This window comes from Stylophora pistillata, chromosome 2, assembly GCF_964205215.1.
Source record: "Stylophora pistillata chromosome 2, jaStyPist1.2, whole genome shotgun sequence".
Classification (NCBI taxonomy): domain Eukaryota; kingdom Metazoa; phylum Cnidaria; class Anthozoa; order Scleractinia; family Pocilloporidae; genus Stylophora; species Stylophora pistillata.
In genome coordinates, this window is record NC_142520.1 from 636,958 (window position 1) to 916,664 (window position 279,707).

Below are 279,707 nucleotides of genomic sequence, written 5' to 3' on the forward strand. Positions count from 1 at the left end.
ACTTAGCTTTCTCCAAGAGGAGTACTTCTTCCATTGCACCATGTTTATAGATGAAGTAGTGGACACCGCAAGGACTGAGCCCGTAAATTCTAGCTCAGTTTCATCCACAATTGGCACTTCCTTAGTACTCGGCCACTCTGCTTCAGGCAACATTAGAAATTCTGGACCACTGATCCATCGACATTTCGGGGTCAACTCCTGAATATCCTTCTCTCTCGTGCAGTCATCGGCCACATTCATTTTGCCAGGAAGGTGATGCCACTCCTTAACGTTCGATTTCGAGACGATTTCAGCGACTCTGTGAGACGCGCACGTGCTAAATCTCCGCTGGGTGTTGCTAAGGTAGTGAAGCAGTATCCTGGAGTCACTCCAGAAATGCGTTTCATCGATTTCAATGTCGATTTCTTCCACTATCTTAGACCTCAGCCTAGTGCCTACAACGGCAGCCTGTAACTCCAGACGCGGAATGGTCAATGCTTTGATTGACGCAAGTCTAGATTTACTTAAAACAAAGCTCACATAGACATCTCCACGAGCCACCGCACGGAAATACGCAACTGCTCCGTAAGCGATTTCTGACGCGTCGCAGAATACGTGTAGTTGTACATTTAGGCATCGGTCGCGGTGCAAGCCATACCACCGGGGAATCATGATCGTTTGAGAGGATTTGAAACCTTCTTTCCAACGTTGCCACTTCTGGAGGATATCATTGGGCAGCTCGCTATCCCACTCAATCTGGCGTCTCCACAACTCTTGGATGATCAGTTTCGCCTTTAATACGTAGGGCGCGGCAAGGCCCAGAGGATCAAACACGCTGCTCGTGGCACTCAATATTCCTCGCTTAGTGTTTGGGAATTCTCTCTTCGCTTGTTCAAGACTCAGTAGATCTTGCTATGCACACCATTTGACACCTAAGGCTCTTTCCTGAGGCAATCCATTACGATCTAAGTTAATAATGTCGCACGCCACTTCGGACAAAGGGATTGCTGTGAGCCCTTCTCGGCTGTTTAACATCCACTTCGTTAGGCGAAACCCGCCAGTTGCTAGGATTCCTATCAAATCTTTAGCCAGACCTGTGGCTTCATCACAGTTTTGCTTCGATGCTAGGAGGTCATTCATATAGAAATTACGTCGAACAGCGTTGATGGCATCCTCGGTGGATTTCCCTTGCTGATCACGAGCAGTTCCCTGCAACGCATAGTTTGCGCAACACGGTGAATCCACAGCGCCAAACACGTGAACAGTCATCTTATAATCACTTGGTCTCTTCGTTTCATCTAAGTCTCTCCACAAGAAGCGCAAAGAGTCTCTATCTTCTTCACAAACTTTCACTTGATGAAACATTTGTTCCATGTCCGCCATTACGCCGATCCTTCCAGTTCGAAATCTCATAAGGACCCCTACCAAACTGTTCAACAGGTCGGGACCAATCAGAAGCTTGTTATTCAAGGAAACACCATCAAATTTTGATGCGGCGTCAAAGAACACACGGACCTTTCTAGGCTTGTTTTGATTAACAACTACATGATGTGGTAAGTACCATGTTTTTGGGGTTATCACTTTGGCCTCTTCTTGTGTCATCCTTTGGGCGTGTCCTATAGTGACATAATCGTTTATGACATTCTGATATTTCTCTGCTACCTCTGCATGGGTTTTTTTTTAGTTTCTTCTCAGTGGAATGAGGTCTTGAAACTGCCATAGCATAATTTTTAAGCAAGACTAGTTCACATTTCCATAACAGTGCTGTTTTGTAGTGGCCCTCCTCCTTGACTGTGTTGCTTTCAAGGATGGCCAGCGCTTGTTTGTCTTCAACTGACAAGGTGGACTCAGAGAGAACTCGCTTGGTTGCGTAAGAGTCGATCTCCCAAAATCGTTCGATTTGATGCTGCAACATAGTCTCTCTATCTGATGCGAGAAAGTTTGCACTAATCGTTTCACAGTGTCCTTGATTCACATTTCCAAACAGCGCCCATCCAAGAGGGGTCTTTACTGCGATGGGCTCATCCCGTCGCCCCTGGCGGACCTCAAGGTGAATCAGTAAGTGAGCCATGTCAGCTCCAATGAGAATCATCACGTCACCACCTTGGAGTTCAGGAAGATCTACGTCAGATAAGTGATTCCACTGCTCGACGGTCCTTTTCTTCGACAACTTAAAAGATGGAATGTTGAGTTTGTTGATGACCCAAGCTCCATGCACCATAGCCGGGTCTCGCTGTTCTTTAGAGGAAAGACTAAAGCTTACCCTGTCTAAGTTCTGAGTAGTAGCTTCATTGCCAACTGTATTATTATTAAGGCAATATATCTCGCCAACAAGTTGTAAGCGTTCAGCTAAGTGTTTCCTAATCAGGGTTGAGTCACTTCCAGGATCAAGGACAGCATATGTGTCAACCATTTTCCCTTGACTATGAATTCGAACTGGGAGCACTTGAAAGAGGACCCTCCGCTGGGGTTGAAAACAGACTTGGTCGATGTTGGTCTGGACGATGGACAACGAATTTGACACCGGTTGTGGGTGACGAGCATTTTCCTTTGGAGAAGCCGATGGTTGGATAAAGCTACTTTCGTTGCTGGTGAGGCTAGGACGCGACTCTACTCGAAGATCCTCATGTAAAAGGGTGTGGTGGGGACGCCCGCACCGTTCTTTAAGACAACGCTTTGTACTCGGACAATTCTTGACCTGGTGGTTCGTTTTCAAACAATTGAAACAAAGTTCATGTTCCCTTGCAATTTTTTGCCTTTCTTGCAGGTACTTAGACTTAAAGACAGGACAAAAGGCAACAGGGTGTTTGTACTTGCAGATGAAACACCCCTTTCCATTGGATGGGGCTTTGTCCTGCTCTTTGTTCAATGATATGATTGGGTTTGGACTAGTTTAGAACCTGACAAGTCGCTGTTGTTGCTTGGGGCGTCAGGAGACCTTCCTGTTGTCGTGGTGAGGGAATTTAACTTAAGATTTGGCTTTTCTTTGGGTTACCTTTGTTTCTTGTTCAATTCTCCGCATATGAAATCTTCAAGGGGGTTAAACAGTGTTTCTGCTCGCTTGCGTAACCACTTCTCAAATTCTACCAGGGTGGATCTATCACTGCGTCCATCTATGTATTCATACCATACATACATCCATAAACTTTATTTCCATTCGGATTTGTGAGTAGCACTAGATGCGCTAGTATCTCCGAACATATAACTACCACCAAATGACAATAGGTTTAAAATCCAAAGACTCATATAAAACCTCATATAAAAATGCTAATAATTACATACTAATCCCCACTAGATATATAACTCCTAAAGGCACGTTTAAAAGCTGCTAGAGTGTCTGACATTCTTAATCATCTGATAAGCTACTCCATGCAGAGGCAGCAAGATACCTGAAAGAGTAAAGTCCAAAAGTGGTGGTCTTCATCGCAGGTATCTGTAATTTCCTCTTGCCCCTTAAATCATATGCACTTTGACTGCGCTATTTGAGAAGTGATGTGATATACCAAGGAGCCATGTTGTAAAGGCCTTTGTAAACCATAGTTAATATGTCCTGGACTCTTTTATCTTTTAGTGATACCATATCAAGCCTGTTCAGTAAAGCTGAATACGAACTTCATCTGTCTCCGAGGACTAGGCGAAGCACTCGCTTATTTACTATCTCTAGCTTATTAGAATTCTGTGCTCCACAATAATGCCATACAGCACTACGGTACTGAAAGATAGACTGTATAAATGCCTTGTATTATAAATGCCTCACATTAAGAATTCCATTTCTTTTTCTTAGTCTCTAAGACTTCGCCGTTTATGTAGTGATGACTCTGATTTCCACCACAAATCAGAGTCAATGTGCCAGTTTTTCGATAAAGGTGGTTACCCTGTATCTGTCGTTCAAGCGGGTTACCACCGCGCCCAACTTATTCATCGACATTCAGCACTACAAACGTCACAAAAGGAAGATTTCTACCGCATTTCATTCACTCTCACGTTTCACACTCACAACCACTAAGTCAAATCCATCATTCTTAAAAACTTTAAATTACTTAAAAACGATCCAGAGACGAGCACTATCTTTTCGCTGCCTCCGCTCATTTCATTCAAACGCGACAAAAACATAGGCAATGTTCTGGTCAGAAGTTCTTTTAAGACTAATGACCAACCAGGCACTTTTAAATGCACTCATGGACGATGCAAAACGTGTCCTTTCAACCGCAACACTGATAAAATGTCGGGACCCAAACGGTCCATTAAGATCACCGATCACTTCACGTGCACCTCCGCCAATGTAATCTATTGCATAACTTGCACTTATTGCAAAAAGATATACATCGGCGAAACAAGCAGAAGACTAGGTGACCGATTCCGAGAACACCTTCGTGACGTGGAAAAGAATGACAAGGACACATCGAAACCAGTCGCTAGACACTTTAATTTACCTAATGATTCTAAGCAACATATGGCAATCTGCGGTCTTTCCTTACACTTAGTAGCACGGAAAGCCGTAAAACTCTTGAACAAAAGCTCATCTTTCAAACCGGCAGTCTAAATCCCACAGGGATCAACGAACGCTTTTCATTCTACTAATTTATTCGTGTTTTCTCGTTGCCATATTCCCACCAATAACGTAGCTCCATTTTCTGCCTTTAAAAGCGCACACAACCCACAATTCCTCTATTCGCTCCGACGAAGGGCTAACGCTCGAAACGTCAGCTTTTGTAATCGTTACGGTGGCCAATTTACCATTTCAACCATGTTGTAAAATGACCGGGGGAATTGATTGCAGTAACATAGTGGTTAATTACTGGATATAAGTTAGGGCTAATATACAGAGGCCCAATCTTGATGAGTAGTAACAACGTGATCTTATGGCAGGGCTTTCACGGTGGCCAACAGAATGGCCAATCTCCCCAGGGTGTTAACAACAATTGATAAATGCTAGGGATAAATGATCAGTGCTAGAGACAAATGATCAGTGTTAGGGACAGTTGATAAGTGCGGTGGCCAACAGAGTGGCCAATCTCCCCAACGTGTTAGCAATAATTGATAAATGCTAGGGGCAGATGATCAGTGCTAGGGACAAATGATCAGTGTTAGGGACAGTTGATAAGTGCTAGGGACAGATGATCAATGCTAGGGACAGTCAATCAGTACTAGGGACAGATGATCAGTACTAGTGACAGATTATCAATGTTAGGGAGAGATGGATGGATGGATGGATGGATGGATGGATGGATGGATGGATGGAACCCTTTATACGGCATTTTATCAAATTAAAATATACAGCGATATTAAAATTTGGTTTACATAAAATCCGTACGCAATACAAGTTATATATTTACTATTAGAAAGCTTAATGTTTTAGAACTAGTTTCGCTGGTGCTGATAGTAATCAGTCCAGCTTACCCATAAACTTTTTTAGCGAAGTTTCTTCCTTTAAACTGTTTGGCAAATCATTCCAGATATTTGCTCCGGTAAATGCAAAACTGTTTCGGTAAAAATCTGAGCGACTTTTAGGGAGCGCAAGATTCATTCTGGAAGATCGCAGTCCATAATCATGAAAAGAGGCGCTATGGGTAAACATTTCAGACAGGTACGGGAGAGTGAGACCATTCAGTATTTTAAACATCAAAATGGCTTTTTCACGTTTTCTCGTTGTTTCCAATGTCATCCAACCTAATTTACAGAGAACATCACTAGATCTCTGCAAATAGGAGGCACCAGTTATTATTCGCGCTGCACGGTTTTGGAGCTTTTGCAAATTAACAATCTGTGTTTCACTTATACTATCCCAAACATTACAACAATATGTAAAGTAAGGCTCAATTATTGACTTGTAAATGTCAATTAGGTTTTCTGTTTTTAGAAAAGGCTTAACCCTTCTTAGAACACTCAAACTACGGGTAACCTTCTGTCTTATACTTAGCATTTGGCTATCCCAAGTTAAATATTCATCGATGTCTACACCAAGACATTTAACGGATTTGACTTTATCCAATTCGATGTCTAACAAACAAAGACCAATATCCTCTTCCAGGCTCGCCACTCTTTGTCTTGATCCTACAACCATAAAATCAGTTTTTAAAACGTTTAGGGTAAGCCTGTTGGCTGAAAGCCAAGAGTCTATACCCCTGAGATCCTTTGACATTTTATTCTGCAGGACAGGGAAACTGCAGCCTGAGAATGTCAAGTTCATATCTTCAGCCTTGGGGTAGTAAGATTATTTGCTGACGATACGAACGCTAGGGACATATGATCAGTACTAGGGACAGATGATAAGTGCTAGAGACAGATGATCAATGCTAGGGTCAGTCAATCAATACTAGGGACAGATGATCAATGCTAGGGACAGATGATCAGTAATAAGAACAGATAATCAGTGCTAGGGACAAATGATCAGTGTTAGAGACAGATGATCAATGCTAGCGAAAGTCAATCAGTACTAGGGACAGATGATAAATGTTAGGTACACACGATCAATGTTAGGGACAGATGATCAATGCTAGGGACAGTCAATTAGTACTAGGGACAGATGATGAATGCTAGGGACATATGATCAGTGTTAGGGACAGTTGATCAGTGCTAGGGAAAGATGATCAATGCTAGGGACAGATGATCAATGCTAAGGACAGATGATCAACGCTAGGGACAGATGACCAGTGCTAGGGACATATGATCAGTGCTAGGGACAGTCAATCAGTACTAGGGACAGTTGATCAGTGCTAGGGACAGATGATCAATGCTAGGGACAGATGATCAATGCTAGGTACAGATGATCAACGCTAGGGACAGTTGATCAGTGCTGGGGACAGATGATCAATGCTAGGTACAGATGATCAACGCTAGGTACAGATGATCAACGCTAGGGACAGTTGATCAGTGCTAGGGACAGATGATCAGTGCTAGGTACAGATGATCAACGCTAGGGACAGATGATCAGTGCTAGGTACAGATGATCAACGCTAGGGACAGTTGATCAGTGCTAGGGACAGATGATCAATGCTAGGTACAGATGATCAACGCTAGGGACAGATGATCAGTGCTAGGTACAGATGATCAGTGCTAGGGACCGATGATCAGTGGTAGGGACAGATGATCAGCGCTCGGTACAGATGATCAACGCTAGGGACAGATGATCAGTGCTAGGGACCGATGATCAGTGCTCGGGAGGGTTGATAAGTGCTAGGGACAGATGATTAATGCTAGGGACAGATGATCAGTGTTAGGGACAGATGATCAGTAATAGTTAGATATCATAGTATTCGGTACATTGTATGTCCCCATACATGACGTTCCTACCTTGGCGCGATCAACGGCCGCTGATAGGGAAATGAGCCCGCGTTCCTACTTCTCGGATATATCCACGACTGACCTCGAGAAAAAGAGGGAAATCGAGCCTAAGATCAGCCACGCTTACGGCCAAATCATTGAGGTTGAGACCGAATTCAAGTACACATGACTCGTACTCAGTCGTCTCCAACGGTGCGCGGTACTGTGAGGGGGAAGACGACTGGGAACGAGTCAGCGAGCGAACCATTCTATTCTATGACAAACAATGAGGAGAATTACAACTGAGATGTTGGGAGTGAAAAGGGTCAAGAGGTATTTACAATCGTCTTCAGATATATAGAAACATCAAAAATATCAGAATAATATCAAAGTAATCCGTATACAATAAAAGTGAAGAGGAAAGGAGATGAGTGGAAAGCGGAGGAAATTTTCGACAAAGTTTCTCAAGGCTAAGCCCGACATTATTGAAGACGTGACCAGCCTGCAGTGCAGGCATCTTGGGGAACGGTCATTATTAATGTAGAGGGGTGGTGGGGTGGTGGTATTAATGTAGAGGGGTGGTGGGTAGGGAAAAATATGTTGGAAAGATCAAAATTTCTTTAAGCTCCCTCCTCCAGACCATGTAAATAGCAAGTGACTCCCCTTCTTTATTCAATATCTACGTGATGATCTCCCGTCACCGCATATCTCCCCTTATTTGCCTAGTAATTATTAAAATTCATGTCACATACAACCATAAGATGATTACTTTACGTAGCAACGGAACATACCAGTATTATTAACTAGGGAAAGTGATGCTTCTTTAAATATAGGAGAAAATTTCTTGACTTTGGAAAAGTGAAAGATTTTACAAAGTATGCCTTCATCAGTGAACACAAATATGATAACCATTTAAAAAAAATTATTTTCCGATGATTTTCCTACAGTTGTACAAGGACTATTTTCCCTTTGTTGTATCATTTTTAATTACCTATTTGGTTATTGAAGTGACAAGCATTTTGTCAAAAGAAAGCTCATTCAAACCAAATCTGTTAATAATATTTAAAAATCGAATGGGACTACAAGCAGTATTTCTGTGAAATAAAAATCACTAAGATTCTACTGAAAAAAGTGATGTTTCAACAAAAAAAAAAAATAGAATTAACACAAAATCTACAATTTAACATAACTGTTTCACATGTATTGTTTTGCACTTTTCTTTCTAACTGTTTTACCCACCTTCAGCAATGGAAGTGTACGTTCCAGTGCTGAACCCCCCTAAATTCCTTTTTGAAAAGTTTAGCCCCACCCCTCTCGCCACTCTGAAATAGCCTCGACCCCCCTTCCTTCTTTCCTCCCACTCCCCCTCTAAACAAATAAATGACCGGTCCCTTATTAGGGCGACTTTGTATCGTTACAAGCTCGCGATCATTTATTCGACAGTCACTCCTCCCCCTTGGTATAAATTTCTCCCTCTCCCCAGCCTTCCGCTTCTTCTAAATTCAAAAATGGCAGTTGTGTTTACTGTGTCTTTACTGAGTTCTCGGTGGCCAAACTTATAGTCAAACGTGACCATCGCACAACACTCAGGCGTTAAGATTTTTTTGTGCAAATTTACTCCTACATTAAAATAATTAGGAAATATTCTCTTTCTTAGTTCAAAATGGTAGTTCGCCCCCTTTCGTCTACCAAATTCTGGATGCCGGGACGCCCTCGTTTTCACAGCGCATTTCAGCTCGGTCATTGAATCCGTGGGCCGCTATTTCTAACAGAAACCGCACATGGGACGTAAACCGTGAGACCTTTTGTGGGTGAAGCGGTGCAATATTAAATATATTAACTACTGCGGAAGCTCGTTAACACCACAATAAAAACCGTGGGAGGTCGGTAATAGGGGTATAAGGAAATTTTGATTCAAGAATACGATCATACAAACAGCTGGAAATTACCAGAGCTACAAACAGATTAACTATAAAGAATTGCGATAAAATCGAAAAGTTTAAAAAATTTAAAAACCATCTTGGTTAAGAAAAATACGACGACGTTTCGACGTTCGCTTAACGTCATTATCAAGTCAATAACGAGTGAAATGAGAACGAATATAAATGTAAAAGAATTCCTCAGAGACACGGATGACAAAATTGAAAATATGTAAATAACAAAGAATTCACACGCAGAGTCACATATTCGCGCGCAGAGTCACGTAAAGAGGTTGGCGCGAATAGAGTCTTTCTGGGTATTAAACTCGGGGTTCAAAATTTTTTAAAATTACAAAATACTCAAATTTGACATAAGTTTGCTAAAGGTTTTTATTCTTAAATCTTAGATGTGTGCTTCTGTGAAATGTGACTAATGAAGCGGGGTCGCAAATTGAAAAGAATATATTATCTCGTGAGAATAATTGGATGTAAACGTTCCGTCATTTAGCTTCGACATGCGGGGAATAAATTTTTGAATGTAAATCTTACTTGTGATAGTCTGTTTATTTGAGAATCACGCCCTAACTACACTGGCCGGTGGGTATTTTCGTTGGAATTTCGACTCCATCCTCTCGTATCAGAGACAAACGACGTAAGATTCAGTAGCACTACTGTATTTAATTTAGACTCGATAAATAAACCCATCCAAGGATATGGAGAAATACTCAAATTCTTTAGAAGAATAGTATATTTCGAACAAGAAGATCGAAATAGATTCTGAAAATTAAGCCTTATCAGTGAAAAGCTTTTATTTTAAGCATTGATTGTCAAACAAGGCTGTTATCTATCGGAAAAGATTCACATTATCTGGAACAAATGCGATTTCACCACACGGCCGAACTTTTCTTTAATTTCATACGTAGCTTTATCGAACGACGACTTTTTCACATTCGCCTCCAGAGGCGAAGGACAAGGAAACTTTAATTGGCGACTACCTCACTCGTGACTTCGTGATCTGTTTACCTTTAGGGTTCGATGGGGGTTTGTGGTTTCGGCTAACGGATCTGGGATGGTTACACATATTGGCGAAGTGGCCTTGAGGCAAAAGGTCAAAGCCAATACACTCGAGATGCAAAAATCATTGTTTGAAAATCGGAGACCGACAAAATTTTAGCTCTAAAATTCCTTATCAATGTCTTCGTTTTAAAAAGGCATAATGCAAGTATCGCGTTAGACTTCGACCTCACTTTAGAATTATAACAGCTTCTGAATATCAATATTTTCAAACGACAGTGGTCACTATCTTCTGACCAATACTTTTGGCTGTAGGGACATAACCTAGATTTTGAGTTCTTGGAAACTGAAAAATGTGAGACCTCGAGAACGAAAAAAGAAATTCTACAAATGAAACCTTGTTACTTATCCCAAGGTTGACGAGATTTCTAGATAGGATGACTCATAGGTAGGCGTAAGCACATTTGAGAGGTGCACGAGGGAGGATGGCAGGAGACTGGGGCGACCTTTCCTGACGAATCACCTAAGTTTGGCTTGGCGACATTTGAACACAGTCTTGCGCAATAATCCTTCTGTAACAGATTGTTATTCGAAAGGCCTAGAGTCAGTTAGAAGTTTCAACGGTTCTTAGGACGTATAAGTGTAACAGAGAGTCAAAACGTTATCGGAGAGAGATAAGTTGAATTGAAACATCCAAAAACGTAATTTTGTACAAAGCGAAATGTGGTTGAGTAGATGATGGCCGAAAAAGGTAAAAAAAATTTTCCCATAGTCTCGCCAAAACTGCCTCTTAACTGAGTTTCAGTTAACGAGAATTCCCACGACGAAGGAGTAAGGCGGCCTAGAAGTTTCAATAGAAAGCGAAGGAAGAAAACTTGTCTACGGCGGTAGCTGGGCGGCCTAGAATTTTCGGGAAAAACCGAAGGGTGGGCCATTAGTAATTTAACAGGCGGTTGAAACGCACTAAATGGACTGTTTAGGGAGGAAATGGTATTCTAGCAAAATTGGAGTGCTGACGGCCATTGTTTTCTTCTGATGTCAAAGATCAAACAGTTTTTTCCGTCCTTTCCTTCACGTGAAAGCCTGAGGTGTTTCCAAAAGATCTGTTTGGCTTTAACTCCCCTCTTTTTTTGTTGCAGATCCGGTAGAGCTGACTTCTGTTTTCTTTACACATATTTAGGTTGGAGTGCTGACGGAAATTTGTCGACAAACTCCACCGTCAGCACTCTTGGCATTTCCTGTCTTGCTGACACCTCGTTCAAGCATGCGCAAATGCCACACAAGGGAGCAATTTAAAAAAAATCGCAACAATCACCGTTCAAAGTGGCTGCAGCTGTGCTCTCGATATAACTTTCTAACTTTCCAGTGGCGTTAAGACTGTACGAAAGGATATTTGGGCCTGTCGTGAACCGCTGTCGCAGGAACATTTGAAAATATAACAACAATATTTACCTCTGTCGCACATGTGCTAAAACCAGAAATAGTTGATTGAAACCCATGTCCCGTCACATGTCTCCGCTAAATTGTGCGGTATACACTATTTCAGTTTCTGTCTTTCCTTGTCCAGTAACATTTCTTTGAATAAAACCCGGACACAAGCGGATGTGATAAATACTTAACCATAACACTCTCTCTGTGATATCACTCACGAGTTGGATATGACGGATTGTACACGAGGAATGAAGACGGTTTCCTGTTTCGCTGAAAACAAGCTGTTAGTCACGTGAAATTTCGTGACAATCGGCAGGGAATAATCACAACTTTGACAATAAAGACTTTGGTAATTACTTTTTCAGTCCTCTAGATCAGTTCGTTAATCTGGTTTTGTTCTGAACAAGAAAGAGTCTGGTATAATTCTAAGTAGTAACGTATGACGGCTATTTTCCATTGATCGCGATGTTCGAGTTAGCATTTTAATCTGGTCTTGTCTTGTAGCTGTAATTAGCAATGGTTGTCATAGAAACAAGACAATAGAGTCACGAGTTGAAAACTTGTTAGATTTAATTTTACCTTCAAGAAATGAAAAAACACATGTATTTGCCACGTAACTTGCTCTTCAACAATGATTTCGACGGTATGCTTGTGTAAGTTATTTTTCTTCTTAATCGTTTTTTGCCAGAAAATTAACAAATTTCAGTTTTGCGTGAAATGAAGTGATTACTTTCGCAGTTTTTAAAGGTTTTTTTGTTTCTATACCAAAGCATATGAATAAAAGAAAAGTTATCGAAACCATGATCATGATTATTAAAACATTTTGACATGTCTCCTCACATCTTGGTGACGGATTAGGGCACATTATTCGTATTTCAAGTCTTGTGATCGTACTTCCGACCTAAAGTGAACTGTGAGTCAGCTTTGAAAGTTTCGTCATGCGAAATTTGTTCGTTTTTTGACTCACGCTCTGACCGTGTGACTCAAACACGTAAATATCGCTCACCATCAATAAGCTATTTTTGTCAGATTTGAAATGAGATTTTGAGCTACACAGAGATGCATTGTTCTGTCCTCTGGGAATTTCAAACAAATGATGCAACCATAAAACATCGAAGATGTCGTGTTTGAAAATGAGTTGTTGCACGAAAATGCTAATTTTTTCCAATAACGAAAGAAATCAGACCGGAAAGAGAGCCACTCTAAACGAACAAAGGCTTTTGTGTTTTTAACCAATCATATGCCGTAAATTGCATCAGATGACCTTAGGATGACGACATAACTCCTAATATGGAGAGGTGGGCTTTGAGAGGCCACAACACAAAACCTTATTGCGTCAGGTGAATTCGATGTATCTTGAGAACTAAATTTCGACGCGAGTGTCCACCGTAGATTGAATTGAGTATTACACTATCATGGCACTTGTATTCCAGCCTGATTGTTGAAAGGGAAGGCCAAACAGGCCTCCCAGCAAGTCAAACCATCGCCAACGGTAAGGAGGGAATCGTTTCACGGCGGAAAATTTTTGATCGAAATTTTTTGTCGCTACTGCTGACTTACGCCATCACATCGCCACTTTAGTGCAACGTCATACATCTTAACTTGGCAAAAATCGGAATACACGTAAGATCTATTACGAACAAATTTACGAATTTATAATCGCCTGCTTTTCTCTTTATTCGTACCACGAAGAAGAGTGAACTTTAAAGGAAAATTGCGTTGCTTTAAATGAACTCTACGACGAATCGTTACCATCCCTATCAGCGCAATGCATCCAAAACAAATATTGAATCTACGCCATTACCAAACTTGACTATAACACATCAGGCAGCGAAGCGAACGAATGATTTACCGCAGATATGCAAGGTTGGGAAATACCTTTTATTGGAACGTCCAGGTGGAAGCGCTCTTTACAAAGCGGTGGACACCGAAACGAGAACAGAACTTGCTTGCAAAATCATAGACGTTAACAAATTCCGGGAGACTCTAGCGCCGATGTTTCATCTTCCTCCACATGACGGCATCAACAAGATTATAGAAATCTTGGTCAGTGACTCCTACGCTTATGTCTTTTTTGAGCGATCGTTTGGCGATTTACATTCTTACGTTAGAACAAAACGCAGATTGAAGGAGGAAGAAGCAAGCAAATTATTTCAGCAGATCGTCAGTTCAGTTGCACATTGTCACGAATCGGGTGTTGTCTTGCGCGACCTGAAACTCAGAAAGTTTGTGTTTAAAAATCCTGAAAGGTAAGCGCTTTTTTTGATCTTGCAGGGTTTGGGGGGTTGTATTTCTTAAGAAATTATAGGCTAGGAGAAATCTTGATTTTCCATGTGGTTTATTTCTGGATCTATTCAGTATTGTTCGTTAACCCCTCGTGGTGTAGATTGTGTGAACAGTGTTAGCGTGGCGTTAGGACGGGTACTGGTTTGTTTTGGGTCTACTCTCCTAGCTACGAGGCAGTTTTTTCTTCATTTCTTCTTTATTTTCGTACTAACTAAAAGTTGATTTTGATAACAATCGAGCTTGTTCGTGCCCTTGACCAAAAGTTGTAGCAGTGGGCCCGTATTTTCACTTTTTCATGTCAATAACATTTGCTCTTCGTGTTTGCCAGTCTGTTTCCGGTTTGTGGCGTTCTGTAGGCACCTGCAATAGGAATGTATAAAATCCATCTCGTGGCGCACTTTTAGCGACAAAGAATCAAAAAGTCGGTTAAAATACTTGAAATAGGAGTAGAGCTGGAGAGTATTGTTTGTAGTGAGGGATCGTTTGATGCAGTAAATATTAATTACGAATTTGTGTGGGCTGATAATTTCATATTCCACTTTCGTCATTCCCACGCGCGTCGCGTCTTTGTAGGATGAAAGGCAAGTAACCAAACCAATAAGCGCGCGAGAAGTAGCCATGCTCCAGACAACTTTCTTCGGAATAGCTTCCTTTTCCCTTTTCCTTTGCGTTTTCATTTTATTTTTTGACCCCGGAAATGGCCGGCACACAGCGGCGGGAAATTTTTTATTCTTACTTGTCATTCAAGGTAAGTACATCTTATTGCGAAACAGCCGAAAGGAAATGCTATCAATATTGCAATTGGATTTACATAGGACCCCCAGAATCGTCCGATCGAATCTACACGCCGGTGATGTGGTTAGTTTTGAGTCGTTGTCAGATGAAATCATTCTCCACGTGGCATTGGGAAATTTTAAAACGTTGCAAGTTGATCAAGCGAAAGTTAGCCACGTGGAACTATGATCTTTCTACCTTTGTTGCTTTATTCTCGAAATTTATCCGTTGGTTTGCACCACAAAACAATGATTGTCGAAACACAATTAAATCGCACGCTTTTTATTCTTAAACGGACGGCGTGTTCCGATAATTGTCCATTGTTTTCTGCGATTTTCAAAAGACGAACGCCCCCGATGACATTTCTTTGATTTGTGAACGGAAGCATTCGAAACCATACGCTAGAAAAAGAAAATCTTCAAAAAACCGCAGAGAACCCGCAGCTGTAAAAATGAATTTATCCTCATTTTGACTAAAATCTGCTCGAGATTTCCTGTGAGTAAAATGTTCAGTATCTCATGATGCACTTATATTCACAATTGGAAATATTAGAATGTGTTTACTAATAGGAGTAAACGACAGTATACTTTAGAAGTATCTTGGATTTTATATTTTGCCTCAATCCAATTGACAAAGGGTGTTACAGATATTGTGGGTGGGTGTAAGGATTTTCTTTCTTTACTATGCCGTTTGTTCTTACTTCCCCGTGGATCTATTCTTGTCTTTAACGATCATAGTAATAATTAAACTTTGTCCTACAGGAGTAAAAAAAGGAGAGTGACAAATTTAAATACAGCTGTCCTTACAGCGTTTATGTTTCCATTCACTTATAGATGAACAAAAAGGGAGAACCGCTTTTATTTGAAAGACTGTCATTAGTTGCGAACTTTTCATTGTAAAGCTGGTAAAAGGCCAGTTGTGTTCTCTCCTAAGCTGCTTGTCAACCTGATATGTATTTAATAGAAGTGAATGGAGTGTGCGTCTAGAGAATTGCGAACGATTTATAAATTAATCCTATAAATAGCAAGAAAATGAACATCACAGGTCACGCAGACGTTCATAAGATATATTGTTACTTTCTGAATTAGACAGTTATGCTGTTATATTGATTGGAATATATGAAAGAAAAGCTTACACGCGGCGCAGATGTGTTCTGCGAGAATCTAGGTGAAAACTGTTGAATGCGCTCTTAAAATAAATCGGAATTATAAGTCAAATACCTTCCTAAAAGATAAGTGGGATTTTGGCAAAAAAAATCCGGCCTTAGGGAATATTTGAATTTTCGAACCGCAGTTTTCTTTTGTGGATGGCGAAATTTTAACTTCCCATAATTCTTTTTTTTTTTTAATGACAGCTTAAGTTAAATTCGATCCGACCTTTTTAATGTACATCAAGGGTAACATGCTCTGGCCTTTTGTTTAGTTATCTTTTAGAATAGTTTAAGCAGTAAGTGGTCTCGATTTCTAAAGAAATACCAGGTATCCAAACAAGGGAATGATTCATGTGAACCAAAACCAAAACTACACGTGCTTTTTGCCATGTGGCCTCCGCCCAATTTTGCCTTTTTCGTGGAAAAAATCGTCGAAAGAATTGACTGCGTTTCTTGGATTTAGTCAGCCATCTTGCTGTCGTTTATAGCAAACTGCTGCTGTGGAAAACGTCAACGCTCGAATGATTCGGCTTCTTTTTGACATACAACTGTCGCTCATATGTCTAATAATGAAACATGGCCAACAGACGTTCTTGTTTCTGCCTTTTGTTTCTTCCCATTGCTACCTCTTTTGGTCCTTTGTCGTGCAAGGAATCACTTAAAATTATTATGTAGCCGATGTGTGTGAGATTTCTAGACCGAAACACTAAGATCAAAATATCGAAATGTAAATTGGAAAACCATGTGAGTGCTGAGAAAGCCTTTTGAATTCAGTTTAGTAAGTTGTGCTAGTAACTCGCGTGGCTCGTGGCGTACGGGCCGCCGAACCCTTTGTTCTTTGTATACCTTCTCCTTTCTTAATTCCGTGTCATGTAAGTATCATGTAGTCTCTGAGTAGCCATCCTTGAAAAAGATTTATTTTCATTTACTTTTTTTACTATTGCTGAGGTTTCATTTATTTATTTTTTATTAATAGATTAGATGTAAAACTTGAAGGATTAGAAGACGCTTATCCTCTTGATGGTGAAGACGACACACTCGAAGACAAACATGGCTGTCCTGCTTATGTAAGCCCAGAGATTTTACAAGCCAGTGGTGGTTACTCGGGCAAGGCAGCCGATGTATGGAGTCTGGGAGTGATGCTGTACACCATGTTAGTCGGACGATACCCGTTTCACGATACAGAGCCGAGTGTGTTATTCACGAAAATTCGACGTGGACATTTCACAGTTCCGGACACGATATCGTCAAAAGCAAAATGTCTGATTCGCTCGATGATGCGCCGTGAACCGACAGAAAGACTGTCCCCCAGGGAAATCCTTGAACACCCGTGGTTTACGTCAAGTTTTCATATCACTAGTCCTTGTAAAATAGACCAGAAAATAGCTGATCAAACCGTGCCAGATTTGGCCTCAGATGACACGCCTTCTTTCTTTGTTTGAATGCCGTGTTTATCACAGCAGATTATTTAATTTTTTTCTGTACATATATATATACAAATAGAAAAAACTATTTCATCTTTAAGAGACAGGACAGAGAAAAAGTGCTTAGTTAAGAGAAATTATTCGGTCGACTTTTTTCACTTACAAAAACCGATCACTCGTTTTAGCTTTCTTAATGCAGGTATTTCCTATAATCTTATGGAGCGCCCTTGGTACAAGGACAGTGTTCGTATGTTATGTTTTTCTTCTTTTATTAGTTCGAAACGCTTTATGCATTGAGATGCAAGCTTTGCAATGTTGGAAGTTTCACTTTTTAGAGCTTTTGATAGCAAGGTGAAATTATTATTGACAGCTGTTTGAAAGCGAGCGCGCGAGAAGTTTATTGGTTGGAAAAATTCGAACGGTGGTCTGGACATCTCGACATTTTCTGTGCTGCAGTCACAGTTTAACGTTGTGATTAAAGATTGAGAAATTAGTAAACTGTGTGGTTGTTTCTTGTTGTGCAGCTCCAGGCTGCAGATTACGATTGACTGATGCAAGTCCGAGTAAATAACAATAGCCAATCGGAACCAAGTAAGTTATCATATGACCTATTAAGAACTCGAAGCAAAATGCTTCAGTCGCGAGTTACAAGTTTCTGATTGTTTCTATTTTGCATGAGAGGGTGGTGCTAGTTGTACAGACCAATCACACGAAAGGAATGTAAAACCAATGCAATCCCGGGGTGTTTCGCTTAAAAGGATTGACTTTAAATTCCGGTTGACTTCATAAATTAATGAAAGGTGTCAAGGCTTCTCCTGTAAAATTAAGATTACTTTATTACCTGAGTTATACACGCATTTTGATTGCCTTTTACGTGGAGGACTTGCCCAGAGGCTTGGCCGGCCGTCCGTCTGTAGAATATTAGGTAACGGGTGACGTCATACTGCGGTCGGTGACACACTGAGCTGCACCGCGTGTCCCACATTTTGTTGTAACCACGTTTGACGTCATCTGTGATCTATTATTTAACAGGCGCAGGGCAACAGAATCTGTTTAATTAGTGGAAAATTTCGTCAAAGATTTTTGTCAGACTCTTCCACTTAACCATTGTCATACATCTTCAGGATCATCTAACCTCGGGTAACAACCATTGAAACGTAATATTCTATTTGAGAACCATACTATGCACCATCTAATTGGATCCTTGGAGTATCGTCTGCTCTTAATCTCCTTAGGTAGTTACTAAAGCCATCGAAGTGTGAATAGACGATGACAAGATAAGAACCCACTACCCTCAAGTTCAATTTGTTCGTCCCCCTTGAATTATATTTGTCCCAGTCTCCCCTCACCAACCAGCGGCCACTGAGATTGTAAGTCGCTGAAACCGGCACATAGATACGGCCGTCCTCGAGCGTAACACCATCTGTTTTTAATGAGGCAGAATATGTATTCGATTTTCCCTGTTATACAAAAAGTATAAATTTGAATTTTATTCGGAAGATTTGGTCTCGAGAGAGCAGAACAGGAGGCCGCGATTTGGTTTGTAATATTCTGACACCCCGTAAATCGGGATCGGGAGGGTTGGGAGGGTAAGTGTATGAGACAAGGAGGTGAAATTACTACCAGTTTAGGTGTTTAGGTGTGCGTTTCTCATCGCTGTAAAAGGAAAAGTGAGGCTGGCAAAGAATGCAATTAACTGTTTCCTATTATTATTTCCTATTGTTCGACTGTCACCACAAAAACGCAAATAGCCGCAGCTAATATTCATAATGAACACGCCTAGTACTGAAAACTTGTCTTGAAAGTTGTAAATAGCTCTGAAGACATCCATATTGCCTACAGTCAACAGGAAGAACTTCACGGTTTCGATGAAGTTGTCATGATGATTCCCAATCAGCACTTGTCAAATGCTCTGAGAAGATGTTTTCTATGGCAGCGGTATATCCCATTAATCCTTAACTCCCCTTAGTGATTTACATGTAACTTCTCCTTATAATATCCCATACATTATACAGGAAATGGGTAATGAGAACACTGAAACTTATCAGGTAGAAGTTATCTTGATCCAATCCTTAATACTCGTAACTAATTTACAATGAAATATGTAACGGCTAGAGGGGAGAATTAGCAATCAGATATTGATGGCTAAAGGTTAAATCGTACCTAGTTTTAGCTGTGTGCATCCATAACTCCAAAATTAATTCTATGAACCCCCTTTTAAACCCTCAGCATATCACGTTTCGTATTTCTGCAAACTAAAACGGTTCCGTGTGGTGTAGGATCAGAGCTTCCTTAATCAGTGGTTAAATTAGGGTGGCTCTCAAATGGTAGCTATTTTAATCAATTGGCAAATAGAGATAAATTATTTCCGAAACAAAGCATATTAGAGACCGCCACACCCAGCCAAACAAAATTGCAAAAATTTTTGATGAATTGTGACGATTTAAGATGAATCAACGACAAGGTGTTTTGCTTGAAACGAATTTTTCCCGTCAAACTTGTTGTGTGTGATCCTGAAATTTATGACGGAGTAGTGTCACGGTATTAAAATGAAATTTTGAAGGTAGACTTTGAACCTCCTCAAACACAGCTGTCAAACGTAGAAATGTCGGAGACCTTTAACATCGTATCGTTCAAGAATTTGCTAATGCCTGAAAATAAAACTACTTCATCTCCAGTAATATAATTAGCATCAAGTACCCTATTTCTGATATGAGTGGGAAACAATGGATTGTTTGACAACGCATGCTTCGGCAAGAGGAGCATGCATCATCTATATTAACAATGACACATCGTTTTTAAACTCGCCATCACTGTAAGAAAAAATCTTAGAGTCAAGAGACCCCCTTTTGATCTCTTGCTAGAAAATCCAACCTTAAGCTTTGAAATGGGAGAGCAACTCTGAGCGAACTCAACAGGACGTGGACACGAAGGGGCAAAAAAAAAGACAATAGCAAGATATTAAGAACTTCCCAAATTGTTCAAAGGAGGTACTCGATACAGAATCATGCTGAATCAAGTTCTTTGGAATCTGTAAATCGACCGTGTTACATACGAAGTCGAGAGAAGAACCTACAGTACATTAATTGCTCTGTAGTTCTAACCTGTCAACGTGATAAGATCTGATAGCACAAGTCACATCTTTCTTCGAATATGTTCCATTTTCTATAGCCATTCCTCTCGTGGAAGTATCCCGATCGAAATGACGAACAATAAAAGTAAATCAATAAATAAAAAAAAAATTATAAAAAAATTATACAAAACGGAAGAAAATTTATATAATTGACCGCTGGATAGAAAAGATTTTATTTGATTTGGGTTATTTTTTTTCCGCTAACTCCTCAGACTCGTGTCGTTCTTTCTCAAGCCTTTGGTGTAAATTTGCGATTTTTAACTCCACGTAAGAATCTGCATCCATTCCAACTCCGTTAACATGAATTCGTTTTCTTTTTTTTTTTCAACAATAGTAAACTTTATATTAGTTGTCATGTAGTGCATCTGAATTTTTTCTAAAAAAGTGGGCAGCTGGGTGGTGGAAAAATAAATAGTTTATAGGAATCGTCTTACTTCTTTAAAAGAAGCTTTAGAGTTCAGGTAATCTGAGAGATTATTGTGCCCATCTGTGACCATCTGTGACCATCTGTAAAGCCGATTTCCTCTGATGAGAGGAGTCGATCAGGTGACGTCACTATCACATTGACTAAGCTTAATCCGATTGTAGAAGTATTTGAAAAATATTACTTAACTGGCTTAGGATCTTGAGAGCTTAACGAGTTCTGGTGGCTGGATCTAAGATATAAGATCTGGTCATCTGGATTTAAGTTTCTCACAGCTGCAAAAACTGGTAAATATGAAATTGGATTTTGTTTTACTTGGACTGGCAAAATTTGAGTTAGAACGAAAAACTCCCATTTTTTACATGATGTTAGGTTACCTCAATCTTACACCTCTTTTTTTACACTTCCAGCCTGCATACTTTGCAAGAATGCAATGTTATCTATCCAGTGTTATCTATCCAAAGACAGGGAAACCTGTCTATGAATAAAATATTTTCATGTCGTTGCTCTTCAATTCAAATTTGGTTCAGCAACAGTTAACAACTCCCGATAATCTTGAGAAGATTTAATTTATTATCATCATTGACCCCTGGGGAATCATAAAAAAGGGACAGGAAGTCTACAGAGCACCTTATTTGTTAACCTTTACTAATTTACATTATACAGGATTCTTCGGAAAACCTAGTCTCCCTCGCAGCCGTTTTTTTTGGATGTCACGCACCGCTCCCCCAAAAGAACTTTTGGGGGAGCGTTGCGTGACATCCAAAAAAACGGATGCGAGGGAGACTACGGAAAACCTAGCAGCTTTGTTATTTATTTCTCTATGACATACGTTCTTAAATTAATGCTAAAACACGTAGAATAAGTAGAGTGTCTTTAAAGAATTTCCACATTTTTTTAAAATATTTTTTCGACCATTGTCCTAAGATTGAGTAAGACCTTTCACATATCAATGTTTCATTTTTTATCTAATTGTTAATTTATTTATTTTATCGGATGTTTCGAACGAAGATTCCAAAGCAGATTCTTGTAGTTTCGAGTTTCGAGTTCAATTGTTTATTCTCCAGCAAAAAGTCGAATTATTTTTTTAATAAGCGGCGAAAAAATGTCAAAAAATGGAAAAAACAAATTCACTGGAAAAAAAAAAACAGGTCGTTGAAGTTATTTTGTGGTTTCGTTAAACTTGCTGAAAGAAACTCTTGTCTTGTGCCTCGGAAAGGTTTGGTTTCCGGTTTGGGGCTGCGAAGTGTGGGAGTGTCACTTTGCGGGGACCTGGACACTACGCGTAATTCGCCGGAAACTTTCGATCGATCTATTACGTCTCGCAGTCGACATGATCATCTCACAAATGTCCGCTACATGAGCTATCCGAATTGAAACCCTACCAAAACCAGTCATTATGCCAGACAGAATAAATGTCAAGAGCTTCCTGAAGGAAGCTAGAGAAGATGTCTCTTCGCCTACAACCTCGAATTTTATGTCGACAATGAATGCCTGTCGAAACACTGTTGGAGCTCTCGAGGAGGTAAGTTTTCACGAAACTTCGTTTTGGTGTCATACGTGCAATAAATCTTTCTGGTCACTGAAGGATATCTGCAGCGTTATCAATTTGGACTGATAATGAAGATAAACGTAACTTATAGCTTTTAGACTAATTGCATGTACCGCATCCATATTCCATGATCGGCAGTTGTATTTATAAACATTTAGTCAACTTGGTGTTCTTCATTAATAACGATAGCAATACCAATCCATGTCTTGTTAAAATTTAGCACTCTGATCATCACTCTGCAAATTAAATCGTGCATCAGTGAACCCACAGAGTTTATATAACGCCGATACCAAACGGTTTCATCTCACATAATATTGTCAGTTTGAGCTCTGTCAAATATGTTTACCAAATTCTTTTTGCGTAAACTTATATTCGAGTGAGTGACGGAATGCCATTTTCAAATAAACAAGCTTATCCTGTGGTCACTTTTTTTTCACGGTTAAATAGTATTTGCTCTTTGTTTCTATTGAAACCTTGTGTCAACGAAGGACTTTCTGTTTCCAAAAATCATTAGCGGTTGCTTGTTCTAGTCACATTTTAACATGGTTATCAAAGAATGAGTTTAAAATTTTGAACGATCTGCTAGTTATTATATATGTCTTATTAACCAAGAGCGAGGGCTGTACTGGCAGAATATTGGCCTGAGGTCTTGACAATACAGACCGAGCGCAGCGAGGTCCATACAAAAAAGACCAAGGGCCGATATTCTTCCAGTACGATCCCAAGCAAGCTTGGTTAATAAGAGATTTATTATACAACTGAAGTTCAAAGGGACACAAGTGCAGTATCATTCGGGACCATTCGGGACAGTGCCCGGTACAATACTTAGAGAATATTGACCGGCAAAAGAGCATTTTGATTGGTTGAGGTTAGTTATTGGCCCTCTGACTGCCCGAGTCGTGTAATAATTTTAATTATTGCCAAGACAAATTTTAGACAAGACAAGTTCCTTGTCCTCTTTGTTAATTATGCAAGAGGGGAAATACAATGTTGTATCTCTCAATCTATGTGAAGAGATGTGAGCTTCAGAGGTAATTTTTTACATTCTGTATACACATGCAGATTACTAGATAGTCCTATAACTGGGTCTAAAAAATCTTCAATTTTGACCAATAACTGGAAAAACCAATTTATTCCTTTTAGCAGGATATTAATTGGTAATGAAACCTGGAATACAATAACAAAATAATGATACACATTTAGATATTCAGCATAGGAGCAACTCATCAGCAATGCAAAATACACTGGTTTCTAAAACTTTCAACTAGAGAAATACCATGACAGTTACATTCAAATGAATAAAGGCTGATAGTTTCGAAAGAAACTGTTTGGGGCTGCGTCGGTGGGAGTAGTGAAATAATTTGGATATATCAACAAAGTTGAAATGGTAAATTGGCCACTGTAATGATTATAAAAGCTGACGTTTCGAGCGTTAGCCCTTCGTCGGAGCGAATGTCAGCTTTTGTAATCATTTTTGTAATCATTTGTAAACGTCAGCTTTTGTAATCATTATGGTGGCCAATTTACCATTTCAACTTTGTATATATCCAAGTTACATTCAAACCCAAGTATTGTATATTGTTTTTCAAGCCTGGAAAAGATTGGAGTTCCAGTGGGAAAACTGAGGTCATCCTGAAGTCAAATGGGAGCTGGTCATTAAATGACGTTATTTTGAAATTAATGTGTGAATCTTTTTGTTGATTTACACTTTTTTTTTTTTACTTCATGTAGAGTCTTGATGAAGATTACAACATACTGAATAAATTGAAGAAATCAAGCAAGGCTGTCCATGCTGCAGGATTAAGTAAGCATCCCCCTTAAATTCCCAAGAGCTAGCTCCAAATTTTCTGCAGGAAACTGTCCGAAAAAAATTTTCATCAACTGAGAAGGGCAGTCAATGTGTATGTTAGTCTATGATTCCAGGCTGTCTTAGTGAATATGTTGATTTTTAATTCCAGACTATTCTACAAATCAGCTGTCGTTAGCTGAGAGTCTTGAAAAGTTGGGTACATTGTCCCTTTCAAAGGAGGCAGATACTGGCATTGGTAAGTTCTACCTTTGTGAACATGCACTGACTTCTAAATGTAAATGTGTGTATTTGTATTCCCCTGGAATATAGATGGGTTATAGCCCTTTCAAGTGGCTAAAATTTGACATTATTGCCTCCCCCCCTCAAATAACTCCTTCTTTCCCTCTAATATCATTCTTTTATTGGCCAAAATTTAAAAAATTGTCTCGCTTTCAATAAGCACTCCCTGTCTTAAAATAGCATGCCTCTTATTGGCCAAAATTGAGAAGCAACGTCCCCTTCTGACAGCACCCATACATCTACTATTTTATGGTCGAATATTAAGGAAACAGGGGATATATACTTACCTGTCTTTTCTCCAACTTTCCATATATGTATATTTATATATGTTTACCATTTATGAGTGTTTTTTTTTTGTGAGCATGTACAAATAGAGGAGGATACCATCCTTTGTGGTTGCTATTTATTTACAATGGGTACTTATGCTACACTATTAAAGAAATATTTTGAGCCACTTTTTGGTGATTTTGTAGCCAATGAAAGTATATGTATTGTCCAAGTGGCAAGCAAAACATTTCTTTAATTTTGAGTTTTATCATTTGACACTCTCTTCTAGGTACTGCATTTCTAAAGTTTTCAGTCACATTTAAGGTTAGTGATAGTACTTCCAACCTAATTTTTTACAACACAAGTTCAAAAGTCTATGTAATCTGTACAACTTGAATTTAACATAGTGTGGGATTTTTTTAGGCTAAATTTTCCAGTTCTGCACAAACCATAACAGAAACTCTCCTGAAAACAGAGCATCATGCCATATTAGTTAGCCTCCCATTAATAATAACAGTATGGAGTCTGCCCTCCCCCCCCCCCCCCCCCCCTCCTTGCAGGGTTTCAAACTCCTTCAGGTTGTGGTAAATCTACTGAGATGTGATAATTTATCAATTAAGAAACAATTGGTTGAATCATGTATGACTATAAGGGATAGATTTGTTACAGCAAATCTTTACACATACTGACAACAGCCTAGATGTTGTGTGTTCTTTGTTGGAGAAATAACACTCTAAGGAAATTGCCAACTGGTTAAATTCTAAGTGATGCCTTTCAAAGATTTCTTGTTGAATGAGAAACAAAGAAAAAACAGTACATGTATTTTGAATCACACTGTCAAATTATATGTAATCAACACACTAGGTGAGCTTTTGACTCACAGATGTCTTTGTTTAATTATATTTAACTGAAATCAGTAGTAACTCATATTCGCATCCCCCTCTCTGCAGGAACTTTGCTCAGTTATGAAAACAATGGTGAGTAACTATGAATTGTATCAGTCATCCAGTTGAGAATATGATAAAAAGAAAATAATTCAAATACTGAAAAATTATAGATGAACAATCAGTTTCCTGATGAAGGCCATATGATATGGCCGAAATGTCGATCGTTCGTGTATAATTTTCCAGTATTTGAATTATTTTCTTTTTATCATAATAGTGAGTAACCCTTTTTGATTTTAACTCCATTACACCTTTAACCTCTAAGAGTATCTGGCATCTAATTTCTCCTCACAATGTCACCTTTGAAACAATAGTCAAGGTTATGAGAATAAAAGAAATGATCACCTTTTCAAGAAGCTCTTGATTGACTAAAAAATTCTCCTTGTGAATATCATGGGAAGTGTAAGAACAGTATGGAGAATATGAATGCCAATTTTGGAGTGCAAAGGGTTAAATGTTATAAACTAATTAAATTTTAAGCTCCTTAAAACAATAAAATTTAGATATAACTTACAAGTTAGATGTATGTGTATTTAACCATAGATTTTTTTTTATTTCTTTTATTAACAGTTCACCAATTATCACAATATGGTTTTGTTTCCACTGGACTCTCTTCTAAAAGGAGACATGAAAGATGTAAAAGGGGTAAGTATTATTTAACTCCAAAGATCTGATGTTATTTCTTCCTCTAACTGCTACACATTTCCTTAGTTAAGAATTGATTATGAGAATTTGGTTTTAGATCAAGCTTACAACTCCTACCTGATAAGTTTGAGTATTCTCATCAGCTGTTTGCTGGATAATGTATGGATATTATAGGAGAAGTTACATGTTAATTACTTCTGGAAGTTAAAGGATTAACCTTGTGGATTGATCAAATTGGAATTTCGTTACAATTTTAATACAGTTTTGAACAGAAGGGTGTTGATAAGATAGAACCGCCTCCCGGTTAGCTCAATCGATAGAGCGCTGGACTGTTGTGCGGGAGGTCGAGGGTTCAAGCCCCAGCCGGACCAACACTCAGGGTCTTAAAATAATTGAGAAGAATTTGCTGCCTTTCTATAACATCAAGAAATGGTTAGATATTCTAGTATTCTCGGATAGCAACGAATAAATCCTGTCTCTTGCAGGGTTGGGGTAGTAGACATTAATTTCCCACACACAAGATTACTGGGGTGGGATGAGTGGGCTTATTGGGCCCGCAGTTATTGGTGCAAGCTGTTGTGGTGTCCCTGGCGGTTGGCGAAGCTATTAGATTAAGATAGAAACATATTGATTTGTGAGCAATGTCTGATTTCATGGTAAATTCTTGTAGCTGAAAATGTATTAAATGTATGGCAAACAGTGTTGAGTTTTGATATTTAGAACACAGAAGTGATTAAGATTTAACTTCTCATTGCATCTCAAATACATCATCTTGTAGACAGGTTATAATAAAAGAGAAACTTATCAGGTACAAGCTGTAAATGGGCTTCTTGGCTTGAAATACTACAATTTCTGTTTAGTATTGTGAAGGCAGAAAAGCAGAGATTTTATTTGGTCATTTCATAAACTGAATTTTGAGTGTTTGTTTCTGCAGGATATGAGGAAGCCATTTGATAAGGCGTGGAAGGATTATGAGGCCAAAGTGTAAGACCTTAACAATAGTCCCTTTTACAGTTGTGGGCTTGATGGCCAAGCCTTTGAACAGGAGTGAGGCTAAGGGTGGCCCTGTTGTGGTAGAGACCTGTATCTAGTTAGCATGATAACAAAGTGATTTGCATTTGAAAAGCAGCAACATCTCTATGATAAGAAGCTAGGTCACCCTTAGCCTCACTCCTGTTCAAAGGCTTGGCCACCAAGCCCACAACTGTAAAAAGGACAATTGTTTAACCCCTCTGACCTGTAAGACCAACCAGCAACTAATTTCTCCTTACAGTAACACCCCTCAATCACACATTAATTTATTGTTTATTAATTTATTTATTATTAATCTATTGTTTAACCCTCTGACCCGTAAGACCGACCAGCCTCTAATTTTTTCTTACAGTAACACCCCTCAATCACATATTAATTTATTGTGTTTTAATTTATTTATTATTAATCTATTGTTTAACCCTCTGACCCGTAAGACCGACCAGCATCTAATTTTTCCTTTCAGCAACACCCCTCAATCACACATTCAAGTGCATGTGACACGAAATTTTTTTCTCTTGTTCCTTGCAGTTGGATATCGATAGAAAACGTTTCAACGCTTTAAAAGTGCTGGAAAAATGTAAAAAGCATTTTTTTTGCTCTCAAAATACGTGCAATTTGCCTTCAAATTTGTCCCGGAGACAGGGACCAAGTTTATCACCGTCATCACATTGTGTACCTTTGTCGCAAAGGTCTGTTGTCGCTAAGGGGATTCTGCAGTACTTTGTAGTAGATAGATAGTGCATTGAAAGGCAAAGATGTCCAGCGATTCTAATGATTCCTTTGAGTCCGACTCTTCTGAAAGTTCCATTGAGGTACACAATGTGATGTCACGTTACGATATCACATGCGATTTTAGCCTAATGACCCGGACAAATTTGAAGGCAAATTGCACGTATTTTGAAAGCAAAAAAATGCTTTTTAGATTTTTCCAGCACTTTAAAGGCTTCGAAACGTTTTCTATAGATATCCAACTACAAGAAACAAGAGAAAAAAGTTTTGTGTCATATGCACTTTAAAGTCACAAGAACAAAGGAAATGATCACTAACTAAAGAAGCTCTTGATTGTTTAACAAATTTTCTTTGTAAACACCTTTAGGAAATGTATGGATACAGCATGGAAAACATGCATACTGATATTAGGGTTGAGAGGAGTCTGGACCGACTTTGCATCAAATGCATGGAAAACATGCATACTGATATTAGCGTTGAGAGGAGTCTGGACCGACTTTGCATCAAAGACTCGACCTTGTTGTGGATGGACAATGCTTAACTCTTAATTACGTTGCTTTACTGACATTATTTTGTTTCTAAATTTTGTGTGGATTTTGATAGGGCAAAGATAGAGAAAGAGAAAAAGAAGGTGGCTCAAGAGGCTGGATTTCTAAGGACAGAAGTCACTGGTGGAGAGGTAAGTGATGGAAATGGTAAAATTAATATTATCATGAAGCAAGCTGTGGCAGATTTCTTCTCTGAGCTCAAGAGATTTGCTGATGTTAATTTTGAGACAATTTTTTTTTTCATTTAAATCAGATGGCAGAAGAAACAGAAAGAGAGAGGAGAATTTTCCAGTTACAAATGTGTGAGGTATCATCCTGGTACACAAGTGTACATTTTATTTTGTTAGAGATACACATTTTTTTTTTCATGGGAGACTTTATCATTGAGGGAGATCTTTGATGCTTTTTACTCCAAGTGGAACTGAGGGCATAAGTAACTAACTTTATATTTAAATTTATCTTCTTTCTGTGTAAGGGTTGACAAGGATTTCTCTAAGGCATGATAGTGTTGATTACTCATTACCTGAATAACAGATTCGCAATTTTTATCAAGCTAAATTTTTATTCATTATGATTTTATATTTCTTTTCTTTCCAAGCTTTTGATTAAGGTGAATGAGATAAAAGTGAAGAAGGGAGTGGAACTTGCCCAACATCTAGTGGAGTTCTATTATGCGCAAGTCACGTGAGTTGAATTAATTGATAGTGCAGACCAACAAACAACTATGCACCTTCCTTCTCTGAACTCAACAGCAGTCCACCAGTAACAATTTGTGTTAACACTGGGTTATGATACTGAGAGGGGTAGCTAGAGATACTGAGATACTGACAGGGATATGAAAGTGCATCTAAATCATCGGTCACCATCACTGCCAATTCTGTCTAGAATTAACTCAGTTGTAAGGAAGTTAATTTTTCATTGGTTTTAATTTGTCTCCGCAGGTATTTTCAGCTGGGATCACAAGTTCTAGAAAGTATGAAAGGTTATCTAGAAGAACTTGTTGTGGAGCTTCAACAGGTAAATATAGTTTTTTTAAAAGTCTTTATCTCTCAAGATCTGGTCAGTAATCCTCCCTTCCAACTGATATATATTTCCATGTAAATTAGTTTCAAGAATTTGGTGTTATGACAAGATAAAAGCATGTTACTGATAGATACAGCTGTATGTTGTTCTCCTGCTCTGTTACTTGGGTAATGAACTGAGTTTACTCTTAAAATTTCCATCTGAATCATTCCTTAAAGTAAAGAGATTAAAATGTAATATTTTTCAGGCATTGTGGTAGTGATGTAACATGAATGTTGTGTTTAAATTGTATTAAAGTCAATGTTTGTTGTAGTCTGTGAGATAGATACTGCAGCTATAAACATCATTGTCACCAACAACCCGATTCTAGATTGAACTGAGTATAACCAAGGCATCCTGAAAATCATTAGCAACATGTCCAAATTTTGATGTTTCAAGGAGGATCCCACTTTACTCAGAGAAGGCAGACGAAATTGACTCTACAGAAAATTGAAGAAAAGCAGTCACCTTGATAGTGATGTTTATAGCAGTATCTGTCCCACAGGTTCACAACCAGCAAGGATTTACAGCTTACCAAAAATGCACAAGGAATGTGGACACAACTTATTTTAGCTTCAATTTTTTTTGTGTTTATTTAGTTAAGAGCTCAACAGGATGAGGAAAGAAAAGAACTGAATGACTTAAGGAATAAGATTAAATCCCAACTACAAGTGGATAAAGAAGTAAGTTCACTTTTTTACAAGTTTGGGAAACAATGACACCACAAAGACATTGTACATATCATATGCCAGTCCAAGTTTCCACTATCTGAGCAGTTTTCCATAGGCAGCCTTTGATTTAATTTCTTATCAACCATTTCAGTCAACACAGTCATCGCAAAGCAAAGGAGGTTACAGTTTACATGGACAGCAAGGTGATAAATTGCACGGCAATGAAAGAGCTGGGTTTTTACAGAAACGGAGTGAAGGGTAAGTTCAACATATTGTCATGGTTGAGAGAATACTCCAGGCTGTCATGGATAGAAAACAAAGAATTTTATTGCCATAAATTTACAGAATTTTTCTTAAGATCTTGGGAGGTATAGTTTGACTGCCATATTGCAGTAGCAGTATTGTTTTAAGGTCAGATGCAGGTTCAGATACAAAATTTCACTTGGTAAATTTTTTGACTCGACTTGAATGGCATTTGTTAAATTTTAAGATGTACTTCACATGTAGGCCAGGTGAGATCCCACTTATCTGCGATGGATGATGAATATTTTATAACGGATAGCTTGAGGCGTTCAAACGGCATGCCAATCCCTTTGAACGGCTGATGAGCGGCTATCTGTTTAAAAACGGCTAACCGTTCAGAACGTTTTTGCGTGAGAGGTCACAGATGGTTCATAGTAGGTCAAGACCATTATTGATGTTATTAGTCAAGATTAACCTACCCTTGTGTATTTTCTTTTGAACAATTCTTTTGGCCTGCATAGAAAGCTCTTTTTGAAGCTCTTTTTGAAGCACTGAATGAAAATAAAGGTGGCATAGTCTTTGAGTGATTAGCACAGTTTCTAAAAGTGTAACTTTCCTGGCACCAGTACTTCTCTCAGCTTGTTCACTCAATGAATCAAAGCCTGAAAAAAGCTGCCCTTTTAACCTCCCATTACTTTTATTGGTTGTTATTGTGCATGTACAGTATTTGTTGATATGCGACAACATTACTTTGAATATACCTTTTAGTCTGCGAAAAGTGTGGCAAAAAAGATACTGTGTTGCAAAGGAAGGTCAATTCACTTTGGCTCATTCACCGGTAAGAGGAATTTCATTGGCAAAGTTTTAACACTATATTGAAAGCTTGTTTCTCCTTGATTAATGCTATTTCAGGTCTGAGACTATATCATGTATACTGTACATGTATGACATATTTTGCAATTTTTTTTTTTTTTTTTTTTAATTTTAGACAAGCATACCAACTCAAACACTCAATCTCCTTGTGTGCCAAGTCAAGGTAAGGAAACCTGAATTGGTGCCTGTGGGCCTTTCTCATGTCTGGACTTGTGGTGGCTTCTCATCATGTCTGCACACATGTGGACCTTTTCCTATCCATTCCTTTATTTGCCCCATATGCATCTCATGTCTGTGCCCGGTTGGGTCTCTCTCGTGTCTAGACTTAAATTTTGGCCCTTTTTACATGGGCTCCCTTTTCCAGAACATGTGGACTCCTTAAATGTTTAGACTCTCATGGGCCACATCCATGGCGAGTTAGGGTTTATGATGTGATTGGTAGGAGGCTTTTTCTTATAGCAAAGAAGATTTGGAAAAGTGTATTTTTCAAACTCGATTCATTGATCTTGCATTTGAGGAAACTTTCCCGCGCAAACAAAAAGTCAGAGAGTTTAAAAAAGAATTTTGACAAGTAAATTGTTTTGCCCTACAGGAAGAGGAGGGAAAGAAACATACTTTCAACATTGTATCACGTGAGTTTGAGGTCTCGTATTTGACAGACATTGTAAACAATAACAGCTGACAGCTCTTCAGTACTTATGTGGCAGCCTTTTTTTACCTTCAGACAACAGAACTTATTTATTTCAAGCAGATGACGAAGCTGATTTGGAAGCGTAAGTTGGACGAAATTAATTCATGAAAAAAAATTGTTTCACTTCAGTTTTACATACTTAAATCGAGCCTTAGATGTAAATTGTTTTTACTTTTCCTTTTATCTGTCACAATTTAAAGATTACGAGGTAAGAGAAGGGACTTCTTTCCCAAAGTCGTAGATACGTTTTATTTTAATCTGCTAAACTATAGCGCATTATAGTTCACCACTAAATTTTCTCCGGTTCTTATTCGTTTAAATCGATCACGCGACGCGATAGTGTTCATCCGTGGAGAGACACTATCAGCCCATAGTGCCCGTCCGCGGAAAATACCCGGATGGGATAGTGCCCGTCCGCGGAAAATACCTGGATTGATGGTACTCATCCGTGAAAAGTTTTGAATAGTTTGACGGCCGCGAAGTTAGGCAGATCGGAAAAACAGTGACTTTTCAATTCTGACAGGTATAACGTATTATTTAGCCAATGTACGGTTGCGAATTATTGACATTTGTGACAAGCTGTAAGCGCGGAAGAAAATTTAGTGGTGGACAATAAAAACAATAGAGTGTTTATGTCTCAGAACTATCGGTCCGATAGTTGCCCCTTAGAAATTTGATGTTCTTAAAACTAGCGTATTTGTTTTAAGAACATCAAATTTCCGCGGGGCAACTATCAGCCGATAGTTCCTCGACAGAAACACTATTGTTTAAATAGATCAGAGGGTATCTAAAACTAAAACTTAAGACATCTCTTCAGCCATTCAGAACAAAGGGAAATTTAGTGAAGAACCAATAAGAACTCAGTCAAAACCAGCAAACCGTCAAAAGCGCGGGAAAACGTGTGGGACCAACACGCGTTTTAGTTGGTTTTTGTTTGCATCTGATAGGTTGAGAATTTGGCTCGAAAGTTTTGGACCAATCAGTTGAGGACGACCAGTGCAGTTGCGGATGACTCTAGATATTTGATCAGTAGAGATTTGCTGAAGCAAATGCATATAAAAAACCAGGAAAGATTTATTGCTGCTCGACGTTTCGGAATCATCACGACTCCATTATCAAGAGACCAGTTAACTAGCATTCAACTAAGGAAAGGTACAAGATAAGCATAAATTACAATAAACGGCCTAAGGTGTTTGTTTAGGCCGTTTATTGTAATTTATGCTTATCTTGTACCTTTTCCTTAGTTGCATGCTAGTTAAGTAGTCTCTTGATAATGGATTCATGATGATTCCGAAACGTCGAGCAGCAATAAATCTTACTCTAGATATTCAACTGCAAATTGTTCTGCTGTAACTTAACGCGTCAATACTGTTTCCAGGTGGGTTTCTGTACTTAACAATAGTCGAACTGAAGCATTAGAAAAAGCTTTTGGAGACAGTGACAAGGCTGAGGTAATGGACACTGGCAAATTTGTGTCAGTTGATTTTACAAATTAACTAAATTTGATTAAAATCAGGTATTTCATATTGTTTTGAAGTATGTGATGTTTCCTCACTATTGCATATTTGTGTTATCAACTAAAAGCTAACTTCTGTCGTGCTTAAATTTTTTGTCATGGCTAAAACATTTTGGTTTATCTGTTTTTCAGTCCGAGGAAAACGGTTCTTTGGTTTGCAATCTGAAAGAGGTAAAGTTAAAAAATGCGTGACACCACAGAATTACCTTAAGCAGCATCACAAGTCCTTACTTTTTCATTGTTTTTTTTTTTTTCATTGTTTTTGTTCTTCAGCTGAGACAGAGCATTGTCTCCCAGGTTCGAAGATTGCCAGGAAATGACACTTGCGCTGATTGTTCTGGAAAAGGTGAATATGAAACCTCGCATGAAAAAAAAACTGAAAGCCGAGTATGTATCCACGAAATATTGCTAAAAAACCTCACAAGGACGAAAGGTGCAGATAAAACTATTAAAAAAAAACAAATTCCAACCTTTGAGTGTTAACGAGAACCCTCTTTAGGAGGATAATGAAAGAGTCTTGCAAGTTTCAAAATCCCACCAACCCACCCCCCCTCCCCTTTTTCCAAAGCTATAGCCCATCCCTTACCAAGTGTCTTTGATACAATTTAGTGATGGGTTAGAGCAGAGAAAATGTCTTTTAGGTTCAAAGAGGTATAGACATTTGAGAAAATGTAATTTTTAACTTTTGTTATATTTCTCTTATAGATCCAACATGGCTGGCCACAAACCTAGGCGTTTTACTGTGCATTGAGTGCTCAGGAATACATCGAGATATGGGTGTTCATATCTCTAGGATACGATCCATTGAACTCGACAAACTCGGCACTGTAGAATTGCTGGTGAGATGTGACCTCTTAACAAATTTCGATTGTTTTATCTCATCGTTAAATAAGTTCATTGTGGGAGACGGAGCTGAGATATTTACAATGTTACCGCGCTGATTGAAAGGCCTGGGTTTGAGCCTTGCCCTGGCCATTTTGACAAAACATTTTACTCTCACTGTGATGTAAAGAATGATACTAGCAAACTATTGGATTCCTAATGAATTTCAGGGGGAGAAGGGTGGGTAGGGAAGTGGAAACCGCATCCCTTCCAGGGACAGTAACAATTCTCCAAGTCGCTTAATGTTGCGGAAACTGCCATGTGTGCTGGTTTCGTGTCTATACCAAACTGTACAATGATGAATTTTAAGTTTGTTCTCTCTTTTTCAGCAAGCGAAAGCTGTAGGTAATGGAGGATTCAACGAAATTATGGAAGCAACTTTGGACTACAATGAGAAGCCGACTGCTTCGAGTAAAATGTAAGTTGCCGAAGTTGTTTTCGGCGTTGTTGTTGTTGTTGTTCAGTTTATTTTGGCTGAGATCTAAAGGTGTAGAGGCCGAAATCGCTCATAACCTTGTTTATTGTTTGAATTAATTTTTTCTCTTCAGGGATGAAAGAAAGGAGTTTATTAGAGGGAAGTATATTCAACATAAATATGCGATTAAATCTGGCGATAATACTGAAAAAATACTTCAGGTAAGCTGTAACGTTTATTTAAGGGCTAAAGGTCAAACATGGCGTTTGTTTCCTGTTGTATAACCTCTGATAAACTCCAACCCATCGAATCCTCTCTCAACAGGAACTTCACCAAGCAGTCAAGTCAAAGGACATTTTAGCTGTTTTACAAGCGTTTGCTGAAGGTGTAGAGCTTTCAGCACCTCTTCCCGGACATGTGAGTTTTAAATAGATGTATACGATGTCATGATATTACTTCTAATAATATGAAATTACGTATGATGCGCGATCCTCGCAGTAGAGAGCGCTATTTATGCAATAGCAAAAGTCAGACCTGAAAAAAATCAGGCCTGTACGGGATTCGAACCACTGACCTCTGCGATGCTAGTGCAGCGCTCTACCAATAATATGAAATATATAAACTTCATATATTCAAAATATATGAACTTCATATATTCATCGTATCCGATTTATCATCACGGGTTTATTACGAATCAACTCAACGGCCTGCTCCGAGTTGGCTTGTTAGCTCAATTGGTAGAGCGCTGCACTAGTATCGCAGAGGTCAGTGGTTCGAATCCCGTACAGGCCTGATTTTTTTTCAGGTCTGATTTTCGCTATTGCATAAATAGCGCTCTCTACTGCGAGGATCGTGCATCATACGTATCTATAACCGCGGTTCAAAATATATGAACTTCATATGTTCATCGCATCCAGTATGAAATTAGCTGTTACCTGTGCATTGAGTAGCATGGTGAGACACTGTACCTTTAAAGTAATTGTTTTTGGACAACTTGATGCAAAGGTAATTAGTGTTGCCAGAAACTCGTTGGCGTTCTTTTTGTCATTAGTTTGATTTTAGCAATTTCGTTTTTGCTTTACTTAATACCTCTAACGTTTATTATTGTACGGCTATCTAAGCGGTTTACGCTGAAGAAATCCATGACCAAACCCTGGAAGTAAAATGTTTTGGATTTCCATTTCCTTTCAGCCAAACAATTCTACAGCCCTTCATGTAGCTGTTGAACAAGAGGATCTGACCTCTCTACACATTGTCGACTTTTTAGCACAGAACTGGTGAGTTGAATGTTAAATTGAAAACCTAAGAACGGGGATTGAAACTGTGACCGAGGGCGAGGGAAAGCGGAACGAATTAAATGTGCAATTCTTCATCGATGTCAGTTATTAAGCTATTCTTCGCGAGATTACCTCGAGTTCGTCGCAAAACTTTGCCTTTGGTGTTTCAGTCGGTCGCTCCATTCTTCTGCTAAACTTTTAGTTCACCCGTTTGTTTCTTCGTTGGGTCGTCCGTGTTCCGTTCGTACGTGTGATTGTGGGATCGGTCGTTGATCGTTCCTTCGTTCATTTGCTCGATCGGTCGGCCTATCGCTCAGTCGTCTGCTCGTTTCCTCGTTCGGTCATTAAGTTTGTCAGTCATTGGTAAGTTTGTATGTTTGTATGTTGTTTTGTATTTTTTTATTATATTATTTTAATTTATTAATTCCATCGTATGTCCACGAATGTATTCATTTATTTCTTTACTTATTTTCTTTTTCAAGCAATGGTGTGAACGTGACAGATAAAAATGGAAACACAGCGCTTCATTTGGCAGCAATTTCCAGTAAAACAGAATGTATGCGAGTTCTGTTGAGAGCTGGCGCTACAGATAGTCTTGGCCTTGGTATGTACCCACTGGGAATCATCTGTACACTGACTTTTGGCCTATAAAACAAACATCCTGTTGGATTTCTGCTCTCAAATGAGCCAGCGGTTTTCAACGGGGATCACTGTGGCCTGGTAACATTGACGTCAATATGATGGTACCGAGCTGACGTCACAGTTTTTTCGGGCAACTCGTGTTATTTAGATTGGGAGATAAAACTCGGTCGCTTATCGTGTTTTTATCGAAGATTTCCCGAAGCGTACCTCTTACTCTCAAACTTTCTGCGTGCTCAGTCGACCTTGTCGCCTCTTATGAATACAGTCGAAACGAATGTGAAACAAATGATAATATTTCACTTCTCGTATTTTCATCACGGGGAATACCAAAAGCTTTTCTTGAAAAGGGTAATTGCGGTTTCCCCCAGTTCTAAAACGGCGAGAAGTTTTGAAGATTTATTTGCATCGAAAATAATAGATTATGCTTTTTCTTCTGCAGAAAATCTGGAGGGTAAAACGCCGATGGACATTTCGAAAGGATTAAGTCACACAGAATCTATTGAATTGGTACGTTTTGTTCAGTTCTTCAGATCCTTAAGCTCAATTTGCTAATTTTTTGTTTAAAAGGTCTTAAACGGTTAATTATGTTTCTTCTGATGTTCAAAATGAACAACATTAAAGCCTTTTTTTTTTCAGTTAAAAGTGACTGCTTCTGGTAAGATGGCCCACTGTGAAAATGTCAAGATCGACTGGGGACTCAATGAGGTGATCGTCCTTCGTTGTCTTTACTGTAAACGTTTTCTTCAACCTTGGAAGTCCCAAGATATAATGAGTAGCTGGAAAAATAATTTTCCCAAAGAAAATTCGCGAATAACTCTTTTATTTCCCAGGCTGATGGAATTTACGATAACCCTGCAGAACTGTTGGACGTTAAACTAGAATTCAGCGACGAGGAAGGATTGAATGATTCGAAAAGTGAGGGAAAGGTAACTTAAGAAATTCCTCTTACATTGAGTGAGTAAGGATTGAACTAAATTTACGACGTGAGCGTACGACAGTCGCAAGCAACTCTCTGAACGAAGTATGACGAAGACCTTGACTGAAACAGCTCAAAGAACAATTGGCTGCATTGTTTGTGTCCTCGAAAAAGTCTCTGTAACAATACATGAAGCTTTCCACATCTCTGCAGATCCCGGCAGTTTGCAGGCCACTTATCTTTGTGCATGCGCATGTGACCTCATTGATGGTCAAGCTCAACCTCGAGTTCTGTATAGCTCACTGATAACGCAGCCGAACCCAAATCCAAAGGTCTGGGTTCGACTCCTCTTGTGAAACAGATTTTTTTTTCTTTTTTTTTGTTTATTTTTAGGGTCGGTCTAGTCCTCCTACCCCTCCCCGTCACCGCCGCCATTTACCCACGCGACCCGTCAGTCAAATGTTTCCTCCCGGAGGGGGATACGCCAAGGGAATGCTGGGACTCTCAGGGGTCAGTCCCCTAGTATCTGGACTGACCCTCTTTGGAAGTGATTCACCGGGTCTGGACAAAGTTTCCGCGGGGTCTCCTGTAATAAGACGCAGGGCAGCTGTCCGCCCTTCGGGCACAAATGTGGAGACAGTGGCTGTGAATGTACGGGCGAGTATGTACGCTCCGTCGTCATTTTCTGAGAGCACGTTCAGTTCTACAACGAGCACCTTCGGTCACGGGCCTAAGACTAAACCGTAAGTCGTGAATTTATTTTTGTTGTATTTGCTTGTTGGCTGATGTTCTTGAAGGACACAGGATCCACACATAATTTGAAATCTTGGGATTTACTCGCACATTCTAACCAACCCGTAGCCCGCTTAGTAGGCGCACTTTAATACATTTAGTAACACGAGCTGGAGAGAGGACGTGTATGTGAAACTATTGCGCATGTTTTGTACGATTTATTACCTTAATAAAAATCCAAACTTATCTAAGGAAGATTCTTTTACTTCTTTTCAGTGCTGACAGTACAGCTGCTGACCAGGCTGAGTCTCCCCCACCTGTGCCTCCTGTGCGCTGCAGCTCTGTCAGTCGAGAGAAGCGATTTGGTGTTGACGTCCCCTTACCTCCGTTACCTGCTAAACCAAAGTTTGACGATCCTGGGGTAGCAGCCTCCAAACAGTCAGCTACTGATCCAAAAAACCGCTATGCGGAAACGATAAATCGAAGAGCTCCACCTGTTCCGCCCGTCCCCGCCCCTAAACGAGCTGGCGGGGAGGGGAAACCCGTCGCACCTCCCCTCCCCACACACCGGAGGTCTAAATCTGAAGGGAGGACGCCTTTCGGCGAGGACATCCCACGAGCAGCAGACTCAAGGCCACCTTTTCAGAAAAAGCTATCGTCACCTCTTGATAAAGAGGAAGTCAAAGAGGAGGAAAAACCACTTCCTCCGCCCAGGCCCCTAAAGCCAGGGTCCATGCGGGTCGCTTCTAGTACTCCATTGCTGGCTAATGGGGAAGTTATGGCATCCAAGTAAGTAGAATAATGACTTCGTTTGGTGTAATGATATTTTGCCCCTCGCGTCACGCCGTGACACGTAACCACCAATGTCACGCGATATTTACTCGATTTCCCTTGAAGTGTCGTTCCTTGTTAAGGTGATTTCCTCAATTTTTATTCTCAAGGCGCAAGTTTTCATTAACAGGCCGACCGAAAATATTAATTTTTTATTCCTTCATGCAGTTTTCTTTTTTCCACCGAATGGTAACGTTATCAGAGAGATTTAGCACCGCGTTTTCGTGAGACGTGAACGCCAGGAGTGTCCACGTGACGTTGTTTTTCCTGCCATTTTTCACGTTTGCCGGTTGCGTTTTGCTGTTTCCACGTCAAGTAGACCTATTTCGCGTTTGCCGTGCACGTAAGTTTTCTTTTTTTTCTCTCAAAGAGTACAAGTTAATTACCGGGATAAGGGCGTCTTCAAATCCAACTTGAAGTGAGCTCACGCGAAGCGAAAGTAGAAAGGTTCACGTTATTTTACGTGAAACGTATAAGGGCAAGCTGACGTTTGCTGTTTCACGTAAACGCGGTGCTAAATCTCTCTATTACCGCATCGTTTCCGTGAAACGCGATATTGGTTTCTTTGTTTTACTTTTAAAAATGATTCCCATAGGCCCCGAGCTTTTCCTAGTTCCTTTCAGTAATATGAAGCGACAAGAAGTATCGCTGCTCTCTCTGAACGAATGTCGTGGGTTTCATCCCCCCTCCCTCCCCTCCCCAACGCTTCATCAAGTCTCCCTAACACCTGGAGAAAAAGAGACGTAGTAAGATTGAAGTATCTTGCATAAGAACACAACAAAATGTCCCGGCCACCGCTCAGACCCAGACCTCTCAGTTCTTCGGACTCCATCGTGGTAACCACCTGGTTATTCTAGCTCGTACTCGTTGTGCTGTTGCTGATTGGACATTTTTCTTGTAGAGCGGCTACTTTTCCTCGACCTCCTCCCCGAGGAAGCTCAGAATTGAGCTCTGTCAAAGGTTGGTATTCGATTGCGACCTGATATTTTTCCAGAAATTTGTCAAGATACTTAAAGAACGATTTATTAATTTCTTTGATTTTAGGAAATGCAAACTAGAAAGCATTTTCTTATGGATTTCAAATTGTTTCAGTTCACGAGTCAAGGTACTTTTTCTTACTTTACATCTCTCTGATCCGCTGGGACTCAATTTGCACTTTTTCAGTGAACATCGGAAAGGAAAGCGACGTTACAAGAAAAGAATCCGTGGATTCTATACCAGAAAGTCCTATTCCAGATATTCCACCAAGGTCAAACACCGTTTCAGTAAGTTGAAGCAGAGAAATTCTTTTACCTTGTGTCGCTATTGTTAGTTGGGGCCTTTCTCAAAGGCGTCTTACTTACTATTCTAATATTGTGCGTCTCGGTGATCGGAGTTGCATTAAACCTGTCACGCTTTTCCAAAGAGGTTGCGTTATCTTCAAGTTGTTGCGGAACGAAGTTCATTTTGATTGTCTCCTTGATGGCTTAAAAAGGATTTACGTTTTCTGCTTTAACTTATATGCTTGGTCAGGGCACCAGGCCAGGAAGAAATTAAAAAAAATCTTTAGACCACTAACCTTCTTGATTTCTTTGTGTTCAGAATGCCCCGACTCTACCCCGGCGGGTACAGGCTTTGTACGACTGTGAGGCGGATAATGAGGATGAGCTGACTTTCAAAGAAGGCGACATTCTTTTGGTCAATGGGGAGGGGGAGGACGCCGAATGGTGGGTGAGTATTGGGAGGATTGTAAGGGAGGGGGGGAGGGAAAGGAAAGGCACCGAGTGTTGAGTAAAGTATTGATTCAGTTTAGTGATTTGATTGTGGGGGGAGGGGTGGGGACACACTGGATGGTGGACCTTACTGAAAAATTTTCATCAGAGGAGGGGAAAACGAGGAGACTGCAAGAAAAGGGGGGAAAGGGCTGGAAAGACTGTCTTTAGGGATGTGGGAGGGTCGTTTGATTGTCGCCAAATGGAAGCCTCTGATTTTGATGACCAAAGGTGAATGGCAAATAATTATCAGACAGGAAAAATATCACAATGAATGGAAGACGGAAAATGGAATCCCGCACGGAAAATATGAAATAAAACTGAACGTTTTATTTTATACCACCTACTCATTTCCCTTTTTTTTGCCCCAAATATTTCTCCGCGTTTCCCACGACTTCGGTACCATGGAGGGGTAGGAGGGGGTGTAGCAAACGTAGTGTGGAGGCGGTGAAATGGCGAACTGGTGGTGTTGTTTTTGTTTTTGTTTGTTTGTTTGTTTGTTTGAGAATGCGTTTCCTTTGGTGAAAAACTGTAATTTAATTTAATTTAATTTAATTTTAATTTAATTTACTCCATTTTCACTGCATTAAGTTTTGCAGTGGGGAAGGACTAGAAAGGAACATAGGAACCATTCGTGCTAGTCCACCCTCCCACCCATCCCACCTCAGGGGAGGACATCCATCACACAGTAATCTCGTGTGTGGGAAATTAACGTCTCCTACCCCAACCCTGCAGGAGACGGGACCTCCATTTATTCGTCCCTATCCGAGAAGACTAGAATATCTAACCATTTCTTGATGTTATAGAAAGGCAGCAAATTCTTCTCAATTATATATCTTAAGACCCTGAGTGTTGGTCCGGCCGGGGCTCGAACCCTCGACCTCCCGCACAACAGTCCAGCGCTCTATCCATTGAGCTAACCGGGAGGCGGTTAATGTGAAAATTTCTGCTCTTGATAATACCTTACTGTTCTTTTTCCTTTCTCTGTAGTTGGGTGAAATAGAAGGACATCCCGGAACTAGTGGAGTCTTCCCAGTCAGCTTTGTTCGCATCCTTCCCGAATGAACCTGTCCCTTAGCGTGACGTAAGTCATGTCACGCGGCTCTCACACAACGCTCCTGAATTTGTGATCTCGCGTGACACTATCAAAATGTCACGAGGGTCTTTAATTCACTTCAACACACAGAAAGTGCACTCCTCCAACAAATGATATTTGAGATATTCTTATAAGAGTCTGAACACATTTAGGTTGTCTGATTTTACAACTATTGTAGTTTGCCAAATTCAGTTAGTTTTTTGCTCAAAAATAAATATTTTCACGGCCCAACAGGGTTTTTTTCTCAGAGACTTTTAAAAATGGCTCAAATATTTAGACTCATTCACAGCTATTTAATTACAATAGACCGCCGCTGAAGATGGTGAGGTATTACTTGTGAATTCCAGAGCTTCTTAAATACTTTTTGTCATCCTCGAAGACAAACATGATTTTACCAATCAAAACCAATAGTCTTAAAAAAAAAATGCGAATATTTCAGAAATTAGTGGTAGATTTGTTTCCATGGTAATGTTTTATCGTGGACATTCAGATCCTTCATTGTCTTTAGAATTTACTACATGTTGGGTTTAATGTCTTCAAAAGTTTTACTCATTAGCCATGGCAACAAGATACCTTTATTTTTATCGCGGCTTCAGAGACAATTGTCTATAAATGTTTACTTTTCTAACATTTGTTGCTACTCAAAAAGTTTTGTTTAAATAAATCAAATGGTGAAAATTTTGTAGGTAAATAAGTATTTTTCTGACATAACCAGTCGCTTGACTCTTAATAGTTGACAAAATGTACTCTTCTTTAATAGGCCAAGGAAATTGCCGCTTTTTAAAAACTGTTTAAATTTCTAACTTTTATAGAAATAACAACACTTGTTATTTCTAAAGAAAAGTTGATCTTTAAATATGTAGGTTTTTCCTAACAAGAGTTACAGTTAATGGACCGATTTTAGCTAAAAATAGGATGTATCTAAAATTTACTTTGTACGTACTTTCAAAGAAATGCATGTTAAGCCAAGTTACCTTGTAATGTAGCTTAAGAATTATAAGTGGCTCTTAAAAGCTGCTGTTACATCTACATCAGTTATAGAAATAACTTTGAAAATTATTCTTAGATACCAGTTTTAGTTTTATCAAAATTTTAAACTTATACAGTTGTTAGCCATTTGAAATTGTTCCTACAATGTAGTTTTATCTGTGCAAATGAGGTTTTTAATCATGAAGCGTTGTCTGTATTTGTAGATCGATGTATTTTTCCATGTGGAGAAGTAAAGTCTTAGTGGATGAATTTCTTCCTGTTTTCTGTGGTAATTGCATGATTATACTTTAGAACATCGAAAAAAAAAGCCATCTTTGATCGCTCAACTGTTCTGAGAGACAAATCATTCGCGCCGATCAGATAGAAGTGACGTTATGAGCTATGACGTCATAGGAACGTCAGTTTTGCACCAGAATCTCTTTTTAATGGCATTCTCAAATTAGAGTGAAGCTGAGCAGTAAATTTTCAAGCGGTCTTAAAAAAAATAGTTGAGTACAAACATCAGGAAAAACTAAACGTAAATTAAAACCGCCACCTCCTAAATGTTCTTCTTTCATGTACAAAAGTCGAATTTCAAACTTCGCACCTAACTGTCTCAACTGGCTGTGGAGATTCTGAGGTAATGGTTGATGAAAGAGTGTTAGGGATATTTTTCTTGGTAAAGTTAACTACCTCATCACTTATCTTTATCATTATTGACCCAATATAGCCCGGTTTTACTGACCCAGCAACGGTTTCCAATTATTATTATTTATGTAACAGGACTTCCGTTTGAATATCTATATCAGTTGCTGGCATTTCTCTGTTTTTTTAAACATTTTTTTTTTAGTTTGACTTACTGTGCCCTTCAATGACTTCCCCTAGTCTCGGAGCCAAACTAGAGATGAACGAAATGAACAACTAAATACAGATAAAACTAAAATGGAGTAAATTTGTTCAATCACGGCTCAGGGAAAGACTGTTTGAGTTTCGATGTGGTCTCCATCATCATTATCCACTTTTAGGAGCAATTGTTGTTTTAAGTAAGAAATCACCGTACCGAAACCCGCTCAATTTTCATTCAAATGTTCAACATTTCAACATAGGGTTACTTCCTCCTAACAAACCTTATTTGTGAATACATGATAGAAAAATCTAAACTAATGCTAAATTTACGATGTGAGGTGACTTTTTCGCGTCAATATTTAGAAACAAGATGTTTAAACAACATCCGCTACAGTTTTGAGTTAACTTTTTAAGCAGTTTTCAAGCAGAAACGTGAGTTGGTGCAAACACTGACACTTGACTTCCGCGGTCTTATATGCCGATCAAAATAAAATACATTTACGTTAAGCTTTTTTTAATCTTGATCGCATACGACATTTAATACTATTCTACGCAAGCTGACCAATAGAAACTTTCCACTCATATTTTCAGTCACACTGTGTGCACAATATTTGATATGTTTGTGCTCAGTTGGTGAACTCCTGTACCACACTGCGGCACCGCTGTTTTTATCTTTGTGGTCAATTTTTATAACCACTCACTTCTACTACTTGTAACGAAATAAATTTTTGAGTAAGTGAAAATGGGAATGATTGGAAATAAAAGAGAAAAACGCAAAGATCACAGAGAAAAGCAATTTGAAATTGAGCTTCAAATATAGTTTTAACGTTGAAATTAATGTACATGTAAGATAGAATCGCCCTTACTAAAATATCAATCCTCTACTTGTCTTTCTCTGTTGTATAATGAGTTTGTTTATTTTTTATAACACTCTGTCGTTAAAGACGGTCTCTTTTGATCTGAATCGACTTTGCTTCTAAAAGAAATTACAACGAGGAAACACAATGTCGCGAAGAAAAGATAAATGTAATTATGACTTTCCTTTGCTACTACGACTTTTATAAGTACGTAAAATAAAAAAATTGCCTTGAGAGCTAGACCTTAGAGAGGAAAATTCTTCGGCTCTAACACAGAACTTGCTAGTCAGTTATCGGTCTGATTTTGTTGGGATGCCTGTGAAACTCTAAAAGACTGACGAAGGAGCAGGGATGGAGCACTCGCCTCCTACCACTGTGGCCCGGGTTCGATTCCCGGACCTAGCGTCACATGTAGGTTCAGTTTGTTGTTGGTTCTCGTCCTTGCTCCGAGGATTTTTCTCCGGGTTCTCCTCCCTCCGCAAAAACCAACATTCCAGATTCCAATTCGATCTGGAAACAGTGGACAAGAAGAGCCACCCAGTGGAATGTCCATTGCTAAATTATTTATTTATGAAGATGAAAAAAATTCATACACCACACTCAGTAATGTGGCTGCTGTTGTTGTTGCTGTCATTTTGGCGCCGAAAGCAAGTAATCTTGCTTAAGAGGACCTTGTACTCTCGCCTGAACTGTCTATTCATGATGCCATAAATGAAGGGGTTGATGGTGCTACTCAGATAGGCTAAGAACGCGTACGTCAGGTAAACCTTTCGTGGTGTCGTGGGCTCTCTGCGCCAGGCGTCCACGTTATCCATGACAGAGATAGGAAGCCAACAACATGCGAAGCCAAACAGAACTGCTAGAAAAGTTCTCGTCACTTTCGCTTCTTCCACATTCGCACGGAGTTCACAGGGGTTACCGTCTGAAGAAAAAACCTGATTTGATATTGAAACCGCGCGGAACACTTTGACATAGCAGATTGTGATGGTTGTTAAGGATGCTGCGATGTAAAGACATTCGATTGTTACAGTGTAAGCCATGTTACTTTCAAACGCATACAAACACATTGCTTTTCCAGGCTGAAATTTGAAACTGTTTTTGCCCTCAAAGAAAAACGGGGACAGAGATCCAGCGAGAGCCAAGCTCCAAACAATGACCATGTATATGAACACTCTTTGCTTCTTAAACAACAAGAAATACTTTTCTGGTTTCACAACGCAAAAGAATCGGTTTACCGCAATCACACTTATGGTAACCATGGCGATAATTCCAAAAGTCAGTGCTGCAAAACCTTGGAAGAGACAATATGTTTCGCCAAACATCCACCGGCCGTAGAACAGAGTGACAACTGTAAAAGGCATACACCAGGTACACATCAGAAAATCAGTCACAGCCAGTGCTATCACGAACATGTTGGGAATTGTTCGCAACCTGCGCTTTCTGTACACAGCGTTAAAAGTGAGAAGCTTTCCGAGGAAAGCCACAATATTGGTTACAGCAAACAAAACTGTTTCAGTCCAAACAAAGGTCTCTGTCCTATTGGCAAGCTCAAGGGAAAGTGTGTCTGTCATCATTGCATTTGGTCAATAACCTCAGCGAAAAGGTGCGAAAACTATACTGACTTTAGCTAGGTCTTCCTTGACACCTTTTGGAATCATTGATCGGTGAAACCCACTAAGGTGCCGTAGTATTGTGAGTTCTGAACTGAATGACAGATATAAACACATTGCAATCAATGAATATTAAATTAGATTTTTAAGTTATCGTTGTTCTCATTCTCATCACGTTGATTTTTGTAAGGCAAAATTTACAAATGCAATAACAGATCGCCTTTAAGTTTTTGGTGTGCTAGAGCACGTGAGGTTTGTCGTTGTTGTTGAAAAAGATTTGTTTTTATTGAACTCAGTTGTTTAACTCCAAATATGTGTTAGTGAGTCGCTATATTAATGATTGGTGTAACTCTTTTGAGTGAGAGAAAATATCTTACTTCTATTTTTTCCCATATCTTGTTTATCTCCAGACACCCGGCTAAAAAACTTAGACAAATGTTAGATAATCCCACCGTTCACGAAAGAGATAAGATATCTTAAAGAACCTCAACAACTTTAACTTCCGCAATCAAGAATAACTGAAAGAAAAAGAATTACAACTGTCAAAAGAAACTTTGAAGTCAAGTTTGTAACTTTTAGTTGAACTAAATAAAGGCTGATAGTTTCGAAAGAAACTGTTTGGGGCTGCGTCGGTGGGGGTAACGAAATAATTTGGATATATCAACGAAGTTGAAATGGTAAATTGGCCACCGTAACGATTACAAAAGCTGACGTTTCGAGCGTTAGCCCTTCGTCGGAGCGAATAGAGGAATTGTGGGTTGTGTGTGCTTTTAAAGGCAGAAAATGGAGCTACGTTATTGGTGGGAACATGGCAACGAGAAAAACAAGAATAAATTAGTGGAATGAAAAGCGTTCGTTGATCCCTGTGGGATTTGGACTGTCGGTTTGAAAGATGAGCTTTTGTTCAAGATTTTTACGGCTTTCCGTGTTACCTAAGTGTAAGGAAAGACAGGATCTTCTGCCTGGTATCTAGGGCCCTGATGAGGAAACTCTGAGAACCCTCCTGGGGCTCTTGAACTAATGTAGAGAGCTGACGATAAAGTTCACTAGCACTCTTTTCCTGATAGTGGGATCTTTGTATACGTCTTAAACGAGGAAGAGTCAGACTTTCCAGACCTTCTAAATAACTTCTTAATCTCATCCCAGGGTTAATAGACCTGACTATAGCATCCACTACTTCTAAGGGCTTGTAGCCCTTTTGTAAAGCACCCTCAATTTGTCTCACTAAGCTGACAAAACTCAGCTTGTCCTTTTGCTCCGGCTCCCCAATCTGACCGATAATTTTCAACTCTTTCTTGAAATCATTCGGTTGCAAATACAATGGTTTTACATCTTCAAGTTTAGGCTTACCCTCTCCAAGGAGCGGTTGAGAAATTCCAGGCTTCGCTTTCTCGTCAACTACTTCCAAAGGAGGGCAAACAGGCGTATATTCCATTATTTGTAACTTAAATTCCTCCAGGTGTTTCATTTTAGCTGCCTTTGTGCCTTTCAATGTGCCCTCCAGCTGTTCTTCGATCAACCTTACAAGTCCCTTTCTGTTCTTTTCCTTCGTGTCGTCATCACTGCATCCCAGAGTTTTAGCGATCTCCTCCAGGTCCTTAACTCCTAACTGGCAGAGATAACTCTGTATCTGCATCTGGACATCCTCAATTTCCATTCTTTATGTTCCTACTGGGGCCTGTTTCTTTCGATCGATTTACTTTCGCCCTGAGACTTCTTTCACTCCAATCCGCCGACCATTACGTAAAAATGTTGCTTCGACTTTTACGTTTACTAACTCCCGGACAGGCCCCCAAATGTTACCGGCCGCGGAAGGAGAGGTCGAAATCATTTACTCTGGAAGCAAACATAGAAGCAATATCGCAGACCAAAACGAACCTCGTGCGTTTATTTATTCTTTTTGCCATGGCAACTCGTGAAAAATACGTCTACATGGGGGGAGGAGGGGTGGTGTCCGTTTTCTCAACTTATCTTTAAGAAAAGCAACATAAATTTCTGCTTGAATTGTAAATCTTAATTTAAATATCGAGAGGATGTTGTCCGAACAGCTTGTTGCTGAATAACGAAAAAAATATGTCATTTTAAACAATAAATCAACCACTGGTTGAAGCGTTTCGATATCATGCCCACGTGTCCAGATTGAAGGAAGTTAGAAAAATCGGCAGCTCGTCTTTTAGAGAACACTCATTAAAAAGCTGTTTGACGTAGCGCTGTTCACGTGCCCATATCTGCTGGTGGGAAGTTCTAGAAAAAAAATTAAAGTTTCATTTGGAAAAAATCGTTCTGATGAGGTTAGGACTACAGTTTCAAGAGTTCGGAATCTACTAAAGATTACCGACATTTCTTCCTGAAATAAACTTGACAGTCATCTTGACTTTTTTTTCGAAAAAAGAAAACAAATTATTTCATTTTTTCTCCTCATAACAAACGCTTGCATAAATATCTCTGCCAAACCTAAAACTCACTTTCAATAATTCTCTCAGATAGTAGGCGACCTATGATGGGCCATTGGTCAGACTAACTTGTCAGACTAACTTGTGCAGAACACATAACTGTCCAGAATTCTATAGAAAGATGTCATAATTGTTTAGGCTAAATGACAATAATTTTCTCTCATTTGTACGGCCTTCCGTTTTTGTCGCCGAAAAAAGACTCTTTTTAATCGTTTTTTTTTTAACTGTTTCATTTCTCAGTCAGTGGTAAAATTCCTTGTAAACTTGATTGAGCTTAAATTTGGTAACACTTCAGTTCTTAGAGATAAAAAATGCAACAAATTACTTACGGCTCTCACTCCAGTTAGAATTAAGCGTACATTTGTATCTTTTATTTCATAACTTTTTAATCACTTGAAAAATTCTACCGTAGTCATCTGTACTTGGGCTGTTTAATTAACACTGACTGTTATATTGGAAAAAAGGGTTGTTTACTGAAGAAATTTCCTTTATTTTCTAGCTCACAATAAAAGACAGTGAAATGAATTACAGAAAAATTTCTGATCCCTTTAAAATGGAAAAAATGGAATTGTGGTCATTTTATTTTCAGATCGTCCTTCTAAGTATTTCTTCTGAAAGTCTCTGAAAGCTTTCAAATGGACCAGACTCGCGTCAAAAAATTTCTTCCTCCACTTTCAGAGCTGTTGACGGCGGTCCGGCGACGAACACAAAGAATCTTCTTAAACGCCACTTTGTATTGCCGCCTAAACTGCCTGTTCATGCAACCATATATGAAGAGGATTATGGTGCTACTGATATATGCCAAGCATGTGTATGTCAGATATGCTTGTCTTGGCAAAGTGTGTTCACCCCGGGCGGCGTCAATGTTATCCAGGACAGAAATTGGGAGCCAACAAGACGCAAACCCAACCAGAACTGCTACCAATGTCTTTGTCACTTTTGCCTCTTCCACGTTCGCACGGAGTTGACTGAGGTTATTTTCTCGGGAGAAATCGCGATTTGATCGCGAAACTGTTCGGAAAACTTTGACATAGCAAACTGTGACGATCACCAAGAGCGTTGCGATAAAAATACACTCAGTAAAGACAGTGTAAGCAATGTTACTTTCAAATGTGTACAAACACATTGCTTTTCCAGGTTGGAAATCAAATGTACCTCCTCCGAAGAAAAAAGGTGGAACAGATCCAGTGAGAGCCAGGAACCAAACTGTGACAATGTACCCCAAGGATCTCTCCTTCTTAAAGAACAAAGGATACTTTTCCGGCCTAACAACACAGATATATCGGCTGACTGCGATGACTGCCATAGTTCCCAGGCTGTTCGTTCCAATTGTCAATGCCTCAAAGCCTTGAAATTGACAAAACCTTTCACCAAACATCCAATGGCTGTGGAAAAGGGTTAAAACTGTGAAAGGCATACAGCAGGTCGACATCAGAATATCACTTACAGCCAGTGCTATGACGAAGATGTTGGGAAGAATGCGAAGCCTTTGGATTTTATACACGACGTATAGAGTTAGAAGATTTCCAGAAAGGGCTGTAACATTGATAACTGCGAACAAAAATGTTTCTATCAAAATTAGAGAATCAGTTCTCTCGGCAAGCTTGAGTGAAAGAAACTCCGTCATTCCGGAGTACAATAGCAGGCGGGTGGAGTTTCCCTACCAGGATAAATTGCATCATAGCATCGGCTCAGCTAAAAGTCGGTAACAGAAAGCTGTCAAGCTGCTTTCAGGTCCTTTTTTTGGCTTTCAAATAAGGAAGATATTACTTGTCTCTTTGTGCCATAATCGAACCTAATCGGAAATGAATTTTTTCTTTTCTGGCTCCAAAAATGACGATCGAAAATTAATCTTACCGCGAGAAATGTCTGTTTGTTGACCAAAGCTCTTCATTTTTTCAAAAATAGACTGATGTGATAACATGGAAAACATCTGCAAAAAATCAAGACCACTAAATGGTGAAAAAAAGGCGGAAGTACAAATTTAACATTGCTCTTAATTTTTAGTCGATGCTTATCCTTTTCGGGGTGACTTAGTAAATTGGAAAAAGTCCATACACAGTAAAACTATAGGAAGCCCCCAAAATAATTTATTGTGATAAGTGTGCGCAAGATAACAAAAAGTTGAAAGCTAAAATCCGCCCAGCAATAGCATTAACAGTGTGCCCTTTTAGATCTTTCTAATTGGTCTTTCCCCTTTTATTTTTCTTTCATGATCAAGTATGAGACTCATTATCCAAACACAAGAGGTGAGATATGCGCGCATGAAAAGTGAAAGGAAGTGTGAAGTGTGGAGTTTAAAGCGCGAGGCTGAATTGTTAAGATCGAGCACGATAAGTGAAACACGAGCATAAATTTTGAGGCACAAATTAAGTGGCGTACGAGTGTGAAGTGCTAAAAACGTGTGAAATGTGAAGCGTTCACCCGGGTTACAGTCACAGGTTTCTTCACTCATTGGTCAAGAATGATGGTGTCCAACACACTTTCCCATGAGCTTACCATTAGATCTGAAGTCTTAGTTAGGACTGAAACAGTTTTGTTTGCTGTTACCAACGTTGTAGCTGTCCTTGGAAATCTTCTCACTTTTTACGCCGTTTACCGAAAGCGTGGGCTGCGAACAATTCCCAACATGTTCGTAATAGCACTGGCTGTCAGCGATATTCTGATGTGTACCTGGTGTATGCCTTTTACAGTGGCAAGTCTTTTCCACGGCAGCTGGATCTTTGGTGAAACGGTCTGTCGCTTTCAAGCATTTGATACATTTGCATTTGGGATGAGCAGTCTTGGAACTATGGCAGCAATTGCAGTCAGCCGGTATTTCCGTGTTGTCAATCAGGAAAAGTATCCCTCGCTGTTTAAGAAGCGATGTACAAGAAGCTTGATATACATTTTCATGGTTTGGTGCTTGGCTCTGGCTGCATCTGTGCCCATGTTACTCTTCAAAAACGGCAGCATTGAATTACAGCCTGGAAAAGCAATGTGTCTGAACAAATTTGAAAGTAACATTGCTTACTCTGTCTCAATCCTTTGCTGTTTCATCACAACTCCCTTGATCATCATCAAGATCTGCTAGTGTTTCGCACCGTGTCAAGATCAAATCGTGTTTTCTCGTTGGAAAATAACTGCAATTCCTTCGGGTGACTGTGGAAGAAGCCAAAGTGACGAAACGTTTGGTGGCAGTTGTGGTCGGCTTTGCATATTGTTGGCTTCCTGTCTTCGTCGTCGATAACATCGACATGGTACGTGAAGAACCCAAACTACCACGACAAGTGTACTTAACTTACAGCTTCTTAGTTTATCTGAGTAGCACCATAAACCCCTTTATCTATTGTGCCACAGATAAGAGGTTCAGGCGAGAGTACAAGGTTATTATTAGAAAGATTTTTGGCTTCCAATGCTGAGTTGACAGCGAGAACGGCAACGCTTAACTGAATTAGCTTAAGAAATGTTGTAGTAAATGGAATGTTTTTCATATTTCGTCCAAGTTTGTTCCTGATAAAATCAAAAACTTAGGACTTACACATCTTGACACTGAAAATTTAAAAGGTGCTCAAAACCTTGAAGCCGAATGCAGTATAACATGTCAAGGTCATCACCCAACGAGTGCAAACATTTACTGATACGATACGAAGTAGTCCCTAACCCTATTGGCATTCAATCTACGTGCTCATTGTCAGAGCGATGTGTTTTGAAGGTTCAACGCTAGTGGTCATGTACGAGCTCAGTATACATAAACAATCCAACAAAGTGACTGAACACAGTTGTATCATGAAGTACATGTTAACTAGAATTGGGTGTAAATTTACAAATTTTGCGAAAGCGAATTCTCGAGTGTTTCAGAAATTAGTGGTTGATTAGTGGTAGATTTGTTGCCATGGCAATGTTTTATCGTGGACATTCAGATCCTTCATTGTCTTTAGAATTTACAACATGTTTTACTCAGTAGCCATGGCACACAAGATACCTTTTTTTTATTGCGGCTTCAGAGGCAATTGTCTATAAATGTTTACTTTTCTATCATTTGTTGCTACTCAAAATAATTTTTTAAATAAATCACATGGTGAAAATTTTATAGGTAAATTATTTTCTGACATAACCAGCTGCTTGACTCTTAATAGTTGACAAAATGTACTCTTCTTTAATAGGCCAAGGAAATTGCCGCTTTTTAAAAACTGTTTAAATTTCTAACTTTTATAGAAAGAACAAAACTGCTTATTTCTAAAGAAAAGTTTATCTTTAAATAATGTAGGTTTTTCCTAACAAGAGTTAGAGTTAATAGACCGATTTTACTTTGTACGTACTTTCAAAGAAATGCATGGTAAGCCAAAGCTGCTGTTACATCTACATCAGTTATAGAAGTAACTTTGAAAATTATTCTTAGATACCAGTTTTAGTTTTATCAAAATTTTAAACTTATGCAGTTGTTAGCCATTTGAAATTGTTCCTACAATGTAGTTTTATCTGTGCAAATGAGGCTTTTAATCATGAAGCGTTCTCTATTTGTAGATCGATGTATTTTTCCATGTGGAGAAGAGAAGTCTTGGTGGATGAATTTCTTCCTGTTTTCTGTGGTAATTCCAGGATTAAAATTTGGAAAATCGACAAAAAAAGCCATCTTTGATCTCTCAACTGCTCTTTAATATAAATATTTGAGAAATAAATCATCCGCACCGATCAGGTAGAAGTGACGTCATGAGCTATGACGTCATAGGAACGTCAGTTTTGCACCAGAATCTCTTTTTAATGGCATTCTCATATTAGAGTGAGGCTGAACAGTAAATTTTCAAGCGGTCTTTAATAAAAATAGTTGAAGAGTACAAACATCAGGAAAAACTTATCATGAATTAAAAACGCCACCTCCTAAATGTTCTTGTTTCATGCTTAAAAGTCGTAGTTCAAACTTCGCGCCTAAGTGTCTCAAGCGCTTCACATTTCACACGTTTTTAGCACTTCATTCTCGTACGTCACTTAACTTGCGGCTCAAAATTTATGCTCCTGTTTCACTTATGGTGCTCGATCTTCACAATTCACACTCGCGCTTCAAACTCCACATTTCACACTTCGCACTTCATTTCACTTTTTCACGCGCGCGTATCTCACCTCAAGCTTATGATATGCACGGTGCTATGATGGACATTTCGGTTTTGTGTTTAAATAATGAGTCTCGCACTTGATCATGAAAGAAAAAAAAGGGGGAAGGTCCAATTAGAAAGGTATGAAAGGGTGCACTGTTAATGCTATTGCTGACCGGATTTTAGCTTTCAACCTTTTGTTATCTTGCGCACACTTATCACAACAAATTATTTTGGGGGCTTCCCATAGTTTTATTGTGTATGGACTTTTTCTAATTTACTAATTCACCCCGAAAAGGATAAGCATCGACTAAAAATTAAGAGCAATGTTAAATTTGAACTTCCTTTATTTTACCATTTAAAATTACCATTTTACAGATTGTTTTTCTATGTTATCACGTCAGTCTATTTTTGAAAAAATTAAAAGCTTTGGTCAACAAACAGACATTTCTCGCGGTAAGATCAATTTTCGATCGTCATTTTTGGAGCCAGAAAACAAACAGTTCATTTCCGATTCAGTTTGATTATGACACAAAGAGACAAGTAATGTCTTCCTTATTTGAAAGTCAAAAAAAGGAACTGAAAGCAGCTTGACAGCTTTCTGCTAACGACTTTTAGCTGAGCCAATTCTATGATGCAATTTATCTTGGTAGGGAAACTCAACCCGTCTGCTATTGTAATCCGCCATGACGGAGTTTCTTTCACTCAAGCTTGCCGAGAGAACTGATTCTCTAATTTTGATAGAAACATTTTTGTTCGCAGTTATCAATGTTACAGCCCTTTCTGGAAATCTTCTAACTCTATACGTCGTGTATAAAAACCAAAGGCTTCGCATTCTTCCCAACATCTTCGTCATAGCACTGGCTGTAAGCGATATTCTGATGTCGACCTGCTGTATGCCTTTCACAGTTTTAACCCTTTTCCACAGCCATTGGATGTTTGGTGAAAGGTTTTGTCAATTTCAAGGCTTTGAGGCATTGATAATTGGAACGAACAGCCTGGGAACTATGGCAGTCATCGCAGTCAGCCGATATTTCTGTGTTGTTAGGCCGGAAAAATATCCTTTGTTCTTTAAGAAGGAGAGATCCTTGGGGTACATTGTCACAGTTTGGTTCCTGGCTCTCACTGGATCTGTTCCACCTTTTTTCTTCGGAGGAGGTACATTTGATTTCCAACCTGGAAAAGCAATGTGTTTGTACACATTTGAAAGTAACATTCCTTACACTGTCTTCATTGAGAGTTTTTATATCGCAACGCCCTTGATGATCGTCACAGTTTGCTATGTCAAAGTTTTCCGAACAGTTTCGCGATCAAATCGCGTTTTCTCCCGAGAAAATAACCTCAGTCAACTCCGTGCGAACGTGGAAGAGGCAAAAGTGACAAAGACATTGGTAGCAGTTCTGGTTGGGTTTGCGTCTTGTTGGCTCCCAATTTCTGTCATGGATAACATTGACGCCGCCCGGGGTGAACACACTTTGCCAAGACAAGCATATCTGACATACACATGCTTGGCATATGTCAGTAGCACCATAAACCCCTTCATATATGGTTGCATGAACAAGCAGTTTAGGCGGGGATACAAAGTAGTGTTTAAGAAAATTCTTTGTGTTCGTCGCTGGAGCAGCGACAGCAGCTCTGAAAGTGGAGGAAGAAGTTTTTTGACGCGAGCCTGGTCCATTTGAAAGCTTTCAGAGACTTCTGCAAGAATTACTTAGAAGGACGACTCGAAAATAAAATTGCCACAATTCCATTTTAAAGGGGTCAGAAATTTTTCTGTAATTCATTACACTGTCTTCAATCATGAGCTGTGAAATAAACAAAATTTCTTTACATATGGTGCACGATATTGGCAGTAGATAGCGCTATTTAAGCAATAGCGAAAATCAGACCTGAAAAAAATCAGGCCTCTACGGGATTCGAACCACTGATCTCTGCGATACTAGTGCAGCGCTCTACCAATTGAGCTAACAAGCCAACTGGGAGCATGCCGTTAAGTTGATTCGTAATAAACCCGTGAAAGTGATAAATCAGATACAATGAAATATATGGAGTTCATATATTTTGAACTGCTGTATCAGATACATATGTATTAGATTTTGTAACAAAGACATAGGTATTAGATTTTCGCTGTTGCTTAAATAGCGCTATCTATTGCGAGGATCGTACATCATATGTATCTAATACCGCAGTTCAAAATATATGAACTTCATATATTTCATTGTAACCAAAATTTCTTTAGTAAACAACCCTTTTTTCCAATATAACAGTCAGTTTAAATGAAGCAATCAAAGTACAGATGATGGACATGTAGAATTTTTCAGTGATTAAAAAGTTATGAAATAAAAGACACAAATGTACTTCTAGTTTTATTAGAATTCTAAGTGGAGTCAGAGCCGTAAGTAATTTGTTTGATTCTTTTTTTTTTTCTTTTTTTTTTTTTTTTATCTTTAGGAACTGAAGTGTCACCATTTTAAGTTAGATCAAGTTTACAAGTAATTTTACCATGAGAAATGAGGCAGTCAAAACACAAAAAAGAAAATGAAAAAGTCTTTTTTCGGCGAGAAAAACAGAACGTCACACGAAAGAAAGAAAATTATTGCCAGTTAGCCTAAACAATTATGACATCTTTCTATTGAATTCTGGACGGCTATGTGTTCCGCATAAGTTAGTCTGACAGGTTAGTCTGACCAATGGCCCATCATAGGGCGCCTACTATCTGAGAGAATGAAATAGTGTTTTAGGTTCGGCCGAGATATTTATTAACTTTTATTATGGGGGAAAAATTTAAATACTTTGTTTCCTTTTTTTTAAGAAAAAGTCAAGATGGCGGTCAAGTTTATCTCAGGAAAAAATTGTCGGTAATCTTTGGGAGATTCCGAGCTAGTGAAACTGTAGCCCTAACCCTAATCAGCTGCAGAACGACTTTTTCCAAATGAAACTTTAATATTGTTTTCTCGAAATTTCCACCAGATTTGGGCACGCGAACAGCGGTACGTCAAACGGCTTTTTGATGAGTGTTGTCTCAAAGAAGTCATGTCTGTCTATTTACGGCTACATATAGTCACATTTCGAACAGTCGATGAAGGGAAATGATCGATTGAATCTCATGAGTTTTAGTTGAACTTCTAAATTACTGTTTGGCAAGATTTTTCTAGTTTCTTCTTTCAATCTGGACACTTGAACAAATTGAAACGCGTTAACCAGTGGTTGATTTATTGTTTAAAATGACATTTTCTTTTTGTTATTCAGCAACAAGATGCTCGGACAGCATCCTCTCGATTTTTAAATTAAGTTTTTCAGCTCAAACAGAAATTGACGTTGTTTTTAATTTCAAATTTTAAATTAAACTTAAATTTATCTTCCCCTATACAATGCCAGCAAACTAGCAGAACTAAAAGTTACAAACTTGACTTCAAAGTTTCTATTGAGAGTAGGAATTCTTTTTCTTTCAGTTATTCTTGATTGCGGAAGTTAAAGTTGTTGAGGCTCTTCAAGATATCTTATCCCTTTCGTGAACGGTGGGATTCCATAACGTTTGTTTCAGTTTTCAAGCCAGGTGTCTGGAGATAAACAAGATATGGAAAAATAGAAGCCACATCTTCTCTTTCACTCAAAAGAGTTATACCAATCGCTAATAGCGACTCACTAACATTTATTCGGAGTTAAACAACTGACAGACCACACGTGCTCTCGAACACCAGAAACTTAAAGTCGATCTGTTATTACATGTTGCAAATTTTGTCTTACAAAATCCAACGTGATTAGAATGACAACAACGATGACATCAAAACCGTATTTATTATTTATTGATTGCAATGTGTTTACATCTGTCATTCAGTTCAGAACTCACAATACTACGGCGTTTAAATGGGTTTCAACGATCAATGATTCCAAAAGTTGTCAAGAAAGACTTTGCAAAAGCTTAGCTTTCGCACCTTTTCGCCGATGTTATTGACCAAATGCAATGATGACAGACACACTTTCCCTTGAGCTTGCCAATAGGACAGAGGCCTTAGTTTGGACTGAAACAGTTTTGTTTGCTGTAACCAATGTTGTGGCTGTCCTCGGAAATCTTTTCACTTTTAACGCCGTGTACAGAAAGCGCAGGCTGCGAACAATTCCCAACATGTTCGTGATAGCACTGGCTGTGAGTGATTTACTGATGTGTACCTGGTGTATGCCTTTTACTGTTGTCACTCTGTTCTACGGCCGGTGGATGTTTGGCGAAACATTTTGTCTCTTCCAAGGTTTTGCAGCACTGACTTTTGGAATTGTCGCCATGGTTACCATGAGTGTGATTGCCGTCAACCGATTCTTCTGCGTTGTAAAACCAGAAAGGTATCTCTTTTTGTTTAAGAAGCAAAGAGTGTTCATATACATGGTCATTGTTTGGAGTTTGGCTCTCGCTGGATCTCTGTCCCCGTTTTTCTTTGAGGACAAAAACAGCTTCAAATTTCAGCCTGGAAAAGCAATGTGTTTGTACGCGTTTGAAAGTAACATGGCTTACACTGTAACAATCGAATGTCTTTACATCGCAACACCCTTAACAATCATCACAGTCTGCTATGTCAAAGTGTTCCGTGCAGTTTCAAGATCAAATCGCGTTTTTTCTTCAGACTGTAACCCCTGTGAACTCCGTGCGAATGTGGAAGAAGCGAAAGTGACGAAAACTTTAGTAGCAGTTCTGTTTGGCTTCGCATGTTGTTGGCTTCCTATCTCTGTCATGGACAACGTGGACGCCGGGCGCGGAGAACCCACGATACCACGACAGGCTTACCTGACGTACGCGTTCTTGGCCTATCTGAGTAGCACCATCAACCCCTTCATTTATGGCATCATGAATAGACAGTTCAGGCGAGAGTACAAGATCCTCTGGCGCAAGATTACTTACCTTCGGCGCCAAAATAGCAGCAACAACAACAGCAGCCACAGCACTGAGTGTGCTGCTTGAATTGTTTTCATCTTCCTCAATCTTAAAGAGTTTCACAGGCGTCCCAACAAAATGAGACCGATAAGTGACCTTGCAAGTTCAATGTTAAAGCCGAAGATTTTCCCACACTGAAGTCTAGCTCTCAGGGCAATTTTTTTATTTTACTTACTTGCAAAACTCGTAGTAACAAAGGAAAAGTCATAATTATATTTACGTTTTCTTCGCGACATTGTGTTTCCTCGTTGCAATTTTGTTTCAGAAGCAAAGCCGATTCAGATCAAAAGAGACCGTCTTTAACGACAAAGAGTATTATCAAAAATAGACAAACTTCTTATACAGCAAAGAAAGACATGTAGACGATTGTTATTTTAGTGACGGCGATTCTATCTTACATGTACATTAATTTCAACATTAAAACTATATTTGAAGCTCAATTTCAAATTCTTTATGTGTGTGATCTTTGCGTTTTTCTCTTTTATTTCCAACCATTCCCATTTTCACTTACTCAAAAATTTATTTTGTTACAATTAGTAGAAGTGAGTGGTTATAAAAATTGACAACAAAGATGAAAACAGCGGTGCCGCAGTGTGGTACAAGAGTTCATCGACTGAGCACAAACATATCAAATATTGTGCACACAGTGTGACTGAAAAAATGAGTGGAAAGTTTCTATTGGTCAGCTTGTTTAGCATGCGTGGAATATTATTAAATGTCGTATGCGATCAAGATTAAAAAAAGTTTAACTTACATTATTTTATTTTGATCGGCATATAAGACCGCGGAAGTCAAGTGTCAGTGAAATTTGATGTTTGCACCAACTCACGTTTCTGCTTGAAAACTGCTTAAAAAGTTAACTCAAAACTGTAGCAGATGTTGTCTAAACATCTTGTTTCTAAATATTGACGCGAAAAAGTCACCTCAACATCCTAGATGTTTCTGTCATGTAATCACAAATAAGGTTTGTCGGGAGGAAGTAACTCTATGTTGAAATGTTGAACATTTGAATGAATATTGAGCGGGTTTCGGTACGGTGATTTCTTACTTAAAACAACAATTGCCCCTAAAAGTGGATAATGATGATGGAGACCACATCGAAACTCAAATAGTCTTTCCCTGAGCCGCGATTGAACAAATTTACTCTATTGTAATTATATCTGTATTTAGTTGTTCATTTCATTCATCTCTTGCTTGGCTCCGAGCCTAGGGGAAGTCATTGAAGGGCACAGTAAGTCAACCTAAAAAGAAATGTTTAAAAAAACAAAGAAATGCCATAAATAATAATAATTGGAAACCGTTGCTGGGACAATGAAACCGGGCTATATTGGGTCAATAATGATAAAGACAGATAATGAGTTCGTTAACTTTACCAAGAAAAATATTCCTAAAACCCTTTCATCAACCATTACCTCAGAATCTCCACAGCGGTTACAGTCACAGATTTCTTCACTCATTTGTCAAGAATGATGGTGTCCAACACACTTTCCCATGAGCTTACCATTAGATCTGAAGTCTTAGTTAGGACTGAAACAGTTTTGTTTGCTGTTATCAACGTTGCAGCTGTCCTCGGAACTCTTCTCACTTTTTACGCCGTTTACCGAAAGCGTGGGCTGCGAACAATTCCCAACATGTTTGTAATAGCACTGGCTGTCAGCAATATTCTGATGTGTACCTCCTGTATGCCTTTTACAGTGGCAAGTATTTTCCACGGCAGCTGGATCTTTGGTGAAACGGTCTGTCGTTTTCAAGCAGTTGATACATTTACATTTGGGATGAGCAGTCTTGGAACTATGACAGCAATTGCAGTCAGCCGGTATTTCTGTGTTATCAATCAAGAAAAGTATTGGCTCTGGCTGCATCTGTGCCCATGTTACTCTTCAAAAACGGCAGCATTAAATTCCAGCCTGGAAAAGCAATGTGTCTGTACAAATTTGAAAGTAACATTGCTTACTCTGTCTCAATCCTTTGCTGTTTCATCACAACTCCTTTGATCATCATCAAGATCTGCTATGTTAAAGTGTTTCGCTCCGTGTCAAGATCAAATCGTGTTTTCTCGTTGGAAAATAATCTGCAACTCCTTCGGGTGAATGTGGAAGAAGCCAGAGTGACGAAACGTTTGGTGGTAGTTGTGGTCGGCTTTGCATGCTGTTGGCTTCCTGTCTTCGTCGTCGATAACATCGACATGGTACGTGGAGAACCCAAAGTACCACGACAAGTGTACTTAACTTACAGCTTCTTAGTTTATCTGAGTAGCACCAGAAACCCCTTTATCTATTGTGCCACAGATAAGAGGTTCAGACGAGAGTACAAGGTTATTATTAGGAAGATTTTCGGCTTCCAATAATGAGTTGACGGCGAGAACGGCAACGCTTAACTGAATTAGCTTAAGAAATGTTGTAGTAAATGGAATGTTTTTCATATTTCGTTCGAGTTTGTTCCTGATAAAATCAGAAACTTAGGACTTACACATCTTGACACTGAAAATTTAAAAGGTGCTCGAAACCTTGGAGCCGAATGCGGTAACATGTCAAGGTCATCATCACCCGACGAGTGCAAACATTTACTGATATGATACGAAGTAGTCCCTAACCCTACTGGCATTCAATCTACGTGCTCATTGTCAGAGCGATGTGTTTTGAAGGTTCAAAGCTAGTGGTCATGTACGAGCTCAGTATACCTAAGAAATCCAACAAAGTGACTGAACACTGTTGTATCATGAAGTACATGTTGACTAGAATTGGGTGTAGATTTACAAATTTTGCGAAAGCGAATTCTCGAGTGTTTCAGAAATTAGTGGTAGATTTGTTGCCATGACAATGTTTTATCGTGGACATTCAGATCCTTCATGGTCTTTAGAATTTACAACATGTTTTACTCAGTAGCCATGGCAACAAGATACCTTTTTTTTATGCGGCTTCAGAGGCAATTGTCTAGAAATGTTTACTTTTCTATCATTTGTTGCTACTTAAAATAATTTTTTAAATAAATCAAATGGTGAAAATGTTATAGGTAAATTATTTTTCTGACATAACCAGCTGCTTGACTCTTAATAGTTGACAAAATGTATTCTTCTTTAATAGGCCAAGGAAATTGCCGCTTTTTAAAAACTGTTTAAATTTCTAACTTTTATAGAACGAACAAAACTGCTTATTTCTAAGGAAAAGTTGATCTTTAAATAATGTAGGTTTTTCCTAACAAGAGTTACAGTTAATAGACCGATTTTAGCTAAAAAAAGGATGTTTCTAAAATTTACTTTGTACGTACTTTCAAAGAAATGCATGGTAAGCCAAGTTACCTTGTGATGTAGCTTAAGAACTTTAAGAGGCTCTTAAAAGCTGCTGTTACATCTACATCAGTTATAGAAGTAACTTTGAAAATTATTCTTAGATACCAGTTTTACTTTTATCAAAATTCAGCCGCAAGGCTGCTAGGTATATTTGAATAAACTATCTATCTATCTTTAAACTTATACAGTTCTTAGCCATTTGAAATTGTTCCTACAATGTAGTTTTATCTGTGCAAATGAGGCTTTTAATCATGAAGTGTTCTCTATTTGTAGATCGATGTATTTTTCCATGTGGAGAAGAGAAGTCTTGGTGGATGAATTTCTTCCTGTTTTCTGTGGTAATTCCAGGATTATAATTTGGAAAATCGACAAAAAAAGCCATCTTTGATCTCTCAACTGCTCTTTAATATAAATATTTGAGAGATAAATCATCCGCACCGATCAGGTAGAAGTGACGTCATTAGCTATGACGTCATAGGAACGTCAGGTTTGCACCAGAATCTCTTTTTAATGGCATTCTCATATTAGAGTGAGGCTGAACAGTAAATTTTCAAGCGGTCTTTAAAAAAAATAGTTGAGGAGTACAAAAATCAGGAAAAACTTATCATGAATTAAAAACGCCACCTCCTAAATGTTCTTGTTTCATGCACAAAAGTCGTAGTTCAAACTTCGCGCCTAAGTGTCTCAAGCGCTTCACATTTCACACGTTTTTAGCACTTCATTCTCGTACGTCACTTAACTTGCGGCTCAAAATTTATGCTCCTGTTTCACTTATGGTGCTCGATCTTCACAATTCACACTCGCACTTCAAACTCCACATTTCACACTTCGCACTTCATTTCACTTTTTCACGCGCGCGTATCTCACCTCAAGCTTATGATATGCACGGTGCTATGATGGCCATTTCGGTTTTGTGTTTAAATAATGAGTCTCGCACTTGATCATGAAAGAAAAAACAGGGGGAAAGTCCAATTAGAAAGATATGAAAGGGTGCACTGTTAACGCTATTGCTGACCGGATTTTAGCTTTCAACCTTTTGTTATCTTGCGCACACTTATCAGATTAAATTATTTTGGGGGCTTCCTATAGTTTGTGTATGGACTTTTTCTAATTTACTAACTCACCCCGAAAAGGATAAGCATCGACTAAATATTAAGAGCAATGTTAAATTTGAACTTCCTTTATTTTACCATTTAGGGGTCTTGATTGTTTGCAGATTGTTTTTCTATGTTATCACGTCAGTCTATTTTTGAAAAAGTTAAAAGCTTTGGTCAACAAACAGACATTTCTCGCGGTAAGATCAATTTTCGATCGTCATTTTTGGAGCCAGAAAACAAACAGTTCATTTCCGATTCAGTTCGATTATGACACAAAGAGACAGGTAAAATCTTCCTTATTTGAAAGTCAAAAAAAGGAACTGAAAGCAGCTTGACAGCTTTCTGTTACCGAAATTTAGCTGAGCCGATTCTATGATGCAATTTACCTTGGTAGGGAAACTCAACCCGCCTGCTATTGTACTCCGCCATGACAGAGTTTCTTTCACTCAAGCTTGCCGAGAGAACTGATTCTCTAATTTTGATAGAAACATTTTTGTTCGCAGTTATCAATGTTACAGCCCTTTCTGGAAATCTTCTAACTCTATACGTCGTGTATAAAAACCAAAGGCTTCGCATTCTTCCCAACATCTTCGTCATAGCACTGCTGTAAGCGATATTCTGATGTCGACCTGCTGTATGCCTTTCACAGTTTTAACCCTTTTCCACAGCCATTGGATGTTTGGTGAAAGGTTTTGTCAATTTCAAGGCTTTGAGGCATTGACAATTGGAACGAACAGCCTGGGAACTATGGCAGTCATCGCAGTCAGCCGATATTTCTGTGTTGTTAGGCCGGAAAATTATCCTTTGTTCTTTAAGAAGGAGAGATCCTTGGGGTACATTGTCACAGTTTGGTTCCTGGCTCTCACTGGATCTGTTCCACCTTTTTTCTTCGAAGGAGGTACATTTGATTTCCAACCTGGAAAAGCAATGTGTTTGTACACATTTGAAAGTAACATTGCTTACACTGTCTTTATTGAGTGTTTTTATATCGCAACGCCCTTGATGATCGTCACAGTTTGCTATGTCAAAGTTTTCCGAACAGTTTCGCGATCAAATCGCGTTTTCTCCCGAGAAAATAACCTCAGTCAACTCCGCGCGAACGTGGAAGAGGCAAAAGTGACAAAGACCTTGGTAGCAGTTCTGGTTGGGTTTCCGTCTTGTTGGCTCCCAATTTCTGTCATGGATAACATTGACGCCGCCCGGGGTGAATATACTTTGCCAAGACAAGCATATCTGACATACATATGCTTCGCACAGATCAGTAGCACCATAAACCCCTTCATATATGGTTAAATGAACAAGCAGTTTAGGCGGGGATACAAAGTAGTGTTTAAGAAAATTCTTTGTGTTCGTCGCCGGAGCAGCGACAGCAGCTCTGGAAGTGGAGGAAGAAGTTTTTTGACGCGAGCCTGGTCCATTTGAAAGCTTTCAGAGACTTCCGAAATAAATACTTAGAAGGACGATCCGAAAATAAAATTGCCACAATTCCATTTTAAATGGATCAGAAATTTTTCTGTACTTCATTTCACTGTCTTCCATTATGATCTGTGAAATAAGCAAAATTTCTTCAGTAAACAACCCTTTTCTCCAATATGAGTCAGTGTAATTGAAACAACCAAAGTACAGATGATGGACATGTAGAATTTTTCAATGATTAAAAAGTTTGGAAATAAAAGACACAAATGTACTTCTAGTTTTATTAGAATTCTAAGTGGAGTCAGAGCCGTAAGTAATTTGTTAATTTTTTTTTTTTTATCTTGAGGAACTGAAGTGTTACCATTTCAAGCTAAATCAAGTTTACAAGTAATTTTACCATGAGAAATGAAGCAGTCAAAAAGAAAAAAAAGAAAATGAAAAAGTCCTTTTTCGGCGAGAAAAACAGAACGCCACACAAAAGAAAGAAAATTATTGCCAGTTAGCCTAAACAATTATGACATCTTTCTATTGAATTCTGGACGGCTATGTGTTCCGCATAAGTTAGTCTGACAGGTTAGTCTGACCAATGCCCCATCATAGGGCGCCTACTATCTGAGGGAATTAAATAAATTGAGTTTTAGGTTCGGCAGAGATATTTATTCAAGTTTTATGATAGGGGAAAAATTTAAATAATTTGTTTCCTTTTTTAAGAAAAAGTCAAGATGGCGGTCAAGTTTATCTCAGGAAGAAATTGTCGGTAATCTTTAGGAGATTCCGAACTAGTGAAACTGTAGTCCTAACCTCTATCAGCTGCAGAACGACTTTTTCTAAATGAAACTTTAATATTGTTTTCTTGAAATTTCCACCGGCAGATTTGGGCACGCGAACAGCGGTACGTCAAACGGCTTTTTGATGAGTGTTGTCTAAAAGAAGTCATGTCTGTCTATTTACAGCTACATATAGTCACATTTCGAACAGTCGATGAAGGGAAATGATCGATTGAATCTCATGAGTTTTAGTTGAACTTCTAAATTACTGTTTGGCAAGATTTTTCTAGTTTCTTCCTTCAATCTGGACACTTGAACAAATTGAAACGCGTTAACCAGTGGTTGATTTATTGTTTAAAATGATATTTTCTTTTCGTTATTCAGCAACAAGATGCTCGGACAGCATCCGCTCGATTTTTAAATTAAGTTTTTCAGCTCAAACAAAAATTGACGTTGTTTTGAATTTCAAATTTTAAATTTAACTTAAATTTAACTTCCCCTATACAATGCCAACAAACTAGCTGAACTAAAACTTACAAACTTGACTTCAAAGTTTCTATTGAGAGTAGTAATTCTTTTTCTTTCAGTTATTCTTGACTGCGGAAGTTAAAGTTGTTGAGGCTCTTCAAGATATCTTATCCCTTTCGTGAACGGTGGGATTACATAACGTTTGTTTCAGTTTTCAAGCCAGGTGTCTGGAGATAAACAAGATATGGAAAAATAGAAGCCACATCTTCTCTTTCACTCAAAAGAGTTATACCAGTCGCTAATAGCGACTCACTAACATTTATTCGGAGTTAAACAACTGACAGACCACACGTGCTCTCGCACACCAGAAACTTAAAGTCGATCTGTTATTACATGTTGCAAATTTTGTGTTACAAAATCCAACGTGATTAGAATGACAACAACGATGACATCAAAACCGTATTTAATATTTATTGATTGCAATGTGTTTACATCTGTCATTCAGTTCAGAACTCACAATACTACGGCGTTTAAATGGGTTTCAACGATCAATGATTCCAAAAGTTGTCAAGAAAGACTTTGCAAAAGCTTAGCTTTCGCACCTTTTCGCCGATGTTATTGACCAAATGCAATGATGACAGACACACTTTCCCTTGAGCTTGCCAATAGGACAGAGGCCTTAGTTTGGACTGAAACAGTTTTGTTTGCTGTAACCAATATTGTGGCTGTCCTCGGAAATCTTTTCATTTTTAACGCCGTGTACAGAAAGCGCAGGCTGCGAACAATTCCCAACATGTTCGTGATAGCACTGGCTGTGAGTGATTTACTGATGTGTACCTGGTGTATGCCTTTTACAGTTGTCACTCTGTTCTACGGTCGGTGGATGTTTGGCGAAACATATTGTCTCTTCCAAGGTTTTGCAGCACTGACTTTTGGAAGTGTCGCCATGGTTACCATGAGTGTGATTGCGGTCAACCGATTCTTCTGCGTTGTAAAACCAGAAAGGTATCTCTTTTTGTTTAAGAAGCAAAGAGTGTTCATATACATGGTCATTGTTTGGAGCCTCACTCTCGCTGGATCTCTGTCCCCGTTTTTCTTTGAGGGCAAAAACAGCTTCAAATTTCAGCCTGGAAAAGCAATGTGTTTGTATGCGTTTGAAAGTAACATGGCTTACACTGTAACAACCGAATGTCTTTACATCGCAACACCCTTAACAATCATCACAGTCTGCTATGTCAAAGTGTTCCGTGCAGTTTCAAGATCAAATCGCGTTTTTTCTTCAGACTGTAACCCCTGTGAACTCCGTGCGAATGTGGAAGAAGCGAAAGTGACGAAAACTTTAGTAGCAGTTCTGTTTGGCTTCGCATGTTGTTGGCTTCCTATCTCTGTCATGGACAACGTGGACGCCGGGCGCGGAGAACCCACAATACCACGACAGGCTTACCTGACGTACGCGTTCTTGGTCTATCTGAGTAGCACCATCAACCCCTTCATTTATGGCATCATGAATAGACAGTTCAGGCGAGAGTACAAGATCCTCTTGCGCAAGATTACTTACTTTCGGCGCCAAAATAGCAGCAACAACAACAGCAGCCACAGCACTGAGTGAGCTGCTTGAATTGTTTTCATCTTCCCCAATCTTAAAGAGTTTCACAAGCATCCCAACAAAATGAGACCGATAAGTGACCTTGCAAGTTCAATGTTAAAGCCGAAGATTTTCCCTCTCTGAAGTCTAGCTCTCAAGGCAATTTTTTTATTTTATGTAGTTGCAAAACTCGTAGTAACAAAGGAAAAGTCATAATTACATTTACGTTTTCTTCGCGACATTGTGTTTCCTCGTTGCAATTTCTTTCAGAGCAAAGCCGATTCAGATCAAAAGAGACCGTCTTTAACGACAAAGAGTGTTATCAAAAATAAACAAACTTCTTATACAACGAAAGACAAGTAGACGATCGTTATTTTAATGAGGGCGATTCTATCTTACATGTACATTAATTTCAACATTAAAACTATATTTGAAGCTCAATTTCAAATTGTTTTTGTCTGTGATCTTTGCGTTTTTCTCATTTATTTCCAACCATTCCCATTTTCACTTACTCAAAAATTTATTTTGTTACAATTAGTAGAAGTGAGTGGTTATAAAAACTGACAACAAAGACGAAAACAGCGGTGCCGCAGTGTGGCACAGGAATTCATCGACTGAGCACAAACATATTAAATATTGTGCACACAGTGTGACTGAAAAAATGAGTGGAAAGTTTCTATTGGTCAGCTTGTTTAGCATGCGTGGAAAATTATTAAATTTCGTATGCGATCAAGATTAAAAAAAGCTTAACTTAATTGTATTTTATTTTGATCGGCATATAAGACCGCGGAAGTCAAGTGTCAGTGAAATTTGATGTTTGCACCAACTCACGTTTCTGCTTGCTGCTTAAAAAGTTAACTCAAAACTGTAGCGGATGTTGCCTAAACATCTTGTTTCTAAATATTCACGCGAAAAAGTCACCTCAACATCCTAGATGGTTCTGTCATGTAATCACAAATAAGGTTTGTTAGGAGGAAGTAACTCTATGTTGAAATGTTGAGCATTTGAATGAATATTGAGCAGGTTTCGGTACGGTGATTTCTTACTTAAAACAACAATTGCTCCTAAAAGTGGATAATGATGATGGAGACCACATGGAAACTCAAATAGTCTTTCCCTGAGCCGCGATTGAACAAATTTACTCTATTGTAATTATATCTGTATTTAGTTGTTCATTTCATTCATCTCTTGCTTGGCTCCGAGCCTAGGGGAAGTCATTGAAGGGCACAGTAAGTCAACCTAAAAAAAAATGTTTAAAAAAACAGAGAAATGTCAGCAACTGATATAGATATTCAAAAAGAAATCCTGTCACATAAATAATAATAATTGGAAACCGTTGCTGGGACAATAAAACCGGGCTATATTGGGTCAATAATGATAAAGACAGATAATGAGGTCGTAAACTTTACCAAGAAAAATATCCCTAACACCCTTTCATCAACCATTACCTCAGAATCTCCACAGCGGTTACAGTCACAGTTTTCTTCACTCATTTGTCAAGAATGATGGTGTCCAACACACTTTCCCATGAGCTTACCATTAGATCTGAAGTCTTAGTTAGGACTGAAACAGTTTTGTTTGCTGTTATCAACGTTGCAGCTGTCTTCGGAACTCCTCTCACTTTTTACGCCGTTTACCGAAAGCGTGGGCTGCGAACAATTCCCAACATGTTTGTAATAGCACTGGCTGTCAGCAATATTCTGATGTGTACCTCCTGTATGCCTTTTACAGTGGCAAGTATTTTCCACGGCAGCTGGATCTTTGGTGAAACGGTCTGTCGTTTTCAAGCAGTTGATACATTTACATTTGGGATGAGCAGTCTTGGAACTATGACAGCAATTGCAGTCAGCCGGTATTTCTGTGTTATCAATCAAGAAAAGTATTGGCTCTGGCTGCATCTGTGCCCATGTTACCCTTCAAAAACGGCAGCATTAAATTCCAGCCTGGAAAAACAATGTGTCTGTACAAATTTGAAAGTAACATTGCTTACTCTGTCTCAATCCTTTGCTGTTTCATCACAACTCCTTTGATCATCATCAAGATCTGCTATGTTAAAGTGTTTCGCTCCGTGTCAAGATCAAATCGTGTTTTCTCGTTGGAAAATAATCTGCAACTCCTTCGGGTGAATGTGGAAGAAGCCAGAGTGACGAAACGTTTGGTGGTAGTTGTGGTCGGCTTTGCATGCTGTTGGCTTCCTGTCTTCGTCGTCGATAACATCGACATGGTACGTGGAGAACCCAAAGTACCACGACAAGTGTACTTAACTTACAGCTTCTTAGTTTATCTGAGTAGCACCAGAAACCCCTTTATCTATTGTGCCACAGATAAGAGGTTCAGACGAGAGTACAAGGTTATTATTAGGAAGATTTTCGGCTTCCAATAATGAGTTGACGGCGAGAACGGCAACGCTTAACTGAATTAGCTTAAGAAATGTTGTAGTAAATGGAATGTTTTTCATATTTCGTTCGAGTTTGTTCCTGATAAAATCAGAAACTTAGGACTTACACATCTTGACACTGAAAATTTAAAAGGTGCTCGAAACCTTGGAGCCGAATGCGGTAACATGTCAAGGTCATCATCACCCGACGAGTGCAAACATTTACTGATATGATACGAAGTAGTCCCTAACCCTACTGGCATTCAATCTACGTGCTCATTGTCAGAGCGATGTGTTTTGAAGGTTCAAAGCTAGTGGTCATGTACGAGCTCAGTATACATAAGAAATCCAACAAAGTGACTGAACACTGTTGTATCATGAAGTACATGTTGACTAGAATTGGATGTAGATTTACAAATTTTGCGGAAGCGAATTCTCGAATGTTTCAGAAATTAGTGGCAGATTTGTTGCCATGACAATGTTTTATCGTGGACATTCAGATCCTTCATGGTCTTTAGAATTTACAACATGTTTTACTCAGTAGCCATGGCAACAAGATACCTTTTTTTTATTGCGGCTTCAGAGGCAATTGTCTAGAAATGTTTACTTTTCTATCATTTGTTGCTACTCAAAATAATTTTTTAAATAAATCAAATGGTGAAAATGTTATAGGTAAATTATTTTTCTGACATAACCAGCTGCTTGACTCTTAATAGTTGACAAAATGAACTCTTCTTTAATAGGCCAAGGAAATTGCCGCTTTTTAAAAACTGTTTAAATTTCTAACTTTTATAGAAAGAACAAAACTGCTTATTTCTAAGGAAAAGTTGATCTTTAAATAATGTAGGTTTTTCCTAACAAGAGTTACAGTTAATAAACCGATTTTGCTAAAAATAGGATGTTTCTAAAATTTACTTTGTACTTACTTTCAAAGAAATGCAAAGTAAGCCAAGTTACCTTGTGATGTAGCTTAAGAACTTTAAGAGGCTCTTAAAAGCTGCTGTTACATCTACATCCGTTATAGAAGTAACTTTGAAAATTATTCTTAGATACCAGTTTTAGTTTTATCAAAATTTTAAACTTATACAGTTGTTAGCCATTTGAAATTCTTCCTACAATGTAGTTTTATCTGTGCAAATGAGGCTTTTAATCTTCACAATTCACACTCGCGCTTCAAACTCCACATTTCACACTTCGCACTTCATTTCACTTTTTCACGCGCGCGTATCTCACCTCAAGCTTATGATATGGACGGTGCTATTATGGCCATTTCGGTTTTGTGTTTAAATAATGAGTCTCGCACTTGATCATGAAAGAAAAAAAAGGGGGAAAGTCCAATTAGAAAGATATGAAAGGGTGCACTGTTAATGCTATTGCTGACCGGATTTTAGCTTTCAACCTTTTGTTATCTTGCGCACACTTATCAGAATAAATTATCTTGGGGGCTTCCTATAGTTTGTATATGGACTTTTTCTAATTTACTAATTCACCCCGAAAAGGATAAGCATCGACTAAATATTAAGAGCAATGTTAAATTTGAACCTCCTTTATTTTACCATTTAGGGGTCTTGATTGTTTGCAGATTGTTTTTCTATGTTATCACGTCAGTCTATTTTTGAAAAAATTAAAAGCTTTGGTCAACAAACAGACATTTCTCGCGGTAAGATCAATTTTCGATCGTCATTTTTGGAGCCAGAAAACAAACACTTCATTTCCGATTCAGTTCGATTATGACACGAAGAGACAGGTAATATCTTCCTTATTTGAAAGTCAAAAAAAGGAACTGAAAGCAGCTTGACAGCTTTCTGTTACCGAAATTTAGCTGAGCCGATTCTATGATGCAATTTACCTTGGTAGGGAAACTCAACCCGCCTGCAATTGTACTCCGCCATGACAGAGTTTCTTTTACTCAAGCTTGCCGAGAGAACTGATTCTCTAATTTTGATAGAAACATTTTTGTTCGCAGTTATCAATGTTACAGCCCTTTCTGGAAATCTTCTAACTCTATACGTCGTGTATAAAAACCAAAGGCTTCGCATTCTTCCCAACATCTTCGTCATAGCACTGGCTGTAAGCGATATTCTGATGTCGACCTCCTCTATGCCTTTTACAGTTTTAACCCTTTTCCACAGCCATTGGATGTTTGGTGAAAGGTTTTGTCAATTTCAAGGCTTTGAGGCATTGACAATTGGAACGAACAGCCTGGGAACTATGGCAGTCATCGCAGTCAGCCGATATTTCTGTGTTGTTAGGCCGGAAAATTATCCTTTGTTCTTTAAGAAGGAGAGATCCTTGGGGTACATTGTCACAGTTTGGTTCCTGGCTCTCACTGGATCTGTTCCACCTATTTTCTTCGAAGGAGGTACATTTGATTTCCAACCTGGAAAAGCAATGTGTTTGTACACATTTGAAAGTAACATTGCTTACACTGTCTTTATTGAGTGTTTTTATATCGCAACGCCCTTGATGATCGTCACAGTTTGCTATGTCAAAGTTTTCCGAACAGTTTCGCGATCAAATCGCGTTTTCTCCCGAGAAAATAACCTCAGTCAACTCCGCGCGAACGTGGAAGAGGCAAAAGTGACAAAGACCTTGGTAGCAGTTCTGGTTGGGTTTGTGTCTTGTTGGCTCCCAATTTCTGTCATGGATAACATTGACGCCGCCCGGGGTGAATATACTTTGCCAAGACAAGCATATCTGACATACACATGCTTGGCATATATCAGTAGCACCATAAACCCCTTCATATATGGTTGCATGAACAAGCAGTTTAGGCGAGGATACAAAGTAGTGTTTAAGAAAATTCTTTGTGTTCGTCGCCGGAGAAGCGGCAGCAGCTCTGAAAGTGGAGGAAGAAGTTTTTTGACGCGAGCCTGGTCCATTTGAAAGCTTTCAGAGACTTCCGAAAGAAATACTTAGAAGGACGATCCGAAAATAAAATTGCCACAATTCCATTTTAAATGGATCTGAAATTTTTCTGTAATTCATTTCACTGTCTTCCATTATGATCTGTGAAATAAGCAAAATTTCTTCAGTAAACAACCCTTTTCTCCAATATGAGTCAGTGTAAATGAAACAACCAAAGTACAGATGATGGACATGTAGAATTTTTCAATGATTAAAAAGTTATGAAATAAAAGACACAAATGTACTTCTAGTTTTATTAGAATTCTAAGTGGAGTCAGAGCCGTAAGTAATTTGTTAATTTTTTTTTTTTTATCTTTAGGAACTGAAGTGTTACCATTTCAAGCTAAATCAAGTTTACAAGTAATTTTACCATGAGAAATGAAGCAGTCAAAAAAAAAAAAAAAAAAAGAAAATGAAAAAGTCCTTTTTCGGCGAGAAAAACAGAACGCCACACAAAAGAAAGAAAATTATTGCCAGTTAGCCTAAACAATTATGACATCTTTCTATTGAATTCTGGACGGCTATGTGTTCCGCATAAGTTAGTCTGACAGGTTAGTCTGACCAATGCCCCATTATAGGGCGCCTACTATCTGAGGGAATTAAATAAATTGAGTTTTAGGTTCGACAGAGATATTTATTCAAGTTTTATTATGGGGGAAAAATTTAAATAATTTGTTTCCTTTTTTTTAAGAAAAAGTCAAGATGGCGGTCAAGTTTATCTCAGGAAGAAATTATCGGTAATCTTTAGGAGATTCCGGACTAGTGAAACTGTAGTCCTAACCTCTATCAGCTGCAGAACGACTTTTTCCAAATGAAACTTTAATATTGTTTTCTTGAAATTTCCACCAGCAGATTTGGGCACGCGAACAGCGGTACGTCAAACGGCTTTTTGATGAGTGTTGTCTAAAAGAAGTCATGTCTGTCTATTTACGGCTACATATAGTCACATTTCGAACAGTCGATGAAGGGAAATGATCGATTGAATCTCATGAGTTTTAGTTGAACTTCTAAATTACTGTTTGGCAAGATTTTTCTAGTTTCTTCTTTCAATCTGGACACTAGAACAAATTGAAACGCCTTAACCAGTGGTTAATTTATTGTTTAAAATGATATTTTCTTTTCGTTATTCAGCAACAAGATGCTCGGACAGCATCCTCTCGATTTTTAAACAAAGTTTTTCAGCTCAAACAGAAATTGACGTTGTTTTTAATTTCAAATTTTAAATTAAACTTAAATTTAACTTCCCCTATACAATGCCAACAAACTAGCTGAGCTAAAAGTTACAAACTTGACTTCAAAGTTTCTATTGAGAGTAGGAATTCTTTTTCTTTCAGTTATTCTTGATTGCGGAAGTTAAAGTTGTTGAGGCTCTTCAAGATATCTTATCCCTTTCGTGAACGGTGGGATTACATAACGTTTGTTTCAGTCTTCTAGCCAGGTGTCTGGAGATAAACAAGATATGGAAAAATAGAAGCAACATCTTTTCTTTCACTCAAAAGAGTTATAACAATCGCAAATAGCGACTCACGAACATTTATTTGGAGTTAAACAACTGACAGACCACACGTGCTCTCGCACACCAGAAACTTAAAGTCGATCTGTTATTACATGTTGCAAATTTTGTCTTACAAAATCCAACGTGATTAGAATGACAACAACGATGACATCAAAACCGTATTTAATATTTATTGATTGCAATGTGTATATATCTGTCATTCAGTTCAGAACTCACAATACTACGGCGTTTAAATGGGTTTCAACGATCAATGATTCCAAAAGTTGTCAAGAAAGACTTTGCAAAAGCTTAGCTTTCGCACCTTTTCGCCGATGTTATTGACCAAATGCAATGATGACAGACACACTTTCCCTTGAGCTTGCCAATAGGACGGAGGCCTTAGTTTGGACTGAAACAGTTTTGTTTGCTGTAACCAATATTGTGGCTGTCCTCGGAAATCTTCTCACTTTTCACGCCGTGTACAGAAAGCGCAGGTTGCGAACAATTCCCAACATGTTCGTGATAGCACTGGCTGTGAGTGATTTACTGATGTGTACCTGGTGTATGCCTTTTACAGTTGCCACTCTGTTCTACGGCCGGTGGATGTTTGGCGAAAGATTTTGTCTCTTCCAAGGTTTTGCAGCACTGACTTTTGGAAGTGTCGCCATGGTTACCATGAGTGTGATTGCCGTCAACCGATTCTTCTGCGTTGTAAAACCAAAAAAGTATCTCTTTTTGTTTAAGAAGCAAAGAGTGTTCATATACATGGTCATTGTTTGGAGCCTCACTCTCGCTGGATCTCTGTCCCCGTTTTTCTTTGAGGGCAAAAACAGCTTTAAATTTCAGCCTGGAAAAGCAATGTGTTTGTATGCGTTTGAAAGTAACATGGCTTACACTGTAACAACCGAATGTCTTTACATCGCAACACCCTTAACAATCATCACAGTCTGCTATGTCAAAGTGTTCCGTGCAGTTTCAAGATCAAATCGCGTTTTTTCTTCAGACTGTAACCCCTGTGAACTCCGTGCGAATGTGGAAGAAGCGAAAGTGACGAAAACTTTAGTAGCAGTTCTGTTTGGCTTCGCATGTTGTTGGCTTCCTATCTCTGTCATGGACAACGTGGACGCCGGGCGCGGAGAACCCACAATACCACGACAGGCTTACCTGACGTACGCGTTCTTGGTCTATCTGAGTAGCACCATCAACCCCTTCATTTATGGCATCATGAATAGACAGTTCAGGCGAGAGTACAAGATCCTCTTGCGCAAGATTACTTACTTTCGGCGCCAAAATAGCAGCAACAACAACAGCAGCCACAGCACTGAGTGAGCTGCTTGAATTGTTTTCATCTTCCCCAATCTTAAAGAGTTTCACAAGCATCCCAACAAAATGAGACCGATAAGTGACCTTGCAAGTTCAATGTTAAAGCCGAAGATTTTCCCTCTCTGAAGTCTAGCTCTCAAGGCAATTTTTTTATTTTATGTAGTTGCAAAACTCGTAGTAACAAAGGAAAAGTCATAATTACATTTACGTTTTCTTCGCGACATTGTGTTTCCTCGTTGCAATTTCTTTCAGAGCAAAGCCGATTCAGATCAAAAGAGACCGTCTTTAACGACAAAGAGTGTTATCAAAAATAAACAAACTTCTTATACAACGAAAGACAAGTAGACGATCGTTATTTTAATGAGGGCGATTCTATCTTACATGTACATTAATTTCAACATTAAAACTATATTTGAAGCTCAATTTCAAATTGTTTTTGTCTGTGATCTTTGCGTTTTTCTCATTTATTTCCAACCATTCCCATTTTCACTTACTCAAAAATTTATTTTGTTACAATTAGTAGAAGTGAGTGGTTATAAAAACTGACAACAAAGATGAAAACAGCGGTGCCGCAGTGTGGCACAGGAATTCATCGACTGAGCACAAACATTTCAAATATTGTGCACACAGTGTGACTGAAAAAATGAGTGGAAAGTTTCTATTGGTCAGCTTGTTTAGCATGCGTGGAAAATTATTAAATTTCGTATGCGATCAAGATTAAAAAAAGCTTAACTTAATTGTATTTTATTTTGATCGGCATATAACACCGCGGAAGTCAAGTGTCAGTGAAATTTGATGTTTGCACCAACTCACGTTTCTGCTTGCTGCTTAAAAAGTTAACTCAAAACTGTAGCGGATGTTGTCTAAACATCTTGTTTCTAAATATTGACGCGAAAAAGTCACCTCAACATCCTAGATGGTTCTGTCATGTAATCACAAATAAGGTTTGTTAGGAGGAAGTAACTCTATGTTGAAATGTTGAACATTTGAATGAATATTGAGCAGGTTTCGGTACGGTGATTTCTTACTTAAAACAACAATTGCTCCTAAAAGTGGATAATGATGATGGACACCACATCGAAACTCAAACAGTCTTTCCCTGAGCCGCGATTGAACAAATTTACTCTATTTTAATTATATCTGTATTTAGTTGTTCATTTCGTTCATCTCTAGTTTGGCTCCGAGCCTAGGGGAAGTCATTGAAGGGCACAGTAAGTCAAACAAAACAAAAAAATGTTTAAAAAAACAGAGAAATGCCAGCAACTGATATAGATATTCAAAAAGAAATCCTGTTACGTAAATAATAATAATTGGAAACCGTTGCTGGGACAATAAAACCGGGCTATATTGGGTGAATAATGATAAAGACAGATAATGAGGTCGTCAAAATTACCAAGAAAAATATTCCTAACACCCTTTCATCAACCATTACCTCAGAATCTCCACAGCGGTTACAGTCACAGTTTTCTTCACTCATTTGTCAAGAATGACGGTGTCCAAGACACTTTCCCATGAGCTTACTATTAGATCTGAAGTCTTAGTTAGGACTGAAACAGTTTTGTTTGCTTGTTACGCCGTTTACCGAAAGCGAAGGCTGCGAACAATTCCCAACATGTTCGTAATAGCACTGGTTGTCAGCGATATTCTGATGTGTACCTGCTGTATGCCTTTTACAGTGGCAAGTATTTTCCACGGCAGCTGGATCTTTGGTGAAACGGTCTGTCGCTTTCAAGCAGTTGATACATCTACATTTGGGATGGGCAGTCTTGGAACTATGGCAGCAATTGCAGTCAGCCGGTATTTCTGTGTTGTCAATCAAGAAAAGTATTGGCTCTGGCTGCATCTGTGCCCATCGTGATTACTCTTCAAAAACGACAGCATTGAATTCCAGCCTGGAAAAGCAATATGTCTGTACAAATTTGAAAGTAACATTGCTTACTCTGTCTCAATCCTTTGCTGTATCATCAAAACTCACTTGATCATCATCAAGATCTGCTATGTTTAAGTGTTTCGCACTGTGCCAAGATCAAATTGTGTTTTCTCGTTGGAAAATAATCTGCAACTCCTTCGGGTGAATGTGGAAGAAGGCAAAGTGACGAAACGTTTGGTGGTAGTTGTGGTCGGCTTTGCATGCTGTTGGCTTCCTGTCTTCGTCGTCAAGAACATCGACATGGTACGTGGAGAACCCAAACTACCACGACAAGTGTACTTAACTTACAGCTTCTTAGTTTATCTGAGTAGCACCAGAAACCCCTTTATCTATTGTGCCACAGATAAGAAGTTCAGGCGAGAGTAAAAGGTTATTATTAGGAACATTTTCGGCTCCCAATAATGAGTTGACAGCGAGAACGGCAACGCCTCACTGAATTAGCTTAAGAAATGTTGTAGTAAATGGAATGTTTTTCATATTTCGTCCGAGTTTGTTCCTGATAAAATCAGAAACTTAGGACTTACACATCTTGACACTGAAAATTTAAAAGGTGCTGGAAACCTTGGAGCCGAATGCAGTATAACATGTCAAGGTCATCACCCGACGAGTGCAAACATTTACTGATACGATACGAAGTAGTCCCTAACCCTATTGGCATTCAATCTACGTGCTCATTGTCAAAGCGATGTGTTTTGAAGGTTCAACGCTAGTGGTCATGTACGAGCTCAGTATACATAAACAATCCAACAAAGTGACTGAACGCTAAGAATTGGGTGTAAATTTATAAATTTTTCGGAAGCGAATTCTCGAGTGTTTCCGAAAAGGGAGGGTCGAGAAATCGGTATTTTTGTGCATTTTTTAAGATCAGTTCTATTGACGTAGTTGAAAGATTTAAAAGATGTTACTCACAAGTATCTTAGGCAATAAGAAATAACCTGTCTGACTTGAACACACACTTGATGAATATAATGCCAGCCATCGATATATGCTCATAACATCACAGCAGAGTTTTAGAACTTAAGCGCGGTTTTTAATTCGGAGTGATATAATCAAGCCAAGGAAATAGTAAGGACCAATAATAACAAAGAGAATCACCCAGCACGAGAAAACAAGGGTGACCAAGTCACGACTGGTTTTAGTTTGCATCTGATTGGTTTAGAATTTGGCGCGAATTCTCTTGACCAATCACATAGCGTAACGAATCAATACTAAAATGGAGGTAAACTAAAAATGATATCTAAATAACTTAACTGTGAGAATTAAAATCGAATACATTAATTAGAAATATGTGATATCATGATTGTTATTTTTCACTCAAGAGTCACGTATTCTGGATATTCTACGAATTCTTCCGCGAGTACGACGACGAAAGATCCATAAAAAATTCAACAGCAACAACAGCAAAAGTACAAAAAGCCACTGAAAAACACAAATGAAGAAAAAAAAGCGTTCATTCACAACTGCTGCAATCTGATTGGTTAATATAAACGCTATTTTTTCAACACATAGATTCCATGTTACCGTAGGTCTGTTAAAAAAAAAATCACTGATGACGTCAAAATGTGGTGAAAGAAAACGTTGTACAGGAGAGGCAGCCGAGTGTTTCACTGACGACGATTGCTAAATTTTACTTATTGATTCCATGTTGCAAAGCTTCCGCAACTTAAGATCGAAAAAACCTGCGTGTTATTCTTTCCTTATTTATTTATTTATTTATTTATTTATTTCTTCAAGGTTCTTCACTTACCTCGACAAAACACCACATAAGTGATTCTCTTTTAAACTTATACCAATCCGATTTATCATTGCTGACAGTGTCAGCCACAAATGACACTAACAAGGCAACTGCTATCACGGGATCAAGAAAACTGAAACAAGAAACAAGAAACAAAAAAAAAACTGATAATCGCGTCAATTTTTTCCTTTTTATGCGCACACGTTTCAAAGCCCAACCAAAATAATAAATAACAATAACGTGACATACTTTACGATATAATCCCAAATCTTTGGAAGTTTCCAGTCGTCAAGTCCAAACTAGAGAACAAACAAGACAAAAATTCACACGTTTTACACAGTCCGGGAAATGGAAAGCCCTTGAAATTGGCGCTGGACTCGGGGTGGAGAGGTCTAGGTTCGAGCCCTAGCGTGTCATTCTGTTGTGTCCCTGGGGGTATAAATGAGTAAAATTAAAAACGTATTGCCATGGAAACAAGACGAAATAACAAGGTGAACCTGGAATGAACTAACATAATCAGTGGCTAGGCAAACCGAGACAAGTGCCCACGCTGATTAGTCTCGTATCTAGACCTTCCACAGCCATGTGGTCGCTTCAGTAAGACGGTAGGATCTTGGTACGAAATTACCCGCTGATTAAGCCACTAATTTCAGAAACAAACTTAATCCTTTTTTCCCATTAAAACCAAAGGTGATAAAATGAAAAACGCGATGGTCCATGACAACACACCTGATTGACTAGATCCTCCCTAAATTTGGTCACTCCATAAAGAATGGGTAATGATATTGAAACAACACCAGCGAGGACTTGACCAAACGCCCACACAAAATCCTGCAGTAAAAAATATATTTTAACAGCCTTAATCGCATTTCACTTTTTCTTCTAGCAAGCGAAAATATCTAAGAAGTAAAGCAAACAGTGAATTGTTAGTGGAACTAACAAACTTATTGATGTTTTAGAAAAAGATAAATGAAAAAACCACAAGCTGCATACCTTCAATACTCATCGTGTTTAAATAAAGGTTTTACTTACTTACTTTTTTTACTTAGTTTTTTTTCTTCAATCTCTCATTTATCCCATTCATCCATTCAACCATTTATTTATTTTTTCATTTATCTCTTTCTTTCTAAAGCGCAAGAAAACAAGGGTGACCTAATTACGATTGTTCTTGGTTTTGTATCTGATTGCTCGACAGAGTGGCAGGAGTTTGCTGGACCAATCACAGAACGTTAGAATTAACCTCTGGCGTTTACAAACTGGCGTTTACGACTTTTCATTGAAGACTGGTCAATAATACAAACAAAATGATAATAATAATAATGATAATAATAGTAATAATCATAATCATAATGATAATAATAATAATAATAATAATAGTAATAATAATAATAAATAAGCCCTTACCTGATTAACAAGGATGTTCAAATCCAGTGCTGATGGTAAGCCAAAACAGAACAACACCAATAACACTACAGGGAGGCCATACTTTCGAGGAACTGTGAGAAAAGGAATACAATAAACAGACAATTTAGGTCAAAACTTATCAACTACTTAATTGCTTTTGCTTAAGTTTCCTCACTAATTGGTTCAAAAAGGTTGCACTTCCTTCTTAACCAATCACAACTTGACTACTTGCATTTTCCCGTGCTTGAGGACGAGTTCTGGTTGGCTGCTTGTGACGTATTCCTTTGTTTTGATTGGTCATCATAACAACTGTGGTTTTTGGTGTTACAACACTTAATTGAATGCATCGAAAAAATAAGTTTACATTGATAACTGAAAAATTGAATAATTAAATTAATATATGAATGGATAAATATAAGCACCTTGCATCTCCTGAAGCGTACGAACAGGCAATTCTATCATAGCCAAAAGTGAAGTGATACCCCCAAGAGATAAGCAGAGAAAAAACAGCGACGATAGAACACGCCCTGGAATTCCAAGCTGCTTGTAAAGAACTGGCATCCTGACAAAAATAAAAGAATAATAAAATTGTCAAACAAAGACGACGCACATTTGCCCCGAGGATAGGACAAATAAATACATTGAACCCTCTTTGAGAATTTGAGCTCTCATCTCACCTTTCTTGATTTTATAGTCAGATCGTTTACACTTGAACCTCACTACTTAAAGTGCGGGAAAACTATATTGACCATGTCATGATTAGTTTTAAAGCAATTTTCAATAGAGTGTCGAAAGTAATCCAGGATTGCATTGGTTTTCCTTTACTTGGTTCTGTGATTGGTCCATAAAATTCACGCCACTCTCTCAGCCAATCAGATACAAAACGAAATCCAATTACGTCTTGGTCACCCGCATTTTGCCGCGCTTTAGACAGTCTCTAATCCTTTCTTCTGATTGGCCAATGTGATTATCGAATCAAAAAGCACTTCAAATCTGATCAGTTACAGAGGTAACGCGAGTTTGTTCGGTTCAACCATAGAGTGTAATGTATAACAGTAAAACCTGCACATCTTAGCTTACTTGAGCGAGAGTTTATGTTCACAAGTTTCCTTTTTTTTTTAACTTACCAAAGAAAGGTGAGTCCCGTATTGGCAAAGCCATCCTCTCTTAATAGCAGTGCGATTTCAGTTTTATTAGCACCCTCTTTCATCTTGATAGAAAATACCGTGGAATAAAGTGTTATAGCGCTTAATAAACTGAGGAAGAGAAAAGCGATGACATATAAGTACTCTTGGAATACATGCATGGATAAAATTGTGGCATAATGTAAGTTACACACGTTTGAAAATTGTGCAAAACGCTTTGAAGGAAGCATTGAAGATAAAAGGATCAAGTCATAGTTTCTTGATGATTGCACAGCTCCACAACTGTTCAGTTAAGATCTTCCTTGTGCTCACCTCACTAAATTGTTACAAAGTGGAAGAAGGATTCCTAATTTGACCACGCTATTCTGTCTGGACATGTATGTTGCATATGTTAAAAATAACCCTGAACCGGCACCTGGGAGAATTAAAGAAAAGGATTTTTGAAAACATGAAATAAAATAAAAGTAAACAAAAAGTGAACTTGTATGGTACCATCAACTCCATTAAGTTAATTTAAATAATGATTTTTATCATATAGTTAGTTCAAATAATGATATAAAAATCCCAGCCTACTAATACTGGCAAAGGCAGTTGCAGTGTTCCAACCAGTTAAAGGAAATGGAGATGAAATGATGTGAAATAAAATGGGAAAAATTCTGTGACAGGAAAAAAAATTTTTCAAATTAAAAGGAAATTAAATGAAATAGGATGGAAAGTAAGAGAGTAGAATGGAATGGAATGGGATAAAAAGAAATGAAATGAAATAGAAATAAATGAGATAAAATTATCTCAAATCATTTTTTACCTGTATCCCAAGCATTCTGAGAAGCTGCATCCACCCACAGACGTAGGGTTTTCAATTCAGCTACAAGAGAAAAACAAAAGATCTGCAACAACTTTGGTTTCCAGGGCCCCTATTTTACATTTCAAACCACCGGATGCGTTCTTCATAATTATTAGGTGAAAATGTTCTTTAAAAGCTTAGCTTTATAACAACAAAACTGATGCTTTTTGCAGTGCACAGTGACTTCCAAAGCCCAAACAATAAATACATCTTATGCACTGCAGACCCATCAGTCAAAAATAACAGAGGTATTTACTGCTATGGTCCACCAGAAAGCTCTGGTGCACATGGCAAGTGATACACACGTGCAGCAAGTGTAATAGACCTCCAAAACTAGCTCATACCCTAACTCAAGACTTGTATACCGCAACCATCATATAGCAACATACCCCAGTCTGGTGTAAAGAGGTAAGTAATCCCATATGATGCATATTCCAAAGTCAGTGACCAATAGAATGACACCAACAGTACAAATAATAGAAGTGGCATGATGATGCTGTTCACTCGTTCAATAGATGACACAGCTCTGGTCACTGAGAAGCCAGCCAATGACAGGCTTAAAAAGAGAAGAAGGACAGGTAACCACTTGTGATTCTGATAAAAAAAAAAAAAGGAATATTTTTTAAGTATTTTTCAAATTTCTATGTCATCTGGGTTTGGCATTAGTAATTATATAATAAGTTGATTTAGTCATGCATTCTATCTGGTTCTTACTTATGATCTACTGGAAGATAGAGACACAGATGATGATGTCATCATCAAAGACATTTTGCTTTTTTGTCAATCCATATAAAACAACTTGATTCCATGTTGCCATAAGTTTGGTTTCAGTTATAGGTCACAGAAGACGTCAAAGTATGGTACAAACATCAGTGACACACTCAGCAGCTTCTCACCTGCTAATTTGTTGTTCTCATCACATTTTGATGTCATCCATAATCTGTTGCTGAGCAGACACAAGGCTGCTCATTTCAAGAAATTAACTACATCTGGTAAATCAAGTCACAAATTACTAAAAAACACATCACCTTTAATTCATTCCAAATATTTTGGCTTGCTTTTAACGATTCAGGCAGTTGATGGGAGATGGAATAAAAGAGATAATAAAGACACCAACCAACCACCACAGAATAATAAGACCTGAAACCCAATCAGGTGATCATCTCAGCTCAACGATAAAACAAATAACAATTTTCATGAAAATGATTGGTTTTCACCAGCCATAGTGTAACCACCATAGTGTACCCATCATGCTTTGTAAATGGACAATGTTCATGTCATGCCCGTGTAACTGGAGAGTATATACTCTATGTGCACCAGCTCTTGTCACACACTTTGCCAAGTTAACTGTTGTTTTTTCAAAGTTTTGGTGATTAGTGGGTTGTAATTGACAAATCAAACTCTCACTTTGTGGAGAAGGGATCAAAGTTTCAACATCCCCCCTTACCCCAGCAACTCACAGGAATTTGACTGTCATCTGTGTATGGGGGGGGGGCGGAAATTTGTACCTTGCCTGAGTGGGGTGGAAATGTGGAACCGAAGGAATACACATTTTTTAATCTTACATATGGAGGAGTTTAAGGGTTAAGAGTCTGCTTTTCTGAGTAAATGGCTTAGAGGAAAATTTTCACATTGTAGAATCATGCTTTCAATCAAAAAACCAAACAGCAGCACCAAAAATCACTACATGACTTTGCTAGATTCTACAAAGTTCTTCATTCATGCAAAGTATTGTTCAATAAAAAATTGTGCTTGAGTGAGGCATTGAAAACTTCAATGGTTAAGGCAAGTTGTTGCTACAAAGTCAAGTTAACTGAATGGGAAGATTATTGGTACACAATAAATTACTCATTAAGAAAATAGACACTTGGACACTTACGCAATGCAAATAACAACTGCAACCATCCATCCCCCACACCATAATGACCAGGGTCCAAGGAGCACTCTGAATGATTTCACAGGAGCTTTTCTTGTATATCGGCCAACAGAATATTCTATCAGGATCACTGGTATTGACCACAGACCAAGGAACAATAACCACACCAACAAAAACTGGAGTCCACCTATTATAATAACAAGGCATGTTATGTAATACTGATAACATGTTGTTAGACAAGGTACTTCTGGTGGGGGAGGGGTTATATCCTCTACACCCCCCCAAACACCTCTCCTTGTCACACCGCCAAGCCCCCGACCCACCCCTGACAAGCCTCCAAAGTAAACAAAGTTATTGGAACCGACCAAAATTCTTAGAACCCGGCATGGATTATTAATTCACGATAATGTTCGCGTGATTCTTCTGAGCAAAACTGTCTTTGATGAAAAAAATCTACAAGTTTGTGACAATAATCTAAAGGCTATTTGTACTCCATAGACGAACAGATTGAATGGAATTTTGTAAACGTAAACAAACAGATACAGAAACAACTGCATCGATAATTTCTCTACCTTCGTCTCCACTGTTGTTCGCGACTATCCTTGGAAATCTCCAGATGTTTCCTGTCCCTATCACGCAGCCCAAGCACGACAAAACAAGGCCCCATTTGCTTGAAAACGTAAGAGGGCTCTGCGCCACATCAAATGAAGGAATTCACAAAATTACATCACACTGAGTAGATTTATTTTTCATTATGCGACATCGCGTGGAATAACAAATCAATTTTGAAAAACTTCTGTACCTCATTTTGGAAATTTGAACTTGTGCTAGAGTCACTGCGTAAAAGCGGGCGATGTTCTCCGTCAGACATACTTGAGATGCAGGTCTTAATCGATAAATTTGTTTCCTGATCCGTGCACAGACCAGTTCCTCAAGTTCCGGGAAAACAATGTGAAGGTCAACTCCGAGTTCCAGTCCTTCACGTTAATTACGTAAAACGCCTGGAAGAAATTATGTAGCATCAGCTGGGAATATTGCAGTAGTAAAACAGTGTTGTACTTCGTAAATCTTATGATTAGAAGAAAAATGTCGGGCTGGTTCTCATTTTGGAGAGTCCAGACGAAGCTAGAGGAATGTACAGGGCCGTTTTTTGTTGGCTGCACTGATTTAATGTGCGCTAAAGATGAATTTACAGGTGTTTCTACAGTAGCCGGTAGTTTTATACGTTTCTTTTACCCAGCGGAGAAGACCGCCGCAACATTGAATGAATCGAAAAGATGTTTTTGGATACCTCGTCAACAATACGCATCAGGGCTTGTAAACTTCATGAAACTTCCGGTTTGGCTTCTGGGAAGATTTTTCTACTGGTGTGTTGGTAGGTGCAGAGTTCAAAGTTGAGTTGCTGCTAAAGGTTGAAGTAATCGACCGCGTACAGTACGGCTCAAATGTAAGTTACCATCGTCTCGAGAGATGTGTTTCGTTTCTCTCGAGACGCGTCTCGTTTCATTCGAGTCTCTTCTCGCTTGTTGAGCTGTTGATTGCGATGCAGCGGGAATCACCTTCCTCCTGGGGGTGGGGCAGCGGCATGCATCTCCGGAAAAAAATGAGGAAAAAATGAAATACTCAAGACGTGCATTCCTTTATTCAGAATGTGTGAGTAGAAAGTCCACTCGACAGGTCTATGGTCAGCTTAGCACCATACTTTTAATATTCTAGGTGGCTTGCAGATCCCTGCAATTTATAATGCACCTCTTTGTAAACCTACTGGAGAGGAACAGTTGTTACCTTGTGTTGTATTTTCACATGGCCTGGGTGGTAACAGGTTGATCTATAGTACGTACTGCTGTGAGTTGGCTTCCCATGGCTGTCTGGTGGCATGTGTGGAACACAGGTGAGAAATTCTTGCTTTAGTCAGTTTTGTGAGTATGTTATGATTCATGTTAGGAAGGTGAGTATTAGCATTCAAAAGTTAGTGTATTAATCCACTGCACAAATGAAGCATTGTGGTGAATTTTTCATCAATCAGATGGGACAATAAAAGAGGTTAACTTGACTTTTACAGTAAGCATCAGTTGAAAATTGAAAGCCTAAAACAATTTTTATTTTAAAACCAGCACAAAACAAAATATCTAACCACAAGTCCTTGGAGAATTAATGGTGCAGAATCCAAAGTTTATTTTTCAGGGCTTTGTGTTAGTGTCTCTTGCGTAACACTTAATTTGAAAATATCAAAATAGAATATAAAACTTTTTCTTTTTTAAAATAATAGAGACGAATCAGCTTCTGCTACTTATGTTCTGAAGAAGAATGAAGGAGATGAAAAGACAACAGAGGAATGGATCCAGTACCGCCATCTCCAAGCAAATGATGATGGGTCTGAACTTCGAAACAAGCAGGTGTGTTTAATCTGTATTTCAGATACCACTGTAGTAAAGGTACAATAACAGTTTGTACCTCCATTTAGTGGCTCATTCTGACATAGCTTATCCTAGTTTGTAATAATTCCCTGAGACTCATTTACCCTCAGCTACAGAGAGCCATTTTTAGAGTTAAGTTTCTTGCAGAAGAATACAGCCCAGCAACCCAGCCTGTGCTCAAAGTGAGACCTGTTGAAGTTTCTTGTTGACGCTTCACTGAGTTCCCAATGCCTGCCATTAAGGCACCTTTACTCTCTCTTTTAATATTACAACCTTACTTTTACTTTTGGTGTATTTTTTATCTAACAGGTTCACATCAGAGCAAATGAATGTATAAGTGCCCATAACATTCTTGAAAATATTCAGTCTGGACGTTTTCCAACAAATTTATTCCAGGAAAATTCTATTTTACAACAACTAAAGGTAATTGAAGGCAATTTGCTTCTTTGTTCGTGAATTTTTTTTTTCTGGTCTTTTTATCTTCTTTCCTTCCATCCACTAATCTATTTATTGGCACTAGTTATTTCAAGGAATGAGAATGCTTTTCATGTTGTAGCAAATAATCCACTGTTCTTTGGATAAGCAGAGAAGTTTGTTTTGGTGACACCTCTCCTGTGAAGAGCAGTCCATTCAGTTTATTTTAAATTTCATGTTTTTTTATATAACATCGTTTACGGCTCATAGAGTCAGACACTAGAAAAAGATACTATCAATAGCTTTCCATTTGAATGGTTACTCCCCACTTTGACTGCTAGAATAGAGCTAATTCATAATTTTTTTTTCTTTGTCTTCTTTTAAAGGGAAGACTGGACTTAAAAAAGTTTGCAGTTGTTGGTCATTCATTTGGAGGTGCTACTACTGTCCTGACTTTGGCAAAGGACAAGCGATTTAGGTACAGTGCACAACACAACATTGATAAAGTTAAATTTGTTAAACTCAGTTCTTTTCAGGCTCCTCTTTTTAATGTATTTAGTTAACAGTACCTCACAGATGGAAAGATTCAAATAAAAAAAGATTACATTGTTTGTTACAGTAGGACTTCATTAAGATTGGTATTTGAACAAAGCTTGCCTGTGTTCATATCTTACATTGTTAGCAAAAGTTGCAGAGCTTCTTAAAAAAGAATGCATTTTCACCATCTCAGATTTAGGAGAAAATTTAGATGGACCTGACTTTATAAATGTGTCCAATAACACCTTTTCATCAAATAAATTTGTTATTTTCAACCTTTAGCTACAAGCTTCTTCTAAGTAACTTTGTTGACTTAATTAAGTTCTCAACTCTTTTATTTATGTTTTAGGTGTGGTGTGGCTCTTGATGTGTGGATGCTGCCATTAGGAAAAGAGATATATAACTATAATCTTGATCAGCCATTACTGTTTGTCAATTCACAGCAATTTCATCGCTGGGACCAAAACATGGATCCTCTTAAAAAGTTAATTAATGATAAGCCAGGTTTGCTTTCCTACATTTTTTTTTTCTTTTTTTTTTCTTACTCCTCTTTATGAATTCCCTATTTCTTAGCTTAAGAGCAAACTTTTATTCAAAAGTCACAGCACGTTTCTATTGAGTTTCCTCAAACCAAAACCAAAGAAATCACAACAATCAATCAGAGCGAAGGAAATGTCACAAGGAGCCAATGGGAACACAAAGTGAAAACGAGTAAACTGTGCAAAGCGCCGGAAACGCAAATGACAAAGTCGCTATTCGGTTAAGTTTTAGATCTGATTGGTTGAGAGGATGGCATGAGTTCCTGAACCAATCACAGTGCAAAGTAAAGCAAAACCGTTACAATCTCGCATTACTTTCGATGATCAACTGAAAACTGGTCCATTTTTTAACGAAATGGCTTAAAAATGAGGTTTTTGAATTTTGTTCTTTGCAGAAACACGGTCAATCATAGCGATTAGGTGAGAACTTATCTTTTTACTATTCTATAAATGATCTTCTGCGGAATAATTTTTTTCTTTTTAAAAAGCCTTATCCATAGTTTTCCGGTTTGACTTTAAACTTATTCCCTTGCTGCCAGTTTGACTCCAACAGTCCATGCTAAAGGAACTTTCATTTACCAAAAATGGTGGCCAAAAAAGTTTCCACGTGTTTTTCTTCATCAGGTGGACAAGACATATGAACCAATGTGACATACCGTCAGTTTTACCACCATACATGCTGTATTGGACTTCACTCGGTAGTAAACTTGATCCAACTACTGCAGTGAAGCTTAACAGACAAGCTATCTGGGCTTTTCTAAGGAGACATCTTGGTACGTGAACGATAACTTGTGCAAGAATTATAGGGAAAGTACGGTCTAGAAAAAGTTTACTTTTATCAAAAGTTCCTTACTTCCTTTGTTTTATTTCAACTCACTTATCTGACTATATGGTGAAAATCTCGCTTTCTTTAGTTCATTCTAAACTTACTGCTCGAGAAACCCTCAGGTTTAAAAAGAGGGTCTTCCTTTGTAATTATCGTAAGTTCTATGCACACGCACTAATTGCTTGTGAACATTACCGTTTTTGTTGACGTTTTCTTTGGGGGGGGGGGCTTACACTTTTCAACTTTGAATATCCATCAACATGGTGTTCACTGGAAGCTGAAAGACACTTGTGTATAAGTAACAATTATTCCAAAAGCGCGCGTTGGATATGAGATGGTAGATAGCCAACGAGGCGCTACTCGCCTCGTTGGCTATAATCATCTCATATCCAACAAGCGCAAGTGGAATAATTGTTTTATTAAAAACGCCCCCCAGATATTAGAAAAATCTTAAATTTTTTAGCTCCCTTTTAATTTTAACCTGACTTGTACGCTTGCCATATTTTTAGATTATGGTATATTGGCTCATATACCATAATGGCTAAGCCAATAAAAAGTCTTGAATTGCATTATCCAATGATCCAGTTTTTAATAATGTAAAATATCCACCGGGTATATAGGGTGTAAGTCCCTGTGGGGTTGAGGCTTAAAACTGATGCACATGGTCTCCTCTAAAACCCCCAGGGGAATACCGTAAAACTTGCAGGAGTTCACAGTAACATCCACGCGGGTATGCCAGAAATTCTAACTTGGCTTTTGAAACTGAGGCAAGGATGCTAAGATATGAAGGTACAAAAGTTTCAAATTTCATGTGTTTGTTTTCTCAGATATTGGAAATCCACCTGTACGTGAACCAGTTATTGACGGCGGGGAAGGGACACCGGAATACATCATCATCGGTCCAGAATTTATAACTGAAGAAGAACACAAGAAACTAGACACGGCAAAGAGTTCATTGTAGTACTCTGAAGAAAATTAGCCCTCTTTCCAAATTGATTTTTCTATCGGTGTCCAAATTGTATGCTTCCGAAGGTGACCTATTCCTCCACTACCTCCATTCATGACTCTATTCTATTCAATCAAATATCAGAGGGAAGTAGTTTTGAAAATAGCCGGCGTTATTTTGACGTAAAGAAAATATTTTTGGAAGCCTGTTACTCTCTAAACGTTCCTACAAACTTACAAAACACTTTTACTTGAAAGAAAACTAACTGCCTTCGCAGCCCAAGTCTTCCCAGTTTTGAATGATAATAGAGTTTTGAAACACTCGATAAGTATTTGAAATAGTCATCAAATCTTACTCTATTTATTACAACATGCACTTCTAAGAAACACAATTTTAAATGTGGCTCCTTTGATGTAAATTTCCAAGAATCAATAAACACTCCAAAAAAGTGTCACCTGTTTTAACGCGCGCTAATCATATAGACAGTTATATTCCGGGTTGTTTTACATCAAAAATATCCAAGAGATTTTTGAATAAGAGCTTAGCTATTCATCTTTCCTACTACAGATAAAAAGCGATTAATCAAAGCCCTGAATGGTTCGGTAAATCCAGATGGGGAACACGTAAGCTGCAAGCTATCAGGTGGTGAAGATTTTTAAGAGTGTTATTGAGCTTCAGTAAATACTTCATCATGGCGGGCCACTTTTGATCTCACCAGTGAATAGAATGTCGGTCGTACGTTGCTTAGGAACGATACAAAAAAATTTCAAAATGATATCTGCACTTAGTTTATTCTTAAAGCCGATCAAAAACTGAGACATTGCAAGGCATTGCCTCTCGCATATGACTTGCTTTTTCTCTTCTTCTGAATATTCAAGTAGACCTGCCTTCCAGTCGAGCGGTAAACCTTACTTCAGGATTAGTCTCAGTCTCTATAATATTATGGTGCTGGCAACGAAGAATCTTGCTAAAGATATCCTTGTATTCTCGCCTCAATTTCTTATTCATGACGCCGTAAATAACCGGGTTTATGGTGCTACTCAAGTAAAGCAAGAACGCGTAAGAAATGTACACTTCTCGCGGGAAAGCGTTGTTCCCGCGCAAGGCATCAGTGGTGTCGATGACATAAATTGGCATCCAACAAGACACAAAACCAACTAGAACTGCAACTAAAGTCTTGCTCACTTTGGCTTCTTCAACATTCGCTCGTAAACGAGGAAAATCGCTTTCTTCCGAGAAAACTCGATTTGATCTTGAAACTGCGCGGAACACCATTACATAGCTGATGGTTATAAGTGTTAAGGGGGCTGTGATACAAACAAATCCGACAAACAATGTATAACCAATGTCGCTTTCGAATGTGTACAAACACATCCCTTTTCCCGGCTTGAATTCAAATCCGCCTTTCTCAAAGAAAAAGGGAGGTACAGATCCAACGAGAGCTGCCAACCACGCAAAAGCAATGTAAAAAGAAATTTTCTCCTTCCTAAACAACACCAAGTACCTTTCTGGTTTTACAACGCAGAAATATCGGCTGATTGCAATGACTCCCATGCAATAAATTGAAGCCACTGCAAACGTGAACACCTCGAAACCATTAACTCGACAAAAAGTTTCACCAAAGATCCACTGACCGTAGAAAAGAGTTACAACTGTAAATGGCATACAGCAGATGGAAATCAGAATATCACTTACAGCCAATGCTATCACGAACATGTTGGGAATTGTGCGGAGCCTGTGGTTTCTGTACACGATGTAGCAAGTAAGAAGGTTGCCAAAGAAAACCAAAACGTTAATTATGGCAAACAAAACTGTCTCGGTCCAAATTGAGATTTCGGACCTTGATGCGAGCTCGAGAGAGTGTGATTCCTTCATGACGTTTTTCAGATCCTCCCTTTCCGTTCTGGAGTCGCAGGATGAAGAAGCATCGAATATAATTCACGATCGCCAACGGAAGATTGCAAAATTCTGGATTTGATGCATTAACGACTTTATCATGATTATCACGTATCAAAGCCGATATCCTTCATAAAATGTCAGCTGCCCACTTTTTGTTCTTTATTTTTGTTTTTGTTAAACCTAACCTTTGTGGGCATCAGAGGATAGCAGCACTGAAAAGTGGAGGTTGGCAAATATTGGTAATGAGTGACAGCTTAAATAGTGATATTTCAATAAACTTGAACAAACCAAGTGAAATTTGTCAATTTGCAACTTGTCAGGAATTTTTCAAATGACATCATTTATTTTTTTCAAGTCTTGTTAATCTACATATCAATTCATTATCACCTCCAGGTTAATTGATTGTAGGGGAATTATGGCAAAGCGTGCATTTGTTTTCTATAATTTATATTTGAGATCAAGTTGTGCACTTTCCTGTTATAGAGTCTTAACGGTCACCCAATTACATTAATCTCACAAAACCGATGATGACAGTTTGAAGAGGGCGTTTTTAAATTTTCAAAACAGATAAAGGCTCAAGAAGCAAAAATTGAATTAAGTGAGAGCCACCTACTCTAATTTGCAATTTCAGTCGTTGTTATGAAGGGAAAACTGTCAAAATTCATGAAATCGACTAAAAGCTGCTACTTTCGACTTGCCAGGGAATCAATACGGATTTGATAACATTCTTGAAATGACATTTATTTCCAAAGGGAGTATATTATTTTATGCAGCTTGCACAGCGTTTTATCATTATCCCAGATAGGTTACATCCGGGACTTACAATGGCAGATACTTGTGAACATGTGATTTCGGGCCTCTTTTAGTTAAGCTTCAGTGCAGGGCAAATATGTTACTGAAAACTGAATGGCTCTTAGAAGGAATCCTCCTTATCCCATTTCAGAAGGATTTCAAGAGAGGTGTCCATTTCACGTTCAGTTAAGTGAATGAATGAATGAAGGAATTCCTTATTTATATTGGGCCCTTTCTATACAATATTCAAAGGCGCAGTACCCCCCATCAATTTGATAGACACTACACAAAGATAGACCACAACACCGGGCACTACGTGCCCTACTCTTTTCGAACACTGTGTGGATTCTTTAACGTCCCACAAATTTTTTTATCACACACAAGGGTTTGTGAGACGGCACCTCCATTTATCGTCCCTATCCGAGAAGACTAGAAAGTCTAACCATTTGCAGATATTATTACAAAGGCAGCACTTTCTTCTCGGTTATTCAAAGAGCCTGAGTGTTGGTCCGGCCGGATTTGAACTCACGACCTCCCGCACAATAGTCCGGCGCTCTACCAATTGAGCTAACCGGGAGGCGGTGGTAGACTGTATTTACTTGATTTTAGCCATAGTTAGTACAGTTAATCGCTACAACAGATCATGCAAACTAATCACGTGGCGGCGGGCGAAAACCACGTGTAGACGTCTAAGATTAGTCTTTCGTTAGTACTTAGATTGCAGGAGTAGCGATCCAAACATCACTTGGAAGGCTTCACTTAGACTTGTGTGTCTGTTTTTTAGTAGTATTTCTCGGACAGGGCGGCGTAGAGTGGATAAAACAATCCAGTACGATCTGGAAAACATTCGCAGCACCGCCTCCATTTTAATTACCTTAGCTCAGATTGGGCGACTTGATTCAGGATAATACAAGCTACCCACGAGTTATCTCTGCGATCGCTTTACCTTAGCTCGGAAGTTAAGACATAAATCGTATTTTGATAAAGGTTGTCCGTTTAATTCTCCCAGCAAACCGAGCTCATCCCTCGCAATGCACAGTGTACAACACTTGGTTATTGGCAAGCGAGCAAGAGGCATAAACCATTTTTAAGAAACCAGGCACAAATTGACAGCAACACCGGCTGTAACGTTTGCGGCAACCAAAAATCTAAATGCTCAAGTTCAAGGGGGCGTCGCTCCAAAACGCGGTTAACAAGGTGTTTGGGGACTATTTTAGAGATCGAGATAACAAACCAAAGTCGACTGTTTGCGCAAATCTTTATTCTTGAAAGGCAATTGACCACGAACCACACTCAACGATGAAAATCACGATCAATCTCACAATCAATCAATCTATCGATCGTAAACTGAAACAACAATACAACGAAGTTCTATCCGTGAATCTAATGAAGTGTCACGGCATACATAATCAAAGAATCACGTGTAAAAAACTAGGCCCCAACCTCAAAGCTTTAACTAGTAAGCCACCAATTCCTGTTGATTTTTTTGCATTTTTTTTCGAGGAGCATCTTTTAGTCTCTCCTGGCCATATCAATCACAGCCATTTACTTTGTTATAGTTTTAAAATTAGAAAACAGAAAAAAGTGCTAATCAAAACTTTTCAATCGCTGCACTCAACGATCGATCGCAAAAAACGGCGTGGAACTTTGTTGCATGCACCTGTGACAGAGATTGGATCACTCTCCTGCTGTGCAACCCAATTTTTTCCCGATATTTTAAACATTTCCAATCTAAAGGCTGACATCGCTTTTCCTGTTAATAAAATTCATAATAGCAATTTGTATAATTTCAGAGCTGAGCAAAGAGTTTCCAGCAATCTGATTGGTCGAACGGTTCCTTATATGACGCTATATGAACCGCTCCACGCGGTTTATATAAAATGTTAAAATAAAATGTTAATAAATGTTACTAAAATGTTATAATTTTAGAAATATCTCTGTTGTTCAGCTCGGAAATTATACTAAAACAATTATTCGCCTCAGGTTCGGTGTATATTTTCGAATAATCCCCTCGACTTCGTCTCGGGGATTATTCGACGATATTCACCTCGCCTTCGGCGAATAATTGTTAAATACTACCTTTTTCAAATGAGCTCCATGCCCCACCTTGACTTAATAAGCCTCTCACCAACCCCCTCTCATCCTTGTCGACTAAACGTGCTCTTAGAAATTTAGCCGGTTAAGAGCGAGCGTATGCCACCTGCCCTGAATACTTTACCTTTTACCTTTAGATCCCTAGTAATTCTTATCATACAGTCTGGGTGTCAAAGCTATCATATCGTCGTGCCACTTCAATCTAGTGTTGTGAGAGTCCTGCATTTTGATACCGCAAGATATGTTGACATGAAAGCCGCTCTTCATGATACTGCACTCGTGTATCTCGCTCCTTTGAGCTCGAATGTTACGAGTATCTAACGTCACGCTCGAGAGTAGCGTTTCACACACGAGTATTTCATTTAACGCTCGCGTATGTCCCCTTTGTATCGCAAATTAAAAGTAACAATTTGCACTACGCTCGTCAAATTGTAAGTTCATAGAGGACATTTTAGCGCTGGTTTGTTGCTCCTTACAGCTTATGGCTTATAAAGGTGTTAAAACTAAAAATGAATAAATGGGGTAAGTTTCTAAAGAAACTGTAGTGCTACATCGGTGGGGGTATCTACAAGATAATTTGGTTTTATCGGCTGAGTTAATAATATAAATCGGCCACCGCAAATAGAAAGCTTTTCAAACTCTTTTCAGGGGCCAATTTACATCAACTCAGTTGATAAAACCAAATTATCCTGTTAAAGCTAAAGATCTTAACTGGTTATAGAGTCCCAAGTACGGAAATAGTTGACAAAATGGTATATGCTGTCACTTAAAAATTAACGTAATCTTTTACCCCAAAGTGTATTTAATTTTCTCTCCGAAGTGAATCAATTTCCTGACTTTCAAACCTGTCAGAATACTAATATTACATTTCGTTGATCGATCAAAACCAGCAAATTCAGTTACCAATATCTTCTGATTGTTTTCCAGGAGGCTAAAGTATTTCTCTCGAAAATAGTGAAAATTTTTCATTTTTGAAGGCGTGAACTTTGACGAGTATTAATTTTTCAGGAGGAAAAAACACAAAAGATTTGCATTTTGTTTTAAAACAAGTGACGCCAATTACCTCCGCTCAATAGTAAAGAAAATTTTGTTAATGAATCTTGCTTCAAAGTTTTCCCGCTTTTTGTTCCGGTAGCCGAAAGCTATGATGAAAAACCCTTTTTTCGAATTTGCTACCCGGGCTAAATCTCTAGTTTGAATTGAAACAGTTTTGTTTGCTGCCATTAATGTTTTGGCTTTCTTCGACAATCTTCTCATTTGTTTCGCCGTGTGTAAAAACCACAGGCTTCGCACGCTTCCCAACATGTTTGTGATAGCTCTGACTGTAAGTGATATTCAGATCTCCACCTGTTGTACACCTTTTACGGTCACAAGTCTTTTTTACGGTCACAAGTCTTTTTTACGGTCACAAGTCTTTTTTACGGTCACAAGTCTTTTTTACGGTCGTTGGGTTTTTGGCAAAAGCTTTTGCTCCCTTCAGGGTTTTGGAGTGTACGCTTTTTCAATTGTGTCCTTTTTTACCATGGGAATAAATGCAGTGAGTCGATATTTCTGCGTCGTGAAACCTGCAAAGTATCGCATGTTGTTTACGAAGAAAAAATACATTTGATTTACATTGCTATTTTTTGTTGTTTGGCTTTCGCTGGATCTGCGCTTTCATTCTTCAAATCTGGAACCGACGTATTTCAGTTTCATCCGGGCAAAGCGATGTGTTTGATCGTCTTCGAAGGTGACGACGCAGCTTTTATAGTCTTTGGAAACGTTTTTTATATAGCCACTCCTTTCGCCATTATCACAGTCTGCTGCGTCAAAGTATTCCGCGCTGTTTCATGATCAAATCGTGTCTTCTCACACAAAAATAACCCCCAGCGACTACGGGCAAATGTAGGAGAAGCAAAAGTGACAAAGAATTTAGTAGTGGTTGTCCTCGGATTTGTATGTTGTTGGGTTCCAGTTTACGTTATGGATTTCATTGATGTGAAAAGCAAGAAACATACTTTGCCAAGACAAGGGTATCTTCCAATGGCGTTCTTTCTGTACCTGAGTAGCACCTTTCATATACGGTGCCATGAATAGGCAGTTTAGGTGAGAATGCAATTTCATAGTGTGTAAAATCCTTCGCTTCAAATATCAGAACAGTCATAGGTAAAACTATACGGCGCGATTTGGTGATGTTCTTCACGTCAAAATTCATGCAGCTTACGCGAGAGACTGATTTACTTACACAGAAATATTAATTCGACGGCACAGGTTCGTTGTTTGTGTGATTATAAAATGAGAGAGATGGCAAAATTTGAACTCATTTTATTCGTGTTGCCAGAAACGAGGGATAAAAAACAAACAAACAAAAAAGCTGAGTTTCCCTCGGCTACACGCTCTGGACCGAGGGATTAATTTAGTTTTGTTGTTGTTGTTGCTTTATGCATAGTTAGTAGAGGGGAACTGGTTATGAAACCTGGCAAACTTCAGAAGGCCGGCCTATTGTTTCGCTTTTGAGGTTGAACAGGTCCATCACGTGATCGTGACCCTGCACATCATAAAGCAATATGGCGGACGAGACAGACGCGCTGTTCATGTTTGGTGATGATTTAGAAGCTATTTTCGATGTTTTAGAAGAAGATGAGAGAATACGAGGTGACTTCTCGGAAGCAGTGAACCTGGTAAGTGTTGAAGATTTTATTTTTGACTCAAATTATCGACAAATACACTCGAAAGTGTTCAAACTGTTTCTGTAAACAGTCACAACTTTCTTGTATTTTGGATTTATACAGCCGGTAAAAATAGCATGAAATGTGTAGGCTTTTTGCAGAATTTTAATCTCAGTACATTTAGCAATTATTTAAAAAGTAAACTGAATTAAAAAACAAAGAAAAATGACCATAAAGATCTCAAAACCATGAACGATGTTTCCCTATAATCGACCCTTTGCTACAACAATTTCTTGCCTAGACTTTGCTAACTCCGAACTTTCTACTTTATTATGCTATGTATTCAGTGTATTCATTATTATCCCCCTTTTTAGACCCAAACTTATCATATCGTTTGTGAATGTGGGCAAAGCTACAAAACCAAAGCTGGATATGAGAGACACTGGACCGCAAAACATGGGAACATCGAAAGTAAGTCCGCTACACTGTTCACAACCAGCCTTGTCGCCGAGGTGGTGAACAGTGCTGTACAGAGTATTAAAGAAAGGAAGGTGTTCAATTTAAGCATTAAGAATGAGCTGACTGTATTGATATTTGACTTAGAGGAAAGATCTGATGAATTCTTTTATCTCAAAACAATCTATGAATCACTAAGAAAGAAAGGAGATGTTGAAAAGTTTTATTCTAATTTTTAGGGAACTGTTGCATTGAATGCCACCAAGTACTTCAAAGGACTCACACGAAATGCAGCAACATTTTTGGCAACTAAGGTGACAGACACTATGATAACAAACTAAAAAAAAACAGAAGTTATCTTCTGTAAGCGATGAGTCCATCCACGAATTGACAAACAAACAAAAGGCTGGGCTACAATATGTGAGCGGTTATGTAGTGCAAAACTTGCTAACTATGCTTTATGTGATTGTATCTCTTACCCTGTCTCTAAATTTTCAAACTGAAACCCTGAATTAGAAAATGAAAAACAATTCCTTGAACTAGTGTGAAATGTTGCGTTGATGTGACGTCCAATGCTTTGCTAAAAATGAGTCTATTTCGATCACAGCTTTAACAATAAATACTATTCTACTATGTCAAATTGTTCCGCGCAGGAAAACTTACACTCTTACTGTCTGGGAGATTTTACCATTGATTCGATTCTTATAGATGTGAGCCAGCTTCTAGACTTATTAAGTTCATCCTCTCGTAATATTCGGTCCCAGGTCCCTCTCTCAAACTTTCCGGGTTACTTGATACAGTGCTGTTGTTAAGCTCACATGTGTTGCTCTGGGGGTAGTAGTTGAATGAGACACACGTCACCTCTATAAGGCAATAGGCCATACACTTCCATGAAGAGGTCACGTGATACTCCGTGTGAATCACGTGACCTGTCAATGCTAACTGTACACCGGTTTTTGACACGAGGAGGTGAAACAAAGCATCTTCATGATGGATGTCTTGGTTTTCTTTGATATGGGTGAAAATAACATCACAGAGATTAATTAAATATGGCACCTTGTGTCTATTTAACCAGGAGCCCATTACCCAGAGCTTCCATCTCAGTTGTTCCTGTAACGTTGCTAGGAAACGAGGCTCCTCTCACCCCAGGACTTGGAGGAAGAAGAGCGGGAAAATCTGGTCGGCCATCTTGTTGTGTTGAGGTAGTGTCGCCGCGGCTAATTGTATTAAAGGAGGTTTATTAAACGTTACATACCCTTGAATCAACCCTGTCCCGTATCTTTTTATTTTTAGAGATGAGATATCTGCGGGGGTTCTTATCCTTAAACTTTCCGCGCTTTCCGTCATTATTGAAATAATTTTGTGCGACCTGCAAGTAACACAATAGAGACGTAACACAATAGGACGACAGCTCTCTTATGATTGGCTATCATAAAAACACCCGCGAAAACCGCCGTGGGAGGTGCTTCTAAAAATAGAAAGATAGGGGACAGGGTTGGCTCAGAGGGTCAGTATGGAAGATTGAAGCTCCAGGTAATGGGCTCCTGATTTAACCAATCGAATCCGTATCTCTTCAGTAATAAATCACTAGTGACACTAAAATTGTGGTAAATATAAAAAAGTAGCTCATGAGGCGCAGCTGAGGGTGTCACTGATGTCATTTTTATTTTCTGAGAAAGTCGTTTTATGCAGTGTTCTCTCAAGTTCTAATTTCTATTTATCAATCAATTGGAAGTCAGAAAAAAATCAGTTTTGGTCACAGTTACTAAGATTTGTTTTAATGGCACAAGAGAATTACTATGCTGTAAGAATTCTTGAAATACGACCAACTCTCTCTCTTCTAAGTCTGGAGTGGCCTATAACTATTTTAAACCCAACTGATGGATTTCTCACCTACGCAATATCTTGCTTTCACTTCCAAAGCTGTCGGCTGCAGCTTATACACATAGTATCCATAGCAATGCTTGACTTGCGCCGGAACTTCGGCGAAGCAGCAGTTGTCATTCCAACTAAAGCAAACAGTCCGGTTTACAAGGCCTTCCTCCGCAGATGGGTGACCTCCGCGAAGCCAACCTGAAGCCTGGGTTCCACAAGTCCGAGGTTCTGTACAGGAGTCAGGTAACTGGTGAAAAAATTCACATATTCAAAATATGGGTAATTCGTAAATTAGCTCTTTCTTTAGTCTGCTAGGGAACTAGTCTAGAGCAGTTCGCAATACCCATTCAAGTCATGCGATATTTCCCCCTTTAGCAGCATAGATTTTGTAATTTTATGCCCCACCCGATCAAAACTCTCCCTTGAAAGTTTAAACTTCAAGACCTCCCCTCACAATAATTGTAAATATAAAGCAGACCTGCACTGGGGTCGCTGTGGCTGGACTAACAAAGCGGTACCATATGCTGTTGTCGATGTCATTATCATTTTGCGCCAACACTTGATTATGTACCACGTGATGAGCTGTTCTAGTCCCTTCCACTAGGTCTCTGAATTCCGTGCACATCTCACGTCTGCCTTGAATTTAACAGAGGATAGCTTTTGATATTAACTGAGTAAAGGTAAATAAGATAAAGTCTATACTCCAGCCTACTGGCCCACCCAACCGGAGCTTATACCGGTTTTTAGAAACATGAAGCGACCAAGCGTATCGCCACCCCTTTCCTCTCTGGATAGGATGCCATTCCATCGCAATGCTACCCCCAAAATTACATCAGGCTTCCATTACAATTCGCTGGTGCCCATACATACTTCTGGGTGGAGAGAGGTAAAGTCATAGTGAGGCGTTTCGCTAAAGAAGACAGCACATTGACCTTCCCAGGTCTCGAGCCGGGATCTCTCGATTCGGAGTCCAGTGCACTGACCATTAGAAGTCTTTGGCCACTGCGTTTCTAAAATTTTTTTAGCAGTTTTTCGGGAAAAATAGCTCAGCCAATTTGGGGTAAAATTTATGTAAATCAGAGAGCACAAAAATGCATTAGATATAAATAATGGAACAAAAAAGGACTGATCGCAGGGAAGCTAATGATAAATGGATTCTTAGTATAGTAATAATTATTGCACTGCCCGGTAGAGTTTTCCTTTAAAAGATCCAAGCTTGGCACTCGCTTATAAAACTTTTTTACTTACTGCGCAAGTTCAAAATAAATCTGTAGTAATCAGCACCATGTTTGTTACTGGCCACACAGTCAATCGCCCACGTGGTAATACCCCTTTGAATAATGATTGACAGATTCAGCGTCAGGTCGGATGAACTGTTTTGAAGGACGACACCATCTTTGACCCAGGCCACGAGCGGTTCAGGGTAACCGAAAGGCTCTGGACAGACCAGAGTTAAAGAAGTTTGGTCATATGCGTCCTGCACTGAGTGTTCCACTGGCTTGTATTTCAAAATGGCTAGAAAGAAAGAGATACTGTTATCATCTTTTTTGAATTTCTCTAAAAAACCAACTCTTTAAGTTCGTATTCAGTGACAATCTTACAGTAAGTGCTGTAACCAAGGGCTGCTGAGTGGAATTAGGAACTAACAACGAGTGTCGTTTCTCTATCATTACCAATTAGATACGGACGAAGCTCTCTCTATGTCCATTGTTGAGCCATTGATGTATAACACTCCCCACCTTCTACTCCCTGCCAATTCGCCCTTTCCCATCTCCCCCTATTAGACTCTTCATTATAGATAAAGAACTTAAATTAGGCACGTCAATTTATGACCAAACGAAAAGCTTTTATGGACTTAACCCTCAAGCTTTCAAGATCTGATTGTTAATTCTCCTCTCTAGCTGCTACATTTTTCTTGTAAATTACTTTCGAGAATTTGGTTTTAGATCGAGATAAAAACTTCCTTATAAGTTTGAATACTCTCATAACTCGTTTTCTGGCTAATGTATGGATAATACAGGGAGAAGTTACATGTTAATCACTTCTGGGATTTGAAACAAAAGGTTAAATTGCAAAATACCTCTGCTTTCAGAATACACCTCCACTTCGCACAAAGTCAGAATCATTTTACTTCCCACAAGTCTGATATTTACGTATCGTCCAGTTTTTCTCGGTTTACAATAAAACGAATCTTTGAGCGAAGTGGCCATAGAGTACAACCCACCGCACCTCGGATTCGAGTTCCCGTTATTTACCAAACTATCACCTGAGGCGGAAAAAAACTTCCGGTTAGACTACCTTGTTTATCGTTGAAGTCAAATACCTGCAGTTAATCAGGGTTAAAGCTTTCCTTTTCAAAATGACAAAATACAAACTACGACTTGATACTCTTTCCATATGTAATAAGCACTTATTGACTTTTGACTTTCCAAAGTGAAAACGCTGAGGGTTTCTTGCTCGGGTGGAAATAAACTCACTGTTTCCAATTGGGCTAGTCATGAACTCTGAAATTAGAAAAAGAACTGCAAAATATTTTTTTTTGACGCGCGCTGGCACACAAATTTTCGGCACATGCGGGTCGAAAGGTCCATATAAGTTGTTATTTTGCTAGGGAGTGAATGAGTATTGATACATGGCACGTGATAAGTTCTCCTCCAATCGGAAAACGCATTTGAGTTCAAAGCCTTAACAAAGAGCTTATCTACCTAACACGGATACTATGTTAACCGTAAGCTTTACTTGATGTAGTTCATCGGATATATCCTAGCGTGAGTTTTAGCCAAAGCTAGGCTGGCCAAGTTCAGCTGCAAGCTTGTTTGAGTGGGGTTTGTAAATAAGATGAAATAATAACATGAAAGTAAATTATATCCAGAGGGAATTTTTAGCCTACCCACTCGGATTTCTATGTTGAAAAGCCTGTAGCTAGCTTCTACTCTGTTGACTATGAACACCTCTGACACGTACTGACTTGATCCCAGATCCCCACGCCACCAAGGATCCGTTGTTGTATATGTATGTGTACAACTTGATGAGGAAAAACGGCCGTCAATATTTCCATCCAATGCTCGCACCGGATAAGCAGAGTGGGACACAGTGGACTGAGATGCTGACTTGCCCAAAGCAAGGTTTGCTGTCAAAGTAGAAGCAAAAGTAACCGACTATGCTGATAGCAATATAACTTAAAAGCTTACATGAACCCACCTCTAACAGTCTCGTCACAGGAAGAACAGTTCAATGTTCAAAACTGACAACTCATTATGGTCTCTACTTCCAATTTTTTATCATTTACCACTATAACTACATGATGGCTGCACAATTTTTGCTTGCTAATACATCAATCAATTCGAAGCTACAACATCCTCCCACCTGGATAACCCACGGGTAATGACTGTCGTCATTACCCGGGTAGGCTGGAAAAAATTTGAACCTTACCTGGGTGGTGTGAGAAATTTGAAGCGGAATTGTTAAGTCTTTCCAGCGAAATAAACGCGTTTTATCCTTTAATATACACCGAATGCAAATATGGCGTCCAATTTGAATTGCCATTGTTCTGGGCTGACTAGCCTTGTCTTCACGTGGAAACACAAAAGGATTAATACATGTGTGAGAGGCTAGTCAGTCCAGAACAATGGCAATTCAAATTGGACGCCATATTTGCATTCGGTGTATAGAAGTGTTCAATGTTCACTTTCGCAAACAGATGGCTCAGAAAAGGGCTACAAGGAAGTCACCGTCGCTAATCTTGCCTCAGTTTTACAAATTGACAATCTAGTCTGACTTTTGGGTGGGGCGTTTAAACGCTAATTTGGTCTCAGGGGAAGGAAAAAGCTCAGATGCCGTTTTATTGCCCGGCATAACTGGTTGTTTCCCTTTCACTTTCCTCCAGCTAACCTCCACATCATCCCTCCAACCCTCCTACCATCCTTCCTCCCTCTCATTCTCTATACATAGCTACCGATCAGCCTGTCTCTCTTCCTTCTTACCCATCCGCTTATATCCCTACCATCCTTCCTTCCTCCCTCTCTTTCTCTATACATAGCAACCGATCAGCCTGTCCCGTTTCATTCTTACCCATCAGCTTACATCCCTAGCATCCTTCCTTCCTCCCTCTCTTTCTCTATACATAGCTACCGATCAGCCAGTCTCTCTTCCTTCTTACCCAGCAGCTTACATCCCTACCATCCTTCCTTCCTTCCTTCCTTTCTCTCTTTCTCTATACATAGCTACAGATCAGCCAGTCTCCCCTCTTACCCATCAGCTTACATCTCTTCCATCCTTCCTTCCTTTCTCTCTTTCTATATACAGAGCTACCGATCAGCCAGTCTCTCCTCCTTCTTACCCATCAGCTTACATCTCTACCATCCTTCCTTCTTCCCTGTCTTTCTCTATACATAGCTACCCATCAGCCTGTCTCTCTTCCTTCTTACCCATCAGCTTACATCCCTACCATCCTTCCTTCCTCCTTCTCTTTCTCTATACATAGCAACCGATCAGCCTGTCCCGTTTCATTCTTACCCATCAGCTTACATCCCTAGCATCCTTCCTTCCTCCCTCTCTTTCTCTATACATAGCTACCGATCAGCCAGTCTCTCTTCCTTCTTACCCAGCTGCTTCATCCTACCATCCTTCCTTCCTCTCTCTCTTTCTATATGCATAGCTACCGATCAGCCAGTCTTTCTTCCTTCTTAACCATCAGCTTACATCTCTACCATCCTTTCTCCCTCCCTGTCTTCTCTATACATAGCTACCGATCAGCCAGTCTCTCTTCCTTCTTACCCATCAGCTTTTATCCCTACCATCCTTCCATCCTTTCTCTCTTTCTCTCTACATAGCTATCCATCAGCCAGTCTTTCTTCCTTCTTAACCATCAGCTTACATCTCTACCATCCTTTCTCCCTCCCTGTCTTCTCTATACATAGCAACCGATCACCCAGTCTCTCTTCCTTCTTACCCATCAGCTTACATCCCTACCATCCTTCCTTCCTCCCTGTCTTTCTTTATACATAGCTACCCATCAGCCTGTCTCTCTTCCTTCTTACCCATCAGCTTACATCCCTACCATCCTTCCTTGCTCCCTCTCTTTCTCTATACATAGCTACCCATCAGCCTGTCTCTCTTCCTTCTTAACCATCAGCTTACATCCCTACCATCTTTCCATCCTCCCTCTCTTTCTCTATACATAGCAACCCATCAGCCTGTCTCTCTTCCTTCTTAACCATCAGCTTACATCCCTACCATCTTTCCATCCTCCCTCTCTTTCTCTATACATAGCTACCCATCAGCCTGTCTCTCTTCATTCTTAACCATCAGCTTACATCCCTACCATCCTTCCTTCCTCTCTGTCTTTCTCTATACATAGCTACCCATCAGCCTGTCTCTCTTCATTCTTAACCATCAGCTTACATCACAACCATCTTTCCTTCCTCCCTCTCTTTCTATACACATAGCAACCGATCACCCAGTCTCTCTTCCTTCTTACCCAGCAGCTTACATCCCTACCATCCCTCCTTCCTTTCTCTCTTTCTCTATAGATAGTTACCGATCGGCCCGGCTGTCTCTCTTTCTTCTTACCCATCAGCTTACATCCCTACCATCCTTCCTTGCTCCCTCTCTTTCTCTATACATAGCTACCCATCAGCCTGTCTCTCTTCCTTCCTACCCATCAGCTTATATCCCTACTATCCTTCCTTCCTTTCTCTCTTTCTCTATACATAGCTGCCGATCAGCCAGTCTCTCTTTCTTCTTACCCATCAGGTTACATCCCTACCATCTTTCCTTCCTTTCTCTCTGCTTTCTTATCCACCACCATTATTAAGTTTCCTACCTACATCTTTATCTACCTCATAGGAGAATACTTGCGGCCCACCTGTTGGATTAGGATTTACTGACATCCCACAGATCTCCAGTTTCTTGTTGTCTCCCGCTATTCGGATGTTCACATACCGACCTCTGATACCCGGGATGCAGAAGAAGGACTTTTCTTGTGATGAAGTTGTAGTGTATGGTCCTCCAAACTTTTGATTTGAGTTTCCTTCATTATCGAGACTGTCACCTAAGGAATAAGAAAATGCAAAGTTAGTAAACAGAAATACAGGATACAACTGACTTTATCTCTCCTCGCTTCACGATCCTTTGATAAGAAGTGCCTAAGGATCTTCATTAAGTTTACCGATGGAGCGACGAAATCTTACACTGGGCTACGATTGGTCTGGGAACCTCAAGCAACCCCCCTTCCCGAACCAATCAGATTTAAAACTAAAATCAGTCGAGAATTAGTCATTCCCGTTTTCACACGGTTGAAAGTACCACGCTGGAATCTTACTGGTTTCTTCTTCTCTCCTTTGTTCTAATCAGCCATTGGAAAAGAAAAAGAAAATATACTAAAGGTTGAGCAAATGTTTGGTTGTATAACTCGGACCACTCACCGATTCGTATTTCGAAATCTGTTAATGCATGTGCACCGGTCAAAATGCTTATTGCATCGACAACGTAACTCCTCCCCAGATCTACACGCCACCAAGGGTCTGTAAGTAGACTGGTGACTGCACACCGTGCTGATGTACCTTCAACAGCCAATGCAGCCTCTGACTCGCCGTGACCGGATATTTTTGCTGGTTGTCTCAATGCCAAGTCAGCTGAGGTAAAATGTGATAAAATAATTTATTGTCTTCAGATTCTCAATGAAGCTGTTAGAATCTTAAGCCGAAGGGGGCTTGGCACGAGAAAGTTTATTTCTCGCAGGAGTCTTCCTGTTGTGAAGTGTCATTGAAACAGATAGCAATCTGTCGCAACAACTTATCTTGGTTTTTTTTATGACATTCTAACAAAGAAGTAAAGTCGAATGGGCCTTATAGAACTGGGATAGGATGTCTCTTTACCAGACCAAGGTGTCGAACCGCTGAAAAGGAAAAAAGTTGTCAACAATTTCCTTTTCCTTTTTTCCTATTATGAAATGCAATGGCTTGACCGGGTCGTCGTGTTGTGTTGTTAGTTAATACAGGTGAATAAATGGGTACAGGAAAACTGTTTGGGAAGCCTGACAAAATGGAGTGGAGAGGGGAGGGGGAGAGCGGGAAGTTGCGATGGTCTAACACTCCACCCAGGGGGCAGTTCTGGGACTCTTCACCACAAAGACTTAAATTCGGTCTTATGCCGGGAAAATCACACAAATTTTGCTCCACATAAACTATTTTAATTGTTTTTAACTGTCAGTTCTCTGTATCTTGAGACGTGCAATGAGACATGCATTGATTATCCAATGTATATCACCATCATTTAGGAACCTCGAGACTATTTTCAGATGAAGTCAAACAACAAATTTCCACAGATGAATAATTTGCGATGTGTTGTGGATTGCAGCTTTTTTGTTTATACATACCTGCTGTTACATCAGAGATTCTTAAAAACAGAATTATGATCCCAGTTTCTATCATCACCTGCGTTTTAAATTCAGAAACTATACTCAACGCTTTAGACTTTTTAAGAGGCGTTTGGACTTAAAAGAGAATTTTCCAAGAAAGAGAAAATTAACATAACTGAAGTGAGGAGATGGATTTGAATTTTGCTCAAGTCCTTGACTCAAGTTGCGTAGATTATTTAGTAAACTGCAGAACTCTCGTAGAGCTACGGCACCAAAGTTAACCGCGGTTAAAGCGCCCAAAAAATATTCGAGCGCGTGTTTTCTTTAACCACTGAATGCAAAAAGAAAAGTTTGATGAAAGACCTTCCGTGTAGTGCTTTAACAATCCAGAAGTTTATTACAGCAACATGATTATGTCAGGTAAAATGCAACTAAATGTACTAAATATTGTGATCAGAATGAATCAAATGGCGTACTTACGCTAACAAAGTTCAATATAAAGTAGTTATCCGTTGACATTGTTGTAGATTTATGCAAAAATCCCTCTGAGGCCCATCGCGTACATGCTATTTGACACTGAAAAAGTTTACATAACCAATTGCATCGCGAAGCTCTCTTATTCCAGCATAAAACTTGATTATGAATACACAATGTAAACAACTTTTGGTCTTTTCAAAGGATCAGTCCCCAATTGCTGCCGGAGGGACATAGAATGAACTGATCGAGTCGTTTCTGTTATTCTGTTTCGTACATAATGAATTAAACAGAGTATCTAGCGTCCCACCGCGATGGCATAATTTCCCAATTTATATGAATCCATCACAAAATTAATATTTTCTAGTTAGATCGTCACAAATTTCTCAGCTTTATTCATTATCATATGTTTTTGCTCATGAAGACAGCTGTGTGAAAGTTTTCCCTCGTCTATTAAATCCAAAAATCGACAAAGATTGTTTCTGATTCCTTAAAATCACCTTTGAATTTTGACATCATAGGAAGTAATTAATATTTTTTCAACGAAACCAGTCTGCTCTGTTGAAATGCCAATCAAGCAGGTGCTAAAGTCACTGAACCAAACCAAACCAAACCATCGACTATGTTGAATACCATATGGCCGAACATATTTCACTCACCAAATCTTACAATTTAAAATAAAGATGAATATATCAAGACTAAAAATAGGATTTCGTGTTCTAACTTTGGGAAGAGGATCGTGTTATCGATTACTATATAATTTATCAACTAATGAAATAAGTGAAAAAATTACTTAGTTCTGATTGGTTAAGATATATGCAGTTTTCAGGCAATTTAGCGTAGAAGAGAGTTAATTCAGCGCAGAAGAGGGTTAATTCAGTGCAAAGAAAATAACAAACCAGACATTTTGGTTGGTCAGTAATGAAAGAAACTCACAGAAGTACCAAAACTCACTGAACAATTCCTTGAACAGTTTGGCCGGACTTTGAACTTTTTCGCGCCTTTAAGATGTGAAAATTTCATTTTATCTTATTGTTTTGATCGTACGCGGTGGTTTTGACCTAACTCACAATGTCACTTGCAGGGTTTAAATTAATTATTTTTGCACGTGATGCGCGCGCTTTTCTTTTACATAATTGTGATAAGCTACCTCGTATTTTTTCACGTATATTATGAATACATAATCACATGATTTTTCTCGTGAAATTTGAAATAAATAAGCACTTGTAAAATTTCTTTTACAAATTGCATTCGCCCTACGGGTTCATGCAATTTTGTTAGTCTTTGAAAAAACTTACTCGTGCTTATTTATTCGAAGTTGCACTCGAAATCATGTGATTACCTATACGAATTTTGCATGTCTGAGAATTGAAATAAGCCCATTTCAACGAAAAAAACAGCTATATTGCTGATGACCCGCTAAATCTGCAGTTGACTCTGGTAAATTGACTGAATTCTTTATACTAATAGCTGGTAAAAAAAAATTTAAAAAGGATTATTTTGATGGACCGATCTGGGGACTTTGCTTTAAGGTGTGGTTCATAGCTACTGATGAACCACTCCTTACAAAAAGAACATTTTACAAAAATAAAAGAACCCGTGGCTCAAACTCTCTTTCTTTAAATTGCAAATCAAGAAAAATTGTGTTTCAGTAAATCAATTTCACGGGCGTGTCTCAATGACTCAAAACCAGGTGCAAGCTGGTGACGTGGGCGTGTGCATTCAGAGGCGTGGCAGTGAGAATTTTCTCTTTTAAAACATTCAGACTACCGCTTTGAAAATATTACAAAATATGTTATTTATTCTGTACACTTTGCTTTCATCGAGAAGCACTTGGGCATTTGACGAGCCGTTTCGAAGCTATAGACACTCCCTGCTCCGCCTAGAGGACTTCTTAAGCATCCGTCATGTTTTCCAAACCTCCCGTGTTCCACATATCTCAATGAATGCACATCTAACATGTAAGCCAATCATAATGTGGCTCATATTCGATTTGAAGGAAAAATTGAAAAGTTATTTCTTCTCGAATATGTGACCATAGGAAATTTTGGCAGACCATGACGGCGACGGAAACGAGGACATGGCAAAACAAAAAGATGTAATGAGCAAAGCAACAGCTTAGCACGTGCGTTTTAAGACTTCGTACATTTCTCAGATGTCCTCCCCAAAAAAACAACGTGAAAGTACCAGAATTTGCGTGGACTATTGACGGAAACCTAGACGGTAAATTATTTATGTTTCCATGTGCAGCTCGACGCTTCTCGCATATGCTATGCTGAAGTTCAGGTGTGGCTCCGTAGGAGACATTAAACGCATCCAACCATTTGCGAAAATGTAACCAAAAACATGAATTCATTCTGTAATCGACGTCTTCCTCGACGTTCCGTTGTTGATATTCTTTAAATGTTTCTAATTTTTTTCTTTGTCTCCGCAAAAACTTCTCTCCAGTCCTTTTCTGCGTTCCCCTGAATGCTTGAAATTTAACAAAGCGACAGTGGTAGCGTGGTCTGTATTCTTACCGGCAATAACATTCGTCATCACAGTGGTTAAAAGGATGTGGACTCACGAGCCGCAGCCGAGTAAGTCCGCAATAAACTTCGACCACTGCGATGACGAATACTGTTGTCGATAAGAGTAAAGACCACGCTAACTACTATCGATTTGTTTCTTACCAGAAAATCGACGTCGAATAAAACTTTTTTTTAATGCGTGACCAAGATCGTGACACGTTGACGCGAGTAGCGTTGTCTGTACCGTTTATCGACTAGGGCAAATTGTCCAATCACATTACGCCAGCTGTGGTAAAAATAGATGTTGTGACATTCCTGTAAATCTAATATGCGGCTGCTCATAAGAGAAGCCCGGAGGGGGGTGTATGCTTTCTCCACTTTCCACCAGTCCCTTTTTAACGTTCCCCTGAAAGCGTGATTGTGTGAATATGCGAGTATGTACCTGCTTGTCGGTGTGGTTCGAAGGGAGTGTCAACTACTGTTCTCTACACACTCAGGTTAGTTCATTTATTCGTACAACTTGCGATAAGATATCCATCATCTATTTCTCCCAAATTCATCATGAAATAAGCTCAACAAACAGGCCTTTATTGTCAAGAAAGTTAAAGTTGTTTACCTGGTCTACGGGTTTTAAGGAATCAATCTTAAACTGTTGAGTTAAGGTGTATGACAGCTGTATAACTCAGTGGCTTTTTGTTGATACGACATGGAATTCCAATCATCGTTACTGTACGGAGGAAGTAACTTAAAGCGGCTGATATCTTTCTTAAGAACGTTTTTTAAAAAAATGGTTATTTTATCATCACCGTTATTTCCCAACTAGAAAATTACCATCCCAATCTCCAGCTGAACGAAATTTTGAATTCTACAGCAACAGAATCATCAATTTAGGTTAACCAAAAATTTATTTGTTAAGGTGAAGCAATCAAACAAACGAGCCTGATATTGCTCTTCAACTGAAACAACAAAACAATCTTTCACCAAAATCCATGGGATAGCGCTGTTTAAGACATGTTTTACACAATTTCTTTTCAAACCTTTTAATGAGTATCTAATTGCTTGGGTTCAAGTGTAAAATCGTTTCGTTAAGTGTTAATGGAATTAGTGAATTTCAAGGAAACAAAAGATAAGCATTAGGAAAGAAATGTTAATAGGCCATTTTACAGTTGTGTACTTAGTTGCCAAGCCTTTGATTTGGGGTGAGGCTGAAGGTGACCTTGTCGTGATAGAGAACTGTATTTAGTTAGCATGATAACAAAGTGATTTACATTTGAAAGACAGTGAGGTCTGTATCATAACAAGGTCACCCCTAGCCTCACTCCCGTTAAAAGGCCTGGCAACCAAGCACACAACTGTAAAATGGACTATTGTTCTTGGTTCTCACAGCATTATTAGTTGGTCTTCGTCTGCTGACACACTCAGCCGATCATGGAGCATTCATGTAGACCGATATTTCACACTGGGAAAAAGTATATCTTTCATCGAGAGATGAAAACCTCATTTGAAGGCCATCGTGTATGTATTGATTATCAGTGTGATTAGGACGAAATATCAACACTGTTTGAAATAGAAATGGGTTTTTAGCTCAAGAACATCCACTGGGACTTCAATTAAGAATATTTTTAACTAAAATGCTTAGAGATGATTGTGCACCCTAACGTCAGTATACGAATTCTCAATACTGTTCTGTATACTATTCCCAAAGAGCTAACAAAGAGAATTCGTTTAACAATCAAAAGCTTTTCTGGTTGGTGATCATTTACTTTCATTCTCCTGACCTCAATGCTCGATTCGGGGCTAATATTGTAAGGAGAATTTAGATACCAGTCACTCTTAGGGGTTAAAAGATTAATAATAAGATTAATAATAAAAATCAAAACTTTCAGGGGAAGTCTCTTGGTGTAAACACCGGTGCTAGCGTTCATTTTTTTTGTTGTTCTTAATTTGGTGGTGCGCGGAGCAGACGACATTCAGAACTTGCTGACAAAGTTCGTTGTTGGTTTACTAGGAAATGGGAAGCGATTTTAGAGTAGCAATCTGTACAACGGGGTTGATTGTTCACGTTGTGTTTTTCATTGTGGCATCCGTCGCTAATGGTTTACTCCTTGTTGTTCTGTACAAAGATCCCTTAAGATGCTTCAGGAAGCCTATAGTGGTCTGCAAAGCCGTTCTGGCGCTGATAGACATTTTGAGCGGAAGTATAACAGGAATTGATGTTGTCTACAATTCCATTTTATGCGTACTTGGAAAAGAGAACACCTCCTCACTTGAAGGTACAATATTCGCGGCAGTTTTCGCCGGGTTTACAATTTGTACAGCAAATATGTTAGCACTGCTGCTGTCCTGTGAGAGGCTCTTTGCTGTAGCTTTCCCAATCGTCTATCGGCAAAAGCCCACGGTGAGGAGAGGTGTCATTGCTGTGGTATCCGTGGTGGTTTATTCCCTGACCTTCAGCTTATTAAGTTTAGCGGGGTCAAAATAGATGAGTGCACCTTCACGCTTTCACTTGACTGCCACTGCACCCTTTTTGGCTTTGATTGCAGTCAATATAGCGCTTATTATAGTGGTGCGACTGCACAACAGGAAAGCAGAATGTCTTTTAGAAGATTCTGCACGGTCATTAAACTCCACCGGCGTTGAATTAAAACGGAGACAGAGAGAGAGGGCTTTGGCAGTCACCACACAACTGATAGTGTTTTGTTTTGTGACATCTCTGCTTCCTTATCTCATCTTAAAACTATTGGATCTCTATTTACCAGAATGCAGAGGGCAGGATTGGTTTTTCGCCGGTGTAAGATTTTTCCTCCCGTTTCTCTACTTAAACCCTACCGCCAACCCTCTGATATTCAACTTCAGGCTTGCCCACATCCGGCGGGCGTTCAGACTCGTTTTCATGTCACGCTTTAAGTCACGTGATAGTCACCTGCAGCCGGAAGTCATACATTTGAGTTCCTTCGGAAGGTCACGTGACAGCTAATGACGAGTGAAATGCTAACTTCCTCGGAGCATCATCTTTCGTGAATGAACAACAACAATAAAATTGACATTTTGTTATTTATTAATACAATCCTGCCAGGGAATTTTCTGATTACACGTAGTGTTTCAAACATACTAGAAATGATATCCAGGTGTTACAATGAACATTTATGTTCACCTGACACATAGAAATTTGTTGAAAATTTTGAGGGACCAGACATCATTTATCGCCAGCAGGAGGGGGCAACAGGATCTTTGGTTATGTCATAATTAATTTTTTTTGACCCACCTTCCCCGGTTCTGAAGTATTCTAATGATCCCCCTCGTGGGCAGTCAATTTTCTGTAGCCCCCCCCCCCCCCTTCCTGTCTGTTAGCGACGACTGATCTCCCTGAAAACCAAGTCATTCCCCCAACCCCGTCCCAAAGCGATGAATAATGAGTGGTCCCTTATCAGACTCGTTTTCATGTCACGCTTTAAGTCACGTGATAGTCACCTACAGTCGGAGGTCATACAGTTGAGTTCCTTCCGAAAGTCACGTGACAGCTGAATGCTTATAATGGTTTGTTGTCCCTCAGATATCAGAGTCTGAGTGCAACAGTTCTAAGACTTCCTATGGGTTGATCAATAGTCAGATTACAAAATTGCAATACATGCTCTAAGATTTTAATGTTCTGCACTTCTTGCTTTAAAATGTTTAATCTCGATGTAGTGGTTAGTGAGACATGACTTGTTAATGTAAAGACTCATTCCCGTCTTGTGTGTCGTTCTTGTTTATCTTTTCGTTTAAAAACCTGTTAGAGTTGCAATTGACACAGGAATAACACCGCATGGAGTTAACAGGACCCTCCACGATTTTCGGTCCCATCAAGTCGTACCTAACAAAACGTGTCGACAAAGCAAATCACATATTAAGCTTAAACAACAGAAGATAAGGGAAGATAGGGACAGTTCCTTGACTAAAACCATTTTTCTCGTTTTAAGCGCAGCGCTTTAACTTTAGCGCCTTCAAGAGACAGAGGCTTCGCCTGTGCTTTTTTAAAGATCTCCTTTAAATAAAGAGAGTTTTATGCTAGTCATGTATCCAGCCAAAGAACGCACAACCAGTTTCAGAGTAGTTACTTACCATCTGTGTTGATTCGGTGGGGTTTTCGAAGTTTTCTCTTTCCTTTCCTCGTACACAGCAACACCAAGCGACACCAACTACCACAACGAACAGGACTCCAACCACAGGAATGAGTATCTTAGCCAGAAGAGGCAACGGTTCACCTAAAGATGTTGAACGGTCCGTAAAAGATACAATGGAGTAAAGTCAGAGCATATTCTGTCGCACAACATATCCGTACGTTATTGTATGATTACCTACTGTCGATGGTTCTCCCGGAGTAAACCCAGAGACAGCACCAGGTATTTGCACTATAAATATAGAATGTGTAAAAGCTTTCATTAAAAACAAGCAAGGGAAATAAAAAACAAACCTTATATGTTTTGGCAGTGTTATTGCAGGGAAGAGACGAGCACACATGAACTCAACTCAACCCTTTGATGTCTCTCTCCTCGTGGTTTCTCTCTACATACCATAATACTATGGACTAGTGTCCAATCTCCTAGCAGGCAGGGAGTTTCTGTCTCATAGGTAACATAGAAAGCTTTCGATCAAGAGGAGAATAAGAAGACAAGCTGAATCATGTGATCAGACAAAAAAGGCGTGAGGGAATGGGTCAGATTAGGATTAGTAAGACAAAGAGACGTGAAAACAGAAAATGAGATGGAAAGAGCATGGGGGTGGTTATTAAATTAAAGAAACTCATAAAACATTTCAAATCTTTTAAAAAAATGAGAAATAATTTACCTGAACCTATCGAGTTGCTGGTTGTCTGAACACCTCTGGCACTTGACGGTGAGCATGACGTCTGCGCTGATACTAAGGAACCTGAGGAAAGATCTATAATACCGGATGTTGGACTCGACCGCTCAAAAAATACAGAGAAATTCGCAGCCGTTTGAAAGCCAATATGATTTGATGATTTTGTTAATTTCAGTGAAGACGCAGTTTCCTGAACAAAAGTGACAGATGATAATGGAGTTAATACTATTCCTAATAGACCGTGGCCACTAATTTTGTGAAAGGAGCCTGTAGCTTGGAAACCTGTGGCACTAGATGATGGTCGTGGAAAGTAACTTGTGGCTGGGTGATCTGTGGCACGTGACGATGAATTTCCTCCATTTGCGGACTCGGCGGAACGAATAGCCTGGTTACCTGTGGCCCCAAAGGATGAAGAGAGAGATGAGAAGAAACTTAAGACGATGGTACATAACAATGGTTTATTAATTACATGATTTTCGCGAATTCAGAGAAACAGAAAGGTTATATCCCGTTGGAAATTTTTTATTTCCGGGGGAGGATAAACCCCTTCAGATTGTACTGGCATAATTTCTCAACTTTCAACAAAATTGTGATCAGCGTGTTTTTAGCCAGCTTGTGTCTAAAATCGTACACTGGTGCTCAAAATGGGACATTAGTGTCCACAAAGGGATGTAATAATTGTCAAGCCGCGAGCGTAATTTTGAGTTTCGCAATTTAAAGCTATTTTCCTAATACTTGTGACATCGTGTCTGTTTAAAAATAGGCTTGATTCCAATACTAGAAACAAACGAAAACCTGCATTTGAATTTTCTAAGACAAACTGGGGTTTTTTCAAAACTGTCCCACACTATGGAAAGGACTGGAACACCACCGACTTGGAAACTAGAAACGCTGACAACCTCATCGCCTTTAAGAAATCAATTGTTAAGATTTTTTTCTTAGCATTATATTTTTCTATTTCGCATATACCTTTGTTATATTTTACAATCTTTTATATATAATATTATTTATTAAAAACTAGATCATTGGATAATGCAATTCAAGACTTTTTATTGGCTTAGCCATTATTTTATATCAGCCAATATACCATAATCTATAAATATTGCAAGCGTACGTGTCAACTTAAAATTAAAAGGGAGCTAAAAATTGAATAAAATTTAATTTAATTTAACGTTTTTAATAAAACAATTATTCCACTCGCGCTTGTTGGATATGAAATGATTATAGCCAACTTGGCGCTACGCGCCTAATTGGCTATCTATCATCTCATATCCAACACGCGCTCGTGGAATAATTGTTAAATATCCTTATTATTTATTTATTTATATTTGTGACATTTAGTTAGGACCTCCCTGAAAACCGTGTTTGCATGAGTGGAGCATCCTCATTAAAGATCAAGATCATATGATGAGCAGATTTATAATTCCCTACGTTCCTCTTTCCATAACCTCTCCTGGCTTACCTTTAAGAAGTTAACGAAAACAGCTTAAACATTTAATATAAACAAATATCTTCGTATATAATTTAGAGCAACCAGCTTATTCACCCAAGATTTATAATAAGACGTGTTCTAAAATTCTTGTGCTGAAATTTTCACCTCCAAATGCAAGAAGTATACTTTGTACCAACAGAAGATGCCCCATGTACATGCCGATTAATTTCTGCTGACCCTGCAAGACTGGACAAATATAAATAAAGGAAAATAACTGGTTAGGAATGTTGCCATCCACTTAGCCCCAGATCAATTTTGACACTCTATGTGAAAACGCCCATGAAGAGCTGTTTTGAGAAAGATTGTCAGAAAAAAAGCGAAAAAGTTCACGCAACAACTTTGGAAGACATTATGGGTAGTTTTCGTGTCACGGTTCCTCTGCCTCAGGATTCGGGAAAATCTGAGGAAACGTCACTCTAATCTCCGATTTTACATTTTAGACACTAATTTTAAATTTTGGACATCTGTACCCGACTTTAGATTTTCGACAGTAGTGTCACATTTTGAACACTAGCGTCCAATTTTAGACTTTGGACACTAGCGTCCGATTTGAGACTTTGAACACTAGTGTCCGATTTTCGATGAATTTTTCCTTGTTTTTATTTATCAAAAATCATCATTGATTACCTGACATACAGAACACCTTTTGAGACTATCGCGCGTACTTTCTCCTTTTTCCTAACATGCTTTCTCGAAACCAGCCGTATGCATGGTATTTAATGATGTTTTTTGTTGATTTGGTTTAGCGAGTAGTAACCGTGAACACGTTAACACTCTAACTCCATACTTACTAACAGTCAAAATTATCATTTGGAAAAATAAGCCAACAGTTAAACCTCGGAATTTTCAAGCGAGTTTCTGAACTGAGAGCTTATAAATAAGGTTTTCAGATATTCAATCCACTTCCTGTTGCGGAAGCCTTCCGATGTTTCATTAAATCTTAAGTATTTTACATATCATATTGACTACCATTTAGGAAATTCAGAATTATGGCAACTGCTTCGTAACCTAACAGCTTAAAATCTCCCCCCAAAAAAATCTCATCCAAACAAGCTTGATTTGATTTCGGCATTCAGTACTCTCAGCAAACGATATTCAATTGTTTAAATTATCACATTCATATAATCACAGTCGCCATTGCATAATTATCAGTGCCCATGCAATATTACGATTTCGTTTCTATTTCTCAGCGGTACATTCTACACTGGGAAAGTCCTGAAAATAATATCCTTTACTCGGTTCAATCCGAAGAAGTTACCTAAAGCCTTTTTTCCGCTCTGCTTCAAGGATTATTTTGTAAGCGACGTCGATCCATGAAGAATTTAAGTTTGATAAGTTTGTGTTTTGTTCATAACTGTAAATGTCTTTCTATTAAAATAATCATCAATTACACTGAAAAAAGTTTAAAGAAAAGGTTAAAGTAAATCGAAGAGAGATCATTCGTTTTTTGTGGTTTTGAGCTAAAGAAAAAATAATAAAACAAAATTATAAGTCTGCGCCCAAGTTACGTGTGAAATGGGAAAATAAACATGAGAACCTACCCAGGGACCCCAGCAGTCAGCTCTGAAATTTCTATGAAAATGGCAACACTGACAGTCATGTAAAAATTACTTGATCCGATTTCACCTTCAAAACCTAGCGTTTCTGTTGAAGGAAATGAGTAAATGAATAAATCGTAATTGAAATGATGAATTTCTGACTTTTTCCTTCTACATATATTCAATGCATTATGTGTTTTCCTTCCCCTGCGGTAGTAAGTCAAATATAAAGGCATAGAAAGGGAAAATGATTGTTTATCACGACTTCTTATCTTTAATAGTTATGACTCTTTAGCACGTACGGTTAGTGAATACCAAATCGTTATTTCAGGATTATCTTAAGCTTATTATTCTATTATCATTTATTGTTCATGATAATTAACGACACATAATATGAGATGCAATGAATATATGAAGTTCATATATTTTGAACTGCGGTATTAGATACGTATGATGTGCGATCCTCGCAGTAGATAGCGCTATTTATGCAATAGCGAAAATCAGACCTGAAAAAAATCAGGCCTGTACGGGACTCGAACCACTGACCTCTGCGATACTAGTGCAGCGCTCTACCAATTGAGCTAACAAGCCAACTTGGAGCAGGCCGTTAAGTTGATTCGTAATAAACCCGTGAAAGTGATGAATGAAATGCAATGAATATATGAAGTTCATATATTTTTTTTCAGGTCTGATTTTCGCTATTGCATAAATAGCGCTATCTACTGCGAGGATCGCACATCATACGTATCTAATACCGCAGTTCAAAATATATGAACTTCATATATTCATTGCATCTCATTTATCACTTTCACGGGTTTATTACGAATCAACTTAACGGCCTGCTCCCAGTTGGCTTGTTAGCTCAATTGGTAGAGCGCTGCACTAGTATCGCAGAGGTCAGTGGTTCGAGTCCCGTACAGGCCTGATTTTTTTCAGGTCTGATTTTCGCTATTGCATAAATAGCGCTATCTACTGCGAGGATCGCACATCATACGACACATAATATTCTTAAAATTTAAGTTCGAAAAAAAAAAACATTCTTCTTTTTTTTTTGTTATTCATGTATTTTGTCCTCTCAAACTATCAACAGTGTTTAAGTCACGTCCTCGAACCCTTTCTATCGTAGCATAATTATTCATATTCTCCACACTGTTAAATTAACGTCCCCAACAGAACTAACAAGGAGAATTTGTTTAACAATCAGGAGCTTGTAAACTGGTGATCGTTTCCTTTTTTCTGTATATACTGAATATATATAGTCACTCTTAGGGGTTAGAAGTTGAAAATTCTTGACTTGTTTAAGAGTTTCTTCCTGCGTTTGCACTACAAAGCTATCATCAAAAGGCTTGATTGGCTGAGCATAACATGCTCATCAATTTAAGCCGTCAAGATTATTCAGTTTAAGACCGGTGGAATTTAAAATTGTTAATTCTGAGAAGCGATTCAGTCTTTTTGGAAGGCATTTCCCAGCCGTTATTGAGAAGAAGAAATAAGAATTGTTCTGGTTGGTTACAATCAACAGCAAACCTAACACGTGTGTACCAACACTGATTGACTTGAAAATGACCTCTGATAATTAACATTACCCGTGATATGTAGGATCTGTTGGCCGGCTAAGGCTTCCTTACTTGACAAACAAGCTTAACCTTTTCCCCAGGTATTTCTTTACACCATATCTAAATTTGTCGGAAGTAATTCTAAACTTTTCAATAATTTCTACCAGTTTTTCGGTTGGTTATCTAAAAAGCCCCCAAAATCGATTGGTTAGTCTGGATATTAGCAAAGTTACGAGGAACACTGGAATCGTTAAATGTGCTAGTCACCAGTTCTCCTCTTCACTTAGTAACTAGGACGAAGAGGCCAAATTAATGAACTTCGCTTCACTTTACGAAGTGGACGGAATCTTCAAACGACGCACCACAGCTATATTAACAGATTCGTTGCAAAGGAAGTTACTGGCTGTGTGAAAAATGTTGCTGCGCAAGTAATTATCGATCAACTTCAGAATTTTGCCCTATTGCTGAACGCATCACGAGGTTCAAGAAAGTTTCATGATTCGAGGAAGACTCCGAAATAGGGTATGGAGTTAGTTTTATTGCAGATAGCTCAGTTACTTAACATTTATACCCTTGGGAAATTTAACAATAAGCAAAGGCTTTTTGGGTATTGATAATCTGCTATGTTCTTGTCGAACGAATATTTAAATATTTAAAAAAAAACCAAGTAGTGACGATTTTATGATATTACAGATTTGGGAATTACTTCTGGTGGTTGAATGGAAAAAGATTTGTAGTTAGCGCAGTTTGCAAGGTGCCTTACAATCCAGAAGGTTTGGGTGTAGCAAGCTTCGGTTTAGTCCTAAGAGATGCAATAATTTTGTCTAAACGCTGCATGCTTAATCAAACACACAAACTAAACAATTGGATTTTGCGTGACTAAAGTTGTGTAGCCATGATACGAAAATTACAGCATTTAAAGAATGAAAACTTGATAAAGTAACAAGAATGTCATGTTCTTACCACATACGTTTATCTGATGAATATCTAATAATACTAGATACTGAAAGTGTTACGTGATTGCAACAATTCGTAGCGTGGGAAAGTAATCAAATGGCGTTAGTTGAAATAACACAACATAATTACCAAGCTTCGTCATAATATTTGCATCTAAAGCACGGTATCCGGTAGTCCAACAAAGAAAGCTTATGAAAAGTTTTACTTTTTAAATTTTAACTCGATTCAATAAACTTTCCATTGTTCATCCAGTTCGAATACTGCTTGACATCGCTGAATCGTTTTCTTAATTGCAAAATACTTTGATCGCGAAAGAATAGATTGTTTTCTAGAGGTGGAAACTTTTACAGAAGAATTTGCGGAATCTGTTCTAGTATAAGTGGCGTGACAGGGAAACTGTACATCAACTGACGCGAAACCCAAATAAACTCACTGAGAATTAAATTCCTAAAGCTTGTGAAATACCTGACAATAAGCCAGACAATAGGTGAATTCATGCAACAATTTTCATTATCTGTATTCTCTCTATTTCGTTTATCAACAATGATTGAAACGAGGTTGTTAAAATAGTTTGAGAATAGTTTGGTTTACTTTTAAGATACATATTTCTTGTGAAAAGTCATTATGTTTATTTTTACAGAAATCATCGTGTACATTATGCTTGTCTTTTGTAACAAACAAAGTCAATACTGAGGACTCAAGTCCTTTCTACAATCAGACAGCTTTTTCCGAAATCACCGTCTGATTTGACAGTCTGAGAGGGGCGTGTGATAAATAAGAGTTTTATTTTTCGCTGGAAGACGTAACAAAGAGAGTAAATTTAAGTCGGTAGAAAATCCCAGACATCTTGAAATCGAACTAAGTTGGGTTCGAATCCTCGCGGGATCTACCCAGATGTTTTTTTTTACGTTTCGCGTTCGTGTCAATCGTGTCAGTTACTTTCACTGGTTTTCTCGCGTTGCAATTAGCTCAGGATCAATCTATTCTCTTCTTTTATCACATTTCTGTTACCTATCGTGGTAGTAGGCATTCTCTCCGGTAAAGAGGACTTGAACATCGCAAGTTCTCTTCATTCAGTTATCTTATCACGCAGATTTCAGATAAATTTTTTCATTAAGTGGAGGTTGGCTCTCTAAACACATCACTAAATATGGTAAATACGCCGACACTATACTGAAAGTTAATTGAAAGGTGGTGAGTTAAGTCTTGATCATGGAGTTATGACCATCAACCCTTTCGCCTCTTTGAGGATAAACATTAAACAGTCCATCAGTAGTTATGAAGAATGGACGTTACTGAATTTTATTTGAATGGTTTTCAGTAGTACTTTACAGTGCAAATGGAAAATACGCGGTTTATTATCTCTCAAACAATATATCCAAAGGTCCCTAAACAGGCACTTGGCGATAAGGGGAGAAACCACAGATGACCCAAGCTCAATATACTCGAATGAGAAAAAGTTTGCGTTTAGAACCGAACATTGAAAGTTAAACTCGAAACAGTATGAATTAATTATCACGCTGAATCGACTCAAAAACAACACCGGTGATAGAGAAACACATTAAAAAACGGGTCAGGTTTTCTTTCCTTGTAAAACGATCTTGGGTGCCTGAGGGGTGACTCGCAGGAGTGGGCTTGGACGCGAGTGCAAAGTCAGTGTGACTGATTGACACCGGCGGCATACTGAATGAAAACCTTTATTCGTATTACATGCCGAGGGTTAAAAGGTTACTTCAGAACAACCGCTACAAGCTGTGATTTTTGTTTCAGAAGGAAACTGTTGTGCCATTTATTACCAATTGTTCCGATTTCTGTGGATATTTGACGATCGGTGGGTGAGTAAAGTGTACTTGGTTTTCTGTACGTTAATAAAGCCTCCGTTACTATTCGCTTTCGATGTGGCCATGTGGTTGCAAATCTTTCTCTCTGCTATTGTTAACTCATGAGAAAACTTGCAAACGGTGTGGTGGGGTCGTGTCTTCCGCTCACACTTGCAGTCAAATAGTTAAGTCTTTCTGTTTCAAAATCAAATAATTTAAAAATCTTCACGAGCTTGATGCTATACAGCGTGAATGATAACAAACTCTATTGTAAACACGCCCCTTCATTTTCTTTGTCGTCAGATATCGCGTGGTGCAGATGACTTCTTCAAAATACTTTGATAGGTTTTTCTATCCACATCGCAGCCGCAGATTTTTCATCGCTTTGCTGTTCGTGTAGAGCTACTTTTGCCTCGCTGAAAATAACGAAATATTGTTTCGTGCGTTTGAGTTTTGTTAAATTAAACCATCGAGTTATCGGCGATCAAGAATCGAAGTGGCTATAGAACGGCTAACAATTCTTTGTTTGGAAAGCAAATATAATTTCCTGTTTATTTTTCAGCTTTTAAAACTTGAGAGTAACTGCCGACTGAAAAGACAAGTTTCCATTAACAAGTGTAGGAATTTGATATTCCGCCTGCACATATTTCCTCCGTTCGAGACATTTCATGGCATTTCCCTTTTGACTTTTGAGTGCACTTGCCAGCTCATATCGATAGCTGAACATTCTGATGAGTATCGAGTTTAGGGCTTAACATAAGTTCTTAATTAACGGCTAATAGGACTGTGTCACGAGACACGACTCGTCCTTTTCTCTCTTCACTTAAACACTCACTATGTGACTGCGAATTAATGGAGAAATATGATTTTGATTCAACGTGTAATGTCGTAGATTGGTTAGAATTCTGGGAGTATGAAAAATGCCTGGCCGCGCGCCCATGGCCACCCACAACGAAACTTTTAAAATAATGTTGTGTCATTTCTTTCAGCCACGTAAACTAATCATGTGCAGCTTATGGATCAGTTTCTTCATGGTAATTTTGGAGACACAAGGTAATGTTTTTGTTTGACTCCGTCTTTTGTCCTTAAGAGTGAATAACATCTAGCTTCTACTTATAATAAATATCATCCCAGAATCAAACGTTGAAGTCACAAGAATAAAGGAAATGATTACCAAGTAAAGAAGCTTGATTGTTCAAAAAAATTCTCTTTCTCCGCACATTAGGAAATGTATAAAGAACGGTATGGAGAATATGCATACTGATGTTGGAGTGTAAAGGGTTCATTTTTAATTTTTTTTGCGGCAAAGCCAATGCTTTCTTTGCCTTCTTTAGGTGGTTCTGTGTAATATCCTTTTAAAGGCATGCCACTTCTTTGACTGATCTTTCCGTTTTTGATTTAAAAATCTGAAAGCTTGTGTCATCTTCTCATAATTAGCTCCTTAAAGCTGGATCTGAAGTGACCTCGGCTTAGCTTTGCAAATGAATAAAGGCTGATAGTTTCTAAAGAAACTGTTTGGGGCTGCGTCGGTAGGGGTAACGAAATAATTTGAATATATCAACAAAGTTGAAATGGTAAATTGGCCACCATTACGATTATAAAAGCTGACGTTTCGAGCGTTAGCCCTTCGTCGGAGCGAATAGAGGAATTGTGGGTTGTGTGTGCTTTTAAAGGCAGAAAATGGAGCTACGTTATTGGTGATCGATTCCGAGAAGACATTCGCGACGTGGAGGAGAATGACAAGGACACATCGAAACCAGTCGCTAGACATTTTAATTTACCTAATCATTCTAAACAACATATGGCAATCTGCGGTCTTTCCTTACACTTAGGTAGCACGGAAAGCCGTAAAACTCTTTAAAAAATTAAAGGCTCATCTTTCAAACTGGCAGTCTAAATCCCACAGGTATCAACCAGAGGAGGGTGATCGCGGTTCGGAAAGGATCATGGGTGATTTAGAGAATCTCGCTTCATTTGAGCTGACCTTCACCGCGTTCGGAGCTCTCGGTGCCGTGCTCTCTTATGGATGCCACAACTACCAATGCGTTTGGTGTCGATTTTTTGCAGCATAATGTCATTTACTAACATCTTTTTCAGCGAACAAAACTTTCCTTGAAGAACTCCACCTGTTTATTTTAGATCTGTTTTTTCCCCGGAGTATCTCCCTGAGGTTGACAGCCACGTTTGCTCATTCCTGCAAATATTGTTATTTTTATTGAATTATTGTCTCTTGAAAATTTCTCCAACATAGTTTCTTAAACTGAATACTGTAATTTTAGCTAGTTTGACGATTTGTTTGCATCTCTATGAAGTTCTTTTAGCCATAGTTCTATCTTTTCGTGTGGCGCTCTTTGCAAGTCTCAGATCACCCGGCCACTACTACTACGACTTAGTCATAACGCACAACGTTCAACTTCGGACAAATTTTGCTCGTGTTCAAATGCTTCTAACTTCTATCAAACGCGATCAATACTCCCAAAATTGACAGAGAAAGATGCTGGAATATATGCTGAAGCTAAATATTGCTATGAACCCCAATGCACCTCTTATCATTTTCAAGTTATGGCGATTTTACTGCCTCTCCTTTGAGAGAAGAGAAACAACACAAATACATCTTACCTTCAAAAAATTCTCGCCACGAACAATCTTCGTTTATGTATCTTTGAGTCTGTATAAAATTATTTCTGTCAAAGTAAAGTCTTCCAATCGAAATTCCTCAACTTTTAGTATATACCTCTCTCCAAATCGCAAAAAGTGAAAAGATGTTTAGGTGTGACCTGATTGGCTACTGAACATCACGTGGAAAGTGATCACTCTCCTCTGGGTATCAACGAACGCTTTTCATTCCACTAATTTATTCGTGTTTTTCTCATTGCTATGTTCCCACCAATCACGTAGCTCCATTTTCTGCCTTTATAAGCACACACAACCCACAATTCCTCTATTCGCTCCGACGAAGGGCTAACGCTAGAAACGTCAGCTTTTATAATCGCAACGGTGGCCAATTTACCATTTCAACTTTGTTGATATAATCAAATTATTAGCTTTACAAAAGCATTTTTAGTTTTGGCAGCACTTAAGAATTAACTACACATTAAGTAAACTATGTATTGATTTATTCATTTTCGTATGAATACTTCAATATTCATCTTTTTTTCTTTTATTGCAATTCAGCGTTTAGGATAACTGTGAACTTAACTGATGGCCCAGGATCGTATGCTGGCCGAGTAGAAGTGAAGTACAATGGAAACTGGGGTCGAGTCTGTGATTACGGTATAAACATAAATATTGGCCACGTGATATGCAGACAGCTTGGTTACCCACAAGCCATTGCCACCCCATCTAATAATGCTTTTGGCCCTGGAAATACTTCCTATGGGATGACCAGTGTCAGATGTGATGGAAATGAAAGCAGCTTGGCTGAGTGTGATTACAACTGGGAAAGAGCTCCTTGTACAAAGGGGCTTAAAGGTGCTTTGGGAGTGGTCTGTGAAAAACTCAACATGACAGTCTGTAAGTTTGTTTTGGATCTTGTGTGTCTTTTTTTTTCTATTATGAAATCCGGGTCGTGATGTCCCCTTCGCCGTTGCTCTTTGGAATGTCACCCAACACTCCCCCTATGCGCGAAATTCCTTAGACTGAGCAGTTGCGAAGAAGACCAAGTCGTTGTGGAAGTTAACCACCTCCGCTTAGGTCAATTGGTTAGAGCGCCGGACTGTTGTGCGGGAGGTCGAGGGTTCGAGCTCCGGTCGAACCAACACTCCAGGTCCTAAAATAACTGAAGATAATATGCTACCTTTCTATAGTATCAAGAAATGGATAGACATTCTAGTCTTCTCAGATAAGGACGAATAAACCGTAGTTCCCGTCTCTTTCATCTATTAATTAGTTAATTTGGTTAAGCAGGGGACGTTAAAGAACCCACTCACAAGGTTACTGTGATGTGGTCTGGCCTGTTTACTGGGAATTGGGAGGGAGGGGACATCTTCAAATAAGTTTCCTTCGATTGATTGTAAACTGCTTATGCAGTCCGGCAAATTTCCCTAGAAAAGTGTTGTGATGCGCATTTGATCATATCCAAATATGTTAATTTGCGCAATATAAACATTAAATTATATTTGTGAAATTATTATTATTATTAATTTCTGATCAGATCTTAGTTGTAAGGATGTGAAGTATGCATTTAGAATCGTGCACAGATGCATTCCTTTAAAGTTTTTATTGAAAGCACGAATCAACATGGGTGCAATGAGACTTACTTCTTTGTCTGTTTTAAGCTCATCCCTTACCACTTCGTCTCGCCCACGCCTCAGTACCTTACGCTGGGTGTGTTCAAGTGGAATACGCAGGGATCTGGGGCCAGATTGGGATGTTCGGCTGGGATCAAGAAGATGGCCGCGTCGCCTGCAGACAGCTTGGGTACCCAGATGTATTGACAGTTCTATATAAATGTCTTTACCCGCCACGTTACTTCACGTTAACCTGGATGGACAGTGTGAAATGCACTGGCAACGAACTGTCTTTGTCAAACTGTACCTATGAACTGGTCACATACAGAAGTGCGCAGTGGACTAATGCTGGAGTGGTTTGTAAAAATAATAGCGAAACAGGTAAATGAAGTAGGTATTAACAGCAAGTATCTCTTAATGTTTCTCTCAATCGCTAGGCTAACCACCGTCCCAGAAAAAGCTTGGCATTCCGGTCACAGCACACTTTACAACGTAAGAATCTGTCAAAATTGTACAAAGGAACTTTACGAGTTGCATTTTTTTTTAAACCCTTGAAAGACAGATGTCCATGTTATTCAACAACAAACCATGGCCTCTTTTCCACAAACATTAACGTTTGCTAACGATAAACAAACGACTGAGATGAATAACCTTTCTTAGTTGGTCCCCGGCCGAACCAACACTCAAGGTCTTGAAATAATTGAGAAGAATATGCCGCCTTTCTATAACATCAAGAAAGGCTTGGATATTGTAGTCTTCTCAGATAGGGACGAATGAATGGAGGTCCCGTCTCCTGTAGGGTTAGGGGTAGGAGACGTTAATTTCCCACACACGAGATTACTGTGTGATGGATGTCCTCCTCTGGGCTGGGATGGGTGGGTTTACTGGGCCCGCAGTAATTGGCGCAAGCTGTTGCGGTGTCCCTGCCTGTCGGCAAAGCTAATAAAATAAAAGAAAAAGGGTTTGCCAATTAATATATGTAGCTAAAAGTAGGTATGTCGCACAATCTGTACTGTTTTGTTTGTTTGTTTTCTTTTTCAGTTTTCCAAATTCGTCTTCGAAAGTGGTCGGTTTCTTATGCCGGACGTGTCGAAGTATTTTTGGCAGGAAAATGGGGCGCGATTAACAGCCACAACTGGCGGTTAGCAGATGCTCACGTGACCTGCAGACGGTTGGGTTTCTCTGGAGCGGATCTGGCCGTCCGTGGGGCCACGTATGTTTTTAACGCAAAGTTTTCCGTGAGCGCAATGGGCATTCAATGGATAGACAATGTTGAGTGTCTTGGGAATGAATCCTATTTACATGAATGCCCACATGAAGTGTCCTTTGTTCATGTGGAAGTATTTGAAGCTGGCGTAGTATGTAAAACCGAAAATGCAGGTAAAAGTTTACGGATCAAAGTCAGTATTTGAGCAACTGCGAACCTACCCCTCCCCTGACTCAGTCAGCCGATTACAAGTAAGGGATAATGAAGGATTACGGGAGGGGTGGTTGCGCAGTCGCTAAGATACAGTGCAATGTTCAGCAAGCAACCGTGGACGATAATCCTACTCTTGTACGTTGGATCAGCAGTGATCTAATCGGCCCAAAATAACGAATATAAATATAGAGGCAAGACCGATACAGCGTAGATAAGTTTTAAGACGGAGCACTATATTTCGGCTGGCCAAACCAGCCTTCTTCGGATGCAGTGGGAATTGACATAGAATTAAAGTGGTACTTAGATAGCTGTATGATGTAATAGCGGAAATACGTAAAACTAATTTGATTAACAATGAGATATCAATTAAAAATAGAAGTAAAGTAGGGTAAATTGAATAAATAAAATAACTAAAAGTAAGAATAGTAGAAGGAAAAATACCAATACATTTCTTCGCGGGCTTTAAGGCCATCGGGATAAATAGTATTGCCTCTTGAAATTAAAAAAGCTTCCCTGGCCTTGCGGAACGAGTCTCTCTTGGAAAACACTTTTTCGATGGCGATAAGCTCCATGACGTAAGCAGAGTGGTTGGGAGAGGAAAGGAAGTGTTCTGCCACTGTAGTAGGTTTGGATTTAGAGTTAGGTTTATCAATGGTACGGCGGTGTTCGTTAAAACGGTTATTTAAACGTCGTTTAGTTTCTCCTATGTATTGTAAGTTACAGCCGAGCGATTACATTAATTAATTAGATAAGGTTTTGAGTGTCACAAGTAAAGTGAGATTTAATAGTACGTGTTTCGCCGGTAGAAAAAAAGGTATAGTTAGTAAGTCCGTCAGAGATGTAGGGGCAAGTAACGCAGTTACTACCACAACGGAAAGAGCCGGTGGGGGGGGGGGGGGGGGTAGCTGGAGTTGAGGATGGGAAGTGGTAGAATTGGCGGGGAGTTTGGCTGTAACTAATGTGTCGCGAAGGTTGGGGAAGCGTCTGAAGGCAGCAACTGGCAGCTGAGGATAAGCTTTCTTGCAGCGGTTAGAAGACAGCTGCAAATGCCAGTGTTTTTTATAATGTTGGAGATGTGAGGAAGCGATGGATTAAAAGTAGTTATTAATGGAATACGGTTAGGTTTTTTTACGTCTTTAGTTTGCAAGGTGAGTGTGCGGGGGATGTCAGCGACGCGTTGTATTTGTTTGGTGACGAATTTATGGCTGTAAACTCGTTTGAGAAGGTATGTGGTAAGTTGAGCGGCGCGAGTCTTAAAATCTTTGTCTGTAGAACAGATACGTCGTAGGCGGAGTGCTACACTGAACGGAATGGCTTTTTTGGTATGTAATGGATGGCAAGAAAAGTACAATAAATACATGTGTTTGTCCGTGGGTTTGGTGTAGAGGTCAGTGTAGATATTACCGTCGGTGCTTAAAGAGACACTAACGTCAAGTAAAGCCACGTTAGTGGAAGAGTGTGAGCTGGTGAATTTAATGGTGGGGTGAATATTGTTGACCTTAATGGCCTTAACGCTCGCGAAGACATGTATTACTGTTTTTCCTTCTCCTATTCTTACTTCTAGTTATTTTATTTATTCAATTTACCCTTCTTTACTTCTATTTTTAGTTACTATTTCTATTTTTAATTGTTATCTCATTGTCAATCAAATTCGTTTTACGTATTTCCGCTATCACATCATACAGCTATCTAAGTACCACCTTAATTCTATGTTAATTCCCACTGCACCTGAAGAAGGCTGGTTTGGCCAGCCGAAATATAATGCTAAAGATACTGACGCTGATCCAAGTTTACCATGAAATTTCGAATGTTTGTGTACTCAAACAGGTTTGAATACGACGATTTCAAGCTTTGATTAATTTTAACCAGAGCAAATCTGTAGAGATTTAAGAATCCATGATATTGTGGCTGACAATCCAATCTTTGAAAAAAATTACAGCTGAACTTTAGCAAGTTCATTTAATCTCTCAGTGCAGTTAACTTAAAAAAATCAGCCTACCTTGAACGAAATACATAGTTTGTTTGCTAACATACTGAGGCATTACAAACAATTAAAATAAGAAACCAATTTATGGAGACTTTTTAAAGGTTAATGCGTTTAATTATGTTCCATTAGTTAAACAAATCAGGCTTGCTGGAAGCAATATGACTAACGCTGGCCGTGTTGAAGTTAACATTGCTGGAGTCTGGGGTACAATCCGAAATAGGGGCTGGAATCTTACGTCTGCACACGTGGCGTGCAGAGAGCTCGGTTACCCAGGAGCTGAAACTGCCATCTTGTTCGCTGTTATACCCTTTGGAAGAGGGGAAGGACCTGTCTGGATGTCAAACCTTAAATGTCAGGGACACGAAAGCTCATTATGGGAATGCTCTTGGTCCAGGATTGCTGGCATCTACTGGGATCATGACAATGACGCCGGTGTTGTTTGTCGCCTAGAGGACCCCAGTGAGTACAAGCGTGGTTCATATTTTTCCTCATTCTCCCCGGGAAACCGGTCTCTCGCAAGTCTTCTTCCGAGGGGTAGCCCCCAGGGGTAGCCGTGAAACGGTTCTTTATCTGATTTTGTCGCAGACCCCTCGTAACATTCTGCTTAAGACATCCCTGACCACGCCTGTCCAATTTGGAGAAGTTTTCTTCCTCCACTTTTTTATTCCACCTTTCGCTTTAGTAATCAGTAAATTGCCGTCCAAAACAAAATAACTCATAAGTCTATAAATTTTAATAGCTTTATTTTGTTGGCTTTCACTTACCTTTTCTGTGCTGGATTATCCATGCTTGGACCTCATTAGTTTGTATGTTTTGTTCACACATTTTAGGTCTCAAGGGAATTCTCCGCTTTTTCTCTTCCTTGTGAATGGGAAGAAATTTATAGGAAACTGTTCTCTGGAGTATTTAATACTGCATGACTTGAAGTGGGTAAACCTAACTTATTACACGACTCAGGCAGTCAGAGGGCCAATAACTAAAATCAACCAATCAAAATGCTCTATTGCCGGTCAATATTCTCTCCGTATTGGACCGGGCACTGCCCCGAATGGTCCCGAATGATACCGCACTTGTGTCCCTTTGAACTTCAGTCGTATAATAAATCTATTAATATCCGAGCTTGCTCGGGACCGTACTGGAAGAATATCGGCCCTCGGTCTTTTTTGTATGGACCGAGCTGCGCTCGGTCCGTACTGTCAAGACCTCGGGCCGATATTCTCCCAGTATAGCCCTCGTGCTTGGTTAATAAGATATATATATAAGCTTCAGAGGTCTATCTGTTTTGCCCTTTATGCGGACTAACAATATATTTTATTTGGAATCCTGCAGGTAGCTACACGAGCGCACCAGGTGAGATATTAAGCTGTTTAACAACAGTTGATAACAATAGACCTTTCTCGTCAGTCTTGGTAGAGTTCTGATTATTAACTCTAACTATTAACCCTGGTATTGAGTACAATAAATATCTCAACATTGTGTCCGCACGCTTACTGATTCAGTAATGAGATTGGTGAATTGTATTTTAGTATATATTAACGCTTTTCCTGATTTGCATTTTGTCCATTTCTCACTCCAAAGACTCAAACGCTGCGAGGGCCTTGGAAATTGGTCTCCCTGTGACAGCAGCTTTTCTACTTCTTCTCGGGTTTGCAGCTGTTTTTTACTTCCGGTATTACCGTAGATGGCGAGGGGACCGGAACGACCAGACAAGAGACTTCGTGACTATGAACGATGTTAGCATCGTAAGTGTACTCTCAATGTTGTCCTTTATGAAATTGATAAAATGATTTAAGCATTGACAAATCTTTGAAGATGTTCGACGATCCTCAGATAGTTTTTCTGTAGTAATATTCCTCAGTTCTTGAAACACATCGCTCTAGTGACCCCAAATCTGTTTTACATTTTAAGTCCCTACTCACCCTCCGAGGTTTATATATATTTCGCTTCTTTGCGTTATCAGGATTAATCTCCAAAAACATTTTTTCGATTGATTAAATATTTCCCGAGATATACCGCCTCAAAGTTACTCTTTTGGCCACGCCCTTTTGACTTGGCCGGGAGAGAATTACTGGGCCGAGTCTCGGACCTACTACCTCTCCAACATTCAGTGACGTCACAGCAAGAACGAATGTTAACTTCTTGTATAAGAACATGTGTCTATTGCTGTAAAATGATGTGAAAATGCCGACTCGTTGCGTGGTCGCTGGTTGCTCAAATACATCAGATTCGTCTAAAGACATATTCCTCCATAAAATACCGTGAATGTAGGCACATCGATGGAAAGACGTTCTGGCAGTGACGTCATGAGGGAATTTAAGTTACCAGTATTAACTTCGCCCGGCCAAATCAAAAGGGCGTAGCCAAAGGACGAACTTTGAGGCGGCATATCTCGGAGAATATTTAATCAATCAAAAAAAATTTTTTTTAGATTAATCCTGATAACGCAAAGAATAGAAATATACATAAACGTCTGGGGCTGAATAGGGACTTAAAATTAGGTGAGAAAACTTGAATCAACCCAACAGTGTTTTCGCATCAGTCACTTATTGCCATGAACTTTTCTCAGATATATAAGATCACGAACTTGTATCTCAAACCACATTGACCCACTGTTTGATTAGTGAAATAGTCTTCTTAGTCCACAGAAACTGGCCAGTCAAATCCAGGATTTGAAAGAACTGACTCTTCTTACCGAGTTAAATTAGACTCCGATAACAACGATTCCTCGGTGGACTGGTGCGAGATTTCAAGAGATAGTCTTACTCTCGGAGAGAAGTTTGGAACAGAATCTGACGGAGGAACGTTTCGAGGGAAACTTTCTCTTGTGAATGGAAATATAGCAAATTGTATCGTGAAAACAGCTAAGGGTATTGAATCATTGACCTCTTTTTGTCTTTTCCAGATATAGTGCTAAACACTTCCTCTCAGCATAAACGGACAATTGCTCTGAAAAGGTCAACTTTTAACAAATCTAATCCGAATTTTTGAACAAGAAATCCCGTTACACGGGGTGTTTCTTGCGTTTCTTCGATTTGGTCATGGAGGAGTTAATTTGAAGTGCAAATTGATAAGACTTTCATGCAGACGTAATGATTGCTACTGATGGCCGTCCAATCATGGCCATTGAGCGCATTGCAAAATCAGCTAAGAACTACATCCTTTTCATTTTTCCAGATTCTAAAGAAAGTAGATCATCAGATAGCGAGAATGGTCTGTTAACTGAACTTAAAATCTTAAGCTGCTTGGGAAGCCATCCCAACATACTCAACCTCTTCGGGGCTTGCACTTTAAAAGGTGAGAGTCTGGTGACTAGAATTCAGGTAAAATGTAATGGCTCATTTCCGTTTTGCCAGTTCAATTACTTTGGCCTCTTTTCAAAGTGAATCCTGGTGCTCACCCAACTAAATGATGATGAGTTTTCATTCACATGCGAATTAAACTCATTTTCATAAGAATGAATCAGCACTAGGTCTCGTTTTGAAAGAGAAGTTAGAGGTAATTCGAAAATAGCCTATCGGGACACTTTTATGCACAAAGGCTCATATGACATATGTGCTTTACATATCTGAAGAATTATACCCTTAAGAGCGTTACAAGGTCATAAGAGTTTGAAAAGGGTTTTAATAACTATGGTGACTTCCTAAAATTATTAAGGAAGTGAAATATTGAGAATTCCGTAAGTTTCAAAAGATTCCTTTCACATCTTGGTTGGTCAATGAGAAGATAACTTGTAATGATCCTGAAGCGCCGAAGCTCAGCTTTTACTGGCGACGCAAAAGCAAGCATAAGAGTCCATAAAAATTCTTAAAAGCGCAACCACAGGGCTGAAAATATTTTCGCTTCTTTACTTGTATTGCCATTTCTCGTTGTTTTTTATGGAGTCGTGTACTCGTGCTTGTGTTGGCGTCGTTCAACATAGTACGCATCAAGCCGCAAGTGAGTCAATCAAAAACTAAGTCCTCAATTGCATGGTGAAAGCGATTCCTTAAAATTGAACTGCCTGGGCTGAACTTAGCTAGATCAATGGTGGTGGGATTGTTCTTTCTCGTACAGTTTGAAGTTATTAAATGCAGATTGTACAACAAACTGATGGTGTCATCTCTCTTCAGGTCCTACGTATCTCGTCTTTGAGGAAACGGAAGATGGCAGTCTTTTGGAATATCTTAAGAAAAACCAAATGAGTGATGAAATGAATTCTACTCGAAACTTTTGCACGTTATCCAAAGTGGAAAAATTAAAAATAGCTCTTGATGTGTCCAAGGGAATGAAACATATAGCAGAGAGAAAAGTGAGTGGAGAAAGCGTTTGGTCTCAAGTTCGATGTTTGCTCACAATTGATGAATGTTTTAGCCTACGAAGCAAGCCCTGGGGGAAAGGTGGGGGGATTGGGGGGAGCGGAATGCGCGCACATTCTGCTCGCCCCAATCCCCCCTCCTTTCCCCCAGGGCTTGCTTTGCAGGCTATGAATGTTTCTTCCCTTCCTACCCTCGCTCGCAACCCATGCAGTCAAATTGTCTTGTTATGATAGTATCGATAGAGAAATTTCAACCGAGTGTGGAAAGTATTTCGGAATTGCCTTGGTTTTGCGCTGCTTCGCTCTGTGATTGGTCGATCCAGAAAACTGGCGCCAATCTTCTTCCAAACTCAAATTCCTCGCGACTGGGACACCCATGTTTTTTCCTGCGCTTCAAACTATTAGCATACTTTTGCGTTGAGCTCTCATTTGCTCCCTGTGACTGTTGTGGTGTATTTGATTTGGTTTTTTGCGACACTCCATCGGAATCAAGGAACTAAATTTCTCTTCTATTTTTTCTGCTTATATTTTTGGTGGAAGTGTATTCATAAAGATCTCGCTGCCCGAAACGTTCGTCTTGGTAAAAACTGCACTGCCAAAGTCGCTAATATTGGCTGCTTTAGTGGTGACCGCGATCGGACATTCTATGAAGACATTGCAAAGGTATATTAGAAGTTAATCCATCTTTGAGGATTTGTTAAACTGTGGCTACATAACTGCAGCTTTTTTTTTTTTAAATGATACATTTTATTGATGTTTATGTACATCAATTCCTTACCTTTTCAATAGGGAAAGTTACCAGAAGCAAGATGGATGACCCCGGAAAGCTTAGAAACGAAGGATTTCTCGTCTGAATGCGATGTGTGAGTAAAGACAAAAGAGCGTTGTTTATATCTGCAAACACGCTCCTAGATTCTCTCGTCTTTTCGTACTCTCAACGTAGGGGATTGGGAACGAGATTGTTACGTCTACTCTTTGAGCTAAGAGACCTTTGATTTCACATTGTGTAACCTACATTATCATTCAATCATAGATGGTCTTTTGGCGTATTACTTTGGGAGATTGAAACTGGAGGCAAGTACTGTTCAATTCCACAAGGTTTATTTATCTTATGTTTGTTGGGGTGGAGAGTGGAGGATTTGGGGGGGGGGGGGTCTTATGGTTTTTCAGGGGGAACAAAAGGGGGGAATTAGTCCTCACCGACTGAGTATTAAGAGGGGACTATAGAAAATTCACTGCCCATCATGACTGCCAACGAAAGGGGATCCTAATAATTTTACAGAGCCTAAAGGTGGGATCAAGTGAATTTTACCAAAATTTTCTGTCTTTACCACCCACCCGCCCTTTCCAGATAATAAATAATGACTGGTTTCGCCGGTCCCTTATATCGTAAAAAATTCTGAGGGCTCTAGAATAAATTAAATATGTAATTTAATTGGAAGCTTTTTTGTGTGGCTCTTTGGTTTCAGGTGATGTTCCTTATCCTGGAATTCAGGCAAGAGATCTTCTAGAAAGTTTAAAATCTGGATATCGTATGGAAAAACCTATGAAAACTTCTACTGTTGTGTAAGTAAGGCTTTCTTAGTTCTATTTTGAATTTCGACTTTCTCAGTAGCAGGAAAAAATACATCTTTTGATTAAAGCCAAATTTTATATTTGTTGAAGTTTTATATTCGTTCAAAGCGCACTGAGAATGTATTTGGAATTGACCAATCGCTATAGGCACAAAAGTCGAATAATAGAAATAACGTACGGCAGAAAAATTCTAAGCAACAGAAAAAGATGGAAAGGTGTCTCCTCGCCCCAATCCCCGGCCCGAATGGGCACCAAGCGGGGGATAGAGGCAAGGAGACCGGCACCGCCGCCACTTAACGCTAGTTTTATAGAAGAGCAACTTTGAGTGTTGAGTGTTGAAAGTAATCCAAGACTGTTTTGGTTTTCCATCAACTCGGTCTGATTACTTTGGTTTTGGTTTTTCGACGGTCAATTAAAAAAAAACTGGCTCTAAAAGCCAACCTCTTTATTACTCTTTTCCCGCAGCTATGAATTGATGACCAAGTGTTGGCAGTTCTCAGCCAGAGACAGACCAAAGTTCAGTGAACTATGCATGGTGCTGGACACCCTGGTTACCAGGGAGACCTCTGAATAATAAAATTGGCCCATTATTTCTCTCGAATGATTCTCAATTAAGTCGAGATTTTTTATTTCGTTTTATCTTCAAGAGCCAAGTTTCGGTAGGCAGCTCAATTCTCAGCTCATACAGACTCGACTCCCAAGTATTTTGTTGATTACAGCCTTCAAACATTCCCCAGCTGCATTGGTGATCTATCTTGTTTGTCACGCGACTACGCGGCATGGTGATCAATTCGGAAAGTAAAGAAATATTATTCACCATTTCCAAAAAAAAATTATAGAACACCACTGAGAATAATTGGCTATGTCTAACAACCACCTAGAGAGAAAAATCTTGATATAGATTCATTTGTTGTACAGTGAAGATATTTACTAAGAATAGAATGCTTTTCCTGCTGGCAAATAAACTTGACTTAACAGTTTAATTTAAGTCTGAATTTTTGGTCATAGGAACACCTCAGCAGTTGGCTAAAGTTAATAATCATTGTATACGGGTGGGGTGATTGCAGCGTCTCACCAGTCTCCTTTGCTAGAAACCTCAGTTCTTGGTTTGACACAAACTTATCAATGGCTACCCACATAACGAAATTGTCTAGCTCTTGTTTTTATTATCTCTATAATATTCGGCGTTTACGGAAGTACCTCTCTAGTCGGTGCACTGAGACTCTGATGCATGCATTTGTGTCATCTAGGATTGACTTTTGTAACAGTATTTTCTATGGTATTCCTGACTATCATTTAAATAAGCTTCAAAGAATGCGGAATGCTGCTGCTAGACTGGTTTGTCAGCAGGGTAGATACTGCCATATTACACCTTTACTTTTTGATTTACACTGGCTACCAGTTAAATTTCGAATTGTTTTTAAAATTCTTTTAATTACTTTTAAGGTTCTTAAAGGTTTGGCACCTACATATGTAGCCTCTTTAATTTCCATTAAGTCACCTTCACGGTATAATCTTAGGAGTTCTCGTGATAACCTCCTCCTTAGTTATCCTAAAAAGTTGTCTAAAGTAACTATTGGTGATCGCTCCTTCACGTATGCTGCGCCGAAACTTTAGAACGCGCTTCCTCTGGAAATTAGGTCTGAAAACACTGTTGCTGGCTTCAAGTCTAAACTTAAGACACATTTATTTCGTGCTGCATTTTCATAGCCTGCCTAATATTAATTACTTTATTTTATATGTTAATTATTCAAAATATTGTAATCCTAACCTATTTATTATTGTTCTCTTAGTTTTAAACTATTTTCGAAACTATTTAGTGATATGTTGTAATGCCCATTTGAGCATATCCACATGGAATTTGCGAACTACAAATGCTGTATTATTATTATTATTATTATTTCTATTATTATTAACAGTTGCTATGTTAAGAGTTACTTCGCTTGATTTATCAACGCAACTTGATCTGCGACGGCGAAGGTACTTACACTGCATTCAATTTTACTTTAAATGGGTGGTAACGACAGTTTCAACATACGCAAACTACAGGTGCCAACAGGCACTTTTCTTCTCGAAAGTGCACGCCATTACAAGAGGCTATACTCCTAAGAAGAGGGTTTAATTAGAGAATCCTTTCTCTTGGAGGAGAAAATAATAATGTAGATGAACTTCACAACAGTTTTGTTTGGTACTTCCTCAGAAAAAAAATCCAATGAGTGCATTTGTTTCATTAATTTAAGATCATGACTCAATAAAAAGCTGAGAATTAAATGAAAATAGAAAATCATATAGCCCCCTTCGTCATGCTCGGGATTGTCTGCCATCCAACACCGGTCAGAGCCTGACGCAAGCCACTTCAGCGGGTTTGACACACGAACTTAGACTGAGACAATAAGCCCAGCTCGACCTAAGAGACTGGTTTTGCCTTCTCCCGTTAGAGTTCAATAGCTGACAGAAAGCTTAAGGAGCAAATCGCGAAGGAGCATGTCGCCAATTGTTATTTTTTCTATCAAAATAGAAGCATAAAACAGCTTCAATGTTTGGACCATTCATGTCACTTTTAAGTTACTTATAACCTCGCAGAATAAAAAATCTAATGTGTAATAATGTGTATAATGTGTCGTGATTTTAACAAGTAGTCTGCGCGTGACGTCACATCAGCTTCTGTTTCCTTTGTGAGGGTAAGTCACGAAAGTAATCACTCAGAGTTTATTATCATATTCAGTCAATATATTTCTTAATATATTGTATTCAGACAGTACAACACTGTTTCCCTAACATATCAATTTGAATGAACAATAATATTTGCGCAATAATAAACGTATCCGGTGATTGGCTTCCAGTGTCATCTCCAATTCAGATAACCATGGAAACGATTTTAGAAAGTTAAATCTTCGTCAAGGTCTAATTTGATGCATGATTCCTCCGACAGCCGCGGTGAAATATACCTACTATTAGCCTGCTTGTAACTTGCTAAACCAGCCGCGTAACATGGAAGAGCCACCCCAAGCCTTAGATGCAATGAGCGACTCCAAGGTAAGATAACAAAGCATGTTAGAAATCCTTCGAGACGAACGAAGTACTTAAATAATTGTCTCGCAATAAATTTTGACCAGAAGCTTTTGACTTTTAATAAGTCTCTTGGGATAATTTAAAGCCCGCTTTGTGGCTTTTTGACTTAGCTTTATAGTGAAACCTTAATTTTCCTTTTATTCTTCACAAAGGAAAATAATTACAGCGCTGCAGAACACGGAGAAGCTGTGGAAGGTGAAACCGCTGTTGTTGAGGAAGACGAGGGTTTTCATACGGTCACTGCTGGTAATTGATCTGCGTAAACGTAAATTCTGTTTAATATTAGAGTAAAAATTAGCATTCTGAAAATAGGAAGTGTGAGGCAATTGGATTTTGTGCGAGAATCGGTATACATTATGAGGCTTTTAGGTACAACAATATTATGCTTGACGGATCGGAAATTTGTAGATATAAAGTGTAAAGTTCGAGGAAAGTGACTTAAGTTGATAGTTGCCAGTTTTGCATAACTTTGAAGCAACGAGTTGCGTTTGTCAAATAACGAAACAATGATCCGGGCAACTTTCTCGATAAAGAATTCAGACCAATACATGATACGAATCCACGCGCGTGATCAAATGGTAATTTGTAACATCACGAATTGATCATAATTTGTCGTATTCAAGCTTAAAAAATCGTGCGTATCATTTCCCACAAATGAGAAAAACAACAAGCTAATTAAAATTGGTGTAATGCCAGGGAATGCCTTCAGTCTGTGGAGTTTTGTATTCTAGTAACATGAAATAAACACTTTTTCCCCAGATGAAGATGAAAGTAATGTTGCAGAGAAAACTACGAAACAAGACAAGCCGCAAACGAATATGAAAACCAAGCAAGGTTCTAAACCTCCAAGCTCCAGAGCATCAACTCACATGGATAAAAAGACACAACAGATGTTAGCAGAGTTTTACAGGCTGAAGAATCAGATGAGAGAATTTCAACAATCGATCCAGCGACCTCCTGTGTAAGTGAACCACAGGCGTCCCAACGCTAACGAAGTGATAAGTTTAGACAAGCTTGTAATCTGTTCATTCGATTTATTCTCAGCTGTTCTTGGCCGTGGTTGGTAGTCCCTTCACACCCTAACATCAGTATGCATATTCTCCATACCTGGAGCGGATCCAGGGGTGGTTCGGTCGAGCCCCCAAAATTTTCCCTCAGAACGTTGGAAATCATGTTTCCGAAGACCTAATTTTCAAAAGCTTGGACCCCACAGGAGGGGGACAATTCTCCGAATCCCCCTCGACTAAATCCTGGATCCTCCCCAGCATACTCTTCTCTATACATTTAGTGAGGTGCTGAGAAGAATTTGTGTAGCAATCAAGAGCTTCTTTTGATGATCTTTGCATTTATTCTCCTGACCTTAAATTTTGTAATTCAGGGTTGTTATTGTAAGGAGAAGTTAGATGCTTGTCACTGTAGGGGTCAAAAGGTTATATTATCTAACTGGTCTTTCTCTAGTCAGTGAGGATTTTCCAACCCTAATTAAGAATATTTATGCAAAGGGGTGTAGAGAAAAGAGCCTTAGGTGAAATCTGGTGTACTAAATTCTCTTTTCATTATCTAACTGGTCTTTCTCTAGTCGGTGAGGATTTTCCAACCCTAATTAAGAATATTTATGCAAAGGGGTGTAGAGAAAAGAGCCTTAGGTGAAATCTGGTGTACTAAAGTCTCTTTTCATGTTTTCACATTTTGCCTCATGAAACATAGAGAGAAATTGATGTAGCATAAAGTCACTTGGAGCTTTCTTTCATGTGCCTCTTCATTTGAAAACTGAAAACACTATAAATTTTAAATTTTAGAACAGTCATTAAAATAAAGAAATGATAAGTAAATATATTAATAAAAAAATGAAGGGTGATCTTTATTCAGAAGATTATTATTATTGTTTCTCTTTATACCCACAGGAATATGTATATATATATATCTATATATGTATATGTGTTGAGTAGAAGAATACAACAACTACGTTTTTATCCCAAAACATAGTTGTTGTATTTTTCTACTCAACATATATTGCACTCTACTTTTATGTATTGAGCACTGTCATATGGAAAAATTGAAACACAGACTTGATATATACATATATATACATTAGTTGAAGAATCAAAGAGGACGCATCGATTCTCTGTTACTCTGAGTTTGTGCCAAAGCGCTCGTCAGAATTCTGTCTGACGAGCACTTCAGCGCGAAACTCAGAGTAACAGAGAATCGATGCGTCCTCTTTGATTCTTCAACTAATGTATACCCAGCTCTGCTAACACAGCATTGAGCACTTTATGCCAAGGTAGGCTCTACCCTCACATTTATATATATATATATATATATAATATTCATATATATATATATATATATATATATATATATATATATATTCATATATATATATATATATATATATATATATAGTGGGAGGAAAATGACAAATAAACTACAAGTTCATCTTTTTCCTCCCACAATATATACATTGCTCTACTTCTGTGTATTGAGCACTGTTTTACAAAAATCAAAATTTTACACTTTATATATACATATTAATTTATTATAATTTATTAATACATTTATTAATTTATTTATTATTCATGACTGCTGTCCAGTTCTGCATGTGAGATGGTATCCGCAGATGGGTGGGGCCAAGGGGTTGGTAACTACTTTACACTGATTCAATCTTCAAACTGAAGGAACTAACATGAGGGCCCCAACCTATTACACATACCTCATCATAAATGGACCTTTGATTTAATGACATATCACATTTTTTTCTGGGTAACTGGTATTGAGTGATATGAATTTTTTGTACTTTTTCCCAATAGGAGACCATTTTCTCCTGATATTTTTAATAGTCTGTCACCATACTACAATTGCTATATGGTCAACACTACAATTCAAGATCTACAACAGGTATTTAATTATTCTCAAATATCCCATTCCCTAACCTCTTTGATGTGTCTTCTACCGCACTTCTGATACAGAGGAATCCAAGGAAATTTTGAAGATATGAGGGGGGCAGTGGGTGCAAGGGGGGGGGGGGGCTTATAGTACACTAAACCAAAGACCTATAATTACTCACATTTTCTCAAATGTTCCTTGTGAAGTTTGATGAGACAAGTAAGCCTCTTTGAAATTTTCATAACATTCATTGTGTATGTAACTTTGGTTTGTAGCAGTGCACAAATAGGAAGTTTTTGCCATAAAAATTTGACACCTTTTTGCTCACCCAATCAACATGCAAACTTGATCACGATGAAATGAATTTAAGAAGTAAAGGAGACTGAAATTTGTCCACCCCTCACATTTACACTTAGTGGGAGGGGGGCTTGAGCTTCTTCTGGGACCTCATCTGCCTCCCCACCCCCCCCCCACCCCCACACATCCTCTACTCACATTGTAGACTGGTTTTAGAGGTCAGCCAGGAGGATGTTCTCAGTAGTAATTTGGATTTTGTTTCCAAACAGGAAGTAATAAATTATAGAGGTTATGGCCACAGACCAACAGCACTTGGAGTTGTAGGTAAGATTCTTGATGTGCGATACAGGATAACTCTCATCTATAGAAAAGTCTAAACTTTAATTAGCCCCGTGCAGCTCAATAGAATAAAAGGTACTTTATTTTGTTTTATTTTAGATCCAGAAATCTCTTGGAAACTGGACAAGTGAGTATTAATTTTTTTGTGAATATTTTTACTTTATGAAAAACACTTGCAATCATTTTCTCAACATACGTCTCAAAATATTTTCTGTCATTATTTTGTTCAGCTTCCCTATTCCAGTTCCACAGTCAAGATTGCCTGGAAGACTTTTTCACCCAACAAAATGGTAAATAATGCTTATTTTAATTTTGTTACAAACTGTTGGAGGATATTAATGGAACTCGGTCGGCAAAACATTTTATTGTTAAATTTTTTCTTTGGAAAACAAAATTTAAGGGAATAAAATTTGACAAAAATAGACTGCTGAATAGTAAAAAATAACTTTTGTTGGTTGTTCAAAACTACAAAGAAAGTTGGCCCATTAAAAATTTAAATTTATTGAGCATTAAAATTTAAATTTTTTTAGCTGTTACTCATTAACTTTGGCAATTTGAAACAATTTTGAGCAGTTTCATCCACAAGTTTTTAATCTGGTTTACAGGAGCAGAAACCTGTCCCAACCAAACAACGAAGGCAGCACCAGACTCCCTCCTTTGCCAATGCCAAATTTTCCGAAATTCAACCAATCAAATTATCAGCCACACAAAATGACTTATGATCACTTAGCTGACTTCAGGTATGTGTGGCAAGAAATTGTACATGTAATTACAAGTGCTGCCGACAGAGCTAAATAGTGTAGCGCATGCGCCAAGTTTTGGCGCGGAAAACGAATTTTGAGTCGTTTGCATGGTTGATTTCCTATTCTGTTGCTTCTTAACGTTGTTTTCCTTGCCGCTTTTCTTCTACAGAACAACCTCCAAAAACTTTGTACACCCCCAAAATTTTTAAGGAGAAAATTAATTTTCTCCTTAAAAACTTTGGAGATTAGAAAATGGCTTCGATGACAACAAAGTGCCTCGGTTTTAAATGTCAGCCCTTATTATTCTACGCGAATTTCGCTAAATTTTTAACCTCGCATGGTTGAGCCCGCGTTGGTGACCGTTTACCCTTTGACGTGTCCTTTGACGTAGCATTTCGTCATTCAGCTCTGTCAGCGCTGCCAATATGTTAAAACACAGCGGTCAAACGTCGAGCACGTGCAAGGGGATCCTTTCTGGCCGCGCGTGCGCTAGTTTCTCGCACAAAATTCCAAAGGAAAACGTAAAGAAATAACCGCTGTCTCGCAAAATAAGCGTAAGTAATTTAGAACTTTCATAGAAATCGGTAAATGGAAACAAACCTAGGGAATAGGAAAACTCTACACTTTCGAACACAAAGATTATTCAAGTACGGGTATCCCGTTGATTTACCATTCTGTTTTGAGCTTTACCATAATATTCCTACCCTTAAAGAACGCAGTGACCTACTGGCTCGTGTGGTTGTTAGTAACTCGTATGAGACAACTTGGTTCTGATAGCCTGGAAGCCCGCCACTAAGTCAGTACAACGTTTGCACATGCGCAGACGTTTGTCTGCAGTGTTGTAAGTTATTTATTTGTTATGTTTCCTTTTAAGGAGCGACCTTTACAGCACATCTGAGGCACTTGCAGAGAGGCAAGCAAAGGTTGATTATGAAAGAACAAAGCAGGACTGGAATCGTATGAATTTGTCGGAACTGAAGAAACTTCCTCCTAGCCCCAGATATCACTTCAAAAAAACCATCGAGTCCTATCTCGGGACATCCCGAGGGTCGAGCCGTGCACTGAAACCACTGACCAAAGAATTGGACGCAGCTTCTCGCGAAATCGTTTTGCAGCATTGAGAGTTTTTCTGGAGTCTTAAATTATTAAATCATCACGAGTGTTGTTGTAACAGCAGTACATGAACAAGCCACGTTTGGATCACCATTTTTGTCGCAGTTTAGTCATCAACGTAAACTCAATATCCGCCACGTACGTCAATTTTTTGCTATTAAGATATTAAAAAGTGTGAAAGTCTCAACCCTTCCAAGGACCGACGAGTATTGTCGAGGTCGACAGCCACACTTCGGAATACTTACGAGTAATGACGAAGTCGAGACTTCTTTCTGTCATTTTCAGAAATATCTTTTGAACCATTTGTAGAAACCATTCATAGAGAAGAGTGTTTGCAACATTTATGCCTGTTATAATTTTCAAAGCCTTTTTGTGTAAAATTTATGAATTTAACAAAGCCGAGAGCTATAGATTTATATATGTACTCAACTACGACCCGGTAACAATTACCTTAATTTCGGTTTTCCACGCACAGAGCTATGCGAGTGATAATGAGGAAAAAGAATTTAAAATTAATGTTGTATTTGGAAATTTACAGTTCATCCTTTGAATTTCAAAACGATATCTTTGTTTATATTCATTTGATGTGAAATACGATCGGCTGTAAGTTTCATTCTGTGCTTTGGGCTAGATTCACTTCTTTTAATTTCTTCATTAAATTCCTTCTTATGTGTGTACATAATTTTACAAACTGGTTAAAAAATGAAACAGTTATTCTTTTAGTTTCTTTACTTGATCAGACCTTTTCACGTTGACTGTTCCTCCTTAGGAAAAACAACAAAGTTAACGTGAATTCAAGAATACTGGGACTAAAAGTAATCCCATTGTTTGAACGTTTATTGGGTTGAAACAATGCCAGACCGCGAGAGTATACGAGTTTCTTTTGTTTGAATATTTAATATCCGTTCAATTGATATGCAAACACACACCTATGATTACTGTAACAGCCCCAAGGGACCTGTTAGACTGTGATCTCCATAGAAACCAGTCTGAGGAGCAAAGAGCTTAAAAAGAATTGAAGTACTCTTACAGCAGCACAACATTTCCGCAAACTTATTTGTTCCTCTCTTTGTTATTTTGGGTGAGTTTTAGTTTTCAACAAACATATGTTTTGATTAGTAAAACATCTTTTTGCCTCCAATTTGCAGAGAAGTAAGTCTGCTTTGCGAGTTTGTAATGTAAGTGATACCACAACAGTTGAATTGTTTGCGAATAATATTTTCAAGTTTTAGCAAAGGAAATTCTTTCGCAGGTCAGTCAAAGTTGAAATACGATGGCTGATGAAGCTTCAACACAAGGTAAAGAATGTTTAGATGTAATGAGGATTTAATATCTCTTCAGTTTGAGTAGCGACACGATAATCGATAAATGTTTACATTCAAGAACTTGTTAAGTATGCCTTGATGATGAAAGGCGCCACACGACTTTTTTCTAATGTCTCGCCAACTAGAAATAACAACTAGGCAAGTTTTTTCCGTTGGTAAAAAAAAGTTAATCAAGTTTTGTTTGTGTGTTACCCACACTTCTTTCAACTCAGTAACGTAGGTTGATTTTACATGTTTGTTGTTCCAAATTTCTTGTCAAGAACAAACAATTACTTTTTCGGCCATGTCAAAGTGTTCCTTTCCACAAACAGTAAACAATTATTATTTCATCAAAGTTTTGAAGAGAAACCTGCTGTTATTACTGTCTCTGACCCGTTAAAAATATTCATGTTAGTTTTTGCGAGACGTACATTTTCCCCCTTTACTTCTATTCCTTACTATATAGTAATTAAATTTTCTGTCGTCGAACACCAAACAAATTACTTATTTCTTCAACATCCAGAATAACTTCGGTGGTTTCTGTTCTTTGTGATGAAAATAAAAAATTAAATAAAACTGCCTTTGATCATATATTTCAAAAATAAAATGTTAACTTGTGTACGGTAAAGACAGTAAACGTGTGACCTTATAGCTGCATTGTCAAACCTGTGAATTAGTATAAGAATTTAATTTGTTACGAACAACATAGGACCATGCACGTGTCATCCATAAGCCAACAACACCTGGAAAAAAAACAATCTTGAGTTTTGATTTCAACGGACATCTCACAGATATAGACTCGCAAACAGTTGAAAGCTCAACACATGGAAGCCATGTTATCGTGCGCCTGTTCAGTAATAGATTACAGATGACGTCACTGATGCGGTAAAAACAAAAAAGTGGAACACGACGTCAGTCCAGCCGAATGTGTCACTAATGTTCTTACCATATTCTGACGTATCTGAACGGACCCACGACAACATGGAGTCTATTTGTTTCATATAACAAAGAAGCAAAAAGTTATCAGTGATGACGTCAAATTTGCATCTGCTTCCTATACACCATAAATAAGAACCAATTATATAAACGCAACTCCTTAGGTTTGATTCTTCCGCGTGCTGAGCACCAGTGGCATGCTGGGGCGAAAAATCAGAACAACTGGAAAGGAAAAGACTAAAGTATCGTGCCAAGAGGATTGGCCACAACACACAAGAAAAACATTCCTCTAAAGTAGATTGCACAAATAATTTATGTGGATTTCGTTTTGGTATGAGAAGCGAAAAATTGTCTATTCTCCTAATTTGGTGTTGTCGTTGTAACATTTTAGGCGCTCCAGAAATGCAGCAGCCGGAGGAAGAAGAACCCATACAAGAACAGAAACGCATGCGCTCTCAACTGCTTTGTGAACTACATCGGGTGAAAAAAGAAATGATTAACAACAGCAGTCTTGTCAGCAAAACGGAAGTGTGAGTAGTCTATTGATTTAGCATAGTAAGCCTTTAATATAGTAAGCCTTTAGTATAGTAAGCCTTTAGTACACTAAGCCTTTAGTATAGTAAGCCTTTAATATAGCAATATTTTAATATAGTAAGCCCTAGTATAGTAAACCTTTAGTATAGTAAACCTTTAGTATAGTAAACCTTCAGTATAGTAAGCCTTTAGAAGTTATACGCCAACTTGTAAGTTCTTAGGTGATTCTTTTAACTTTGTAAGATAATATCATATTTTTTCTTTGAGCTTTTTTTGCAGTCTACCTTTTTCTGTGTGATTATCAAGGATCTCTTCGAAACCGTTACAACCCTCGGAAAGATCTCATCATGAATTTTTTTTTTTTCGACTTTTCTCAAGGAAACCATACACTCCAGATGTTTTCAATGATCTTGCGCCATATTACAATACTTACGTCGTCAACTACATGATCGATGACCAGGTAAGTAGATAATTATCATGCAATAAAAATAGTATCAAAGGATCAAAGGAGACTGATTAAAATCGGATTTCTCTAAAATCATCGTGACTCCCCTATCGCTCGGTCATTGGTCAAAAGTCTCTCTCTCTTAATAGTAATGCGGGTAACTCTATAGGTCACAGAGCAAACGACAATGGAGGGCAAACGCTCGAAACGTCAATTTTAGAAAATATTTACGGTGAAAAATTTAGCTTATCAACTCAGTCGCTAAAGCCGAATTATCTTGTAATACCCCTTTTACATTATCGGTTGCAGGTTGACTACGTTCCCCGTCCGGGGTGGGGTACAAGAGCCACGACTCTTCGACTTGTCGGTAAGTATCAGGGAGAGAAAGAGAGAGAGAGGCTAAGTAGAGTTAAGGGGCTAAACACAAGATTCAATGCTTGATGCTCCATATAAGATATGTTATAACGCTCAATCGTGCAGTCTGATCATCCACCTGAGAAAAGTCCTGGAATGGATTGTTGTGGGTTACAATGACTGGCGCTTCTCGCTCGGAGTGGAAGCCATCATCAGAGTCACTCAAAGAGTTATTTATCGATGATGTAATGGGTTGTTTTGTTGAACTTTCAGACCCAGAGGAGTCCTGGAGGATGGATCAGTAAGTCTTTAATGATTTTTATGGAAATGTTTGATCGAGTGCCAAAAGGTAACCGGCATCACTTTGTTTTTTACTTCACTGCGCTCCGTGATTGGTCTACAAAACTCGCGCCAACTCTTTAACCAAAAATAGAACTTGGTCAATTTCCTTCAAATGTTTGTATTTCTCATTGGCGCTTTAAGATCTTTACCTGTGTTGTGGTTGGCTGTTGAGATCTTTACCTGTTCTCTGATTGGCTGTTGAGACATTCGATCGCAAAGCGCTCTTGTTTTGCGTCTTTTTCAGGTAACACGCACCAGGCCTCTCTTTACTAACTCAGCTTTCTTTTAGTTTCCCAGGTCCCAAATACGACTCCGTTACACCACACTGTTTTTACAAGCCTCAAGTCTGGTACGTGCCGGCCTTTCTTTTAATAAGATGTGAGCCATGCGCTTGCATAAATGTACCAGGGTGCTGAGAAACCAACATGTCGTGCTAAGACAACGGTTTCATGATTTTAATCAAACAAACCCCAAATTCTTAAACACTCCTCTAAAAAGCCCTAGCTACAGTGCAATTTCACTAATGAATCATAATTCTTTTTCTTATGGTTTTAGGAGCAAAAACGTATCTGGAAAGGAAAGCAGTAAAGGCAGTACCAGGCTCCCTCCGATACCAAAAGTAGCTTACCCAAGATTCCAACAAAAACAGTACCAACATTTCAACATGAACTACTCTCATGTCCAACCATTCAGGTAAGTTGATTCCTCTCCTCTAAATTCCCCGTCCATGCTACAATAAGACGCTTTTGTGTTGTCTTAACCCTCTCAGACTCTAACTTAAGTATTCCGTCCCAGTAAAAAAGAGTAAAAGTCCCAGTAAAAAAGAGCAAAAGACCAGAACGAGTGCAAGGGGAAGTTACTGTGGTCACAGTAGGTTGCAGTAATGTACGCCGCAGCGATTCTAACGTGCAAAATGAACGTTTAAAAAATAACTCGTTGGCGCACTTGTCGTGCTCCGCTAAGCGCAGGGTAGGAAAAATGCGAGTTCACGTCAAGAATTTGGACTGCTCAAACACCTGAGCTTCATAGTAATTAGGTACAAGCTTCACATATGACACGAATGTGTTTGTTTTCCAGAAGTGACCTTCAACGTCTAAAGGAGACGAGGGCTGCAAGAAGAATGAGAGAAGATCATTCTAGAACAGTGAATGATTGGCAGCGAATGAACCTGACAGAATTGAACACTCTGTCGGAGCAGTCACGCTACCATGTCAAAAAAGCGATCATGTCTTATCTGGGCACATCAAAAGGATCCAACAAAGCGCTGAAACCATTACTGACTGAACTGAGCACTGCTGAGTAAGCTAGCTCACTAACAACACGGAATTACATGTTAGTGGGAAGGATGGTTATGGTGGCAAACCTAACACCATAATGTCATCAAAAAAAAAAAAAAAAACACTTTTTCATAAATTACATGTTTGTTTTCGGTGGACTTCAGTGCTGAAAGCTATTGATAAACGAGCTGTGATGTCTTTTAAATGTATATTCAAGTATTGAGAGCAAAGCAGTCAAGTCTACGGTTATTTTGACTTCCCATCTTTCCATCCCTCTTTCCGCAAACTATTTCAACAATTGGAAAAATTACGAGTTCCAATCTTATCATTTGAACTGGTGACCTTTTCCATGAACTTTATCTCTCTCTTGGAGACTTCCCGCTAAAAAGCATACATCAGTTCAAGTAGCCTATTCTAGATGTTTAAAAAGTGAAATGGCGCGAAATCCGTGGGCAGGATCGCGTAAAAAACGCGTTCATTACGCGACCCGACCCAGACCCCATTCGTTTTCTCACTCCTCCGCTAACATAGCATTGTTTACTAACGCGGTTTGGTTTTCTTACTGACAAATTAGGTTAAGAAGACTGACAGCTGTTGAAGAGCTAACAGAAAAATGTATACTACCTAATGAAAAAGCAAAATTCTCCCAATAACAAACAGTATTTAGTGTGTTTTAAGAGTGCAATGTTGACGCCACAACCAAAAACAAACCAATAAAGTTCATTTTAAAGTACTGTTTTGGGAATCTACCAAAGTGAATAAAATATCAGTTCCTTCCCAGTAACAATTCAACATACTCAAAGAAAGATTTTGGGACAAGTCCTCAGCTAAGAGTATGCAAGTAGGAATTATTTCCAAAAACAAACTCTTTATGACCTAATCCTCAACTTCCAGAAGTGATTTACACGTTACTTCTCTCTCAAGTGTCCATACATTATCCAACAAACAGGTGAAGAGAATTCTCAAACTTATCCTCAGCATCCTCGTTGCTAAAAAATCTGTAGCAGCTTAAGGGGAGAACTAACAATGAGATCCTATCTAAAGGGTTAGTGAAAAAGTCTACCCTGGATACTTAAAACAACTGTTAAAAACATTTATAGCACACCCAACACCCAAATGTTCACCGCCTTGATGGGTGCTTTAGCAAGAGAGACTTTTTGCTGCCTTCTTCAGCTGATTGGGTGAGATCATTCTTTACTTGAAAAAACTGGATACAAAATTGTTACAAATATTAAGAATATCTGGAATGTCCACATAGTATTTCATTATCAGTGAGACTAGAGAAAAAGGACATATTAGATGCAAGACTGTGAAGATGAAAAAAAAAAAAAAAGAAAAAGAGCCCAGGGATTGGGTGGGACACTTGATAGACCTTTAAACCCAAGGGGGCAACCAGCATCTAATTTCTCCTTATAATAACACTGCTAATTCATTCATTAATATCATGAGAATGAAGGAAATGATGGCCAACCAAAGAAGCTTTGATTCTCAAACCAATTCTTTCTGTCAGCACAAAAGGAAATAGAGACAGAACAGTATGGAGAATATGGAGACTGGTTCAGGTTTAAAAACCAACACACAACAGTCTGATGGAAGTTTCTGTTTATTTCAAAGCTCAGGATTTTTTCTTTGGGTTGAGAAGGATTCCATCAAACTGTAATGAAAAAGAAAAAAAAAACAATTATTACCAATAATTATTACCAATAACTGTTTCATTTTGTTGTATAGTCTGGGATAACACCTATGATCATAATATTAAAACACTCCAAAGAATACAAAAGAAAGTGATTCGTCTAATTACCTTCTTTGATTTTGATACTCATACAAGTCATTTGTTTTTTCAACTTAAACTTCTAAAACTTGAGGATCATATCAAACTTCAAACTCTTTACCTCATGCACCAATTCTTTATCGGCAAATTACCAAAGATTTTGACTCATTTTTTATTAAAACTCCAGATAAGTATAATGTTAACACTTGCTTTGCAACTAGGACTACTTTTTATGTTCCAAAAATTCAAACAAACTATGGTAAATTTAATATTCGATTCAATGGAGCTATATCATGGAATGAAACTGAAGAGAGATTTAAGATTCTAATGCCCTATTCATTCAAAAGAGAATTATCTAGATGCATTTCGTTTAATTTGTAACTATAGTAATTTTACAGTTCAAATAAACCAGTGCTGTTTGTTGTTGTTGAACAATGTCTTGTCTCAATTTTCATGAAGGTAATAATGCTCAGTTGTTGCAAAGAGGAAGGCTTTTCAATAAACTTCTGATTAAAACAAAATCAGTACAGACAAACATATCTCTAGTAGCAGCTGTAGAAGAGACTAACAACAAAGAAATAATGGGAAGAAGTCTATTATGAAACTGTGTGGAGCTGTATATCAAGAAACAGAGAGATATTCTAGTCTTCTCGGATAAGGACGAATAAACCGTAGGCCCCATCTCCTGCAGGTTTAGGGGTAGGAGACATTAATTTCCCACGCACGAGATTACTGTGTGGTGGATGTCCTCCCCTGGGGTGGGATGGGTGGGTTTACTGGGCCGCAGTAATTGGCACAAGCTGTTGCGGTGTCCCTGCCTGTGGGCGAATCTAATAAACTAAACTATAAACTAAACTGTATCAGTAGGGAGGAATCCAAGATTAATTGGTTTTATCATTTGGGTTGATAATGTGAATAAGCCCCCTTAAAAGCTGATGTTTTGAGCATTAGCCGTTGGTCAGAGCAAATATATGTCAGCTTTAAAAACTCTCCATGACGACCAATTTTCATTATCATCTCAGTTGATAAAACCAACTTGTCCAAGAAGAAAGTTTTTCAAATCAATGTTTTTGTGCATTTCTTTTCACACTCAACTGAAAACTTCACAAGAAAGAGAATTTAACCATTGACCCTTAAGAGAACTATAGAGATGTGTAGAGAACAGTCTGGAGAACTTGCAACTGATATCAGGGTGTAAAGGAATAACTGATACCTTCTGCTGGAACCACTTCATAGATTCATCTTTTGATATCTTGTGAGGGGCACCAACATGAGCCTTGGCTCTTTTTCTCTTGGCCACATTGAACCCTGGACGTCCAAGCACCACATAAAAATCCATTCCATAGATACCAATACCTGGGTCATACTTGATGCCCAGATCAATGTGTTCTTGGATTCCAAAGCCAAAGTTTCCTAACAACAAAGTTGGGTTAAGTGATTGTACTGTTTGGAGACAGTTTGGGAAAGATGGTAGGTTAATTATTACTTTTTTTGCTTTCACAATTGTTGATCAGTGCCCATGGTAGGTCATTGAACCTAGAACACCAAAGGTCTAACCCTTGATTTGATTGTAAAACTCTGACTTTACAAAGTAGAATGCTCGTGATAAACATGTCTTAAATTATGATAACTTTAACATGGAATTTCCATTTCAACTGTCTGAGAAAGAGATTCACACAGTTTAAAATCAATCAGCCCCTCCAAGTGACAATATTTGACAAAAAAAGAAAATTTAACGTATAACATTAGTCTATTATTTACCCAGCAGCTTCAGAGCCCTATTGTTCCTTTATGTGTTTGCTGAGTTGCTAACCATAAGCCTTTCATTACTGTTTTTCAATCCCTGATTAAAAATCAAATTCTCCAAAATCAAACCTGTAGTAGAGAAATTCTCCTTGTTCAGTTCATACTCCTTCACTTTCAATCCTTTCTCCAGGATCTCTTCAGCCTTGGCACCTCGCACAGTGCAGTGAACTGCAATTTTCTCATTCCTTCTAATTCCAAAAGACCTCACAGTGTAGCGAGCTAAAAAAAAAAATTATGTTCTATAAATCAGACTTTGAGAATTACAGGGTCTACTAAGACACAAAATTACTCATTCCTAAATTTCTTTGTCTGTACCTTTAGAATACACTGGCTGTTGTCCAGTTAGCTGTTCAAGAACCTTGGCCGCACGTGTCAGTCTGTCGCCACTCTCACCCACGCAGATGTTTAGAACTAACTTCCTGATTTGCAGTTCCTTCATGGGATTTTGTTTGGCCGGAGCCTGTTAGTCAAACCAAACAATGGGAATAACCTTTGTGCTTAACTGCAACCAAATATATGTTGTATTTCCAAAGGCAACTGTTTTGGGGATTTAGTGGAGCACATCGGTCAAAACTGCCTCTTATCGTGATTTCTACTCAGATTGTCAAGAAATCTGTCACTGTTACTGCCAAAAACCTTTCTAAGGACTATTCTCACATGAATAATCCCACCATATGACCACCTCATACTGCTATTGGTGTCAACAACAACAACAACACCAACAACTTTATTCACCCTTATTCTTGAGAAGATTAAATTAACATCAAATAAAAAAATTAAAACTCAGAGGGTGTTGGCTTCCTAAAATAACTAGAAGGTTAACAAGGCTAGGAAGCCAAATTACATAGAATGAATTACAATATTAGGGTCAGGACGGACACACACACACACACACACACACACACACACACACACACAGAATTGAACTATAAATAATTATTACATATGTATATATTAGAAATGAAATCCTGAACAATTATGATAAAATAAAAAAGCAGAGCAACAAATAAATCACAGGAATAGCTAGGAAAAAACTAGCTAGAGGGACTGTGTGCAGACTGGTTGATATGAAACAGGTTGAAAGAAGTTTGTCACTTATCTTAACTAACTGATTGAAAAATGAGTTTGAGCCGAGATTTACAGATCTTTATAAAAAATAAATTTAATGATAAAACTTGGAGTCCGTTTGAGCTCCTAATATTTTTCTCTCCTAGTCACGGTATTAAATGTGCTATGGTCCATAATCAGGTGCTTAATAGTATTCCACAATATTTCTTTCGAGATAGAATGAATATATGAAGTTCATATATTCGTACGTAAAATTTATATTTCTTTCATTTGCGCGAAAAATAAAAGAGCAAAGTATGCCTGAGCAAACAATTGTGAGTTCATCACGAGGAGCCAAGTTGTCCCATCAACTTTGTCTACCAGAAAATTAAAGGTTTTTTGAAAATTGAACTACTAAAACATAAACGTTCGTAGTACGGAAGAGAGATAAAAAAATATATATATATAAATTACAAGTTGATCTGCAAAACTGCTTTCAGAGTGCTCAATAGTGAACTAGAGCGTGTTATAATTGAGAACGGAGTGGTCAACTGAAGATTTGGCTTGGCATTTATTACTATTTAGTTTCGTACTACACAGCTTGTGTGGCATTCGTCGGATAAAATCAAGAATTATTTCTTGTATTATGGTTAACATCTACAGTTCGGTCCAATAAAACTAAGGTAGAAGGATGAATCAGTGATTTTTTTACAGAAATATTATGTTTTCAAAGACCTCGGGGCATCAGAGAGAACGATGTAAGCGGATTCTATTTACAACCACTTATAGAAGAAACTTACCGCCATATTTGTTTCGGCCGAAAAGAAAAAGTTTAGGTCTGGGGAGAGTGAAATTAAAAGGCGAGGGACTGGCGGGAGCACTAAACGCCCGCTGGAAGTTTACATTGCAAACAAGATGGCGGACGATCGAGGTCCTCGACGCCGCAAAAGGACTTTTTCGACAACCTCTACAATCTCCACCGACGATTATCAAGATGCCAGTGAGCAAATCGTGGAAGATATTAGCCTAGAGTTTTTCTACAAGCCACGGTCCATCACTGCTTTAGCGTGCCTGTTTGTTTACCTTGTATATTCAGCGTTCACGAGGTGAGAATTTTGTAGATTGAGGTTGTTTTGTCATTATCTTTCTTTACAATATACACTTTGATCTTAAGGATTTTGAATAAAAAAATAAAGTATAAATTTTTATCATAATTCTATTATGTTTAGCTTTAAAAATAAATCAACTGGGACTCAATTTCAAGTCATGGTTGATTGATTCAATATTTCACAATGCTATTGAGGTCCTACCCTCATTTATATGCATTCCAATTAGACTCCGTAGGGTTCAGTCTCGTTTTAATGAATATATCCTCAAAACAGAATCCGGATGTTTCTGCGTTCATTTCGTTTTATTTGGTAGATCATAATAATTTAACAGGTGGAAATTGCCGGAAGGTTTTCTAAGTATATTTACCCGTGATTAAAAAAAAAAAATCGCATATACCTATGGTAATAGAGATAATCTGCACATGTAAAGTTAAGCATTGAACAACTCCACTTTGGAAGACATTTTGAATCAACTTACGCAGTTTAAGGGAACAAATTTCTCTGTGACTTTGGCACTTGACACCTGTGATTCTGTTATATCCTGACTGGTACTGTTCTCTTTTTATTCTTTATGCTTCGTTTCTTTCTGTTGATGAGTGGTCCTTATCTGTCAAAATGAATCTTTTACAAAATTTTAACACATGTTTCTGTTGCTTGTCTTTGGCAAAAAATTTAAATTTCTTGGTCATTTAAGCAAAATTCATAATTACTGATCAAGTAGTAATAATGATGGTTGATAGGAACTGTCTCATTTTTTAAAATAAATATTATGATCCAGTTCCTCCAATGCAAAGATATTACAGCCCTCTAAGGTGTGCATCACTCCCATTGTATGGCTTTGTACAGTGGAAACCCGATTTCTTGAACACTCGGTTTCTCAAATTTAGCGATATCTTGAACCAAACCTTGTTTCCCTTGGATTTTCTTCACTTGTAATTTCACCCCCAATTTCTCAAACCAATTTGCATTTCCCCTGGAGGTTTGAGAAATCGGGATTCCACTGTAGTTCAGTTGGTAGCAGTGCCCAACTTGTATCTGATATGGTTCAAGTCTACATTTATTTCAGGCTTCTTTTCTGCGATTGCTTAAGTTCTGGCTCACCTGCAAGGATCAAGGCTTAACTTGACAATGAGAGTTATCGTATAATATTTTTTGAGTACTCAACGAACAAAGTAAATAAAATATTTTCCTTACCCCAATGATGTATTTCTGTATTATGAGATAGAAATGAACACAGCTTTTTGACTTTTTTGATTTAAAGAAACCCAGATGCCACTCGTGAAGAGAATATCTGGAGTGGAATCGTGTCCCTTGCTGTTGTTTTTCTTGTTCTCAGCCTCCTTGTCATGCCAAATGGTAAGAATTAGAATCTAGATAAATGGTTGATTGGCATCTAATTTCTCCTTGTAATATCATCCTTGAATAAATGTAAAGGTCATGAGAAAATGGAAATGATCACCAATTTAAGAAGCTCCAGATTCTCAGACAAATTATGCCTACCATTACCATACAACATGTAGAGAGAACAGAGTGGTTTTTTTTTTTCTAATGTTTTTTCTAATCCATTTTCACTGCATTACCGTAGTAGGGTAGGACTAGAACGGAACATATACGATCCATCCGAGTAGTCCACCCATTAGATCCCACCCATCCCACCCCAGGGGAGGACTTTCATCACACAGTAATCTCGTGCATGGGAAATCAACATCTCCTGCCCCTAACCCTGCAGGAGATGGGACCTCCATTTATTTGTCCCTCTCCGAGAAGACTAGAATATCTAACCATTTCTTGATGTTATAGAAAGGTAGTATATTCTTTTCAATTATTTTAAGTCAAGACCTTGAGTATTGGTCTGGCTGGGGCTTGAACCCTCGACCTCCTGCACAACAGTCCAGCACTCTATCCATTGAGCTAACCGGGAGGCTGTTAGGTGGAGAATGTTAATACCAGTATTGATGTTAGGGTTTAGAGGGTTTTTCAACAAAAATTTCCTGTTCTAGAGCTTAGGTGTCTTTGGCAAACTGGTATAATTTTACTTTTAAAAAAAGTTTCCAAGACCTGCATACTTCTGATCCTCTTGTGATTTTTGTAAGAGCTTAATTTTGAAGGGAATTCCTGTAGAGGAAATTTTGTATCACCAAGAAAAATTGCACCTGAAAATTAAAGTTTTGTATTTTCTTTATGAAGCCCTCTAAATCAATGGTTTTGAAATTCATCTGCGTTTATGTTTGTTCGTCAATTTTTTTTAGGTCCATTTATCAGACCTCATCCTGCTCTTTGGAGATTGATATTTGGTAAGAGGATTGTAAAAATATAATTCTAACATACTGTCAATGCTGAATAATTGAGGAGGCTTTTTCACTCCAGTATTTGGTTTTAAATTCTTCTTGATGATATTTTGTGTAATCAATGTCCTCACCTGTTTGTTTTTCACCAGGTGCCAGTGTTCTGTACATGAGTTTTCTTGCATTTGCTTTGTTCCAAACTTCTGATGACTTCAGAAATATTCTGTTCTTCTTTGACCCTGGATTACGATTAGAAGGACCGGATACAAAGGTTACAGAGATAAGATTCTATTAATATAATTTTTTTCATGTAATTAGATTCCTGGGTTTAGGAACTCATAACTAGTGGTTTTACGAGAATTTTCAATTGAATCTAAAGAGTCATGTAAGATTGCTTTGATTTTGCTTTACTTCAATCTGCAGTTGGAATTGGAAAGTTGTGCTACGCCAGTCTCTCTGCACAAAGTCTTTGGCCAACCCTTTTGTTTCAACACTTATTTATTTGTTTTACTGTTTATTTGTTTTTTCTTGGTGCAGGAATATGCTGTAAACTGTTCTCAGGTGACTTTGACGCGACTGTGGGGTCACTGTGATATCTTTGCCTTTGCACATTTCTTTGGTTGGGCTCTAAAAGCTTTACTTATTCGGAATGCATGGCTGTTGTGGATTGCAAGCATAACGTGGGAGGTCACTGAGGTATTAAATTTCAACAAATACATTTTATTTTGCAGTGCGTCTGTTCAGTTAGATCAGGGATGACATAAAAATGTGGTAAGAACAAAAAGTTGCAGATGTTCTCACCACATTCTGATATCTTCAATGTTGTATTACTGTACAGGTCTAAGGAAACATGGAGCCTATTTGTTTTATGTGATTAAAAAAAGGCAAAACTGTTCATGGTGACCTCATCTATGCATGTACCCTCAAATAGACTATCAGTGATAACCAATCAAACTGCATGCTGAACTTTGGCTCATTACATTACACCAAATACATTCCATTATGTTGTGAATCTGTTCAGTAATAGCTCACAGGCAGTGTTGAAAAGTTGTTAAGACATTGAGGTGGCACATAAGAAGCAGCAAAGTGTGTCTTGTTATGTTGTAACCACATTTTGACATGTTCTATGATCTAATGCTGAAAAGACACTGGCCATATGGAGTTAATTTCTTTCATGTGATGAATAAGCAAAGCTTTATGAATTGTAACATCATCCATATGTCTTTTCTCCAGTATATCATTGGTAAAAACCTATCAAAATGTATGTATAGCTTATTGAATAAATTGTGTTGAATGATCCATTTCAGGTGTTCTTTTCTCACTTGTTGCCCAATTTTGCGGAATGTTGGTGGGATGCACTGCTGTTAGATTTCTTGATCTGTAATGGCTTAGGAATCCATTTTGGACTGTATGTGTGTAAGAAGTTGGAGATGCGCAACTACCATTGGGAAAGTATCAAGTATGTAAAGGGTCTTTTGTAAAGTTTGTATCAAGTTACCAGTAACTTTATATTCACACAGATGTGATAAACTCTTTGGTTCTTTAATTTTTTAAAGGGATATTCAGACGACCACTGGAAAATTGCGTCGAGCAGCTATGCAATTTACACCTGCAAGGTTTGTCTATGTTGTTTTCATTAGGCACAACAGACTAGAAAATGTATTTTACTGCTACACAACATTTTCTATCCAAATTTCAATGGCTTGAGGTTTTTTTTTTTTTAATTTAAACATGGAGAATATTCTCTGGTTACTTCACACTTTTGGTTTGTCTCTGGATTTTTTAATTATAAATGTGGTCATCTCATCGGTTTTATTGAAGCTGTAAGTGATGGAAAACAGAAGCTTACTATCCATATGCCGCTGATTGACTTAATGATAATGTGGTTCCTACCTGTACCTTTAGTTATTTCGATAAACTTGATACAACTTCATTTACCAAGTAGGGGAAAGAACCTGGCTCTTTTAAAATAGGAATATATTTGAACACAAGTCTTCATACAAAGCAGTTCTGAGAGGTTGAGGTGTGATGTTTTTACATACTGTAGCTGTGATCTTCCTACTTACTTGTTTTGATATGCAGGCAAGGTTTATCCCCTGACAAGTGTCATGTTTTAGTTTGAACACAGTTACCTTCAAAGCAAGGAGGGCAGATCTCCTTTGGAAATACTGAATGTTATTTTGTTTCTCCCAGCTGGACTCATGTTCGCTGGATGGATCCCAAGTGTTCATACATGCGATTCTTTGCCATATATCAGTTGTTGATAATTTCTCAGGTGAGTAAAATACATAAATTCGTTTGAATGTTGATGGGCAAGAAGCAGAAGCAAAACTTTTTTCAGGGCCTTAAAAAGATTAGATTGAACCTTTCTGCAAAATAAACTTTAGAGACGAAGGCCCAAAATGATCTTAAATTTTAATCTTTTAGCTTTTAGCTTTCTGCATTTCTCTTAGATTGTTGATTTTTATTTCAGTTCTTGTACGGGTATGTCATTTTTTTAGATTTTTTTTTGTTTCACAGAGGAACCTCTTGAAAATCACTTTAAGTGACTTAATGCCCCTTCAGTAAGTTTTTGTCATTATTATTAGACAAGTGTTATAATTATCTGTCTGTTTTTTTAGTTCACTCTATTCTGATTCTAGTCTTTTTGTCTTTAGATTGTGGAGCTTAACACATTCTTCCTTAAACACATTCTGTGGGTTCCAACATCACACTGGTTGAATTACTTCCGTCTGTTTATTATCAGCCTCACTGTGGCACCTTCCTTGAGGTAAGTCTGATGGTTGCTCTCTTTGCTATAATTGTTACTGCTCTGTTGCTGTGGCAATTAAATGATTAATAGGCACCTTTAATGTCCTAATATTTATACTTATACCATTGGATAAGAAAAGATGGAACTGGAATATTATGTATTGTTAATTTTGATATAAAGTTGTTTTTATAGTTTTCCAAATTAGAATTGACTGTGCTCAAAGTAGTTCTCATCGGGAAGTACAGGGCCGTAAGCTCAAATTTGTTAAGTTGTAAAAAGATTGGCCTAAAATTGTCTTTGGAGGTTTATGGGACATTCAAAGGCTTCTTAATCAGAACTAATTGAGATGCAGCCAAGGAAAAGGGAGAAAATTTTTGTAAGAGTAAACAACAGTGTATCAATAAAAATTTTACGCAACTACAGTTAATCTCAATTTATCAATGATAGACTTGCCAAAGTCCTGTTTCTAGACTTTCAATTTGCTCTAAACAGCAGAAAAGGTTCTCATTGGCAGAATTAGTGTTGGTGCGTTTTTCTTGGCCCGCACCTTTACTGGGCAAACACCTTAACAGAATTCATTCTTGTTCTGTTTGTTTCAATAAAAGCCGCTATGGACCTATTGTCCATAGCCATATTGCTCCAACTTAAGTTTGTTATTTTTTGGTGCCCAGTAAACGGAGCTCAGGCAAGAGCAGCATTTGTAGATTTGTTTTGGGCAGAGAGAGAAAGGCATAAATGTTCATTGTAACCTGGATTGCTTTTGTTGATTTATTGCCTTTGGTGCTCAGCATGTGTTTAAAACATTCCTCCCTGTCACTATAGGCAGTGTGGAGGTGCGGTGGCCTCATGGTTAGTGTGCTCGACTCCGGATCGAGTGGTCCGGGTTCGAGCCCCAGCCGGGACATTGTATTGTGTTCTTAGGCAAGACACTTTACTCTCACAGTGCCTTTCTCCACCCAGGTGTATAAATGGGTACCGGCAATTTAATGCTGGGGGGTAAACCCTGCGATGGGACTAGCATTCCATCCAGGGGGGAGTAGAAATACTCCTAGTCGCTTCATGCTACAGAAACCGGAGTTAAGCACCGACCTAATGGGCCACTAGGCTTGTAAACAGACTTTACTTTACTACTATAGGCAGTACTATGTGTACATTACAGACACTAGAAGCAGGCGACTTGGAACTCAGGCCTGGGTGCTAATGTAAGTTGATCACTTTGGAAAACTTTACTTTTATGACATTAGTTGCTTGATGTCTATTTATTTATTTATTTGGTGATCAAATTTTTTCACCAGAGTCATTACCTGTCTTGAAGCTCTTATTTGTATTAAATATGGACTGGACATGTTCAAGAAAACAGAACTTGTCAGCATAACGTTATGGTTGCTCTTTCAGGTGAGAAAACAAAGCATGAAAGTGAATAAAACATAGTGACCAAGAGAGAATTTCTCCTTACGATATCAATACAATATCAAGCAGACAAGTGATGAGAATAAAGAAAAATATCAATTAGGGGATTATTAGTTGATCCAATACCAAATTCTTAGAACCAACATGATAAGAATTGTGTGGCAGACGGTTAGGAGAACTACTAATGAGATCTGAGACTGAAAGAGTTAAGAACAACTTCATTGTGTTGTTGTGTTGATTGGATTGTAATCTCTCTCTTATAGATGGCAGTCAGTTTGATGGTTTTGTATTTCATGGTAATGACAAAATCAAAGGTTAGTTAACAAGTTGGAGACATTTGATTAGCAGAGGCCTAAATCCCACTCAAGTTGTCATAATGTGTTTTGCAGTAAAGTGCACAGGGTTCGTACGCGTCTTGAAAACCCTTGAATTTCAGGAGGCCGATTTCAAGGCCTTGAAAGTACTTGAATTTCGTTTTGGGTCCTTGAAAGTCCTTGATTTTTTATTGAACAACATCGAAAAATATCTGCTTTTGTTTTGCACCATCGGTAAACCCAAAACATAGATGTTAACAGAAACATTTTTCTTGGTTTGGAGGTAAAATTGTCATTACAAAAAGTCCTTGAAATTTCTAAGTAGGGTCCTGGAAAGTCCTTGAAAACTCCTTGAATCTTTGGGCTGAAAAAGTGTACGAACCCTGACTGCAATGATGTGTGTTATTAAGGTTTTCATAGTTTAAGAGACAGGGCAATAAGTATATTGAAGTTATTTTATAGTAAACAACAACAAACATATGAAACATATGTATGAACTGCGGTTATGAAACGTATATGTGCACGATCCTTCGCAGTAAAGCACTATTTGAGCAATAGTGAAAATCAGACCTGAAAAAAATTTCAGGCCTGTACGGGATTCGAACCACTGACCTCTGCGATACTAGTGCAGCGCTCTACCAATTGAGCTAACAATTTGATGGCCTGCTCCCAGTTGGCTTGTTAGCTCAATTGGTAGAGCGCTGTACTAGTATCGCAGAGGTCAGTGGTTCGAATCCCGTACAGGCCTGAATTTTTTTCAGGTCTGATTTTCACTATTGCTTAAATAGTGCTTTACTGCGAAGGATCGTGCACATATAAGTATATTGAAGTTATTCTATAGTCATGTGGTAGTTTACAGGGTGGTCAAATCTCTGCGCATGTGCAAAGGTTGTCGAGGCAAGGAAGTGTGCTAAGGTGCTTTCTGACTGTCAAAATGTCAAAGTCAACCACACTAATAAGTACCGGTGTTTGAAAACCGTAGAACTTTTTTGGTAAAGCTCAAACAAAGTGGTAAAGCGGCAGGAACCTGTGGTTAAATGAGCTTTTGGTATGAAAAGTCTTGAGTGTTCCTTTTTGACTCGTGACTCCTGTGTTTGTCTTGGTCTTTTTGAGTGCATCTAACTCATGGCCGGGATTCTAGTGGGTGTTACATGCATAAAACAGTCCTTCATTTTGAATGGCTTGCTAGTAATAGAGTTTAACGTGTATGTGCACGATCCTTCGCAGTAAAGCACTATTTAAGCAATACTGAAAATCAGACCTGAAAAAAATTCAGGCCTGTACGGGATTACTGACCTCTGCGATACTAGTGCAGCGCTCTACCAATTGAGCTAACAAGCCAACTGGGAGCAGGCCATCAAATTAATTCGACATAAACCCGTAGATGATAAATCAAACAACAAACATATGAAATACATATATATGAACTGCGGTTATGAAACGTATATGTGCACGATCCTTCGCAGTAAAGCACTATTTAAGCAATAGTGAAAATCAGACCTGAAAAAAATTCAGGCCTGTACGGGATTCGAACCACTGACCTCTGCGATACTAGTGCAGCGCTCTACCAATTGAGCTAACAAGCCAACTGGGAGCAGGCCATCAAATTAATTCGACATAAACCCGTAGATGATAAATCAAACAACAAACATATGAAATACATATATATGAACTGCGGTTATGAAACGTATATGTGCACGATCCTTCGCAGTAAAGCACTATTTAAGCAATAGTGAAAATCAGACCTGAAAAAAATTCAGGCCTGTACGGGATTCGAACCACTGACCTCTGCGATACTAGTGCAGCGCTCTACCAATTGAGCTAACAAGCCAACTGGTAGAGCGCTGCACCCGTACAGGCCTGAATTTTTATCAAGTCTGATTTTCACTATTACTTAAATAGTGCTTTACTGCGAAGGATCGTGCACATATACGTTTCATAACCGCAGTTCATATAGATGTATTTCATATGTTTGTTGTTTGATTAATCATCTACGGGTTTATGTCGAATTAATTTGATGGCCTGCTCCCAGTTGGCTTGTTAGCTCAATTGGTAGAGCGCTGCACTAGTATCGCAGAGGTCAGTGGTTCGAATCCCGTACAGGCCTGAATTTTTTTTTTTTTTTAGGTCTGATTTTCACTATTGCTTAAATAGTGCTTTACTGCGAAGGATCGTGCACATATACGTTTCATAACCGCAGTTCATATATATGTATTTCATATGTTTGTTGTTTAATAGAGTTTAAAGTAGTTAAAAATCAAACCCTACAATAATTTGCCTTTTATTTCTGTTACAAGAAAAAAATCTTTCTTCTAACCAATCGATGAAGTAACTAGCGATCAAACGTGGCACATTCGCAATTTTTAATGGTAGTGATGGCTGAAAGTTTATAAAGAAACTGTGGTGCTGCGTCGGTGGGGGTAACAAGATAATTGGTTATATCAACTAAGTTGAAGTTGTAAATTGGCCACCGTAACGAATAAAAAAGCTGACGTTTCGAGCGTTAGCCCTTCGTCAGAGCGAATGGAGGAATTGTGGGTTGTATGTGGTTTTATATGCAGAAAGCGGAACTACGCCATTGGTGGGAACATGGCAACAAGAAAAACACGAATAAATTAGTGGAATTAAAAGCGTTCGTTGATACTTGTGGGATTAAGAGTGCCGATTTGAAAGATTAACTTTTGTTCAAGAGTTTTGCGGCTTTAATGGTAGTGGTTTTTAAATCCTGTGCGACAACTTTTCTTTTACTGTCTGAAAACACAATGTGGGCAACCTTCACAAACGTTTGACCGCTGTTTTCAATACATTAAGTGTGAAATTTAAATGAAACAATAATTAACCTTAGGATTTTTTGGTTTCGCTCCTTTAAAATGAAAATAGTTAAATAAAAGTGACGATAAACCTCTAAATATAAACTGTAGTGTAAACCTTTGATTTAAACTTAAATCGTTCGTTTAAATTCTTTCAAACAACGTTTGCAATATATGATCTGTTGTTACTTTTTCTGTAGGGGGTCAATATAATGAAGGCAAACATTGTGGAGAGACTAAAAATGCTCAAGAAATACGTAAGAAGTTATGAACTTTAGTTTAAACTTAAAAATTTATTTAAATTTTATTTTAAATTTCGTTTTAAGCTTCACTAGCATGAAACCAGTGAAAGATTGTCTAATGTTTAACTTATTTAACATGAAAATCAAATCGATTTAAAACAGTTATAAATGGTACTAAAACTACAAAAACGAACAACCTCATCTTTATCTAAAAGTATCTTGTTAGCTAAGTAAAGAGGGTTAAAGTAAGAACCCTGTACACTTTTGTAAGGTGACTTCAATCAAAATCGCGTTTGGTTTGAAAGCAAGACTCAAAAAACTACCGATAGAGCAGTTTTCAAGTGAATATCGAAAGCAATCCGAGATTGAATTAGTTTTGCTTTACCCGCTCTGTGATTGGTCTAGAAACCTGTGCCGCTCTCTCAACCAATCAGATGCCAAGCTAAAACCAATCACGACTTGATCGTCCTCGTTTTCCCGCGCTTTAGGCAGTTCAGTTGCTTTTAGTTTGAGTTCTCATTGACTCTTCCTTTCTTCTGATTGGCCGTTGTGGTTTTTGGTTTACGACACTCAATCGAGAAGCGTTCTGAAACGTTTCTTTAACTGAGATTTTTCTCATTTTACCTCAGGGAACGAAGAAGCCGACGTTCCTGGAGGAAATTCCAGCAGAAGATTCTAACACCAAAACCCTTAACTACATCAAAACAAACGGTAATCATTTATTTCAAGAAGACGATCACGTGCACCACGCTGGTCTCGCTAATGGCGGCTACCAGAATGGAACAGTGATGCAAGGGGAGAAGCAGCAGCAAGAGAGGAGCTTGAGATCCACTAAACACAACCACGTGACACGTCTTGACCACAAACCCACCGCTGATCTAAGCCATGTGCGGGCACAAGGAACCCGGAAGAGGAGGCCGAGGAAAAGCGAGTTAGGAGGACACTCAGGGGGGGTTAACGATGAAGTGCAAACTCGTCTAAGGACGAGAAAGTCTCACGCAGGACTTTAACTGTTAAACTGCATACTAATATTTATCAATCTGAAAATACTATGGATGTACCGTAGATAATTTTTGAGCAGAAACCTCAAGTATGGACTTTACCTTCTTGAGTGTGTTCTGTTCACCTCAGGGATTTTCAAACTAAGCCAACACATATTTAATTAACTTTATTTTTGAAGTAATTTTGTTGCTTGAACAGTCGCTTTTATATTTCCAAAGATATGGAGAATTCCAGAAGCTGTAATGATTCTATCGTTCAGGTACAGAACTCGAAGATATTTAAATAACTGGGATTTTTTTGTGCTTTCCCGTCTTATTGGCCTACTTTAGTTTCCCAAACAAATCGATTTTCTTCATTGCTTAAAACTGTTAATGACAGAACATCAGTGTGCCCAGTACAAAAATTGATTTATAAATTCTACCTGGGGTTTATAATACCCATGTAATAACCATGTATTAGAACAGAATGAAAAGGGAAATTGAAGAACACAGGTAACTAAAATGTATAAGTTCTCTATATGATTTTAGTAATTTATATCTATGAAGAAAATTGTCACATTTGCTATTGAAAGATTATGCTTACTGCGATTGTATCACGCGATATACGACAAAACTAATCACGCAATCTTTATAAAAATGTCACTACAAGCATTACATGTGTCACGCGTGTCACAATATTGGGTTAGCTTGGTACTGCTTTACTTCAGATGGAATGTTGAGAGAAGTCCGGTGCTTATATTAGTAGTAACGCTGAAGCTCTTCATGAACCTGTCTGTAGGGATGAGATATTTTGGTTATTTAATGCTTTGATAAGATTCTCTGATTTTTACATGATACACGTAGCTCTGTAAAAAAAAGTTGGTAAGCAACACCATGTTACCTCTCCGTAGCGTTGCCCCAAGTTGTGATTTTGACTATGAATTCCGCTAGGTAAGTAATCCAGTGAAAAATAAACAATAACAACTGCAAAGCTTTCAGATTTTCCTCATTCACCGGGTACTTTTGTAGCTACCGTTGCTTAGCTGTCAAAGCAAGCAAGTTAAAAACTTCGGGAAATGTTCGAGAAATTGATGTCATCATCTCGATACCTCGGCGCAATTCGCTAAGTACTCGGGTGGAAACCACTAACACTTGGCTGGGATGTCCGCTTCAGTTTTGATTAGGGAATACTTCTGAAGAAGGTGGACACTTTGAAGGTGAGTTCCTCTAATCATCTGAGTCCGTAGTCATTTGAACGTAAACCCTGGCACAGCTGTCAATTTTAGTCTTTCAAGCACTTCGCGACAGTGTGGTTGAGATGTTACAGTGATTTAGTGAGATTACGAAGCACGAACTGGAATACCAACCTCTACCGAGTAATGTTTGTGTGGAAGTGAAAGCTTAAAGTAAAAAGCACAAACATTGTTTAACGAAAGATCTTTTGTTAAAGCATACAATTTTCAGAATTTTCAACGTAAGGCCATGAAATTTCTTGCAACGAAGTTTAGTGAACAGTACCCTGCGAGCAGAGCCTTTTTAACCCGTCCTCGAATCGAAAAGGGAAAATCCCTTGGAGGGTTAAAAAGAAGAAAAGCCCTTGGAGGGTTGAAAAGAAGAAAAGACTATGCTCGCAGGGAAATTGAACAGCGATACACACAAACGAATTATTCTGCGTGTTCATGCACGCGAGAAATTCGCACGCTTTTTGCTTATAATAGTAAATTTAGATTCGTGTTGAATGACAGATTTACCCTGAAATATCTCCTGGCAATATTTGTCTTGCTTTTCATTCAGTTTTCAAGTTGCGAGCGCCAAATTTGCTCATTCGTAACTGGTGACATCTGACCCGCTGGCTTTTTCGCACACGCGCGTAAAAACTTTAGCGAATTTTATCTTGATTTATAAGTAAAATTTATTAATTTTTTTATGGGGAATAAGCTTTTAAACTGTGCTAGTTTAACTTAGTTTTTGTTTTTTTTTTTTGGGAAAAGGCCATGAATAAATATTTACAGGGCCTCGTGTTTGCTTTTCGAGTCGGTTCTTCTAAATTCTGATTTAGGCGAAGGCACACAACCACTCAGGCTGTTCCGGAAACGAGGAGTGCGGAGTGCGAGGTCTAAAAAAAAATTAAAAAAAAGAAAATTAAAAGAATAATTAAATACATAGATAAACTAGAAATAGAAATTTAAGAAATAAAAATAATAATTATTAAAAAATTCACGCCGCCTGAAGTGGACTGTTCATATGGTATATTAAACTCAAGATTTTCACAGTTAGCAGTTCACTTTTACGAAAAAAAAAGTAAAGAACAGTCCAGTTTTGACCATGTCTAGAAAATGCGAGAAATTACGCCTTCGGTTTGGCTGGAAAGCCGTACTGCCTCGAAACAATCTCAAGCTTTGCTTTCCAAAATAAACTGCCCATGTGAATTAACCCTCACCATTCTCACAACTTGTCAACTGCGCGTCCTAAAGTTCTCGCAAAGCTCAAACTAAAACCTTGAAAGACATTCAGCGCTGAAAAATAGTAAGATGAAAAATGTAGTTTGACAAATAGAGAAACAAGTCCATACACAGGTAAAGTTGCACTTTGAGAAATCAAATTATAAAAATAAAATGTTTTCCCAAAAAAGCCATTTAACGGCACAGGGTTGCTCGTCTCGCCAATTCCACATGCAGCTACCGTGACTGCGGTCATGTATTTTTTTTTTTTCTGCAAGAACCTAATACCTTCTCTGGAAGAAGATTACTGATTTCAAGGTGGAAGTAAAGTTAAATTGATACACAATACTTGAAGGCTTCTAACGCAAAAGAGAGTAAATAAAGCACTTTTTCCCGATTTTTTCGCCCACCGTTTTCCGAGCCATGACTCAACTAACCGAACGCATGGAAAAGAGGCTAAGGGATAAGTTGTCACCTCTAGCCCAGGCATTCAATCAGTTGACATGGAAAGGCATGTGACGGGGATAAACGTACTTAATATATTCATTTAAAGCTGGTAATAAGTGGTAAAAGTGAACTGCTAACTATGAAAGTCTTGGGTTTAATATACGAAATGAACAGTCCACTTCAGGCGGCGTGAATTTTTTAATAACTATTATTTTTATTTCTTAAATTTCTATTTCCAGCGTATTTATGTTTTTAATTATTCTTTTAATTGTTTCATTTAATCTTTAATTTTTTAATTTTTTTTTTAGACTCCGCACTCTGCACTCCGCACTCCACGTTTTCGGAACAGCCCAACCACTCAAGTGTCAATTACTGTCAGTAGTTTCAGTTTACGGTACCCTATTAGGGACTGGCGCCCGTTTCTCGAAAGTCCCGGTAACTTAGCGGACCCGAGGCCATGTTTTAATATAAAAATTCAAAGGATATAAAAGCAGGTTCTGGCCCCCAAACCACTCCATTTTGTTTCTTTAGTTGATGGTTTCATTTTGTTGTTTTCAAAACTTTTGAAATTCCCATCCTGAATGAAAACAGAACCGTCTTACGGGTCCGTTAAGTTACCGGGACTTTCGAGAAACGGGCCCTTGGTCCTTATTTATCGGGAGGGGGGGCTGGTCCAATGTAAAATATGCCATGCTTGATTTTTGCTGACCCCCCCCCTTTTTACTTTAACATGATTTTTGCTGACCCCCCCTCCCATCCCCCCTTGTCCTTTGGCATGCACGAAACAAAAAGTATCTATTTATCAGGTCACCATGTCCAAATGACAGACATCCTATCTAAAGCTACCTTAAATTTGGATTTGAGTTGCTCTTCGCCCAGACCGTGTGTAGACAATTGTCGTATTGATATTAAAGTTTTCGGTGCTCTCAACCATTTCTTCTTCTGCAGTCGACCTCTCTTCCTCTTCAGAGCTTAAAATACCAATCTCTGCAAGGACACAGTGTTCTTCCTCTGAGTCGTCTTCTGATTCACTACTGAGTGAATCAGAAGACGACTGATTGTCGCTCTTCCAATCCTCCTCTCTCTCACTGCGTTTAGCAAGTTCTTGGATGATACTTTCTTTAACTGCTTCCAGCTTTGCCTTTTTTATTCCATATTTTCCAAGGTTATGGTGGGTATGTATAAAGCTATTTTATTAGGCTGTATTTGTTGATGGCATCCAGATGCAGCTTTTAACCTTTTTTCTGGCAAAACGTTTGCATATTTTTGAATGGCCTCCCTTTTAAGCCATGCATAAAAAATGGTGGCCCCCCCCCCCCCATTTGCACCAGTCCCCCCTCCCGATAAAAAATGACCAGTACCTTAGTTATTCAATAATGTTCAGATCTTGATACAGAATTAACAGCATTCAAAGAGGTTCGTAGAAAACAATGCTGGCAGATCATTTCTAGAACATATATCAGTAATGTCGATGCTAGAAACATAGTCTGATCTCATAAAATTACGACTCCAGGCAGTTAGATGCCTGGAATTGAAAAATTACTTTAGAAATGTTTTGGAAAGACAGTGATTGAACCAGAAACTAAGTTTGAAATCTCAGACCTATATATATATATAGGACACAAATCTTGCAACCTCAATTCAGTTAAAGTAGATCATTAAAAAAAATAAACCTTCCCAGTTTAAAATGGGTGCAAGAGGAAGGTTAATTCTGGAAACGTGGAATATGGAAACAACTTCAACAGAGCAGGATATTTGAAAAGTTACATTACGAGTAAGTACAGACAGACATTCATTCATTCAAAATAACAAACGCCTCATCGTCCATGTCACGAGTCGCGCACGTGATACCTTCAATACCTTCACCAATCATGAACGAGATTTCGATTTGACAGACATTTGCTTGTAAGTGACTGAATAGAAGGGCCGCCTTGTGGACAGAGTTTGCTTAGTTTTCTGGTCGATGATTGAAGCAATATTAAGGCGTCGTCTCCGAAGAAAAAAATCCCGTTTCGGACCGCTATTTTCACCGTCACAACAAAATGGATCTGGCTTCTCAAGAAGAACCGAAACACATTAAGAAAAAAGGCAAGCGTTCCTGCACGATCTGCGGGAATCATGGAATCCGATCAAACCTGAAAGGTCACAAACGGCTCTGTCCGTTTTTGAATTGCTACTGTGAGCTATGTGTCAAGGGACGCGAACATAGGGGTGTTACGAGAAAGCAAGTTTACCTTCGGCGACAACAGATGAAAGCTATAGAAAAGAGTAATACTCGTTGCATTTCAACCGCTGTCGAACCAATTCAAGGTACGAAAATAATGTTAAGCGTAATTTTGATGTATGCCTATATTGTTTGTCATTTTACCAAATGATATTTTTTCTTTGGTTAAAATCAGGCGTTATCTAGTGTTTCTTTACGTTTGGTTGAAGTGAGTCGTACAGTCTCGCTATCTTAGTCTAGTTTTCTTTGTGTAAAACCGATCATTGACAACGCAAATGGATTTTCTTCAAACGTGCATGGAAAATATGTTCATACTTTTAGTAGAATTGTTGCAACTTCTGAGTTGTTTTTTTTAGCTTGTTTATTTGAAGCTCGAAAAAGAAATTAAGAAACTCGTCTTGTTACTCTTTGGCTTAATGATTTTATATGACCTAGGGAGTTTCTTTTTCTGCTCTTAAATGTTTTACTCATTGCTTTTGATGGTTTTCTTGCAAATGAAGGAAAACTTTTTTTTTTATCATGTTTGCAGTGAGTATCTCTCCCGCAGAATCACCTTTCAATGAAAAACATAACACCATATTTGATGAAAATGAAAAGACAGCAAAAAATGGAAGCGGAGGATTGATTCAGAGCGTGTCGAAAATATTGAATTCCCAGTTTGGAGTTCCCAGACATCACCCATTCAACTGCAGGGCTTGCTTACCTACACCTACACCTTTATACCAGCTTCCATGGAGTGTAGGAGAAATTTACACGGGTGGCTTCCATCAAAACAACTGGCAGGGATCTGAAACTGAGACATCCTGCTTCTCCGTGATGGAACCTCTACCCTGCACTAATTTTACCGTTTCGGATAACAGTGCCTTCGTGAAATACAACAGTGTTTCCCCAAGAATGGAGATCAACTCTTTCAGATTTGGTCTCAGTGAATCCTTTGAAACTGCCGCTGTTTTGACGCCATTTGCTGGAATCAGAAGCATGGAAAACCGAGATATGAAAGATAAAACATTTTTGATCCATACTTGTCCTAACTGACTACTTTCATTACTTTTGGTTCGTGTCGGCTTTGAATCTCACTGGAAAAATTCAACCACAGTGTCTTCAGATCTGATTTTAATCCCGTTAGATATTGTTTCTATAGAAACGGTCTCAATATTGAATATTTGTTTTCGACATGTTTAACTTTTTGGCTTTTTTTTTTTTCTTAATAGGATAATCATGAAATGCTAAATATGCAGTGGTAGGATTGTTTTTATAACTTACACTTATGATGTAATGTTCTATACCCTTTACTGGGAAAGTTAATGTTCGTTTGAAGCATTTTCCATACTGAGAATTACAACTATTCGTCAATTTATTTTACGCAAAATTCTTTAACCATATGAACTCAGTTACTTTAGGTTGTTTTTAACATAAATAATGATAAAAAAATCTTGTTCTAGTTAATTTGTATTTCTGCAACCGTTGTTGAAAAATTAAAGACACAGTTGAGAATTAAATGCTAGTGTGGTGGAGGCAACCTTTTGTTCGCCTCTAAAGCCATTTTAAGGTTCCTTCCTCGCCTAGAAAAGACGAGACGACAAAGCGTCAGTAGGGGCGTCTGTTAGAGTTTTAGAACGTTTACTAGACTGGATTGTAATGTTGAAGCGTTTGAATTAATCTTGAGATTAGTGATTTTAATCTTTGTCCAACAATTTTTACGTATCAGTAGCTGACAGCAAGAAGGAAACGTAAAATATCAGGAGAAACATTTTCTTCGTTTTCAGAGTTACATTTTATGTATGTCAGTACACTCTCACCAGGCAGGCCGTCTCCGTGAAAGGCGACAAGTGGTCGCATTTCCTCACGGTCATAGAAATGGTTTTGTACCTCACAACAAAGTTGTCTTGTACACCTCACTTCAAAGGGGTTAGTTGACTTTTTCTGTATTGTTTTGTAAGAAGAAGATCAAAGGAGTTTATTATATTTTTCCATATCGTATTCAGTGCAGGGACCGACGGAGCAAGCTTTACAGCTACTTTTCGAATTACTAACTGGAAAAAATTATGTGATTTATTGTTATTTTGATTCATTGGTAACAGAACTTTGTGTCGTCCACCAGATTTTGTCAATCACTCCTATGATCTAATTAGACTCCACTCAGGTCCATTACAATATATTATTCATTTAATGAAATTGTTTTACTATAAACATAAAAAATCCGAAAGCTTTTTCCCCAAGTTACCGCGCAGTCAGCTACACAACATCTTTTAGAATTCTAAAAGTATCACAGTACTTGAAAAAGGAATCAAGGAAAAACTCTGATTACTGTGTGAGAAATGAACAGGTGTTGTCAACAAGTGTTGTCAAAATTGTTATGAAATACATCACAAGAATATAAGTTAACAGTTAATTTTTTTACTGCACAGATCCCTGAAGTTTAAAGTGCTTTTTCAATAAATTCAGGATTAAAGGTTATCGAAAGCTCAACATGCAGAGCGAGTGCGGCGAACAGTAATCGTGATTGCTTATCCGAAATCAGAACAAATTTTTTAATTCCTGATCGAAATAATAGTCTGGTTGTAATAAAAGGACCAAGAACGATACGGTGATGAAAAAAAATTACTGAATAACATCTCTGTCCGAAGGAATCTGTACGTTAAAGTAGATCGTGAAAAAGTAAATTATTTCCAGCCAGTTTAAAATGGGTACAAGAGGAAGGATAATTCTGAAAACGTGGAATATGGAAAACAAATTGATCAGAGCAGAATATTTGGAAAGTTTCAGATTGTCTAAGTGCAGACAGACATTCATTCATGCATTCATTCAAAACAAACACTTCATTGTTTTGAACGGACGTCTCTCTGTCCATGTCACGAGTCGCGCACGTGATACCTTTAATACCTTCGCCAATCATGAGCAAGATTTCGATTTGACTGACATTTGCTTGTCAGTGACTGGATAGGAGGGCCGCCTTGTAGACAGTTTGCTTAGTTTTGCCGATAGCTGAAGCAATATAAGGCGTCGTCTCCGAAGAAAAAAATTCCTGTTTCGGACCGCTATTTTCACCGGCAGAACAAAATGGACCTGGTTCCTCAAGAAGAACCGAAACACATTAAAAAAAAAAGGCAAGCGTTCCTGCACGATCTGCAGAAATCATGGAATCCGAACAAACATGAAAGGTCATAAACGGCTCTGTCCGTTCTTGAACTGTCACTGCAAGCTATGTGTCAAGGGACGCGAACATAGGGGTGTTATGAAAAAGCAAGTTTACCTTCGGCGACAACAGATGAAAGCTATAAAAAACAGTAATACTCACTGCATTTCAACCACTGTTGAACCAATTCAAGGTACGAGAATAATGTTTTGCGTATTTTGTACGTAGGCCTATGTTGTTTGTCAGTTTACCAAGTGATATTTTTTCTTTGGTTAAAATCAGGCGTTATCATCTAGTGTTTCTTTACGTTTGGTTGAAGTGAGTCGTACAGTCTCGCTATCTTAGCTTGGTTTTCTTTGAGTAAAACTGATCATTGACAATGCAAATGGATTTTCTTCAAACGTGCATGGAAAATATGTTCATACTTTTAGTAGAATTGTTGCAACTTCTGAGTTGTTTTTTTTTGCTTGTTTATTTGAAGCTCGAAAAAGAAATTAAGAAACTCGTCTTGTTACTCTTTGCCCTAATGATTATATACGATCTGGGGAGTTTCTTTTTCTGCTCTTAAATGTTTTGCTCATTGCTTTTGATGGTTTTCTTGCAAATGAAGGAAAAATTTTTTTTATCATGTTTGCAGTGAGTATCTCTCCCGCGCTCGTGAAAGCAGAATCACCTTTATATGAAAAACATAACACCATATATGATGAAAATGAAAAGACAGCAAAAAATGGAAGCAGAGGATTGATTCAGGGCGTGTCGAAAATATTGAATTCCCAGTTTGGAGTTCCCAGACATCACCCATTCAACTTCAGGGCTTGCTTACCTACACCTACACCTTTATACCAGCTTCCATGGAGTGTAGGAGAAATTTACACGGGTGGCTTCCATCAAAACAACTGGCAGGGATCTGAAACTGAGACATCCTGCTTCTCCGTGATGGAACCTCTACCCTGCACTAATTTTACCGTTTCGGATAACAGTGCCTTTGTGAAGTACAGCAATGTTTCCCCAAGAATGGAGATCAACTCTTTCAGATTTGGTCTCAGTGAATCCTTAGAAGCCGCCGCTGTTTTGACGTCATTTGCTGAAATCAAAAGCATGGAAAACCGAGATATGAAAGAAAAAACATTTTTGATCCATACTTGTCCTAAGTGACTACTATCACTGCCTTTGGTTCGTGTCGGCTTTGTATATGAAAAATTCAACACTTGGTCTTTAGATCTGATTTTAATCCGGAAGATATTGTTTCTATTAGAAACGGTCTCGTTATGGAATCTTTGTTTTCGACGTGTTTAACATTTTGGCTGTTTTCTTTTTTTTTTTTTTTTATAGGATATTCATGAAATGCTAAATGTGCAGTGGTAGGATTGTTTATATAACTTACACTTAAATTATGATGTAATGTTTTATACCCTTCACTGGAAATTTAATTTTAGTTTGAAGCATTTTCCAGATAGAGAGTTACAACTAATCGTCAATTTATTTTACGAAAAATTATTTAACCTTATGAACTCAGTTACTTTTGATACAAATTTTTCTTGAAACACGAACATTTTCTTCTTTACGTTGTTTTTAACACAAACAATGATAAGAAATCTTGTTCCAGTTAATTTGTATTTCTGCAACCGTTGTTGAAAAATTAAAGATACGGTTGGATATTAAGTGCTAGTGTTGGTGTTTTAAAAGTGCTAGTGTTGGTATTAAGTGCTAGTGTTGGTATTAAGTGCTAGAATCTATACGGACGGTTTGTTTTATGAGAGAAGTACGTGACTTAACAGAAACTCATGGTGAGAAGATATGGAGGTATCCATGCGCTGAATTATCATTAGGAAACAAAGAATAAGCAAGCAAGCAAGCAAATGATAACTATAATTGAAGTCATACTAACAGGAGACTTTGTGTTTGTGAAGCCAAGAAAGAAGAGCGATGGAAAAATGATTAAGCAATAGACCGCACTTTCTATCGTTTTACCGGCGTAATAACCCCGGACGGGATGTTGGAAGGACACGGGAAAAGTTTGTTGATCACGAGCCGGAGGCAAACAAAATAACTATGTTGCAATTTTCTATGGGTTAACCGATGCAATAAACGATAGGTTTGTGACCAACAGGGCGCTCGTTGTACCTTAGTCATTTTATAAACGAAATTAAAGCACACATTGAACTTACAAATCGTTCAGCTGTGGTTCGTGCGAGCACTACGTGACTGCAATAGAATTGAAAGAAAGAAAATCTGAAATCAAGATACACAGAATGTAGTGGAACTAATAACACCCCATTGGCAGTTTACTAAAAGGAGACTTCCGTTCATGCGAAACAGGAAATTAGAACGTTAGAGAAATAAAGGGAATGTGAGTGGAAATTGTGCAACGTGGAGACCTAGAATAAATCCGGCGAAACGTGTGTTTGATTCGCTTCCGTGCTGGTAAATAGACTGTCATAAAAAGTTAAAGTGCTAAGAAACGTATATAAAGGGAGGGGACGGGAGTGTATGAAGTAAAAGCTATGAACATAATAATAATAATAATAATAATAATAATAATTGTTAAGGACATTGGCCAGAAGGCTCATTTTTTGATTGATTATTGATTAGTTCACTAATTTCAGAATGATCTTAGATAGCCTCATAGTTACAATGCTTACCTATTTTTCTGTATTTCTATTGGTTCTGTAATCGGACCTTTCAGTGTCACCACGCGCATATAAAAGGCAAGTTTAGCGTCCCTTTAATCAGTTCTTCGTAAGTTTTGAATAGTCTTGGTAAACTTTCGCCCTCTCGTTTTCTCAACCTCTGGCACAAGCGGGACCGATATGTGAGTACCTTTGTAACTTTGTTTTATCCTTTCCAGTCTTTTTCACAAAAGAAGCGTAAGAGTCGCGCGACGCGAAGCCGAGAGCGACTCTAGCCTCTTGAGTGCTTAGCAAACCTCCCAAGTGCATCCATAACTCAATAGTGTACGCTGTGGTGTTTACCATTTGTCTTATAACATAACATTGATACATTGTAGCTAAAGAGCTCCCTTTTATTTAACAAATCTTACGTGACCAGAAAAAACAAGCGCGCGAGGAAAAATAGTCTTTGCATTTGCTCACGTCAGCAGCGTACACCCATGGGCAAATGGGGAACGCTAAATTGACCAATCAGAGCGCACGCTTTACTTTGGTTATGTTATAACCACTATTGAGTTATGGATGCGCGCGGGAGGTTGCTAAGCACGAAAGAAGCGTAAGAAGCGTTACAGTTTAAATCATATTACTTTACGTTTTTGTTTTGAAACTGTATTCCTATCTACTTAAAACAAAGTATTTTTCAACCTCTTGTAAACAGTTCTTATGCATATCTATCACATAAAAGGGAAAATGATATAACTTGAGATGACTGTGGTTTTTAATCTTGATTATTTTTTAGTTATCTTTCGTTAAAATTCGAAAACATTCCTCAAGCAAGAGCATATAAGGGGCCGACCATTTAACTTTTGAGGGGAGGGGGTGGGTGATTTTGAAAAAAAATTTCCTGCAAGCGCTTGTTGGAAGTTGCATGCAGCCCAGGTGTAACAGAAAAAATGTACCAAAAAATCGGAAAAAATATCCTGCACAGCAGATTGCTGGAAAAAAAATTTCTTGACGACCAGAAATCACCCACCACCCCCCCTCAAAAGTTAAATGGTCGGCCCCTAAATACTGACGATTTTTGATGAAGTGTAGGCCAAAGGAATAAAGGTAAATACCACAGGAGCCCTTAAGAAAACGAGTTTAAAGCGAGAAAACGACTCAAACTTGAGAGACCAAGTCGCTTCAAGCTTAAGTTTTGCATCTGATTATGTGGCGTAGTGAACTTCTGGTATCACGAACAGTCCAGTCCAGTCCAGTCCACGGGCTTACTTTTCTGGTCTTCATTTTAATCAAATCTGGCATTTATATTAGTAGTGCGGTTTCTTCATCCAATTACTTTTCATTCGGATATATATCCTCAAGAATATTACTTAAGAGAAAGGGTTTTATATTGGTGTGAGAGGTTAGTTTTCATGACAGCAATTACCATCTACTTTTAATCCCGCGTTCACAGAAACTCAAGGACTGTCAGGCCGCTTATTGGCTATGAGGCAAATTCATTTCAAATCTTTCACCAGCAGACTGTTTTGGCCGCGAGCGTTACTGCCATGACAGTAGAACAGTTTCTTTACATAGGTGCAGAAGTCTTTCATCCGCAGCATATATATGATAAAGTTTACGACACCGTTTGACATGAGAACACTTCCTATACTTTTTGTTACATAATCTGTTTGGAAATCAAGTGAAGGCCTAGTCATCACAAAATACGCCCCATGATAACACAATTTATAACATAACCAAAGTAAAGCGCGCGCTCTGATTGGTCAATTTAACTTCCCCCATTTGCCTATGGGTGTACGCTGCTGACGTGAGCAAATGCAAAGACTATTTTTCCGCGCGCGCTTGTCTTTTCTGGTCTCGTAAGATTTGTTAAATAAAAGGGAACTCTTTAGCTACAATGTATCAATGTTATGTTATAAAACAAATGGTAAACACCACAGCGTACACTATTGAGTTATGGATGCACTCGGGAGGTTTGCTAAGCACTCAAGAAGCTAGAGTCGCTCTCGGCTATCGCCTCGAGCGACTCTTACGCTTCTTTCGTGCTTAGCAACCTCTCGCGTGCATCCCTAACTCAATAGTGTACGCTGTGGTGTTTACCATTTATTAATTATTTGTGGCGGTAAATTTGAGATCGAAGTAGGTGGTTTGCACGTTACCTCGTGCCACCATGCTGGTGGAAGTGAACAATAGATATCTCATCAGCTCTTTTTGTTCGTCTACCAGCATCTGAATTTGACCCGCACACGTCAACGGTGAGTGACAAATGAGCCTAGGTCTTCCCAGGGAACACTTCCTTAAATAGCGCGCCTTCGTGTTTAAATCAACAGACACAATAATTCCCAGTTACTTGTCAAACAATTTGTCGTGTATTTGAAAGACACAGAGAAGACAATAGTGAACAAAGGGAAAAATGGCCACTATTAAATCGATTCAGAATCTTTCAGATGCACAAATCACCACACGTTTCTTTTTAGAGGGTCACCACGGGATAAACCAAATACGCATCAAAACCATAGATTACATTGAGAAAAAAAATATTTTAATTGTTGAATTACCAGTAGTTAATTATAACTTTGTTTTCATCCATGTAGTCATGTACTAAAACCAGGAACACCGGAACACCGAATTTGGCGGTGTAAAAAAATAAAATGTAGATGTAATTTGTTTACCCACGTGACACAAAAGAGCTCAGAAGCTAGAAGCAGGCGCTAAATATATAGTTTCTTAATGTTATTTCTTTGTGGTATAAACAAATGTTGTTGTTGTTCCGGGGTGTTCCGGTGTTCCTGGTTTTAGTACATGCCGTCCATGTACGTGTAACTTTTAACTTTTTCCCCAATTAATTCGATCTAATATTCTCTTTTATTTCTCCCTAAACCTAACACCATTTTTTACGGTTAAACCTCAACAAGATCTGTCAGGCAGAAATTAAAATGATTTTAAATCAACAACCAAGCAACCTTCCATGATTGTTTATTTTCATTCAAGTTGATATGAGAAGCTTAATGGTTACAATACAAGGCTGAACATTGACAAAGGATGGTTGAAAAATGACTTTTAGGACAACTGGAGAGGAATAGGGGAAATGAACAAATGAACTTTGAAACAATGAGTGCCTAAAGTCTCAGCGTGGTCTACTAAAAGTATTTTTTACATTTTTCTTTAACTTTCATTCATCTCCCACTTGCCCCCATTTCAATGTTTCCTGATGTTAACAAAATATTCACTAATTTTTGTCAACATTGTCTGGGGGGAAGAGGGGACTTTTAAGAAACTTATTAGAGATGAAATAAAATATTCCTGTTTATTATATGTTGGGTGGAAGGTTGTCAACCACTGAGTAACGGAAAGTGTGTCAAATACTTTTACCACTCATTGTAGCTATTAGTAATGTTACAAATAACAAAGAGACCACAATAAATGAAAACCTCCTCACTCAGGACAGGCTCTTGATAAATTACCAAAAACAACCTTCTCAATAAAATTTTGTTGGCATATATGGGAGTGAAGTATATTAATTAAGTGAGAAATATCTAATTTTTGTAATTAGTGTGCAACCACATTACATCATGGGATGTGTCATGATGGCCATCACTGATCCCCTCAAAGCTCTAGCAAACTAAAGGAATATCAATTTGTGACAATAGCTGCAACTATATGAAGTCATATGATACAAAATAGTGCCTAGAGGAAAATAAATTCAAACATCCATACTGCTTGTATTTGTTTCACTATTTGTAGATTTTGGGGCTTGCTTCTTATTAGTTCAAACAAAACTTCACATTTTAAGACATTTTCGTCAGTTTCACAACACCCTGTCCCAGAGGTGGAAGCTTCCTTTATTATTCCATCACCGTTTCTCCTTTTACGGCCAGCCACCTTCCTACATATAGTTACAGGGAATAATTATTCAAGCAAATGATGTTGAGCTTGGATTGTTGAGAGGTGGCTGCAATTTCCTTGTACAGGGAAACATTTCCTTGAGGAAAATTTTTTTCTGACATCCATTTTGGCACTAAAAATACAGGCAGTTGGTCTTATAATAATTATCATAATAACAACAGAATCAGAAAAAAGGGCTTCCCTTCAAAATGTTAACATGTAACAAAGCACACACTTCAATCCTACTTTCCGTTAGCCATTTATTCAACATAAATTATCAAACCTTTTCATTCCCCTCTATCTATTAGATGACAGGGAGGGAAGTACAAACACAATAACTTAAGATCTTTTAGCTTTGCCGCCAGCCTTTGGTGAACCATTTGTTTTTTCATATTCCTCAGCTTCCATTTCATCACTTTCCTCAACAACACTTTCCTCTTTCTTCTTCTTGTCACTGTCCTTCTTGCTTTTCTTCTTAGTGTCTTTCTTCTTGGAGGGTGTGGCAGCACTTACACGCTCACGCCACAGCTTGATCTGATAGCAGATGAAATTCCATGCCAGCCAGGCTTGCATGAGAATAACTGCAGCCATAGCAGCAAGTCTGAAAAAAAATTAGATTTTTATGAATAAGAACAATTCCCAGTTCAGTGGGGGAACTAATCCACAACTGCATTTTGTTTTGTTTTACTTTACTGAGTGATTGGTTGCAAAAACTAACAGCAACCTCTCAGCCAATGAGAGCGAACCTAAACCAATCTTGACTTCACCGGTCACATTTACCTGCATTTCAGATGGTTGCTTTGTTGTCATCAACACCTTTCCCTTTGTTTTGATTTGTCTTTTTAATTTGTTACTGTACAAGTGAATGTTTTGTATTCTTGGTACAGTGACCTTGTATTTAGCTACAACCTTTAACAGAGCAATGTGTTGTCCTTTTGGGATAAGTGATAGCAGCTTTGACATGAACATTCCTGTGTTTGCAAGAAAGTTTGAGGCCTTGAGCAAGGAAAGCTAGTGAAAGGGCTGACACTAGTGCCAGTGCCCTTGCAGACCTCTTGCTAGATTGGCCACACCCCAGTACCAATAATGAGCATGTTAGAGAAGTGACTTCAACAAGGAGGGCAGAGAAGTTTTCTCACCGTATTGGTGGACTGTTAAAGTTTCCTACATCCACATTTAGACCAGCATTGTCCAGACGGGGAAGTCCATACCTGTTTTTATAAAAGGAAACAATTTAAACATTGTCTAGCTTACAAATGAGACTTAAAGTGAATGCCACATGCCACTGACAACCATTGATATAAAAAGATGACTGACAAATTAACTAAATTTAAAAAAAAAAGTAACAACTTCTATCTAGTCACTGATGGTCAAAGCAAAACAGGTCATTAACATGCAAATCCTGGAGAAGAAAGATTTTTAAACTTTCTCTCCATATCTGACCACACTTCGCATCACCGTCTGACTGTATGTCTCTTGGCCACAAACAAATAGGTGTTGGAAAATTCTTCTCCAAGTTGAGGTACCATCAGTGTACATGGAATTGCAGATTACATTAATTTAAAAAAAAAATAAAAATAACAAAATGGTTATTACTTACCAGAAAGTCATGACAGTAAGGGCAATGATTGCAAAACGGGCAATTGCAAATAGGACAGTCCACACCCAGAACCTAAAATGAAAAAAGAAGTGAACATTGTTGTGGCCAGTGAACACAAACACTTATCTTATCAAGTTGGGGTTACATTAGAGTTTTCCCACAATCAAGGAAAAGACAGTGACAAGTGTACTATAGTTTGACCAATTTGAATTGTATGAAAAGTTACCTCAATTGTGAAATAGCACAGCACTGACTGAGGCCATTTCAGTGGTTGGTGTGTCATATTATGCATCCGAATGAATGCATTTGAGACCAAGCATTTGAGTCCTTTTGTCATTTTTCTTGCAGGACACGTCATTCTCTATCAGTGCCTCTCTGTACCAAATTGAATAAATGGGTTCTGGCAAACTGCCAGGAAAACATGATAGGGAAGGGGTAGCCTGGGAGGGGAGGAGAGGGGGTAACCTGCAATGGTCAGTATCCTGTTTAGAGGGCTAGCAGTACTCTTGTGGGAGAGATCCAGCAGATATTTGAGTCAGTCTCAGCTGCAGAGTAGAACTTATCTAAAGTCTTAAAATGATAAGAGGAAAATTCTACCAAAGGAAGGAAAGAATTCAGGACAAAATGGTGGTTAACTTACAAGCTCTGAGCAACATCTGCCTTTCCGCTGATGTTTAACATTCTCAGTCCATGGTACAAAGTCTCTACTGCATAATGAACAACCAGGCAGCACAGGGTGACATGGGTAAAGCTGGCAACAATATAAAGAAATTATTATTGCATTGTACTGTAACTCTCTGACTCTGTAAACAAGTATAGTTCTAGAACACTAAATCAAAGTGACATCTATTTACAAAGCAATTGTTAATACTTAAAGTATTAACACATGGAACCGGATAGGAACACTTATGAATAAAACAATATATCTTAAATAATTAATGAACAAAGACTTACTTCAGCATGTAGGCAGCCCAGATAAATAACAGATATTCAATGTACAACTGAACTTTGGGGAAAATTTCTTCCTGCAAAGAAAAACAAGAAATCATAGGAAACAAATAATCACTTGAATTTTTTTTCTGAACATCAACTCATGGTATGATGTTTCCTTTTTGTCTTAAATGACTATGATGACGTATTTTTTTAACGCTTTTTCCATCATAATATGCTTTAATGCACTTTGCAAGAGATTTTGTTCAGACTGCATTGAGCAGTTTCAAATTTTTGAAAGGAACTTTTGCAAGCACCCCCAATTTAGGAATTTTCAGAAACATCAGGCCAAACCACAACACAGGGAGCTATTTGTTCCCTACTCTTTATGAGAAGTGTGTGTGTTTTTTATTACAGTAATACTGTATTATGCCATTGATTCTTACCCTTTTTGCTCTTGTGAAGTACAGTTCTGGAAAGCAGTGCACCCAAAAGGAAATTTGAAGGATGAAGTAGAACTTGAGTGTGAATCTAAAGGAAAAATGATAATTCACCAAACCTATGTCAATAAATTGATCTATATACAATGTATATATGAAGTTCATATATTTTGAACTGCGGTATTAGATACGTATGATGCATGATCCTCGCAGTACAGAGTGCTATTTATGCAATAGCGAAAATCAGACCTGAAAAAAGTCAGGCCTGTACGGGATTTGAACCACTGACCTCTGCAATACTAGTGCAGCGCTCTACCAATTGAGCTAACAAGATGTATCTGATTTATCATCACGGATTTACTACGAATCAACTTAACAGCCTGCTCCCAGTTGGCTTGTTAGCTCAATTGGTAGAGCGCTGCACTAGTATCGCAGAGGTCAGTGGTTCGAATCCCATACAGGCCTGATTTTTTTCAGGTCTGATTTTCGCTATTGCATAAATAGCGCTCTCTACTGCGAGGATCATGCATCATACGTAAATTGATCTATTTTCAGCTGTTGGGCAAAGACAGAGTTGGGAAACCTCATGGACACAGCTTTTTATCTATTCCTATGTAGCATCAAATGAGTAACCAATTTTTAAAATTCATCCCAAGATAATTTTTCACAGTCAAGCAAAATAGTTCCAGATACACAAGTTGATTATTCAAGAGGAAAAGACAAATAATGTGAACTTACGACATTTCATTGTGTGGATAACCTTCCCAGAGCTTTGAAATATTTGGAATAAATCCTTCCTAAAGTAAAAAAAAAAAAAAAGAAGGGATGCAAATTTGCAATTACTTTGATTCTCAACTTGGAAGCAACTTTAACAACACAAAATTTGTTTCATGAATGTTTTATTGTTGTTGTAGTTGTTGTGGAAATGTTGCTGCAAAATGAGACAAATTTAAAGAAAGAGGCTTCCCACAAGAATTACCCTGGTTAAAGTAATTCTCTTTGAATTAAATTTTAATACTAAATAAAAAGCCAAGCAAAGGCCCGAGTTAAAAGCCATAGTGGATGGTCATCAAAAAATCATAACTGACCAGTAATGGCAAAAAGAAATACTTCACCTTCCTTTTACCTCTTAAACAGAATTGTCAATATTTCATTTATTTGGAAGTTCACTCTTTTCTAGCAAAATATAATTATGACATGTTAGAAACATGCCCTGAATCTGGCACAGGTCTTCCATATTACAACATCTTACCTTCACTATAATATCAGCTCCCCAAGCAGCAAAGAAGAAATAAAAAGGAAGTAAAGTTCCAGAATCATTGAATTTTGTATTTCTTGTCTTTGATAGACGAAGTTTCCTGGACACTTTCTGCAACCAGCAAAGTAAAGTGAACAAAGGTCGGTCATTAATAACTTTGCTTCTTCACAATAACAAAACTATTCATAATTTGAATTGCTTACATCCCAGACATATTCCTGAATGATTGCATGCACCACAATCCATGCCAATGAATAAAAGAAAATGGTGCAAAAATCCTTTGGTCCATTTGTGTATTTGGTTGGCAAGTCTTCTGTTCCTGGAGGATTGAATAATTTAAATATCAAGATCTCCAAACACTTTAACATAAAGAATTAAACAATTGTATAAGAATACCCTAAATTTCCAAAGTAGTTTTCTTTTCATGTTTCTTGAAATATTTATAGTAATTATATCGGGGAAATAATAAATGAAAGTACTAACTGTTTATGTAATTATTTGGTATCTTGGGATCAAAGCAATGAGATGGAAATATTTAATTTTTTTGTTAGAAACTATATAACAAAATAATTTCTCCTTAAATACTAGGGGCTTGTTTCTTACAGAATAAGGGAAGAAACTTTCTAAACAAACTGTGGTGCTGCATTGGTGGGGGGAGGGGGTATTCCAAGATAATTTGGTTTTTCAATGGGGGTGATAATGTAAATTAGCCACTGAAAGGACTTATTTATACTGACCAGGGCTATGCCCAAAACGTCAGTTTTAAAAACCTTTTACAATGGCCAAGTTACATAAACAACCCAGTTAATAAATCAAATTATCTTGTTTTCTACTGGGCTGGTTTGCAAATCATACATTATCATTTTATAGATACAAACTTTTGGTTAACCATAAAGGCTATCACAGTATAAAAAATGTATGCACTAAACTCAAAAGACATATTAACAGTCCGTAAGAATCTGTGTAAGTTATCAACACAATACAGTTGCACAGACGAATATACAGATCTCAAATCGTGTTAAGGTTGGAGAGAAAAATTGAAGAAATTATTTAATCTGAAAGATTGTTTTATCTTTCAAGAAGATTTCTATGAAAAACGACATTACGTTAATTTGAGTGTACAATTTACTGTGCAAAAAAAGGAGCATTTACAACGAGGTTGTATCTTTCTATTGTCTGCCTAAAATGACCAATCAAAGATGCACACGACAGCTTACGATTTAAACCTACAGGGTAAAGGTAATAATTGATGAAGCTTTTGAAAGAAAGCAAGATCTTAATTTAGCAGTCTAATGGCAGCTAAAGGATTGTGATGTACACTTGATTGATCCCCCAGGATAGGGAAAAATACCATTTAGAATTGGCTACATGTGGTTCACGTGCTGTTAACTGTCGCTTGTCTCCTAAACGGATGTAGTTAATTGAATTTCTTACACGAAAAACACATGATAGTATTTTATTTCTACGTACCATTCAGAGATCGCGACACATTGTGTTGAGGTGCGATAAAAACAGTCGCCACTTTCGATGTTGCCTGGTAAGACAGAACCAGAAGAAAAAAATTTAAATTCAGCCAATTGAGAAAGAAGAATTCATGGATCTTGTGCGAGATGGTCGGCGAGAAAACTAAGTATTACTTTACCTGGAACATCAGCCCGATCATGAAAACCATACATACACAGGAGACTATATCTCCATGATTTGTTATCACAAATTCATGGCTAAGAATCGGAGCATTTTTGCCAGATTTTCGCCGGCTTGGCATATTCTTCGTGACAAAAGAAAAACAGCCGAGAAGAAAAGAAAGAATAGAGAGTGGTTTCCAAGCTTTGATTGCGGTTCCTCTCGTACCCAGTGTATCATCCGGACAAGTCACATCGGAGGGGGGGAGGAGAAGAGGAGTGACTGGGTACCACCCTCTAAGGAGTAAATGTAAATATTGTAGCTTTTTTTTTTCTTAAAATATACATGGAAAAATTACTCAGTTTTGATTGGTTAAGGTAAATGCAGTTTTCAGGTAATTCAGTGCAGAAGAGAGTTAATTCAGCGCAGAGGAGGGTAATTCAGTGCAAAGAAAGTAACCGACCAGATATTCTGCTTGGTCAATAATCAAAGAAGCTCACAGAAGTACCAAACTCACTGAAGTGAACTGTTTTGCCGGACTTTGAAATTTTTTGCGCCTTAAAGATGTGAAAATTTCATTTAATCTTATTGTTTTGATCGCACGCGGTTGTTTTGACCGAACACACTGAATGTCACTTGCAGAGTTTGAATAAATTATTTTCTTCTGCATAATTATGATAAGCTATCACTTTTTTTTTTCATGTATATTATTCATACATAATCATATGATATTTCGAGTGCAATTTGGAATAAATAAGCACTTGTAAATTTTTCAAAGACCTCAAATTGCACTCGCCCTACTTGCTCATGTAATTTTGTTAGTCTTTGAAAAAATTCACCCGTGCTTATTTATTCCAAATTGCACTCCAAATCGTGTGATTACCTATACAAAAAGTTGGATGTCGCAAGAATTTTTTAAATTTTGGGGATTTCTCGCATGTGATTATTGCGATATTACCGGATTATTTTGAAGAAAAGTTGCAGTATTTTTGTTCTTTATCCATTTATTTGAAAAACCGATTGCCTAAAGTCAGATCAGCTGGAAGATTGTATGCTAATTGGATGAAAAAAGGATTAGCTTTCGGACAAAATGTGCATGCCATTTTCTCTCTTTGAATTGGGGGGGGGGGGGGGGAGTTATTTGAAGATTGTTGGAAATTTTCTGGTATAATTAGATAACCTCGTTCCCAGGGCGTTTTCCTGAGGGAAAAGGCCCTGGTATAGTAACGAGGTTGGTTAATTAGTTGTTTTCGAGGGATATTTAGAGGAAACCTGTGATTTCCAGACATATTTTGTGCCCTAACCGAGCTCTCTGCTGTTATGTCTCTTGTTTTATTTTATTTTTACGATAAAAGTATCATTCTAGCATGGCAACTTTGACGTAATAGTTTCAAATTTTTATTTCTCGGATATTCAGGAGGCCAAAATGAAATGGGTCCAAAGGCTGCTGGTGGAAATTACATTTTCTGATAGGGCAGATTGAGAAGAATAGCCCTAATTATTACACGACTCGGGCAGTCAGAGGGCCAATAACTAAAATCAGCCAATCAAAATGCTCTATTGCCGGTCAATATTCTCTCAGTATTGGACCGGGCACTACTGTCCCGAATGATACCGCACTTGTGTCCCTTTGAACTTCAGTCGTACAATAAATCTCTTATTAACCAAGCTTGCTCGGGACCGTACTGGAAGAATATCGGCCCTCGGTCTTTTTTGAACGGACCTCGCTGCGCTAGCGCTCGATCCGTACTGTCAAGACCTCGGGCCGATATTCTCCCAGTACGGCCCTCGCGCTTTGTTAATAAGATCTATGTATCTCATGGATCCTTATGAAACTTTTAGAATTGGGAAAACTTCCGGTTAGTGTCGAGAAACTTTTAAATCGACCACACCTACTCAACAGTATCTTTTTCAGAATTTCCTGTCGATTATCATCTTAGGGATTGTCAGGGAACTGTTCAGGAAGAGAGGTACATAGGCTCATCATTTTTCGTGAAAAACAACCTAAAAAAGCTCTCCAAGGCTAAGTTGGCTAACAACACGCACGTAAACGCACGGTATCCTTTTGTTATACCAGCCAATCACGATACATGCTCACTGGACATCGTTCAAGCAAGATTATATGACGGCTGGAGAGCAGATCAACTTCAGGTGTTCTTCATGCAAAGACAGTTACCCCGACCAAAATATGGATAGTGTCTTCTACAGAAGTTAGCATAAATGCCTGAGAAAGAAGTTTTACTGCCATTGGAGTTATGGCGGGTTGTATTAAAGCACCTTTCAGTGCTAGATTTGTGTCGATGTTCGCAAGTTTGCCAAGAGTGGAGGGAGCTTGTGAAAAGTTTGGATTCCACTCGTTGGAAAGAACTCTTCTTGGCGTCCAAGCGTTGGAAACATCCCAACTGGCCAAATTACACACAAAAAGAACCTTCTTCATGGAAAGATACATATAAGATTCATTATATGGCTTCAAAACAATGGGTGAATAGGAGTGTAGAAGTTCGTTGTGCCCCTTGCTTATATTTGTTTAGAAGAAGGCTCGAAAGACGGCGTGTTCTTCGAGTTGGACGTGGAAGAGAATTTCTGACCATTAAAAGCGCAATAGCTGTGGCAGCGCCATTTGACTGTTTACTTCTTAATGCTGGTGTGTACGACGAACAGCATGTACTGAGCGTTAAGTTTCCGATCGAGATTTGCGGTGAAGGACAACTGGGAGATGTTCATTTACAGATTCCTATTGAACAACAAGCTTCGACAACACGGATTCAAAATATTATTCTACAACCCGGTGTACAGAGGTCACAGAATCCCCTGCCTGTTATTTTGAAGGTCAGTGAAATTTATTTAGATCTAAAGATAATTTTCGCGAAATCTGATAATGCCAGTTTGGAATTTCCTAGTTCATGCGACTTAGCCTGTTCGGAGATCGTAAATTTCTCTTCTCTGAACAACTTTACTTATAACCGTACATATCAATCTCCATTTTCATAAGTTCAAGACCTCTGTTGTGAAGCCAATATACTACTGATCCCATAGGCCCGTGTTCTTCTATCTTTGTACGTCTACTAGTAGTAGTAGTAGCTACATTTTGCCAAAAAAGTACAAAGTATACACTTGCCAATCTTTATCTATTACATAAGTAAAAATGTTTAATAAAGACTTATAGCAGACCATGAAGTTTATTTGTGTTCGTGTATTTTTATTTTTAATTTGATGGGCAGGCTACCAACTTGAACAATACAAACAAAAATAGGACACGTCTCAATTTTGACGAATTTTATTCCTCAAGAGCAAGGAGAAACTGAGGAATGGAAATTTCTCTTGAAGGTGTTAGTTCCAATTTCAAATATGTATTTACTATGGGTCAACTTTAAATTTCTGCCACATTTCGTAAAAAATAGCAGTATTTTAGATTTTCCTTGTAAGGAACTTTGAATGTTTGCCATGCCAGCTGCTTAGTGTAAAAAAAAAACAGAGAACCTTGTTTTCATTAAATGTAATCTGGTCAAATCTCCCTCTGAAAAAAGAGCTTTTGAAAATGTTTTCAAATTGGTTTTAGTATCTTTGTTGTAGTGTTTTAAATTTCAAAATATTTGTTATTGGGTAGATGAATTTCAGCTGAGATTTTATGAAATTGAGTGTTCACAAGAGAATGAAGCCCACTGCTTGTGATAATTTGAAACAACGTGATAACGTTTTCCCAAAAACCTTAAATAGTGATAATAATTCCATCAATCCTATCATTAACAATTGTGCATTTACATGGGAGGAAATGTGTGGGGTACTTCTGTAAAACTGTGTTTTGAAAGGAAAAACTTAATTTAAAAAAGGATTGAATTTTTTTGCTGTCATCAAGTGCTCCAAGAAAATTTTATTAATTCTCTGATCAATTGCAATTGGAAGGCTTAAAGCAGGATTGTTGTTCTGATTTTCTTCCTTAAAAATTAACCTAAATTTTAGATTTGGGTTTCTGATCTTTACCATTGTATATCAATTTTTTTGATTTTCTCCTGTATTAAAAACAATAATTTTTTATATGGCTTAATGATCCTGTTACATTTGCATGTTACACCAATCAGATTTGGGCTGTTATCAAAAGCCTGTTGAAATCCTTTTGAATGATTTGGTGCAATTCTGCACAATTATGCAAAATAATGTACAATTGGGTTTTTGTCGATGTGTAAGTGATGTATGATGTTATACATTGAATGAAAATTTTACCTTCCCCTCTCCTTGGGGTTGTGTTATTTCAAGGAAAATTCTAATTTCTAGGAAAAGGTCAAATAGTTGATGATAATTTGGTATCCTTGCTTTAAACTTCTTGCTGTCAATTTGAAAATAAATTTGTCTTTTCCTTCACCCTATTGGGTTCAAAGCCCTCAGCCCAGACCACCCCTGAAAATCCAGACAAAATGGCTGTCAGATTAAAAAAAACTACATGGTCCAAACAAATTTACCATTTTATGTCTTGGTTTTACTCTTCAGCAGTGAAACTTTAAAAACATGATTACCAATACAATAAAGAATTACTTAAACTGCTTAAATCCTGAGGATGTATGTTATGCTTTTTTAAAAAAAATATTAAAGTATGGTCATCAAGTGAACAAAGTGACCATCACTGTACTACCTGCTATGTAGAAGGGAATGAAAACATTGTAAAACCACGGTAAGTCTCAGTTGCTGCTCTTAACTCAGCAGAAATGCAAACAAAAAGAATCAGTCAAAATCATTTTGCATTAAAACGGGCTATCTCACGGGTAAGAGAGTGAAATTCATAAGTTTTCTTGCACAGATCAAATTTGAATTTACCACCAGTGCTGACATCAGTGAAAGTCACGAGGTAAAAAAAAAAACTAGAAGTTACAAGTTAAGCCTACACAGACCTGGCAGAAAACTGTCTATAGAACTATTGAAGAATGAAACAACTATCGATTGAGTAGAACCCTTTCAGTTAGAGGACTACGAACAATGCTTAGATTATACCAAACAAAGAAAGTTGTTTTTATCTTTGACCAGTTTGCGACTGGCAAAGTGAAGGTGAAATGAAATTGGGCTTTACGGCCTAATACAGCGCTCTAAAGAACGGAAAAAAAGAAAAAACAAGGTACAATTTAAGAACTAAGGTTAAGTGTTTTTTAAGAATTAATTTCCTCTGTGCTATTTTGAAAAGCAGGAGAGTTCGCCACACATTTACTGACATAATGCAAAGCTGCAATGCTCACAAGCATATGTTTCGAAGGTGCGTCCATCACTTCATTTTCTCCCATCGTCGATAAAAAGATTAAGGAAATCTTTCGATGTTGCACCCTCACCAAGATCTTTCGTTGGGCCATGAGGAAATTATGGTAAACTCTTCGATGTCAATTTCACTCAATGTGTTTGACCATTGAACCCTATAGGCATATCTTCGTTGTCGCTATCTACTTCATCATCTTCTTCTTCGCTAACAAAAATAGGGACATCGGAGTTTGTTTCCCCTTAGTGCTTGCCGAAATCAAAGATCTACCCGATTTCTCGATCAACATCACGCAGAGTTTTCTTGTAGCCTTCTCTGCCGTTCCTGTTGAATTTCAGCCACTTCTTCGAGAGAAAAACCAGGAAATATTTCTTCTTCTTCATCGGAAGAACGCGAAGTATCGTCAAATACGCGAGAAGCCATGCTAAAATACTGAACACTATTTTCAAAAATTTGCTAAAAATCACACAGGAATCGCAGAATGAAAAACATAACATCAAATGAAAGGTTAATTTATGCAGGTCACGTTCAGATATATTTCAATACCCAGGGAACTACGGTTTCTTAGCTAAAGCGAATAAAAACGAGTCATATCTGACAGGGCGCATGAGGGCGCACTGGTTTTTCAGAGGGGGTTTATTTCCGGGCGCATGAGGGCGCACCGGACGTCAATGGGTTAAGTGGAAAAAAGTATTTGATCAACAAAAAAGTTAATTGTGTCTTCCAAATTTTAGGTTGGGACTGGGCATGTTCAGTTGGATAACTGTGTTTTGGAACATGGCCAGGTTCAAGTGTCATCACCTGGAAGTATTGTCATTCGTTACTGTACCTTTAATAATGCTTTTGTTACATTGCGTTCTGTTGGTTACAGCAGAATTGAAAATTGCAAGTTTAGCACAGATGAAACCTCTGCTGTGATCATAGAAGGGCTTCCACCAATTTCACGACCCAGGCCAATATCCAGACCTGTTGATGACTGGATGATATCCAACGGTATTGACTCTCTTGGTCTGGAAGACTTGTACGACCTGTCAGTCGTTGATGGGGAGGTGGGGGCACGCAATGGTCTGAAGGCAATTCCAGACAAAGGTGTACAGCCACTGAATAGCAAATGTCCTCCAGTTGGTACAAAAAGGATTGACAGTCAACCAAAAGGTATCAATAGCAGCCAATTGACTGCTCCAACCAGTGACACCTGCCAATCTAAAAATCCTCAAAGCATTGGTTGTGATTCCCGCCCAAGACGATACTACCTGGATACACAATGCCGTGACATTGTGAGGTCCATACATGGTTGCATTATAAGAAATAACTGCTTTTGTGTTGGCAAGGGAGCAGTGCTTGTCAGGCGCAGGGGACATGCCTGGATTGAAGGAAATGAAATTGGCCGTTTGTCACATGGTGTGAAATGTCTTGCAGGTGCCAAAGTCATCATTTTGAACAACAGAATTCACAATTGTGGAACATCTGGGATATTTTTCAGAGAGAGATCCACTGGTTTAGTTGCTGGAAACCACATTTATGGGAACAAAGAGGCTGGAGCAGACATACGAAGTGGCTCAGATCCAATTTTACAACACAACCATATTCATAGTGGGAAACGATCTGGAGTGGTCATCTTAGATCGTGGCAAAGGTGTCATAAGGGACAATGACATTTATGACAATAAAGAAGCAGGAGTTTATATTCTTTACAGAGGAAATCCTATTGTCAAGTATGCTATTTTCACAGTTTGTGCGCTTAATATTAAACTGCGTTATCATCTTATTGTTTTAAATTATAATAACCTGCTGTCCTTTTGTATTACTTTACAGGCACAACAGAATCTGGGCCGGCCGTGCAGCAGGCGTGGCTGTCACGGAAGAAGGAAGAGGTCACATCCTCTACAATGACATCTGTGGCATGGAGTGGGGAGGTGTTGACATTCGTAATGGTGGCAACCCTGTGGTCACAAACAACTGGATCAGGGATGGGCATGCTGATGGTATTGTCATTGGGGAGGGTGGGAAGGGAGTCATTATGGACAATGATATTCGAGGTAAGTTATTGTCACTAACTGCTAGAAAACTAAGCATCTTTTCTGTACTTTTCTCTTAACTAAAAGAACGTGTTGGGTACAAAGAAATTGTCATGTCCTCCAAATTAACATAAAATTTGCATTTGGGCTGGCTGTTTTCTGTGCTTCAACTTATAAAATCCCCTGTCCCTCAAGCTTAAAAATGATGCCCATTTGGGCCAAACATCCTTGTGAAGGCTGGTTAAGGAGTGCATTACATTCTTGAGGTAACATTGTCCCTTTACTATCAGCTTGATTGTTGTCATTGTCTTGAGATGATTCATACTTCTGTGCAAGAATCTGTGAAATTTTGTTAATCATTATTTAATTCATTACTCTCCAAGGCTCTTTTGACTTGTCCTCTTTATTGTCTTTGTTCTATATCACTCATGAAATTGACAAGTTCTTTCACAGGAGATGAGCCAGAGTTATTTTTGGTGTATGATACTTTTATAGTGAATTTTTAGGAACAAATTGCAGTGTGCACCCCTTGAATGAATTAAAAATACCTTTTAAGACTTTTGAAGAACAAATTTAACAGCCAATGTTAATCTTTTTATTTGTAATGTGCAGGCAACAGTGGTTGTGGGGTCTGGATCCTAACTGTGTCCAAACCACTCGTCTATGGAAATCGTATTGTGGACTGTGGTGACAGTGGGGTGGCACTTGTTAGTAACAGTGATCTTCACCATGACAACCAACAACTCAGTTCACAGTTTGCACAGTCAGAGCAAGAGGTGAGATGTGCAGGTTGCTCAAACACAGGGGTTCTATTTTTGGAAAGCAATTGTAAAAAAATTGACTTCATAGTTGTGGTTGCCATGAGAAATTGACATAATGTTTTCTTAATTTAAGATGTGAAAACTATGCTGCAGGGCCCTCAGGGTATATTGTCCTATGAATTTGTCAATTTGTTTCTTGCCAAAAAAACAAAAAAACACTTCTTCCTTTCCAGATTTAATCATTGTCTTTCAGACACTGGTAAGTCAGAATTTCTGTGTTAGTCAGTTAGTCATTCAGTTTGTTAGTTGGTCTGGCAGTCAGTTTGTTGGTTGGTTTGTGGGTTGGTCTCTTAGGTTATTTTTGGTCAATACTTTCTGAAGGGTAACATTGATTTTCAGGAACAGCAAATTCAGCCTCTGTTCTTTGATGAAGATTTGTCCTCTACCTCAAACTTTGAAGACCACGAGCAATCAGTTGACTTGAATGGTAAGTAAACTGAACAACTTCAGTGAAGAGGGTGCATGGGGGCTTTAAAACTTCACATTTCCCTCTTGTGTTAATCTTGAGTTTTAAAAGAGCACTTAAGACGTACTTGTTTACTAAATTTATTAATAACAGATCATTGTTTCTATAGATTTATGTTTATTGCTTTAGTTTTAATTTTTCTTTTTTAATCATTGTGAACTCCAGCTATGTGTACGTATCATAATTTATAATTAGATATGGTTGTACATTTGTAAATATTTATTAATAATGTTTTTTATATGATTGTAGAGTGCCTTGAGCAAAGAATATGAGCGCTATTTAAATGAAGTTATTATAATTATTACTATTATTGTTATTATTATTATTATTAATCTAAGGCATGACTGTCACCTCTGTATCATGGATTAATTTGTTATGAAAGAATTTCCCCATCTCTTACAAAAGGTTTTCGTTTTTGACAAGGCCACAAAAAAAAAAAAGATTCGCTCCCAGGTTTTTTACGATGCACAGGTTTTAAGCCGATTGCTTTTTGTTTAGTTCCGTTATAATTATGATCACGTGGTACGTTACCTCTCGCGTGTGCTGCAGCACCCCCACACGTGTCAAGCGCGTGTAATGCGTGGCAATCACACGCACCTCCAATGTGTGTGGTTACTGCGTTGCAGTAGTAAAACTAGACAGCGTGTACGCAGATGCGTGCATTTTAACGTGTCCTTTCTCATTCACTAGAAAACATTGAGAAACACAGTGCCTGCACAACAGCACACTTGCCAACCAGTTTTAATAGTTTCCTCTACACCAAAAAACAGTCTTTTTGTGTGATCTTCCTGTCTCTGGTCTTTGGTTGACTAATTGATTGATGTTTTTTTTTCCCATAAATTTTACCAGGTCCTCGACCAGACAAGAATTTCGCTTGTGTTGATAATAATACGATCTTTGACAATGCGGGACATGGGATCCACTTTTCCGGAAGTGAAGGTCTGCTCATCCGGGGCAATAACGTTTATAACAACGAAGGTTGCGGTATTAGCATCGCCAAGCCAGCGGAGATTACCATTCAAGATAATAGTGTTTGTAGGAACAGCAGCTCAGGTGTCTGCATTGAAATTGGCTGCGCTGCCAATGTCAGCGGTAATGGTATCTATGGAAACCGAAAGCATGGTATCGTTGTATCTGGCAAAGGACTAATTAAGGAAAATGATTTGTTTTGTAATGCAATGAGCGGCGTTGAACTCCGAGGACCAGGAGACCCTTACATTACTCGAAACCGCATCCAATCCACGGATAGCTATGGAGTGAATATTATGGAAAATGCACGAGGGTACGTGGACAGCAACGATATCTACCAGTGCACATCACCAGGAATATATCAACACCCAGACAGCACAGTACTGGTTATAAATAACCGTATTATTCCAGTAAATACCAAAAATGGCTGTCAAGTCTGTATTGTCAACCGAGATACCAACGAATGTAGCCATGACCCTGAGGGACTTGATCTGGACTCACCTCCTCGCCCCCTGTTGCCTAATAAGGAGAACAAATTTCCCAGGCCTCCCGTGTCACGTTTGTCGATGTCAACCTCTGGAAATGGTCATATAGTGGCCGGGATGGCCTCATGTCACGGACGGAGCCGGTTTTGTGTCATTTCATGATAATTATTTTTCCCTCGGGAGAATACGACTTACCTAAGATTTTCCACAACAAGCCATTCATTTTACAAACCGGATTATAGGAAGTATATTTTCAAGAAAGTAGCTACTTTAGTAATTTCCTTAACTGTAAGTATTGGTTTACAGCCCAGGAAGGGAACTTCAATCACGATTGAAGTTTCTCGTCGACTCATTGTACTTTCCTCTAGTAAGACCTTCGGTGATTACCACTGTGTCTTGTTCTCTTTTTTAACTGAGTGTATTATAGCTGATACATTATAAAATTAACGTTTAGAGACACGGTTGTATCTACTTTACTTATGTGTGAAGCTTTTCAATCCCCTTTGCTTCTCATAAGGCTAAACAAGTTGAATCTAAATGATGAAGTACTGAATATTGTTGAAGAGTAAGAAAAAATCTTGCTTAATAAACAACGCCAAGGTGGTGTACGTTTCAAATTTTGCAAGCTGTTGTTTCGTTCGTAAACCCTCGTTACTGTAAGTAAATAAATTGACAGAGGAAGAACTTTTTCTTTTGGGATTCTGAACTCCAGGTATTGATATCCTACCTGTGCAGTTCGGTGGAACCGAGCCAGAATGACTCAGGGACGGGGGTACCTATAATGCTTTAGCTCAACCCCATTTCGATTACTGTAGTGTCGTATGGAGGAATTGCAATAAATCTCCTTCCATTAAACTACAGAATCGCGCTGCGCGTACTGAACCTCTTCTCCATATGATGTCAATGCGGATGATCTCTTTGTTAGACTAGGCTGGGAAAAACTTCATCTTTAACGAGAATTAAAAACAGCCACTATGGTCTATAAATCTCTTAATCGGGTCTCGCCCCTGATTATCTGAAATCAATGATTACTAATCGGAGTGCCTTATCTACTAGCTGGGTTGGTGGTGGGGGGTGGGGGGGGGGGGGAGAGTGTTGCGTGACGAGCCCAAACAAAGACTGCGAAGGAGACTGCTTATCTACCTACTCAGGAATTGTGAGGGCAAACTATCTGTCACACTCCCCCGCACCAATTATCTAAAAAATAATTTCAGCTATAGTGGTGCAGTGATGTGGTACAGCTTACCTACCAATTTAAGGCTAGTTTTAAATCCGGCTGCATGCTGCAGGGGTTTCCTTTTTGATAACTGATAAATCACACGGCGTTTATGGAAAGCGGGCACCTCGTTATTGTTTTTATTTTGTTGTTATTGGATTTAATTACTAGTAGATTAGTATCATGACAATGTAATAAATGCAATTTTTACTATTTATTTTAAGTCCTGATGTTTTACCCGAGTATAAATAAAGTTAAATAAATAAATATCAGGCGGCCGGCGTGGCAGGAAAACACATGGCTGCCCAGGTACTCATTAAGAATACAGAAAAATGAAGAAATGATTAGATAAAAAAGATGAGTTAAAGGCTCTTGTTTCCACTAAGGATCGTTACAGTCTTCGAAATTACTCAGCTATCCTGTGTAGCGGAAAAGTGGTGTGAATTGCGCTAAAGTTAGGCGATAGACACTCGACACGAAGTTGGATAGATTCTGAGTCTCAGGGCTTATCATTTCTCTTCACCAGGAGGGGCTTGGGTATCAAACCGGAAATAAGATCATCCTGCGGACGAGGCTTGAACTCGACACCGCGCCGCAGACAACTTTTCAGCGAAAATAATGAATTAATTCCCTGCGGATGAGAGCTCGTTTCTGGCTTTTAAACATTGTTTCTCGATGTTTTAGACTCAGATAAATCTTGACGAGATCGTTATGCCATCTCTTGAGAACTATATTCAAAAGATTCATAAAAAATTGAACAATGAGGGACTCGAAGAACGAAAGGTAAACTTGTCTTTGTGTATATTGTTACCTGGGTGAATTTTATGAATTCACGTCTTTAAATGTGCTTCTTGTTTTTCTTGTAAGATCAGTCATGCTGGAAAACTAGCACTTCATTTAATTGACTACTTTGCTTATTTTTCGCTTCAATTTGTAGATCAAAAAATATCTTGAAGAACTTGATCGTCTACAAATCACTCTGGATGTTTTGAAAGTAAGTCTCTTCGTAATTTGCATTTTATTAAATTTCCATTAGCTCTAAAGATTTAAGCGATCTTGTATACGGCAGATTCCACATTTGGAATCAACGAAATGCTTTTCGCGTGTGTGTTGTATTTTTCAGGATATCTTCACTAATAAAACAACGACAATTGCATGGTGTGTTCTCTCACCTTTATTTTCAAATGCATCATGGATATGATGACGTATGAATGTATTACACTACTTTCCCCCACAGAGTAAAATGGGGTTTCTCTCTCAACATAACTCAACAATAACAAGCAACAAATGAAAATACCTAGATGCTTAAAGGTTAAGTCTATCAACAGGTTTTTTAATGCTTTTAGATCTCCTCAAAATACATGGAGAGGCGGAAGCGTCATGACCTAAACTAAAAGGTGCCATTGGCACAGTTGAACTTCAGCTATCTGATATCTGTGACAATTCTGAGTTTTTGTTAGGATTTTCCTGTATTTCTTGCTTAGGCTGTTCATGTGACTCGGGAACCATAACTTCAGCCTCCTCAACCATATAAAGCCCTAAAATCAAATGATCAGCGTGGAAATAATGATTCCGACATCCTGTTTTAACAATATATGTTCTGGGACCACAAACTTTGACAACTGTCCCTGGAACCCATCTATCAACCTGAGATTTTGGTCTGGTGTTTCATACATGCACTCTGTCATTTTCTTGGAAAAATCTCTCTGTATCAACTTTAGGATCCTTATAAACTGTTTGCTTAGTTTGCTTGTGTTGAACAGCTTGATCTAGATCAGGTTTACCTAAGCCTAGCCTTGTCCTCAATTTACGTTTATCTATAAGTTCTGCTGGGGTCACACCAGTCGTGCTGTGAGGAGTTGTGCGATACCTAAACAAAAAGTTTGCCAATCTATGCTTCATGGATATTCCCTTGGTCTCCTCCAATACTTGCTTTATCAATGCTTCTTTCAACACTCTCACAGACCTCTCAGCTGCCCCATTGGATGGTGGATGATAGGGAGGGACCAAAGTGTGATTTATTCCATTCTTACGCATAAACTCAGAAAACTCATGGGACACAAATTGAGGACCGTTGTCAGAGACTAGCTCTTCTGGTAAATCATGAGCTGCAAAAATCAACCGTAGCTCATCAATTGTTTTATCAGCGGTGGTTGAGGTAATATGTTTGACCTCTATCCACTTGGAGCGGCTATCAACAACTACAAGGAAGTAGTCAGCTTCCTTTTGACAGAAATCGACATGAATTCTCTGGAATGGTTTACTTGGCCATTTCCATGGAATTAAAGGTGCACATGGCAGAGAGCTCCTAGTGCTCTGACACACTGTACAAGACCAGGGCAGGAAACTTTCTTTTCAATTCACTTGTCCCTTCAGACAAGTGTTGTGTGTATTTTGCTTGTCCGGACCACAAAACTACTTTTCCCAAAAATCGGTAACAGCAATCTAGGGTTTCAAAAATCCTTATTTTATCTCAACCATGTCCCAGTTAAGTGAAAAGCTAATTAGTCAATAAAAACATTCAATGCAACAAATTGAATAAAGTTATATTCTTTTCATACTTCTGTCGGTGTATGTCAAGTGGTCATGTGATTCCTGGCGTATTCGCGAAAACATCTTTTGCAATGGGCTGTCTTCCCGTTTCTGGTCATTCAGCAGTCTCGTATGGCAAACAACATGTTGATGACTTTTTGAATGGGCAGTTAAAGTTTCTCATCTAAATCTTTGAACTCCATCCCCACATCCAATATACATCGGGCTGCTTTTATCTGCTAATTCTGGAAACTTCCGACAAGTGGAGCAGTGCATTTTTATTTTCTTAGCTCATAACAAACCCAGTCGAATTATGTCATCGAAGCGGACTGAAATTTTCTTACACGCTTGGTTTCATATTTTTTTTTGTTATTTTCAATCTTTTTCCTTTTGGAAGGAACATCCTTGTCTGTATTGACGTTCCTAAGTGCTTCTGTGATCTTTTCAAAAATTTAAACAATTTTGATTGAGACATTGCCGATACTCAAGCGATTCAGGTCGCTGTAAAGCAAGGATCGCATGGAAATAAATTTGTCTTTGATTTCTTCGCTAAGCGTCACCAACTTCCACAAAAAGAAGAGAAAGTTTATTTTCAAGGCACTTAGTTATAAAATATGGGAAAAAATGATTTATTATTCATCCAAAGTCAGGCAACGTCAGAGCTCTACAACTTACTTGTCCAATCGGATAACTTCGATCACCTTTTTCCTCATCCGAATGGAAAAGTTACCCGTCTCGGACGTTCGGACAGGCCAAGTTTCCTGCCCCAAAGACCTCACTACATCCTCTATTTCCTCATCCATTTTAGGCCACCACACACATTGCCTTCATCCCACAAATAGCAGGGTGCTCCTAATGCAACTCCTTCAACATCTTGACTCTTAGAGAAGGTGGGATGATTACTTTTGAACCCCAAACAATGCAACTTTGCTCACAGGACAACTCTAGCCTACGATTGTGATAAGGTTTTAGCATTTTATCCTCACATCTGACTGGCCTGGCCATCCAGACATAACAAAATGAAAGACCTTGCTCATTGCAGGATCATATTGGGTTTCTCTAGCAATATCTTTTGCTAAAATGGGAAAATCATCATCAACAGCACTTACACGATAAATTGAAGCTTCACTAGCTAGATCAGAGCCTTTGTGTGGCAGTCGTGACAATGCATCACAGTTAGCATGATTTTCAGATCGTTTGAATACAATCTCATAGTCATATGCTGACAGAACTAGGGTCCACCGCTGCATCCAGGCTGCAGCTAATGTGGGAATGGCCGACTTTGGTCCAAGAATTGACAGCAGAGGTCTGTGATCAGTGACCAAACTAAACTTCTCACGATACAACAATTGATGAAACTTCTTTACCCGATAGATGATAGACAATGCCTCACACTCAATCTGGGCGTAATTCTTTTCACTAGGTGTTAAAGTTCTTGAGGCACAAGCTATGGGCCAGGACTCGACACTAACTTTTCAACTTACTAGCCAAGTGGCTAGTGACATATCAGATGCCTTTAGATGTTACAACAATTCCAGTCTGTTTACTAGCCAAACTGGCCAGTGGAAATTGAAAACCACTAGCCAAAACTGAATTTCTACTAGTCTGTGGCTAGTGGGCTACTGTTAGTGTCGAGCCATGTGAGCCTTTCCCTGCCGTCATCCATCACATGACTAATGACAGCTCCAAGCCCATAACTGGAGGCATCACAGGCCAGCCTAAGCTCTCTAGTGACATCATAGTGAACTAGCAGAGAGTCACTTGTAAGGCCTATGTAAGGCCTATGATGCCTTCTTTACAGGCATCTTAGGCCTTTTGGCACTCAGCAGTCCAAACCCATGCCTTTCCCTTCTTCAAAAGATCATGAAGGGGTGCTAGAGTACTCACTAGGTTTGGAAGAAAGGAATGGTAATATTGGATCATTCCCAGGAGTGAGCTCAACTCACTGATGCCACGGGGTACTGGTGCTTTTCTAACTGCTTCAAGTTTTTCTTTGACTGGCTACAGTCCAGCTTCACTTATTCGTAGACCAAGATAAACTACATCTGTTTTCAGAAATTCACACTTGGACAGCTTCAAGTGTACATTATATTTGTGCAGCCGTTCCAACACCTCTGAAAGGATTCTCAGATTTTCCTGAGAATCTGAACCACCTATCAGAATATCATCTTGCTTACAAACCCACTTTTCTACTTCCAGTAATATGAAGTCCATTTTTTCCCAGAAGAGTTTTGGGGAGGACTTAACCCCATAAGGAAGCTTAGTGTAAGAATACAGCCCCTTGTGCGTATTTATAGTAAGGTATTCTTGGCTTTTTTTGTCAACACTAAGTTGAGCGACAAATCAAGTTTACTAAAAACTTTGGAGCTACTAAGGGCAGTGTACAAGTCCTGTGTGGTTTGAAGAGGGTCTGGTTCATCCTCTGCTGACTGGTTTCTAGTGACCTTATAATCACCGCATATTCTGACTGATTTGTCAGCTTTGGGTACTACCACTATTGGGCTTGCCCACTGTGACCTCTCAACCTTCTTTATGATTCCATTCTTCTCCAGCTTATCTAACTCACTTTCAACTGCATCTTTTAAGAAATAATTATGGCACCTTTCTGGGTTTAAAGAAAACAGGTTTTGCTACTTTTTTAATAGTTATATGGGCCTCCAAACCCTGAAGATCTTTGTAACTTTCCTCAAAGAGAACCTTGTGCTTTGAAATTAAGTCGTGAAGCTGATTTGTGTTTCCATGAGGTTCTGGGCTTCTAATCTGGAAGATTTTCTCCCAATCCAACTTAACACGAGTAAGCCAATCCCTCCCAAGCAAGGTTGGTTTCCCTGTGTAATCTGCAACTAACAAGGGTAACAAGTAAATCTGGCCCTTATATACCACATCACATCTCATTTCCCCACACACATTCACCGGCTCCCCCGTATAGGTCTTAAGTATAGCATTTGAAGGTGCAAGGGAGAAGCTACTAAATTTTTGTGTATAAGTACTCTTACTCATAATTGAGCGATCCGCTGTGGTATCCACTTCAATCTTGCACATACAGCCATTGATTGACATGCTGACTTTGTACTTATCATTCTTCGATACACTGGATTCAACAGAAAATATACCCAGTTTATCATATTCATCATTACTTTGCATGTTGTGAATGCTACCCTTAGACGAAACTGAGTTGGCTTTGTTTTCTTCACTTTTATCACGACATCCTGTGGCGATATGCCCTATTTTTGAACACTTAAAACATTTAGCATTTTTAAACTTACAACTATTATAGTTGTGTTCTGCTCCACATCTAAAACATGATTTGTTTGACGAGTGTTCCTTTGCACTAACTTTCTCAGTTTTAAGTTGGTTAACAGTTCCTCTTTCACTTTCTCCCATGGCAACAGCAGGGTGAAATTCTTGCGAATTCTTCTCAGCCATCTGCATGGACTTTGCAATCTGACATGCTCGATCAAATGTAAGGTCTTCAGTATTCAGCAACTTGTTTTGTATCTTGACATTGTTGAGACCATAAATCGATCTCTCAGAGCTCTGTCCAGAAACTGTCCATAATTGCAGTAGATAGGCAATTTCTTTAGTGCAACAATGAAATCATTCATGGATTCACCTTGCTTTTGATTACGTGTGCCAAAGTGAAAACTTTCTGCAATCTCGAGTGGACGCGGATTGTAGTGTTTTTCCAGAAATTTGATTAGTTCAGTCAGTGGAATTTCCTTCAGCTTCTTGGGCGCCACAAGATTGCTTATTGTAGAATAAACTTCAGGCTCAACTTCTGTGAGAAAGATTGCCCTTTGTCTGTCTTTGACCAGTTCATTGGTCACCTCGTGATCTTGGCCTGCTGCTTCGATGATACCATTTGCAGTGAAAAACATCTCAATTCTTTCAACATAAGCACTGAACGTCTCTCTCTCAGGACTAAACTCCCTGACTTTACCTAAAAGTGCCCTGCCAGCCATCCTTGTTGCCAGAAACGTTGTATTTTGCAGGATATCTTCACTAAGAAAACAACGACAACTGCATGGTGTGCTCTCTCACCTTTACTTTCAAATGCATCATGGGTATGATGACGTATGAATATATTGCAGTGTGAACCATTTAAAGTGTAGAAATATCGAATTATACGTTACCTTTTTGTTTTTCCTTGGAGAAAGGAAGCTTATAAATTGAATTTAATATGATTATAGAATGATATGTGAATATGATCTGTCTCCCTCATGAAGACGAGATCATGCTTGTTAGTCACTGAAGTAAGCTACTTTTAATCTATTTAACAATCCCTGTGTGAATTTTCAAGATTGGTGTATAGTGATTGGTGAGTTTTGAGCCCTTTGTTTCCAATGCTTTTAAAGGGTTGTCATGTGGTCAGGGGAAGAGAATTTACAAAATTATCAACCAGGGGACATGTCCCCAATATAACAAAAGAATAATGATGATCTAAAAGTAATGCTGTGTATCAGTTTTTTAGGCATAATAATATACATGAAAAAATTTCTTAGTTCTGATTGGTTAAGATGAATGCAGTTTTCAGTTAATTCAGTGCAGAGGAGAGTTAATTCAGTGCAAAGAAACAAACAAACCAGACATTCTGATTGGTCAGAATGATTGGTCAACGTCAAGGTCAATGTCAAGGTCAATGTCACTTGCAGGGTTTGAATAAGTTATTTTTGCACATGATGCGCACGCTTTTGTTCTGCGTAGTTATAAGAAGCTACCTTGTATTATTTCATGTATATTATTAATAGATAATCACATGCTTTTCTCGTGCAATTTGGAATAAATAAGCACTTGTAAATTTTTTCAAAGACCACAAATTGCACTTGCCCTACGGGCTCATGCAATTTTGTTACTCTTTGAAAAAATTTACTCGTGCTTATTTATTCCAAATTGCACTCGAAATCATGTGATTACCTATACTAATGTTTGATGACTTGCACAAATATTATTATATCCATGTCTTTTCTCTGAAGTCAACCGGGATTGGAAGGGCTGTGAATCGTCTCCGAAAAAGAGGCAATGACATTGGGGATATAGCTTCCTCTCTTGTGTCAAAATGGAAAGATCTCTTGAAACAAGATAAGGACACTAGCATTTCACCACCTGATGTTGATGATAAAGATTTACTTACTCCAAGAGGTCCTGCAGCAACTGAATCAGAGGTGGATCTTCTTAACAACAAACATCACAGGTCCAGTCACAAAAGTGGAGAAATTAACTCAAAGGTACCATCAGAATTATACCTCTGGGCCTAGTTTTTCAAAAGAGGGTTAGGTTGGCCTAACCTTGGGATAACATTTTAGTCTTGTTATTCAAAGTGAGGTTAATACTAACCTCAGGTTAAGCAGCAGGTTAAATTTAACTCATCAGACAAGCAAGGTTAAATAGCTAACCTCTAGCTATAAGAGTGCCATCGATCTCGCACGCCAAAATGTTACAAGGAGTCCGTGAATTTTATATAGTGAATTATAAGTATTGCAATTCACACTTGAAACAAAGGATGCATTATTTTAAACAATTATTGATAAAAATTTTATGAAGCTATCAGAAGCTCATCCTGGTCTTTGCAGCATGGTGCAGTTATAAGCATGTCTTCCTTCCTATATGGGATGCTACTTCATCACAGGTTAAACCTTTCCTTGTCCCTGTTTCCTTTCCTTGTCCCCATTTCCTTACCTTGTCCCCATTTCCTTTCCTTGTCCCCGTTTCCTTTCCTTGTCCCCGTTTCCTTTCCTTGTCCCCGTTTCCTCTCCTTGTCCCTGTTTCGTTTCCTTGTCCCTGTTTCCTTTCCCTGCTAAGGTTTGAATGTGACTTCTTTCTATGAAGTCTGACACGTCTCCCACACATTTTTTACAATAAGTATAGGTAATTGCATGGGGCGGAGTAAAATTAAGGATTAATATCACGTGTGTTTTTGGAAGTTGCTGAAATTGCCCGAGTGGCGCAGCGACGAGGGCAATTTTTGCAACTTCCAAAAACACAAGTGATATTAGTCCTTAATTTTACGAGGAACCATGTGATTACTTGTTTATAATATAAGGGGCAAAAGTTTTCTTACTGATCTCGTGAAAAACGGGACGCCATTGTTACAAAACAAACAGAAATTTCTTTACCTTGGCAGCCGTTGCTAAGCGATTTTCAGCCAATCATTTTCAGGTAATTTTGCCTGGGGCAATTTAAAAAATTAAGAAAAAATGCCCTCTGTCTTGACGAATCACAATTCAGTAATTTTGCCCCCTATATGATAAGATGTTAAATCTGTGTTAAAGTGGACTTTTTTTTATTCAGACACGGCCAACACTGCAACTTTGTGATGTGTCATTTGGATGTGAACCTGTTAATGTGAAACCAAAGAAAAGACCTTTATCGTCAGTTGGTACAGCAACAAAATCGTCGTCACGTGACATAAGAACAGATGAACTGGATCTTCCACCTCTGCCATCATCATCTTCAGTCAACAACGCTCTGTTGCCAGACATCCAACCAAGTTATAAACCAATAAGACTACCTGAGTTCCCAGATGGTTCACCTAAAAAGCATAGAGGTATCAAATAAAATATTTTATTTATTTTTCTAAAATTTCTCAAAGCATGTTTATCTCAATTTAGGGTCTCCATGCCCCTGATGTGCCTAGTATGTGCTATCACTCATGTGTGAAAAAAAATCATCTTCACAGAAGTTACACTTAATCTGTGTGCAGCAATGAACAATGCTTATCATTGATTTTACTTGTGCATCTCTGCTTGATTTTCATCTTGTCTGATTTGCCTTCCGCCAGGGATCAAACCAGTTCGAAATTGTTGTAATCTAAAATCATGTTAAACTGCAACATACACACACAATAGTGAGACCTCTAGAATGAGAGATTGATGGTCAATGATTTCTGAATTCATTTGTCTCTTTCATCCAAGGTTTAGTCACTGGTGTGGTTGATGAGCATGCACTCATGTCCAGAAAATCCCGCACTCAAGTATTCTCTGGACGAAAAGTGGCAACTACGGTCACAAGTTAGTACACCTTGATTTTTATGAAATAATTTTTTTTTGTCAGTGTTAATCATGTTTATTCCCTATTCTCTCGCTAATTGCCAATTTTACTTTCATAGACATTCATTATGTTTATGATTCCTGTAAATTAAATGGGTATCTTTAAAAAGCTCAGCAGAGCTTGCTAGATCTCCTGCCGTAAAAAAAAAAAAAAATTGTGATGAATTACATTGTATAATATTGTTTGAATTTTAACCTTTTCATTACTTAACCCTTTGACACCTAAGAGTGGCTGGCATCTAATTTCTCCTTACAATATCACCCCTGAATCAAACATTAAGGTCAGGAGAATAAAGGAAATGATCACCTACTGAAGAAGCTCTTGATTGTTGAACAAATTCTCCTTGAAATAGAAGCTAGCGCTAAGAAGTCACGATGTTTCGACCTCTCTGAGGTCATTTTCAAGTGAGTAAGTTTTCCAAATCAGCATAACTATGTTGAAGCAAGTTGAAGACAATAAAATGTGGCGAATGCTAAAATATGTGAAAAAGTGTAAACAATATACAATGGAAGAGAATAAAAGAAAAAAATAATAAAATAATTGTGGCACGAATTGTTCTAAACAAAATGATAGTTTGGTGCGAATTGAATCGCACTGTTTGTTTAGTGTTGGTTTCAGTTCTTTGATAAAAAACATTTCAAAGACAAGACAGTCAAATTTGTTCTGACACTTCCTTAAGATTCAAAAACTCTGTGTGATGTCTTCTGGCTCCATGTCATGCTGCTCTCTGATTCTAAAGGAAGTGTCGGAACAAATTTGACTGTCTTGTCTTTGAAATGTTTTTTATCAAAGAACTGAAACCAACACTAAACAAACAGTGCGATTCAATTCGCACCAAACTATCATTTTGTTTAGAACAATTCGTGCCACAATTATTTTATTATTTTATTCTTTTATTCTCTTCCATTGTATATTGTTTACACTTTTTCACATATTTTAGCGTTTACCACATTATATCGTGTTCAACTTGCTTCAACATATTTATGCTGATTTGGAAAACTTACTCACTTGAAAATGACCTCAGAGAGGTCCAAACGTTGTGACTTTTTAGCACTAGCTTTTATTTCAAGGAGAATTTCTAAGAGACTACTTATTAAAATTCTCCTTGTCAGCACCTTAGGAAATCTATAGAGAACAGTATGGAGAATATGCATACTGATGTTAGGGTGAAAAGGTCCTTAGGAAATCTATAGAGAACAGTATGGAGAATATGCATACTGATGTTAGGGTGAAAAGGTCCTTAGGAAATCTATAGAGAACAGTATGGAGAATATGCATACTGATGTTAGGGTGAAAAGGTCCTTAGGAAATCTATAGAGAGCAGTATGGAGAATATGCATACTGATGTTAGGGTGAAAAGGTCCTTAGGAAATCTATAGAGAACAGTATGGAGAATATGCATACTGATGTTAGGGTGAAAAGGTCCTTAGGTAATGTATAGAGAACAGTATGGAGAATATGCATACTGATGTTAGGGTGAAAAGGTCCTTAGGTAATGTATAGAGAACAGTATGGAGAATATGCATACTGATGTTAGGGTGAAAAGGTCCTTAGGTAATGTATAGAGAACAGTATGGAGAATATCCATACTGATGTTAGGCCTTAGGGTGTAAAAGGTTAACCACTACTGAAACAGTACATAGCATACATTGAATATCAGCAATTACAATATTCTACTTTGTGTAAATTGTTGCTAATTCTGAGCAAATTAGGCTTCTTACAATGATTTTAATACTTGTGAATTTTTGTTGTATCTCCCAGCAGTGTCATCTTTGTTTGAGTTGTCAATGAAGATCTTGATTGAGAACATTGATGGTATAAATTTTTCTTTCCTGATGTACTTGCACCATTTAACAATTTCCATCCTTTATTTGTACAAAGAAGAATCTCTTATCTCTATGATCTCTGTCATCCTCCTTTCCTAAGAAGGGATATATAACAGTGGGGGATCCAGGGGGAGGGTCCGGGGGGTCCGGATCCCCCTATCAAACCTGACGCTTACAACTTTGAGACAGGATTGTCTATCACTTTTAACTGGCTGATTTTTTTAATGAATCCAAATAAACGGTAAGCGGCAAAGGAATTATAACGTGCAACCGCGACTGGTGGGAGGGGGTGTGGGGGAGAAGTAATTTGCCTCAAAGAGTCCAACAGTCCTTTCTGAACCAAAGTTTGGACGCCCCCAATCAAAAATTACCGGATCCGCCTCTGTATAACAGATTATGGCAGCCAGAGTGTAACTCTTGCTGTATACCCATCTGTAGCTTTCATGGCAGCTGCATAAATGAAATGTTATCATTCTTGTTTTTTCATATTTAACCCCAGCTCTCAGTGACACTGGTGGAGTACCTTATGATATTATTCACCCTGTTCTTGAAAGGTAAGTTTTTTTTTTTTTCACTCTACTTATCAATTATAACAATATTTTAAAAGGGAGCTCACTTCACTGAAGGTACTCTTTGGTGGGGCCCTGCATATACAACAATTAACATCAATTGAATAAAAACTTCAAATGGTAAATGAGTTAAAACTAGATTAAGAATAGAAACAGTACAAAACAATTAAAAACATTTTAAAAGTTTATTAAAAATGTACGAATCAAGTATTTTTAAGTCTTCAACATATTAATTTATTGGAAGAACTGCATAGTTATGAATAATAGATAATAAATACAGTTTTTTGTTTGGTCCTCAAAGTATGCATGTGGCATGTGTATTCAGCAAGGTGAATTGATAAAGGATAGGTCAACTATAATCTTTCAATTTGAAACAATTAGTATGTAATTCTTGATGTCCATTTGTAAATTTTTTGACAGAGATAACTAGCTTAATACTGGGATTTTTTTGATTTTGTAATTTGATTGCCTGAGTGAGAAAATCATTAAAAGGAATGTTGCCACCAACAACATGAGCAGAAGTCATCATCAGAGTCAAGGGGTTGTCAGGTGCTAGTTAATGGATAATTACTGAGGCATATGGCATTATGAGAAATATTGCAGCCAGTTTCGGCCTATGGCCTCAGCTGGCTGCAATATTTCTCATAATGCCATGTGCCGAAGTAATTATCTATTATAATTATTGATCCCCATGAAATCCTATTGTTCTGTGTCTGTGTTGGATCTTCGATTTTAGTCACACCTATGTGTGATAATTGTGATGCTCATTGCTATTGTTCTTTGTTGTTATGAATATATCTTAGATTTTAATTGTGCCGAGGGTTGTTATTGTAGCTCATTGTTATAGTTGTTCAAAACAGTTCTAATGATGGAATTCGTGCAAAGTGTGGAACACTGCTAATTTGCATATTTTATAAGCCAGAGAATTCAGTCATTTTACTCAGTGTGAACCTAGGTTTAGAAAGAGGATGGATTCGTCGGAAGACGAAGGATTATTTATTACACAGAGCTCTACGAAGGCAGATAATTTAGCAGAAATCGAAGATAATGTAGTGTAACGTTTGGACATTTCTGTCAGTGTTTTAATTCTTTATCGACTTCTAAAGGCGGCGTTTCCATTTTCTTTTTTTAAATAGAGCAAAGATTTAGAATGCCAATTACAGCTTCAGAATGCGAAAAACTTGACAAAAGTTGGGTTTCAGATGCCAGCTGGTGGAAATGGGCATGGGTTTTGAAAGTCTTTGAGGAGTGGAAGTAGCAATATTTTTAATAATTGTAACCTGCACACTGCAATATTTTAATATTGCAGCCTGGACACTGCAATATTTTTGATTTTGCAGCATACTTATTTAGCGCGTTTAATTATGTTACCCCTGATAATCTCCCTGCCAACAAAAAGGACCACCTCCGTTTCCTTATACAGTTGTTTTGTCATCTTAAAGACTACAATCGTTGATTTAATGCAGAGAGAGAACAATAGAATTTCATGGGGATCAGTAATTATTTGGATGGTATAAGCTTGGTTTGGGAAAACCGAATGGTCAAGTTTGACATGATGTTATTGGCTTTAAGGCCCAAGTAGCAAAAATATTTGATTGGTCAGCTTCAATCTGTCAATAAAGTAGGTTTGTTCTGCTTGGTTGGTTGCTGAATGTCATTGTCTTGTAGTCATTTGCTTGATGCAGTAGTTGTTGGAATTTTTTATGAAATGTCTGAGTGAGTTAATCAGCTTTCCAGGGAGGTAGGGAAAGTGTTATAACACTCAACTGAAGCTCCTCATTTAACTCTGATGATAACATCTGCTGTGATTCTCAAAATATCAGTTACAGCTACTAGAAACAGTTCTTCCCAGGCCTACTCTCTTACCAGGATCAGACTACACACTTAATCAACTGACACTTGTGGGCACCAACCATTTACTATATTATGGAATCTTTTTTTAGGTGCACTCCTCAGCAACTCTTGCATTTGGAAGATTGTAACCCTGTAAGTAAAAACATTTTGCTGTTTATTTAGTCAATGTTACTTATCAAAAACTTCCCATGGCAGCAACAAGTTTGTCAGAATTACTTTGGATATATCAACAAAGTTGAAATGGTAAATTGGCCACCATAACGATTACAAAAGCTGACGTTTCGAGCGTTAGCCCTTCGTCGGAGCGAATGACGAAGGGCTAATGCTCGAAACGTCAGCTTTTGTAATCATTACGGTGGCCAATTTACCATTTCAACTTTGTTGATATATCCAAATTATTTCGTTACTCCCACCGACGCAGCCCCAAACAGTTTCTTTCGAAACTATCAGCCTTAATTCATTTGTCAGAATTACACCTGATTTGATGAATCTGTGGGCTCTTGAATGCATTTAGGATTACTTTTTTCCTGCTTAATAATGTTCTTCTTGCTGTGAATATGTTTTGCACTCAATATGTGAGTCTATCAGGCTCAAGTGAATGTCTTGGAAGTGGGAAATGAAGGTAACATTAAGAGACTTAGGGATGGTGTTTGAGAGTTTGAATAATTTTTTTTTTCTTGCAGTACTTCATTGATGATACTGACCTACTTTGGGAGAGGCATTGCAGCAGAGAATTCAAAGGAACAAAACCAAAAACAGGGCAGACCTGGAGGGAACTGTACATGGTAAGTATTGTGTTGTTACATTCCATTCTATGTGACATCAGGCCAATTGTCTGACTCTATATAATTCTATAATCTGGTTTCACCTCCATGGTGACAATAGCCTCTGAGTTGGCCATCATTAAATAATAAAATGCTACCGTTCTTTGTGACGAAGCTATTGCTCAAGGTGGGTGGGCGTGCTTCTTTGAAAAAAAACTTTGAATTCCAAAACTCAGAAGCAGTACTGTAGAGATCAAATGAGAAATTGTTCAGAACTGGGAGTTCACTGCTAATTACCACTTTTGAGCTTCTGATTTCAAGTAATTATTTGCCCCCAGGGATGAACACGTCTCAAAGGAGTGTGAACTATACTCAAGTTATGGGTCTTGGCGGGTCTGTGGTGGGTCTGTGGTGGGTCTGTGGTGGGTCTGTTAAATGAGGGAAGAGTTTTGGTCACATATATTTTCATGACAAAGCTACATGTCATGTATTTTTAATTTTGTTTCTTCTATAAGCAAAATGAAAGTGAAAGAGAAATGAGGCTAAAAAGAATACATGCTAAAATAAGTGCCAATCAAGCAGCAAAAACTCCTGGTAAGTGTAAAATGGTAGCTGTATAGTAACACATTAGAGACTTAACTCTTTCCACCTCAACATCAATATGCTAACCACCTCCCAGTTAGCTCAATAGATAGAGGGCTGGACTGTTGTGCGGGAGGTCGAGGGTTCGAGCCCTGGCCAGACCTACACTCAAGGTCTTAAAATAATTGAGAAGAATATCCTGTCTCTCTATAACATCAAGAAATGGTTAGATATTCTAGTCTTCTTGGATAGGGACAAATAAATGGAGGTCCCGTCTTCTGTCTTCTGCAGGGTTAGGGGTAGGAGACGTTAATTTCCCACGCACGAGATTACTGTGTGATGGATGTCTTACCCTGGGGAGGGATTTATTGGGTGGACTACTTGCATGGTTTGCATGTGTTCCATTCTTGTCCAACCCTACTGCGGTAATACAGTGAAAAAAAAAATGGCTAGAGGCATATTCTCCATACTGTTTTGCTTACATTTGTCAAGCTTCTTATGTTAATGATCATCGTATTGCTTAATTCAGCAATGGTATGGTCAGGAGAATTTAGATGCTAATCACTCTTAGGGGTTAAAAGGTTAATAAGGGAACACATCAAACTTTCTTTGCGCCCACATGCAGTAGTGGATCCTAGGGAACACATCAAACTTTTTTTATGCCCACATGGAGTAGTGGATCCAAGGGAACACATCAAACTTTCTTTACGCCCACATGCAGTAGTGGATCCAAGGGAACACGTCAAACTTTTTTTATGCCCACATGGAGTAGTGGATCCAAGGGAACACATCAAACTTTCCTTATGCCCACTTGCAGTAGCGGATCCAAGGGAACACGTCAAACTTTCTTTATGCCCACATGCAGTAGTGGATCCAAGTTCAAGCACTGCCTGGTTACATAATGAATCACCTCAGTCTGTAAATTGACAAGGAAATCAGATGTCTGCTGCTACTTCTTGATTTCTTGTCTTGTTGAGAAGTTGTTTTGGTTGTTGGGGGTATTAGCCATGAGTTCTACACAAATTTATAACATAACTAAAGCAAAGTGTGTACTCTGATTGTTTAATTCAGCATCTACTATTTGCCCATGGGTGTATGCTGCTGGCGTGAGCAAATGCTAAGACTATTTTATCTGCGTGCGCTTGTTTTTTCTGATCACATAAGATTTCTAAATTCAAAGGGAACTCTTGTTACAATGTATCAATGTTATGTTATAAAACAAATGGTAAACACCACAGTTTTTTCATAGTTCTGCTGAACTCTTTCACCGGTTGTTGGATACAGACCTTATAAAGAGGATTTTGGTCGGTATTCCAGGAAGCATGATTAAACTTTATTGAGTTGCTGTTGTGCAGTCGGTTGTTATGAATGAATTTTCGCGCACTGGTTTTCTCTTGTCATGTAAGACTACACGAACATTTTTTTGCGATGTAGCTCAATAAGTTATGTTATAATGCCATAGCATGCACTATTGAGTTATGGATGCACTTGGCAGGTTTGCTAAGCACTCAAGAAGCTAGAGTCGCACTTGGCTATCGCCTCGTGCGACTCTTACGCTTCTTTCATACTTAGCAACCTCCTGTGTGCATCCATAACTCAATAGTACACACTATGGCATTCACCATTTGTTAAATCAGAGTAGAAAACTCAGGGGTCTGGTTGCAGCTGTGTGACAAAAGTGATGTTTTTTGACGTACACTGTCAGTCAAGAATCCTCATCTAGCAGTTTATTTATTGTGTTTACTCATATTGAAAACTACTTGCAATGCTTTATATCAAGTAAGCTGTGATTAGTAATTCATACACTTGAAGTATTATTCAGTACTCAGTATGCTTTCCCTTGGCTTTTTAAGGGTGCAGGTCGACTCTAGAAAATTTGTCTTTCTTTGCAGAACGGCAGATCAAACTTGCCTATGTTGAATCAGAAGCCAAGCCTCCTCGTGAAGTCCTAAGAAAGCAGGCTAGATTTGGGACTGGCTCAGGAAATCATGCTGGCAAACAAATGGCCTCTCCCATAGCAAGGGCTCCACAGGGTCACCAAAGAAACCACAGTGCTTCACCAGCCAAAAAGCATACATGTATGTGTCTGTAACAATGAGATCACTTTTAATGAAGTAATAACATGAAATTGCAATAGTTAAAATCGCCATAATTAATCAACAAAAATACATGATTGTAATCACATATTAGAATTTTAGTGATTATTATCAATGAATGCTGAATTACCACACTGTTCCTGTTCACTTTTAGTACCAGCACCGATGATGAAAAAGACTATGAAACTCTTCAAAAACCAGAGGTTGGTCAGCATTTTGAGACATGCTTCTGATAAAGGCCTATGGGTGTTAGCAAAAACAAAAAACAAAAAAATAAGGAACCATCTTGTCGAAAAATCTGGTATTACCATTACAACAGCAGTTATGATAACTTCATTTGAGACCTAAAGTGCGTGTATTCCTGTTACACAGATCTCCATGACCATAAAGATCTTATGACAAACTTTGTACCCAAGGAGGGGTGGGTGGGGACAGGATGTTGTGTTGTTTTTTCGGTATTCAGATTTGACATTTGACAGCCAATAATTAGATTGTAGTGAACTTATGTCTCAGATTTCAGAGCTTGTATTTATCTTTTAAATTGTTATTTTCCTTCTAGGAGCAGAGCAGCAACAAGCATTAAGCGGAGGTAGCATTTCTGCCACTGACAGTAACAAATATTTCTCTTTGGTTAGAAGTATTATGGGTCATAAAGAAACTCAAACAGGCATACAGAAGGAAATACTGGTAAATTTAGGGAGGGACTATTTATCTAGTAATCCTAAAACAGCTATAAGAAAATGAGATATTTTCTGTGAAGTTTTGAGTCTTTTTTGCTGACCTGCTGTTTAAAGATAATTAGGTTCCAGAAGTCATACGATTTTAAATGCCACTGTTGAAATATCTGTAGAATAATTTACCACTAACTGGGTATTGGAATTCTGAAAAGTAACCTCAGCATTTCAAAACTGCCTCCACATGTGCTGAAAATCTGACTATGAACCCTGCCATCTTGAAAAAAAAAAACGTAAGGTGGCCATACATATAAGACTACAAGGCACAGTTCCAATAGCCTTTGTATTTTGTACTGATTATTTCAGGAAAATCACTATTTGAGTGACAATGCCACTTTGTATAACTTCTTGTTCAAACCGATCCTACTGAAATTCAATGTTTTACTTCCCAGATGAGCATAATATTGCCAAGAAATATTCAAAGAGGCAGCATCCATACTTGGGCTTTAAGCGCATTTGAGAAAAAAATTAATGGTTGATTTACTGGCAGGTCATTTGAAATCTGATCATGAAATCAGTGGATTAGTTCCATACGTAATTTTTAAGGGGTGAGATGAAAAATAATTAAGAAGGGATTTAAAACATGTAACTTTTCCCCCATAACATCCATACAATATCCTACAAATAGGCTCTGAGAATACTCAAACTTACCAGCTGGAAGGTGTTATCTTGATCTAACACCAAATTCTCAAAACTAATTCACAAGAAATGTGTAGTAACTTGAGGGGAGAATTGATTACCAGATCTTTAGAGCTAGAAGGTTGAGGCAAATTATTATGACATTGTATATAATTTAGGTAGGTTAGGAATATATTGAGTGGATGCAAATTTCAAATTTCTCTCTTAAGTAAAATATTTATTGTTTGCAATTTTTTGTGTAGGGTGAGCAATATTATTTTCTATTACCTCCATGTTGCTTGGAAAAAGTCAGGCAAAGGAAGGAAAAAATTATTAGGAAGAAAGTATTGGGCAACTTGAAATATCTAATTCTGTCATCAAAGTAGGTGTGAAACACATATAGAATAATGATCCAAATTTTTAATTTATAAGAAATGGATTGTAAATTCTTGATATGAATTAAAAAAAAATCACAATAGTTTCATACCAACTCTTGAAGACATTGGAAAAAAAATTCAATTGTGAATTGCATGTCATTAGACCTAGGTGTGATGCAAAATGATTTGCCAAGGAGTTTGAAATGAATAAGAATGTTATGGAAGGTTTAAAATTTTTCCTTCAAATACCTCAAGAAAGAACGATAGTTTAACAAGCATTGCTCTAAGCAAGTAGTTAGTGTAAGCTTTTTATGAAATTGCAATGAATTGTTTTTACTTTGCGAAACCGCCAAAAGGAATTTAGTATTAAACAAAAAAAAAACCCTGGTCTATAGTATGTTGTGGCTTGTGTTGTATTTGACCCTACACCAAAGTGTGACCGGAGTATGATTTCACCTTTCATCATTACCCTTTTGTGAAACATTGAAGACACCCACTGAACAAAAAAGCTTCGAACTGTAAGCTATCAATTGCATGCAAATGTCCAAATCGCACCTATTCTGTGGGCTGTTAAAACCTCTTGTGCACCTGACACGACACTCATAATCAAAATTATTTTCTCTCAATATTCTTATGTGTGCATCTCTGCTACAAAAAGAAATTTGTGAAATAACCTTGACGCTTTAGAAATGTGATTAAATATGCATCCTGCAAAAGTTTCAAAGCCATACCTCTTCTATGGGTGAAGAAAATTCCCTCTAAATATTGAAACAATAGAATTTTGTTAATCATGAATCAGTATCTTGTCAATGAATTATCCATACGTTAGATAGAGCATGATTAACTGTGCATGCTATAAAAGTTTTGAGGCCATACCTCTTCTGAGGGCCGAGAAAATCCCCTCTGAATATTGAAGCAGTGGAATTTTGTTAGTGAGCCAGAAAACCCAGTTTGGGTCATTCCCCAGAAACAATGCCAAAAGGTCATTAACAAAATTCTTTTGTTTAAATCCCCTCTGAATATTGAAACAGTGGAATTTTGTTAGTGAGCTAGAAAACCCGGTTTGGGTCATTCACCAGACACGATTCCAAAAGGTCATCAACAAAATTCTTTTGTTTAAATCCTCTCTGAATATTTAAACAATAATTTATAATATTTTGATGAGGTATGAATGTAGGAAATTGTTCTAAAGCTTCCTTGTTCATTGATCTTAAGTGCTCCAAGATCCTATTTGTTTGGTCAGGGTATAGGCCATAAACAACTCTTTCATTTCAATTTGAGTTCAAAGCAGAGGGGAGGGAGGAGAGATAACCTCTGTTTTGAAAGGTGAATTTATCAGTCACAACCAATAAAGAAGTCATAACTGATTACTTAATTTGATGGCCTGCTCCCAGTTGGCTTGTTAGCTCAATTGGTAGAGCACTGCACTAGTATCGCAGAGGTCAGTGGTTCGAATCCCATACAGGCCTGAATTTTTTTCAGGTCTGATTTTCACTATTGCTTAAATAGTGCTTTACTGCAAAGGATCGTGCACATCTACATAAATGATTACTATTTGCACCAAATAATAGCTTTATGAAAAACATACTTTATTGTATTTGATATATTTATTTACATAAATTTTGAAATAAATTCCTTGTAAATACTTTTTACTAGAATTTAATTGTTGTTAATATCAATAAACCAATCACATTTTAATATTAGTCAGTGCTCATTAATTCCCCAAAACATTGTCTTAACATCACAACAGAACACACCTGCCTGAAACATCTGCTGAGTGAAGAAGATTTTACTCATAAACAGAATGTTATCACAATTTGACAAGATTAATCCAAACTGGCAATATCAACAGGGTCTCCAGTTATGATTGATCCTGTCACATACCCAGGAATAAATTGAATGTTTTCCCTCTGAGCAAGTTATTAGATCTTTATGGAAAATTACTGTGACATCATTCAAACTATTTTATCTCTTTAAGTTCAATAGCTCTAAACTTGCTGGTAAAGTAACATGTTTGTTATTTTTTCACTCACCTTATGTTTTCTCTGACCAGTAATGAATAATTTGATTCTAGTTGCTTTTTACACAATGCAGGTAACTTTGTTTTAAGTAATCTTCATGTAAAAGTGAAAATTTAATTGTAGAAAAATACAGAGTGATCTTATTAGCTTGGACATTAAGCTTGAGTGATTCTAAATTGTCATAAAGGCTCCCAAACATAACATAATCACAAGATAACAATAACAAAAATTTAATTGGAATTATCAATCCACAGGGTTTAAATTAATCTAAAATAAATAAAAAAAAGCTTTGCAGATAAATTTGCCTTCCTGGGTTTAAATGGCTTGAAAATAATTAACACTACCTAAATTCCTTCTAATGGGGGTTTGCAGAGACTTTGACAGTATAGATATTTGACAGTATAGATATTTGACAGTATAGATATTTGACAGTATAGATATTTGACAGTATAGATATTTGACAGTATAGATATTTAAACAGTAGCAAGGTACAGCTTACATTTGTCTACCCCATCCAAAAACAAGGAAGATTAGGTTCCTAAGCTGATGAAAATGGTACTAAATTAAAATAGTCTTTGTCATTTTCTAAAGTGATAATATGCTAGGAACAAAGTCAGTTCTTGTCACAAAATCGAGTCATCAATATACTGAAGTGTAATTTTTTTGGAATTCATCTCTGGAGAGCATGTCACTCAAACACTGTTGTCAAAAGAGAAGTTTGGATCAACTTGTGCAACTTTGGCAGCATAGAATGCATGCATCACTGTCAAAACCTGCTGCATATTAGTGAACTCCAATTCCTGAAATGTAATAAGAAATAAACTTCTGGTTAAACAAACATCTCTATAATCAACAATTTTGTAAAGAAATTTAAGACCACCAAAGATGAAAGGACACAATAGAAACATAAAATCATAATTATTGACAAGCTGAGAAGTTGTACTGTACAAGAATCTATGACAATGACATTCTGTATATCTTACTAACCAAGCGCGAGGGCTGTACTGGGAGAATATTGGCCAGAGTTCTTGACAGTACGGATCTCGCTGCGCTCGGTTCATACAAAAAAAGACCAAGGGCCAATATTCTTTCAGTACAGTCCCAAGCAAACTTGGTTAATGAGAGATTTATTATACAACTGAAGTTCAAAGGGACACAAGTGCGGTATCATTCGGGACCATTTGGGACAGTGCCCGGTCCAGTACTGAGAGAATATTGACTGGCAATAGAGCATTTTGATTGGTTGATTTTAGTTATTGGCCCTCTGACTGCCCAAGTCGTGTAATAAAATTGTATACTGAACAATCAAAAGAAAGTTCAAGAGACAAACAAAGTTCAAAACAAAAACTTATCACTGTTGTTTGCAGTTTAGATTTCTGACACTTACTTAACTTTTTCTATGAAACACAATAACATTCTTTTACTGAATTCATAGTACACATGATGTAATTTATTGTAACAAGTTCATAAAAATTTTAAGTGAGGATGCCATTTGTAACTGAATGACTCACCTGTCGATCAAAGGGACCAGCAGGTGACTGAGAAAACAGCAAAACAATCTTTCGAGCTCCATCATCTGAAGAGCCACGAAGAAACGAGAAGCGGTACTGCCACAGAAGAGACTAACAAAAAAAAACAAAATAAAATAAAACCTCTGTAAGTCAGGATGAGCAAACAACTTTCATTGCTACCCTACCTCTTAAAAGTACTCTCAGAAATAAGTACAAACCCGATCTGTTCCACTGTACAGTCGCAGGCCTCTTTTCAGGTCAAACACAAGCTTCACACTCTGTCCACGCCACTTTCCTGGGAATGATCGAGACTAAAAATAACAATAAAGCAATGAGGCCAGAGTTATTTTGACAAAGTTGAATTGTAACAGCAGAGCAAAAACATACTTAAAAGTGTGATTAAAGTGACGACATAAATGAAATATGTAAAATATATCAAACCTCAATCTGTACAACAGCTTGATGAGTGGCCTCCTGTACACGGTTGACAATCTCTGTCATATCTGCTTCTGTGTCTGTTGTATGCAAATCATATGAGAGCACACCACAAAATCATAAATAAATTGGCTTTGATATCTACATCTAAGATTTCTCACACCTTTTTGGCTAATTTGTCTGTGACTTAATCACATTCCAGAAATATTACATGTGTTTGCAGTTTTATGTGTTTCATAGTAAACAATCATACTACAATATGCTTAGACTCTTTCATTAAAAAAATGTAGGCAAACGATGAAATTCTGCAAATTAAAATTCTCCACACTTTTCTTATAATCAGCTCATATTTTGTTTCAACCACCAATACTAAAACCTTCTTGAGAATGAGTAGTATCTTTGAGGACACTGCAGACATCTGCAACTATACTATAACCTTTGTTGATTTAACATAAGTTTCATTATTTTATTTCCTTGTCATAAGAAAGGAAGGAGTTCAATATTTCAATTGAAATAGCAAACTCACCAACTGCCAGGTAATGACTGACACCAGAGTATGACTGGACAGTAAAACAGTGCTCTCTCTTGTCCAGTTGTTCATCCTCCTAAAATAAAAACAAACTCATTTACAAATTTCATTTTAGCAATGACAGATTAGTCAAGAATAAAAAATTACCAGAGAATTGAGATAATTTCTGAAGTTCCCATACCTTACATATATGACAAACTACTTCCATCAAGTTGTGGGATACTTCACTTTTGAGCCAGTCTCTTGTAGCGACCTGTGGTGTAGAGGATGGTGCAAGACAGATAAGATTCCAATGGAAAGTACATAAACTTGGATAATATTCAAACATGGATAATGCCACTGACTTAAGCCCCCACTTAAATTGGGATCATAATGATTTCCATGTTCAAACAAAACAATTTCAGGACCCTGCATATTAAAAGAACTGTTGTATAAAAGAGAATTCTTAAGTAATCAATAAATATTAATTATTCAAGGCATTCCTCAGTTAATGCATGCATACTTACGGGGGGCATTTCAAATACTTGGAGTTCTGAGCCTTTAACTGTTAAAAACTTTCTCTTCCAGACGTTCCAGTGATTTGTAGACCTCAGTCTTTCCCATATCCAACCCATGTGTATCACCTTTGTTAAAAACAAAGAGATAATCCTCAGTGCTAAAACTAGATTCATTCTCCTCAGTTTACAAGTTCATTTAAATGTGTAGTTCATGTGGGTAGGTGATATCAGCTGTTCAGCCAAGCGGCCCAAACCACTGTCAAAGCTCCTCCCTGTTTCTATGGCTTGAAGTAGCCAGGAGTAATAACACTTCCCTAGATGCAATGAGAATCTACCATGGGTTACTTCCCTACCCCCCCTTCCTAGCATGCCGTCAGCTTTCCTTGGCTGTTACCCTGTACCCATTTCTACTCAGTCCTAGGTGGAGAGAGGAACAGTGAGTCACAGTAAAGCATCTTACCCAAGAACAAAACATGATGACCCTGCTGGGTCTCAAAACCAAACTTCTTGACCTGCAGTTCAGTACAGTAACCATTGGCCACAAATCTCTGCTACAGAACTTATTTAAAATTTCAGCAATGATGGCAAATGCTATGAAAGTTTTGATATCCATTTGGTTAAGTGGCAAAAAGGATTTATGCTGATTCTATTGTAAAGATTATCTACACAGGTCTCTGTTTGTCTTACTTGCTCAGGTGATGGTAAAGATGCATTGGACAAGTTCATCTGAAACACAAACACAGAAATTCAAAGATTAATTGCCTCATCATGTAATGATATGAGAGGAAACATGATGGTGCAAGCAAGGCTTAGTATAAATCAATAGACCACATGTACAGCCCTGCTGGAAAAAAAACTTAAATTAAAAAGGGAGAGAGAGAAATATTGGCCACTAGATCAAAACATCCTTCAAAAGATTTAAGGTAGTGCTAGTCAAGAAAGTATTTGGCTCTTTGTTCTAATGTTCAGATTTCACTGCCCAGCACTTCAAGAACTTCAGGTAAATATTGCCTATAAGCGGAGTCAAATTAGCTTCAATTCACATCATAATTGGCAATGAAATGATCAAAATCACAGTCAAACCTCTAGAGATTCCAGAGGATGAAAGAAAAATGTATTTCCATATCTTAACACAATGATTACACAACATAACAACAATAACAATAACGTATGATGCACAACCCTCGCAGTGGAGAGCGCTATTTATGCAATAGCGAAAATCAGACCTGAAAAAATCAGGCCTGTATGGGATTTGAACCACTGACCTCTGCGATACTAGTGCAGCGCTCTACCAATTGAGCTAACAAGCCAACTGGCCTGCTCCCATGCAGTTGGCTTGTTAGCTCAATTGGTAGAGCGCTGCACTAGTATCGCAGAGGTCAGTGGTTCGAATCCCGTACAGGCCTGATTTTTTTCAGGTCTGATTTTCGCTATTGCATAAATAGTGCTCTCTACTGCGAGGATCGTGCATCATACATATCTACAACCGCAGTTCAAAATATATGAACTTCGTATATTCATTGTATCTAATAACAATAACATTTATTATTTGTATTGCGCCTTTTCTATAAAATATTCAAAAGCGCCATCGTCTGTAGCCATTAAGCTCTCTAACTTGGACCCTGACTGCAGAAAACTTACAGCTTGTTCCAACAGTAGAACCACTCTGTCCTTGATTGCTGAGTACCAAGACAACAGTTCCACTTTATTCTCACTGTACAGCACGACCGAGGCACCGCCATCCATTGAACTTACTTCAAATGCATTGCTCCTGACAAAAAAATACCAAAGGAATTCTATAAACAGAATAATGGTCTTTGCAATGAGAACTCTGAGTGAGTTCAGGACCTGACTGGGCCATTGTGTTGAGTTCTTGGGTCTCTTTACACCCGGGAGTGAAAAATGGATACAGCTCAACTGTTGACAAAACTGTCAAAACTCTGTGGAGTAATCTATGTTGGGGTGAAGCATCCCATTCAAGGAGAGTGAATATACTCCTGGTCAGTTTGTACTGCCTGAACAGGTGACAAGGTGGGGCAGTGGTGGGCCACTTGGCCTCGCAGATTTCATTCCTCAAATGGGACAAGCAGTTGAGGTTGTTAATACACAAGGAGTCCTTCCTTCCTAATAAAGGATTTAGGGGCTCAATGTACCACTGCAGAGGCAAACTAACAAGGTCATTGCTCGAACAGAAAATGCTAAAGAATACAAGATCAGACTTAGTTTTACACTCTTGCTTTCCACTTTTACCTTAATGTGTCTTCTCCTGTCTTGTATCTTGACACCGAAGCAAATGTCAGGGGAAGAACAATGTTATCTGTCCAGCTCTGAAGAGACGAGTTAGAATCTGTTTCTCCAACTTCAGAAGACTTCAAATAAACAAGGCAAAACACCAAATTAATACTGGAAAGTTGACAAAACTTTTCTGAGCAACACATGGCAATCTGCGGTCTTTCCTTACACTTAGGTAGCACGGAAAGCCGGAAAACTCTTGAACAAAAGCTCATCTTTCAAACCGGCAGTCTAAATCCCACAGATATCAATGAACGCTGTGCTGTATTCGATTTACGTTTACATTAATTCAGCCTCGCTTCTGTTCATGATTCGATGTATAATCACTTCCGGTAATGGCGACGACACATGTTAGAAAATATTAAAAGTTCTGTGTTAGAATCCAAGAATATATCTCCGTTTCTCGTGCCATCCGAACACCACATGGTGTCAGGAGTGAACAAGAAGATATAAACTGTGTCCAGAACGGATATTTAGCGATCAGTGATCAGGAATTACGCGGAAATATGGCTACGAATCTTCCACCACCGAAAGCTCTTTGTCTATCGGGAAATGCAAGTGAGAATTTCAAGTTGTTCAAGCAGCAGTACGAATTATATGTGAACGCCATTGGATTATCTACTGCCAGTAAGGAAAGGAGAAGTGCTATACTGCTAAATCTCGCAGGTGAGGAGGCGCTGAAAATCTACAATGGCTTCACATGGGCTCCAGCTGTAGGTGACCCCGAAGGGGAGGAACATGTACCAGCAGAGGACAAACTGGATCCGGAATTAATTCTGGAGAAATTCCAGAGGTTCTGCACGCCGAAAACAAACGTTACTTATGAACGTTACAAGTTTCACAGGTATACGCAATCAGAAGGTGAGAGTTTCGATAATTTCTTATCACAAATTAACACTCTCGTGTCTACGTGTGCCTACGGTGAACTAAAGGACGATTTTGTCAGAGATAAGATCGTATTGGGTATAAATAGTGATAAGGTCAGAGCACGGCTGTTGAGAGATGGTGAACTGACTTTAGAAAAAGCGATAAATGAGTGTAGAGCAGAAGAATGTTCTGGAAGGTGGGCTCAGGATATAAAAGGAGAGACTCCTAAAGTGCAGGCAGTTCAACATAGGCAGAAAGGAGGCCCTCGTGACAAGGGACCACGTAGTAACGGGCAGCAAAGAAGTGCATCAAATTGCTCCCAGGCATCGAATAGCCGGTCATGCCGGTGGTGTGGAAAGGAGGTGCACCCCAGAGAAAGATGCCCTGCAAAAGACAGTAAATGTAACAAGTGCAAACGCCCAGGACATTGGGGCAAGGTTTGCAGGAGTAGCAAAGAAAAAGGGTCTGTACAAGAGGTAGCAGAAGTGCAGTCTGACTCAGATGAGTACTACTTCTTAGGAAGCATCAGTGATGAAAGTTACTCTATTGAGAGTATCAACAACAGGAAACGCAGGAGTGCATGGTTTACGGAAGTCCAGGTGTCAGGTCAGAGCCTGAAATTTGCTGTTGATACTGGAGCAGATGTGACAGTCATTCCCAAAGCTGTGTATGATACACAGTTTTCACACTTCATTTTGCAGAAGCCTGACAGGCCTCTTAGTGGCCCAGATCAAAGCAACCTTTCAACTCTTGGATTCTTTACTGCAGAACTAAAGAAAGGTGATCAGACAATCACAGAGGATATATATGTGTTCCCCAAAGGCTCTCTATTGCTAGGTAGAGACGCTTGTGCAGATCTAGGTGTCGTTAAGTTCATTGGAAAAGTTACGTCAGATCCTATCCAGTCAGCGGAGTTCGGATCAATGTTCAAAGGCTTAGGAAAGCTAGAAGGAGAATATAAGATTAAGATCGAGCAAAACGCAGAGCCATACAGTGTGATGACTCCCAGGAGGATATCTATTCCACTACGTCCTCTAGCCAAAGCTGAACTTGACAAGCTTATCGAGCTAGATGTTATAGAACGGTGCACAGAACCATCGGAATGGTGTTCTCCTATGGTCGTGGTGCCTAAAGGAAATGGCAAAGTGAGGATCTGTGTGGATCTCACGAAGCTTAACGAAGTAGTGAAGAGAGAAAGAATCATGCTCCCCACAGTGGATTATACAATTGCTCTGATGGGAGGTGCTAAGGTTTTCTCTAAACTGGATGCCAATGCGGGCTTCCACCAAATCTGCTTGGATGAAGATTCAAGGAAACTGACCACGTTCATCTCACCATTTGGTCGATTTCGATACAAGCGAATTCCCTTCGGTATCAAATCTGGCCCTGAGAAGTTTCAGAGTGAGATCTACCGAATACTAGGTGGTCAACAAGGTGTGGTATGTCTCATGGATGACATTGTCGTGTTCGGAAAGAACCAGGAGGAACATGACGAGAGACTCGTACAGACATTAACACGGCTGAAAGCAGCAGGTGTCACCTTGAATAAGGATAAGTGCCAATTCAGCAAAAGCCAGATTGACTTTCTAGGTCATCGGATCGGAGTTAATGGTGTGGAAAGCTCTCCAGAGAAGGTTGAGGCTATATTGAAAATGCGTGCTCCAGAGAATGTGAGTGAGGTAAGAGGTCTGATGGGTACAGTGAACCAGCTCATGAAGTTTGTACCCAACCTTGCTACTATGACACAACCTCTACGTGAACTCTTGAGCTCTCACAGTGCATGGTGCTGGGGTCCAGCACAGGAACAGGCTTTTAAAGAGATTAAACAATGCTTGACGAGCAGCCCAGTGTTGCAAATATATGATCCTTCACTGGAGACCAAGGTGTCAGCAGATGCGTCTTCATACGGACTTGGCGGAGTGCTTTTGCAAAAGCACGGTGACAGGTGGGCGCCAGTGGCGTATGCGTCCAAAAGCCTTCTGGATGTAGAGAAAAGGTACGCCCAGATTGAGAAGGAGGCCTTAGCTAGTACCTTCGCATGTGAACGATTCACAGATTACATTCTGGGAAAGGATATTATACTTGAGACTGATCATAAGCCTCTTGTACCACTGCTATCCACGAAGGAGTTGGATCAACTACCCGTACGTATTCAACGAATGAGAATGAGGCTCATGAGATACTCGTTCACACCTGTTCATGTGCCAGGAAAACTGTTGTACACTGCCGACACGCTATCTCGTTCTCCAACACCAGCCAAATCAGGTGATTCATTTCATGAGGAAGTGAACTTATATGCTCATCAAGTCATAGCTGGAATGCCTATCAGTGATAGCAAATTAGATGATATTATGATCCATCAACAGGAGGATGAAGCATGCAGGCAAATTATGAACTATGTAGCTGAAGGTTGGCCTGAAAAACATAATGTCAAGGGTTTAGTCAGCCCTTATTTTGCTCATAGAGCAGAGCTGACAGTGGTTAAAGGGCTGTTGATGATGGGACCTCGAGTCGTTATACCATCGTCTATGAAATTGGAAGTCCTGGATAAGATCCACGACGGTCACCAAGGGATTGTCAAGTGCAAGGCATTGGCCAGAAACACAGTGTGGTGGCCAAGCATGATGAAGAATATAGAGGAGTTAATTGAAAACTGTCGCAAGTGTCAGTCTAACAGGAAAAATCCTCCAGAACCTCTAGTTCCTACCATGCTCCCACAACGACCATGGCAATACATAGCCACTGATGTCTATGAACTCAATAAAAGACTGTATTTAGTAATGATTGATTACTACTCCAGATGGATAGAGGTAGCTAGTCTGAGTTCAACTGCCTCAGCAGAGGTCATAGACAGGATGAAACGTGCATTTTCCAGATTCGGAATTCCAGATCAAGTAAAATCTGACAATGCCAGCTACTATACATCAAGGGAATTTAAGATGTTCACTTTAGATTACGGGTTTCGACATGTCACTAGCAGCCCAGGTCATGCTTCAGGCAACGGGGAAGCAGAGAGAGCAGTGCAAACAGCTAAACGTCTCCTAGCTGGCTCTCAAGATCCTTATCTTGCTTTGCTACAGTATAGAGCGACACCATTGGCTAATGGTTATTCTCCAGCTGAGCTAATGATGTCAAGGAGGCTCAAAACCAAAGTGCCGGTGGCCCCGTCTCAGCTGTCCCCAAACCTTGTGCAGAATCATGCCCTACGTCAGTTTGAAGACAATCACAAAACCAAACAGAAGCTGCACTTCGACAGAAGGCATTCAGCGAGGCCTCTTGTTCCCTTAGAGAAGGGAGATGAAGTGATGGTACAAGACAGAGGACAGTCTGGAATAGTAGTGGAGAAGTGCACACCTCGTTCTTATGTGATCCATACGGACACTGGGTCATATAGAAGGAATAGAGTACAGATCAACAAGATACCACCCCCACCCCCAGCTGCAGCTACATCTCCAGCCAAACCCACACCGGTGCCAGTACCTCCATCACCTAAACTTCCTTCACCCCAAACAGCTAACACTGCAGAAGGAACTGGCACATCAAAAGTGTACACCAGATCTGGCCGTCAATCTAAGCCCTCATCTAGATTGAAGGATTATGTGCCATAAGTGAAGTTATACTTTCTGGCCAGATTTTCTCTGGTTTCTCAGACAGAAAGTCATAACTATGAACGCGTATTCTAGTGTGTGTGAGACTTAGTGCAGAGACAAATGACAATAGCTACCCAGGATGTGTTTCTTAACAAAATGACGATTACTTGAGGACATTTGATTGATGTTGTTTTAATTTTGAATTTCACGCTAGATAAGAAACAAGTATGTCTAAGTAAGTTTCTCTTTCATTATCTTAAAGGGGGAGATGTGCTGTATTCGATTTACGTTTACATTAATTCAGCCTCGCTTCTGTTCATGATTCGATGTATAATCACTTCCGGTAATGGCGACGACACATGTTAGAAAATATTAAAAGTTCTGTGTTAGAATCCAAGAATATATCTCCGTTTCTCGTGCCATCCGAACACCACAACGCTTATCATTCCACTAATTTATTTGTGTTTTTCTCGTTGCTATGTTCCCACCAATCCCGTAGCTCCTTTTTCTGCCTTTAAAAGCACACACAACCCACAATTCCCCTATTCGCTCCGACAAAGGGCTAACGCTCTAAACGTCAGCTTTTATAATCTTTAGGGTGGCCAATTTACCACTTCAACTTTGTTGATATATCCAAATTATTTCGTTACCCCCACCAACGCAGCCCCAAACAGTTTCTTTAGCAACTATCAGCCCTTAAAACAAAAATGATCTTCTATATTTCTCATATATGACTGAAACACATCATACCTTTTGACTGCTGTTTTCTCTACATTCAGCATCACTTGAGGACTCTTCAACACTTCTAACAATTCCGTTTGCTTTGAAAGACAAACATTAGTCAACTTAAAGATCACTTATCACTTAGAGATATACTGGATTGCCACTCCAAATTATTGCAAAATTACCAAATTAAAAATAACTAATTATAGGATTAGAAAAACCTAACAACTGAGAATGCACAAGTATTGAAGACACCTTATAAGATATCTAACAACTTCCGTTGAAAGTACATTTGCAAGGGGTTTCACTTAAAAAAATGAGTAGAAGAGAGCAAAGTCAGAGGAGAATTTAGAAAAAAAGCAAAGGCCAATGAAATTAAGCTGGGAAGCTCTCTGCTCTTTACATAGCATATATGACATACCTTGTTTGGATACACTGGACTGACTCGCCGCAGAAGTTGTCCCTGGTGTTATCTCACTATTAGCAACTAAATTCGAAAAAAATATTAAGTTATGGTTAAAGTAGCAATGCAATTATACCATAGACCTGAACAGAACTGAAAAAACTACAAAAATTGAGGACTGCGCTGACATTTCAAAAAAACAAAAAAGCACATTTGTTATAAAAATGGGAATATATTCAGGCCTAGTTTTCAACCCAAGTCTTATCTTTAATATTCTCTCTTTCCATGTAATAAGATCAAAATTTAAAAGAAATCTCTGCCTGCAATATCATGAATACCTGAAGAACTAGAAGAAGAGTGAATCACAGTTAATTCAATCTCTGAACCTCCCTTCTTAAGAACAGCCACCTGAAAAAAAAAAAAAAAAAAAAAAAAAAGTTTGTCAAAACTCAATATTTTGGAACCATGTAAACACAGCCAGGGTAAATTAAATTTAAAATGAGGGCCTGAACTGGTTGAACTTACTGCCTCATCATGTGTGGCTCTTCTTATGTCTTGTCCATTAACCTGTAAAAGAAAAAAAAAACTGACTAATTGCTGAGTAGATATTTTGTAAAGAAAGTGAATAACAGCTTACAAATTTAACAAACACCTATCAAAGGTAGCATGAAGGAGATCAAAGAGTCAGACCTAAATATACTAATGAAGAGAGTTTTCCTGAGGTAACTGATAAAGTTTGTGAAAAAAATCATATTTCATCTCTACAAACCTCAAGTATAATATCCCCTTCATGAAGTTGACTTGTTTCATAAGCTAAGACAACAGAAGAAAAATTTATCAAAACAAAACAAAATTACAGAGATTTTCAGGGCATTAACAAAATGTAAAAGTTACAAAGCAACACATTAATACCTGCTTGATCTTTGTATATTTTTGAAATAGCTATTGGTAGGTTACTCTCTCGTCCTCCCTGTAAAATACGTTTTTATACGATGAGATGCAAGTGTCCCATATCACTATTTAAGCAAAGTAATTAATAAACTGACATATTAAAAAACAAAGAGACTCAGAGAAACAAAAGGTTTTTATATCTCCATGCTTACCTTAATGCTCATTCCCAGTCCCCCGACTTTTCTCTTGGTTAGCTTTACTGTTCTTTCCTAAAAATAAAAAATTATCCCATAAGTCTAATAGTGACTGATCTGTTTATAATTGGCTGTATTGTACACCATGAACTCTGCAGTCAACATCACAAAGTATGTAGGACATTATATCTTTATTCATCATCTATTGTAACATTTATAATTTGGATATATCAACAAAGTTGAAATGGCAAATTGGCCACTGTAATGATTACAAAAGCTGACGTTTTGAGCGTTAGCCCTTCGTCGGAGCGAATAGAGGATTTGTGGGTTGTGTGTGCTTTTAAAGGCAGAAAATGGAGCTATGTTATTGGTGGGAGCATGGCTATGAGAAAAACAAGAGTAAATTAGTGGAATGAAAAGTGTTCGTTGATCCCTGATATTGTAACATTTGTTTGACATGTTACCACTATACACAGTTGAGGAACAACATACCCCAAGGGGGAGTGCTGGCTTCTTTTGAGTTGGAGAAGAAGCTTCACCATTTGTGCTCTAAAAAAAATAAAACAAAGCTTGATTTTTTGCTTTCAACCTCACATTGAGGACTTGCTTTTTTTGGTGAGGTGAGTATATTTTCACAGGGATCATGTTAATAGGATTGTACCACTGCTACCTGCTTCAAAGGATATTTCTTACGTTAATATCAAATAAAACAATCCAAAGTAGGCAATGCGGTTTCATCCTAATTAAGATAAGAGTACCCCGAGACACAAACATAACAGTTTTAAAAGAGCAAGGATGGTCCAATGACGAAAATGTATGCTTTTAAATTCAACCATAATTTGACCCTGGTGCCACACACAGGTTTTAGGTTCAAACCCTCGCCTCAAGTAGTAAACTCTTAATTTGCATCTCCATGAATTAAAAAAAGTTCAAACTCTCATCCAACTGTAATTAATTTGATAAAGAAACTGTGGCGCTGTGTTGGTGGGGAGTGGGGGGTGGGGGGTGGGGAGTAGGGGGTGGGGAGTAGAGGGGTGGCGGTAGGGAGTAGGGGGTGGTGGGTAGGGGGTGGGGATTAGGGGTAAGGGTGGAGAGTAGGGAGTGGGGGTAGGGGTGGGGTGTGGGGGGTGGGAAGTAGGGGGTGGGAGGTGGGGAGTATAACAAGATCAACTGAGTTGATAAAGTAAATTGGCCATGGTCAAGAGTTTAAAAGCTGACATCTTACAGTGGATGGGGATCTCTTCCATGACAAGGACTCAGCTTTGCCATTTGTGCTCTGGAAATAACAAAACAGCAGATAAATTTATTTACAGATCAAAGGAAAAAAAAGAAAACAGTATACAATGTGTGAATATTAATGTACATCTGCACAGCTTCAGGAAACATGGATAAGGAAACTAGAGGAGAACTGCATTCTTGTACTAAACAAAATCTCACATTGGATGACAAATCTGGTGATAACTCCATTCAAGGGGAACCCTGACTAGAATAAATAATTTTTCTTCAATTAAGTAACCAGATACAGATGTTATACAGTAGGACCTTTAATTAGGGGGCTCCCATAGGACTGTGGAAAGTGTCCCTTGAAAGATCTTTTCATTTTATGGTAAACCGGGACCTGTTTCTCACGGTTAACTTAACACGCTCACAAAGCTGTTCTGTTTTAATTCAAGATGGGGATTTTAAAAGTTTTGAAAATAATACAATTAAAATATCAGCGAAAGACACAAAATGGACTGGTTTACGAGCCAGAACCTTCCTTTCTATCCTCTAAATTTTGATTTTAAAACATGGCTTCAGGCCAATTCAGTTTCCGAGACTTTCAAGTGACAGGCTAGTTTTCTATTCCTTCTAGAATAATCTAGTTTACCTAGGATCACAATTGTGTCAGTGTCAGAGCCATATGCTAAAACAGGAGAAAATTGCAAAGTTCTGATATTTTGCACTCCATTGTTATCAAGCTTGTGACTTGACTGCCAGTATGATTTTCAATTTCAACAAAATCAAAACTGCTCTGACTAACAACTTTAATTAATCATCACTCTAGATCCAACTCTGTTGTGTTTTCCCTTTTGTGCACAAATTAATGTAAATTGCAGTAAGCAAGCAAGGTGAACGCCATTCATCTATGAATAAAAAAAGTCGAAAGAAAATGGAAAATTAAGAGGAAATTAACGTTGAAGCACTCAACCTCAAGGTTCCATTCAGCAATGTAGTGGTGCTGTACATCGAATAGTTAATTTGCATGAATTTTTATCATCAGCGAATTTCGAAATTATGCAGCAGTTTCCAGAAACAAATGAGTGTGTTAGTGAACTAAAATTGTTACTATAAATTATCCTGTTTTTTCCCTTTTTTGTTTCTGTTTTTATTTGTTTTTAAACATGTTGACATACGAGCAGCTTTTTAATTCAAATATCTAGGCATTAAAAGCCAGATGACAATTGTTCACAACTGTCCAAAGCATATCGTGAAAGCATTTACCTCCAACAATCGAGTGCTTGGGAGGAACATTAAAAGGTAGATGTCTATTTGCCACCGGATACAAGCAATCCTATTGTCACGATTCTACTTATGTTAAACAGTTTTTTGGCTATAATGAATGAACAATAATGTCCTTAAAGCCATTAATTATAAACAGAGCTTGCGTTTGCCGCAGTGTATCACTTACAACGATGATTAAACGGTGACCCCGTACTGTTTTGCTTTCTGTATCATATTCTGCCCAACCTTTCTAAGATCTTGAGCTTTTTCAAGTGAAAATTATGTAAATGCAATGAAGATATCGAGAAACTATCAAGGAAGCAATCATAAAATCTACTTCGTTTAAGTTTCTAAGGATTTTTTTTCATACTAAATAATCATCGGGCCGCAAGAAAAATTTGCACATTGCACTATGCCTTTCCAGGAAACAAGGGAATACAACTAGTCAGTTTAAAATTTTATTTATCCTCCTAAACAAAAATTTAAATGGAAAAGATGACAATCAATGACAGGAAATCAAAGAGTTATGATGAGTCAAATGAGTAAACATGAGTACTGCATGGCAATGACTTACTGTTTGACCTTGAACAATGAAATCGATTCTTGTCAACGCACTGTGATCACGACTTGTTTAAAATTAAATGTAAATTCAGTCTAATGTACGGCAAATAGCGATAAAAATACCAGGAAAGTGTCAAACAAGTTATATAAACTTACCTCAGGCTGGTTTACTGGAGAAGAAGAAGAAGGGGATACACTGCTAGTTCCTTCCTTTTGAATGGTCAAAGCATCCCGGGAGAGCTTTACTCGAACCTTCTGAAGCTCAGCTCGGTTGATTTGCATCGAAATACACCCTGTTTTCAGGAAGTTCTGTCGGGAAAACAGGAAATAAGAAAGTGAGCACTAATGCAGCGTTATCTAAACCTTCCCGATAGCTTGTGACTAAAGAATAATTAATAACTACGCGGGGATTATAGAGTCAAAGTGTTCGATTACCTCCGCCATTTTCCGTGTATTCACCGCAAATTCGCCGACCTCAAGCCTACTTACACATAAACCATGAATAAAATAATTTCATAAAAGCAAAAACAGCTCGTGAAGTGGGTCTTAATTGGCAAATTTCGTAAAATATCCCGCCGCGCTTAAACAACCAGCAGACCTCTTGACGAAATGCAATGTTTTGATTTGGGCTTCAGATATTGCGGGCGCATTCACAAACCAATGTTTGCATAACTTGTCTAAAACTGACAGAATTAATGAAAAGTGCGGGATATTTTAAGACAAAATTCCTCTCGTCATATCAAAAACATTCCCCGATGAGCGAAGCTCCTTTTGCTTTCAAAGAAGTCTAAATGAAGTAAAAAAGTGACTGCCTTAAATAATCACAAGATTGAGATCAAAATTCTCGGCGCTAACTTTTGATTTTACGTTCGTTATCAGATGAGAGAAAGTAGTTTTGGATCAGAGTGCTTTTGGTTAAAAAAAGAAAACGCGTTTATCGTAAAACGACTCGATGTCAGAGCTGAGAAAGGATTTCCTAATGAACGTAGCAGAGATTGTAAACTGAAAATCGCACTTTCTTTCTACTTGAACTCTTTTAAATGTAAATAACGAGTGTTATTATCCAACTGGACTTTGTAGAGTACAAATCACGCGCGAGACGAGTACAAATATCACGCGATATTTGTACTCCAGAAATATCCGTGAAATTCGCCCGCACTGAAATAACAATTTGGCGTGTGGGATAATAAATCTCTTATTAGCCGTTTCGTTGTGTAGTATCGCTGAGTATTTTTACTCGTTGTTTGTATTTTGACTTGCCCTACGGGCTTGTCAAAATACGGCAAAACTCGTAAAAATACTCAGCGATACTACACAACAAAACGTCAAATAAGATATATGTATGTTTTGATCGATGAAGCTGGCTCCCAAATCACAAGACATTCTCAAGGGGACAAATTTTGATCACATCACTTGAATTCACATCTGCATGTACCAGCCAGGCAACAATCACATGCATTGCAGATTTGCTGAGATTTTTAACCCTTTCCCTCTCAACCATGATCTAATTAGTAATTCTCCTTATTGTCTGCCATACAATTTCTTATAGTGCTAGATTAGAGAATTTGGCATTCGATCAATTGATAATCCCTTGATATTTTTCTTAATTCTCATCACTTGTATGCTTGTTATTGTATTGATATTGTAAGGAGAAATTCAGTCTTGGTCACTTATGGGAGTTAAAAGGATTAACAAGTAAGTTGGTTAACTGAGTAGAGACTTATACCATCAACTGATTTGTGCAGAAACATGATCGTTTCTAACATGAACCCCTCTAGCAGCGAACTCTGAAGATAAGAGGATTTTGAACACTTATGAAAAAAAAAAATTAAAGGGATATGATAACGTTGAACGTACGCTCTCGATGATTGCCTCAAATAATCTCGTTTTCTGCAAAATGTGAATTGATAAAAGCTCAGAAATAGGAGATTTTTTCCTTTCAAATTCTACCAAGGAGAACTGGTCTCTGCGTAGGGGCGACGATCAGTTTGCTTGTTTACTTGGCGGTGATGTCAATTATCTTGATAAAACGAAACATAATATTTTCTTTTTTGAAACATTTGCGGCAATATATATCTCTTTGCTTTCAGAAGCAAAAAGCGTTGTCAAAAATTGAGACTCTTCATTCCTTGTATTACACTGCAAAATCGAAACACAATAATAGCTTCACAATACTTTTTAATTTTCTTCTTTTTTTTTTTTTTCGGTTCGCACCCCTCAATACCAGGCGGGCTGCTTACAATGATCTAGATCCAATTACCCCTCAATCAGTTATGAGAATTAGGGAATTCAGCAATAAGCTATTTTACTGTCGTGATAGCTCTAAAGAGCATCAAAATTTTCGAATTATTTTTTCCTGAAAATAGATTTTTAGATAAATTTTAAAAAAATTACGTTTGAGATCAGCAGCAAAATGAATAAGATAAGAACCCTTTTGTTTTGAGAACTAATTCATCAAACTGGAACTACTTCGTCTGATCAGTTAACAGTCAGATTTCTCTCACATTTCTTAAAAAAATAGGGAAAAATCCAGCCACAACACTTGACGACCTATCGGATTAAAAATAAAGCGATCAAGAAGGGCTGAAAAGAGGTTTGTATCCAATTTGAAATAAGATATGCCGATTGCTAATAATTCACCGATAACTAGGTTTGGTTTTAATAATACCAACACGTGCAGTTCAATGGCATGTCGCTAAACACAAAGTCGAGTGATAAATGTTACTAAAACCATGTTCTGCTGTTCCTTGTTCGTCGAACACTTCTGGTCATTATAAGATATACTAACATCGCTTTCAAGTTGGAAGCGTTATATAATTTTTGATCTGACATATGCTCGGCGACATTAAAAAACCCGAGGTCAATCACTTACCGAAGATAGCGCCGCGTTGCTTCACTGGCTGGGACTGTACTACATGACAATCAGTTAATTACAGTTTGGCGTACATTCAAAGCAGGAGTTCCATTCACATTGTAAGATCACGACATCTGAAATGCTTTCCGACGACATGAAAACAAAACTTGGGCACTGCTAAGAGAGATAAAGTCGTCGAAAGGAAAAGTAACCAATCGGATAATCCAGTGAACAATTGAAAACAGCGTGAGGCTATTTTCAGAAATTAACTTTTATTTTGTTTTGACAGAGAAACCGCTTAAGGAGGTAAATTATTTCGATTCGTTTATTTGTTAAACGCAAGATACTTAGTAATGGCTGGGGAAGACATAACAGGCCATGGGCCGTCTATTTGGTAAAAAACCCGCTCTTTTCTAATAAATAGGAATCTTCTTTTCACCAAAAGGGGAACCTTAAAGAAAGCTGAAAACTTACGCTAAATTTGACAAGCAGATTCAACTGTTGAAATTCAAATTTGTGGCTATCAATGTTTTTGTCCACAGGAAACAAGATTCAGATAAAGGAAGTGATTGTTGCTTGGCAGAAAGATAAGCAGTCTGAGATATAATCAAAATTCATTTGCATAAAGCCGATCAAAAAAACAGACGTAACCTTGCCAACAGCCGCAAGTCTTGCAGAATTTCACGCTGTGCAATTTTGACAAGCAACAAGCCTCCACTCTTTTTTCTCGAATTGTGCGCGAAATTCTAAATTCCTCCGGAATCAGAAAGTACCACAGTGGACGCAAATAACTCTACCGTCGCGCTAAAATGAGAAGGTGAGGACAAACCAAAACAAAACGGAAAAATAAAGGGAAAAAAAAAGAAGAATAAAACCAAAACAAAGATTGATTTCCCAGCCCAGCACAGACTAAACAAAACCATGATAAATATTTATATTTTAGGCAAAAAGAAAAAAAAAAAAGAGACAGACACATTTTCGTTGTACAAATCTTATCATGGAAAAAAAAAAAGCAATGTTCCCATGAAATTTCCAATAGATTTCCTATCATGAAAGCATTTTCATATACAGACAATATGCTGTGGTTTTAGCGTAATCCGTTTATACAACACTTGAACAAATTTTTGCATAGAATAACGCCATAAAGGCTCGTCGTCCTCTCATTAATTCCTTTGCATACAGAGTATTGAACGTTCCGAGTAGTTGGCTCTCGGGCAGCAATCAGTTGAGCGCGACACTGAGAACACTGCAGTGAAAACTCGAGTTTCTTTGTGAGTTTTACATGAACCTATATTCACCTCTGCTGTTGGAAGAAATTTCTAGATTAATGAATTTTAACGCAAAGTTTGGAGCAAAGGTCAAAATACATCGTAAGAGAAATTCACTGTGCTCTGTCTTTGAATCTAGTCTGTTTAAATTATTTATCATTTAAACAGTTGTCAGCGTGTTGAGTAACTTATGAAGATCAGTAATGTAAAGGTCACGGTATGTAAAACAAGAACAAATCCCTGAGCAAGAGCACTCTTCAGGATGAACCGGTTCAAATTCTACAAAGTATGGCATGTTAATCAACGAAAACTTCTCCTTGGTGTGTAAAAGAGACACAGTTCTCGCTACAGCCCGCCATTTCAAAATAATTTTATCGTGATATTGGCGAAGGTCACTGAGCGCAGAGCATGGATAATAAATTAAGATGATTTCCTTTCATTTCACTGTGGATTTACTTTCAAACACACAGGAAATATGGGTGAACTGTTAGTCGATTTAATGAAGCCTCTTGTGTGCGCCTCCTTTTCACAGCAGAGAAGCGATAAAAAGAATGACGGACTCACTTAAGTTACTTAATCACGTATCGTACGTAAAACGCTATCGGAAAATAGGTCCACTTTGTCAGCTTGTCGACCCAGCATCACTTACCTTTCTATGACACGAATATCCTCTGTCAACGTTTGGTTTGTTAAAGGGAAACTTAAACCACACTTAGAAATGATCGAGTTTCTCTCGCTTGACATGGGAGATCTTCTCTACAAGTCCAGAAACACGGATCGGCATACTAAATGTCGTGACAGGTAATATAATATAATATTGACATTCCACGCTAAATTATTTCCTCTAATGAAGAATTTAGGGTCAATATACATCCAAGTGGTCAATGAATTCACAGTAACAATATAAGCTAATGGAATCATATAAGGCAATTCTGACACGTTTCTCGAATACTAAGTGTGACTGTCGGCACTCTCATGTAAACCAATCCATTATTTTACGTCGCTGTATAATATGAAATAATTAAGATCTTCCCGTTGAAATATTTAAAGAAGGTTTGGAACTTCATCCTGCTGGGTGTACAATCAGCCAGCCGTGAGGTGGTGTAATGAACTGGAAACTGATCGGTGACTGAATCGAGACAAATCATCTGTTCGTCGCTCTTTCTAGTACCCTCCCCTCCCCCCACCGAGTTTTCTTTGCAGTACCCTTCCCAACAGAGTTTTCTGAACAAGGATCTTCACAGCACTTTCGATAGGGTTCGCTACATCGTGAGAAACAACAAAAATAATGCTAATCACGTTTTCATAACGTAATTTCATCTGCATGAACAAAGCAAAACTTTTCTGGATTTTGAACTACTTTTGCAACCATGACAGAACAAAGGGTAAGGAGTCAATTGGTGTTGGTGATTTTAACTGTGACATGTACCCTAAAAAGAGACTCTCTTCAGATGCCAAAAAACTACGCGATCTCTTCAATCTTTATCAGTTAAATCAACTTATACAAAGACCAACACGTATAACTGTTCGCTCCTCTACTATTATAGACTCAATGCATCCGATGCTAGAACTGTTCTTGTTGGATGATATTACGTTTTTAAGAGTTTTCCACAGTTTACTCGAGTCCTTTTTGTTTTCATTAATTAGGTTGGAATACATAGACAGGTAAAAACGAACGATATAATATCCCGACGTTTCGGCGACTTCATGACGCCATTATCAAGGGTACAAATGAAAATAAAATTTGAAAATTAAACGAAACTTACCTGGAAGTTGAAGTTTGATTGAGATTCTTCTAGTCACCATAACATTTAGGGATCAGGTGAGATTGCAACGCGCATGCGCAAGATCAGTCTTAAAAGTAGATTGTAGTCTTCTTGATTAATAACAGACCACAATCATGTGACAATATTAAAATATTGTGTGACCTAGGAAGGTGCAAGCACACTACAGTCCTCACAGGGCAGGGTAGCGCCACCGTGCAAGGGCGGGCACCTGATCCCTAAATGTTATGGTGACTAGAAGAATCTCAATCAAACTTCAACTTCCAGGTAAGTTTCGTTTAATTTTCAAATTCTTCTACGTCACCACATTTAAGGATCATGTGAGACTTCGTAGCCAAGATGACTACAATCTAACACTTTGAAATAACCTCTAAAATGGGTTACAAGTGAATGTGTGGAAAAACCTTAATCACACTAGCATGTTCCAAAGTAGCAAAAACAACTTTAATATATATTGAGCAATGGTAACTCAAGTAACATAAGCTACATGAAAACATAGCTTACTTTTTAAAGGTATGTTGTTAAGGTAATGACATGAATAAAAATGTCTTTTCAAAAAATTAACAACAGTTCAAAAAAAAACACTATATGAATAGTATGGTATCTACTCATGAGAAAACTGCCTTGGTAAATTGCAATGCTTTGGTGCCTTCAACAGGAACATTATAATATCTAGCAAATGTGGTCTCATTAGACCATCCAGCCTTTTCCAATATTAGTTGAAGTGGCAAACCCCCTTTTTGTGCCGCAGATGTTGATGCTGCCCGTGTACTGTGGGCCGTGAAAACAGCTGTATCAATTTTGGCTTTTGTTAGACATGTTTTTATCCAACGTCGTATTGTGTCCTTACTAGCTGCATGGTGTGGCTTTGAGTAAGTGATAAATACCTTGGTGTCTTGACCACGCAAACATGAGGTTCTTCTAAGATAGCATGTCAAAGTTCTCACCACACAAAGGTTTTCGTCCTCTGGATACTTATGGAATTCAAGGAACATTGACTTAGCTGTAGGCCTGCTCTGCTTCAAGAGACCCATCTGGAAAGTTATAGTATCCTCCAATTCTATCATATTAGCGGTGTCCAACATGTGTATCGATTGAACTCGTTGAGCACTAACTAGTGAAATTAACATAACAGTTTTTAGAGTTAAGTCTTTTAAAGACAGTTCCTTGTTAGTTTTCCATTCTCGAAACATGTTCAACACTTTCTTTACATCCCACACTGAAGAGTATTTACTTTGTATCGGTCTTGACTCATATACACCTTTCATAAATCTTACTATAATGGGGTGATTGCCAATTGTGATTCTACTGTCAAAGTTCAGGCTGGATAACGCGCAGCGTGCAGTATTAATAGCACTATACTTCAGTCCCGATACGTAAAGATTTGTCAAAAACATCAAGGCACTGTTCACAGTGACTTCAGTTTTACTGATCTTCCTTTCACCACAAAATTGTATCCACTATTTAAGATAGACGTTGTATTGCTTTTGTGTTCCGTCTCGCCAGGATTTGAGAATGATGGGTTTTGCTTCATCAGGAATTCCTTTTGCTGCCATTGCTTCCCTGATACATGACAGGCCATCAACTGGACCTTGTCTCTCAGAGGATGCAGTGCTGATGAATGAGGTAAAGTCAGGAGGTTGTCCTTCTTTGGAAGTAGTCGAGGATTGTCTATGAGCATAGTCAAGATTACTGCAAAAAACGTCTGAGTTGGCCAGATTGGGACAACTATCACTGCTTTCGCTTTGTCTTTTGAGATCTTCTGAAGGCATCTATTTATAAGAGAGAATGGGGGAAAAACATAAATGCTTTTATCAGTCCACGACAGTGAGAAAGCATCTATATAGGTTGCTTCAGGGTCTGGTCGCCAAGCCACATATTTATCTAATTGCCTATTCAATCTAGATGCAAATAAATCAAGTTCTAATGGGCCCCAAAGATTATTTATTTTAGAAAATATTGCAGTGTTCAATTGCCACTCTGTCCTGTCATTAAACAGACGGGATTCACGGTCAGCAACAGTGTTGTCTTTCCCTGGTAAATGAGCTGTTGTAATCCAATTTAGTGAATTTTCTTGGGCAGCAGGCCAGCCCATTAGGGAAGCAAGTGTATTGAAATAATTGATTATTCCAATGAAATCTCAAAAATTTTCTGTGCTCCACTGCCACTGGCACTGAGTAATAAGCATCCTTAAAGTCTATTGATGCCATGTAACAGTTAGGCCTTATTAAGGTAGTGACTGTATGAATGCTTTCCATCTTAAAATGATGGTACTCAATATTCTCATTAAACTCTTTTAAATTTAAGATCAGTCTGAAGGTGCCATCTTTCTTAGGCCTGGCAAAGATTGGGGACACAAATTGTCCAATACAAGGCAAACATTCTTCAATAATTCCCTTAGCAAGGAGTTTCGTAATCTCCTTATCAATTGCTACTTTCTCGATAGAATTAACATGACAAGTTAACCTCGTGCCCTGTTGACAATTCAATTCGCTACTGATCAAGTCGAGATGACTGTGGGCGACTGTGTCCAAAATAGTCTTATCTGAAGTTAGTTTTTTCCACTCTGGGAGAAAATCATTAAGTCTGCCAGCTCTGAATTCGTCAATAGGCACCAGGTTAATTGTTTCCTTCTTAAAATGAATGCAGGTAGGAGATTCACTCACTGTTTCCGGTGTAACAGAGCTTACTGCTTCTGGTTTTCGTATCTCCCTTTTTTCTCCTGTTGGGTGTACAATCGTTTGCCTAAAAAAGGCTTTCGTGAACTGGATACGTTTGCGCTGTGCGAACTCCTGGAATATTTATAATCGTTGCCGCGGTATCCTCGCGAGCGGCCATATTGTTTACTAGGAAATCTCTTCCTGCTCGATTGACCATGGGGTTTCACCATGGCTTTCTTTACAGCGCGGTTGGTCTTGTCAATGTCTTCCAACCTTTTGGAGGTATCTCCCCCGAATAGGAAGTTGTTCACAGGGACTGACGAGGAGAATAGCGAGGTTTGGTAGTCTTCATTGAGGTCGGGTTTTATGCACTCTCGTCGTCTCATGTTGATCTCGAAATTTGCGTAGCTAAGCATTTCTATAGCTGACATTCCTTTGTCGATCAGCTGGTTAAGTTTGCTCTCATAATCTGTACTGTCATTCACTGACTCGTCATTTGCTTTGGACTTCAGGTCCAGCATTTCATTGAGCATTTTGGTGACCTAAATGACACCTTTCATCAACATGCCTTGGGCTGTTTGTACCCTCGAGTCAAAGGACCTCGTGTTCGGCCTCAGCCTGTTCCAAATAAGCTCGTCCACTTTTGTGACGACCAAACTTTCGCAGTTTTGTGGTCGGAGGATTTTTTCCCCTTCTTCTTTGAGCTTTGATTCTTCAGGTTTTTTCAATTTGAACATGAGTCCGTTCACGAGTGTAGCAAGTTGTTCGTTGACAGCAACGTCTGTCGGTTCTGTCTTTGTGAGGCGTTGAGCAATTGCGTCGAGTACATCACATTTTTTATCTAAGCTTTTCGACCGTTTTGCAGCGGTTTCTGTCACATCTTCTGACAAGACAGATATTTGTGATGGGGAGGCATCTCTTTGGCGTTTTGACCGAGGTTTGTCGCACAGAGCGCGATCGTTGGTTTTGGCGCCATTTTCATTGTCACTCTCACTCCTGTACTCTCCTTCGGAGCTCTCCAACAGATTATTTTCCTCTGTGGACCAAGATCTTTCAATAGTATTTTGCAGTTTTTCAAACTGCCGAGTCAAAGTTGTTTGGAGAGTAAGCATAGAATTCGTTAGCATACTGCCAAATGTTGACAGCTCACTCTGTTGTGTTGTGTCATTTTCGGGCGCGTTTCCCGACAAACCGTTTGAAGTAGTGTTTTCTACACCACTAGTGCCCTCTGACCTGGGAACCTCGTTCCCGCCTTGAGGGAGCTTCTTTGCCTTCTTTTTAGAAGAACTTTTCGAGGCGGAATCCTCAGTGTGTTCAATATTTGACATTTTTTCACGCCTGATTCGATCGTTCGTGACCAATCTTGCTGACAAGCAAACGTGCACTGATCTTGCGCATGCGCGTTGCAATCTCACATGATCCTTAAATGTGGTGACGTAGAAGAATTAACAAATGCGAGTTCAAGAGTTACAACTAATTTGCATAGGGAAGGTAGCTACACAAATACTTAAGCACGGATAGAATCCGTTTGCACGTTCAAACTCGGTGTTAATTGTTTGATGTAAAGCATCTCGTTGACAAGACAATCGAACTTGTTCATGCACTTCTTGAGAACTTTGAAACAGCTATGAAGGTTCTCAGGGACAGCACCTGCGTGGTCGTTGTGGTAGTGCTTGCGTACTGAAGATGACGTGCTCTTATGGCTATCCACGCGGGCATATAAATTCCCACGTGTGTAACCAACATAGCTCCCTGTATCGCACAGGTTACATTTAAATTGGTACACTACGCGCTGTTGATTAACCAGCTGTGGTTTGGTTTCACATTCTTTAAGGTCTTGGCCAATTTTCCGACTGACAAATACGGGCTGGATTGTGGTTTGGAGCTTAATGCTAAGGTCTTTCAACTGTGTCTTAACAATGTTAGCGGAGTCTTGGTCCTTGAAGGGTATGACTACTCGGGTTACATCATTTTTCGCCAATCGTCCCAACGCCTGCAATGGCTGCTGGTCAGCAATTCTCGAGTTGATAAAGGTGTTAATGGCGGAGTTGATAAGGTGGCGAGGGTAGTCCAAACGTGAGAATAAATTCTGTGCTGTCCCTGAGGACCTTCTTAGCTGTTTCAAAGTTCTCAAGAAATGCATGAACAAATTCGATTGTCTCGTCAACGAGATGCTTTACACCAAACAATTAACACCGAGTTTGAACGTGCAAACGGATTCTATCCATGCTAAAGTATTTGTGTAGCGACCTACCCTATGCAAATTAGTTGTAACTCTTGAACTCGCATTTGTTAATTTTATTTTCATTTGTACCCTTGATAATGGCGTCATGAAGTCGCCGAAACGTCGGGATATTATATCGTTCGTTTTTTTACCTGTCTATGTATTCCAACCTAATTAATGAAAACAAAAAGGACTCGAGTAAACTGTGGAAAACTCTTAAAAACGTAATATCGTCCAACAAGAAAAGTTCTAGCATCGGATGCATTGAAACAGACCAGGGTCTTGTCTTCGAACCCGAGGAAATATCTAAAGGCTTCGCACATTATTTCAGTACAGCGATTCTAAAGATCAGACAGAGCTTATCATCAATCCTAGTCCACCACGGATCTCCTAAGGTACTAACTGATGATCACTTCAGATTCTCAGAGATTAAGCCTGACTTTGTCTCTAAAGAACTTAAACACGAAGGCGCGCTATATAAGGAAGTCTTCCCTGGGAAGACCTGGTTCTGTCCTCGTGTACCGGTTCACAAGAGCCAATACAAAAGACCAAACAATACACAATAGCTAACCGATAACTCCTAAACAAAGAAAGAACAATAGTAATTCCCTTGTGAACCGGTACACCAGGACAGAACCGAAGACCTAGGCTCATTTGTCACTCAACGTTGACGTGTGCGGGTCAAATTTAAATGCTGGTAGACGAACAAAAGGAGCTAATGAGATATCTATTGTTTACTTCCACCAGCATGGTGGTATGAGGTAACGTGCGAACCACCTACTTCGACCTCAAATTTACCGCCACAAATAAAGACAGTTTCCATTGAAGAAAGAAAATACAAATCTCAAAAATTCTTGTATTGTGATGAAGACATAGAACAATTTTGAGGAATGCGCCTGCTGTTCACTGCTTTAGAGTAGCTGTAGCTCAAGCTGACTTGACTCTAAGAGTTCAACATCACACGACGGTTGATTGACAAATGGTCCAGTGGGACCTAAGGCTCCTTTTATAGCGCGCCTTCGTGTTTAAGAGTATAAAAACCAACAAATCGACTGGCATTGAAAACACTCCTCCGCGCCTTCTCAAAGATGGATGTGGTGTTCTAGCGAAACCGCTAACCATCTTTATGAATAGAAGCATGACCGCGGGCGCATTTCCTGCCGACTGGAAATCTGAAACTGTCACACCAATCTTTCAGTCGGGCTCTAAAATGGATTCAGCAAACTACCGACCTATCTCAGTCCTGCCTGTCTTCAGTAAAATTCTTGAACACGCTGTCCATCTCATGGTTTATGAACATCTCCGGCGGAACAAGCTCTTATCTGTACATCAATCTGGTTTTTGTCCACTTCACTCTACAGCTACACGTCTTAAGGATGTCATCAACAACCTTCTCTACAATATAGACAAGGGTTTATTAACAGGGATGGCCTTCCTTGACTTCTCAAAAGCGTTTGACACTTTAGATCACAAATACCCATTTGTAAATATTCTCGTAGTTATGACATTATACATTTGTTTTATATTGTATCATATGTAATTGTATTATAATTTATTTTATGCAGAGCCCCATTTAAACCAGCATATGCTGAACTGGGCATCTCTGCTAAAATATTGTTGATAAATAAATAAAGTATTCGTAGAAATTAACATAAAAATACGGTAATTTTTCCATCAACAGAAAAAGCCATAGAGATCTAATTTTTTTGAAGGTCACAAGTTTTGGCTGAGTGTGTTACAAGGTAGTGTCTCGCCCTCCTAACTTACACGAATACTGTTATCGAGTCAGCGTTTTTTCCCCCCCAAGCTTCCTGCTTTACTAAGTTTCGCACGAAAAGGTACATATTTCAAGATCATCTCCACGTTACACATTTCTTTCGTTGCCTTGATTAACTTTGCACAGAGCACCTGCCATTTACAAGAAGAAATATATTTTTTTTATCGCATTACTCCAACGAGATAAATGATCAATCAACCGCTGACCCTTAACTTGAAAGGTACAAACTAATCCTGTCCCTTTCTCACGCATGCTTTGAAAAATCTTTGGCTATAAGCATAGAAACTAGTTTCCAGTCCTCATTTGTTACTTCTTCTTTTTCAGTCCAGGCACGTGAGCACATCTGCCATCTTTACCATCTGGTTCGTTAGCAAAGTCCCAGTCTGACGAGTGACCTACAAACGATGGGACAAATCTGCTTCCATCTGTCAATAACAAACATACGAGAAGTCTTTGTAATGATACTAGCATGTAAATATATCATACTTCAGTAACAAGCAGGGAAAAACAATTCATACTTTCCGCAATGATTTTAAAGCATTTGTTTTCAACAGTTCTCTGGGTTTTTACCCTGTTTTTTCAAAGAACAACAACAACGACTTCATCCGACGAAACACTCACCGACCTACTACTGTGCTACCGAAACAAACGACACCGCAACCCCCACGACTGCAGCAACCATACCGTTCATAAAAGGCATGTCTGATAACATCTCGCGCATCTTATAACCCTTCAATATCCGCGTCGCCCACAAACTCATCACCACACTACGTCAGTTACGAACCAACGTTAAACACAAAGACGAACCGAGGAACAGACAGGGAACTATTTAGAAGATCAATTGCTCCGGTTGACTAGCTTCCTACATTGGAGACAATGGCGGAAACCTCACAACAAGACTGACTGAACATAGACGGGCGACAGGGAAAGGTGATGTCGACAATCCCATTGCTGAACATCATCGACTTACAAACCACAATACTGACTGGGACTTTGCGTAATACCTAACCTACAGCGCTAACTACTTTCAACGACTGACTCTGGAAAGCTTGTTTACTATTTTAGAACAGACTCCCCTAAACAGGTGTCAACTACTACCGGCTCCATACAAACGACTCATTCACGACATTAACATCACAAACGAATCGAACAGAACGACCCAACTTTACCGACGGATCAAAACAGACCAATCACGACCGACTTACGCCACTTGAGTCTTACAGCCAATAATATCATGGCAAACTGACCAATCATTTTACGCGAACTGGACTAAGAACTGTTGTTGCTTTGAAATGCCGAAAGCCCAAAACTCCGGGCTACTCAAGCCGGTTTTGCCTCCAGTCAAACCGGTTTTGGTGCGCACGCCTTTGTTTTTCATGTACACAGATGACTAAATCTGCGCCCACAATAGTTCAAGGGGGCCTTGAAAAGGATCAGTTTCTACGCAACCGCCGCGCATATTCAAACGAGCCACAACAGGATGTCGGCAGAGCCTTTTTCCCTTTTCGATTCGAGGACGGGTTAAAAAGGCTCTGCTCACATGGTACAGTTCTCTTTCTCGTGCACTTCAAGTCCTATCGAGGAGCTTGCGAATTTAATATATAAATTAACAATTTAATGAAAAAACCCTCAATGTTGAAATAAACATAAATAAATCACCGTGAAAAAACGCTTACACAGTTACCAGCGATAAGATGTTCTCTTAGGGCGAGACCACGCTAAAACCGAAAAAAGAACGTCCATCGCAACTTCTATGAAAGGAAAAAAAGCAAAAGTGCACAAACAACACCAACCTCTAAGCTGTGAGTTCTCTGACAAAATTTCCTCTTCGCAAGACTTCAAAGCTTCTTTGAGGGATACAATGGCTGCTTTAAAGGGCTCCAGGTCGACCCAGCTACAGTGTTTTTGGATATCAGAGGTTATTTCAACTATATTGGCGTCGGCTCTTTCAATTTCGTCCATCTTGTTCCTTAAAATACTCATTGACCTTCCTTGCTGTTCTTGAGTCTTTAGAAATAAGTCAGCTTGACTTAATACGCTGCTTAATTTCGTATTCAGCGGAAAAAACTCGTCTATGAATAACTTTCGATAGGCATTAAACTCTTCCACTTTGTTAAAGTGGGGGCTACCGACTGCTTGGTGACTTTCCACGGTTAAGTATGCTGCAAAGCTACTAGATATAGGATTGTTATCTTCTGTTTCCTTTTCCCAGTCTTCCACAGAAAACTGGGCGTTATCATTCTTCCCTAGGCTGAAACGTACGTTGCAAATGCCGCAGCCGGACTGATCAACTCTAAAAGAGCTGAAGTATGCATCTAACGGGTCTTCGTGAGCATTCTCTTGAAGAAGAGCCTCTTCAGGAATCCGATCTTCCATTTCATTACATTTTTCCCAGGATTCGGCTTGAATGACCTCCTTTCTCTTTATAGCTTCCAACTTCTCAGTTTGCGAGCGGTCTAAATCTCTCGTGGGGTGCTCCTCGTCTACGTTAAGTTCGTTCAAGAATCCTTCTTCTATATCCCCTGACTCTGTCACCTTTTCGGCTGGAAGTTCTTCTGTTGTTTGAGCCAATCTCTCCAACACGTCAGTGTAAAAGTTGTTGCGGTAACATTCAGGGTTCACTTCTTGCCGCCACAGCTGTCGAGAAACGTTTTCCCATTGAACGGTGTACAAATTCTCACCTCTCTCCCTCAACAGTTTATGAAGAATGACAACAATCTCTCGGATTCCCTTGGACTCTCGAACCTTTTCCAGGCACAGTGCCATCCTGTCTGGAAGCATGACCTCAGCAGGTGGTGCAGTGTAAAGGTTTTCCAAAAGCTTTAGCTCGCTCTCACGAGGGACTGACTGACCGCTGTTGCATAACAAAGTAAGGACCAAGACAAGTGCCCGCTCTGCTTCTCCTGAGTGAATACTCTCATTACAGTGAAGGACTTTCTTTAATAAGTTGAAATTCTGGGAATATCCTCCTAGCATAAGAGACACCATGTCATGCAGGAACTTTTTCACGAGACGGATATTCAATGGATGACTTTGATACAAGAAAACTGCTTGGTAAATTTCTACATGCTCGGAAGTGGTGCAATTAAGAGTGTTCCAAAATGACATTACGGACAAATAACTGGCCGGAAGACACACTAGATCACGAGAATTCTGAGCCTGTTGAAGTCGAGCGAACAGAGTCAGAAACACACACGTGAAGTACTCCAGGATATCCAGACAGTTTTTCGGCGTGGGGTATGGAATTCGTTTTCTTGGGTTTGCAGTCATTGATAAGAAACGGCGAACTGCGTTGTGCCCAGCTTCAAGGATGTCGCCGCATGCATGCAAATATGTCTTGGACATTTCCCACCAACGGGAAAATAAAGTCATCTTTGTACCCTCGAGAGCAATTCCCACTGTTTTCGGAATTATAGGCTTGCCGTTCAGCATGACGCAGGTTTTCCTAAATTCATCTTCAGTCTCTTCAATCCAGGAAAGAATTCTAAGCGAAGGAGACCCAATAAGCTGAAGAAGGTGCGAAACAGTCAGAAATACATCAGCGCTTTGAAGCTTGGCTTCATCAGTTGCACGCTTCTTCCAAACTTCCTCGGCAAATTTTAAAAGACGCTGCTTGAAGAACCAAGGCGTTTTATCTCGGAAAGAACAGATGTAAGAATGTAGGGGAACATCGACTGATTGGCCGCTGGCAGGAAAGAAGAATTCAAATAGTTTCTCACAAGATGCGAAGCCATCTCTCGGAAAAAGGTTTCCCAAGTCTTCTGTTGGGTTAGGTGAATTTATCTCCCATCCGTCCATGCCAAAGTTATGGGTAGCATATCTCTTTTCCAATTTTTGGAAGTCATTAGCTTGAGCATCAAGGTACATTTCATCTAAAATTGCCTTAAACAGCGCGTCATTGGTATTCTGGGATGGAGACATGTGTCGGTGCGGACAACTTTCGGAATTGCAAGGGAAGCCCACCAAAAAGTTCTGGCATCTCTGATGTGTTAGGAACGTTTTATCCAAGAGCACACGGATCGATTGAATAAGCTTGGTGACTCTGTTAAAAAGAATTTCAGCTATGCGCTCACGGACATCTTGGAGATCCATCTCCCATCTGCTGCCAGCAACAGGGCGTTTCTGTAGTCCTTGGGCCAAGTAAAGAAAGCGATCCCCTTCTTTGCGTCTAATAACTCTTTTAGATAGATCGCCTTCTTTGAAAAGTCCAAAGTACTCCTCACACCGGTCGATTTCCTTCTGTGTCATTACGTCCAAATTGCTGGCATTCAATGATTTAATCAATTGCAGGACGTCTCTCACCAATCTCACCGCAGGGGTTGTATTAACATCAGACAGACCATGTTCCGGATGAGTGCAATCCAACATTACTTCCACACATTCAAGCTCCCCACAGATATTATAATTTGTGGATAATTTAAAAATGTTCGCAGCCTCTATTGCTTTCCTACAGGCTGCAACACGCTTGGCTTCCTCTAACAGAACTTCAGCAAAGCCATTCATCTGCCCTGCTTCTTTGTAAAGATTTTTAGCTTCCTGTAGATGTTTAGCTTGTTCCTCTCTAGGCATGTTCTTTGAGCTACGAACGTGCGCCAAAGTACAATCAGCTGCTAGTTGCTGGTGGCCAGACCTTTTAGCGTAGTCGACTGCGACTAGAAAGGATCCTTTTTCTCTCATTAACTTCGCTGCTTCGACAGCTCTCCCTTCCTTCAGAAGTTCCTTCGCAGCGTCGTCAAGCATCTTGCGCTTTTTCAAAAACTCAACCCGAATTTCCACAGGATGAACAGACTTAAGTGAGGTGTGCATTTTCGCCATATTTCCACCCTTGAAACTGAGTTCAGCAGAGGCTAAGCATAATTCTTGCAGAGTCCTTCCGGGCGCAAGGACCTCTTTCTGATCACCTGATGATAATTTCTCGAAGCGCGAGAGAACATCGACGGCGTTTTGGTAAAGGTTCCCTCGAATAAGGACTTCCACTGCTTCCTTGTAGTTTCCAAGCTTCTCGAGGCACTGACTTGCTTCTACAAAGCTACCCGCTTTTTCGAACCATTTTATCGCATCTTTCTCCTGTAAAGATAAAATTAAATGCTTCGTCATACAACACAAGCCAGTAGCCCTCAGTTTTCCTTGCTTCAACTCATTCTTTCAAATATTTTTTGCTGTACCAAAATATGATAGAGAATGAACTGAGAACCAGCAACAGCAGGCGTAGATTAATGTTTATAATCACAGATGGAGCCTTAGTTAGCTTTACAAAATTAGGTAGACACAAATTATCTACAAGGACGTCCGATTTTGCGTGCCACCAAAATAAGAACTTAAATGTCTGCTTCCTACCTCGCCGAGTTTCTGAAGAAGGCTTGCGTATAGGGCTCTTTCTCTTGCATTGTACAGGCACACCTTAGTTTCTGGAATCATTTTGCATTGCAGAAACTGGTCGGCTGCTCGTAAGAATTCATCCTTCAGACGTCGTGGCTCACTGTGAAGAGTTCGTGCGTAGTCTGCTTGTACGTAAGCTTCGCATTTTTGGCTCATTCCGCCATTACCACAAATTGTAAAGCATTTCTTGGCAACCTTCCAAAGCTTCTTGCTGAAAAAGAATTGTCCTTGTTTTTCCCATTCTTCTGGAGATGACGGCTTGGAGAACATACTTTGTAAAGCCTGACCACAACGGGGATCATTTCCCGCGTCCGCTTCTAGTTTTGCTACGTTCGCCAGGCCAAGTTGCTCGAAGTATTCGAATACAGGTCGACGATTTTCTTCATTTTCGTCAAAGAACCAAACGTTTGCTCGGGCTCGAGTCACTGCTGTGTACAGTTGCTTTAGTTCGGAGTTAAGGATTCTGTGCTTCTCAGGGTTGAACGTCAATGGACGGGATTTGATTTTCCCAGTCTCACAGCCTACCACCTCCAACAGATACTGCGTAACAACTCTCCACTCTGCACACGCCTGTGAAGAAAAATTACGAATATTGTTCATGAAAGCAAAACAAAAATTTTGCAATGTAACGAGGAGCCTATTTCCTCTGCAGTCGGCAACCACCTTTCAATGTCGATTCAGTCCTTTATCAAGTTAGAGATATTTGACACGGAGAAACACGTCTCGGTGTATCCGCAGCACTTCATACTGGGAGATATCTTGAAGAGGGATGCTTTTTCGTCTTGTCACGAGCATGGGAGGCCTTAGACCTCTCCATCTCTCTCATTCCAAGACACATCTTCAAAACCGAAATTGAAGACTTATCTCCACTCTTAATTTTACCCTCCAGGGGAAAAAATAACACGTAGGAGATATACCATCACATTCGTAAATCTTACACTGAGACATTTACTCCAACCAGACAAAAAAGCCTCATTTAAGTTTGTCCTCACCTGTGAGTCTTTGAAGAAGTTGTAAACAAGAACGTCATCAAATTCTAATCCTTTTGCCTCGTAAATTGTCAGCACTAATGCGTGGCTAAGTTCTTCCGGAAGACTCTCTCTCGCTTCGTTAGAAGCCACCAAGATGACTTGATGAGCACCAAACTCAATGGTGGTCGTCTCACGCTTATTTCCACGAAGAATAATTGCAAGATCTGATGGACTGCACGATTCGAGGAGTACTGGCTTGGGACCATCCAGCTGCCCTTGATCTCTCTCCAGCTTGTCAAATGATTCAGGAAAGTATTTCTGTAAAATGTTGACGACACTGGAAGCCAAACCCAAAACTCCGCTGTGTGACCGGTAGTTTAAAACGAGCTGCTTTCGCCTTGGAACGACGATTTCTGCTTGAGCTCCAACAGCTTTGTAGTTGTCATTCAAGTAAAAGAAAAGTGATCCCAGGTCTTCGAATCGAAAGGAAATACCTCGCATTACACTTTGGGCGGTATCGCCAGTGAGAAAGATCGCATTAGGATCACGGCAACAGCGTATTAGCAGCATCAACTCTGCTTGAGTGAAGTCCTGCGTTTCATCCACGTACAACTCGTGGATTGACCAATCAGGTACTGCACACTGCCTCAATCGGTGATACAGATCGAACACAACGTCGTTTTCATCAATCATGTTGGACTGTTTCCTGAAATGCTCATAAGATTTAAACAGCCTATAAACTTCTGCTCTGCCTCCATCTTTGAAGTTAGACGCCCTCTTTAGTCCAATCCCTTGATACTTCTCAAAACTAAGATAACCGCTTCTTGTATGCAGAGCCTCGTAAGAGCCCTTAATAAATGATCGTATCTCCATCCAAACCAACGATGGGTGGAAGCTAACGTGCTTCTTTTTCTTACACATTTTTGGCCACAGGGAGTTCTCAAAAATACTGTAACTAACCAGTTGCAGTCTTCCCTGATGAAAAGTGGTTTCAGCGGGTTCAAACGGTTCCTCCTCCTCCTCCTCATCTGTGTCATCTTTGGAATCTTCGTCTTCGTCCTCATCCTCATCCATAACAGGAATAGTAGACAGCTGGTTGCCTTCTTCGCCCCAGTCCTGCATTCTCCCCTGCAAGCTTCCATCTTCATTACGTGGAAAGAAATAAGGTTCAGGAAGAGAGGCATCTAACATGATGTAAAAGTCACGTGCATTCAAAAAGAGTGGCCAAGCCCCGGAAGCGTCATCGACGTCCTGAAGCTTGTGCGATGTGGCTTTTCCTTGGTTGGAATCGTGTTTTACAAATGGGCACGCTTGACTCAAGGCCTTAAAATTCTTTTGGATTTCTTGGCAAAGGACACCATTCTTGGTTACAAACAACTGATGAAGATGTTCCAAACATTCGCCGTGTTCAAGTCCAGTTTCAATTTGAACAGATGGATCCAAATGACAACAAGCAGTTACCTCACCACAATCACCATCCGCTACTCCACTGTCACAACTACTCTTTGCTTTTTGTAGTTCGTTGTGAGTAGTTTTGACATCATTTCCTCCGTTAGAGTTTTCTAAAGACAAACTTGGGCTCTCTTTAGGAAGAAATACAGTGTTCTTTGGTATCCATGGCCCGCTTTTTGAGGCACTTTTCCAGTATTGCAGGAAACACTTCCACAGACGATATAGGATGCATGTTGTCTTCCCAGTTCCACTCCGCCCAATCAAAATGATGGAGCTCTGGGGGGTTGGTTTAAAGTTGATGATGTCATATTCCTCTTCTGTCACTCGAAATGGAAAGTCGATTTCGGCATTACACGACTGCTGTTCCCGTATAGCCTGGATCATGGCGCTGGATAGGTGGTAAAACTTTAATACTTGATACTCATTATCATTATGGCTAGCTGGAGGAAAGAAAGTCACTTCATTACCACCCGATTTAGAATTTACCGCTTCTTCTTCTGGTTTAACACGTGAGCGAGTACACAGGTTTTTTTCAGTAAGTTTAACATAGAGATTTGGACCTTGGTTTTGGGAAGCCTCTTCCCTGGGAAGTCCTCTGAGTTCCTTTCTCAGGTTGCAACCTTTGCCACGAGTGAAGGATGTAACAATGTTTTCTATGGTGCGCGAGACATTGTCATGATCAAACTCGATATCCCATATTCGGATGGTTTCTGAATAGATCGTGGACTTCATTTCACAGTCTTTGTCTGAATATCGGGGGGAGAAAGCGACTGCACATTCCCAGATGATTCTTGCAGCATCTGTCAATCTTGTTTCGTACAAAAGCATGCCACGGCTCTTCGGGAGACCTTCAAGTCTCTTACACAAGTGTGGGGTCCAGTTGTCTCGGCCTTGAGCAAGACTTCTCACCTTGTCGAAAAAGCGCTCTTTCATCCATGACTCTAGCCGTTTGTCACTTAATATTTTCCAAACTTTTGCAGTGCATTCCACATCCCATGGCAAACCCTCGAAAGAAGACAACTTAACAACATTGTCAGTGTTTTCTTTAGCAACACGGAATTCGTTTGATTCACGTTTTTGAAATGTTCGATCATCTTCTTCTACTAAAGCAGTCTGATACAGGAGACTTCTGTAACCTTGCTCTTCCTTGTTTGCGTACAATTCAGCTTTTTCTTGTGGAGTCACTTTTTTCAATTTCTTTGATATTTTGAGCCAGTCACGGACATCTAACTTCTTGATAAGTGACAGGACACGTTCGCGGACAATGGCTAAAGTCTCCTTCCTCAAATTATTGGATTTTGCGTATGACATGGAAGGAGGCGAGGTTAGAGTGTCACTTAGAAAATGCAGAGACTTTGGTTCCTCAATAGAGCTTCGCTCTGCTTTGGCCTCGTCGATTTTTTCTTCCGCATTTAGCTCTGCGACATTTGAATCGAGGGATTTGTCAATTTTAAAATTCTCTTCAGCCGAGCTCAGTAGCTTTCTCCGATTATCCCTGGGTTTTAAAACCAAAAACAGTGACGTTAGATACCTCATTTAATGAATAGTACAGACTTGCAATGGTAAATTTATTAGACACAAATGTGAACTCATGGTAAACAATTCGTTGGCGAACTAAGACAAACTCCACCACCACCTTAAAGGCAACCTAAATGAGGTTTGTCTTCAAGCAAAAATGAGACAAGTTATGGTTTATTGACTAAGAAAAGATCAGATACCTTCAACTTTGGAGTTTGTCAAGTTTATTTCTTTGAGCGATGAATAAATCGACCTCATTCAAGTCACTTACCTGACTGAAATAAGATCCAAGGGTTTCTTTTTGAGTTTGTTTATAATTAGTGGATTTGCTCCTGCTTCGAGAACAAGTCGCATCGCCTCCAATTTCATAGCATTCAATTTTCCTCGACAAAGGAGATGCAGGAGCGTGTTTCCATCTGCGTCTTGAAAATCGGCAGAGTATCTTTTATCATCAAGGAAGAACTTTAATATTGCGAAGTTACCTGAAAACAAGATGGAAATAAAAAAGATTGATACTTCGTATCATTTGTTTAACGAAAACGTTTAACAATTCAAGGCATCCATGGTCCACAATTGCCATTATTTTAAATTATTATTTCCTTTCTTCTTAATCAAGTTTAATTCTGAATTTGAATCAATTAGTAATAGCTGCTGTTGTACTTGTAGTAATTTTATTGATGCTGAAAAACCCTCTTCAGGAGATTTAATAAAGTATGTAGATATGTATTTGTGTAGGTAAGTATGTGCGCATGTACATACATACTTACCTACGGATGTATGAAAGCGTGTGTCTGTCTGCGTATCTGTATGCACCTGATTGGTTGAGAGTGGCGACTATTTTCCAGCCCAATCAAAGTGTGAGGAAAGATAAAACAAGACTTATACAATAACCGATTACTTGCGACACTCATTTAAAAATAGCTCTTCGCTCGTGAAAGTGCTTCACTGACTCCAGTGAATAAGTCTGATATAACTATCTGATTCAAATCTGATTCTATTTTCACCTTTCTTGAGACCAATTCGCAGCGAAGCATGCAAAATGCTGTCTCCGTCTTCTTCAACCAAATCCTTGCCATCAGCTCCATACTCTAAAAGCATCAATGCCAACTCCAAGTTGTCTCTCTCCAAACAAATTGTCAGCGGTGACTTACTGTTGTCAGGGAGACCTCCTGCAGGTGCCTTTCTTTCCAGGAGGGTTTTCAAGAGATCATTTCTATTCTCGGTGTCCCATTCCAAAACCAAGTCAACCGGAACACAAGAGGCCTCACAATCATCAGCCCAGGACACTTGATAAAGGAGCACTGATAGATTCTCAATAGCTTTTGTTTTCACACACTCAGTGATTAACTTCTCCACAAAATATTTAGGGACAGGACGTTCAGCTCCAAACACCTGAAATTCTGGGGAATACAAAGCTACGTTTACTAAAACAGCGATTGTAAAAGACGTTGGGCAGGCTAGGTAGTCCTGCATTTGCAACGGAAAGAGAAAGTAGAACGGTTGTAAAATTATATCGTTGGCGTCCTTACACCTGACAAGTTCTGTCGTCATTCACCTTTGACGGCCCGTTTTTGGGCCGTTCTTGTAGCTAAGAAGATTGTAGATAAGATAACATAATTCATCTATCGTCAAGTACAAGGAGATGGTCTCCTAATCTCCCGAGCCTGAGGCTCATGATATCCGTGTTTGACAAGCTAAGAAACAAGGACTATACAAGGTAAAAAAAAGACTTTAAAAAAAATAGAAATAAGATTAGGAGACTAATCTTAATTACTGAATGGTCAAGTCTGAAGGTAATTGTCATATAATAAGTAAGAGTGTGGTTCATATAAAATGTCAACTTATTTAGTCCATCAAAATATGAATATCAGATAACCGAATAGACATTGGCAGCCAATAAAATCAAAATCATTTCATTAAACGTCTGTGATTAGATGTGCTTTTTGGAAATTATGGCAGCTTATTCCAAATAGTAGAAATGATGTACGAGTACGAACCGTGAATAACTTTTTCCAAGTTTAGCTTATCACTTCTAAGATTGTCTGGTGTGACTCAGGGTTTCTAAATCTAAATCTAAATGTCTAATCTGCAAAGGGCAATACAGCCCATCTTCAGCAGATATACCAACCCATCCCATCCCAGGGGAGGACATCCACCACACAATAATCTCGTACGTGGGAAATTAACGTCTCCTACCCCTAACCCTGCAGGAGACGGGAACTGCGGTTTATTCGTCCTTATCCGAGAAGACTAGACCATCTATCCATTTCTTGATATTATAGAAAGGTAGCACATTCTCCTAAGTTATTTTAAGACCCTGAGTGTTGGTCCGGCCGGGGCTTGAACCCTCGACCTCTCGCACAACAGTCTACCAATTGAGCTAACCAGGAGGCGGGTTTGAATATATATAAGTTTGATATATGACGTGGGTCATTTTTCTAAAAACATTTAAAGAATATTAACAGAGATTGTTCTGCATATCTATGTTCTAATGTTCCTTTATTTTACAAAACCACCTTCTGTCTCGAATTGTTTAAACACAACAATTTCATTTATTCATTTATCACAGGACCACGTTAGTAAATAAAAGTCAACTCTCAGCCCCTTTCAGCATGCCGGAGTTATCCGAACCAGCAGATACATGCGTCACCCCCACTCCCCCCGCTCCCCCCACTCCCCCCGCTCCCCCCACTCCCCCCGCTCCCCCCACTCCCCCCGCTCCCCCCACTCGCCCCACTCCCCTACTTCACACAACATAACGACCAATGGGGGACACACCTGCTCACATTCACCACTCCTACCTTACAGTTCCTCAGAAAAGAAAGCAGGAGTAACTCAAACACAAAAACTGAATCATCTGCTAATTTACGTTCACCTTTCTGCGATACCGTTGTTGAGAAAAACTTGACAAACTCTTTATATCTGATCTCTTCATCGCCTTCTTTAATCTGCTGTGCCTTCTTGAAATTTGTCAGGGCGTTATTACAATCGTGGACACGAAGACAGCATTTCCATAACAATGTGTAACCCTGTATGATATGACCAACATAGGTATTAATACCTCATGATTTGCACTTAGTGTTTTATAGTTTTGGCGCCAGAGCGTTGTCCCAGGGAGTCTGGGGACCAACCCCTCTTTTTATTTAAAGTCGCGAAGAACTCAATATTCAAGATAACGGTCAGCCAGAAATCACCAAAAGATCTGTAAGAAGTATGGAATGCCCTACGAATTGTAAGTTAAAATTTCGTTTAACTCTCAAATGCTATTCAATACTTAAGAAAATCTGTATTTGCTTTTTAGTTTGACTTGCTTCCTCTGGCAACCAGTACAAAAATAAACGGCAACCATACATCAGAAATCTTCAAAGCTACAGTAACGCTTCAAAACGAAAGCGCGAATCACCTCACCTTGAAAATTCTTAGATTATGTCGAACAGGAAATTTAAAATCTCAGATTCGAGTAAGGCACCTGTCTCCGGGTGAACTATTCAATTCAATTCCACAGTTATCAACGAACGCTTTTCATTCCACTAATTTATTCGTGTTTTTCTCATTGCCATGTTCCCACCAATCACGTAGCTCCTTTTTCTGCCTTTAAAAGCACACACAACCCACAATTCCTCTATTCGCGCCGACGATGGGCTAACGCTCAAAACGTCGTAACGGTGGCCAATTTACCATTTCAACTTTGTTGATATATTCAAATTATTAAATCCAATAGTTAACATCTTTAAAACTCTGTTACGCAGTCTGATTGCAACTGAACTTCTGTCCAATTTGACATGAAAAAATGCCTTTAGCTGCTAAATAGGGATTTAAAATACTGAAGCAGAATTTGTTCTTTAATAAGTTACACATATGTCATTCTACATAAAGGTATCTTGGCCACTGAAAGTTTGAAAAGTCTGGCTATGTTCAGTTGAGTTGCCACGATACAAACCCACAGGAGGAGGGTAATTTGAAGATGAACAATGGTAGACAAGACTGGAAACATTTTGTAAATAACAATATTAAATAATATTTTGTTGATGAGGACACCGACATAAAGTGAAAACACTGAAAAAGACTGTAGTCCATCTGCTGACTTTGTTCTTCTTCAGTTTATCATGAGAATCTAAAGAAAGGCATGTTGCAGTTTTAAATCTTACCTCAAATGAAGGAAACTGTTTGACATAGGTCCTTGCCTCAGTGATTGCCAGCTGATACTGACTTGAATAAGTGGCTGATAAGATTGCTGATGCCCTTGAATAACTGATTTCAGCTTTCATACGCATATCAGCTGGTTCTGGTAACAATTGTTCTGCCAGAGCAAAGCATTCAAGAGATATTTGCACGAAAGATTTTGATGCTATCATCCTTTTACCACAGTCAAGCCAAGTTTCTGCCAGTTCCTGAAAAAAAAACATAAAATAAAAAGACAGATTCAATATAATCACTCACTGATCTTTTTAATAGCAAAAATAAGATGAAAAATAGGAAAAATAAGATGAAAAATAGGAAAAATGAGATGAAAAATAGGAAAAATGAGATGAAAAATAGGAAAAATGAGATGAAAAATAGGAAAAATGAGATGAAAAATAGGAAAACAAGATGAAAAATAGGAATAAGATGAAAAATAGGAAAATAGGATGAAAAATAGGAAAATAAGATGAAAAATAGGAAAATAAGATGAAAAATAGGAAAAATAAGATGAAAAATAGGAAAATAAGATGAGAAATAGGAAAAATAAGATGAAAATAGGAAAAATAAGATGAAAAATAGGAAAATAAGATAAAAAATAGGAAAAAGAAGACGAAAAATTGGAAAGATAAGATGAAAAATAGGAAAAATAAGATGATTGAATTTTCCAAATAAAAGGAAAAAAACAAGCCTTTGGAGGATGCATGATGTTATCCACATTAACCTTTAAAGGTAAGTAGATTTTCAATGAATGGCCACCATATGGATGACATCATATACACAATATGTGAAATTTACAGAACTGATATGCTTCCCATTGATGATAATTAATGAACTGATCCTTACAGACTGGAAAACTGTAAACAAAACAACTGCAAAACTAAAGCTCACAAAAAGAATTTGTGCTCCATCAGAGCTAATAGCAGTTATAGAACCTGCACCACAGATACCTACTTGGCCTGATATTCATGCAGGTGGGTTTGTTATTTAGTCAATAGTTACACTTAGGTGGTAACTGAAAGGCAAAACTTCACTCCCTTTTTAAAACCCTAATTTTGGGGGGGGGGGGGTAGCTCGTTTCTTTTTTTTTTTCTTTTACTCTTCTTTTTTCACATTTTGTCTCATGAGTATCACTGTGACAGTAATTATAACTCTCCAAATCCATATAAAAAACAATCAACTAAGAAGTCAGAAAATAAGGAATACCATACAATACTAATCCATTCCTCCCTGAAAATATCCTGAGTGCTTTATATACCCACTGACCTAACATCAATATCTGTTTATATTAGGGAAACAACTAACTGACTGGGTGCAGGTGACCCTGGAGGTTTCAATCAATCAATCAACATTTAATAATTGCATGGCAACATATATAGAAGACCTACAAAAATAACATTTTAGCTGCATAATCTATTATTTAAGAATAAACACTAGCAAGAAAAACACACAACGTTTCGATGACTCCATGTCATCATTCTCAAGTGAGAAGAGAATAAAAATGAATAGTTAATTTATACCGCACGAAGGTGGCAAACGTAAAAAGTTTAAAATATTTAAAATATTTAAATAAATAGTTGCACGTGTTGAGTTCATAAATGTAAACTATTAATGAATGTGATCATCTAAAGATGATGTTTACAAACCTCAAGTATCCCGACCACCTCATCAATTCCACCATCTCTCACTTTGTCACCTCAGTTAGGTCAGAAAACCCTGGAGTGCAAGCTCAATTATCCGTTAACGAAAATGCTGTTCACCGAGTGGTTTTGCCTTTTAAAGATCAAAAGTCAGCTGACGCAGTGAAAAGGCAATTATCAGATTTAAGCAACAAAATCGATCACACCCTTCATCCTGTGTTCAAGAGTCGCAAAATCTGTGAAGATCTCAGAGTACGTGAGCCTAAACCTCCTATAGTTACCCAACAATGCGTTGTATATAATTATAAATGTGATCTGTGTGATGCAGAGTACATCGGGTACACCAGCCGGCATTTACATCAACGTATTAATGAGCACCGTAATTTGGCCATCGGCAAACATCTAAAGAACGACCACAGCCTACAAACCATCGGCGACCTGACCAAGCATTTCAACGTACTTAAAAAGTGCACCGGGAAACTGGACTGTTTAGTTCATGAAATGCCTTTCATAAAGAAGATGAAGCCCTCTTTGAACAAACAATCGGATTCCATACGCGCGAAACTATTTATTTAATAGTTTACATTTATGAACTCAACACGCGCAATTATTTATTTAAATATTTTAAATATTTTAAACTTTTTACGTTTGCCAACTTCGTGCAGTATATATTAACTATTCATTTTTATTCTCTTCTCACTTGAGAATGATGACATGGAGTCATCGAAACGTTGTGTGTTTTTCTCGCTAGTGTTTATTCTTAAATGTCTAACAAAATCTAATGTCATTCAAATAATCTACTATATGTCTCTTTTTAATACCAACAGAGGCAGAGTAAAAAGAAACACTTACCTGTGATGGACACATCTGGATTTCTTTGGCTTTCTTCAACAATATTGTGGCTTTCTCTGCAAAAGATGGTCCTGCCTTACAACACAACAGCATCATTTTAGACAAAAGACTAGCTGTCAGGAGAACATTACATGGAGGCACAAAGTAAAGAGCAATTTCATAACCAATAATAGCTGACTGCCTTCCGCTGGGATGGTGGCCTCTCTTATCAGCAAGAGTTCCCCAAAAATTTGCACTCTCCTAGAAAACAAAATGTGTTAATTATAAATAAACTAAACTCAGGGGAAAATGACATTTGAAGTTTATGATTAATGACAAGCTGATTTCTCCCAAGTTATTTTTGATTTTCTTAACTAATATCAATGAAGCCAAATAAACTACTCAGCATATGACCTGAAATACTCATCAAACCCAAAAAGTCCTAGGATGATATGAGCGAATGGTATTTATTTATTAATCTGAGCGAATGGTATTTATTTATTAATCTGAGCGAATGGTATTTATTTATTCATCATCTATTCTTCCTCCTTCAAGCAGAGAGTAACAAAAACCAAGACTCCGACCACCAGCACTGAACCCCCGCCCCCCCCCCACCAAGTTTACTGCTGTCTCCAACCACAAGGCAAATGTGCTGTTTTCACATCAGAGACTACCCTACAATTACACCTAGTAAGACCAAAGGATGCTGTTGACCTGGCTAAAAGGATGGCCCAATCTGTAGGATACCTTGCGAATACAGGAGGGTCTACATTAGCAAAATTGGCTGACCTATGTAAGAGAGAATCATGAAGCATGACAGAGATATCCAACTTGCTGGGGCACAGACCTCTGCTATTTCAGAACACGCCCACAACAGCAGACACTGCCTGCTCTGGAAAGAGGTAAAGTTTATTGATTGTGATCCCCACTTCTACACACTCAGTGTGAAAGAGGCAATTCACTTAAGACTTTAGCCTAACAACATCAACAGGGACAGTGAAATAGAAATCCTAGAAGCCTGTATGCTGATGGTCAAGATGCACAACTGCAGGAGATGTGCGCAGCAGCAGACCACACAGAGAACCTGATCTGATGATGTACCAATCACAGATGTGGAATTCCATCCAATCACAGCTAGGCACAACAGCATATAAGTGATGGGCACCCAATCAACCTCATCACTGGAAGACGACTAGCAGTATGCAGTCAAAAGTTTGGCAATCCACATCCCACATGACCACATTGTGAGGCTAATGATCATTATATTTTGCTCTTAAAGAGATATTTATTGTCAAACTTTTATCTTGGCATTTGCGGGAATAAATTGACTAGGTCATCTGTCTAATACTGCATATAATTCTACTACAAGATCAGCTTATTAATATGCTGTACATCAATAGAACAACATTATATAAAGTTACATTCCATGTATTTTATGGCTGAAACTATTCAGGAGAATAGAAATTATATGACAGCCTTACAAGGAAGTTGAGACTGGTGGAGAGGAGTGGACTCACTGTCTCAGTGGCAAAGCACTTCCTACAGTGCGACTCTAATAACTATTCTGCTGAACTGAATGACTACTTTGCTAAGCTTTGTTTGGATGAGAATTGTGCTGAACCAACACCTATCATGAATAGAAGTGAAGTGGAGGTCCCAGAGATGATTAGCTTGTCTGGAACTCGCTTAAAGTTCCAAATAGAACAGCTACTAGACCAGAACTGGTTCCCTAATGGGGCATGGAAAGAATAAGCAGAGATAGTCACACCTTCCATTACCAGAATCTGGACAGCCCGGCATATATCACTTTCTCTGCAGTGTTGGCCTTCAGCCTAGAAGCCTGCAGTGTCATTATCCATTCCTTAAGTGGACTAAGGGAAATGGGGACTACCAAGGGATTAGCAATGCAGATGTTAAATAGCTGGGGCATTGAGAAACTAATTTATCACTGCCAGGCCCAGCATATTGTAGAAAATCAGCTTAGCTCTATGCATTTCATGTATACAGGTGGTGGCAAATGTACTGGCACCCTTTCATCTTTACAGCATAGGATACAAACAGCTACTTGGACAGCTACTACTGCAGCACAGTATCACTTTTGACTATGGATTTCAGTAAAGCTGTCAGTTCTGTTAAACATGGTCATCTTGCTAAAGGACCTCTTTTTGAACCCTTATATTACAATTCATATCTTAGCTATTGCATGATTGGAAATGTGTAGATAAAGGCACTATAAAAGGCAGTGTTGGCAGACCTTCTTATTCAATGTCTTTCGTTATGACCTCATTACTTCTTGGATCAATCAGGACATACGGTATAAGTATGCTGACAACTCTACCGTCATACATATATACATACATACATACATACGTTACTTGACCACTCCCCATAGGGGCTTTTCAGGACCAATTCCCACCCATCCCACGCCAGGGGAGGACATCCACCACACAGTAATCTCGTGTGTGGGAAATTAACGTCTCCTACCCCTAACCCTGCAGGAGACAGGGCCTACGGTTTATTCGCTCTTATCCAAGAAGACTAGAATATCTATCCATTTTTTGATTATAGAAAAGTAGCAAATTCTCCTCACTTATTTTACGACCATGAGTACCATCATCCTGCCAGTTTGGAGAGAGGACGACTGTTCTGAGTGCTTAGCATCTCAGTTCATGACATGGATTGAGAGAATGGAATGCCATGTAATCCAATGAGATGCAATGAACTAACATTCCACAACAATGGCAACAAGGATTCTTACCCTCCGATAGTGGATACACCTATACCTGTAAGGAACCTTTATTTAACCTTTATTCAAAAATTTGTAGTCCTGCAAAGGGTTTGCCATCACGCAAGACATCAAGAAGGAAGGACACAAGGAAGTGGTTATTTTTGGTGTTACTTTTCGTTGTGACATGAAATTTAGTGTTTCATGTAAAGAATATAAGCTTCTTAAGGTAAACAAATGCCTTCATTTCTTGAGGTCCCTTTGCAGGGAGGGGGATGATCAAGCAGAAATTGACCTCCTTTTGCACACACAGTTGTTCTACCTAATGTATTTTATGCTCTGTCAGTTTACGGTGTTTCTGAGTCTGGGGCCTGTAAGTAGACATAGTATTTTAGAAAACAAGATCACAATTTCTTTAACACTGTCTCCCACTGAACAAGTCATCCATTGTTGATAATTATACCATTTCTTTAATTGTCCAGTTACAAACTCAGTAAAAGTTCTAGTCACAGGCTTCACATTAACACCAAGTGTTTTAAAAATTCATTTATTAATTGCTTAACAGTTAGGTAGCAATGTAATATTGCAACAGCTATGCTCTTTTATCTTTTGGAAAGAGAGCCTCTTATATTATTATTATTATTATTATAATTATTATTATTACTCTGACATTAAAAAAAATGTGATAAATACTTACTTCAGAATATTCGTGGTTTCCCTCTGAAATACAGAGTTCAATTTGCCACAAGGCATCTTGGGATTTGTTCCCACTGTGACAATAAAGTGCTTGTGCTAATCCTCTGCGTAGTTTCCCAAGGTTTTGCAGAGTCCCATTACGACAACTTTTTCTGTATAACCTTCGGATCACCTCTTGAAAACCATCAATTGCTTCATAATAAAAACCCTGTCTGAGGTAGTCAAAAGCTGCAGCTTGAAGGTCATCTGTTCCAAGGAAGTTGTGGTAATAATAGGCCATCAAAGCTCAAACCCTTCACGTTAAATGGGATTGTAATACAAATTTATTTCATGATCATCTCATTAAGGAAAATATTAGTTGAGTCAGGAAGTACTTTCAGTAATGAATCTACAGCCTGAAATACTTAAATTATTATTTTTATAGAGGAGTCAATTGTTAAGCACCATCTTATATTACCCAAATACTGAGTGGTGTGAGAAGCTCATTGTATACCAAGCCAAGCACACAAATTTCCAAAATGTCCTTTTTGTAGTTTATTGGCACAAGAATAACCCTTAACAGTCTTGGCAAGGTTCATTTAATTTTCGTAATCTATTTGTGACTATGTAAAACACTCAATCACAAAAAACCTCTACCAAACTATTTCTTCACATCAGAGCTCCCCCTCCCTCCCTGTCTCTTCCACCTTTAAGTTCAAGCAGAGTTTAGATGCTTAAACCATATTGCATTTAAAGAGATTTAAAAATGTGAAGTATGACATGCAAATACAATTTACTACCTGCAAACTAAACTATAAAAATTATAACTATAACCGGTTGATGGTCAAAAGTACTTTAAAAATCGACAAAGCATCGTTGTCATTACAACGATGTCAAGTCTAAAATAGACCTTAATATACGTATGTAACGAGTGCGAAAAACAACAGCGATGCTAAGGTTTAAAATACGCACAAATCAAAAAACCGTAATTGGCTATTCGTCGACTCTTGGGCTCATCCTCGTTGAAAAAACCTGTGAAGCTCACGAATGACGTAAAACAAAGACAACAAAACATAAACAATAGCGTACAGCAAAACAATACCTTATGAAACAAAGAAAACCTCGTCAGGTTTTTACACCGAGGATGACCCAACTCTTGAGACAATCCAACGACAACCACAAATTTCTGTAAGTAAATGCACATATTTTTACAAGTTAAATTTTGCTTTACATTTGGAGCTGCTAACTCACCGGATAACTAGAATCAACCGATAACAGTTCTTCTGAACCAAACAGAAACAAAATATGGAAGTCGACTGACCTGCACGTCTGAGCCAATAGCAAAGATATCAGTGACGTCACCTACTGTTATTAATATTCCAACAAGAGAACTATTGGCTCGGGAAACAAAGAGTTCTTTTGTTTAAGGTTTTGAACATTTAAATAACAAAGACAATGTTTGTAAACAAATATCTCCTCTGTAGGCTCGCACGGGAGGACCACCAGCAGAGAGCCAGGTTTTACTTCCGCCTTCGATCCAGTTCTTCTCGGTTGACTTTGCTTTACAGCAAAGATGATAAATGTGAATGTTTTTACATATTCAAATACGGTTTACAAGATGATGACCGCGTCGATCTCAAATACGTTTTAATAATTCACTCCTCCACCAACAAAGCCGAAATTCCCAGAAACACAGGAAACGCAACTAGTTTAACATTACCGAGAACGTTCTCCGCCCGCGAACACGCTGGTCCGCTGTTGCATCATGGAGTGGGTGTGCCCGGTCAAATGCTCCTCTGGAATCCTATTTGCCGTGATTTTACACATCAGAATGCGAATCAGATCAGCTGTGGCTTTTACAATAATTCTACTGATATCATGGAGCTCATCTCCTATTTGAGAAACCTTACAAGGAGGTAGGGAGTTGCGGTGTAATGGCGTGGAGTGTAGGGTACGACAAGAAGTTGTCCCTCGACCCCGTTAAAACCGTACTTCAACCGCGCTATTTTTCCTTTTATTTTTTGTTTTAAAATAATCGTCTACTCCCTTGCCTTTGATTAACGAAGTTAATTTATGATTAACTGTTCCTCGCCTGATCTCCTTTAACTGTTCACAAGTAAAATGTATCATCAACAGCAGGTTTAGGGAAGTGCAAGCGATCGAACTATTAACGTGTTATATTCGAAAGAAACCCAACAGGATAATTCAAACAAACACTTAATAAAATTCACTGGCTACTATATATTCTTACATGTACCGTCATATGCACCTTATATGTCACTACACAATGGCTGTCCCATGAAATATTCTGAATAAAATACTTTGTAATGACGACCAAAATAAGACTGGACATCCTGATCGGAGACATAAAAAAAGCGACATACTCCGTCAGAGAACGAAATGGTTTTCATTTCCACGTAGGAACGAAAAGAAAAATAAGTTTCAAACTGGATCAAAGACAGACGATTAACCAATAACTTGTCAGATAAATTGGCTGACAATTCTTCGTAGCTACTATCTTATGCATGATCATTACGTCCGTACTGCACATGGTGTACATATGTGAAGTGTAAAATATCGCAGCTCTTGTTCTGTGTTATGTTCTTATTTAACAATTCTGCCTTGTCATTATTTGTCATGGGGGAGGGGAAATGGCGGCGACAAACTCACAGTACTTGTGACGCCTCATTCTACTACTTATTCCGCGAACCTATTACTTGACCACTTTCCGGATAACGACACGTTTTCAGCTACATGGATCGAGGTGGAAAACGAGAAAAGGAGAACAGTTAACAGCTATGTGACAGAACATAGCAATCGTAGCAATTAACAGAAAATTAAGATATTTTACGGAGAAAAAAAGACTATAGAGATTTTTTTTTCCAAGGTGACATGTTTGGGTTCAGTGGGTTACAAAGAAGTGTCTCGCTCTCCCCATACTTACACAATTGAGTTTATTCAAGAGATTATTACAAATTGTATTACACGTTTACTCTAATGGAGTCAGTATTCTCCGGTGGCTTTTTCCATGCATCCTACTCCGCAAAGTTTCGTACGAAAAAGGCAATTTTAGGGCTATCCTCACGTTACAAATTTTTTCGTTGCCTTCTTTAACTTTTCACAAAGCATCTGTCATTCACAAAATATGCATTTAATCACATTACTCAGGGCGAGATGAATAACCGATGAACTCCTAACTTGACAGGTAAAAACCAACCCCATTCCATTCTCCTTAAGGCCTCGAATAATCTTCGGCTACAGGCACACAAACAAGTTTCCAGTCCTCATTTGCTATTTCTTCTCTCTCAGTCAAGGCAGATGGGTATATCTGTTGTAGGCATATGGGCATATCTGTTATTAATAAACGAAGTTAATCAAAAGGGCTGCAAACAAGCTCATGGTACAGTCAGTAATAAGGAATGAAAGAAAGAGCTGGGGTCGATCTGTTCTACCAAGTTTACTCTTACTAGTAATAGTATACATGAGTAAATTACGCGCGTCTGATTGGCTGAAAACGAGTGCATTTTTCAAGAACTTACAAATAGCACGCGCGCCGTCAAAATTTCGTCTGTCTTGATTTTTGCGATACTTTTTTTTATATAAATTATCAACAAGTAACAACATGATTTCTCGGGAAATTTGTTGTAAATAAGCACTCATAAATATTTTAATGATTACAAATCTTTAGACTTTACTCGTACTTTTTAACACCAAATTGCACGAGAAATCATGCTGTTACCCCTAACAAACCTCCTACTATGATCATCCAAATGTTCTTTTCAGGAATTTCTAGCAGATCGATCAATTAAATCCGTGGAAACTGTCTAGATTTATAACATAACCAAAGTAAAGCGCGCGCTCTGATTGGTCAATTTAGCGTCCCCTATTTGCCCATGGGTGTACGCTGCTGACGTGAGCAAATGCAAAGACTATTTTTCCGCGCGCGCTTGTTTTTTCTGGTCGCGTAAGATTTGTTAAATAAAAGGGTACTCTTTAGCTACAATGCATCAATGTTATGTTATAAAACAAATGGTAAACACCACAGCGTACATTATTGAGTTATGGATGCACTTGGAGGTTTGCTAAGCACTCAAGAAGCTAGAGTCGCTCTCGGCTATCGCCTCGCGCGACTCTTATGCTTCTTTCGTGCTTAGCAACCTCCCGCGTGCATCCATAACTCAATAGTGTACGCTGTGGTGTTTACCATTTGTTAACTAACATGACACGACAATGGCAGTCTGGCAGCTCACGCGCTCTTGAAACAATTGTCCTGAAAAGACAGTAATTAGACCACTTCATCGGATATATTGTTCTGTATGAAAACTAGTAAAAAGATTAAAGCATGTTGTTATGAAAATGTTCAAAAATCTAATCTATGTTTGTTCACTGTGACTCAATGATAGAAAAAGTAACTTAAAAGATTGCCGACTATGTCAAATTTTATATGACAAAAATCATGAGCAAAAAGGCTTCTAGACGAATCGGAATCCGCCGCCGCCGCGCGCTCCTTTCCACAATGCAATTATATAATTGAATGCTGAAAAATTTTACAATCAAGAATTATCCTCAAGGTGGAGAGGAATAGTGGTGGGTATGTGCCGGGAAGCAAAGCGGCGAGGTAGCTATCCACCATTTTCACCGACACTGAGATGAATAATTGTTATAGTATGTACCACAAAGGGAACTAAATAATAGCATAATTCTATCACTGTACCGAAAAATTGCGCGAAATAAAACTCATTACGGGCGATTTTCCCATTTGACTGCTTGCAGAAGAAGGGTATTTGCTAGTTACTTACGAGCTAGGCAATCAGCCCGCACGAAAACCTATGCTCACCTGCGTGGTATGTCCTAATCAAAGATATTTTTAGTGCGTTTCCCTAATTCTTTCGCTTTTTCAGTCCCGGAACATGCAGGTACTCTGAATCTTCAACATCTTCGACATCTTTTGTTGAGTTCATCGGGTCATCATCTGTATGAAAGTAAAAAGAATAGAATCGAATATGGGTATTTTGTGAAACGGGTGAACGGGAAACTCGCTTGAAAAAACGAGCTATAAGTGGTCCATTACAAATAAATTAAACCCTGCATCTTGAGAAGTTGGAAGTAGCTCGCTTGAGAACCAATTAAATTCTTGGCTGCGATGCATCAGCAAAGTTCCGTGTTACTGACTAGCACGTCTGTGCCTTCTGCTTTTCTTGTAAGAGATGATGGCAGGGTTGTTGTAAAATCTTGATCATATGAGCTTGCGTTTAAAAAACGTAGTTGTCATATTTGTATTTCAATCGTGGTTGCTCGCTGCACTTTTCCTGCTGTCCCTAATAGCCTAAACTGCACAATTGGTTTTTTAAAAGCCTGATAGCAGATACAAACCTCTTGGTTGAGACTCTTTTAGGAGTTCCTCTTGGCAGGCTTTTAAGGCTTTTAGGAAAGCCCTAACCGCCTCCTCCACAGGTGTAGTTTCCGCCCAGTTGCCTTCTCGTTGAATTGTCGAAGTTACCTCTCGCAAAGCAGTATAGGTCATCTTAACTTCATTCAACCTGTTGCTCAGAATACTTAAAGGCATGTTCTGTTTTCCGGCTATTTCCAATTGATCTTCAACTTTCTTGACGAGCGTCTCAAAAGTGAAATGGTGCGGGACCACTTGTTGAATGATTAGTGATTTGTAAGCATTAAATTGCTCAAGTTTTTTCCAGTGTGGGCTATTACGACTCAGGTGACTTTCAAAGTCGTTGAAAAAAAAGTCGGAATGACCTGATTCATTCACTCGTTCCAAGTTTCCTTCGACTCTGGTTTGTTGGTCGGAAAAGAAAACGTTGCAAAAACCGCAACCTGATTTGTCGACTTTCACATTTACGAAAGGAGTAGGTATATCATCTTGTCTTATCGCTTGTCCGTAATCAACTTTCGCATGCTCTCCCGTTTCTGTTGTCGTCTCTTTTTTCCACAATTCTGCCTGCCTGGCTTCTTCCCTTTCAATGTCATGTAACTTCGAATTGCTTGAAGGATCTAAGTCGGATGTAGTTTGATCCTCTTCGTCGTCTCCTAAGGGGTCAGCGGTTTCCTGGATAAGTGTTGAAAGAGTGTCTGTATCTGTATTGAAAGTGTCGAGGTATCCATTGAAGTTCACCTCGTACATCTTAACCGTCCTAGATCTCCAGTAAATATCGCAAAGCTCTTCTTTTCTGTTCCGTAACAGGTCTTGAAGGGTAGCTACTATTTCACGGAGACCTTTTGCTTGTCGAACCTGTTTTAAGCAGCTGCTTATTCTTTCTGGAAGAATACCTTCATCGGGCACTTGGGCGAAAAGGTTTCGAAGAAGAATGATCTCGTTTTTTTTCGGCAATAACTGGCCACAGTTGCAAAGCATGGTGAGCACCAGGATTACAGTACGTTCCGTCTCCCCAGAGTCAATACAAGATTGCGTCTTTAAAACTCTATCGAGAACGTTGAATTTTGGCGAGCACCCTCCCAACATGAGAGAGACCATGTCACTAAGCAAGCTCTGCACGCGGACAATAGTAGTTGAAGAGAACCTGAACAATTCCACTGCGCGAAAAGTTTCAAAGTGGTTTTCCGTGGTGCAGTTGAACGCGTCCCAGAAAGTGACGACAGATAAGTAGCTTCGCGGAAGACAAACCCGAAAGGAGAGCGAAGAAATAAAAGTTGCCAGAGCTGCATGAACTACAAATTGGTATTCTATAATCGAAAGGAAGTTCTTTGCATTGGGAAAAGGGAGCTTTTTTCCGCGACTTAACGACATCTTCAGGAAACGCCGCACAGCATAATGGCCTGCATCCAAAATTCTTCCGTGGACATGGAGATGACGCTTCGAGTCCTCCCACCAACGACTAAACAAAGTACATCTTCGTGGGTTTTCTTCTATCACCATACCGACAGATTGGGGAATTCTTAGCTTGTTCTGGCTTTCGTAGAGAATGGAATTCCAGAAGTATTCCTCTTCCTTCTTAATCCAAGAAAAAATTGTGCTCGGAGGTAATCCCAGCAACTGCAAAAGATTTGAGACTGTCAAGAAGCAGTTGATGTCTGAAATGCGTTCTTGCCTGTTAAGTTGATTTTTCCATAACGTATCCACGCACTTGTATAGACTTTGCTGGATGAATTTCTCATCTCGCACAAGCTGAATGTACTTTCTTGAGCGGATACGTGAAGAAATGCCAATGGGTGAGAAAAAAAATTGAAGAAAACTTCTGCAAGACTGGTATGGATCTTTCGGAAAAAGCTTCCCCAATTTTTTACTAGATGTGCTGAGTGGCATCCGAGGTTCAAAACTATCACTGGTTTCATGAGATGAATATATTTCTTCAAGTTTAAAGAGGTCGTTCACTTGAGCGTCAAGATAAACTTCATGCGAAAGTGCCCAGAACAAAGTATCTGTGCTTTGGTCTGTAGGGAGACAGTGTTGATACTGACAGTTCTCGTCACTACAAGGCATCCCGACCAAAAACATCTGGCATGTCTTGTGCGAGACGATCTCTTTCTTTAAAAAGTTTCGAACCTTTGGAATCAGATTGGTAATTCTGTCAAGGAGATTTTCTGCAATTCGTGTACGGACGTCCCGGAAATGCAATCTCCATTTACTGCCGGCTGGAGTCTCCCTTTTCCAATCCAATGAAATTGAAAGAAAACGATCACCCTCTTTCAATCTTACCACTCTTGTTTTGGGATCACCCTCTCTGTAGATACCAAAGTGCTCCTCGCATCTCTCCAGTGCTTTCTGCGTCTTGAAGTCTGGATCGGGAATATCCAGTGAGAGAATGAGCTTTATTACGTTTTCTACCAGTTTCACCAGAGTCCAGCTAAACTTTTTCTGGTCAAGAATTTGTAAATCGTCACCAACCATTTCACTCAGAATTTCAATACATTCAAGATTACTGCAGGTGTTAGAGACTGATGGATCGGAGAATATTTCCATAGCCCGCAATACTTTCTTTTCATCCCGTGAAAGCTTCGCCTGTCTTAAAAGAACTTCACCCAAACTGTTTTTCTTTTTTTCCATACCTTCGTATAGCTGCTTGGCCTCCTCTAAACATTTTTGTTGCTCTTCGTCTGTCATTGCATTTGAGACACGCGCATGAGCAAAGATACAATCAGCTGCAAGAACTGAGTTACCAGACCTCTGAGCATACTTGGCCGCGATCAGAAATGACCCATTTTCCCTCATGATATTTGCAGCTTCTCCGGAACGTCCCAGTTTCTCTAATTCATTGGCAGCGTCCTCGAGCAAACAATGCTTGATCAAAAATGCAATCCGGGTATCGGTAGACTCAACGTGCTGAAGAGAAGAACTCATGCCTGCTGTATCGCCTCGCCTGAAACTGAATTCTGCTAATTCCAAGTACAATTCATCAAGAGTTCTGCCTGGAGGTTTGGTCAGTTTCTGCTCCTCTGAAGTTAATTTTCTGAAACGCTTTACCACCTCAATAGCTTTGCTGTAAAGACTTCCTCGAAGGAGAGCATCAACTGCTCCTCTGTAATCAGCTGTCGCCTCCAGACACTGGCTTGCACTTAAGAAATGTCCATTTCTTTCAAACACAATTGCGGCCTTTCTCTCCTAGAAAACAAAAGGATTTTTGTCAAAATAAAAAGTAAGGTGCCATAAGTAGGGATACCTAAACTTCTGACCTCGTCGCCTGACGAAGACTAGCAGTATAGCAGTGGAAACGTCGCGATTAATACATTTAATGCATGACTCTACAACGTGAGACAAACAATTAAACGTTTCATTTATCTACAAAACCACGATAAACAATAGCATTTTCCATAACAAAAAAAAAACAAACTTAAGAAGGTTCGTCGTTAGCAGTATAACTTGAGGAAGATTGGAGCTGCTGAAAAAGACGCACTTGTTTTTATCAACAGGCTTTAAGGTTTAATCGGGAAAACCTGTGCTTCTCATCCTAATCTCAAAGGTCGGGTTTTCCAAATAGGAAATACGCAAATAACGTGTACATTTTTTTCACTTCGCGGCAACATAGAACTTCTCTAAAACAGAGAATACGTTCATATTTAATTTAAATCAAATTGAAGATGTATTAATTTCATAGGAATTGTGATGACTCATCTCCTTTTCAGCATACACCCCGTAATCTATGAGACACATAGCTTCACTCAACGATAACCGCATCGCAGTCTCACCTTTCCAAGCTTCTGTAGTAGACCTGCGAAAAGGCTATGTTCCCGAGCGTTATACAAGCACACTTTGGTTTGCCGAATCATTTTGCATTGCAGAAACTGGTAAGCTGCTCGTAGGAATTCATCCTTCTGTCGCTGTGGGTCTTTGCTAAAGTTTAGTGCATAATCAGCCTGTGCGTAAGCTTTGCATTTTCGCCTCATGTCATCATCGCCAGAATTTGTGTAGCACTTTTCTGCAACCTTCCAAAGTTTCTTGCTGTAAAAAAAATCTCCTTGATTCTGCCATTCCATCAAAGAAGACCCTTTAGGGAAGATTTTCTCTAATGGCTGGTTTTCAGATGTGCTTCCTTCTCTCACTGCTTCCAGTGATACGACTTCTGCTAAACCAAGTTGCTCAAAGTACTCAAACACTGGTCGCCGGTTTTCTTCATCCTCATCGAAGAACCAGACATTTGCTCGGGCCCGAGTCACAGCTGTGTACAGCTGCTTCAGCTCAGCCTTCAGAAGTTTGTGTTGGTCTGGGTCAAAAGGAACAGGTCTTGATTTGACTTCCACTGAATTGCCGGTTTCAGATTTGCTTACATTCAGAAGATACTGCGTTACTGTCCCCCACTCGATTCTTGCCTGTATGTGAAAAAAAAAAAAGGCAAAACAATAACAAGCAGGAATGAGAATTGGTTTTCTTGAGTTTGCTAAAGAAGCATTAAAAAAAATTCACAAAAATAATGAAGGGAAAAACCGATTGCTTGAAAGGTAGTCGCCTTTCAGCCTTGCAGACAAACACATTTAAAAAACGTTTGCGTCAACGCCGCAAACGAAACTTTCATTATGTTTACGAGGAGAAATGTTATTTTTAGTGGTTGATAAACACCTTGACGCAGGGTTTGAATCAATACATAATCTAAAAGGGCAAGATCATAGTGATCAGATTTTGCGTAGGGACACCGGACGTTTAGCTCAATCTATCTTTGCAAGGTTTTCTTTCACCTCAACGAATCACGATCAATACGACTCAAAGGATCTAGTGTTGTGAAGTCAACTGGCAGATATTAATTTAACAAAAGCACAGTTACCTTCGAGTCTTTGAAGAAATTATACACAAGAATGTCGTCAAACTCCAGTCCTTTTGCTTCATAAACTGTCAACACAAGTGCGTGGCTAAGCTCCTCTGGAAGACTTTCCCTTACGTTGTTAGAGGCCACAAGGATGGCTTGATGAGCGCCGAACTCAATGGTGGTTGTCTTACGCTTATATCCACGAAGAATAATAGCAAGATCTGAGGGACTGCACGACTTAAGGAGTACTGGCTTGGGACCATCCAGCTGCCCTTGATCTTTATCTAATTGGTCAAACGATTCAGGAAAATATTCCTGCAGAATGCTAACGACACTGGACGCCAAATTTAGAATTCCGCTGTGTGAACGGTAGTTCCAAATGAGCTTCTTTAGTTCTGGAACCGCGACTTGTGTTTTTGCTTCTTCGTCTTTGTAGTTCTTTTTCACGTAATAGAAGAGTGAACGAAGATCTTCAAATCTAAAGGAAATACCTTGCATTATACTTTGGGCGGTGTCTCCGGTGAGAAAGATGCCGTTGGGATCACTGCAACAGCGTATTAGCAGCATCAACTCTGCCTGTGTGAAGTCCTGTGTTTCATCAACATACAACTTGTGGATTGACCAATCAGAGACTCGGCACTGCCTCAATCGGTGATACAGTCGGAAAACAAGGTCGTTTTCATCGAACATGTTAGGGGATCTGACACGCTCGTAAGATAGAAATAGATTGTAAATTGCCTCCCTGTCAGCCGTAAAGTTTGGCGCCCTCTTTTGACCAATTTCTCGGTATTTGTCAAGGGTGAGACGACCGCTCTTTGTATGCAAAGCTTCGTATGAGCCTTTAATAAATGAGCGTATCTCCATCCATACCAAGGATGGATGGAAGTTTACGTCTTTCTTTTTCTTGCACATTTTTGGCCATAATTTTTTTTCAAAAATGTCGTAGCTTACAAGCTGCTTTTCTATCACTTTTTCTACGCTTGATCCTTTATCCTCTAAGAGTTCATCTTCTTCATCTGAGTCGTCTTCATTATCGTCTTCCTCGAGGAGTGGAATGTCGGAGAGCCTGCTATCTTCTTCCCCCCAATTTTGGGCACCTGGATCCAGGCTCCCATCCTCATTTCGGGAAAAGAAGGAAGTTCCAGGCAAGGAAGCGTCTAACATGACGTAAAAGTCACGTGCACTCAAAAATTGGGGCCAGCCATTAACGGAGTCGTCAATCTCCCGCAGTTTCACTGGTTTCATTTCCCTTTCCTTAGTTGCATATTCCACAAAAGAAGACGCCTGACTCAAAGCCATGAAATTCTTTGAGATTTGTTGACACAGAACTCCATTTTTGGTTACAAACAGCTGGTGGAAATGTTCTAAGGACTCTTCAGATTCGGGAGATGTTGCTAGAAAAGATGCTTCCCCGTCGGTATCCCTGGAAGTTACTTCTCTGCTACAGCCATTCTTCTCCTCGTCAAGCTGTTCGCTAATCGGTGCATTTACTTTATGAGAGTCGGAGTCCGCCTGGTCTTTGGGAAGAGACCCAATCTTCTTAGGCATTAGTGGTCCACTTTTCACAGCGTTCCTCCAATAGCTTTCAAAATCTCTCCACAAGCGATAAAGAATACAGGTCGTCTTTCCCGTACCACTGCGTCCAATCAAGATGATTGAACTCTGGGGGGAAGGTTCAAAGTTTATGATGGCATGCTCTTCTTCTGTTACTCTAAATGGAAAGTCAAGGACGACATTACTTGATTGCCGTTTCAGTATTGTCTGAATCATTGCCGCAGACAGGTGGTAAAATTTCAGTACTTGGTACTCGTTGTCGTGATGACTAACAGGGGGGAAAAAAGTCACTTGGTCTTCATCTGTTTCGTAACAGGGCACGTTCTCTTCTGGTACCGCAGGTACTGCAGGTAAACTAGATGAAAGGTCTCGTGAACGCTTACAGTAAAGATTCGGGCCTGGGTCTAGTGACGCCTGTCTCCTGGGAAGTCGTTTAAGTTCCTTCCTCAGGATACCTTCCTGTCCTCGGATAAATGATTTAACAATATTTTCTTTAGTGCGCGAGACGTTGTCGTGATCGAACACGATATCCCATATTCGGATAACCTCCGAATAGATCGTGATTTTTTCTTTCGCGCCCTCGTCGGAATATTGAGGAGAGAAAGCAACAGCACATTCCCAGATGATTCTTGCAGCTTTTGTTAATCTCGCCTCATAAAGATGGATACCACAGTTCTTTGGCACACCCTTCAGAATTTTACAGAGGTCCTTGGACCAGTTGTGCCGGCCTAGAGCCAGAGTTCTTACTTTCTGAAAAAAGAGTTGCTTCTTCCATGGCTCCAGACGTTTGCTTTCTAATACTTTCAGTACTTCTGCAGTGAACTCCACCTCCCATGGCAGTCCCTCCAAAGCTCCCTCCATACAATCTTCTGGTTTATCAGGAATACTAGAACATTGTTCTTCGTCTCCTAGATCATCTTCTTGAACTAATCCTCCATCATCACTCGTGAGTTTTAACTGCATGACTCCATCACTCAGAGTTTGACTACTCTCGCTCTTTGGGTTTACGCTCCTCTTGGAGACTTCTCTGGATTCATTTCGGGGAATTGTTTCCTTGATCCAATCACGGATATCCAACTTTTGTATTAAAGACTCTATATCTGAACGAACAGTCAACAAGGATTCCGTCTGGATATCAACGATGGATTTTGTGGAAGGCAAAGATTGCTTAGAATTTGCTTTTTCTTCACTTTTCCTCTTTCGCGGTTTATTCTTCGATCGTTCTGTTAAATGTCTCTCTTCCTCTTCCTCGTTGCCTTCGTTTTTACTTTCTTGCTCTGAACTGTTCGTCTCACGCGATGACGAGCTTTCAAAGTATTCCGAAGCAGACGACAGCAAAGTTAGTCTTTCATCATTGAGCAATCTATAGCGAAAGATGCCAATTAGATTAATAAAGGCTGATAGTCTCGAAAGAAACTGTTTGGGGCTGCGTCGGTGGGAGTAACGAAATAATTTGGATATATCAACAAAGTTGAAATGGTAAATTGGCCACCGTAATGATTACAAAAGCTGACGTTTCGAGCGTTAGCCCTTCGTCGGAGCGAATAGAGGAATTGTGGGTTGTGTGTGCTTTTAAAGGCAGAAAATGGAGCTACGTTATTGGTGGGTGCACGGCAACGAGAAAAACATGAATAAATTAGTGGAATGGGAAAAGCGTTCATTGATCCCTGTGGGATTTAGACTGCCGGTTTGAAAGATGAGCTTTTGTTCAAGATTTTTACGGCTTTCCGTGCCACCTAAGTGCAAGGAAAGACCGCAGATTGCCATATGTTGCTTAGAATGATTGGGTAAATTAAAATGTCTAGCGACTGGTTTCGATGTGTCCTTGTCATTCCTTTCCACGTCTCGAAGGTGTTCTCGGAATCGGTCACCTAGTCTTCTGCCTGTTTCGCCGATGTATATCTTTTTGCAATAAGTGCAAGTTATGCAATAGATTACATTAGCGGA

General features: G+C 38.7%; 29 protein-coding genes, 1 long non-coding RNA gene and 8 pseudogenes across 45 annotated transcripts in view; 22 read left to right on the forward strand and 16 right to left on the reverse strand.

The window, feature by feature from the left end:
* The window catches only part of LOC111333649 (uncharacterized), a 924-nt gene extending 273 nt beyond the window's left edge, over window positions 1–651 (reverse strand). Inside the window, exon 1 of the mRNA XM_022939273.2 lies at window positions 1–651. This exon is cut by the window's left edge and continues 273 nt beyond it. Within this exon, the coding sequence (XP_022795008.2) occupies window positions 1–651 (651 nt within the window).
* Window positions 652–891: 240 nt separating this feature from the next.
* LOC148736578 (uncharacterized) lies at window positions 892–1,362 on the reverse strand. Its single transcript, XM_088749151.1, has one exon. The coding sequence runs from the start codon at window positions 1,360–1,362 to the stop codon at window positions 892–894; it is 471 nt and encodes a 156-aa protein (XP_088605277.1).
* Window positions 1,363–3,112: 1,750 nt separating this feature from the next.
* Window positions 3,113–7,432, reverse strand: LOC148736579 (uncharacterized). Its single transcript, XR_015996331.1, has 2 exons — window positions 7,273–7,432; window positions 3,113–6,033 (listed from the first exon to the last, which is right to left on the reverse strand). It is a non-coding gene; the product is annotated as an uncharacterized LOC148736579 (long non-coding RNA).
* A 5,564-nt stretch (window positions 7,433–12,996) lies between these two features.
* Window positions 12,997–17,738, forward strand: LOC111333628 (tribbles homolog 2). The gene is made up of 2 exons (XM_022939248.2): window positions 12,997–13,855; window positions 16,793–17,738. Exons 1-2 carry the CDS (start codon window positions 13,335–13,337, stop codon window positions 17,256–17,258), a joined length of 987 nt encoding a protein of 328 aa, XP_022794983.1. The 5' UTR covers window positions 12,997–13,334; the 3' UTR covers window positions 17,259–17,738.
* Window positions 17,739–22,092: 4,354 nt separating this feature from the next.
* Window positions 22,093–42,437, forward strand: LOC111333625 (arf-GAP with SH3 domain, ANK repeat and PH domain-containing protein 2). Its single transcript, XM_022939246.2, has 35 exons — window positions 22,093–22,322; window positions 24,081–24,153; window positions 24,308–24,394; window positions 24,995–25,029; window positions 25,656–25,682; window positions 26,220–26,294; window positions 27,229–27,278; window positions 28,659–28,734; window positions 28,857–28,910; window positions 29,202–29,287; window positions 29,545–29,620; window positions 30,265–30,348; window positions 30,488–30,594; window positions 31,348–31,417; window positions 31,568–31,615; window positions 32,045–32,084; window positions 32,177–32,225; window positions 33,522–33,594; window positions 33,792–33,830; window positions 33,933–34,005; window positions 34,365–34,498; window positions 34,871–34,959; window positions 35,090–35,177; window positions 35,281–35,373; window positions 36,148–36,233; window positions 36,716–36,837; window positions 37,315–37,382; window positions 37,512–37,580; window positions 37,706–37,801; window positions 38,185–38,534; window positions 38,800–39,312; window positions 40,256–40,314; window positions 40,519–40,619; window positions 40,936–41,064; window positions 42,096–42,437. The coding sequence occupies exons 1-35, from the start codon at window positions 22,197–22,199 to the stop codon at window positions 42,168–42,170; spliced, it is 3,420 nt and encodes a 1,139-aa protein (XP_022794981.2). The 5' UTR covers window positions 22,093–22,196; the 3' UTR covers window positions 42,171–42,437.
* Window positions 42,438–45,372: 2,935 nt separating this feature from the next.
* LOC148736580 (melatonin receptor type 1B-B-like) lies at window positions 45,373–46,595 on the reverse strand. The gene has a single exon (XM_088747682.1). The coding sequence runs from the start codon at window positions 46,445–46,447 to the stop codon at window positions 45,461–45,463; it is 987 nt and encodes a 328-aa protein (XP_088603808.1). The 5' UTR covers window positions 46,448–46,595; the 3' UTR covers window positions 45,373–45,460.
* Window positions 46,596–49,292: 2,697 nt separating this feature from the next.
* On the reverse strand, window positions 49,293–50,725 carry LOC148736581 (melatonin receptor type 1A-like). Its single transcript, XM_088749130.1, has one exon. The coding sequence runs from the start codon at window positions 50,561–50,563 to the stop codon at window positions 49,568–49,570; it is 996 nt and encodes a 331-aa protein (XP_088605256.1). The 5' UTR covers window positions 50,564–50,725; the 3' UTR covers window positions 49,293–49,567.
* Window positions 50,726–50,888: 163 nt separating this feature from the next.
* LOC148736582 (melatonin receptor type 1A-like) lies at window positions 50,889–52,928 on the forward strand (annotated as a pseudogene).
* Window positions 52,929–54,622: 1,694 nt separating this feature from the next.
* LOC111333647 (melatonin receptor type 1A-like) lies at window positions 54,623–56,357 on the forward strand. The gene has a single exon (XM_022939271.2). The coding sequence runs from the start codon at window positions 54,695–54,697 to the stop codon at window positions 55,688–55,690; it is 996 nt and encodes a 331-aa protein (XP_022795006.2). The 5' UTR covers window positions 54,623–54,694; the 3' UTR covers window positions 55,691–56,357.
* Window positions 56,358–57,539: 1,182 nt separating this feature from the next.
* Window positions 57,540–59,372, forward strand: LOC148736583 (melatonin receptor type 1B-B-like). Its single transcript, XM_088751274.1, has one exon. It carries the CDS (start codon window positions 57,973–57,975, stop codon window positions 58,957–58,959), a length of 987 nt encoding a protein of 328 aa, XP_088607400.1. The 5' UTR covers window positions 57,540–57,972; the 3' UTR covers window positions 58,960–59,372.
* Window positions 59,373–60,364: 992 nt separating this feature from the next.
* On the forward strand, window positions 60,365–61,309 carry LOC148736584 (melatonin receptor type 1B-B-like; annotated as a pseudogene).
* Window positions 61,310–63,650: 2,341 nt separating this feature from the next.
* LOC148736585 (melatonin receptor type 1A-like) lies at window positions 63,651–64,990 on the forward strand (annotated as a pseudogene).
* Window positions 64,991–66,093: 1,103 nt separating this feature from the next.
* LOC148736586 (melatonin receptor type 1C-like) lies at window positions 66,094–67,995 on the forward strand. Its single transcript, XM_088747685.1, has one exon. It carries the CDS (start codon window positions 66,601–66,603, stop codon window positions 67,576–67,578), a length of 978 nt encoding a protein of 325 aa, XP_088603811.1. The 5' UTR covers window positions 66,094–66,600; the 3' UTR covers window positions 67,579–67,995.
* Window positions 67,996–68,788: 793 nt separating this feature from the next.
* Window positions 68,789–69,967, forward strand: LOC111333654 (melatonin receptor type 1B-like; annotated as a pseudogene).
* A 1,832-nt stretch (window positions 69,968–71,799) lies between these two features.
* LOC148736587 (melatonin receptor type 1A-like) lies at window positions 71,800–73,770 on the forward strand. Its single transcript, XM_088747683.1, has one exon. It carries the CDS (start codon window positions 71,822–71,824, stop codon window positions 72,815–72,817), a length of 996 nt encoding a protein of 331 aa, XP_088603809.1. The 5' UTR covers window positions 71,800–71,821; the 3' UTR covers window positions 72,818–73,770.
* Window positions 73,771–73,802: 32 nt separating this feature from the next.
* Window positions 73,803–76,079, forward strand: LOC111333635 (melatonin receptor type 1C). The gene has a single exon (XM_022939257.2). The coding sequence runs from the start codon at window positions 74,685–74,687 to the stop codon at window positions 75,660–75,662; it is 978 nt and encodes a 325-aa protein (XP_022794992.2). The 5' UTR covers window positions 73,803–74,684; the 3' UTR covers window positions 75,663–76,079.
* Window positions 76,080–77,142: 1,063 nt separating this feature from the next.
* On the forward strand, window positions 77,143–77,952 carry LOC111333658 (neuromedin-K receptor-like; annotated as a pseudogene).
* Window positions 77,953–78,594: 642 nt separating this feature from the next.
* LOC111333657 (uncharacterized) lies at window positions 78,595–85,551 on the reverse strand. Its single transcript, XM_022939284.2, has 14 exons — window positions 85,393–85,551; window positions 85,163–85,280; window positions 84,594–84,777; window positions 83,743–83,854; window positions 83,104–83,308; window positions 82,676–82,735; window positions 82,183–82,285; window positions 81,853–81,981; window positions 81,148–81,287; window positions 80,726–80,817; window positions 80,051–80,152; window positions 79,571–79,620; window positions 79,334–79,454; window positions 78,595–79,005 (listed from the first exon to the last, which is right to left on the reverse strand). The coding sequence occupies exons 1-14, from the start codon at window positions 85,459–85,461 to the stop codon at window positions 78,901–78,903; spliced, it is 1,590 nt and encodes a 529-aa protein (XP_022795019.1). The 5' UTR covers window positions 85,462–85,551; the 3' UTR covers window positions 78,595–78,900.
* A 36-nt stretch (window positions 85,552–85,587) lies between these two features.
* LOC111333617 (platelet-activating factor acetylhydrolase) lies at window positions 85,588–90,715 on the forward strand. The gene is made up of 9 exons (XM_022939237.2): window positions 85,588–85,965; window positions 86,307–86,481; window positions 86,860–86,986; window positions 87,317–87,430; window positions 87,808–87,899; window positions 88,308–88,462; window positions 88,893–88,917; window positions 89,122–89,270; window positions 90,151–90,715. The coding sequence occupies exons 1-9, from the start codon at window positions 85,662–85,664 to the stop codon at window positions 90,282–90,284; spliced, it is 1,275 nt and encodes a 424-aa protein (XP_022794972.1). The 5' UTR covers window positions 85,588–85,661; the 3' UTR covers window positions 90,285–90,715.
* A 164-nt stretch (window positions 90,716–90,879) lies between these two features.
* Window positions 90,880–92,363, reverse strand: LOC111333646 (melatonin receptor type 1B-like). The gene has a single exon (XM_022939270.2). It carries the CDS (start codon window positions 92,142–92,144, stop codon window positions 91,143–91,145), a length of 1,002 nt encoding a protein of 333 aa, XP_022795005.2. The 5' UTR covers window positions 92,145–92,363; the 3' UTR covers window positions 90,880–91,142.
* A 3,776-nt stretch (window positions 92,364–96,139) lies between these two features.
* LOC148736588 (G protein-coupled receptor 83-like) lies at window positions 96,140–97,336 on the forward strand (annotated as a pseudogene).
* A 374-nt stretch (window positions 97,337–97,710) lies between these two features.
* Window positions 97,711–108,150, reverse strand: LOC111333651 (uncharacterized). Its single transcript, XM_022939275.2, has 10 exons — window positions 107,874–108,150; window positions 107,412–107,469; window positions 106,459–106,668; window positions 105,900–106,085; window positions 102,924–103,163; window positions 102,114–102,299; window positions 101,282–101,548; window positions 100,512–100,669; window positions 100,052–100,280; window positions 97,711–99,165 (listed from the first exon to the last, which is right to left on the reverse strand). The coding sequence occupies exons 1-10, from the start codon at window positions 107,910–107,912 to the stop codon at window positions 98,861–98,863; spliced, it is 1,878 nt and encodes a 625-aa protein (XP_022795010.2). The 5' UTR covers window positions 107,913–108,150; the 3' UTR covers window positions 97,711–98,860.
* Window positions 108,151–113,417: 5,267 nt separating this feature from the next.
* LOC111333638 (uncharacterized) lies at window positions 113,418–118,463 on the reverse strand. Its single transcript, XM_022939261.2, has 6 exons — window positions 118,253–118,463; window positions 116,817–116,897; window positions 115,205–115,612; window positions 114,715–114,768; window positions 114,479–114,621; window positions 113,418–114,230 (listed from the first exon to the last, which is right to left on the reverse strand). Exons 2-6 carry the CDS (start codon window positions 116,866–116,868, stop codon window positions 114,189–114,191), a joined length of 699 nt encoding a protein of 232 aa, XP_022794996.2. The 5' UTR covers window positions 116,869–116,897; window positions 118,253–118,463; the 3' UTR covers window positions 113,418–114,188.
* A 1,624-nt stretch (window positions 118,464–120,087) lies between these two features.
* On the forward strand, window positions 120,088–136,920 carry LOC111333662 (lysyl oxidase homolog 3A-like). Of its 6 annotated transcripts, none has more exons than XM_088747587.1 (17): window positions 120,088–120,327; window positions 122,533–122,597; window positions 123,572–123,635; window positions 125,757–126,095; window positions 126,860–127,192; window positions 127,853–128,191; window positions 130,348–130,677; window positions 131,548–131,568; window positions 131,797–131,960; window positions 132,857–133,085; window positions 133,393–133,512; window positions 134,328–134,506; window positions 135,053–135,175; window positions 135,302–135,375; window positions 135,546–135,586; window positions 135,982–136,078; window positions 136,553–136,920. In XM_088747587.1, exons 3-17 carry the CDS (start codon window positions 123,587–123,589, stop codon window positions 136,659–136,661), a joined length of 2,547 nt encoding a protein of 848 aa, XP_088603713.1. In that variant the 5' UTR covers window positions 120,088–120,327; window positions 122,533–122,597; window positions 123,572–123,586; the 3' UTR covers window positions 136,662–136,920. The 6 variants fall into 6 exon arrangements, with proteins under 6 accessions (XP_088603713.1, XP_088603715.1, XP_088603714.1 ...); XM_088747589.1 differs by having other exon boundaries at window positions 122,533–122,593; XM_088747588.1 differs by having other exon boundaries at window positions 122,536–122,597.
* Window positions 136,921–137,058: 138 nt separating this feature from the next.
* Window positions 137,059–145,259, forward strand: LOC111333622 (uncharacterized). Of its 2 annotated transcripts, XM_022939243.2 has the most exons (9): window positions 137,059–139,123; window positions 139,312–139,405; window positions 139,919–140,120; window positions 141,970–142,057; window positions 142,612–142,666; window positions 142,781–142,808; window positions 142,912–142,971; window positions 143,287–143,421; window positions 144,299–145,259. In XM_022939243.2, exons 1-9 carry the CDS (start codon window positions 139,079–139,081, stop codon window positions 144,543–144,545), a joined length of 954 nt encoding a protein of 317 aa, XP_022794978.2. In that variant the 5' UTR covers window positions 137,059–139,078; the 3' UTR covers window positions 144,546–145,259. The 2 variants fall into 2 exon arrangements, with proteins under 2 accessions (XP_022794978.2, XP_088603717.1); XM_088747591.1 differs by lacking the exon at window positions 143,287–143,421.
* A 149-nt stretch (window positions 145,260–145,408) lies between these two features.
* On the forward strand, window positions 145,409–150,462 carry LOC111333623 (uncharacterized). Its single transcript, XM_022939244.2, has 9 exons — window positions 145,409–145,618; window positions 145,790–145,835; window positions 147,169–147,307; window positions 147,690–147,771; window positions 148,066–148,123; window positions 148,384–148,411; window positions 148,742–148,801; window positions 149,008–149,145; window positions 149,530–150,462. The coding sequence occupies exons 2-9, from the start codon at window positions 145,811–145,813 to the stop codon at window positions 149,753–149,755; spliced, it is 756 nt and encodes a 251-aa protein (XP_022794979.2). The 5' UTR covers window positions 145,409–145,618; window positions 145,790–145,810; the 3' UTR covers window positions 149,756–150,462.
* Window positions 150,463–151,314: 852 nt separating this feature from the next.
* LOC111333624 (large ribosomal subunit protein uL5) lies at window positions 151,315–155,285 on the reverse strand. Its single transcript, XM_022939245.2, has 5 exons — window positions 155,154–155,285; window positions 153,622–153,766; window positions 153,376–153,525; window positions 152,714–152,913; window positions 151,315–151,383 (listed from the first exon to the last, which is right to left on the reverse strand). The coding sequence occupies exons 1-5, from the start codon at window positions 155,157–155,159 to the stop codon at window positions 151,345–151,347; spliced, it is 540 nt and encodes a 179-aa protein (XP_022794980.2). The 5' UTR covers window positions 155,160–155,285; the 3' UTR covers window positions 151,315–151,344.
* LOC111333655 (phosphatidylserine synthase 1) lies at window positions 155,238–167,246 on the forward strand. 2 transcript variants are annotated; one of them, XM_022939277.2, is made up of 14 exons: window positions 155,238–155,459; window positions 156,724–156,818; window positions 157,712–157,756; window positions 157,900–158,018; window positions 158,285–158,443; window positions 159,055–159,206; window positions 159,304–159,363; window positions 159,941–160,022; window positions 160,405–160,517; window positions 161,636–161,701; window positions 161,795–161,894; window positions 162,173–162,223; window positions 165,234–165,290; window positions 165,905–167,246. In XM_022939277.2, the coding sequence occupies exons 1-14, from the start codon at window positions 155,269–155,271 to the stop codon at window positions 166,283–166,285; spliced, it is 1,671 nt and encodes a 556-aa protein (XP_022795012.2). In that variant the 5' UTR covers window positions 155,238–155,268; the 3' UTR covers window positions 166,286–167,246. The 2 variants fall into 2 exon arrangements, with proteins under 2 accessions (XP_022795012.2, XP_022795013.2); XM_022939278.2 differs by lacking the exon at window positions 165,234–165,290 and having other exon boundaries at window positions 155,240–155,459.
* A 3,750-nt stretch (window positions 167,247–170,996) lies between these two features.
* Window positions 170,997–172,866, forward strand: LOC111333661 (doublesex- and mab-3-related transcription factor A2). The gene is made up of 2 exons (XM_022939289.2): window positions 170,997–171,453; window positions 171,897–172,866. The coding sequence occupies exons 1-2, from the start codon at window positions 171,186–171,188 to the stop codon at window positions 172,400–172,402; spliced, it is 774 nt and encodes a 257-aa protein (XP_022795024.2). The 5' UTR covers window positions 170,997–171,185; the 3' UTR covers window positions 172,403–172,866.
* Window positions 172,867–174,330: 1,464 nt separating this feature from the next.
* LOC148736589 (uncharacterized) lies at window positions 174,331–176,165 on the forward strand (annotated as a pseudogene). The gene is made up of 2 exons (XR_015996086.1): window positions 174,331–174,696; window positions 175,141–176,165. The product of XR_015996086.1 is annotated as an uncharacterized LOC148736589 (transcript).
* A 5,075-nt stretch (window positions 176,166–181,240) lies between these two features.
* On the reverse strand, window positions 181,241–187,053 carry LOC111333652 (translocating chain-associated membrane protein 1). Its single transcript, XM_022939276.2, has 11 exons — window positions 186,871–187,053; window positions 186,699–186,762; window positions 185,432–185,547; window positions 185,223–185,339; window positions 184,709–184,767; window positions 183,977–184,061; window positions 183,555–183,625; window positions 183,241–183,351; window positions 182,601–182,672; window positions 182,140–182,211; window positions 181,241–181,601 (listed from the first exon to the last, which is right to left on the reverse strand). Exons 1-11 carry the CDS (start codon window positions 186,991–186,993, stop codon window positions 181,340–181,342), a joined length of 1,152 nt encoding a protein of 383 aa, XP_022795011.2. The 5' UTR covers window positions 186,994–187,053; the 3' UTR covers window positions 181,241–181,339.
* Window positions 187,054–188,671: 1,618 nt separating this feature from the next.
* Window positions 188,672–197,465, forward strand: LOC111333636 (uncharacterized). Its single transcript, XM_022939259.2, has 6 exons — window positions 188,672–189,680; window positions 192,822–193,801; window positions 193,902–194,125; window positions 194,717–194,880; window positions 195,265–195,352; window positions 196,241–197,465. Exons 1-6 carry the CDS (start codon window positions 189,072–189,074, stop codon window positions 197,005–197,007), a joined length of 2,832 nt encoding a protein of 943 aa, XP_022794994.2. The 5' UTR covers window positions 188,672–189,071; the 3' UTR covers window positions 197,008–197,465.
* Window positions 197,466–198,629: 1,164 nt separating this feature from the next.
* On the forward strand, window positions 198,630–218,758 carry LOC111333629 (elongin-A). Of its 4 annotated transcripts, XM_088747038.1 has the most exons (14): window positions 198,631–198,844; window positions 198,999–199,055; window positions 205,567–205,818; window positions 206,882–207,137; window positions 207,505–207,600; window positions 209,402–209,455; window positions 209,966–210,020; window positions 211,979–212,021; window positions 212,573–212,674; window positions 213,169–213,247; window positions 215,128–215,313; window positions 215,486–215,534; window positions 215,891–215,920; window positions 216,458–218,758. In XM_088747038.1, exons 1-14 carry the CDS (start codon window positions 198,773–198,775, stop codon window positions 216,459–216,461), a joined length of 1,335 nt encoding a protein of 444 aa, XP_088603164.1. In that variant the 5' UTR covers window positions 198,631–198,772; the 3' UTR covers window positions 216,462–218,758. The 4 variants fall into 4 exon arrangements, with proteins under 4 accessions (XP_088603166.1, XP_088603164.1, XP_088603163.1 ...); XM_088747037.1 differs by having other exon boundaries at window positions 198,632–198,844; window positions 215,891–218,758; XM_088747039.1 differs by having other exon boundaries at window positions 198,632–198,844; window positions 209,405–209,455; window positions 215,891–218,758.
* LOC148736590 (uncharacterized) lies at window positions 203,186–204,555 on the reverse strand (annotated as a pseudogene).
* On the reverse strand, window positions 218,629–238,969 carry LOC111333637 (gamma-2-syntrophin). 3 transcript variants are annotated; one of them, XM_088747035.1, is made up of 21 exons: window positions 238,830–238,969; window positions 234,215–234,367; window positions 232,239–232,289; window positions 231,506–231,562; window positions 231,032–231,088; window positions 230,841–230,898; window positions 230,698–230,741; window positions 230,454–230,495; window positions 230,267–230,336; window positions 229,947–230,012; window positions 229,553–229,623; window positions 224,304–224,422; window positions 223,695–223,824; window positions 222,741–222,779; window positions 222,063–222,179; window positions 221,738–221,809; window positions 221,554–221,632; window positions 221,034–221,107; window positions 220,811–220,903; window positions 220,593–220,703; window positions 218,629–219,881 (listed from the first exon to the last, which is right to left on the reverse strand). In XM_088747035.1, the coding sequence occupies exons 2-21, from the start codon at window positions 234,338–234,340 to the stop codon at window positions 219,774–219,776; spliced, it is 1,584 nt and encodes a 527-aa protein (XP_088603161.1). In that variant the 5' UTR covers window positions 234,341–234,367; window positions 238,830–238,969; the 3' UTR covers window positions 218,629–219,773. The 3 variants fall into 3 exon arrangements, with proteins under 3 accessions (XP_088603161.1, XP_088603162.1, XP_088603160.1); XM_088747036.1 differs by lacking the exon at window positions 238,830–238,969 and adding an exon at window positions 236,931–237,071; XM_088747034.1 differs by lacking the exon at window positions 238,830–238,969 and adding an exon at window positions 234,494–235,167.
* Window positions 238,970–240,386: 1,417 nt separating this feature from the next.
* On the reverse strand, window positions 240,387–244,814 carry LOC111329895 (uncharacterized). The gene is made up of 2 exons (XM_088747041.1): window positions 242,631–244,814; window positions 240,387–241,736 (listed from the first exon to the last, which is right to left on the reverse strand). Exon 1 carries the CDS (start codon window positions 243,950–243,952, stop codon window positions 243,167–243,169), a length of 786 nt encoding a protein of 261 aa, XP_088603167.1. The 5' UTR covers window positions 243,953–244,814; the 3' UTR covers window positions 240,387–241,736; window positions 242,631–243,166.
* Window positions 244,815–246,227: 1,413 nt separating this feature from the next.
* Window positions 246,228–267,393, reverse strand: LOC111333620 (TPR and ankyrin repeat-containing protein 1). 3 transcript variants are annotated; one of them, XM_088747031.1, is made up of 11 exons: window positions 267,247–267,393; window positions 266,018–266,309; window positions 262,617–262,856; window positions 260,094–260,336; window positions 258,821–258,974; window positions 256,950–257,345; window positions 256,217–256,427; window positions 252,997–255,922; window positions 251,963–252,574; window positions 248,419–251,692; window positions 246,228–247,050 (listed from the first exon to the last, which is right to left on the reverse strand). In XM_088747031.1, the coding sequence occupies exons 2-11, from the start codon at window positions 266,294–266,296 to the stop codon at window positions 246,932–246,934; spliced, it is 8,454 nt and encodes a 2,817-aa protein (XP_088603157.1). In that variant the 5' UTR covers window positions 266,297–266,309; window positions 267,247–267,393; the 3' UTR covers window positions 246,228–246,931. The 3 variants fall into 3 exon arrangements, with proteins under 3 accessions (XP_088603157.1, XP_088603159.1, XP_088603158.1); XM_088747033.1 differs by having other exon boundaries at window positions 267,317–267,377; XM_088747032.1 differs by lacking the exon at window positions 267,247–267,393 and adding an exon at window positions 267,098–267,176.
* Window positions 267,394–268,932: 1,539 nt separating this feature from the next.
* LOC111333644 (TPR and ankyrin repeat-containing protein 1) overlaps window positions 268,933–279,707 on the reverse strand; it is a 19,019-nt gene continuing 8,244 nt past the window's right edge. The window contains exons 8-12 of the mRNA XM_088749153.1: window positions 276,225–279,165; window positions 275,155–275,775; window positions 271,369–274,570; window positions 270,833–270,967; window positions 268,933–269,346 (exon numbers count right to left, since the gene is read on the reverse strand). Of these exons, the coding sequence (XP_088605279.1) occupies window positions 270,876–270,967; window positions 271,369–274,570; window positions 275,155–275,775; window positions 276,225–279,165 (6,856 nt within the window). The 3' untranslated portion in view covers window positions 268,933–269,346; window positions 270,833–270,875. The remainder of the gene's footprint in view (window positions 269,347–270,832; window positions 270,968–271,368; window positions 274,571–275,154; window positions 275,776–276,224; window positions 279,166–279,707) is intronic.

What these genes read in the sequence shown, in the direction of transcription:
- LOC148736587 (XM_088747683.1), top strand. Translation starts at nt 71,822, where the DNA reads ATGACAGAGTTTCTTTTACTCAAGCTTGCCGAGAGAACTGATTCTCTA.
- LOC111333628 (XM_022939248.2), top strand. Translation starts at nt 13,335, where the DNA reads ATGAACTCTACGACGAATCGTTACCATCCCTATCAGCGCAATGCATCC. An exon ending in GTGTTTAAAAATCCTGAAAG is followed by an intron (nt 13,856 to 16,792) that starts GTAAGCGCTTTT and finishes TTTTATTAATAG; the next exon opens with ATTAGATGTAAAACTTGAAG.
- LOC111333637 (XM_088747034.1), bottom strand. An exon ending in AGCCAGCACTCCCCCTTGGG is followed by an intron (nt 231,089 to 231,505) that starts GTATGTTGTTCC and finishes TTTTATTTTTAG; the next exon opens with GAAAGAACAGTAAAGCTAAC. An exon ending in AAGCTGTTGTACAGATTGAG is followed by an intron (nt 220,904 to 221,033) that starts GTTTGATATATT and finishes TGTTATTTTTAG; the next exon opens with TCTCGATCATTCCCAGGAAA.
- LOC111333662 (XM_088747585.1), top strand. Translation starts at nt 123,503, where the DNA reads ATGCCTGGCCGCGCGCCCATGGCCACCCACAACGAAACTTTTAAAATA. An exon ending in TAAAAATAATAGCGAAACAG is followed by an intron (nt 127,193 to 127,852) that starts GTAAATGAAGTA and finishes TTTCTTTTTCAG; the next exon opens with TTTTCCAAATTCGTCTTCGA. An exon ending in ATGAAAACTTCTACTGTTGT is followed by an intron (nt 136,079 to 136,552) that starts GTAAGTAAGGCT and finishes CTTTTCCCGCAG; the next exon opens with CTATGAATTGATGACCAAGT.
- LOC111333629 (XM_088747038.1), top strand. Translation starts at nt 198,773, where the DNA reads ATGCCATCTCTTGAGAACTATATTCAAAAGATTCATAAAAAATTGAAC. An exon ending in GTGGAGAAATTAACTCAAAG is followed by an intron (nt 205,819 to 206,881) that starts GTACCATCAGAA and finishes TTTTTTATTCAG; the next exon opens with ACACGGCCAACACTGCAACT. An exon ending in CTTGATTGAGAACATTGATG is followed by an intron (nt 209,456 to 209,965) that starts GTATAAATTTTT and finishes ATTTAACCCCAG; the next exon opens with CTCTCAGTGACACTGGTGGA.
- LOC111333657 (XM_022939284.2), bottom strand. Translation starts at nt 85,461, where the DNA reads ATGTCTGACGGAGAACATCGCCCGCTTTTACGCAGTGACTCTAGCACA. An exon ending in CTTTGTAACAATTTAGTGAG is followed by an intron (nt 81,982 to 82,182) that starts GTGAGCACAAGG and finishes TCTCTTCCTCAG; the next exon opens with TTTATTAAGCGCTATAACAC. An exon ending in TGAACATCCTTGTTAATCAG is followed by an intron (nt 80,153 to 80,725) that starts GTAAGGGCTTAT and finishes TTTTTACTGCAG; the next exon opens with GATTTTGTGTGGGCGTTTGG.
- LOC148736578 (XM_088749151.1), bottom strand. Translation starts at nt 1,362, where the DNA reads ATGGCGGACATGGAACAAATGTTTCATCAAGTGAAAGTTTGTGAAGAA.
- LOC111333622 (XM_022939243.2), top strand. Translation starts at nt 139,079, where the DNA reads ATGGAAGAGCCACCCCAAGCCTTAGATGCAATGAGCGACTCCAAG. An exon ending in AACAGCACTTGGAGTTGTAG is followed by an intron (nt 142,667 to 142,780) that starts GTAAGATTCTTG and finishes GTTTTATTTTAG; the next exon opens with ATCCAGAAATCTCTTGGAAA. An exon ending in CTTTTTCACCCAACAAAATG is followed by an intron (nt 142,972 to 143,286) that starts GTAAATAATGCT and finishes TCTGGTTTACAG; the next exon opens with GAGCAGAAACCTGTCCCAAC.
- LOC111333661 (XM_022939289.2), top strand. Translation starts at nt 171,186, where the DNA reads ATGGATCTGGCTTCTCAAGAAGAACCGAAACACATTAAGAAAAAAGGC. An exon ending in CGCTGTCGAACCAATTCAAG is followed by an intron (nt 171,454 to 171,896) that starts GTACGAAAATAA and finishes TCATGTTTGCAG; the next exon opens with TGAGTATCTCTCCCGCAGAA.
- LOC111333617 (XM_022939237.2), top strand. Translation starts at nt 85,662, where the DNA reads ATGATTAGAAGAAAAATGTCGGGCTGGTTCTCATTTTGGAGAGTCCAG. An exon ending in GTTAATTAATGATAAGCCAG is followed by an intron (nt 88,463 to 88,892) that starts GTTTGCTTTCCT and finishes TGTTCTTTGCAG; the next exon opens with AAACACGGTCAATCATAGCG. An exon ending in TTTTCTAAGGAGACATCTTG is followed by an intron (nt 89,271 to 90,150) that starts GTACGTGAACGA and finishes TTGTTTTCTCAG; the next exon opens with ATATTGGAAATCCACCTGTA.
- LOC111333651 (XM_022939275.2), bottom strand. Translation starts at nt 107,912, where the DNA reads ATGTCAACGGATAACTACTTTATATTGAACTTTGTTAGC. An exon ending in CAACATAGAAATCCGAGTGG is followed by an intron (nt 102,300 to 102,923) that starts GTAGGCTAAAAA and finishes TTTCCGCCTCAG; the next exon opens with GTGATAGTTTGGTAAATAAC. An exon ending in ATTTATTTTGAACTTGCGCA is followed by an intron (nt 100,670 to 101,281) that starts GTAAGTAAAAAA and finishes GTTAAATTCAAG; the next exon opens with GCAGACGTGAGATGTGCACG.
- LOC111333623 (XM_022939244.2), top strand. Translation starts at nt 145,811, where the DNA reads ATGGCTGATGAAGCTTCAACACAAG. An exon ending in TGATGAAGCTTCAACACAAG is followed by an intron (nt 145,836 to 147,168) that starts GTAAAGAATGTT and finishes GTAACATTTTAG; the next exon opens with GCGCTCCAGAAATGCAGCAG. An exon ending in TTTTACAAGCCTCAAGTCTG is followed by an intron (nt 148,802 to 149,007) that starts GTACGTGCCGGC and finishes TTATGGTTTTAG; the next exon opens with GAGCAAAAACGTATCTGGAA.
- LOC111329895 (XM_088747041.1), bottom strand. Translation starts at nt 243,952, where the DNA reads ATGTCAAATATTGAACACACTGAGGATTCCGCCTCGAAAAGTTCTTCT.
- LOC111333620 (XM_088747031.1), bottom strand. Translation starts at nt 266,296, where the DNA reads ATGGCCTATTATTACCACAACTTCCTTGGAACAGATGACCTTCAAGCT. An exon ending in TCCAGATGTGTCCATCACAG is followed by an intron (nt 260,337 to 262,616) that starts GTAAGTGTTTCT and finishes TTTTTTTTTCAG; the next exon opens with GAACTGGCAGAAACTTGGCT. An exon ending in TTCTTCAGAAACTCGGCGAG is followed by an intron (nt 251,693 to 251,962) that starts GTAGGAAGCAGA and finishes TTATCTTTACAG; the next exon opens with GAGAAAGATGCGATAAAATG.
- LOC148736586 (XM_088747685.1), top strand. Translation starts at nt 66,601, where the DNA reads ATGATGACAGACACACTTTCCCTTGAGCTTGCCAATAGGACAGAGGCC.
- LOC111333647 (XM_022939271.2), top strand. Translation starts at nt 54,695, where the DNA reads ATGACGGAGTTTCTTTCACTCAAGCTTGCCGAGAGAACTGATTCTCTA.
- LOC148736583 (XM_088751274.1), top strand. Translation starts at nt 57,973, where the DNA reads ATGATGACAGACACACTTTCCCTTGAGCTTGCCAATAGGACAGAGGCC.
- LOC111333636 (XM_022939259.2), top strand. Translation starts at nt 189,072, where the DNA reads ATGCCTGAGAAAGAAGTTTTACTGCCATTGGAGTTATGGCGGGTTGTA. An exon ending in TATGGACAATGATATTCGAG is followed by an intron (nt 194,126 to 194,716) that starts GTAAGTTATTGT and finishes TGTAATGTGCAG; the next exon opens with GCAACAGTGGTTGTGGGGTC. An exon ending in GCAATCAGTTGACTTGAATG is followed by an intron (nt 195,353 to 196,240) that starts GTAAGTAAACTG and finishes AAATTTTACCAG; the next exon opens with GTCCTCGACCAGACAAGAAT.
- LOC148736581 (XM_088749130.1), bottom strand. Translation starts at nt 50,563, where the DNA reads ATGACGGAGTTTCTTTCACTCAAGCTTGCCGAGAGAACTGATTCTCTA.
- LOC111333625 (XM_022939246.2), top strand. Translation starts at nt 22,197, where the DNA reads ATGCCAGACAGAATAAATGTCAAGAGCTTCCTGAAGGAAGCTAGAGAA. An exon ending in AACTACAAGTGGATAAAGAA is followed by an intron (nt 30,349 to 30,487) that starts GTAAGTTCACTT and finishes CAACCATTTCAG; the next exon opens with TCAACACAGTCATCGCAAAG. An exon ending in TACAGATAGTCTTGGCCTTG is followed by an intron (nt 36,838 to 37,314) that starts GTATGTACCCAC and finishes TTTCTTCTGCAG; the next exon opens with AAAATCTGGAGGGTAAAACG.
- LOC111333624 (XM_022939245.2), bottom strand. An exon ending in GGAGAATTTCTCTACTACAG is followed by an intron (nt 152,914 to 153,375) that starts GTTTGATTTTGG and finishes CTTTGTTGTTAG; the next exon opens with GAAACTTTGGCTTTGGAATC. An exon ending in TGAAGTGGTTCCAGCAGAAG is followed by an intron (nt 151,384 to 152,713) that starts GTATCAGTTATT and finishes TTTTCATTACAG; the next exon opens with TTTGATGGAATCCTTCTCAA.
- LOC111333652 (XM_022939276.2), bottom strand. Translation starts at nt 186,993, where the DNA reads ATGCCAAGCCGGCGAAAATCTGGCAAAAATGCTCCGATTCTTAGCCAT. An exon ending in GAGCTGATATTATAGTGAAG is followed by an intron (nt 184,768 to 185,222) that starts GTAAGATGTTGT and finishes TTTTTACTTTAG; the next exon opens with GAAGGATTTATTCCAAATAT. An exon ending in TGGGCTGCCTACATGCTGAA is followed by an intron (nt 183,352 to 183,554) that starts GTAAGTCTTTGT and finishes TATTGTTGCCAG; the next exon opens with CTTTACCCATGTCACCCTGT.
- LOC111333646 (XM_022939270.2), bottom strand. Translation starts at nt 92,144, where the DNA reads ATGAAGGAATCACACTCTCTCGAGCTCGCATCAAGGTCCGAAATCTCA.
- LOC111333655 (XM_022939277.2), top strand. Translation starts at nt 155,269, where the DNA reads ATGGCGGACGATCGAGGTCCTCGACGCCGCAAAAGGACTTTTTCGACA. An exon ending in TCTTTGGAGATTGATATTTG is followed by an intron (nt 157,757 to 157,899) that starts GTAAGAGGATTG and finishes GTTTTTCACCAG; the next exon opens with GTGCCAGTGTTCTGTACATG. An exon ending in ATGCAATTTACACCTGCAAG is followed by an intron (nt 159,364 to 159,940) that starts GTTTGTCTATGT and finishes TGTTTCTCCCAG; the next exon opens with CTGGACTCATGTTCGCTGGA.
- LOC111333638 (XM_022939261.2), bottom strand. Translation starts at nt 116,868, where the DNA reads ATGTACATGGGGCATCTTCTGTTGGTACAAAGTATACTTCTTGCATTT. An exon ending in TATACTTCTTGCATTTGGAG is followed by an intron (nt 115,613 to 116,816) that starts GTGAAAATTTCA and finishes TTGGGGCCACAG; the next exon opens with GTAACCAGGCTATTCGTTCC. An exon ending in CAGCAACTCGATAGGTTCAG is followed by an intron (nt 114,769 to 115,204) that starts GTAAATTATTTC and finishes CTATATTTATAG; the next exon opens with TGCAAATACCTGGTGCTGTC.
- LOC148736580 (XM_088747682.1), bottom strand. Translation starts at nt 46,447, where the DNA reads ATGATGACAGACACACTTTCCCTTGAGCTTGCCAATAGGACAGAGACC.
- LOC111333635 (XM_022939257.2), top strand. Translation starts at nt 74,685, where the DNA reads ATGATGACAGACACACTTTCCCTTGAGCTTGCCAATAGGACGGAGGCC.